Source organism: Miniopterus schreibersii (genome assembly GCF_964146895.1).
Source record: "Miniopterus schreibersii genome assembly, chromosome: 6".
Classification (NCBI taxonomy): Eukaryota; Metazoa; Chordata; class Mammalia; order Chiroptera; family Miniopteridae; genus Miniopterus; species Miniopterus schreibersii.
Genome location: NC_138107.1, coordinates 86,395,037 through 86,681,454, shown reverse-complemented (window position 1 = coordinate 86,681,454; position 286,418 = coordinate 86,395,037). Strand labels below are relative to the sequence as shown.

The following is a 286,418-nucleotide window of genomic DNA, read 5'->3' as shown; positions in this document are numbered from 1 at the left end:
ACATATCCGCAGGGAGGCATTTCGGAGCAGGTCTCTTTATTTACACTTGGATTTTCCTGACTTTAGAAAATGCACCATTTTCCGCATTCTCATTAATACCAACTCTCGGGCCTCATGTGAGAGGCAGAGTCAGTCCATTTTCCTCTCATCCTTTGCAATCTACACAGAAGCCGACACCCAGGAAGAAACGGTCTATGATTTCGTACCAGTCAATCCTGTGTGCGTCTCCAGCAGAACCCGTGAATTCAATATAGTCATCTGTGTGATACTCTCGGAAAGAAAAAGCATCCTCGAGCTATTCCGTAGGTCACCTCCCTTCTGGGAAGGGACCTTGTTTCTCTGTCCCTGCTCCAGCCATGCTTCTGTGCCAGCTCAGCAGCGTTCAGCCCTGCACTTCTCCCTCCTTCTGGAGGCGCTCTTTCCTTTGCTCCTGACACTCGTACTATCCTGGCTTCTCTGGCTTCTCCCACCACGCCTCCTCCATCTCCTTTGGAGTTAGAGCCTTTGCCCTCCACAGAACTCACCAGCACCTCTGGCTGCAATAACCACGTGCTCCCACCCCTGCCCTCTTTCAGTCCTGAGTCCCCCGCTGCCTCCTCCCACAGGGCTTTGCACCAGCTGATCCTTCCCCCTGTTCCCTCTGCCTTGCCCTCTATCCTTCATAGTTCTGCTCAGAACAAAGTCTCCCCTGACCTCTGTGAGCTGCAAGACCAATGTGTCTCTCTTACATCAATTCCTCTCTCTCTCTCCCCCTCTCCCTTTCCCTCTCTTTTCTTCTCTCTCTAAAATCCATGAAAACATATCCTCAGGTGAGGATTTTTTTCAAAAGGTAACAAGTGATATAAACCTAAGGGATTTACACTATAAATATCAGAATTGTGCTCTAGAAAGATTAATTAGACAACTGGCTGCAGAACTGATTGGATGGGGGAGGAATTGAGGCAGCAAGGCAGTTAGGAGGCTGCGGAAATAATTTAGAAGAGAAGCCTGAGGTCCTGAATGGAGGCTCTGGCAGAGACAAGAATTCACAGACAGGATACTGTGAGGTCGAATTAGCAGAATGTGGTATATGTGTGATGGCAAAGTGGCTTTTAATGGGCCCTATCATTAATCTTTGGGCTTCCCACATGACAGAGACTGAATCTGAGCACCCCCAGCCCCTACATCAGCCTGGAGTCCTGAGTGAGCTAGGTCAGAGACCTCTTCTGTCCTTAGCAGAACAAACAAAACCTCTCTGGATGAAAGAATCCCCAGTTTAGGCCCTCAGGTTCTCCACAGTTTAAGATCAATTAAATGTGAGCTCATAAACTCCTAAAGAAACAAACACCATAAAGAGAGTCAGAAAAAACAAGATTTGGGCTCCTAAGTGCTTTAGATATTAGAATTATTAGATTCAAAATATATGTGATATGTTTAAAGAAATAAAAATAGAATAAAAATAAATAATGGTTTGAACACTAGCTAGCCAACATAACATAAGAAGGGAAGATATCACCATATGATAAAAGCTGAGTAGATGGCTAAGTAGTAGATTAGATATGGCAGAAGGGAAAATTAGAGAAATGGAAGACTAGCCCAAAGAAATTACCAAGATTACAGCACAGAGATACGAGGAAATGGAAAATATAAAGAAAGAAAAAGATATGAAAAAAAAGAGTCCCAGAAGAAAAGGACAGAACAGGTAAGAAGCAATGTTCAAAGAAATAATGGCTGAGAATAGATGAAATATACATTAACAAACCAAATCCAGCCAAGCATAAAAAAGAAAATATATCTTGCCCAAATTTGCTCTTTCCCAGGAATTCAGGGGAGGTTTAACTTTAGAATAAGTGTAATTTACCACATGAATAGATAACAGAAGAAAAGCCTTCTCATTTGACTCAGAAAAGTATTAGATAAAATTCATCATCCTCTCATGTTAAAAAAATTTTTTTTAAGAAACTCAAAACACAAGGGAGATTGCATAAATTGATGAATTGTATCTATCAGAAACCTACACAGGGCAAACACCATTCTTAACTGTGAACCGTGAGAAGCATGGGACGTCCCCTCCCATCAGCCCACCATTCTGGAGGCCTTGGCGACCAGCCTTTTCTATTTCAGGTTCTTGGCAATTTCTCTGGCTCTTGGCTGGGCTATAAGTTGGCACACGGAAGGCAATCTTTCCCCGTATCTTGGTAACAAAACAACACAACTTTATTTACTTAAGTAATCTTCCTTCCTAAGATCCTATAAAACAGGTGGTGGTAATTAATTTAATTCTGCTTTACATGATAATTTACATTACAATACAGGCTGTTACATATTTTGAATAGCATTCCCGCTCTTACATAAAACCTTTTATGTAATGCTAATGTTCCAGCATTAGCATTCTCTCTCCTCTGGCTGGTTTCCACTCTTCTTTACTTTTCAACAGAAGGAGGTGGAGTGAGGAGAGGAGGTAAAAGTAAAAAACACACTTGTTTCCTTTATTCACATTGCAGGAGATGTGTCAGGAAGTTGGTGGTGGGCATAATTTCATTTCCCCACACGCTCCCTGGTCCACACAATTATTGGCGATTGACCGATCACTGTCGTTATCTTTATTTATGGTTCCCGTTGTCCATACATCACCTGGACGTTTCTCTTCATTGGGGCAATAAACCCCAGGTGATTCCTTTTAATGATGGTATTTGCCCAGTGGAGAAACTGAATTATTTTTCGTATGCCTTCGACTCAAATCACATTGTTCTACTTCTACAGCTGGTTTTTCCAATATATATTTAAAGTAAGAATAAAGGCAAACATGATGTTAAGGGAACTTTCTGTGGCACCTTCACCTTTCTTTTTGCTGGCATTTCACGATCACATCATTATTTTCCATTGCCAAGGTGATCACGTGAGGATACTCAGTTGTGGGATACTTGGAGCCCAAGTTTGTGGCTCACATCCTTGTGAATCACTCCACTTACAAATAAAATTAATTTGACACTGAACCATTTCATCAACTACCTCTGGTGAGTTAATACAAACCAGTTATATTCTAACAGTATTAAGTGAGTTATTTATTGGCAAACCCACTGCAGGAAATGACATTTCAGTTTTTATAAGCAGATGGAATCACTCTATAGATAGATGAGAGATAGGCAGGGAGATCTGTCTCTCCTAGTGGCTTCTGCTTCTCTGATCAGACCCTGACTGATACAAGGAACTGGTCAATGTTATTACTTTCCATATCATTTTCAACATTACCACCGTCAACATCATTGCTCACACTATCTACCACAAATGCAGGGGTTTCCTCAGGTCATACTTTATGCCAGCCAAAGTCTTTAAAAGGATTAATTTTCTATGGCCTGGATAATTAGTAATGCAAATATCACCCTCCCCATGTTACAGATAGGAAACAAAATTGGTGACAGAAGTTCCTTAAGAGCAAGGGTCTGATACACCCATCTTTCATGTCAAGAGCTACCATGAAGAAAAGGGTGGGGGAGTCACTAGCCAGGCAAACAGGTCCCCCCGCTTGTTTGTCTCAAAAAGGTCAAGGGATCACCTGGGCTCTGGATCAGACTAGGGATTCCATAAACATGAGGCATTTGTGTGCATAAAAATTAAATCCCTCCAATGTTTTGCTTTGAAAAGGCTGACCTGCCTCTGCTTTGTTAAAACTCCTCGGCTGAGTTCTAACCAGCCTTGAATTGGGGATTACTTGGCCTTGGGCAAACGTAAAAGTAAAGCAAGTCAAAGCAAAGCATAAAATATGGGTGTGATTTTGCATAGGTTTTTCTTATTTATTGGTTTAACCAACTATTTTACTTCCCTGAAGATCTAAGGCATTAGACACTTTATACAAGAAGACACACGCGTGGCAGGGCCTCTCTGACCCCATGAAGGTTTCACGTGCCTGTGAAACAGCATGGGGCTGCCTCCCGCACCGCCGGTCAGCATTTGCCCTGCGTGTGTAGTGGTGCGGGTCTCAGCTCTTGTTTTCTGTCCCTCGGCTGGATTTCTCTGTGACTCTCCATCCCGCCAAGGTGAGAACTGTAACCTCAGCCCATCGGGGTCTCCCTCTCCTTTCCCTGGAGCTGCATCTGCATTCAGGAGGCTTGGAGGGCGCAGAGCCCCTGGGAAGGTGCCGTCTGGGCCCCGTTACCTGTTCCCACAAGTCCCCACTGAGGCATCTCAGGCTCCTGACCAGGTCATCCTCCATCCTGGTGGGTGTTCCTGGGACTTCTTCCATGTCACTCTTAGGACAGGGGGACAGTGTGGCTGCTCCGGCCCCACGGGGAGGAATGCAAAGAGTGGCCTGAAGGTGAAAACACAGGCTAATGTCTGAAATGACCTCCTGCCCAGGGTGTTATTAAAATTTCTGCTGCAAGTTTTACATCTTCCAAACAGGCTGTGGTTCCCTCCAGGACATCAGCTGTGCCTCGTGTCTGTATGCGTCCTTACCGGTAGGCGCAGTGCCCACCCCACATTTTATTGTCGATAATAATCCTGTCAGGGACGCATATTCGGGTACATCTGATGGCTGTCGCCTCACGTGGACCCACGCCTTCGGTCGGAACTCCCCAACAACGCCCCGAGATGAAGATCCAGGCCCCATATGAAGATCCAGGCACTGTGCTGATGACAAGGCAATGCCCCCAGGGCCGCTCGGGAGGGAGGGAGGCGAGCCAGGGTCCCAGCAGAGGCTCAGTCCCAAGCCCCAGCCCCACAGAGGCAGGGGCAGCTGAGCCCACACGGGGACCTTGGGGGGTAAATTACACCTCAGGGTCATCCCCCCCCCCCCCGGGAGCCGAGGACCCTGTAGGTGTTGGGACCGAGCTGCCACAGCCCAAGGGCAGGCCTTTAAAAGGGTCAGGGGCAGCCCTGGCTGGTTTGGCTCAGTGGTTAGAGTGTCGGCCTTCGGACCGAAGGTAGCGGGCTCCATTCCTGGCCCTGGTCAGGGCATGTGTGGAAGGCAACCAATCGATGTGTCCCTCTCACAGAGATGTTTCCCTCTCTCTCTCCCCCCCCCCCTTCATCCCTCCCTTCCACCCTAAAAATCAATGGGGGGAAAATATCCTCAGGTGAGGGTTAACGAACAAAAAAAGGGTCTGGAGCACACAGACGTGGTGAGAAAGGGCCGAGGGACCCGGGCAGAGCCTGGCACTGACCAGTAGCACAGCACCCCCCGCTGACCAGACGGGTGAGGCACTACCTTCTGAAGGCAGGTCCCAGGGGAATGGCACCGTGCACCCGCTGGCTGCCTGTGGAAGACAAGCAGAGCAGAGAGATGAAATGTTTAGGAAAACTCCAACCAGGGTGTGCACCCCTCTGGTTCATTGAGATTCTTTAACATACAATGTCAGCAATAGTGTGACTTTCTGAGCAGCGGCTTCGGGCCAAGAATTTGTCAAATAGACAGAACTGCAAAAATATCTTGCAATGCAAACAGTAGTTGTCAACATAATATACACAAAATGTCAGCTGGCGTGTCCCAGGACACACAGGGGAGACCTGGTTTTATCTGAAATCCAGTTTACAGGCATTTGGAGGTCCGCTATATTTAGAATATTGATTTATACAGATGTGCTGCATAGTTTAAGAAAAAAATGTTCTCATAAAAATTCAGGAAATTTTGTATGCCATATTTTTAAAGGAGCACTTATTCTAGAAATTTTGGGAAAGTTGGGAAGGGGATCGTGACTTCTAATTTGGACGCACTTTTTCCTTCATTTGACTGATGATTGTCAAAGTGGGACCAGCAGCATCAGTCCCCCCAGGAGCTTGTCAGAAATGCGAGTTCTCGGGCCCCACCGGGACAAGCTGAGTCAGAAACCCTGGACCTCGGCCCAGCGAGCTGCATTCTCACGGCCTCCAGGGGATGGGTGCACACTAAGTGTGAGGACCATCGATTTAGAGGAAACCAAGGCCGTGAGAGTGATATTATGTTCCTGAAAGGGAAGCGAGTACACAGGCGAGTCCTGATTACTAATCTAGAATTATTCGTTTCTCAAAAAACATGACCTTACTGAGGCTGTGCACAAAGTGGATTTCATTTTCAAAATAACAATACTTTTAATGATTTTCTGATTCCAAAAATGTTCACGTTATTTTCAGATGTCAGGCAATGCAGAAAGAAACCTACTAAGAAGGCCATAGGGTACGCACGAATCCCACCACTTAGGGGGAAAATCGCAGCTAACATGTCAGTGTTCATCATTCCAGGTTTCTCCATGCATAGATACAGAGAGTGATACTTTTGGGTGTTTGTTGTTTTTTTTAACCAAAAAACAACCCCTCATGCTCAACATTTTTATAACATTTTGCGAAGTGTTTTTTAATTTAAAAATACATAGTGAATATGTTTTAATTTCAGTAAGTAGAGGCCCACATTTTTAAAGTCTTATGTTTTAATGTCTGCACAGTATTCCATTGGAAGAAATACCAGAATTCTAAACCACTGGCTTATTGGTGAACAGGTCAGTGTTGCCAGCACTTCATTGTCCTAAACAGCACTGCGTTGAACATCCTGCGCGAACACCTTCGGGTGCTTGGTTGAGTAGATACAGCGCAGATCTCCCCCATTGTTCAGTCCCAGTTCCCCACGCAGTCCAGGTGACGCACCAAGCCGGCTGGGCCGAAGGCTCGGAGCCGCCGACTGCGCCATCATCACCCCCCCCCCCATGCAGAAGCTTTGAGGATGAGGGCACTGCCCTGTCCCCACATTCGTTCTCCCCCTGCACTCTGTGCCAAACCCGGGGGCGAGGGCAGAGGCCAGGAGCTTGGGCGGAGGGGACTGCAAAAGTGAAAAAGATGATATTAAAAACTCCACTTTCTGAGCCACCTGCTGTCCTTTCTCTTGTCTCCTGAGGGAAGCTCCTGCCTGTCCCTCTGGAAAAGTAGCCCATCGTTCCCATCCTACGGAACCGCATGGCAGGTCTTGCCCCTGTTCTGTTCAGAGTTTAGGGACGGGACCTACGAGGGTGGGGGGCAGCTACTTCCTCGGGTGAAGGAAGGGAAGGGGGAGAGGAATAGAGGGGGGACTGAGAAGGCGGCTGGGGAGGGAGTGAAAGGGGTGGACGAGGGGTTGCAGGCCCTCTCACAGAGGCTGGTGTCACTCAGGACCAGAGAGCAAAGCAAGCCCGTGGCCTGGCGCCCCGGTGGCCTGGAGCACCCGGTCGGCACACTTCACGCCCTTTGTGGAGCTGCCGCGTGGCCCGCGCCTCACACGAGCCCCGCTCTTGCTGCCGCGGCCGCGGGCCACGGGAACCTCTCGGCGATTCCAGCTCTGCAGGTTGCAGGACTCTTGTGCCGGACTCAATCCAAAACGCTGGAGTCGAAACCGCCTCAGCTACACATTTTAAGTGTGTTTTCCTTTGATCATATAATTGGGATAAGAAAGGCGACTCCCACAGAAATAGCAACATGCACCTGAAACTGAAAAAGAGTTAAATAAATCATCCTTAGACTAGGGCTATAAATTCACCCACATATTTTTCATTCTACGGTGTCACTTACTCCAACAAATGCCAGGGGGGGAAAGAGTTGTACAACCTTTTAAGTAAAATTTCAAGAGTCACCTGAGCAAGAATGTGAGCGACTAAAAATAATATTGTGGCCACACCCTTTCTGTTATGTCAAATGAGCTGTAGTTGGTGCCTCTTCTGCCACCGCTCCTTGCAACCCACCAGGCTCCACCTCAGCCGGCTCCCCCATCCCAGACACCCCGTCCTTGTCCCAGTGCAGCTTTTTCAGGGTTGCCCACCTGCCCCCGCCTCTCAGGTCATTGGCTAGGGCTTGCAGAGTCACCCTCCTGGGCAGCCTGCTGGTGGCCTCTGCCCACCACAGGGGCCCACTGTGGCACTCTTGGGTTTACTCAGCTCTGACACTGGGTCATGGGCCCCCAGACTCTGAATCCTAAGAGTGTAGGGATAGTGACTTCATCTTTGCTCTTTAGATGTGGGGAGATGCCCAAAAAATCCCCAGTCCCTCAACCCATGTGACTGTGGCTCGTTTGTCCCCTGCGCCCCCAGGTGTCTACCCCCCACCCCCCTTGAAGCTGGGTTTGGCTTGTGATGTGTCTTGGCCCGAGGGACATCAGCAAAGGTGACAGGTACCTTGTAAAGGAGCCCAGGCCAACCTGTGAGAAGAGGAGTGATGACATTGTCCCACTGTCGGCCATGCCCAGCTGGCCTAGCCCACCCAGGGTGGTAAGAAACAACAAAAGGTGCCTGTTTAGAGACGAATGGGTCATTTACACTTGAAATGAATGGTCCTGGTTCTCACAAACTTACTTCCTCCTGTTATAGATAAAGGACATATATACTTTCAAAGGACACTCACTGGATTATAGCTAATTAGCCCAGAATTAGGGAACATCTGTGTTTGGGGATTTGAGTTGGAGTCACAACATCTCTGAGAGTCCAAACTGAGTCAGGGATACACCACCCTAGTCACAGCTCTCGAGGTCCCCAATGGAGCATCACTCACTGCCCGAAAAACCCAAACTCTACCCGGAGCTGCTCCGCTCCCTACAATGGCTGGAAACCACCAGGCAGCCTGTGAACATGCATATGTGTGTGCCCGTGTGCACGCAAACACACACGCACATGTACATGTAAGCACACACGTACCCACACATGTACACAAACACTCTCGTGGCAGCAGTGCTTTTGGCATGTGCAGCCCCACTGGTGACAAGGGCCACTGGCCAACCACAGGGAGCTTGCTGCTCTTAGCCGGTCGCCCCCGTGGGCTGATGGCAGAGTAACTGTTGACGGAAGGAGACCTCGGCCTGCAGGGCCCTGGATTCTGCCCCAAGAGCTTCACTCACGATAACATCTCATGCGGTGTGCTGAGCAGAGGCTGAGCTCCTCCTGGAGGCCAGTCTGCCACATCCCTGCGGGGACCTGAGGTGCACTCCAGGCCACTTCTGGAGGACCGGAGGGGAGGCCCCAGAGTCCACGGCGGAAGCGCCTGAGGTGCCAGGGGGTGGGATTCCGGTCTCAGCTTCCTAGGAGAGTCTGCAGATTAGGAAGATTGCTGCTGGGGTGCAGAGAAGGAGCGCAGTGTTAGGAGACACTTGGCGGGGGCACGAAAGGTGACAGTGTACCACCCCTCTGCAGCGTTACCTTGCTGCACCTAATTAATAGTTTAAAACTCCATACGTGTCTTTCTGAAAAATTTAATCATAAAGTGTTCTTGGGCAAGAGTCCCATGTTATGTTTTACGGTGCTAAGAAAAGTGCAGGGAGCAATGGGAAATACATTCTGACTTGAATCAACATGAAAGTGAGTAACATACCCACTGTCTGTTATTTTTAAATGATTGCAGATCAGATCCCCACTACAAAGTGCAGCAAAGAGCAGGGTTTATCTGTAACAAAGTAGATTTTTTAATCCGTATAATTCGGGTTGGCACCGTGGAGGGAACACAGGACTGCGAGTCTGAAAGCTCATCTCTTCCGTGCATTTCTGTTCTGACCCAAGGCCTCCGGGAGGCTGGGAGGACGACGTCACTCGCCGAGGCCTGGCGGCATCATCTCGGCGTGGGTAACGCCTGGACCACTCTTACAGGGGAAGTTTGCAGACCTGCCCCGTTGGATTCCTTCGTTTTTACTGTAATACGTACATATGCAGTTATAAGAGAAGGTGTAAACCACTTAGGCTTATAGTTCTTTTGTATCACCAAAGCACATTTTAAAAACATTTAAAAAATAAATAATAGCTCGGCTGGCGCGGTTCAGCGGTTGAGCGTCGGCCTATAAACCAGATCACAGTTGGGTTCCCGGTCAGGGCACATGCCAGTAGGGAGCGTGCAGGTGGCAGCCGATCAATGACTCATCACTGATGTTTCTCTCTCGCGCTCTCTCCCTTCCTCTTTCTGAAGTCCATAAAAACATATTTTTTAAAATAAATAAATAATAACAGCACTACAAGTCAATAGAACTCAATTGGAAAAAACTGATGTGAGAAAGGATGTCACCTTTCTGAACAACACTGCCCCTCCCCGCAGTGAGGTGCTAACTGGCAGGCCTTTGGCACTGGGGTTGCTTATGCTGCGGGGTGCTGCGTGGGGTTCTCAACCTGCACAACCTTTCTCGTACGGGGACCCCGAGCCTCACTGGGCCTCCTTTGGCAGTTGAATTAGTAATAGTTGGCACAAGCACAAACACAAATGAGCAGAGTTTCAGAGCAGCCTGTCTTAGAAAGTGGCCATCCATGGAACCCAGAGCACACTTATATTTTAGATCATCCCCGAAATTCAATCGAAGTTTTAATCTTACAGAGAATTCAGAGGCTTTCCAGAATCGGTCACAACACTCCAGTGGGAGAAATAATGGAATCAAAAGCCTTTAAGGACCCTGCAAGCTCTGCAAGTCCATTCCGTTACTAGCGTACCTCATTGGAGCCTCAGAAACACCCATGGCAGTGCACAGACCTGCCACCAGGGAGAACTAGAGATCCGTCGCGGCAGAGGCGAGGCGAGGCGAGGCGTGGCGCGGCCTCCTCCAGCTGCGGGCAGAGCTTCGTGCAATGTGCCCGCGCTCTCTTCCTGGGAGCCCTGAAGATAAACCGGCCGACCCAGCCGTGCACGTGATAGCTGTGCAGCTGGACACATGCATTCTTCTGCTAAAATAAGAGGGTTTTCTCTTTCTGTATTTGTATTTATTGAACAAAATTTGAGTGCCTACCATGTGCAAGAAAAAGCCCCGTGAAAAGAAAAAGTTGTCCACAGAATTCTAAATAGGCGTCTAACCTAAGTTGAGTTGACAGTTCTCAGAGAAATTTTCTCCAAAATTCATTGTTTGGGATCTTCCCAAAGTGTATGGACTCCAGTAGAAGGAAAAATGGACGCAGATTTTAAAATAGCAAAACGGTATCGGTGCCATGGACGCTGTACCCGGGTAGAAGGAATGCACAGCTTTCCTGCCTCCAGGGTCACCTCGGTGGAGAACCACTGTTTTCTAAGACATTCATGTGGCTAACCATTCTCGAACCCCAGCTGTACACTCAGACTGGGGTAGGTGTTTGGGGTATTGAAAAAAAAAGTGTGAGACCAGCTCTTCATCCTCAAGCATGAAGACCCTTGTTCTTTGACCTGTGCGTGAGCAGTGTGAACACATGAGAGAAACAGCACTAAACTGAGTGGCAGGGAAAATAAAGGAAGTAGGAGTCGGGAGGAAAGGAAAGACACCTCGTTGCTTATGAGTGAAGGGGTGAGGGGAAGGCCTAGGAGGAGAAATGGGGAAAGTAATAGGTTGCCTTTGCATTTCGTTGATTGCTTTTCTTTTGATGAAGCAGAAGCTTTTTATTTTTATATAGTCCCACCTATTTATTTATTTTTAAATGTCTTCATTGATTTCAGAGACAGGAAGGGAGAGGGAGAGGGAGATAGAAACATCAATAATGAGAGAGTCATTGATCGGCTGCCCCCTGCACGCCCCTGCTGGGGATCGAGCCCGCAACCTGGGCATGTGCCCTGACCGGGAATCAAACCATGACCTCCTGGATCCTAGGTCGACGCTCAGCCGCTGAGCCACGCCGGCCAGGCAGTCCCACCTATTTATTGTTGCTTTTCTGTCTTGCGCTTTTGGTGACCTATTCAAAACATCTTTGCAAAGACCGATGGCAAGGAGTTTTTCCTCCTGTGTTTTCTTCTAGGAGTTTTATGGTGTGAGGTCTTATATTTAACTCTTTAATCCATTTTGAATTAATTTTTGTGAGTGGTGTAAGATCGGGTCCAATTTCACTCTTTTGCGAGACCTTCCAAAACTATGTTGAATAAAAGTGGGGACAGGGGCATCCTTGTCTTGATCTTAGAGGAAAAGCATACAACCTTTTACTGCTGAGTTTGATGTTAGCCGTTCACTTGTCACAAATGACCTTGATTATGTTGAGGGATGTTCCTTCTGCACCCAACTGGTTGAAAATTTTTATCATGAAAAGATTTGTATTTTGTCAAGTGCTTTCCTGTTCCTATGAAGATGATCATATGATTTTTGTATTTCATTGTATTAATGTGGTATATCACACTTGTTAACTTGTGTATGTTGGGCCATTCTTACATCTCAGGGATAAACCCTCCTTGATCACACTACAGTCCTTTCGCTGTGCTGGTGAGTCTGGTTTGCCAACATTCTGTTGAGGGATCGTCTACACTGCAGCCCAGGTGAGGTCATCTGAACGTTAAATCCGGCCACATCACTGCTCTGCTTCCAACGTTTCCAGCTGCTCTTGGGATAAAACTCAGACAACTAATTCATGTGGCCTTTATAGTTGGCCCCACCTCCTCATTTCACACCCTGCCTCCCCCAACCTCGACTTGTGCCCCATCCAAACTGATCTTCCCTCAATTCCCCCACCTTGTATGCTAGCTCCCACCCCAGGGCCTTCGCATGTGTTGTTCCCTCTGTCCAAGCTTTTCCACTCACCTACTTCACTTCTCCTTTTTCAGAGTTCAGTTCAGATATCACTTCCTCACAGAAGTTGCCCAACACCCCAGACTGGGGCAGGTCTTTCATTTCATGCTTTCCAGCCCCTTCCTCTCCTTTGCTGCACTTATCCTAGTTGCAGTGAGGCCGTAGTTTAATTAGTTGTCTTGATCTGTGCCCCTCACTAGAATATAAACTCCGCAGGGCAACATGTGTCCTGTTTGCTCGTCTTTGTAATTCTCACTCTGTGTTCAGTACTGGGGAGCATGGTTGTTTAAATGCTTGTTGAATGACTGAATGAAAGAACAGCATGTGCCATGTTATGATACATCAATGGATTTCCGGTCGAAACTCATACTGTACTATGAGAAAGGAAATGCCCCAACAGACCCAAAGCATGTCACCTTCGTGCTGAGAAGGGCCTGGCAGTCACCGTATACAGCTGTCACCCTGCAGAGGGCAGAGATGCCAATCACTGGCCAAAACCTCAGGGCTTCAGGCCTGCAACCTCACTCATCTACCCTGCCCCCGTCCCATCTGGAAAAGCTGACCAGACCCATGTGGGCCTTTGGGGGGAGGGGAAGGAGACCTAATTGTTTTCAAAACAATAGTGGTTTCCAAGCTTCATATTTGGAGGCATATGAATCGTGAAATTCTGCAAATGGGCCCTAGGCAGGGATTCATGACCTGACGCAGCTGCACAGGGGACCCCCTCTTTTGCACCGCCAGATGAGAGGGCCCTCAGGCAGTCCCACCCAGCAGTCCAGGCGTGCAGGTGTGAGCCTCCTTGGCGCTTGCCTACTCCAGAGGGACTTGGCGTTTCCTGAGAACACTGCTGCTCCCTGCAGAGGGAGAGACCCAGACGGGCCCCACTCCCTTCGTCTCCGCAGCTCAGGAGCCTGGCTGAGCACCACTTCTGTCAGCTGCAGACCCGGCTTTCAGCAGGGTGAGGCCGCCCACCAGGCAGGTGAACACTCACGAGGAAGGTGACCACCCACCAGGTCGGTGAACACCCACCGCATGAACCTGCTCCCACGGAGCCCACCAAGCCAGCCTCTCTGAGCAGAGGCGTCACCTGGCTTGCTTTTCATGTCATCACCTCTCCGTGGTCCCTGTCTCTGGGGGAGTTTCCATCCACAGCAGAGCATGAGCAGCCGTGAAGACAAATTACGCAGAGGAGGCCTCGGCCTGTCCCTAGGCCCAAGGTCACCGGGCCCAAGGTCAGGCTGCTCCCTGACTCACCAGGCATTTTCCGTATCATGGGGGAGCACTCCAAAAAGACCGAAGAGCAGGAAAAAACATCTCACAAATGCGAAATGTAGTAAGCATAAGAGCGCTGTTTAAATGTGATCCTTTCTTGACTGAATTGGTCCAAATTGGATAACCACCCGTGTCCCTCCCTCAGGACCTTACTCACCCCCGGAGGGAACTTTGGCAGGACAGAGCCTGGAAGGGGTGCCAGACAGGCATTTCCCACAGGCCAGATGCCGCTTTGCGTCCCCACTGTGTCACTCACCCCCAAACCTGCCTGCAGAAGCGGATACAGTGACCATGCCATCAGACTCCCAAGGGTGGGGAGTTGGCACACAGATGATAAGGGCTGGGGACCCAGTTCAGATCCGGTCGATGCCAGAGTCTCAGCTCTCACCTAAAACTCCTTGAGTTAAGTGGGGCTCGAGGGACCTGAAATGGCATGACGGGGGTCACACTGCGGTCTCTCCTCACCCCAGCCCCGCCTTGGGCACAAAGCCCCAGGCACACAGGGCTCAGTCCACGCGGGCTCGCCCAGGAGGCCCGCTTCGGGGAGGTGCTCCCCGGCGCCTGCGGGCGCCACCCTGAACCTGAAAGCTCGGAGCAGCCCACAGGCGGTTTCTGCCCTGCCGGGCGCGCAGCATCTGGGAGGAAGCCCGCGCAGCGGCGGCAGACGGGATTTTCCCTCCCTACTCCTCCTCGTTTGAGAATAAAGGTTGCACAGCTGCTGCCTGATGGGTGCCTGTGAGTCATCGGTTTGATGTCATGACTTTTGTGAAAGGGTGGGGGAGACAGGAGAGCAGAAAGGCCTGGGGGACCATTCAGACTCAGCAGGACCTCCCTGGAGTCACCATCACCCTGAGAGGTGTGCGGGCGGCTGAGGCTGGTGCTCTGGGGATCTGAGGGGAGCAGGGGAGGGGGGAGGGGAGGCAGAGGAGGGGCCTGGAGCAGATCAGAGCTTTGTACATTCAGGGGGCTTGAGCGTCACGGAGCTGGGACCTTAATGTGGCCAGCGACCCTCAGTCACAAAGTGCAGGACCACAGAGTGGGGCGTGAAGAGGGGACAGAAGGGGGTGGCAAATTCTCTGGGAAAGTGATGGGGACTATTTTCTTTAGCAGGCAGGTGAGGACCACTTTCCCGCGCTCTTCAAACACAAGGGAAACTTGCCTGAAAGCCCATGCGGTGCACTTGGCCTGCAGGAGGGCGGCGTGCCTGGGGGACCCCGGCGCCCCACGGGAAGGCCGCGCCTCGCCCTCCATGGGCGGGGGAGATGCCCGAGCACCTCTGGGCGGAGGGTGAGGTGGGAGGCAGCTGACATTCGCCAGCGGAGAAGCAGCATCTGCCCCCAGGCACCCTGATGACGTTTACCATCGTCACCAGCGGCTACAACTTCAAACACAGGCTCAAAGTACGTAGGGACACTAAGGGCCTCCCCTAAGCTAACAGCCACGGGAAGGTGAGGACAACCATGAATGGGGACCTGGTTTATAGAGCCGAGCGATGGTCGGTTCTGAGCACAACTGCTTTCGTGGTTAATGGGATTCCTGGTGGTAAAGGAAGTTAAAGTGTGTCCGTCTTCCGCCAGCACGGACGGATTTCACATCTTTGCCTCCGTGTCACTATTTGTGCTGCGCTTTCAAGTGCTGCTCCCTCAGGTCAAGGGATCTGACTCTTACGATCGGATCTGCTCTCCTTCCAAAGAAACCCGGTTTCCCGGCCAATGGACCTTTGCTCCTGGATGTTGGGTCTTAGAAACGCCGAGCACCTGTGGGAGCATCTAAGCGCAGAACATCGCACCCAGGTGGTGCGTGAGGTCACGGGACGAGGCAGGGCTCAAACCCTAAACCTTCCATGAGCTTTACCTAAGCAACAGAATTTACACGTCCTCTTAGAAGGGCCTCCAATTAAGTGCTTTGCGTACAATAGATGCTCAATAAGTCGCTGACATTTCTGTCCTGGTTGTCACGGTGACTAGACCATCCAAATGGAAGTGACAATTTTCATATGACATTTAAAGAGGTCTGTGTGAATCAGGCTAACCATAGCTTTTGACCTGATTTAGCTCAGAATTGGCTTCCTGTCTGCTCCCCTTAGCCTGGCTTCCAGATGTCAGCCAAACACAGACTCACTGAGCACCTTCCGTGTTCCTGGCACAGAGCTGGGTGCTAGGGATGCAGAGGTAGATACACAAAGGCCCTGCTCTCAAGGTGTTCCTAATGGAGTGACAGATGAACAGAACAGCGACAGGCGTGAGAGCCAGAGTGAGGTGCTGGGAAGCTGAGGGGAAGGTGCCCAGGTGTGCCCAGGGAGCCGCAGACGGCTGGAGCATGGAAGTGAAGCTGAGCTGGGTTCTGAGAGGCAAGTGGGAGGTGGCCAGGCTGGGCGGGGCCACTGCAGGTAGAAAAGGCAGGTCCCCACCGGTCGTGTCCGAAGGACAGCAGGAGACACTGACATTGTGAGCAGGACAATATACCACAAACTGGGGAATATTCACGACCCATCCACTTTGGATGTAGTGTATTATTTATATATTCATGAAATTCCTATAGGATAGTGAATCTTAAACACTTGGGGACATGGAGCCCTTTGAGAGTCTGATTTTTAAAAACCAGCTCTGCCCCTCCCCCACGAAGCCATCCTGGGACTCCTATTGAAGAAATCCTTGGGGAGCGTGAAAAGTGCTTCAAATCCAGCTGAATCCACGCTGACCTTCAGCCACAGGTGCCCCTGGGCTAGAGTTCCCCGCCTCTGCCTCTTCATGACCACCAAGCTGGGACTGGGGACACTGCAAGGCCACCCTGAGGGTGCTCCAGCTGTCGGGGGGCCAGGCGGCCAACTGCAGGCTGCCCAGGGTGAGCTCACGTGCAGGCGGCACCCACCTGCTTCCTGCCCCTCGCGCCCACGCGGGCGCCCACCCGGCTGCGCTGGGAGCGGTTTCCCCCGAGCCCCCGGCCAGCCCCTCCGCTCAGTGTCTACAAGCGGGACGTTCCATCCGCGGCCTTAACGCGGGTGGGCGGCCCGTGGACGATGGTCTGTAAAGAGGTCAACAAACACGCACATGCCACTGAACAGGCTGAGTTCTCATGTAAGACCGAGAGTCTGGGGACCTGGAGTTGCACCCTCCTCCTGCCACTGACCCCGTCTGCCCCTCACCTTCTCTGAGCCGTAGGCCGCCCATCTGCAAATAGGGCCTGAGCATTCCCACCCAATCCACAGGGTAGGTGAGAATTTAAACCAAGTGAGATGATGTGGTGAAAGCTCTCTGAACTCTAAACCTTTAATTATTAGAGAAAATATTAAAGAACTAATGATAACATCACAGGGAAAAAATTGGCAACTATAACCCCCAAATAAAATTTCAATATTAAAAAAAGGCCAGACAACCAGTAGAGAGAGAATAAATAGTGTCTGTCACTTGTAACGAAGTACCATAAATACTTTTATTTGTTTATTATACAACCTAGAAAGGGAAAGGAAAGAACAGGACCCTTGATATAATTCCAGGTGAGAGTTAAGAGCTTTCTGCCGGTTGGATGAGGTTCTCCTGGAACACTGGTTGGCACCCAGTAGGCGCACAGCGAGGGTTTGTTTTTATGATAAAGAATGCGCTGAGCTTGGTGAGACAGCCAGGATGGGGGGCCGAGTGGGTGAGCCTGGCCAGGCCACCCTGGGACCGAGCCTCCCTGGCTCCATCCTTTCTTTTGTCACCCCACTTTTGTCTGCTCGAGAGCACAGCTGGAGACAGATTTGCTTCCCTGTGGCTCCACCAGCTGCTGCTGCTCCCCGTCAGGCCACGACATTGCCCCTGGCTGCAGACTGGTCAGGGCTGAGACGCCATAAAGGACAAGACACATCCAGATGGCCTTGGCGGAAAGCAAACGGAGCAAGGCACACGCAGGTTCAAGTGCGGTTCAATACATCTTTGCTTCTTTCACTCATTTATTCACTGTGCATTTTCCACCTCCAGCTACTGGCTGAGGTGTGGAAATGAGTCTACGTTACAACAGAGGAGGGAGATAGACCAGCAGACAATCAGAGGACAGACTGCCCGGCAAGAGAAGGCCCATCACACAGCCCAGAGAATCTCACGTGGTGGGGGCGCTGCAGGATTTAAGCCTGGGAAGGGTTTAATCATTTTTTTTTTTTTTAATTCCTTGGATAGAAATGTAGAGGATGGCAGGGGACACAGAGTCGAAAGAGTTAAGATCTGAAGCAAGAAACCATCAGAGACTATTGAAGTAATACAGGCGACGTGCCCTGAGAGCTTGGAGCTTCAGTGATGGCAACCAGATGGAAAGGAAGGGGTGAGTGAGAAATATTTAGGAGATAGAATTTGGACACGTAGAGAAGGGACAGCCCTGACTCCAGCTCACAGATCTGCCACTTGGTAGCTATGTGATCTGCAGAGTATGGAACGTCGCTGAGCCTCAGTTCCCTCATCTATAAAATGAGTCATGTTAAAATGTTGTCAGGATTAAAAAGAATGAGAGTAAAGAGATTAATCTGGCCCGCGGCAGGCATCCAGGGGAGGTTAGCTCCATCGAAGGACGTGGTAACTCGTGCTATTGGTTGGAGTCAAGTTTGAAAATAAATAGTAAGAGAGGGGGGATGAGCAAAGATGAGCCGCTGCAGAAGCCTAGTGTTGGGCAACAAGGCCACAGCAGACCGCAGGAGAAACCGCATTGAAATAACGTGACTGCAGAGAGAGAAGTGTGCCCATGACCTCACTCGGGGCGGCTGCAAATGCGGCAAATCCCGCTGTGTGGAGAGAGGACCCACCTCTGTGCTGCCTCTAAGCCCCAGCCCCTAGGAAAGGTGGGTCCAAGCTCAGGCTCCCGACTACTGAAATCAATTTGACAGCACTTTTTCCCTTTTGCGAGGGCACCAGTCATTTGGAGAACGCCCAGATACTGGTCACTGTCCACTCCTTTATGTCAAACCCTCAGGCATAAGGAAGGAATTCCGATCCGAGGAGGAGGACTGGAGTGAACTGTGACCCTGCTCCTGTCCAGTGAATGGCACACTGAGCATGTTTACGCCACCTCCACCGTGCACTGAACAGTCTTTCCTTCCCCTCTCAAGCTGCTCCCAAAGCTTATTCAGGCCACACGCTGACCCTGACCTCGGCAGGACCCTGAAGATCCTAGATCACCCCCCCTCCCCCCGTCAGGTTCTTGGGGGAGCAGACTGGGTATCAACAGAGCATGGCCAGCCAGCACTTTCACTGTGAGAAGCCACATCCAGCCCCACTCAGGGCTGGAAATTCAGCCCCACATGGAAAGGCAAAGGAGCAATTATTTCCGTTCACCAGGTACTTACTACATCACTTGTTTCCTATTTCAGTGCGTTTCAAAAATTTCCCCCGGGGTGTGAGCGCTAAGGTGGCTTTGTTGTGAAATATGGTTAACGCTGGGTGCTTTCTGTTTCATGACCTCACTCAGCTCGGTCTCTGGGTGCAGAGCTCAAGCCCCAGGGGGTGTAGAGTTCTTCTGGGACCTCAAAGAAATGCAAAGAAGGAGGAGGGGGCAGCTAGGGGAGGAAAGCAATGAAAAGAGAAGCGAAAGGGGGAAAAAAGTGTCTAGACCAAGATTAAAATGTGGAACAACACTTGCAGAGCAGACTTCTGAAGAAACTACTTCCTTTTACTGTCATTGATTATGTGTGTCCATAGTTTTAAAAGCTCAAATGAATCATTTAGATTATAATATAGATTTAGATCTCTTACTCTCAATATGGTTTATAAATATCATATTAAAAATATTCAAATATCTTGCCCACATCACCAGAGGCTGTGTATCGTCTGAATGCTTTCCTGGGCTCTAAATCTGCACAGGACTCTGAGGATGAACTGGGCCAGAGGTCAGAGCGTTGCTCCCCGCTATGTTTACATAAATGCTTAGCATTCCTTAACATTTAATAGAACTTTTATTTACTGGCTTTTGAAATAATTGGCAGGAACCCTGAGGGCACATCCTAGGTGGTGCCAGTGAGCGGCTCCCCTTTGGACGCAGCATGGCTTCTGCCGTTTTCCACAGTCCCCACCGCGCCCTATCGCTCACTTCCCCCACTCAGCTTTCCTGCCGGGCCCCTCAGGCACTTGCGGGTACACGCTCTGCGTTGGGCAGAGGCAGGCGCTGATGGTACAGACAGACAATCGGCAACCTTGTAATAACTGTGTACAGGGCGGCTGGGTACGAAATGTCAGGGGCAACATTATGCTGTGCACCTGAGATAATACAAAATAATATAAACTGTAGTTGAAAAATAAAAATAAAATAAAAAAGAGTAACAAAGTTGTACTCCATATTAGTGAGTTACAATCCCTTAGATATATGGACAGCACCTGGCATTTTTTCCAAATAAACTCGGAGAAAACCCAAAGACATTTATGAACAGAACAGACCGTTCTAGTTCCTACGGTCTGAGCCCAACTTCTCTGCCCGGAGCAGTTCATGAGCCATCCGGGAGCGCTGCAACCCCCGACTGCCTCAGCCCCGGGCGCTGCTTGGAGCCCGGCAGGTGGCCGCCTCCTGCTGCAAGAACCCAGAGCCCGGGTGGGCGGTGGCAGGTGGGCGGTGGCTGGTGGCAGGTGGGCGGTGGCAGGTGGGCGGTGGCTGGTGGCAGGTGGGCGGTGGCAGGTGGGCGGTGGCTGGTGGCAGGTGGGCTGTGGCAGGTGGCAGGTGGCAGGTGGGGGTGGGTGGAAGGGTCAGCGGCAGCACGGCGCTCAGGGAGCTCGGCCAGGGCCTCGTGCCGCCTGGCTCATTTCTGGACAAGACTCCGAGCACTGAAAAGGGTCCTGTTTGCTTTCCAGAACAAAAACGCATCCACCCGCAAACCCCAACGCAGCTTTACTCAAGTTAACCAGAATTACTCAAATTACAGCTTTATTCAAATTAACCGCGTTCGAATTCACCACCCGGTCTCCCCCCGCCCCGCGGAACAGCCCTGCAGCTGAGGGCGGGCGCCGCGGTCGCTGCCAGGCGGGCAGGTGCACGTGAGCAGAAGGCGAAGCTGCGAGCAGGTGGCCATCTTTACGGCGTAAGGCAGAGCGCGAGAAAGGTCACCCCCTTTCCTTCCCTCGCACGCAAGCGCGCACATACTCACGCACGTATGCACGCACGCACGTACACGCGCACGCTGCCTGCCTGTTGGAGTCCTCGGTGCGTACGGGGACCACCGTGGGTGACCCGGAAGTGAACGTTCCAGTGAAGATGCGGCGGGAACAGAGCGGGTGCAGCGCGGAGGGAATCGCGAGGAGAAGCTCGCGGAGGAGGTGAAGGCGACGCCTGTCCTGGGACCACTTATTTAGTCATTAGTTTAGATTTCGCAGCAGGCTAACCTTGACCTTTTCAACTTTTCGGGGAAGCTTTTCCTAGTTACAGGGCCAAGTGGGAGCTTCCCGCCCGCGTGCCCACCGCGCGGCTCCGGAGGTGGCTGCCCGCGCCCGCCGCCGCTCCCCTCCCGCGGGGTGGCAGCTTAGCCTGTACCGCGTGCGCTGTGAGGCGACAAGGCCCGGGGAGCGTTGCTGGGCCCCGCGTCCTCCCCGAGCCCGGCCGTTCGCCCACGGCGGTCCCAGCCGCGCAGGGAGTGAGGCGGGACCCCGCGCTCGCGGCATCGGCCCTTCGCGCCCAGGTTCCGGGGGACGGCCTGCGCTGGGCCTCGGGGCGGTGCTCCCTGCTGGCTCCCACCCCGGCGGCCTGCTGCTTCCAGACCTTGCTCCTCGCACGCTGTCTGCCCCGAGCCCCCCTTTGGAGACTGATTCCCACTCCTCTCCCGCAGGACAAGTGTGGTGTCGGCAGCCTCCTCCCGCCCGCTGCGCCCGGAGCTGGAGCTGCCCGCGGAAGGGTGAGCCCGCCCTTCACAGCCCCGAGGCCGAGGCCAGGCGCCGCCTCCTCCCCAGGAACCGGGGTCACCGCCAGGGAGGTAAGTCGCGGGGCCACCGCCTTCCTCTCTGCTAACAGGCCCGCTCCAGGCCGCACCGCGCCACCCGCACCGCCGCCCGCAGCCCCGCTTGGTCCCCGCCCCCTTTGGACAAGTGAGGCCCTAGAGGCTGTGTCCCTTGGACAGAAGGACCCGCGTTGTGGGTGGAAAACTAGGGCAGGACGAGTGTGAGAAAGGCTTCATTTACAAAGAACCCCTGCACGAGGCGTGTGTAATGTATTCACAGTGACAAACTTGAAATCAGAATTTTAGAAACGTAATAACCGAGTTAACAGTAACTACCGTGACAGTCTTTTTTCTCTTTGGGAAAATGTGCGGTTGTACTTCTCCGTATTTGCATTAGAGGAAGGGAGGCAGTGTCAGCAGAAGTGCAGTGCTAATTGTCTTGCCTGTAGGACAACTAGATGCTTATAGTGTCTCCTCTTGATTTCTTTCCCACGCCCCAGAACATACACATGTGCATATGTGTATGTGAGTAAAATTTGCGTGTGTCCTGGTTACTGCTTGTCCGATCTAATTCATTATGGTTCTCGGAAACAGGTGTTCACACCCAGCAGACCTTTACAGCCGTACAGGCAGTTACTAGCTAAGGCCGTTGATGGGGCCCACATAAATTCCTGACTTCCAGGAGTTCAGCTTGTCAACTCTGAGCCTGAGGAGCAAACTCCTTCCCCGGTTCACTGCCTCACACTGCTCAGGGTAGAGCAGGAATGGCAAAGAGGCCAAGTCTCTGCTACCCCGCTTCACACCCTCTCCCGCCTCTGCTCCTTTCTTACTATTTTTGATATATTAGCTCTGCCCACATGATAAACGGAACCAAGATCACCCACCAACTATGTAACTCCCTTCACCACCTCTGGGAAGAGAGGAGGAGAGGGGGTATAGAGACTGGTAGACTGTAAAGAACTCTACTCACAGTGTGGGGAAGATGACCCCTAGGCTAGTGCCCGGTAAGCCACCCTGTGGGCAGACCCCGTTCCTCCTTGCACCCTGCCCCACACTCCTCTCTCTTTGGGTTCTTCTCCTCAGGAAGGGGGTTGGCCTCGTGCAGTTTCCTTCCAGTGTGACACCTCAAGCAAGGAACAGTGACATGAGTTACCTGGCCAGGCCACCAGCTGGCTTTGGGTGCAAGAGAATATCCTGAGACTGAGTGAGGGACACAGAGGCCCTGAGGACAGGACAGAGGCACAAGGGGGTGTGATTCCCTGACCACAAGAGACCTTCCCTGACCACAAGAGACCTTCCCTGACCACAAGAGACCCAGTTAGAATTCAGGGCAGTGACTATTTGGAAGAAAATCACAGCTGGGGCTGGGCAGGGTCCATCTTCTGGAAATGAGCAGTGCCTGCCAGCTTCTGAGTCCTTCATTGCACAACCAGACTCAGAGAGCCCTAGACTAGATGGTATTACCAAGCCCCTGGGGAATACCCACCCCGCTTTGTGCATTTTCAGGGCTGAGTGTCTTCCAGGCACATCGCACACATCAACTTGCTTAATCCTCACACCCATTTCACAGATGAGGAAGGTAAAGCTCAGAGAGGCTGAGGGCTGGCCCCAAGTCCTACCAAGAGGAAGCAAGCCTTAAACCTGCACCGTTTCTGCAAGTGCAGCACTGAACCCCAGGGTACGTCCCCTCTGATCCTGGGGGATCTGACTTGAGCCATACTCCCCAGGGGCACATAAATAGGATTTTCTGTATTTTTTCAGAAAAACGCAGACAGGTACAGGGGAATGTGTTACAGTCTTCAGGAAGTTTCACACTGGCAAGGAAAGCAGGGGGATAAAGACAGGCAGTAGGCTGGGGGATTCATCAGGGAAACAGTGGTACCCCCTGAGGGAAAGCTCTGACGTCCACCGTCAGCAGCAGGGACTTCATACAAAGTGTGGCCCAGAGCTGTGTGGAGAAGGTTTCAGGAATGACGTGGAGTGGCTGCTAGAGCAGAGGAGGAAAGGACTCACTGCATGGCTGATGATGACTGTGGAGGGGCTGTACCATTGTGCTTCTGTTTTGTAGGAAAAGGAGCATTTATACATTTTTTAAATTTTCATTTATTTCTCTTGAAAAGTTCTATTTTAAGCTTTGGGGGAAAATGTGCCACATTTTAAAGAACTTCTCCCACCTACCCCATGATTATTTTTTTTAGAGGCTTAGAGATTTCAAAGAATTCAAAACACATCTGGCATCTTCCCCCTAGATCCCTCCTGGCCAGGGATGTGTTATTTTCAGAGCCCTGAGAAATCCCCGGAGACACAAACAGTCGCAGGGGAAATCCTGCCCAGCACATCCCGAGAGAGTGAGCCAGCCCCTTCCTGCCCGGTCTGCCCAGAGCGGGTGCTGAACCGCAGCTCAGTTTCGTTCCAATGACACCCTGAATCCCTCCTCAAAACAGGCTGGGCTCACCCACAGTACGGGATGAAGGGGGAGACAAGCGCGGGGTGCTAGGCCCATGCAGCTCCAATAGCTGAGAAGAGCCCAGCATCTGCTGTGACCCACAGTCAGCTGTGAGTGCACCACATGCACTCAGAGGCACTTTGGGCTGGCTGGAGGCACGTGGTTAGTTCAGCCCCAAGACCTCACTGGACCTGGCCACGTGGCCTCCCCCAGGCTGCAGGGCCCACAGCAGAGCCAGAGCCCTGGGCCCTGGACTGAGCATTCGCTCCACGGCTTCAAAAGGATAACAACGTGGGAATCCTTTGCTGCTTCTTTGAAGGAAAATAGGCGAAGCACTTTCTAAGAATTTTAGATGTCCACACACTCTGTGGCCCAGCCCTGGGACGCACCTTCATCCCCTCTAAGGGACCTTGCTCCTCCTTGCTTCTGCGCCTCTGTCCCTGCTGCTCCAGCCACCTGGGAGGCACACTCCCCTTCCCGGTGGCCAGCTCAACCCACGCTCAATGCACAGGCAGGGCACCCTGGAACCATACTGCTCAGGGTGGGTCTCTGCTCTGCCATTTACTAACTGCCTCAATCTCCTCATCTGTAAAAGGCGATAAAAATTCTGTCTGCTCATACAGTGGATTGGGCTGAGGGTGAAAGGGCCAAATATGAAATGGCCAAATCTGTAGAGGGTTTTTATCAGAGTTATGGCAGCCAAACCGATGGCGTCAACTGCGGAGCAACAGCTCAAGTCGTAGTTTTGCAGCTGCTTTTATGTGTTTGAAGTTAAGGAGGGAGTGTACTTGGAGGTGGGAGAAAGCAGGGCAGGGGTCGGGTTGTAGGATAGTTAAGATCATGTGCTCTCTCGAGGACTGATACCCTCTTCACGTATTTCCTACTACATTATAGACTTCTGGAGAGCTCTCTCTTACACTGGTGGAGTGTAGCAGAATGCCTTGGGCAGAGCATACCCTTAGCCCACACCAGCAGCAGTTAGCTAAATAAATTGCCAGCAATGAACTTCCAGGCTAGTGGAGATCAGATTTCTTCACTTATCTTCTCTTTTTGGGCCGAGGGTGGGGCCCCAGAACCCTTCCTGGAAAGCACTCGAGAAAGTGACTCCTTTTCATGGCAAACACTTAACATGTGGCAGCCCGCTTCCAAGCTTTGTACATGCAGTCCTTCTTTTGTGGATAAGTAAAAGAGTTCTATGGAAAGTAACCTCACAGGGTGGTGACTAACCTGATAGTTTACGTGTTTTCTTTTTTTTTTTTTAATTCAAAGAGTGAAACTCCTGTGTGTTTGGGAAATGTACCCAGTTTATCTAATTTAGTTTAGAGTAGAATCGTCTGTATTTTTTCAAGATGTACTTGGTACCCTGTTCAAATATGTATAATAAGAAACTATTTAAAGATGTTTTAGTGTGTCTTTACAGGATTTGTTATCTGATTTTTAAAGAACTGTGGAACTCTGAGCCAGGGGCTTATTTTCAGGCTGTGTGATTAGCATCAGTGATGAAAATCAATGATAGCCTCTATTGACAAAAGCACACCCTTTGCCTCCACAGCCAGAGGGAAATGCTTTCTGTTGCATTTTACTATAAATGCTATGAGACACAAAAAAAGTTGTGTATTTCACAACATGCCCAGATGGTTTTGAAATGCCCTCTTACCCTCAAGGCATTGATAATGGCCCTGGGACTGGCTATATAACTTGCAGAACTGGTGGCGAAATGAAAATATGGGCGGCTTTGTTCAAACAGTGGAAGGTGAAACCAGGCACAAGTGCCTTCTATGCCTTGGGGCCTGTGTTTCTGCAAGGTCCCATGTCCATGAGCTTCACCCTGGCTGCTGCCTCTTATGGATTTAATGTATTTTAATATTATCATTAATGTGTTAACATATTTAAGAAATTCCCAAGCTTAAGGCCTTTACTTGACATATTTACCAACAGTTACCAATATATAACAACACTCACTTCACTCTGCAGAAGTAATTTCTTTTCCAGAAATCATGTTTTAGAATAAAATAGATACAGCATCAACATTATTTTTTAAATAAAAGCTATGTAAGTATATTTCTCATGTTTTCTGTGAATTTAAGTAAATGGTGTTATTGTTTTAGGGTGAAAATGTGAATTCAGTGTAGGTTTCACTATGTGCTGTCATTCCCATGTTGTCACAGCCTATCCCAACACTCCTTTTACAAAGGCTATGCTAACAGCAGGATTTAGAGGAATTTCAACTGCCTGTTTCTATTGACTAGAATAATGGATACCTATTTATTCCCACACCTAGGGAAATTTTCCTCATTAAGACTTATCTAAAGCTGCCCACTTAAAAAGAAACATCTTCGGGGCTGTCCCAAAGATAAAACCTGCTGACTACTACAAACATAACATTATGTGCTTACTTTGTGCCAAGCACTGTTTTAAGCCTTTCCCTTGTAGTAACTTATTTAGTTATAGAAAAAATTCCCATCAGGTAGGAAACGATATCCCATCACTTGTGCCATCAAATCAACAAGTCCAGCCCACACTCAAAGAAAAGGAAAATTATGCTTCATCTTGGGGAGAAGATATACCGAAGGATTCATGTACATATTTTTAAAACCATCATATTGACATACAGATTATATTTAAAGCCATGAGACCAGTTAAAGTCACCAAAAGAGTGAATGTGAAGAGAAAGGGAGAGAGAGAAGGGACCAAGGACTCTACCCTTCGATGCCTCAACATGAAAAGGTTATTACTCATTCTGTTTTCTAGATAGTCTTGGAGGTGATGCAACTTCCCAGGGTCACCAAGCTGTCACTGATAGAGCTGGACCCAGACCCAGACAGTCATGTTTCAGAGCCTGCTCTTTCTTACTCTGCTGCTCTGAAGGACCCCACAAAGGCCTAAGTTCAGCAAATAAACAAACTAATGGAGGTGCATAGATTGATATTTTCCATTTAGTCTGGAGTGTAAGATCCATGCAAATTATTGTTTCTTCTTGAATTCTTAGCCTTGATGTTTCTGCCACCAGATGATGGTGCTGGTTATATAACTATTATATATAACTATTATATATAACTATTCATTTAGTCAAAATTTTTAGCATCTCTATATGTCAGGTACCATTCTAGGCACTTGGGATAAAATAGATTCTGCTCTTATGGAGCAGATAAAACAAATTCTGCTCTTATGGAGCTTTTGTTCTAGTAAGAGGAGATAGAAAATAGACAAGAATCATAGTAAGTGACCTAGTATTTTGGAAAGTGATGTGTGCTTATGGGGGAAGAAGTAGAATTGGGTAAAAGGAATTGGCAGTACATAGCAAGGAAGGGGCCAGTTAAAGTAGCGAAAAGAGTCCGGCCGGCTGTGGCTTAGCAGTTGAGCATCAACCTAGGATCCAGGCGATCGGGGTTCAATTCCCGGTCAGGGCACATGCCCGGGTTGTGGGCTCGATCAATGACTCTGTCATCATTGATGTTTCTATCTCTCTCTCTCCCCCTCCTTTCCTCTCTCTGAAATCAATAAAGATATATTTTAAAAAAATAAAATAGCGAAAAGAATAGACAATATAGGCCTCATTGTAAAAGGGAGTTTTGAGCAAACATATGAAGGAAGTAAAAGAGTTGGCCAGGTAGATATCAGTAGGAAGAGCAATCCTGGCAGAGAAAACAGCAAGAACCAAGGCCCAGAGGCTGCTGCTGGGGAGTGCCTGGCATGTAGAAGGAGCAGCAATGCAGCCAGTGGGGCAGCAGGGGAGAGAATGCAAGTGAGAGGATAGGATATGAGGTCAGCAGGTAACGGGTGCCAGATCAAGCGGGGCCTGTGGGCCCTTAGGACACTGGCTTTTCTTGTTGTATGAGATGGAAAGCCATTGAACTGATTGTAGCAGAGCAGTAATCTCATTTATGTTTTAAAAGGGTCACACTGGCTGCTTTGGTGAAAATAATCTAGGGTCATGAGAGATGCCAAAGGCAGCAAGAAAGAAAAGTGTTGAAGACTGCAGTAATCCAGGCAAGGAATGATGGTGGCTCAGACCAGGGAAGGTTCATTGACCTGGGAAGAGGTGACTGGATTCTGAATAAATTTGGAAGGTAAGGCCAGCTGCCAAATTCCAGGTGACTTAGAGAGAGGGAGAAATAGAGGTGGGCTAAAATTTCTTGGTTCAAGTAACCAGAAGAATGGAGTGGCCTTTAACTGAGATGGGAAAAACTGTGGTGGAGTAGGTCCTGGACGTGTGAGACCAGCAGTTCAGTGTTGGGCACGTTGAGTTTGAGATGCATGTTAGACATTTGAAAGAATATGTGGGGAGATAGATGGAGGGAGGTAGGAGTCTACTGTATTAACTGTCTGTTGCTGGGTAATAAATTATTCAAAACTTAGCAGCTTATAACAACAATCATTTATTACCCACAGTGTCTGTGGATCAGAAATCTGGGAGCCAGTTAGCTGAGTGGTTATGTCTTGGAGACTGCAGTTATGGTGTGGATGGGGCTACAGTCTCATCTGAGGCTCGTTTGGGGAAATAATCAGCATCCACGTTCATTCACATAGCTGTTGGCAGACCTCAGAAGATCCACTTCCACATTCACTCACGGGGCTATTGGTAGCCTCAGATCTTTGCCACGTGGGACTCTCCACAGGGCTGTCTCACAGTGTGGCATTTGGCTAACCTCAGATGAGTGGTCCAAGAGAAAGTGAGGAGTACCCAAAATGGAAGCCAAAGTCTTTTTATAACGTAATCTTGGAAATGACGTTCAATTAAATTGACTTCTGCAATAATCTGTTCAGTAGGAGCCAGTCAGCAATTCCATCTCACACTCAAGGGGAGTGTAATTAAGCTTCACCTCTTGAGGAACAAAGGATTCAGGGACATATTTTTTAAACCATCACATTGACATACTGATTATATTTAAAGCCACGAGACCATGTGAGATCACCAAAAGAGTGGGTGTGAAGAAAAAAGAGGAAAGACCAAGGACTGAGCCCTAAGGTGCTCCCAACACTGACAGGTTGGAAAGAAGATGAGAACCATCAAAAAAAGTTAAGAATGAGAAGTGTGTGAAGAGGAGAAAATCAAGGCAGTGGGTGTTTTTGAAGAAAGTGCCTCAAGGAGGAGAGAGTGACCAACTCCATCAGATGTGGCCATCAGGGAGGGTAACCTCTATCCTGGCTTGCCCATGACCGTCCCAGCTCACTCCTGATTTTGTCTTGGTGTTATTACTGACAGTGCCCCCCTTCATTCTTGAAAGCAGCTCAGTTTGTTGATGAATTATATGGACACCCTACACGTAAGTAATACTGAGAGCACAGAAATTTGGGAAGTGGATCAGGTGAGGGAAGGTCATGGGTAGGTAACCCGAGGAAAACATCTAATTAGTGTTTTAAGATCATCTATTGGAGGTTACTGTGAGACAAATCAGTATCCTTCTCCATTCAAAATATATTTGTTATAAAAATTATTAAAGAGCTAATTAAAGTATTAACTAGTATTAGCATAATGATACATGAAATAACATACCAAATTGAAGTCAGATTTTAAAAATCACAAATACAATTCACTAAATTTTAACTCATCTCAGTCACTATTTGATGTAATCACAGACTGCACTAAAATTTGAGTACAGCTTTAATCCAAACTCACTTTATGAATTAGGGATCTTGAAAAAAATATGACTATTATAATGCTACAGAATTGACAGACTCTTCTTGTAGTTGCAACAAAATAATGTGACAAACTGGCCAAAATGTGATCCAAGTAGATAAAATAGAAACAGATATACCAGGATTTATATTCATTCAAAATTACTTATGAACTGCATTTCATTTGATAAAACGTGTAAAGTCTCCCATGGCCGCCCCTGTTCTCACCTTCTCTGCTGGCCACGTAGGAAGGAATGACCCCTCTGCACCCATCTCTACCTAGCTTGTGCCATATTTAAATAACATCTGTTATTACTTGGCCCTTACCATGACCCAGTTGCCCCATTTGTCACTTTGGACACCTTCCTTTTTTAGGCACCCACGGCAGCTCTGTGAAGTTGCATAGTCCCTGTGTTGCAACTTGCGTATGTGACCTACACTACCTCAAGGTATGTGGCCATGCGTCAAGTGAAAATTACTCAGGCGGATTATTAGCCTTTGTTGAAAACCAAACACTGGCTCATTTTGGGCACTATTAAGAAACAGGAAGCAGACATTAAGTTTCATTTTACTTAATTGGTGTTAAATATTTTTTGTTGGTGTTATTTGCTTCATTGAAAAAGTGATGTTCATCCACAGGAATAGATTATCTGGACTGCTTGGGTAAACACTGGTGAGGAAAAAGATAGTAGAAATAAAAGTTATTCCTAAATTCTTTATAAGTGTTTCTGAAATGAATTGTTTTCTCATTTTTGCTACCAGAAACTATGAAACGATTGTATCAAAGAGGATCCTACCTTACAGGTATCAGCCCTCTGACTGTGGGGCCGTATCTGAGGAATCACCCTGGGGTCATGACCACTGTAGGGACATCTGGGTGCCTTTCATGAGAGAGTCACACACTGGGAGAAATCACACACTGGGAGAAATCACACACTGGGAGGAGGCAGCAAGGAAGCCAGAGCATCACACAGAAGGTTGGGAAAGACCAAAACCTACTACTCACTGAGCAGTTACAGTGTGATGAACATGAAGCCCTTTACGTACAGTAACTAATTTTATCTTTATAATCACCTTATACATCAGGTACTATATTAGTCAGCTAAGGTCACAAGAGTAATGCAAAATAGATCATCTCAAAATACAGTAGCTTACGGAAATAAGTGTTTACTACGTACACATCTGCAGGTCATCTAGTGTCTGACATCTAACTGGGCTCAGCTGGGCATGGGCATCTACCACACAGGTCAAGTTCATGCATTCCCTAGTGTATTCTTCTGGGACCTTTAAAGGTTTGTGCATCTAAGGATGATGGCAGAAGTGCAAGAGGGCACACCAACCTCACAGGCTTGCTTCAGGCCTTTGCTAACATTCTATTGTCCAAACAAGGCCCAAAGACCAAGCCCAAAGTCAAGTGTCAGAATTTACACTCTGCTCACTCTGGCCACATCAGTAGTATGGGTGTGGAATACTACAGTGGAGTGAGGATGAGAACCAATAACTAAATCCAGCACAGGTGCTGTCATTATACTCATCTTAAAGATGGGGACACCAGGATAGGCGATAAGGCTTCCCCACTTGTTAAGTGGGGAAGCTGACATTTAAACCCAAGCAGACTGACCCCAGAACCCAAGCTCTTATGCAGAGGACCAGGAAAAACTCCTGTGGGCTGGGAAAGTCATGTTAAAGGTCTGACACACCATGGAGAAAGGCTAGGGGAAGGAGCAGACCAGGATCAGGCGAAGGGGAACCCTGCCTGAGCTGGTCTTGCCGCTCTAGAGATTTCTTGCCTACAGGCTTGTCCAGGGCGCCTGCTCTAGGCCAGGGGTAGAATCATAACTTGTCAAGCTTATCTCCCAAATAGAAAAGTTATTCCTCAAATCTTTACAGAATTCCACTAGTTATCCAAACCTTTATATTTTCTGTAGTTTCAAATTGTAATGAGTAAAACAAAAGTACAACTTTATAATTTATAATTAATTGCTTTATAATTTATAATTGTTTTTACAACTAGAATTTTTTTTTAAATGTTTCTTTATCTTTATTGTTGAGACCATTACAGATGTCCCACTTTTAACACCACTGATCCCTATGTTTGAGAATTGATTCATGGGAAGTTCTTCTGTTTGTGTTTAAATATAGTTTGAAAGGTATATTTTTTTAATTCATGGAATTCCAAAGATTTTACAAATGCTGAGTTTAATTTTTGAGAATTTTACTCCATTTGCTTGTATAAGACAGAAATAAGTTTCAGTTACTTCTAAAACTTCTTTACATGGTGTAACCAATTTTGTAGGCAGTGGATAAAAGTAATAAAATCAATATAACTTTTAAATTTTTTAGTAGCTGTACATTGAGTACTTAAAACAAAAATGAGTATAATGAAGATTGATGAGAAGAGAGGGATTTTTTGTCCTTAAGTAATTTTTTTTCATTTACAGTTGGCATTCAGTAATATATTAGTTTCAGGTGTACAGCGTAATGGTTAGACATTTACATAACTTTGCAGTGATCCCCCGATAAGTCTAGTACCCACCTGGCACCATAAATAGTTATTACAATATTATTGACTGTATTCCCTGTGCTGTACCTTACATCCCAGTGACTTCAGTAACTACCAATTTGTACATCTTAATCCCTTCACCTTTTCCAAGCTCCCAATCCCACTCACATCTAGCAACCATCAATTTGTTCCCTGTATGTATGAGTCTGCTTCTGTTTTGTTTGTTCATTTATTTTGTTTTTAAGATTCTACATATAAGTGAAATCATATGGTATTTGTCTTTCTCTGATTTATTTCACTTAGCGTAATACCCTCTAGGTCCATCCATGTTGTTGCAAATGGTAAGATTTCATTCTTTTTTATGGCTGAGTCATATTTCTTTATTTATATGCACCACATCTTCTTTATCCAATCATTTATTGATAGATTCTTAAATTGTTTCTATATTTTGACTATTGTAAATAATGCTACAGTGAACACATGGATGCATATATCTTTTCGAATTAGTGTTTTGGATTTCTTCAGATAAATACCCACAAGTGAAATTGCTGGGTAATAAGATAGTTCTATTTTTAATTTTCTGAGGAACCTCCACACTGTTTTCCACAGTGGCTGCACCCGTTTGCAATCCCACAACAGCGCACAAGGGCTCCATTTTTTCTGCGTCCTCTCCTATGCTTGTTGTTTGTGGATTTATTGATAGTAGCCATTCTGGCAGGTGTGAGGTGATACCTCATTGTGGTTTTAATTTGCCTTGATGAGAGGATTTCTTTATACTTAAAATTTTTGACATTTTTGTTTTCTTTTATAGCAGAATGATTCCAGTTTGGGCAGTATATCTTAAGATTTCAGGGAAATACAATCAGTTGTCTTCTACCAATGGGTTTCTTATTCCTGACCAAATCATAATAGGCTAAAGGGTTATGAAACATTAATCAAAGAAAGCACCATTGAAGGAGAAATGACAATCTTGTATGAACCCCAAAATAGATGGAGTTGTAATTACTTAATATGTAGGTGATGCAACATTAGTACTTCCATAGAAACAAAAGGATTCTTATGACATGTCATTGCACAATCGATATATACCCTGTTTACTGTGAAACTTCTACCTTAATTCCATTCAGCTGCAGATAATTGCATGTATAAATTATATCTTTGTTTTCAAAAGCTTTAAATATAACCATGGTAAAAGTTTCAACCATATTATTAAAAATAAATTTGCTATTTAAAAATGGGATCTCTTGTTTTACTGTTAGATATAAAATTTTTAAACTAGCCAATGTTATATACTATTTTATTTCTTAAATGCAATTATTTAGAAAGTCATAATACATGGATCAATCATTTAACTCAGAAAATACAGAGCAGCAAAATTAAAATGTATCAAGGTGAGTAGAAAAAGAAAAAATTAAAGTTGGAAATAAAAGTTTTAAAATGTAAAAATAAAAATAAGAAAATGTATAGTTTGCAGTGGAAAACAGAATCATTGAAATATAAGAATAAATGTTCTAAAATGTTCAAGACCTTTATAGGGAAAGCTTTAATTAAATAGGAGGCAGAAGACGACTTGAATAATGGAGCACTATACCACATTCATGGATGGGAAGACTCAGCTGTGACGTGGGCATTCCTCCCCCAAATTACTGCATGACTGGGGTGCCAGTCAGAATCCCAGGGGATGCTTTCAGTAGAACTGATTCTTAAGTTCTTATTGTGCAGACACCGTCAGGACAGGTTTTTGAAGAAGAACGAAGAAAGATGGGCTCTACCATCCATCATCTGCCAAAACACAGCACAAAGCCGTGGAAGTTAGAACGGGCCTCTCTGGATAGCAGCATTGTAGACGATTGCTTTTCCTTTATATTTAAAACATTACCAACCTCTGAAAAGAATATGAACAGACATACCTGGTTACTGTGGAGGTAGAAGCATGGTGGTGGAGCTGACCGGTGGCCCTGTTGCGATTCAGCAAGCTGAGTGGGCACTTCTCCCTCCAGTCACAAGGGCTGCATCTCTGCAAGTTACCAGCAGGGTTGTGCATCCTCACAGACTGCATTGCCAGATGTAGATATATAGGCATGAATTTGCTATCAATAGATTACAATTTTATCATCACAGAAATAAAATTTTGCTAACTCATATTAGTTACAATAAATACAAATGAAGGCCACTTAACTAAAATTCCTCTCCTTTTTAAATTTTGGTTTTTGATCTTAATTCGAGTGTCAAAGTCCTTTTTTGTAAAGCATACAGCAAGTAGAGTGAAAACACATTTTATTTTCTGCCCCTTTGCGGTGGTGTGCTTCAATGTGTGCTGACACCTGCCCGCACTGTCATGCCCCAGCCCGGCGCCAGGAGACAGCGGGTCCCTTATCAGAAGTAATTTGCTTGAGCCTCTTTTCTTGGGACATGAGTGCTGACCAAGAGGTACTGGATTATCTCCGTTAGCTGAGGCTGTTAGGGTTAGTGGTGGGCAGCACAGAGTTTTGAAGTGAGCGTGAACCTTGGGGGCAGGCAGGCAGTTTCAGTTCCTCTCCAGTCATCTGAGCTCTGTACACCTGGGCACATGCTCCCTCAGCCTGAAAGATGAAGTCATCAAGTTCCCTTGTGGGCTGTTAGTAAAGATTCAAGTTAGTGTCAAGGCCTTGGTGGTCAACAGATATTAGTCATTTAAATCCTGATTTAAAAACAAATGTGGAGTGAATTTTCTGGATAGTGGAAGGGGTGTAAGTACGTCTAAATTCCTGTAAGTTCTTCGTTTTTTAGTCATGGATTCCCTTGTCCTGGGTCTATTTTTCACAGGAACTCCTAAATGTAAGGATGAGGGAAAGTGGGTTGTAGGGTGGACACCCCAGTCACGGGGTGTGGGCCGGGTCAGCGCTGAGGGCTGCCCCACTGCCTCTTTCCTGCCAGTCACGTGTCGGCTGTGCTGCTGGCGACGTACTTAGGGAGGACTGATAGGAATAAGGGTGATGTTTAAAAAAAAGAGAAACAAGGCCCTTGAGACTATTTATTCAGTTTGGGGAACATTATTACACTAACTCAGAGCAAGGACAGAGGAAAGAAGGGACTTTCCCTTTTGCAGAAGCTCAGTGTGTGTACCCCACAGCCCTTTCTGCAGAGGGGAACTGGGTGACCAGTGCCCTGGCAGGCCACTGTCCCACGAGCGGATGTGAGCAGTTATGTGACCCAATGTCAACAAAGGAACTACTGTACCTCCTGCTACACACAGATGGGACAGGCCCAGAGTTGGGGGGGAGCAGGGGAGGGCCAGGGTTATTTTAGATGGGCCCCATGCCTCTTGTAAGGTACTAATGTACTGTTAAAGCGCAACCTGAAACTCACCTGCCGGGTGTCCAGCTCTATGCTGCATGCACCTTGGTCCAGTCTGTTTCATCACCATAAGGAACACTGGCTGTCCACCTTTCTCCAGAGAGAATCTAATAAGGCAACTCTGCTGGGCCATGAGCCCTGTGTGCCTGCCAGTGCACCCAAATGCTGCTGCACGTGAACTTGGTCACTATGGGTTGAATTTATTCTGTGTTGGTTTTGCACCAGGCTCTGTGCTAACATTTTTATACTAACGTAATTTGATCCATATAGCAGCCCATCATTGGTACTTTAATTCTCAATTTGAAGGTGGGGAAACCAATGCTTGGGTGACTTCCTGCCTAGAATCGCAGTGTGAATAGGCAGTGAATTGGAGGCTTGAGCCCAGTGTGCCCCACCCCCGAGCCTATGCATGCCTGCTGCATGGGGCCTCCTGGGTCTGGGTCCAGGTGTCTCAGTAGTTCAAGCGGACTAGGCTTTCCTGATAGAGCTAGGGAAAAGAATGCAGAAAACTGAAGGAAAAATTATAAAATAAACTTGATCCCAGGAGGTTGTAACCCAGCTTTACCAAGGGACTCTAACTGAAGAGGTCACCTGAATTTGTCTTCTCCTCTGCCCCATTTTACAGCCCACTTGTCTCTAAAAGCATCATTCTTAATTCTTGACGATTCAGATGCCCTGGAAGAGAGATTATCTTTGAGTTAATATCTCCTCATCGTATGTCTCTCATGTCTATTTCTAAGTGCCAAATGTTTTGACTCTGCCACACTATGAGCCCCTGAATGCCAAACTCCCTAACCCAGCGGAGATCCCACAGGGTGGGAGTCGGTGAAAGGCAAAGAGGCAGGTGAAGTCATTGTTGACAGTTGGATCCCACTCTTTCCAGTGACTTCCAACTTTCTCCACCACAGTTTTCACTAGGGTGAGCTCTACTTGCAGATTTATACTAGAGACAAATAATGGAAATGAGCAAATGAAACATAGAAACTTAAAACTCATCACCTTCCACTTAGTGCCTATTCCGAAAACTCAGGGCACATGTGCACATAAAGTCAAGACAGAGGGTCTTCTTTAGTGAGGGACTGAACAGTGTGGCCCAGGCAGAAGCCAAAGTGTCCTCCTTCCCCCAAAATCCATCCAGGTCTGAGGCCATGCACCTACCCCATCCACTGCGCCTCCTTCCAGGCCCTTGTCCTCTCTCATCTGGCGGATTGTCCTGGTCTCTCTACCCTCCCAGCCCCATCTCATCTGTAGCCCATCACTCTAAGACCCTGGTCCCACCAAGCCTCCCACCTCACCTCTTCCCCATCACTCCCAGTTCTTAGTGTCAGACATCAGTTCAGTTAAACTGCCAGTCACATCACAGCCCTTCTGTTTGAAGCCCAACAACTTCGGCCTAGAGAACACCTCTCTCTGTCCTGATGTGCTCTCCCACCCTCCCCGCCCCAGCAAGGACAGGAATGCTTACAGCTTCCAAACACCCAGGGACTCCTGTTCCTGGCCCATCACCCTGCCAACTCCACGCAGGAATGCCTGTCGCCCTGCCATCGCACTCATCATAGGCACCTCCCCGATGCAGTGAGGTCGCCGTGAACTCTCTCAGAGCAGGAGCCCGCCAGGCCTTCCGTGGATGAGTGGGAAGATGCTGGCCAGTAGGAGTATTTCGTTCCACAGGAGAGCTATTTCAGCCAGAACAGTTCAGAATGGCCATACAAGGCAGCAAGCGCCCTGGCGGGGTGCAGGAGGAGTCCATCCCGTGCTGCCCAGGGCTTCCAGTTCTGTCCTCTGCAGAACGGGAGCACTAACAGCCGGCATGTGGCCCTGGAGAGAAAGATTAGAAAATGTTGATCCCAGTGCCGTTCACCATGAAAGAGCCCAATAAATGCCAACCTAGAAAAAAGTGCCTGAACCTATGAAGCTCTAGTTTTATTACTTATTTTCCCTTAATCTCTTACAAACAAAATCCAGCTTGAGAAGTGATTTCCCTTTTCAGTGAGAAGGGGCCAAATACCCATGTCCTCGGGGGCTGTGGTAGAGAGACTGGCATTGGGCTGGGAGGGTTGAATGGTGGGCATGGTGGGCGGCCGCACTGGGTGGGCCCTGGAATCTGAAGGTCTGGAAAACCCATGGTTTACCACAGAAACCATGACAGGACCTTCCTGTTCACACCCAGCCTCCTTTCCTCCCCCTTCCTCCCGGGCCCCCTCGAGTGAAAGGACAGTGGCCACTGTGCTGGCAGCTGAGAAGCCCACTCTGTGGTTTGACTTTTCCTGTCCTCCCACTTGCAGAGAAAGCTGCACGGCTCTTACTCAGCGGCCGCCCCCCTGGAAGCCCAGGCAGCGGAAATCAGAGGCCTCAGCACCTCTGGCTGCCCCCAGGCATGCGCATGAGCTGGAGGCCACCAGCGCTGCTCCCTACTCTTCTGAACACTGGGACCTCTCCTGCAATTGCTTTCAAGGAAAAAAGCTCCCTGTGGCAGCACCATTTCCCCTGAGCATCCCATCTTTTGTGGAGCTATTGTCATCCCATTTCAAAGAGATTCAAAAAGTGTAGACCTCAGAGAAGCTTCTAAAATTAGCACAGGCCTTAAACATCTCTGCCACTCAGTGATTCCCACCTGGTTGTCAGCGTTGGAACCCTGTTCCTTTACCTTCTTCAGGCCTCCTGGAAATTGGTCCTCCAGTAGCTCTCAGCCTCCTAGAAGGCTGCACCTGTAGAGGTCAATGGATCTCATTGACTTGAGCAGGAGGCATAAAGTACTTAATTCCCAAAGCAAGAAGCCAATATTGCAAATAAATAAATGGATTGTTCACAGGGTGGGCATGGAGGTGGGAGGAATGGATTAACGTTTTTTAATTTCTTGCAAGCTGTCGTTGAACTTCATCCTGTGCCAGGCACTGTACTAGTTCCTGGTGTAAACCGAGGGCTTTCAGTTTAATTGGAGGAACATGAGCAACCATTTATTCATTTGTCTTCTTTGGAACAGCAGTTCAAGCCCCAGCAGATGCTTCAGTGGGGGGAGTGATGAGCATTAAGCCCAGGAAAGGCAGCATACCAGTCCCATCCCATCTTGGAGAGCTGCACAGCACAGCAGTCTTGTAGAGCATCTGCAAAATCTTGCGATGAAAAATTTGTTTAACTTCCTGTATCAGTCAGAATAGGCCAGCTTATGCTGTGAGAAACAAGCAACTCAAATTATCTTAGTGGCCGAGACCCGAAAGTTTCTTTCCTGCTCAAGCTACATGCCCACTGCCAGCCAACTGTGGCTCAGCTCCAGCTTCCTCACCTCGGGATGTAGGCTCAGGGAGCAGGCTCGGTCTTCGTGTGGCTGGTCATCATGTTAAGGGAGAAAAGATGTGGTGAGCACGCTCGTGGCGAGGCTCTTAGGGCTGAATGGTGGTGATGTGTGCTTTATGGCAGCCTGGGAGCAGAGGGAATAAGCGCTTTCCCATCCCAGGTTCTTTGCATTTGCTGTCCCTTTCCCTGGAACATTCTACCTGCCTCAGCCAACCTCACCAAGGCCACCATTCTTTCACTAAGCTTCAGCCCGTCTCCTTTGCAGAGAGGTCTTCTCTGCCATCTCATCTCACATCGCTTCAACGAATGAATAAGTGAATGGTGGGGAGAGGAGGCACAAGCAGATGGAGAGCCCCGATATGTCTGTGTAGAAGGTTGGATTTGGGGTATTTTAGCACCCACTACTATGATCAGTATCTTTTTTTTTTTTACTTTTCAACAAAGTGGCAAATACCTCCATGAATAATTGAGAATTCAGATACCTGTAGATTTAAAAAATACACGTATAAAGCCTGATACAATGTTTGTATCTCCAATAAGCTCCAGTGAAGGTAGAGACTTTTATTCCCTAACACCTGCCACAGTTTCTGACACATAGAAGGCACTCATCAGGTATTGACTGAACACAGGACAGCAGACCAGTCTTAGCAAAACTTGAGAGAACTTTCACCCCACCCAGTTGCTTGTTACTGCTATCCTAGCCTTACTTGCCAAATCAGAAAAGAGCGGACGCCAAGATTGTGAGGCTGGTGAGAGTGTGAGACCCAGGGGCAGATACTCTGTTCCCTGTCATGTTACTTTACTGCTGTGTGTGTGACCAGGGGCAAAGCATAGCTCTGCATCAATAGCGTCAACATAGCTTTTTTCTTTTTCAGTGACTTTGAACCCTGTAAAGGATCACAGTGTACTCCCAGATTAGTTCAGATTATTAATACTAAATTTTTGTTTTGTCAGGTCTGAAATTTAGACACCATTGTATATATGCTTTCTCTGTTGAATTGCTTTTATTTTTGTTTTTTCCCCTGAAACTAGAATGAAAAAAGACAGAAGAGAAGCACACAGTGGAATGTACAGTGCTACTCCATAACCAGCAACAAAAACCAATGTTGCCTTGCACAAAAATGCGAGGCATTTCTGCAAAACATGAGAAATGATACTCTGCCAAAATCTGTCTCACCTAAATTTGCCCTTACAGTATTTGTTTTTGTTTTTAATTGTTTTTTCTCTTTCCCTTCCACAACCCCTAAAGAATTTCTCTTCTGGATTGTTAATTCTTAAGTGATTCTTTGCAAATTTGAACTCTCTGGGAGTGTTACAGTTTCAAGTGTATGTATCCCAGTTCTTCCTTCCTAATAGAACCTTAATTTTATTCAGGTATCCACCCCTCCTCTTCAGCCCACCTTTCTCAGAGGAAGCTGAACTGCCCTTTGTTTGATGGAGGCAGACTTGATTGAGGTAAGGGCATTCCCCCCTCCTTGCAGTTGAATGGCCCAGGAAAAGACATGTAGGTGTGTGATTCCGTTTTCATTAATGAGATGCCAGATGAGGCATCTGATTAAAAATGCCTCTAGGTGCTTTACTAGAAGCTTCTGGGCAATACCAGACCGCCCCATAGGGATGTTCCCACAAGCAGTAGCATCCCATGGAAAGCAATTCTTTCTAAAATTCAGTTCAGAATCCAGATCACATTAGGAAACAAAGGGGCCATTAGCAAACATAAATGGGAATACTGTCTCCAAGAACTGGAGACAGTAAAACAACCTGAAGAGATTCTAAATAGGTTTACAGCATAAGGAAAGAGGAGGGAGAAGAGGGGTAAATTAACCTCTCCCAAAAAGCTCAAACAGAAGTTAGACGAGTTAAACAAGACGCGTGGAAATGAAGTTTCATTGGTGGGTTCAGTAGAAAGTTATACAGTTTCAGAGAAGATAGTGATTCCAGTACAGAGCTACATAGATGACCGAAGATGTAGTTCAGAAAGATAAGTGAAGCAGGGGGGACACAGGGTAGAGTGAAAAGGGCCACCGTGTCCCAGCAGCTCTGACACGGGAGAAAGGAGAAAGGTGGAGAGGTGATGTTCAAGAGAGGGTCTGAATTTTTCCCTAGAAGAGAGGAAAAACTGAGTCTCCGAATTATATAAGTAGAGTGGATCTAGGGCAGTGTAAATAAAAGTACCTAGGCAGATGGTGGTAAAGCTGCAGAATATCACAGGTAAGAAATAAAGAGAAAAATCTGAAAGTTACCTAAATCAAAAATAAAACAGACAAACTACAAAGGAGTAATAATAGATGCCAGAGGCCATGAGTAATGCTTTTTAAATACCAGGGGGAAATAACTGTCGTCATAGAAATCTAAACTCCAGCTAAATTCAAAGTTAAAAGTTAATTCAAAGTTAAAAGCTAAATATACATTTTCAGACATGAAAAGACTAAGAGTTGAGTGCCCATGGAGTATTACTGGAAAAATTACTAAGAAGTGTACTTCAATAAGAAAAACATTGAATCCAAAAGGAATGATGGAGATTCATTTCCTAAACACAAGGATGGCCAGAGATCAGCTAAATGACTGCTGAGTCTGAGTAGCAGTGGCTGGTACAGGGAATAACAGCTCGTTGAGTATTGCTGAAATCAGGATGGAGCTGATACAATAGGCGACTTACAGGAGATGAAAGGAGTTCAGAAGGAAGTTAAACCATTCTTGCCGTGTTCAAGAAACAAATAGAACTATAAATCACCTCTAGAAAAACATAAGGTCAAGTTGGGCATTTAAAAATGAGTGGATGACCTTTAAAATAACAAAAATAGAACGTATGCTTTTTAGAGGAAAACAAGGAGGCAAAAGAAAATGTGATCACATGAGGCTGAGGGGAGGGGAAAGGGAGCTAAAATGTGCAGACAAGAGACAGGTGATTTTCTCTCAAATTCAGCCTTAATCCTGACCAGATATTGTGCTACCTACAGACTCAATTGTAAATTAATCTCCAGCAATACTTAAAGTCATAAAGAGGAGGAAAGAGGGCTGTTACCACAGATGCAGAGACTCCTGCGCACACAGGGCACACCCTCTGCAGCCGCCCTCGGCCGCCGGCGGGCAGTGCGTGGCTCCCCCTTGCTGTGCCCCTCAGCCCGGCCTCAGCTTTGAAGGGCTCGCTGCTGACCCACACTTCATTCCAAAGGCTCTGGGTCCTCGGGAGCCTCCATGTGTTTGGTTGCTCTGGTTTTCAGGGGCATGGGAGTACTAAGGACAACCCAGCAAAACCTCTGGGTTCCACACATAGTCCTCCCTGTCCCCTCACCCCACCCCTAGTCCAACAACCAACTTTCCTCTTGGTAATAGAGTGACCCACCCCCGACTGTGGGGTAATGGCAGGGAAAACTCTCTCTCTTTACTCTCACACGGCAGCCACACAGTACATTTGACACAAGATGTGTGCATTTACCCACCAACCAAACAATTTTTTCCACACCAGCCAGGTATCCTGTAATTCAATTCAGTTCTGACACTAACTGGAGTTTTGCATACCCCGCAGGTTAGGGATGTAGTCCCACAAGACTACCCCCACTTCAGGTGTCAGTCACAAGTCTCAGGTTGTCACCTGTGCTATAAGTCGGGGTTCCGGTGACCCTCCTCTCAGGTTTGATCATTGCTAGAACAGCTCACAGACCTCAGGAAGACACTGACTTACATTTACCCGTTTGTATATGTGGTAAGGGATACAGATGAAGATGTACAGAGAGAGACCCCAGAGAGGTCCCAAGCCCAAGAGCTTCTGTCTCTGTGGAGTTGGGGTGCGTCACCCTCCCAGTACATGAATGTTCCCAACCTGTAAACTCTTCAAACCTCATCCTTTGGAGACTTTTATGGAGGCATCATCACTTAGGCGTGATCAACCATTAACGATCTCCAGCCCCTCTCCCTTCCCAGGGGATGGCGAGGGGGCTGTGGGGGAGGCTGCAAATGCCATGTTTCTAACCATGGCTTGGCCTTTCTGGTGACCAGCCCCCATCCTGAAGCTTTCCAGGAGCCCATGAAGAGTCACCTCATTACAACAAAAGATGGACCTGTCACCCAGGAAATTCCAAGAGATTTAGGAGCTCTGTGTCAGGAACCAGGGTCAAAGACCAAATGTTAGAACCAAAGATGCTCCTGAGTGCTCCTGTCACCTAGGAAACCACAAGGACTTAGGAGCTCTATGCCAGGAACTGGGGGTAGAGAGAAAGATAGTATTTTTTTTATGATTTCACAGGTAATCCCCTTTTTCCTTTTGGGTCAGTGACATGAGGCCAAACTGTCAAGAGGGTGTTCTCAACTGCCAATTCAGTGGAACCACTGTTGGGTCCCCTGGGGAAGCTTTCCTCCCTTATAAACCAAAGTCTCCTAGAAGAGCTTAAATTTGGGGCCACAGGAAGCAAAAATTCTAGAAGTATGTTGTTAGGTATAACCAGGAGATTCCTGACCCATGGACACTGGCTAAGGCAGAAAAGCAGCTTCCGATGAAACCCGGTGAACTAGCAAGACCACAGTCATTTAACTGGGGAGGGGAACCCAGTTTACTTGTACTGATCTTTTTCCAGCACCTACGTAGGCACCCCGTCCCCCCAGCTGTTTAGTCAGCATCACCTAGCGGAAGCTTGCAAATAATCTTTTCAGTGCCGTCTCCCTAGCCTGAGGGGACGCCAGCCTCGGCCTCCCTGCATTTCTAACCTCTTCCAGGACAGCACGGCCACCCTGTTGCCGTCTTCTCTTGGCAGAGGAAGGGCATCCCCATTGCACAACCCCGGCCCCTGGGGGTAAGAAAAGTGTCTCCCCAGAATAGCAGTGCAGTGCTGACCATGAGCATGTGAGGTCCCTCCGGATGGTCTGAGCTGTCTCAGCTGAGGACACAACACGGATTGAGTCAACTCCACGTGGTTTCATCACCACTCGGAGTGAGGCAAGATGTCAGGTTCTTCGGAGCACAGCGCCACCACCCCACACATCAGGGGACCCTCTCCAGGGAAAAGCCCAGTCCTGTGCCTTCCCCTGCCCCAGGCCATCAAGGTCCCCCCATTCGTCTTCACATTCTAATGACCACGTGTGAGGTGTAGCTACAGAACAAGGAGGCAGTTCCCGCTGTCATTTCTGGCACCCATGTCACTACTTTATAATCATAGCTCACAGCTTATGTTTTTACCTTCTTGTCTTGGTGAAGATAAAAAACGAAGTTAAAAAAAAAGCCAAGAGCTGATTTAGGGGGACAAACACCCCACCCTCCCTCCCAGAAGAGAAAACATCGACATTTCTTGATTTTCTTTTCACGTGAACAGAACACGTGGCATCTTGCTGGGTGGAAGTGTCCCTTTTTCTTGCTGTGAACTAAGCTTGTAGAAAAGGGAGAAATCATGTATTTGGCTTGTAGTTTGCACAGCCACCTAGAGACAAACCAAAATAACACAAACAAACACAAACTAAGCCAGGCTGCCGCCCCTGGAGAAGGTGGTTGGCAAAAATCTGTCCTAAAGATCGTAACACACAGCGGCTGGCATGGGCAGGGGTGGCGTGGGAGAAGGGAGAGCTACTGTTGAGTGTCAAGAGCATTATTTTTAAAAATTTCAAATTGTGGAAGGATGGGGTTTTCTGTGGAGTTCGAGTTTAAAAACACCCAGCATCTCTCATTGCTCTCTTGACAGGCCACAGGCAGTGAGAGAGGCATGTGGTGCTTGCAGAGGGTGCCCGGGCCAAAACACAGCTCTCTTGGAACAAAAATGTGCCAGGGCGAGAAGGCGCTGATGACAGTTTTCTCGCCAAGCCTGGGTTCCTGATGCTGTCCAGCTCTCACGGAGAGACTTGGAGGAAAACTTAGATGGCTGTTTACTTCCAGAGAATAGTCTGTGATCTCTGGGAGGAGAAGGACCTGAAGGAGAGTGAATTTGCAGTGATGAGAACCATAGAAAAGTGTGTGGCAGCTTCTTCCGTGGTGCCTAAATTGGGGGTGCCACTGGCCCCTTGTCCTCAGTCCCGGCAGTCTAACCTGAGGGGCTGGGTGGTAGCGTGAGAGAAAAACTAAGTGCAGCCATAGCCCTTGCTTATTATTTCAAGCAAAAAGTTGTTGTTGCAAATATATATATTTAGGACTGACAGGTCAGCCTGCCCTACAGAGTAACTGGACTTTTTCCAGACAGCCAGCAGAATCTGTTCCGTTAACCTTTGGGGAAATGAGGGCATTGCTACGATGATTTGCCCGTCCTCTCATCCGCCCTCCTCCTCCCTCCACGCCCACCAGAAGTCTTTCTGATGCTCTGGTTATCATCACGGTCCGCTGTTATGTGTGAGAGCAGCCATGTGCTTCTGGGGTGGTTGAGATGTTTTGAAAATATGCTGAGGCTTAAGTGATATTTATGGGCCCCTTGTTTTGCACTTGCTGTTTATTCCACTCCCCTTCTTCAGGGCAGATCTAGTCAAGACGGGGCGATTCTTCCCACCCCGGCCCCTGCTCTCAGCATTTTACTTCATGCCAAAGCCGCAGTTGTTTTTCTGCCCGCAATTCTCATGTTGAACTGAAAGAACTGGGAGTGCAGAAGTCGAGAACTGTCTTGCTTCTAGGGTGAATGTTTCTTTCCTGCATTTTCAGAATTTGTTTTCCCTGCCTGATGATAGTTTTGATAGGGTACACGGTGGTGCCCACTGAGATCAAAAGGGGAACTTTCAAGTTTGCCCTTGTCAAGAAGGAATGTTTCAGCCCTCGGGTGTACTCATGAGTTGTTGTGTTTTTCTCTTTTTAATTGAATTTATTGGGATGACATTGGATAATAAAGCCATACAGGTTTCAAGTGTGCAGTTCCGTAACACATCACCTGCATACTGCATCCTGCGTTCACCACCCAAAGTCGGGTCTCCCTCCACCACCGTTTACCCCCCTTTGCCCTCTCCCGCCTCCCCACACCCCCCTTTCCCTCTGGCAGCCAGCATACTGTCGTCTGTGTCTGGTTTGGTTTGGTTTTATTTGCTTAATCCCTTTACTTTTTTCACCCAGCCCCCAACTCCCCTCCCCTTTGACAGTTGTCAGTCTGTTCTTAGTATCAGTCTGTCCATGCAGTCACAAAAGTTAAGATTTCCTTTTTTTTATGGCCAAGTAGTATTCCATGGTGTAAACGTGCCACAGCTTTTTATCCATCACCTACTGCTGAGTACTTGGGCTGCTTCCAGGTCATGGCTGTTGTAAATAGCACTGCAGTGAGCACAGGGGTGCATATAGTCTTTCAAGTTAGTGTTTCGGGTTTCTCGGGATATACTCCCAGAAGTGGAATTGCTGGGTCGTAATGCAGTTCCATTTTTAATTTTTTGAGGAATTTACCCTTCAAAGTGCCTAATAAGTTCTGATTCTTCCATAAATTTCTTTTCATTGTTAAGTGCCTACTGTCTGCCTAGCCTTATGCTTTTCTTTTGCTCGATCATATTATGCTTTTTATTTATACCTACAACAAAGCTGGGAATCTCTTAACTGTGAGGTGGGGGGAAATGTCCTTTGGCTGACTTTTGATGCTTTCAAAGAAAGTAATGGAGAGGACAACGCTCATCTATTACTATTGCTTTTATTACCAAAACACTTGGCCACACTGAGTAAGATGGGGGCGCAGTCGAGGAGGCTGTATCCCGGGTGCTATGCCAAATGTCAAACCCAGGTCTGTTCACCTTTGAACTGGGACCTGGTAGGAATCTCAAGGCATCTGTGCCAGTGGGTGATGGCTTTGTCCCCAAATGCACACTCACAGATATAGGTGCTTGTCCTTTCTTTCTGGACACTGTCTGGATTCTGAAATGACGACCACTCAGATGACAGCTGTGGACAGAAAAGAAGGCAGCAGGACCAAGCTTCTAAATGGGGCTGCTCAGGGGTCTCGAGGTGGCTGGCTTTCCTCGGAGCATTTCTGCTGAACATCAGAGTCCAGCAGAGACTTAAGACAGGTTCTCCTTTTCTCTGTCCAGGTCTTCAGAGAGCTACAGAGTCCAGTGTCTCCAGTGACAGAGGAAGAGCAGGGGGAGGACAAAGATGGCGACCCTGTCACCACCGAGGAAACGCCCCTCCGTACAGTGCCCCACCGTGTCGCTGAGTGTCTGTGAGTGCCTCCCGTCCCACCGCAGCCTTACAGCTCGGGGCTGGTCCTTCATCGTGTCTGTCCTGTCTCCTCGAGAATGAGGGAGCATCTGCATTATTAGCAAGGGCTACCTGAGTCTATTTTTGTTTTTTCCTGCATTTCATATCAATCAGTTACTTTTAAAGAAATAAAAAAAGTAGATTGTGAGCAAAGATAAGAAAAGAAACTGTTGGTTTTGGGTAATTCACTACTGATTCTAGAACTCAGGCTGTGAGTTTTATTTCCCTATAAAGTGTTTATTAGACAAAGAGTAGCATTTCTTTTCCTTAGAGCCCATTTGTGAGCACGTGGCCCAGTGAGTGAGTCTGTCACTCAGGAAGGTTAGCGCAGGAACGAGAGCTGCGCCCTGTCCGTCCTCCAGGAGCAGATGCCGAGCAACCTGAGGCTTCTCCTCACAGCAGAGTTGAAACGGGGTGTTGATTTCTTGGGTACATTCATGCCTTGAGGAGCTCACTTACAGATCCCTGGCCTATGTATGTCCGAGCCCTGTAGGGATGACCATATACATGTGCATGAGCGCTATTCTGATTATTCCTCCTTTGCTATGGGTATGGCTGTCCATGTCAGCTGTGCCAAAGGGACAAAACCCCCAGAAAGGACAGCACTTGTACCTTCAGTGTGGGACAGGAAGGTCAGATAAACATAGGTCCATTCGGCTCCATTGTTCTTTGCCCCACTGACCCGCATAACCCACCATCCCACACGCAACCAGGTGGCTTCAACCCACAACTTGCTGTTGGCCCAGCAGGTTGTCTCCGCTCACCATCCACACGCTCCTGCGGCGCGGTGGGCTGGCAGGCGCCGTCTGATCGGGACCCGCGGGATCGGTGCTCCTGTGTAGCCTCCCACACCAGGTGCTTCCAGTCCGGTGGTCACCCTGTGTAATAGGCTTTCATGGAAAACAGAGATCCTGACGGAGGAAGTCCAGCCCCTCCGGAGAAACCTTGTATTTGCGACCTTCTCAGAGCCCTTCATCATCCCGGTCGTCCTGTCGTCCTGGTCTAGAGCGTCACCCTGACACTGGCTCTCCCAGGCTGAGAAGCTCTGTGGGCGTCTGGAAATGCCGAGAACCAGAAACCAGGAAGGCCCACTTGGCATCCTAGGTCGGCCTCTCCCGGCCTGTTTTCCATGGGCAGATGGTCCCACGTGTCTGGGCCTCACTCTCCTCACCTGTTGAGGACATAGCTCTGTCTGCTGCACAGAATTCTGAGGAGGAATCAACAAGGTGCTGGCTCACGTAGCTGAGGACTGAGAAGTGAGGCAGCTTCAGTGAAATTCCGAGCACGTAGCAGGTGCTTGGTACGGATGGTGGATGCTAATTGTTTTTTCTTGGAGGGGAAACCCAGCTCAGTGAAGATGGGCTTTATGGCCGAGATGATTAATAAAACCGGAATTATCCCTCAAATTTTCTATCTCAGTCTCTCAAGGGGGACGTCAGAAACTTTCCAACAACCTCTCAACTTATTGCAAATTATTCTGGAAAACCACTTAATGGCAAAGTGTGTACAGCGGTCCTGTGATGTAGAGGATACACATGCACCTGCAGGAGAAGGGGCCAAGAAGAGGGGTCCCTTTGCAGCCAGGAAGGGTCCCGGGTACACCTGAGAGGTTTGGAGTCACACGTAAGAACTGGGACGTGCACTGAGCACCACTATACTGAACTAGGTCCTGCAAAGTCTGTAGCCACAGGTTTGGGGCTTGGGAGGAAATGCTGGCATTGTGTCACCTTCCTTTACTTGCTGCAATATTCTACAAAAACGGTTTACACTTTATCCTTGTGGTGGATAGCCGTGATCCTATAAACTTCATAGGACCAGCTCGCATGCACAAGGTAGGAGCAAGATTAATGTCTGTGACACACTCCCTGACAGAGAAGTTCTAAAACAATGCTAATGACATCAACCAACAGTTACACAGAGCTTAGCACGTGCCCAACGCTGTTCTCAACACTCGACCTACAAGTCATCCACTTCCTTCGGATGTAGGCGCCCCAGACTCATGTGAGGTAAGACTCTTTCAAACTGGGCATAACAGATAGGTTTTCTTTTTCCAGAAGGGCTTCCTCTAAATCACAAAAATTGTTTCTCTTACTAATCTTGGAAGTCCCACCCCATCCAATGTCAGGTGTCCAAGAGATGCCCTGGTGTCACTTGGACCAGAGCAGGGCTCCCAAGGATCGCTGTGCCCTCTGATCAGCTCCTTCCATGGTCACTGGGATATCATGAAATCATGTAGCTACTCGTCCTGGTTCAGCCAGACGAATTCCATGGGTAAGGTCAGCACAGGCCAGCCAGCACATGCAGCACTTCTCATGAAAAGGAGCTTCCAGTACCAGGTTGTTATGCGAATTAAATGAGATCAAGCACGTAAACCTCCCAGCACAGAGCCTGCCATATAGCAGTGCTCAGCAGGAGTTGAGTGTTTTATAATCTCTGTTGTTTGAGCCCTGGTCTGTGGTACTTCATTGTGGCAGCTCAAGCCAATATGCCCTGGAGTCCTCAGAGCGCCAGCCCTCCCTCGAGCCTTTGCACACGCTGCAATGTCCTTCCATGCTATTTGACTTGGAGTCAGATCTGATGGGTCTCAAGAGGCAGTCGGGTGGGATGATGGGAGAGTCCAGAGAAAGGCAGGGTAGCAGTTTCCTGAGGCTGCAGTAACCGAGCACCACAAACCTGGTGGCTTGAAACCACAGATGTTTATTCTTTTGCCGTTCTGGAGGCCAGAAGTACAGAATTGGGGTGTCTTAAGGGTCAGTGCCCCCTGAGGCTCCGAGGGAGAGTCGGTGCAAGGCCGCTTCCTGACTTTCTGTGGTGCCAGTAATTCTTGGTGCTCCTGGCTTGTCGATGCATCCACTCCACCTCCGCCTCCATCTTCCCGTGGCTTCCCTCGTGTCTCTGTCTGTCTTCTAGCTCTCATTAGGACACCTTCTCATAAAGACACCCTAACCTGGGACGATCTCATCTTAGAATTCTCGGCGTAATTGCATTTGCAGATAAGGTCACCTTCATAGGGATTTGCGGTTAGAACTTAGACATATATTTGTGGGGACACAATTCAACCCAGGACAGGCAGTTAACCTCAAGCTGGGAGAAGCAGGGAAGGATTTGTGGGGGGAGGGTAGGTAGCATCTGAACTGGGCCTCACAGGGAGATGCAGGATCGGACTTTTGGAGAGGAGTGAAAGGGCATCCAGCAGAGGGACAGGAGGGTGAAGAGGCACAGAAGCCATTCACACACAGAAGACACCAGCCATGGCATCGGAGGACTGGGCTGCGTTTTGCCTCTGAGGGTCCCTTCCTTGCTATTCTATAAGTTATCCCCATCGTGGCCGCCGTCACTGCCATGACCCACCCTGGAGTTCAGCCATGTGACAGAAAGGCTGAACGAGGAACGGCCCTCCATTCCTGTGGCGCTGCTCCAGCGTGGCCTCTCCCTGAGTTACTTCGCTCCAATCCTTAGACATTGTGTTCAGTCAAAAGCATCCAAAGATACCAGCGTGACCTAGGAACCACCATTTGCCTACACCTTCTAGGTACCTTGAAGCACAAGGTATTTTTTATATTTAGAAAACAACCCGTGGTATCTTCAGAAGGAACTGCTACTGGTCCATGAGCTTTTAAGGAAGAGGGAGTACCAATCCCCACCTCTCGGGTTGGTGGTGAGGAGCTTATTTGATAAAGTTGTAACATGCGTAACAGAGGCTCAGCCTACAGGAAGAGCCCACAGGTGGAAGACAAGTAAAACACAGGAGAGTTTGGGGACTGTCTTGGACGCTCGTTTGTGATCGCCGTTCCCTGGAGAGGAGTAAGACACTGGCCCGCAGAAGGCACAGGAAGCGCGAGGACGGGAAGGCACCTGTGGCCTCAGGGAAGAGCTGCCGAGGGACGGCTGCTGCACCGCAGGGCTGGTGGGAAGCGGCCGGTGAGGTCGCTGTTTTGTGCCAGGTTAAAGTACCGCAAAGGGTTAGCAGTTACTTGACCCATTCAGGCCAGGTCAGCAACTGATACATCCCATGGCACTGTTTCCACTCTTTCAGAGTTGATCAGGACCATGCAGACCACAGTGTCGTCCCGTGGGAGACTCGCTGCTTCTGCCACCACTGGGAAGGTTGATTTAGAAAGTTGTGTTTGCAGGATGAGCCCTCAGACCTCGCTGCCAAGACAGCCCTTCTCAGCTAGTCATTTAGCTGCTACTCATTTTGTTACCCACTTGTGCTCTTACTGTTAACATTTTGTTAATTTTTTCTTCAAAGCCCACATTGAGTCAGCCTGAGTTAACTCTGTCTTGGGCATTTCCACCCCTCGACACCGAGCTTCTCAGCAGCAGCGGAGGTGGGGCTTTTTGGCAAGTGCTGTTTACCCACCTTTGAAATGAGACATTGACTGCAGATTTAAAAGAAAATTCCTGGAAAAACAGTTTTTTCAGTGATAGGCTTTGTGTGTGTTTTCTGTCACTTGCCCTTAACTTTCTGGAAAATTCTATGTTGGGCTGAATTTTCTCATTATTGTTTTCAGTATAAATTTATTTTGTTTTTTATTAATGGAAAGTTCAGGGGGGAAATCCCTTTGCTAGCTTTTGAGTTATGACAATATGAAAAAATATATACTTTTTCCAATTAAAAGAAATCTTTAGCCTTATCATCATCATCATTATTATTATTATTTTAATCAAAACCTTTGCATTTGAGGACTGTGGTTTACTCTAAGCCGGGTTCTCAGCATCGGGTTCTCTTTGGAACTTCCGAGGGCTTTGAAATACGGATGCCTGGATCCAAGCATTCCAGAGAAACTGGCCTGCCCCTGCCGGGGCATGGGAGCCTGCACCCTAGGACACAACCACCCTGATCTCCAGACTCAAAAGGGGTGCAGAGGGCAGAAGGGGAAATCAGTTCTTACTTGGGGATAATTTTCTTCTTGGGAAGAGAAAAATAGTTATGCCTGTTACTATGAGAAACATTCAGCTCTGAGCAAGATGTGAAGGAACTTGAATTCGAAAGCCTTTATATCCCCTCCCAGCTAGTCAAGTGTCACTAGTAGTCATGGCACATCACTTTCTGTTGCTGGGAAGAGGCCGGCTCCTCGCTGTCACCAGTAGGGAGGAATCCCCCTGTCCAGCTTGGACAGGGTGTTTCTCTTCTTGCTCGTGGGCATCAGGGAATGAGAGAAAGCCCGGGAAACCAGGCGTTTTCTTGGCTCTACGGCCACCTTCTCCCACTGTTTGGGGTCTCTTCCTGAGCTCTTGTAAAAGTTTTCTAAACAGTTCCTCCAGTGGGGCAGCTGGGATAGGCTTCTGTCCTCTGGTCACATTCACAGATGATCTACTCTGCAGAGTCACATGCATGCCACACAGGTCCCCTCGTTGCCTCAGAGGAAACTCTGGTTTTTGTGATGGCATGTCACAGATATGGCTCCTTTTGGGGGAGAAAAGTAGTCCCTCTGTTGAGAAAAAGCAGTACAGGGAGTATTTACACATTTTACTCACTGAATGAGCTCTGAGTAAAATGTTCAGGTCTTTATGTCCCGGGTTCTTTGCTGAAACACTGTGCAAGCTCTGTGAGCCTGCCCTCTTTCATGTGTTTCAGCCCCTTCGTGACTATAACAAACGAGAGTGTGCAGGGTGGCAAACAAACTACAAAATTAAACCCACGCCTGGGACTCTGGTGGGACACAGGCAGCATTCACCCGTCTCCTTGCGGCGACTCATTGTCTGTGGGATCTGATGTTTTCATCTGGCCATTCTTGTTGACATTCCAGTTTCAGGATTGAGATGTAACACTGTCTCCCTGTTTGTTCCTGAACTGGCTTTTCGTATTTCCCTTTGAAACCCTGTGCCTCTCCTCCCACAGCCAGCAGGGGGGCGGCAGGCACCTCCCGCCACAGTGGCTCCAGCCCTTCTTGGGGAGGCCGTGGGAAGTCCCTCTGGCAGGCTTCCAAAGGGCTCCCCCGGGGCAGGTGAGCAAAGGCCTGCTGGACTCATGCGAGAAGAGGCTCCTCAGACGCGAGTGTTGAATAGTCTCGGACCCAATCTGTTGAGTTTGTAAATTAGTCCACGTAGTTGGATTCAAGCAAGCACCCTGCGCCTGCTCTCAGGTTTCCTGGCTCTCTGCAGAATTCCCCTCGGTGGAGAAATGTTCCACGTGTGTATCTCAGAACCTGGCTTTTTATCTGAAATGCCTCCAGCTAGAGAAAATGGGAACTACGTGACTCATTTGAGGAAGTCATCTGCCTATCACATTAAGGAGAGATTTAAAATGAGAAGGAAGAAAAGAACCGCCAAAACATTGTAATTTCCTCTCTGACCATTATTTCTGAAGAAGAACTTGAGCAACCTCACTCGGAAAGGTGGGGTTTGCATCCTGGGGAATGCGCCCGGGGGGGCATGAGCTGAGGCCCATCCTGACGGTGCTGGCTCACAGGGCCCAGTGGGGGCGTCGAATGCGCTCGGCCGGGCACCCACTCCAGCCCCCAGGCTTCCTGCAGCTCTCCCGCCTTCACCTTCCGGGACTCAGGCGTGAGCATGTGCCACTTCCAGCCACCTGCTTCCTCTCCCATGTGTCTCTCTCTGTGGGTTTTGACATAAGACACAGAGCAATGCTATAACCCCTTGACAGAGAAACAGAGGCACGCACACTCCTGTCAGTGGAAAATAAGTGTACATGCACATACAATGTTTTCACAGTACCTGAGAATGTGACTGCATTTTGAGGGGCCTTCCATGTACAGGCGATTAAGTTAAAATGAGGCTGTTAGGATGGGCTTAAGCCAATATGATTGGTGTTCTTGTAAGAAGAGTAGATGACACGTGGAGAGACAAAAGGGATACTCTCACACAGAGGAAAGACCATGTGAGGACACAGTAGAAAGGTGGCCATCTGCAAGCCAAGGAGAGAGACCGCAGGAGAAACCAAACCTGCAGACACCTTGACCCTGGACTTGTAGCCTCCAGAGCTGCAAAAAAAGCTCTGTTAAGTCACCCATTTGGTGGTATTGTGTTATGGTAGCCTTAGTAAATGTGTGTGTGTGTGTGTAATATGAGAAGGTGATAAAAGCTGAGTACTAGTTGCAAGGCAACGCCTTCTCATTTAATTAATTCTAGTGCCCGGCCAGGTGTGGCTCAGCAGTTGAGCGTCGACCTAGGATCCAGGCGATCGGGGTTCGATTCCCAGTCAGGGCACATGCCTGGGTTGCGGGCTCCATCCCTAGTTGGGGGCGTGCAGGAGGCAACCAATCAATGACTCTCTGATCATTGATGTTTCTTTCTCTCTCTCCCTCTTCCTTCCTCTCTCTGAAATCAATAAAGATACAGTAATAAATAAATAAATAAATAAATAAATAAATAAATAAATAAATAAATAAATTGAATTAATTCTAGCTGCTGAATCCCATGAATATTTTGCACAGGAGAAGCCCCTTTCAAGATTGTTGGGTGAAAGGTCCCACTCCTCCCTGATCCATTCTCTGATCCCTAGAACCCTGATGGAACATCGCCTCCCCTCCTTTGCGCGGAAGAACCATGGAACATTACTCAAGAGCTAGAGTTGAATTCCCACTGTTAGGACTGAGATACACATGTTGTCAGCAGCTAATAACTTGGAAAACTGGAAGGATAGTATAGGAACATGACACAGGCACCTTGAGCTTGGGAACCATGTCCCTTTTCTAGTCTCTCAACACCCAGTAAAGCACCTTTCCCATTGTCAGGACTCAAAAAATGTTCATTGACTGAGAATAAATAATATCAGAACTAAACTTACAGCAATACTCCAGTTCAGCTCCTTGAGCCCTCAGAGAAAGTCATTGTTTTCTAGAATTTATAAATGTCCTACTCAAAGTTTTGGATATTCTACCCTTTAGTTCTGCACCTGAAAATTTCTTTATGTAGAATTTGTATCCATGGGTTCTGATTTTTCAAAGCATCTACCACTGATTGATTTTTATTTTGATCTCTGCAGTCTACTTTAAACTTCACTGTCATGAACACACTGAAAAACAGCGTTAGATCTCACTGTGAGAAATATTGTATCAATAGCTCACAAAGCTGTTTTAAAATAAGACTCCAACTGAGAAAGATATTAAATCAGTGCTTTCAAAGAGTTCAGTCCTTCAATGCCATGCCTGGCTGTCCTCGTGGCACATGTGCAAGTTATGGAGTCACTTTTTGTTTCAGGCACCTTTTTCTGAGAATAGCCAGCCCCAAACTCAGTCTCGTAAAACAACAGCAATTTCTGATTTTCTTGATTCTGTTGGCTGAGCAGCTCCTCTGCTGGTTTCACTTGGGCTCACTAAGGTGACCACATTGAGCTGGAGTGTCACTGGGGTCTGAGAGTAGGCACCTGGCCTCTCCTCCACGTGGCCTCGCAGCCTCCACACGGCCATCTCGAGATGGTGAAGGTAGAAACTTCCAGGCCACCGGATGCCCAGGCTCCAGAACTCACACCACATCCCTTTTGCTACATTCTACTGGTCAAAGCAAGTTATGAAACCAGCCCAGCTTCAAAGAGTGGGGAAGTAGACCCCATCTCTTGATGGGAGCAAAGAATCTCTGGCCACAGAGATTCAACCACAGGATTGCAACAGATCCAAAGTCACCTCACCTTTCTCACTTTCTGTGTGAGTCAGGGAAGTGTTCTCCTGAACAAGTGCTCATCTGCAGAGGGAAACTGAGCCCCAGCTTCCCACCCTGGTCAAGAATATACCTGCCGCTTCTAAGATTGTCCGGTGCCTACTATAGAATTAATAGATGTTTACCCAGAAAGCTATTGCTAAGGTCGCTGGTTCTCAAACCGGCTGCATGTTGAAGTTCTCTTTAGAGTTTTAAACACACTGGTGTCTGGACTCCTCCAGAAATTACAGTTTCCCTAGTAGAGGATGTGGCCTGGGCATTGGGACTCTTTAAAAGCTCCCTAAGGGATTCTGATGTGCAGCAAAGTGTGCAGAGGGCTGGTGTTTACACTTGAAACTGCCTTTTCTCATTAGGCAAGAAAGATCCCACCAGCACCGACCTGTTATGTTGTTTGCACCGTATAAGCGAAAGGATAGTGTTATACACACCTCTGTGTGCACACGTGGCATGTTCTGTAGGTGATGATAAAGGAAGTTGACCTTCAGTGTTTAGGGATTTGTGGAAGTGTCACTTGTGGAGGGCACATTCTTAATGAGGAATGGACACCCTGCGGGCAAACAGCGGGCTCCACGGTTCAGAACAAGCTGGTGAAACTTGTGGTCCATTTGGTTTCCTCAACCCTGGGCCACTGGAAGTGAGTCACCAACAGGGGAATACCACATTTATTTTAAAAAAGTAAGAAGTAGCAGAGCTTCTGTCTCCTTAGGTCCTGGGACTCTAAGTGAGTCAAGCAGTGCCTGCTCACCTCCCCAGGAAAGGTGCTTGGGGTCCTTCTGAACATGGAAGCGGGCACACTTCTCCTGAGTGCCCTCGACTTTCTCTCTGGGAAACAGCACCGAGCACAGCAGTCGGCATCGGGTGCGCCCAGGTATCTGACAGAAGCAGAGGCAGGGCCTGAGGGGACCCGTCGTTTTACTGATTCTTAAAGCGAGCCTTCCTGAGCTTCCTGCGGTGGCTCTGGGCTTGTCGTGGTGTCAGCATGAACTGCTCCACAGTCAGGGCTGCGGGCCCATTTCAGGGGCAAGGCACATGCGGGAGAGCCAGCAGGCTGCCGGGACTGTGGACTAGCCTGCCGATACAAAGATGCCGCTAGGTACACCTCCAGTGCCCACGGCGCTGGGGTACGATGCGTTTGCCTTTTAGTTCTTTGGGGCACTTCAGCAGAAGTCTTTCCCAGTGTGGGCCCAGACCAGCTGTGTGCCCGTGGCCTGGGCTCCTGTCATGCCTCTCCCCGGGCCTGCTGACTCGGAGCTCAGGGACGAGGCCCACATCTGGGTTTAGTGAGCCCGGGGGAGGCTGCCGAGCACCGCTGCACTGCCCATGGGAAAAGTGGCTGCCTTTGAGGTGAACCGAAGAGCTCACAAGGAGTGCTTCTCAGGGAGATGGCGTCAGGGCTCAGTTTCGGGGTCAACAGATATAAAATTTAGGAAAGATACAAGAGTGTCTAATGTGTATGTGTCGTAATTCCTAGCTTATTGCACGATGCCTTATGACTCAAAGGCAGGAGGGAAAGCTCGTGTTTCTTTCTTGTGCAGGCAGAGCCCAGGAGTAGTAGGTAGGAAGAGCACCACGGGCCCGGCCCCCGGCCAGCCCGAGCCGGAGGGCTGAGCAGCTGTGAGTGTCAGTTCTGTCTGCAGATGGCAGGCGTTCTTGCGTGGCCCAGCATACACTTGTCCTCACTCTCTTGGCTCGTTTTCACTCATTTTCTCTACAGGAGGCTGTGTCAGCTCTCAGAACCGTCTCTTGACCTTGCCCTCTCATACCGTCTTTTCATGTGGAAGATGACAGAAGCTTTACGCCATAGCCCGGGTCAGTCCTGGGGTCTCAGTCAGAACCATCGGGACTGGTGCATCAGAGAAGCTCTCATTACCAAGAAGAGAAATCACTGCCCAGGACCAGCCACTGAGGGGTAGGAGCGGGCTATCGCTGGCAGCTGCACCTGAATTAAAAGGTGCAAGTGCGATCGAGCTACCCAGTGAGCACAGCTCCCAGTCACCGGCGAGCCCATTCAGGCCAGGCTTCAGTTTGGATGGAGACCCCCGCCCCTTCTCCCTGTGGGAGCTGCGGGGTGCTGGCCACGCTGCCTGACCACGGCCACCCCACGCGCAGCACCCAGCACCTGGGGGCCAGGGCTGCTTCCAAGGCTATGCCTAGGAGATTTTCTCAGGAGACACCAAATAAGGTGCAATATCTGAGAAAGCGACCACACACATTCAAATGACAAATACTTTTCTAAAATTTAAACTGGGAGGTAAGAGCCCTACATAATTTTTCTCATATGACAAATGAGAAAAACACTAAAGTTTTTTAAAAATCAAAGTAAACTGGAGGAAATATCTCTCGAAAAAGCATTTAAAAAGTGTGAGGCTAACTAAACATTTTTCCATAGCTTCTACATTTTTTGTTCAAGCTTTTTATAAATGCTGCACATGAACTTTGTAGACTGCTAACAGAGAACCTCAGCTTTCATAGTTTTCTCTTTTTAAAAACATAATCTGCTGAATTATGTTGTAGTTAACTGATGTTAAGGGTTGCTTTTTGACATTGTACTTTTTTTGTGTGTATGTGCAAATTTGGGGGCCAAAAATCTCATTAGAAAGGAAGGATTCTTTAGTTTTTAAAGTGATATATGCAAGTAAGTTGGAGCATTGCCCATGACACTGTGGTAGTTTTATCATCAATTTACAGATTCTAATCACCTAATTTGAGGATGTTTTATTTCTAATTCTTCGCCTTGTTCTCAGCAAGTGGGAAAGGCAACTTAAAAGAACATTTTGTTCTGGCCTTTCTAATTTTCAAGCTAGATTTCTGCAAACACAGAGTTCTTCAAATATTATTGTATGCAGGGGCTATTTTGTATTCCAATTCAAAGATGAACTAATTATCTCAAAGACTGGAGAGGCAAGTTTCATATGCATGCACCGGCTGCAGAAGCGCAAGCATTTGCGGGGGCCGGGAGTGATAATTCTGTGGGACACAGTGACATGCAGTGTTTCACGGATGCCGTGGGCCCAGCAAACCTGGGAGTCAGGTAGCCCTCAGGCGACAGTGTGAGCTGGAATGTGGCTGGAGGGCAGCCCCTTTCCTGCCAGGAAGAAAGAAATGACCTTAAAGGACGTGGGCTGGGTTTACTGTAGCCCAGGGCGAGTCCCCTCCCGCCCTCGGCCGGGCGCAGGGAGGGGCAGGAAGGTCTCTTTACCCGTCTCCCTCACACCCACGGACCTTCCTCGGGGTTTCGAAGAGGAGGGGCAGGCGGCGAGTTTACTGCCAATTCACTACAACCAGTGTCACTGTGTAAAAGGACTTGGCAGATTACCGAATCCCTGGCCCTCGTTTAAAGAGGAACAAGGCCGTGTGTGGCTGGAGGGCCGGCAGGAGAGCAGGGGGCCTGGGGCAGGGAGAGGCCTGGCCCTGGGCCACCGTGGACTCCACCGCCCCGGGTCCTTGACTCTACGCCCTGGTTTCCCGGCCGCTCGGCCTGCACACAGCAGGGGCATGGGACAGACAGCAGGGGCATGGGACAGACAGACGTCCCGTCCCAGGCCCCGGGCAGAGAGAGCTAGAGATGCGGGAGGGACCTCAGGGTTTTCCTCCTCCGTGAAGAAGGTGAGGCGGGAGGGAGACAGTCGTGGTTGCTGCTCCAGGTCACTGACCGGTCGCCATCCAGGACTCGCGGCGCGGAGACCTGTTGTCTCAAGCCTGTCTCAGGCGAGGCCTCCTTACTTCAGGCAGAACCAGAGTCCAGGGGCCTGACGCGAAAGCTCTGGTGTTCCCGTGGGTCTGCCGGTCACGTGGCGAGGCCCGCAGGGGGGTCCTCCTCGCCCGCAGAATCATCCCAGTGGGCACACGTGTACCCCTTGCCGGCCCCACACCGCACTTACAAATGTTTCTGTGGCTCAGGAGGCTGCGCTCCAGCTCTGGGATTTGCAGAAGCAGGACCTGTCCCCACTGCTCTGTTCCACAGTGGGAGCCACAGGCGGGGCACGCGGCGCTAAGGACGGGGACCATGGTCTCGGTCAGCCACCAGGCAGCTGCGGATGGTGGCTCTCCATCAGTTACAAACTCACCTATTAATTAGATGACGACTGTCAAAGTCTCCCAGAGCCACCAGGAAGAGGACTTCCGTCTTGGCTTTCCCATCAACAGTCTATTTTACAAGAACAGCCGAAAGACATTCCTGCTTTAAAAAACAACAGAGCCCTACCTCACTCTTTCTTTTCTGCTGTATTTACTAGTAACTTCCAGCCCTGGACAGCCTAGCACCTCCCTCCCTGGCTGCAGCGGGCATGGTGGGTGGATGGAAGAACTGCACCCAGTGGAAAACGCTGCTCTGCCGACCCAGCAGTGCTTGCAGGTCACTAACCTTTGCGCTCTGTATTTTTTAAAGGGCATGTAAGTTGTATTCTATTTATTGTAATTAATGAATCTGAGAGATTTTGAAGTTTCAGGACCATGCCCTAAATCTGACTCTTAGTGTCAAAAAAAAGATGAGGGGAGGAAAACTAGATTAGAGGGAATTTTAAATTCAGTATAATTGATAGCATTTGCATTTTAATTATTTCTTTTTTTTAAGATGTTAAAAGTTACCATGTCCTTAACAAACATATAACCCATTCTACTTTTTAAGAGTTGTTACTGAAATGATTGTTTATATGTCTATTTCTTATTATTCCATAATAAATTTAAAGACATGATCCTCTACATGAGAAAAAATATAACCCCCAACAACAGTCAAATCTCACTTAAAAGTTCAAAACAGTTTAGAAACCGATATCCAGGGGGAAACGGCGCTTTTCTCGTATCTGACTAACTTCCTCGTTTTCCCATCGCCACGTCGGTGGCAGAGCTTACGGTAAGGGACGTCCCCACCAGAAGCGCTGAGGGGTGAAGTGGCCACAGGAGGGACACGAGACTCAGAAGAGAGCAGAGGGTCAGGACTCCGCACGGCTGCAGGGACAGCGGGTGTGAGTGAGCGGAGGCATCTTCCTTCACCCCCGGGCCCACCAGACTGTCGCTAAAGAGCCTGTCATGTGGAGGGATGGCCGTCAGGCCATACGCCTTGAGCACAATGTTCATGGAGGATGGCTGTGGTGATGCGGCTGAAAATAAGAGGGAAATGACTTACGACACGTGTAGAATTTTCTCACGTGTCATATGGTATTGATCAGCAGTTCTCAAACGTTTTGGTTCCAAAAACCCTTTTCACAAAATTATGGACAACTCTTAAGAGCTTCACTTTATGTAAGTTATAGCTACCAGTGTGGACCTTAAAGGAAATTAAGAGTGAGAAAAATTTAATGCAAAAAAATACACTTGTCTGCGTTCCCATAGTGTCAGAACATTCCCCGTCACCAGCCTCTGGAAAACTCCACTGCATACTCTTGTGAAAATAGAGTTTAAAGGGCAAATAGCATCTTAGTATTATTACTAAAGCCATTTTCACCCTGTGGACCCTCCTGAAAGGGTCTCAGGGACCCCCAGGCTCCCAGAATGTGCTTTGGAAACTGCCAATATAGACCAAACCTAAGAGATTTTGAGTTTCGTCAAAGGCTCCCCAGCTTGAGCTTGTCAGGAGAAGAGGCAAAGGGGACAGGCAGGCCCATGATCTCTGCACCCTTCATCCATTAGAGAACATTTAAAATTTTTTTGTATTTTATTATCAGGATTCTAAATATATCATGTTCCTTTAAATACAGAATTCCATGGGGGGAAGGGAGCAGATTTAAAATCACTGGTAGAATGTGTGTTGTGGGAGATAGTGTATGACAGAGAGAAAAACCCTAAGGATTAGAGAAAATATAGTCTTCATTTTTTTAAAAAGGGAGGTATCGCAATTGAGGAATGATGCTTTAGTTGTAAGAGCAGCATAAACATTAAGTTTCTTAGAAGAACCCCAAAAGCATGTCAAATGAAAAAAAAGTTCATGAAATAAATACATATTAGCAAAGAATATATGTTATAGTAATATATAGAGTAATATTTATAAGTAAATGTATTTATTCAGAAATTATTTATTGAATACCCAGGCTGGTTCCGGGCTAGGTCCAGCATAGATTGCTTTCATGATTTTGTGTTTTGCACACAAGATGTGCTCTTTTGGGTCTGGCTTCTTTTGCTCAATATTATTTTGTGAGACCCAACCATATTTTTTAATGTATTTTCAGACTATACTTTCTCAGTGCTACATAGCGCTCCACTGTGTGGATATGTCACGATTTATGTATCCATCCTACTGGAGGGGTATTTGAGTCATTTCCCATGTAGCCTTTTAGCCACAGAAAAAACCAGAGATTTTCTGTCATCCAGAGGAGGGAGCCACAGGTGATCAAAGGAAGTTTTTGTTTTCCTTCCACGTCAGGATTAGAGCTGAGTTATGAATTAAGTATTAATAATTTTGCCTAGTAGTTAGGGAAAGAGAAGAAATTAATATGACGACAGCTGCTCTAGTTGACTGTTTTCCTAATTCCAAAGGAAACAGACCTGGCTTTGGCTGGTGACCACTTCTCTGTGGCACGTCTTGGGTTTCTTGGAGGGACAACATCCCGCACTCAGAATACTAATCAAAGCATGGTGACTGATGAACGTAGTAGACAGTGGGTGGGAGAGGAGACAGCATTCAAACAGGATACCAAAAAAAAAAAAAAAGGCGCCTGAAAATACCACTTTAGAAAATAAAATGCTGTTTACGTACAGAATAACACAATTTCTAGTCTCACATCCCACCTGTGACATTAATCAGAGCCTTCACCTATGGCCATAAGTCATCTTTTCCACCCCTAGTAGTTTACAGATTTTTTTTTAGCTTTTAAGTGGAAGGAATTAAAAAAAAAGACCCAGAGCTGCCCTAAAAGGAATGAGGAAGCGGGTGCTCTCGGGCGGCTGCGGCTCCGGCTCCGGCTCCGCTCCGCAGTGTGACGGCCCGTGATGTGCTTTCCGCCCACAGGGTCTGAATTTCCACCTGCCCGCCCCCTGCTTATAATGCGGAGCACGTGAGCCCGCAGTCAGTCCCTCCTCTGCCAGGCGTCATGCAGCTGCTCCCCGGCTCCCCGGCTCCCCGCGGATAGAGGAGCCCTGGCCGAGCCTCCGAGGGTGAGTGCGATCCGTCCACACTTCAGGAGAGTGAGCGGCCAGCAGGTCGCTGGTCTTTCAGACCAGATCCGAGAGAAAACAGCCCGCCGTGGGGGGTGCTGCAGGGGTGTAAAGATTCTGAGCCCGGGAAGCCTGCTCCAGGGTGAAGCCTGTACTTCGGGGGATAGGAATTCTGTAAATGTTCTCTCTGTCTTATGTCTTCTGTAAGTCGCATCCTGGGAGTGAGTTTTTCCCTTCTTGGGTTGGATGAACAAATTCATGAGAAGCTCTTGATATAATGCCTGACACATAGTAGGCCCTCCAAAAAATATGTTAGTTATTGTACTTGTTACTCAGATTATCCCTTGATAGGAATGTAACAAATGCATAACAAAATTTGGCATGGCGATGACATCAGGTTTAACTAATTTACAAATGTGTGTTGAGATGCTGTTCTTGGTAGCATAAGGCATCCGGTAACAGACAACTGTACTTACAGTGAAAACTTTTCTGCCTAACGGTTTCAGACTTTGTGCTCTGGCAGAGTGGCCCTGAAATTGGCCAACTGACCACTGGTGTCCCTCCTAACTCTTTCCCATGTGATTTCTCCGTAGGCAGAGCCGAGGCCACACAGGAGGGAAATTCATCACGGGACAGTCAGCCAAAGTTCTCATGAAGCTGACAAGCAGCTGCAATGCCGTAGGTGCCCCTCTTGGCTTTCTTCATTCATATTTTCTAGGCTTGAGTCAAATGTTTAGCTAACCTAATTTTTTTTCTCTTTTAGTCAAAAACACTAAATGCCAGTAATATGGAGACATTAATTGAATGTCAGTCAGAGGTAAGAAAGCAATTTTTAAAAGTTTTATCTGCACTGTGAGAAGAGGGAAAACTTTGTTTTAATTGAATGCTGTTGACTTATTTAATTAGAGTAGAAAATTAATATCATAAATGCAGTATATTAAACACATTAATGAGGATCTTATATGAAACAATCAAGACTTTGCTGTTGACTGTAGAAGCTAGAAAGAAATCAGTGGACTCTATTTACTAATTTTTAACATGAATAAAATGTCACATGTGTATTTTGTGGGGAAAGCCTGGGTAGGTTTCTTCAGTCATTATTTTTAATTAAAATAAACATATTTTTAGGGTGATATCAAGGAGCATCCTCTGTTGGCATCATGTGAGAGTGAAGACAGTATTTGCCAGCTAATTGGTGAGTTTTGAAAACATACTGGTCTTTTATGTAAGTGCTAACGACAAATGTTCTTGGTTTTCAAAACCACAGTACTTACTCTACTAGGAATTTCTTTTTTATGTGTTCTTTTAACGACCGCAGAACATTAACACTTAAATGGCAGGCAGGCTCCAGCTCCCTGGAGCATCAGAGCACCCAGACAGAAAAGACCCTCTCTGCAGCCACCCCCAGCTCTCCAAGGGGTTCCTCGTGGGGTTCCAGATCTCCTGGCCATTTCTGTTTTCACAGTTCAAGCATACACAGGAAAACACACGGTGCCTCTTCCGTGTTCTTCCTTCTCTAATGGAAAGTGAATCGAAGCGCCCTTGTCGCAGTCACTGCTGATACCAAATTCCAAAGAGCCCACAGCTCGCTCTTCCCTTTTTTCATAGCCCACGGCGTTAAACGTTACCCTGACCCAGTTCTCCTGAACCATGGGGACAAGCCGCTTCTCTCTCCCGCCTCTTCCACCTGCCGGGATAAAACGCGTGCCAATGCATTTAGGAAATACAGCTCTGATAATTAGGAAAAGGGGAAGGAAGGAGAGCGGAAAGAGAGAAAGAAGGGGGCTTGTGAGAGGCGGTACCCATTGCACACACATCTCCAGAAGGGCTTTGCGCAGACGGACTATCTTGGTATGTTTCCTGATAATTCCCAGTTGCCAGGTCCGGGCCCAGGCCTTCCTGGTGCAGCCTGTGCTGTCCCTGTCCTGAAGCAGCCACCGCTCAACCCCAAGGTGACCGAGGAAGGCTGGGGGGTGGCGCCCTCTCGTGGCCGGTTGGAGCTGGCGTGGCCGCAGAGCTTGAACAGCGCCAGCCCTGCTGTGTCTTCAGAACGATCTGTTGAGCAAGTCACTTCCTCTCCTTACAAGTTTCGTTTTCTTTAAAGGAGCAAATTGAAATAAAATCTTCAACATCAAAATGTCCACCACAGTAACTAAAGTCAATATGCTAAGATGGTTGTTTATGATCTGCACAGCTGGGTTTTGCCAGTTTTCTGCAGTAAACAGCTAGTGAAGGGTAAAAACAGGAAAGGTGGAGACTCTGAAGAACCTTGGTGTTGATGTTTAGGGGCTGGTTTCGCTGGTAACATTGTGGTTGTTTTCTGGGTTGATTTTTAGAGATTAGGATTCATACCCTTTGCTTTCTCAGTTTTATCAAGAGTATTTCCCCTACATGGCATTCTAGAAGTGGCCTTATGTGACTGGCGATACGCATTGTCTGACATGGATCTTTGTTAATATTTTCATCTAAATTTTCATCTTGCTTGTTTTCTTGGCTGTAGAAATTAAGAAGAGAAAGAAGGTGCTGTCCTGGCCCTTTCTCATGAGAAGGCTTTCTCCTTCATCAGATTTTCCTGGGGCCTCAGAGCCCGAATTGAAAGTGTCGTTGTTTGATCAGCCCCTGTCAATCATCTGTGGTGACGGTGACACACTCCCCGGACCCATCCAGGTAAGCTCGCAGTTACTTGTGAACCTACTTCAGTTTTCTGCCAGAGGTGAAAAATCGTTGAGTAATCTGAATGTCATCCTCATGCTAGACTTGTTGAGGCCACATTTTAGTGTTTTCACTTTTAGAAATGGTGTTTCCACCGACACGTGCAGTCAGGACATTACCTGGCTGCCTACATTCTAGAAATTGGTTGTATTTGCCAGTGAGCTCAGCTTTATGGTCACTCTAGCCTTGACTTCATAGAGTTAAGAATGCTGAAATGTGTGGCTTCTGAAAGACCAACAGACAGAAATGTGGTATAGCATCTGTGATCCGAAATCCAATGTTTATGTGGAATGAGTCACAGGAGGGAGGCCTGAAATGATTTTAGACTGTGCAGAATCAGAGCTTTCACAACTGACCTCCTGTTAGAAAAATGGCAGGGTTGAGGAAGAGTTGATAGAAACTGGACTGAGGAAAAACTGGCATTAATAGTCACTTGTTAAGACTAACTTAGTATCATGGACAACTAACTTTATTGGAGAGGATTTTTATGACAGATTAAGTTAGCTACTGTTCATATGCACTACTTTAATTCTCTTTTTCCTACCTAAATATAGATTCTTAGTGTATTTGGTAGCAAAGTGTGTCTTCAAACCAAGGGTAACCATTTCCTATTCCTATGCCTCTTTCCTATAGGATATTCTCACTATTCTGTGCCTTAAAGGCCCTTTCACTGAAGGGATATTCAGGAAAGCAGCCAACGAGAAAGCTCGCAAAGAGCTCAAGGAGGAGCTCAACTGCGGAGGGACCGTGAATCTGAAAAATCTCCCTGTGCACCTCCTGGCGGTGGTCTTTAAGGTGAGTTCACAGCATTGGTGCCAAAGAACCTGCCACGTTAACTGCTCTGACACGTTAACTCTCAGGATGTAAGACATGGGCTCTTCTCTCTACAAATCATAGTAAACTGATCTTGGAGCTTGTTTCAGCTGAGCCTTTTATTTACTTATATAAACTCTGTGTTTCTATGATCCCGGATTCCAACAGAAAGTGAGGCATTCAATTTCTCCCAAATTTTGAGGAGAAAGGCACTTGGGTTGTCCCATAGCCAAGTTCATAGCCCTGAATCTGGTGGCCCCTTGGATGGTGACCTTACTGTGAGACAACTCAAGAGGGAGATTTCCCCCAAATGAATGAAATGCAGGAAGGAGGGGGCACAGCCGATGGCAGGATGAGCATAGGTTCCGTGAGATGGAACAAAGTCAAGATAAAGATGCCACACCTTATACAACACAAACAAGCCACCTGTACCCTTTCTTCACCCTCCAGGACTTCCTCAGAAGCATCCCACGGAAGCTGCTTTCCTGCGACCTGTTTGAGGAGTGGATGGAGGCTCTGGAGAGGCGGAGTGAAGAGGACAGGATCGAGGCCCTGAGGCAGTAAGTCCGAGTCGGTCCCGCAGGCCTGCCCGCAGGGACTCCATCTTTTCATTCATTACAGAGCTGTCAGTGTGACGGTTAGGGGATCAAAGTGGAATTGCTCATCTACTCCCAGAATAAAAATCAGGAGTTACCCTGGACATTTACAAAAATCAGCAAAATGAAAGCAGTACTTTTTCTAAAAGTAGAACATGAACTTCAGTACAAATCACAAGAGGTGGGGGAGTCTAAAAATATAAGTCGTTTAAGAAGGTTTGAGACAGAATCATCGATGAAAGCTTCAGAACAGGCTACCCAGCCAGGTGCAGGAATTTGGGGTTTTCCTTAACCTACATAGATGGTGTCCTGCAGAGCAACCATTCTCCATAAAACACCCCTTAAAGCACAGTAGGACAAACCTGGAAGGGGTTATTTTGTTTATAAAATTCCATAACATACTTCATATTCTTATAATTAACCAAAATGAAAACTATATAAAAACAAATTCCAGTGACAGCAAAAACAATTATGTATGTAAATGAAAGGATAACCTGTTAGTGACTAGAGAATCTTAAATGCCTAACTTTAAAATATCAGCATTTTTGCCAAATCCTATGAAAGTGTGCCTATATATTATGATTGTCCCACATGGCTAAATATTTTCAATGAAATATTTATAGAATTGAAGACATTAAGAGTGTTTGTCCCAAAATGAAAAATTAGTTTCTACATAAAGACATAAGACTCTTTTAGAACAATAATTTCTTATGAAAAATGAAAATGACCCATATATTGGTCACCATTTCAGTTTTTGAAAAAGAGAGGCTTTAAAAATCTAATTTATTGTTTGTTAGTAATAATGTTGCCGCTTAAATGCTGCCTTGACCATAGTTATGAACTTGCCTTATACACTGATTTCTTCTCTGTATGGATTTCTCAGAATGGTACAAAAATATCTCATCTTTGTTCCATGATCACAGCTCAGAAAAAGGCAAATGATTGTGTTAAAAAAAAAACAACAGTCTTGCAGTGTTAGAAACAAAAGACATTCTACATGGTTAAATGATTCCTCAACAAAATGATTTTCAAAATAGTAAACTGTGGTATTTATTGCCGGAGTTAATGCTTCCTAGCCTAGATCTATATAAATAATAAAGGCCTGTGGTCTGATGTCCTCATTATTAAGACCAGTTTCTTAGGTCCTCTCCGTGTCTGGTTACCCAGTTTCATTCCATGCCAGTTGCCCCTGGAAATGTTTGAATTACTATTTCATAATGTTACTTGTGAAAACAGCACCTTCCTCATTTTAAAGGAAGCCTGGGTTAGCCAGAGCTTCAGCTTGTTGCGTACACTAGAGCTAGAAAAGCCATGAGCCCCCTGAACCCGTCTTCCCTGCGCTTCCTTCAGGGTTGCGGAGAAGCTGCCGCGGCCCAACCTCCTGCTGCTCAAGCACCTGGCGTCCGTGCTCTACCTGATCAGCAGGAACGCGGAGGTCAGCAGGATGGACGCCAGCAACCTCGCCATCTGCGTGGGGCCCAACATGCTGACGCGCGAGGACGACCAGGACCTGTCACTGGAAGCCCAGAAGGACTTGAACAATAAGGTCTGGCGCAGTCTGTTTCTGAGAAACTTCCCATTTACGCTCTCGCTGTCTGTCTGCAAATGGAAGCCATGAAATGCCTCTGAATTTCTCTGGCTGATTCCTGATCACAGTGAAAATGCGAAATGCAGGATGTGTCTGTCACAGTTCCACTTTTAGGCGGGTGCATTTAATGACACTGACTAAGCCCAGGCCCCCGCCCTTGGTCATCCTAGAAGACAGAACTCAGTGCTACTGGTTTTCCCATCACTGTCTCCCAGGACAGAAATGCCCTCTAGTTTCTGTCCTTTGTGCTTTGCACTGTCAGTCCAACTACTGACTTGAGAAACTCCTTACTCAAAGTGAAAAATAAAAAATGCATGTCTCAAAAATAATTTTAATAAGATGATTGTTACCAAATTTTCTGCACGTTCTTTCCAGACACAGAAAATCTTAGGCTCATTTTGGCACCTCCCTGCTACTTCCCCCCTCCCTTTAAAACAATAAAGATGTCCCTAAGCTGACGTCCCTAAGCTGACAGTCTGCTCATTTGTCCTCACAGGTTAAGACTCTGGTGGAATTCCTCATTGATAACTGTTTGGAAATATTTGGGGAGAACATTCCGGCGCATTCCAGCACCGCTTCGGATGAGTCCCTGGAGCACACTGACAGTTCAGGTACAGGACGCACTGTTGGCCACTCGCGTTGCATCCCCTATAATGTCAAAGGTCTCTGGTGCTTGGAGCCACTTCACACATCCCTAACGAGAGTAGACGGTCTGTGGGAAGTGGTTAAATGTGAAACCTGCTCAACCCTTCCTGCAGCGTCGCCTCAGGCTGCACTCTGGGTGGAGCCTGGAGCCTCCCCTGCCTTTACTGATTAACTAACTTTAGGCAAAGGGCTGGGTCATAAGCTTTTGTTCCCACTAATGGAATCGGGTCCATTAAAATAGAAATGGATCCAAGGAAAGAGCCATCCGAAGGATCAGATTTTAGGTTTGCGATCAATCAGTGTTCAGTGAATGCTGTTTTCTCTTTTTTCATTCTCCCCACCCCCCTTGAAAGAGTCGATTTTGAAAGAAACAAAAATTGAACATGGCAAACATCTTTCGTTTCAAACCCCAAAGCTCCTTTCTAGAATACCTAGCGCCACACTTGATATAAGTGGGTGACCTGTCCTAAAGTTCCTTTCTGAAGGATCTGAACAGAAAGCTCAACTGTCCTTTAATGTGTGCAGACGCATCGACCCTGCAGAATGACTCGGCCTATGACAGCAATGACCCTGACGTGGACTCCAGCAGCACCCTCAGCTCCCCAGGCAGGCTGCCCCAGGGGCCCGAGCACCCAGGCCGGGAGCCCCTGGTGAGCACGGTGGCCCGGCTGAAGAGCTGCCTTGGGGACCCTGACAGGCGGTACTCAGAGCCCGGCGTGTCATCCTCCCTGGAGGGCCCCAGGCGCCGGAAAACTAACCAGAAAGTAACGCGCAGCGAGGACTGCTCCCCCGGGGCCCCGGCCGCCTCTCACTCTGAGGGGGAGGAAGCTGAGGACCCGTTTCCCGAGGAGGTGTTTCCTGCAGGTGACGGCAGAAACCAGAGGCCGCAGGACCTGAAGGCCCAGGGCCCAGCGTGGGGACCGGCGCCCAAGGCCTGCTCCCGTGGCTCCCTGGACGCCGCCTCTGACGGCTCGCCCGTGGCCTCCCCCTCCAGCCCCAAGAGAAACTTTTTCACCAGACACCAGTCTTTTACCAGGATGGATAAAAGTAAGCCCAGCAGAGACATGAGGAAACACTCCATGTCGTTCTCCTTCGCATCTCCCAGAAAGGTGCTGACCAAGACCCCCAGCCTGGTGTCCATGAGACCCAGAGGCTTCGCCAGAGACCAAGCAAGGAAAGAGTTGAAAAAGGACAGCCAGCTGGCCGGGCGAATCGTCCAGGAGAGCCTGTCCGAGGCCCACGGCCAGGCACCTCTAGACTGTGGCTCCGGGTCCTGCGCCCTGTCGGTTGAGGACGTGTTCCACCTGGTGGACCAGAGAAGCCCCGGGAGCCCGCCATCCTACGAAGAAGCCGTGCGGTGCCAGGTCCCGGAGCTCGCTGCCCGCGGCAGCCAAACCGTCGGCAGCATGCGGGCCAGGATGCTCAGCCTGGACACAGGGCTAGCGCCTCGCCCGCCGGTTCACTACGGAGGGGACCCAAGAAATGCGTGCGGCCAGGAGCTGCTCGACGGGCACAGACCCCCTCCCAGGACTGAGAGTTGGAGACAGAGCAGGACTGTCTGTGCTTCTGTGGAAACGATTGGACAGGTGACTGTCATGGGGAGACCCGAGCTGCACCGGCTCAGAACTGTGTCCGAGTCCACGCAGAAGAGTAAGTGGGACTGCCTGGCGCGGCGCTGCAGCCAGCCGCTCTTCGAGGCTGACCAGCTCCAGTATGCCAAGGAGTCCTACATCTAGGAAGGCAGGAGGTGCCACGCGGCTCGCGGGGCTCTGCAGCGCTGGCTGCCTGACAGCTGCCTTCAGACTGTTTCAAAAAGTCAAGAATAAGCTCCTTTCGAGAGGCTGTGTGGGGCCCTCCATGGAGGGGACAGCTGCACGGTGGCCCTCGAGTGCTGTGTGTGTACCTGGATGTGCGCACACACAGCAAGTGTATAAAGTGTGTTCCAGACAGGGCGTCTGTGCGAGATGTCTGTATAAATGTGTGTAGATGTTTGTGAACTTGGGATAAACCACATTGCTCCTCTCTGCCTCCCAGGGCACTTTTCCACCCTCCAGTGTTTTAAAATAATGTTTCCCATTTCTTATGTTGCCTCGAATGTCTTGCCCATGTTCATATTTCCACAAGCTCTGTCCAAGGGAAAACGTTTAAAGCTCTGTCGGAAGTCCCCGAGCAGCAGCGGCTAACTAATCCCGCATTAGGGAGAGAAGCAGACTGCAAGCAGCAGAGCCCGTGTGGGCCTTGTCGGGGCATCACGGACGCCAGGAAGAGAAAAGGCCAGTGTGAAAATGTGGGACGGTACGTCCTCTGTCCTTCTAGCCGTCTGATTTTTAATTGGGGAGATTAGTGGAAATGCATTACTTCCATGTTAACAGATTTATAGCACTTTGAGTTTCCTTATACAGTAGTTTGGGGATGTCTTCCCAGCAGAGTGGAGGCTGTTACTTTATATGCGTTGGTGTCGTATGTAAAACTTCAGTATAATCTCACTACAATAAATTGCCTGCCTTTTTCCAAGTAAAAACATTCATTCGTCACTGATGTGCTGCTTCCTTTCCCTCTGTTTACAAAAACCCACAAAGAAAATCACACATTGATCCACTCAACAAGCATCTATTGAATATATATATTTATTCTAGACTAATAACGCAAAGCTGGAGATTTGTGTTTAGGATGAGACAATCCATGTTCTTCAGACGTTAGCAAAACCATAAAAACATACCCACTTTAAGCCATTCTTTCAGCAGATGGTCACTCAGAAGCCAGGAAATTTGTTGTGCAAACGGGAGTATAGCAAATATAAAGTTTCCTGGGTTTTAGTGAATTAAACTTTTTGGTAAAAACCTTATCTTTATAATGCTTCGTTTGCTTGATTATTAGCAAACATAATGATAAAATGTTTGTTATATATTAGAACTTTAATGCTCAGTGGTTGTTTATCCCAATCTTGGAGATACTTGGAGATTTTCCTTATTTTATCACCTCTCATAAAACACTGCATTTTTTATTTGTTAAAGAAGTATTTCTGCATTGGCTAGCTACCAGGTGGCAAAGACCTATTTTTTCAGAGGTGGTTTATTAATAATGTAACACAAAGTTAAAACTGTTGTAACTCAGATTGCTCAGGGCAGCATGTTCAGACCCAATAATCTCATTAAAAACACTTTATTAGCCCGGCCGGGTGTGGCTCAGTGGCTGAGCGTAGACCTAGGATCCAGGCGATCCGGGTTCAATTCCGGGTCAGGGCACATGCCCAGGTTGCAGGCTCGATCCCCAGTTGGGGGCGTGCAGGAGGCAGCCGATCAATGACTCTCATCATTGATGTTTCTGTCTCTCCCCCTCTCCTGTCTCTGAAATCAATAAAGATATATATATATATTTTAATTTAAAAAAAATACTTTATTAGCCCTCGCTGGTTTGGCTCAGTGGCTAGAGCATCAGCCCACAGATTGAAGGGTCCCGGGTTCGATCCTGACCAAGTGCGTGAACCTCGGTTGCAGGCTCAATCCCCAGCCCTGGTCTGGGCTCGTGTGGGAGGCAACCAATCTCTCTCTCTCCCCCTCCCTTCCGCTCTCTCTGAAAAGCAATGGAAAAAATATCCCCTGGTGAGGGTGAAAGATAAGCACCTTTATTAAGCACCACCGGTAATGTGTAGATTTCAAGGGCGGACACCCCACCCTACCCCTGACTTAACTTAAGAGAAGCAATCTTTTTCCAGAGTTGGATGCTAATAGTCATAGTTACAATTTTCAGCAGCTACCCTGTGGCCAGCATTGTGCTGAGTATTTCAGGACTGAAAAAATTTTCCCCTCATATTAACAACTCCTTCCTGAGAATCAGAGAATTCTCATCAATGGGTGAGTTCGACTGTAAGCTAGGAAGCCGCCATCTCTCCCACTTTTCCAGGACCTGACCTCCACGTGACCCTACTCAGACCACGAAAACCCTACCCCCAGGTTCCTTATTTTAAAGAAACGGGAGCAGCCTGCAAGTCGGCTGCCTGTGGCCTGTAAGCAGTAGAGTTTGCTGACAGATGTTCGTGAGATTCCTGCAGTCAAGCAGCGTCACTGCTGTGAGGGTTCCAGCGGTGGAGACAGAAGTCCCGTGATGGCTCCCATTACTGCAAGGTGGTGTCCCCACACTGTCTGCTGGCCTTTTAACAGGACTGCCCGCCTGGCTGCCAAGCAAACGAGTCTGCTAAGGCCGACACAGCAAGCACCTCAAACAACCGAGACGCATCGTCTCCAGGTTCCGAGGCTGGAACTGAGATCAAGGCATGGGCAGGGCGGGTTCCTCGGAGGCCCGGAGGAAGGAGCTGTCCCGGGCCCCTCTTCTTGGCTGTAGAAGGTTGTCTCTCTGCGTCCTATTGGATTAGGGCCCACTCTAATGACCTCATTTTACTTCTTTAAAGTCACATTCTGAGATACCAGGAGTTTCAACCTCAACAGCTAAATTTGGGAGGGGGTTGCCCTAACTGGTTCGGCTCAGTGGTTAGAGCGTCGGCCTGAGGACTGAAGGGTCTCAGGTTCGATTCTGGCCAAGACCACTTACCTCAGTTGCAGGCCTGGTTGGGGTGCGTCTGGGAGGCAACCAATCGATGTGCCTCTCTCACATCGATGTTTCTCTCCCTCCCACTCTCTCTGAAAGGCAATGGACAATATATCCTCAGGTGAGGATTTAAAAAAATTTTTTTTTCATGGGGCGGGCGGAGCAACACAATTCAAGCTGCAACACCAAGTTTGACAGAGTAGTACTTAAGGACACCTTGACGACACCAACAGTTTTTAATACTTTGCCATAGACAGAGGGCCCAAGCTCACAGTGAGATGTGGGTGACACTAGAATGACACTTCAGTCAAGGACCCAGGAACACCAGAGTTCTGTCCCCCACGGGCCTTCTCAGGGCCACACAGTCACCAGTGGACCATCACAGACGGGCCTGACACCCAGTGCCAGGTGTATGGTAAAACTAGGTTGGAAGTCAAGGCCTGAGTAGGGGCTTTAACCTACAACCAGGTCTAATCTCCAGGCTCCCCCAGCACCCCTGCATCACCTGCCTGGGCCTACCTAGCTGAGGAGGACCCTGGCCCTCTTGCCAAGTGAGACACGGGAGAAGGGACAACCTCCAGCATTCAGTGTCCTGGAGTCTGGCAGAACAGAACATGTCTTCCTCTTGGGAAGGTAGGAAATATTCTCTCCCCCTATAAAGAGGGGAAGGGGTGGGTTGCCCCATGCGATGGCCAGCATTCCACAGGATACACTGTGATGCACTATGACTGCCCTCAATGACATGCTGTGCCAACCCCACCCCAGCACCACCCACGACTTGGTCCAGAAACATTGACTTGTAGATGTAACCAAGGCAGGGTGTTCGCACCAGAGCTGAGCAGAACTGTAGTCACCGCAGAGCCCAAACTTAGCAAGTACAAAACAGATTGACACGGGGGTCCCTGGGCAGTGGAAGTGGCAGCCACAGCTTGTAGTGCTAATAAAACAATCACAGTTAATGCCACAGTGCTTCCCACAGTCATAGACAAGAACAACCAAAGTGCAACCAACACTGTTTATCCTAATGCACCATTAAAAAAATAAGTTCTGGCTGAACTTTGCTGATTGTGATCTTGCTGGGAGGACCACCAGTTCCCACTCTCCTTCCTAAGGGTCAAGGAGCCAGAAACCCACATCAGCTGGGATCTCGCATATTTTGAGCTTTTTAATTGAATTATGTAAGATCTTAACTCTCTTTCTCCAAAGGGGGAATTACTGAGCAATCAGAGGACGAGCATTTTGCTAGAGGCAGAAACAAATCATTTTCTGGCAATATTTTAACTGTAGACTAAGACCCAGCATGGCATCCACTCCCGAGAACAAGTTACATGCGAAGGAGGAAAGACCAGTGAGGTGAAGGGCTGCCCTCTTCCTATTGCTGGCTACAAAGGGGGGGGGGGGGCATTGAGAGACACACAAGCCCACAGGATGCAGAAAGGAAACTCCAAGGAATAACATCTCTGTAGGAGATGAGACCCAAATTCACAGGACCTGAGTCCACACCCTAAATGTGCTACCATGGGCCAGGTACCAACAGCCTGAGCCTCAGTTTCTCCATCCATAAAATGGGGAAATCATAACACTGCAGCAGTTGTGGAATAAACAGACGACAGAGACTTATGCAAGAAGGGGTTGAGCTCTCCATTAAAAGGACAGGAGTCCAGGGCTGGCGCGGTGGCTCCCTGATGTCCTCGGGCCCTTGCTTCCTTCACGACCAGGGTCAGCCTCATGGGCAGGCGGCCCACGCTTACAAGGGCCCAGGGCCGGGGTTAATCCTCTGCTTTATAACCCATCTTCATTTTGTGCTGCCCCCTGCAAATTACAGCATCAAAACAATCTGTAAAATTAGGCATTTAGCCCCAAAAGAGAGCCCCTCTAAATTGCTAAACTGGTATTGCTAAATCTAGCTGTTCTTACCCAAGAATTTTTGCAGGTGTTCATTTGCATGCGTAAAATTCCTCCTGTTACATCAGTTTTAAACAGCTTGCCTGAGTCAGGTTTCAGGTCTACTTTGTGGGCATTGGTGTCTGACTATCCATCCCCATAGCGGAGACGGTAACTCTTCCAAACCTCCAGCCGCTCCTAGAGATGAAAGAATTAGAAAGTAGAAAGGCAAAATTTAAACTACCATCTACCGGTCCACGCTCACAGATTATACGTCCTGGCTCTAAAAATGTCTTATTTCGTATTCTTGCCTCAGTTGTCTTCCCTGTGCAACTGACCCAGCATGCAATGATCGGAAGCCTCGCCGTGCAAGCCGCGCTTCATCACGTTGACCGAAACCTTTGGCCTCCGTCACCTGACCCTGCCTATGTCTCCAGGCCACTGCTCCAGGTGTCACCCCACCTGCGGCTCCCGCACGTGCACAGCTGAGCCCGCCTCCGCCTTTGTTCATCCCACTTCCTCTACCGAGGTCTGCAGACCGCACACCTCGCCTCCTCCAGGAAGCGCTCACTGAGCCCCGCATCTCAATGTCCTTCTCTTCACGGTTTTCTCCCCCTGGGGGACTGGAACTTTGAGGGCAAAAGTGGGTTGCGTTTCTATTTGCAGCCCCCCATCCTAAAAAGCTTCTGACGTACGTTAAATGTTCCTTACCCGTTTGTTGAGTTAATGAAAGAACAGTGAAAATAAATGAGCATGTGGTCTTTAACTCAACACAAAAAATATGATGGTGGTTCCCTATCTGTAATTCATCTGCTCACCCCTCGGAGTCGCAGGAAACTTTCTCTGAATTGGAATTTCTCCAGGCCACTGTCGCCCATTCTCCTGCCACTTCCTACAGCGCCCATTCGCCTCAAAGGCCCCTCGGTGCCACCCTTTCCCTTCAATCCTTCTTTTCTGCTATATTCCAGATTCCAAACTCCGGGGGAGGAGATTTAAGGCATTATCTTTTTTCTTTTTTTTTCTTTTTTAATTTAAGCATTTACTGAGCTCTGTGTTGGTGCCAGGTGCTATAACAAGATGGGGAGTTCTTTGTTTTGTTTTAAATTCAGGGCTATCTCATTTAATTCTCACGACGTCATGAGGTGAATATTAATATCCATATTTTTATAGAAGAGAAAATTATGTAACTTGCCCACGGCCGCATGCTGATGAGAGGTGACGTGGGCATCTGATGGACCACAAGCTGGAGACGGGCCTTTTCCTGCATCCCAGCATGGGGGGTAAGGGCACATATTGGAGGCTGGTTGTATGTTCTTTCTGTAATAAATCTGGTATATTCCACAGACCTGAGACAGTTTTAACACCACAGAGTAGTTCCATCAAAATGGGTGAAGTTTACCTTTGATCAGAGATAAAGGCAAAGAAACCCCTGGCTTTAAATTAAAACCACATCGATGGGAAAGTAATTTTATCACCCAAGCCCGCTTTTCCTGTGTTTTGAAACTGTGAGACACCCGAGTGCAGGGGAGGGGAGCTGGGGGGCTGCCCCGGGGGATGAAATCGCCGACTCCTGGGCTGATCACGCTGCCAAATTCATCTCAAAGAAATCCACTCGGGCTCAGACCTTTCACAAAAACAACTCTCATTTTTAAGAACGGAAGAGTTAGGGGATTTTACATCTCCTTACAAGAAGTTTCCACCACGGGCTTTAAATTTTAGTTTTTATTCAGAAGCCCAGCGTGCTTGGTGTCAAGAGCTTCCCGGGAAGCTGCGCGCCCTTTCCCACGCGGAGCCGGGTTTACTCTGACCGGGGAGCAGCACCCTCTCCCACCCAGACGGCCACGGCCACGGCCACGGGGCCCTCCCGCAAAGGGACGCCATGCAAAGGGACGGACCCGCCGACGCCGCGATTCTGAGCTCTCTGGAGGAAACGGAAAACCAGAGACGTGCGGTCTGGAGTATTAGCCTCAGATTCAAGCGACTGCTCTGCAGAGGAATAAGGATTGATCTGGAGCTCAGGCCCCTTCAGGCCAGACCCAGGTTTCAAGGGGCCTGATCTCCTAGAATTCTGGAGGCCTCCTGTAAGGAAAAGAAAGCAAAATCGCCACCACAGGCTTAAGAATGAACATGAAGATTTACCTAGAACGAGAAACGAAATCACACGTTATCAATTTGATGATGCTGACATTAATCAATTTCATGAAGCTGCATTTTTTTACAACAAACAAAATCCCCCCTCAAAACCACATAATATTTTTACTAACACCCTGCTGAGACAGTTCAGTACCGCTTTTTGTACAGTTTTTAGATGCATACCCTTTTTAGTCACTTCTTCCTATAAATAAAGATGTTGTAGGCCTGGCCGGACAGCTCGGTGGGTCAGAGTTGTCCCATATGCCAAGGTTTCGGGCTCCATCCCGGTCAGGGCACATACAAGAAGCAGCCATGATGCTTAAATAAGTGGAACGACGAATCTCTCTCTTTCCCCTTCCCCTCTCTCTAAAAATCTATTTTAAATTATTTTTAAAAAAATTTGCAATATTTTCTGTAGAGAGAATAAAAGTTAATTCTTTTTCAGTTTACTTGATTAAAACGTGAGGTCCTCGTCAACACTAATAGTTGAGTCATCCCAAGTCTCATGGATCGAAGACAAACCATCCCCACTGCTTCCTGTTCCAAATTCCTGACCCACGGGACCTGGGAGCACAAGAAAATGGTTCCCGTTTAAGCCACTCATTTCTGGGGGAGCCAGTTACACAGAAATAGTAACTAGAAATGTTATTCTTCTTAAGTTTCTTTCCTGTGCCTTTAAGAATATATTTCTTACTGAAATGAGTCACTGACTTCTTGGATCAAGAGGAAATGATAAACAGCATGTCTGAGATTCTGAGATTTTCTTTAAGGAACAGAAAAACAACAGGTCAGCGACATTTCTGAACATTAGCCTCACATGTACAGTAATGAACTCCTGCTCCCCCCGCCCTCCCCGTAGGTAACACGGGGGCATCTGAAGGAAGAGCAAGTGACGCCTGAGGACTGACACGTGGACCACTAGTCTTGCCCAAGTAAAAGTGCCACAAATCAGGCAACCATCAGAATTTTAAATCTGCAGAAAATATGTGACACTCCTGCGGATGAGAGGGATCCACACACAGCCCCCTTCAGCTCTCACTTTGAGAAAGGGGGCGAGGGGTGTTGGTTCTTCTGGGCATCTTTTCTCTACCAGGTAAAGAGTTAAACCAGTATTAACAGATACTGGAACCAAATCAGTTCCAAGTGGTCGTCAGACACGACATTTCTTCTGAAACGTGGGGTAGAGCATGTGGTGCGAGAACTACATTTCCTGGGAGATGGCAGCAGCCTCCGGGGGAACAGCTCAGGGAGGTCCTCCAGGCCGAGCCAATACCTGCATTTTGGTCCAACATGAACAGGTTGATCTTATAAATCCTTGCAGATCATAAATTCCTCATTACTGAGTTTTCATTTGGGCTGCCCTCTTGGGTAACAGAAGTCTTCCAGTATTTTTTAACGAGGGACAGGATGGTCTAGCAAATCTGTTTTGCCTTAAAAGATGACGGAATTAGTTTAGTATGAGGCTGGTTGCTCCCAACCTTTCCTCCTGAAAGCTCTATTTGCTGTTTAATTATCTCCCGATCTTGGGTGCTGCAGAAAAACCTAAAGCCAGTGGGCTCTCATTCTTGCAAGGTAACTTGCTTTTTTTGGCCTTCCTGCTCATTAGATCTGTTTCCTCTATCCTCGTAATATAAAAACGTTGCCATTCGTTTTTCTTGGGATGTGGTGAACCCTTCAGATCTGCGTATCTGAGTACTTTTACAACTCCGGAAACATTTGTTAAATTAAATCTAGTTTTTTTACTCTATTTTCCAGTAGGAATATGATCTTAGGTTTACTTTTCTCCCCTCTCCTATCGTCTGCCACGCTGGGTCAGTGTTTTTAACCCTCTCCTCTAGATCCTGGGAGCACTTCTCAGGATGGCTTTTTAAAGCACTGATTTGACATTCAACAGCATTCTCTAGAATGTGGATTTGAATTGTTATTGCATCTCTAGCCTCTTTTTAATCCCTTATTTATTGATACTCCCTGCCTCATATTCCGATTCCGACACATTGAGCTCTAAATTCCTCAGGGCATTCCTTCACCTCTGAGGCTTCACAACAATCTTCTTTCCCCCAAACACGTTTCCCGTTCGCATCATCTGGCGAACTCCTAATTTCCGTGACCCGAGCTTCAGCACCCTTTCACACAGGGCGCTTGCATGGCTCCCCAGTACGGGTGGGGGTGCTTGTGCATCCACTGCGCCCTGCCCCACCCCATGATCACACGCGTCGCCCTGCGCTGCGAGTGCCTGCTCCCCTGCCTGGCGACCCCACTGGCCTGGAGCCCGAGGCTCCCTTTACGCGATGCACACGTCGAATATTCGGAGGCTCTGGCTCTTGAAAGGAAACTTTCCACAATGTACATAACCGCCTTCTAATTGGCCTACTTCGTAAATGTGACATTTTAAAAATAGTATTTCCTTAATGCAAGGTATACTTGGGCTGCCATTATTTTACTTACCAGAAAGCTAACAAAGAATTAGTGACACCTTGTGGCAACAACTTGGGAAGCCACGTGCAGCTGCTGCCACCCACGCTCAGCTCCAGGAGCCCAAAGGCCCCTTGTCGCCAAGCTGTGCAGACGCGGCGACCCTCCTGGGAAGAACAACCTGTGGGTACAGCGTCTGCTTCTCAGGTCTCGCAGGGAGGCCCCTTCGCCCACAAACGACCATCGTTTTAACGTGGCTGATACGAAAACCAGGGCTTCTGCGTTTCTGTTTTTGTTTTATTTATCTTTACCGTCGGAAGTATTACAGAGCCCCCCGCCCCCCCGCCCCGGGCCTTCCCGGCACTGTCGCCCGTGTCCGTGGGTTAAACACATCCGCCTGTAGCTTCATGCGCGAGTCTCTTCCCACGCAGCCCCCTTCCCGCCGGGACCCGTCGGTCCGGTGCGAGCGGCACCGGCTACGGCTCTTCTTCAGTGTTTTTCGGTCGCGTCCTCTGTTCATCGGATCCCACGTACAGGCGAGACCCCGTGACACGTGTCTCTGGCTGCGGCGTCTTTGAGCGCAGACCCACGCGTGACGCGTAACTAGTCGGAGCCCGGGGCCGACGCAGTGACCCACAGGCGCCTACAGGAGACCCCGCCCAGCGCCCGGCCCGTCCCCAAAGCGACGTCTGCGGGGCGGCCCTTGGGGCTCCGGGGTCCCCTGGGCGCGAGCAAGAGCAGCGAGCAGAGAAGAAAGGAGGGGCACGCGGGCGAGGCCGCGAGCGCGGGGGGCGCAGGGCCGGGCGCCCGGGGCCACGCGGGAACCACGTGTGCGCCCGACCAAGCGTGGGCCGCCTGGGGTGGAGGGGCAGCGGGAGGGCCCCGGGAGAAACGGCCCGGAGGCCCCTGTGGAGCGGGAGCACGGGCGCCGGGGGAGCCGCCCTCGGAAGCGGAACGGGGCCCGCCGCAGTGCCCCCGGGACTCAGCAGAGGGCGCCACGCCCACCTTCTTGGCCAGAGAGCTGCTAACGCGCAGGCGCAACCGCCGAGGAGGCGCGGGTGGGCGGAGTCAAGAGCCGGAAGTGCCTGGGCGCCTGGATCGCCCCGCAGGACCTGCCCCTCAGAACTGCCTGGAGGCCCCGCCCCCGGGCGGAACTGGGGGTTGCTGGGCAACCGGTGGGGCGCCGCGGGCGGGCTCCGCGCTCCCCGCAGCCAGCCGAGTGTGGCTCCCACCCCTCGCCCCGGCAGCCTCCCTTCCCGCCGCGTCCCTTCCCGCCGCCTCGCCCGCGTCCCGGAACGCTGCCCGTGGCCCAGCGTCGGCCTCTCCGGCTCCCGCGGCGCCTCCGCGCCCACCGGCTTCGCAGCCCAGTTCCATCGACAGCGAAGCTCTTGGGCCGCGGCGCGACCTCCGCGCTGACTGACTGACGGGCTCTGGGACCATGGGCACCTACACCTACACCTACACCAGCCGGCCCCGCGCGCTGCCCTGCCAGCGCCGCCGCTACCGCGACACCCTGCTGCAGCCGTGCGTGAGCCAGCCCGCGCCTGGGGGCCCCCGCCCCGCCCGGCCCCCTCCCCCTGCCCCTCCCCCTGCCTCTGCTGCACTCTCCGCACTGGCTTCTCCCCTGAAGAGCTGGGGGGGGGGGGCAGAAGGCGCAGCGCGCCTCCCTCGGCTAACTTTCAGGGTCGCGCGTTGCCGACATTTCACAAAGTTTGAGTCAACTAATAGTTATTGTTGCCAGCTACGTGTCAAGCACCTTACCAGGGGCACTTACGTATTTTCTTTTAAAAAGTGTGTTTTTATTGATTTCTGAGAGAGGAAGGGAGAGGGAGAGAAACGTCAGTGATGAGAGTCACGGCTCGGCCGCCTCCTGCCCGCCCCCTGCTGGGGTCGAGCCGGCCGCCGGGCAGGTGCCCTGACCCGGAACCTAACGATGACCTTCTAGCGCCGGGGCCGACGCCCCGCCCCCAGCCCCGCCCAGCCCGCTGCAGACTTTTTCTTGCTGGGCCCAGAGCGGTGAAGCTGGTGTATGACTCCGGTGTGCAAGTGAGGAAAGGTACAGGAGTGTCACACACAGCGGCCGCAGGCCCGGACGGGGCGGCCCAGTCTTTAGTCAAGAACTAGGTGACCCCAAAGAAAGAATTAGGCGATCCTTTCCTGCTGGACCCCAAATTGTGTTTTTACACTAATGAGTGTTTGCAGATATTCAAATATCCATATTTAGAAAGGACCATAATCATTATGGTTGTCTGGAAGTTCTTCCCATACGCCTCAAGTTTTGGAATCAGCAGAACTTCCCAAGAATGAAGGTTCCATGGAAGCAGGGACCTTCCTGTCTGTTGTGTAACTGGGCCCAGGCCTGAGACAGAGCAAGCACTCGATAAAAATGGCTAATTAACGACCCGGCCTCAGCAACGTAACTCTTGATGCTTATTTCAAAAGCTGAGTCCAAATTCCTAATTGTTTTATTCTGATGGAGACATTTTTAATAAATACCTATCACTTTTAAGAAAGCCAAAAATAGAAAATTTAAAACTTAAGAGAGGGATTATTTATATCGTAGAAGGATTCAATTTCAAAAGGTATTCCTTCCAAAAACACTTTCTGGTGCCTTTAAGTGGTTGCTTATAAGTCATTGCTATTAAATCTGACCAACAGATGAAATAATCATTGGTGGTTCGTTAGGAATGGTTTTTTTTATAGAGTTAGTTGATAAGTTGCTAGAACTTGCTTGTATTGAACTCATCCATTGATTTAAGCCGTTGGAAGGAGTGTGGTATATGTATGTGCATTTGACTTTTCAGTTTAAAATTATCCTTATTGGCAATTTTCAATTTACAAAAGTAATATGTGCTTTTTGAAACAAGTGAAAACTACAAAATAAGGATGAATAAAGGCAACGTTAGTTACCCCCTTCCCACCTCTATCCCCACTAATCTGTTGTAAGCAGATTCAGCAATCTTACACTACTAGTCTACACCTCCCGCTGGTGCACACATATATGTAAGCACATGTACATTAATTAAGTTTAGTTCCAAAATAGAATCACACTGTAACACATCTTCATCTGCAGTTGGCCTTGTCCCTTTTTCACAACTCTAATTTTCTTTTTTTTAATCCTCACTGGAGGATATGTTTTTATTGATTTTAGAGAGACGCGGAGAGAATGAGAGAGAGAAACATCAGTCAGTTGCCCCCGAACGCACCCCGACCAGGGATCAAACCCACAACCTGGGAATGTGCCCTGACCAGAGAAATCAAACCCATGACCTTTTGATGCACAGGACGACACTCCAACTGAGCCACACCAGCCAGGGCTCTGATTTCTTTCTTTTTTTCTAATGCTATGTATACCTACACATACATATTTAATTTTATATATATATACATATTTTGTTTTTTATTGTCTGTCATTCATGCTTGGGTCAATTCTTAGTGCCATACCACCTTCCCTTGCAGACCTGCTCTTCTTCTCCTGCCCTCAAGGTGAATCATGCTAATGGTCTTGCATGAATGCTTCTGTACTTTTCTCTACTCTCATCAGTTTCAATAAAGAAGGGGGTTTCAATAAACAACTTTATGTACTGTCCTCTTTATTTTTATGAGCCAGATTTCCAGGGTGGGGTTGTTAGGTCATGTATATTACTAATATGAACAGATGGAACAATATACCTTTTCTCCAGGAATGTTTAAGCATATCCCTTTTCCCAATTCCCACCAGCAAAAGATGTTATGGGTGTGTGTTTTTCTTTTTGGCTTTTAATAGCATAAAAACTAAACCAAAGTCTTTCCTTGTTATTACATTAATTAGTACTGGGAGGCTTTAATTAAATAAGAGTTATGTTTGGATTTTTCCATCCTAACAGCTGACTGGCTACAATATATAGAACAGATTGAGGGAGAAATTTTGTTCCAGACAGTTAAGAGCCTCTAGCAATAGTCCAGGTAAAAGATAGTGGGGGCAGTGAGCAATGGGCAGATGTGAGAAATATCGGGGGTTAGAATTAATCGGACTTGCTGGATGTAGGGAGTAGGGAATGGGAAAGAACTGTGATGTGTCCCAGGCTTCCAGGTTAAGCCAGATGAGATAGGGAACACTAAAGGAGTGACAAGTTGGAGTAGGAGAGTGATAACTGGTTCAAGTTGCCTTTGAGACATTATCGTCAGGGGTCATTGCCCTATCAGTTAGCTCTTCGCGCCTGGAGCTCAGAGGAGGGTTCTGAGCTAAACATGAAATGGGGAGTTTTAGGTACATGATCTTAAGTAAAGCCTTGAGAATGGATGAAGTTAACTAAGGACAAGAGAAGGCTGAGCCCTGAGGAAATCCTCCAGTACAGGAGGAGCTGGAGAAGGCGCAGAGAAACAATCAGCGATAGGGTTCATCACAGAGGCTCAGGGGGGAGGGTGTCAGTGAGGGAGCCGCAGCTGAGCTGAACCCACCAGAGGTCAAGTACGAGGAGCAGCGCAGCATGGCTGGGCCTTAAGGAATAGGAAGCCGGCTTATCCAAGAGGGTTTCTGTATATGACAAATAAGCAACTTACTACCCTCTCAGAATCACTTCTGGTGGAGACTGTTACTGGTATAGATTGATATTTCATTTCATAACCATAAGTAGAATATCATTTAAAGAACTTTGAATGAAAATATCAACTGTATTGTTCACTATTGATCATTATGCTCTCAAATTAAAATTTTATTAATATTAAAAACAATATAATTTTCCCAGCTGGCATGACTCAGCGGTTGAGCATTGACCTAGGATCCAGGAGATCTTGGTTTGATTCCTGGTCAGGGCACATGCCCAGGTTGCAGGCTTGGTCCCCAGTGGGGGGCGTGCAGGAGGCAGCCGATCAATGACTCTCTCATCATTGATGTTTCTCTCTCTCTCCCTCTCCCTTCCTCTCTCTGAAATCAATAAAGGCATATTTTTAAATTTTTTTTAAAAACAATATAATTTTAAAAGATCTTTAAAGTTCAAGAACAATGAGAATTTTAACTTGTTTTATTAAGCCTATTAATGTAACTTTTCACTCCTTTAATCAAACTTCTGTCAGTTCTTTAGGGTGAGCCCCTTTTCAGTTTTTAATGGTAAGTAGTCTAATGTTTTACAGCCCAAATCCATCTCTGCCACTGACTAGCAGTTTCCTTCCTGAGTTTACTTCCTCTTTTTTTCAAATGAAAATTATATTTCCCAACTTGAAGCTTATTGTGAGCAATAAATAAAATAACACATGTGGAGGGCATGGCATGTAATCAGCATTCCGTAAGTGGTTGTCACTTGTCTCCTTATTTTTTGGACTGTGCTAAAACAAAAATCTATTTCCTTAAAATATTTTTGTCTTCCCCTAAGTCTTATTAAAAATGAGTTGATTTCATAGTTACCAGCAGTTATTTAGAATTTGCTCTTTTACAGAGCTGAAGAGCCTATGCCGTACGGAAACATCATGTACGACAGAAGGGTGATCCGGGGCAACACTTACTCTCTACATAAAGAGCTGTCGGTAAGTAGAATTTGAATAGAGTTTTTCCCTATGTGTGGTGAAGGGCCAGTTTATTTGTTGATTTCCTTTCATTTCTAATCTGCTGCAGACAAAAACAATTATAAAATAAATTAAAAATGGATCACTAGAAAAATGAATAGTCCTATAACTATTAAGGAAATTGAGTTTCTAATTTAAAAGTTTCCCTAAAAGAAATCTCCAGGCCCAGATGGTTTCACTGGAGAATTATACCAAACAGGTAAAAAAGAATTTGCGTCAATTCTGAGCAATCTCTTCTGGAAGAGATTTTATGAGGCCAGCATTGCCCTGATGCCCAAATCAAAGATACTGATAACAAAACTACAGGCCAGTAGCTCTCATGGGAGTGTACATACAAAAATCCTCAACAAAATATTACCAAATAGAATGCAGCAATATATAAAAGGAGCTATATACCATGACCAAGCAGGATTTGTTCCAGGAATGCAAAGGTATCCCAGCATTTGCAAATCAGTGTCACCCACCATATCTATAGGTTAAAAAGAAAAATCCCATGGTCATATTCGTTGATGAAGAAAAAGTATTTAACAGAATTCAATACTCATTCATGATACACACAGCAAATTAAAAACTGAGGGGAATTTCCTCAACTTGATGAAGAGCATCCACAGACTACATACAGCTGATCTCATAACTGATGGTGACAAATGCATGCTTCCCCTAGACGGGGAGCAAGGCAGGGACGCCCACTCTCACCATGCTTAGTCAGCGTGGTACTGGAAGTTCCAGCCAGTACTAGATCCAGATCAGAAAGGGAGAAGTAAAGCTGTCGCTAGTTGCAGATTACATGATTGTCTTCCTAGAAAATCCCATTGAATCTACAGAAATACCTAGAACTAATAACTGGGTTGGGCAACATCACAGGATACAAGGTCAACACACAACCACAGTCATATTTCTATATACTAGAAAGGAACGTGCAGAAAACAAAATTTAAAACATAGTACCATTTACAGTCACTTCAAAAACCTGGAATACCTAGGTATAAATCAAAGCATGCACAGAACCTATAAGATAAAATTCACAGAATGCTGTTGAAAGAAATTAAAGACAATCTAAAGAAATTGAAGGACAATCCATAAGCATGGATTGAAAGACTCACCACAGTAAAGATGTTAAATCTCCCCAAATTGATCTGTAAGTATAGCACGGTTGCTATCAAAATTCCAGCAAGATTTATGTAGATCTTGACAAGTTTATTCTAAATTTATATGGAAAGGCAAAGGAATTAAAATAGTTAAAACTTTTTTTTTTTTAATATTAAAGTGGGAAGAATTACTCTACCCTATGTTAAAACTTACCATATGTGATATTAGTAATTGTATCAAAACAGTATTGGTGGAGGAACAGATACATGGACCATTGGAACAGAATAGAGAACTCAGAAATATACCAGCACCAATGCACTCAACTAATTTTTGACAAAGGGGCAAAAGCAGTTCAATGGAGGGAAAGTAGCCTTTTCAGCAAATGGTGTTGGAGCAATTAGACATCCATACACAAAAAATAAAATTAAGTGAACCCCGAACCTAAGCCTTACACTATAAACAAAAATTAATTCAAATGGCTCATGGATTTGAATGTAAAACTACAAACTTTTAGGAAAAAACCTTCAGAATCCAGGGCTAAGCAGAGAGTTCTTAGATATGACACCCAAAGCACAGTCCAGAGAACAAAACATGGTAAATTGTACTTTATCAAAATTAAAAACTTTGTAATGTAAAAATCCTTATAAGAGGACAAAAAGCTACAAGCAAGAAGAAAATATTTGCAAACCACATATCCAACAAAGTCTTATGTTTGGAGTATATAAAGAACTCTCAAAACTCAAAAGTAAAACAACAACAAACAACTAATCCAATTAGAAAATGGTCAAAAGACTTCAGCAGATATTTTATCAAAGAAGAAATTTGGATGACAAATAAGGACGTTAAAAATATCAACATTATTAGTCCTTAGGGAAATGCAAATAAAAACCAACACTGTTGCACCTTAATATACACCTGTTAGAAAAGCTAGAAATTTTTATTTATTTATTTATTTATTTTCATTTTTATTTTTTTAAAAGGTATCTTCATTGATTTCAGAGAGAGGAAGGGAGAGGAAGAGAGAGAGGTAGAAACATCAATGATGAGAGAGTCATTGATCGGCTGCAGCCCACAATCCGGGCCTGTGCCCTGACCGGGAATCGAACCCCGACCTCCTAGATCCTAGGTCGATGCTCAACCGCTGAGCCACGCCCGGCCGGGCAAAGCTAGAAATTTTTAAATAGGGATAATAACAAGTGTTGGTGAGGATGTGGAGCAGCTGGAACTCCCCGCCCATGCTGATAGGAATGTAAAATGGCACATTTACCCTAGAATTTGTTCAGTAGCTACTTGTGAAAACTAACAAGCACTTACCATTTGACTCTACAGTTGCACTCTTAGACATTTATCCCAGAGAAATGGGACCTTATATTCACATATAAACCTGAACATGAGTGAATGTTCATAGCAGCTTTATTCATAATAGCCAAAAACTGAAAACACATTCTAGTATCTTTCAAGAGGTAAATGGTTAAGCAAACCTGGTAGGTCCATGCAATCAAGTGCTACTCAGTATCAAAAGGACTAAACTATTGAGACATATAACAATCTGCATGGATCTCAAGGGCGTTTTGCTTAGTGAGAAAAAGCCAGTCTTAAAGCATGACATATTGTATGATTCCTTGTATGTAAGATTCTCAAGACAAAACTGTGGAGATGGAGAATAGATTAGTGGCTGTTCACTAATGTTAGTGAGCAGAGATGAAGATGGGACTTGGGAAAAATAGAAAGGAATATCCAGGGAGCTCCTTTGTGGTAATGAAACAGGCCTCAAATCCGTATTTGGGATAAAATCACATAGAACTATATACACAAACACGAATCAATGCATATAAAAATGTTTCAGGTAAAATGTTCTTAGAATTCTAACTTTAAATATTAAAAGTTTTTTCATGCAAAGTACTTTTGTATTTTCCCACTGTTTTCATATTTCCCTTGGGATAAGACAGATTAACTAGGGAATGATTTCAAAACGAGATAAGATACACAGTCGGGGCCCTCCAAATAGTGCAGAGCTACGGTGAAAAATTACAGCTTTGATCCCTTAGCTATTGCTTTGTGTATTTGGACAGGCTTTGTTTGGACTGAGGGAAAGAGCCAATAATACTGTAATAACTGTATACGGTGCCAGGTGGGTACGAGAGTTCTCAGGGGACCACTTTATAAATTATATGAATGTCTAACCACTATGATGGACACCTGAAACCAATATAAAAATAATATTGAATGTCAACTGTAAGTGAAAAATAAAAATAATCTTAGTGCTTTTCAATCTCTTAACTGTATATTGAAGTTTATTATACCTGGATGCTATGTCAGTGTACTAGGTTACTACACACGAGGGGAAATCGTGGTAAAAATACTTGAATGAGGAAAAACGATTTATTAGATGAGATCCTGCACCATTTATTCCACTTAACAGTTGTACTTTCAAGTTACCTTTATGCTTCATCAGACACCTTTATAATTATCTGGCACACAGAACGCAGCGCAAATGGAACTTGAACCCGGCCCCGCCCAGCAGGGAGCCGTGGGGGCAGGCGCTTTCGCGCAGCGCAGCGCTGTGTGCTTTGAAAACCGTTCCTAAGCTTTAGGTGCCTTTCCTGCCCCTCTCAGCACGGGCAGTCCAGCGACGAGCGGGTGCAGAGGCAGCAGCTGGCTAAGAAGAGGAGCGCTGCCAGAAAACGGACCCAGGAGCAGCTCAGGCCGCGGACGCCGGAGCCCGTGGAGGGCAGGAAGCACGTGGACGTGCAGACAGGTACACGCCGCCGCCCTCTCGCTCAGCTCCCTGTCGGTTCTTTTCATTTGGCCTTTCTGTTACTTACGTATCTGTTATGTATCCTAGTACTTCCCCAGTTACTTAGTAGAAGTCAGTTCATTAACAAAACTCATAGACTCCGTACTCTTATGATGTTGGGTACACATGGCAATGTGAGATGGGCCTTGGTTTTTTTAAAAAATTTTATGACCAGATTAATTCTCTCTTAGCCCTTTTTACATATTTATTTTCCAACTGAGTTTATTTCTCACTTTTTTATAGCCCAGTGTGAATCACTGGGACTTAAGAAGAAGAGAGCGATGTCGTCCAGTTTGGGCATTTTATTTGCTTTTTGAGAGAAGTGAACCTTTCAGATCCGAGCCCTGCTCCTCCATGGCCTCTTCTGTTCTCTCCCCTGGTCTCCTTTCACTCGAGCTCTCCCCAGGGCCACACGGGCTCTTCTAGGCTAGTGCCAGCCTCTTCCTACTTGTCTAACTATTCTCAGCTAGAGGGGCTTTCCTGTTCCTGAGGGTCTAGCTGTTTGCTGACAGAGTGTTGATAGTCAGGCACTACTTGGTGTTCTCCATGGACCGTGTAACCACTCAAGGTGCACCTTGCACCCAGTCAAGATGGTGAGTGGATTCATCAGAGTTATTTCTGGGTAGTAAGAGCGAAAGGAAGAGAAGCAGTCCACGCTTTTCCCCCTCCCTTGAGGCTAAGTCTAGAATGAGTATGTCTGTGATTAGCCAATATAGTTGTAATTCTATGAGAGATACATTTTAATGTTTATTTATATCATCAGAATATTAAGTGATACAATGGTAGCCACCTTTTGTTGAGTATTTCCTAGATCTCAGAGACTGTACCAGGTCCTTTACCTATGTATCTCCTTTATTATTAAAAGACTCCATGTGACAGATCATTATGATCCCTTGTACAGACAGATAAAGAAACTGAGGCCCAAAGAGGATGTTATTGGCTTGGCCCTATGTTCAACATCTGACTCCAGGTCTCGTGTTCTTTGCATGATACCACGCAGCCCTTGCCTCATGTAAACGTTTCCTAAGGTGAAATTTGTTTTTATATATCTATTTATAATCTATAGGCTATTTATAATCACATAGCATAGTAACATGGGGCATAATTTTTTTAAATATCCAAGAATTTTAAAATCTTTATATGTTTACTATCTTAGAACTCAGTTTTATAGGTGGGTTATTAACTTTCCACCCCATATTATACATTGCATCTTATATACATCTATGGTTTTAGTTTCATTTTCACATATAACACTCAATGCTTTCTCAACATTCAGTAAATATTCCAGCCTGCCTGCCTGACTACTATGGTCTTCCAAATATATAAAAATGCTTAGTACAACGTGTGAATTGAACCCCTCACTTGAGCACTTTCTAAGTCTTATTTTGATCCATTTAATTCTATTTTGAAGGAGCTGAAGTTTCAGATACAGGTATATGCTTGAATAGACCAGAATTTCAAACTCAATGTATATGGTATTCTCTTAGAATTATACCTTGAAGAAATTGCTGACCGCATAATAGAAGTTGATATGGAATGCCAAACAGATGCATTTTTGGACAGACCACCAACACCACTCTTTATTCCTGCCAAAACTGGCAAAGATGTGGATACCCAAATACTAGAAGGAGAGGTATAGTACATTATTTGGACTTCCCTCTATCTTCATTATAAATAGGTAAAGTTAGGTTTAGTTAAAATCTTAATAGGCGTACAAACCACTACACAATCAGAAAGATTCTACTTACTGGATTTCTTTCCAAATTTATCTCTAGTAGTTTTATCCTAAAGTACCCAGAAATATTTTGAAATACCATGTTCTGATTTCCCCTCCTTGCTGATCAGAAATAAAAATCATTAGCTGTTGTTTTTTACTTTCATGTGTCTGCATACTTGCTTATTGTATAACTACAAGTAGATTTGTACCAAATAAAGAAAGCTAATATCTCTGGTATAAAAGATTCTATTAGTTGCTTATAGATTACACAACTTTTGTGAAGATAACCTATGTTTAAAGGCAATGCTTATGTGCAAAATGACTTAAACAAGGCTTAAGACTTGAAGGAACTTGAAAGAACTGTCACTGAAATTGAGAAATCAAATAAGTCTTCTGCGTAAGCTACACAGAAGAGTGTATTTGCCTCTAAATCCTGGAGATGAATCACATAATATCCATTTTCTTAGTTTTTCAACTGTTATCAAAACCAACCAGTAAAAACTGAGTAGAAAAGGCAGGGAATAAGAAATACAAGGATATTTCTCTTGGGTTTAGAGTTTGTTTGATCTTAAAATTGTTGAGCATCTGGGCTCATTGTGATGACTGCATAGATCTTTTTATAACTTTGACTTAATGCATTTTGCCTGTAAACAGAGTGCTATTCTGTGTGCCTCACAGGGCTGTTTGGGGGATTAAAAACCATAAATAAAGCACCAGCACTGTGTCTGGCACACAGAAGACCCTCGGTACAGAGTATGTTGTTACTGCCACCTTTCTAGATATTTTTTCATTGAGCATTTTGTTCATGATTGAAATTTGAAGTTTGCTTTGTTTTATGCATTTAAGCTCTTTGACTTTGACCTTGAAGTTAAGCCGATGTTAGAAGTTCTGGTGGGAAAGACCATTGAGCAGGCTCTTCTGGAAGTGATGGAGGAGGAGGAGCTGGCTAACCTGCGGGCCAGTCAGCACGCCTACGAAGAGCTGCGCAACGTCGAGCTCGCCGAAGTCCAGAGGCTTGAAGAGCAGGAGAGACGACACCGAGAGGAAAAAGTAGAGTTTTCCATTTTTCTTTCTTAGACGGCCTTTTGGCTATGTAACAAATGATGTTGAAAATTACACATAGCATGTTGTAGAGTGAAAGATCTTTGGAAATATGCTAGAAAATAGTTGTTCAGGTCTTTCCTGTTCTATAGATCATAGAGCCTTCATGAACTGAATTATGTTTTTTTAAATTCCACCATATATTAATGTACCTAAAATTCTTAAATGAAATAATTTAAATTACATATGTCCCAACTGAAAGGCACTTTTAACTATCAAGCGCCCAAGTGAAAGACAATGTCGATTTGCCCAAAGTTAGTGGCAGAAAAGGTGGAAGGGAAAGGGGAACATATCTGAGATAGGTGGGGGGCAAGAAGCAGAGGATCTGAGTAGGACTCTGGGCTTTTTCTCAGGGCCAGACCCTTCTCTGTACCCTTAGGGATATGCCAGAACCACTCGGGTCCTTATAGAACATTTCCTAGATTAGAGGTTTTTAGAACCTTTGATAAGGAAACTTTTGGAATCCAGTTTTTAAAATATGCCATGAACCTCCAGTTAGGAAACAGTAGGCTTAGTGTGTCTGGCAAGAACTGTCACCCTGTGTTGTGCACTGAAAGAATAAATTATAGAGGAATGCCTGAACACCTAAACCAGTTACAGTAATTTCCCCAAGAGTCCCACTTACTACCCAGAGGGGCTGCATTGCTGAGACATTCTACTCAATAACTGATCAAAGGGACGTTCAGTTTCACTCCAAAGAGAATAATTAACTGTGTAAAGAGCATATGGCTTACAGTAAAGGTTGTATAAAAGCAAAGTTTTTGTTTACAAATATAAAATGAGCACTGGCAAGATGAGCTTTGTTGAAATAATCAGTGAAATCTATCAAAGAATACTTATTTTTTAGTTTATTTACTATTAGAAAATATATTATGAAAAAATGAAGAATATAAATCATCTAGGTTTATACTTGCTTAAACTTTGAAAATAGACTCAAATAGAAACTATATTAATGTGTTCACTTGTACATGGGAGTGGAGAGGACAGTCCATTGGCTTTATAGAGATTGTATAGTCTACAAGAAGCAACAGCAACAAATAGGGGTTTTACAATTTTTGGAACTTTATGACTCCAAAAAATCATTGCAAATGAGACAATTCACTGGCCCAAGTTCTTTCCTGAAGACATTTAAGCAACTATGATTTTCACATCAGCAATACTTTATGATACTACTGTGTAAAAATGCATATAACTCTTAAAATCCCTTGATATCATCCATACAGTCAAACATGTGTGTCTTGAAATCGTTTTACTTGAAAATGGATCTGGAGGTAAATTTTGCCGTAAGCTCCCTCTCTGAGTTCAGTACCTACTAGCTGTTGAAATTCATTAAAATCTTGATGGAAAATATGAACCTTTAATAGACAGGCACCTTGCTGGCCATTCTCTTGATAAAAATAGAAGTCCAAATCCTTCCTCGCTAGCTTCAGGCCTTGGGGAGGGCGGACGGCTGGGTCACCGTGAACTCTGTCTTTGTCTGGGCAGGAGCGGCGGAAGCAGCAGCAGTGGGAAGTCTTGAACAAGCACAAGGAGACGGAGCAGAAGATCGCCGCCCGGGCCTTCTCGCAGCGCTACCTGGCCGACCTGCTCCCCTCCGTGTTTGTCAGCCTCCGGGAGGGGGGCTACTTTTTTGATCCCGTTGAAAGAGGTTTGTGGAGGTTTTTATTAGATTAGCTGTGTCACAATAAGCGTCGTCTTAACCATTCAGATTTATCTCCTGCCCACTTTTATTTTGAAATGGAATCTTTCTATATCTGAAGCAAATTGAAAAGTCACTTACAGTTGTTTTAAGTAAAAACTGTTACTAATAAGTATATTATAAAGGTCTTGATCTTAGGATGCTAGTTTGTCTTGATTCAGAAGCAACATTGGACAGTAGAAAGAAATATGGACTTTATGTGGAAAAGTGTGAGCTCGGGACCCAGCCTCATCATTAAATAGCTTTGTGGCCTTCAGTTTTCTTACTGGGAAATGAGGATTACTTAGGAGTTCAGTGTCATAATATATACAAAACTTTTGTAGGCTGTAGAGCGCTGTGTATATGTAAGTTGTTGTTATTAACTTTTTCTCAGCCGATTTCCTTTTCTAATCAAAAGCCTTTGGAAGCAGTGATTAAGGTCACTTATTTATTGAGTGAGGCATCGGCACCATCCCAGGCATTGCATTGGGTGTTGGACATAAAAAAAGGGAGACCTGGTCTCTGCCTCGACAGACCCAGACCGTCAGCGTCCCCACAGAGCCACCTCTCCTCAGCTAGTCTGGCCAAGTAGACGTCAGTGTTGCCATTTTCTCATTGCCACCCATTTTCTCACCGCCACCCTTCTTCCTCAGGCTCAAAGTGCTTAAATCCACAGCGCTGTGTGTGCAGGTCCTATCTCAAATGGCTAACAGTATTTGGGGATGTTAGTAATGTGCATTTTCGCTTATTACACATTCAGTTCATACTCAGAGGTCAGATTACACACAAATATTATTAGTTTACATTTATATTGTACTTTCTAATTTATATAGTGTTTTTCGTACATGATACTTTGTGACCCTCCCAGTAACCCTGTGGGATGGCTAGGGCAGGTTAATTCCCATGGATTCCCATTGCCTTGTTCCGGACCACTCACCCGGGAAGTGCCAGGCTCAGACTGACCAGAACTCCCACCCTAGGTCCTGAGCGCTCTCCAGGTTTCCATGCCACCATCTTGCTGTGTTAGTCACAGGAGCCAGCAACCTTTGTTTATCTTGTGAATTTCTGAAAAAATCCTTTATAGGTCATTTAAAAGCTTGTAAATAGATTCATGCCTAGCTTGAAATTATTTATAGTAATGAATATAACACTCTATCACACTGTCATCATCGCACTGAAAAATAGAAATTAGATGCCTACCTCAAAAAGCTATTTTTGAATATTAAAATGTGTATTGTAATGGACCATATTTTTAAAAGGCTTACACAGTAGTGGGTTTTCACTTCAGTTTGAACAGCTTTATCACTATGGAAACCCCTAGTCTCTAGAGGGCCTCTTCTCAGATGCCCTCTGACCTGTGTCCTCTGAGTCTGATGAGCTGCCGTTAGGCGCCAGGCTTCAGGCGGGGGCCTGTTTTCACAGGTTGCTCAATCCCAGGCTGGCGTTGCATGTAGACTGCACATCTGCTCCCGGGTCCACAACCCCCCCCCTCCTTGATCCATCTCAGGCCACCTGTAAAGTCAGCTTTGAAGGCTTTGGCTCCAAGGAAGGCCTCATAGTTTGAAAATACTTTTTCTACTATAATAGACAGGAAGTGGACCAGAACATAGAGAATGTGGCAGAACTAGTGCTCTGTGAGTCTATTTAACATCTTGTGTTAAAAAAACAATGCCGACAATATTGCCGTTGTAACATTAGGGGGAAAGCAGACTCTTCCTATCTGTAATGATTCGTAGAAATTACTTAATGATTAAAGTTAACTTTTTTATCGTAGATATTGAGCTAGGATTCCTTCCGTGGCTAATGAATGAAGTTGACAAAACCATGGAACACAGCATGGTGGGAAGGACAGTGCTTGACAGTAAGTTATTTTTTAAGTCATTTCTCAAATTTTTCAGTAGAAAGAATAAATGGAAGAAAGATGTTAATTTGACAGTTTTAGTTCTTAATTTTTCAGAATATCAATTATATTAACTAACCAACATACAAATTTTTACCCTCAATATTATTTTTGGTTCTTCTGTAATTTAATCAGAACTAATCCCTTTTGTCATTACTTTGTAAATGACACCTTGTTGAAACGGGCATTGACCGTAACTCGTATTCCGTTCGTTAAGTGGCTCAGAAGGTTAGAGCCCTGACTTCATATAAAAGGCTGTGATATACGGACGGAATGAGGCCTGGTAAATGTTTTACATGCATCATAAGCGAGCATCATGACTTCTAAAATATCAAAAACCACAGTGACCTCTGTACATACAATTTTTCAGTGTTGATCCGAGAAGTGGTTGACAGGAGACTGACAATGTACGAGCAAAAGGCGGCCAAGCATCAGCCCCTGAACCCCGAGGACGGGCTCGGCGGTCCTGGAGCAGTGAGACACCCGTCAGTGGGGCATGACTTCCAGGAGCAAAGTACATCACAGGCACAGAGGCCGCTGCCAAACCCAGACTCCCTGCAAAGGCCGTCCTATGATGGAAGGCCTGAAGAGAGGCTGTCGTCCCAAGAAAGGAAGCTAATCGAAGAAGAGGAAGAAGACAAGGAGCCGATAGAGCTGAAGAGGTCCTTAGGGAGGGAGGAACAGCTGCAATCCCGGGGATCCTGGGAGGCTTGACATGGCCCACAGCCCACCAGCCCTGCAAGCAACCAGGTAATGGCGGCAGGCCCCTCAGGCTCTGCAGGTTATGTTGAATTTAGGCAATGGGTCTTTTTGTCTAATGGACTTGGCAAATCGAATATGTTGAAATAATAAAACTAATAATAAGTGAAACTTAAATACTTCATTTATTTAATAGTAGAATATCTAAAAGTTATAACCCTAATGAGAATTATGCTTAATTACAAGTTCCCCATTATCGCTATATATAACTAAAGAAGTCTTTTAAAAAAAAAAAATGTTACAACTAGGATATCACTACCGTTAAAAGGTATTGGTAATGGTATTGGATTGGTGTCTATAATTCTCACTTTGAATTAGGGCATATTTATCTTTGTGTTTTAGTGACATTAACTTACAAATTAAAATGTAATAAGTTGATAGTTTAAATGATATTTTTCTTTTTTTCATAAATCATGAAAATAGCATAACTGAAATATATGAGTTAAAAGGTACAATAATGATATTATGTTTGCTTATAAATAAAATCAATCAAGACACTTAAAAGTTTGAAATTTCAGGATAAAAATATCTTAAAGATAACATTTAAACAATTTTCAATTTATTCAAAAATAGAGTTTAAAGCATGAATAGCCCTGGCCGGTGTGGCTCTGTTGGTTGGGTGTTGTCCTGTGCACTGAAAGGTTGCTGGTTCGATTCCCCATCAGGGATATGCCTGGGTTTCGGGCTTGATCCTGGTAGGGGGTGTGCAGGAGGCAGCCAATTGATGTTCAGCTCCCACATCAATGTTTCTCTCTCTCTCTCCTCTCTCTTCCTTTCTCTCTCTAAAAGTCAATTTAAAAATTTTTTTAAAACATCAATAAATTTTTGTCAGTATGTACACATAATTTTTATAAATATTGAATATTTTTATAATAATTGTGTATACTATTGGCTAACATTTTAGATTATATTGATATCCATATTTACCACTAGGTGTCAGTAAAATCCTGAAGTGAAGTTAACTTGCGTCCAACTTCGTACATAATTTAATGACCATAAAGAGACCTTAGTAGAAGACAAAGTGTTCAAAAATAGATTGTATTCCTTGGAGTCTTTAAACTCACAATATGTTTTTTTATATACATCATTTTTTATTTTCAGTTACAGTCAACATACATTATTATATTAGTTTCAGGTGTACACCCCAGTGATTAGACATTACATAACTTAATAAGTGGTCATTACAATAAATCTCACACCCATCTGACACCATACATAGTTATTGGAATATTATTGACTGTACTCCCTGTGCTGTACTTTACAGGCCCGTGACTGCTCTGTAACTACCAATTTGTACTTAATCCCTCCCCCTCTCTCACCTACCCCCCAAACCCCCTCCCTCCTGGCAACCTTCAAAACGTTCTCTGTATCTATAAGTCTGTTTCTGTTCTGCTTGTTCGTTTATTTTGTTTTTAGGTTCAGTTGTTGATAGATATGTATTTATTGCCACATTTTTTATCTTCTCTTTTTAAAGAAGATCACACTGAATATCTTATCTTGCCCTAAGTCATCTGGCAGCTCTGTAGGGATGTTAGTGGACTTCGTCCTGTATCTCAGACTCTTAAAATGTTAGTTTTAGGATAGACCTTAGCTGTCTGTTCTTCAGTCTTCCCTCCCTTACAGGATCCTTACCAGGTGGTCCTTTAGTCTTGTTTAATTCCTTCAAAGGTAGGCCTTTCACTTTATGAGCTGCTCTAGAACAGCATTTCTGTCTTATTTAGTTTTTTCTCCCAGGTCTAGGCTGTGGTAAATGCTCAGTCAACTGCACTATAGAACTGTTCCCGTTATTAGAAATTTATGTTATACTGAGTCAAAATCTGTCCCATTATAGCCTGTTTTTTAGTCATAATCATTTGGCAATGATTATGGTGGAGGGGGACAGAATAATTTTATTACCATATCAACCCTATTCTATACTCTGGCAAGTTTTTCCTTCTTAACAAATTTTTTTCTCCCAGTGAAAATCACCGCTCTTCCAGTTATTCCTTATACGGCATAGTTTCAAAGCTCCGTCATTCTCCATCCTGGTTACTGTTTCCTAGAAACTCCTACTTGGTCAGAGTCATCTTAAAACAGGTTTCCCAGAATCGAGTCCTTTGCTGTAAAGGTCATATGACTCAGCAAGGAGTACTGTAGGGCTACTATTCCCCATGATTTGTACATCTCCCACTCGATTCTTCTCAAGTCACATATCTAGAAACTTCATTTTTAGAACCTAGGGGAGAAAAAGCCAAAATGACTTCTGAGCAGTCACAGTGTCACAAAGTCCACACACTTTGCAGCAGGCCAGGCAATCCTGTTCTAACTTATTGCTGATCTGTGTGGCTATTTGATTATTAACTTCACAGAATACTAGAAGTAGCATATTAACAAGGAGAAGGACTTCTGTGGGAAGGCCCTTGGGCTAACAAAGCAAAAAGGCAGAAAAAAGGGCAGGAAAAAAGCAGATAACTCTCAAAGCACAGCAGTCTGGGACCAGAATCGAATATTCCTCAGCAGGTCCTGAATACATCATTATATAAGAGCACAGTCAGAAATTATGGAAGAAGTACTCCTGGAGTGGTGGGGTACGGACCTCTGAATATCTGCTCCTCCACAAAAGTGATGAGAACACAGGCAAAAATTGTCCAAAAAAATCAACATTTTCCGAACTCTGGAAATTAGCCAAAGATTTGCAACAATGAAGAGCACTTATTCAAGAGGAATAGCTGCATCTTCGTAAGAACAGTAAGCTTTGTGGCATCTTAACGTGCCCTATTTCTATCTCATTCTATTTGAGCCTTGAAAACCTACAGACTCAGAACCACAGTAACTGAGAAAACCAGCAGCCTAGCAGCCACCAGAGGAAGCAAAACAGACCGAGAGCTCCCCAAAAGCCATATCCCTAGAAAATTATCGCCACTTGAGTTCCCTGGAAAAGTTCACTTACAGGGCTTATCTTTATTTGACCTGACTCAGAGCTTGCTCAGTGAGGAAAGTCCTAACACTTGGGCATTTGTAAAAAAATTTTTTAAATCAGCAGCAATTATTTAATATCACAGCTGCCTGAGGCAGAAATCCCAGTTGGAACAAACAAGAGGCTGGCCCACAACATTGAAAGGGAAATCTGGGGATTGAGATGTTCATAGGGGGCTTTGAAAAGCTTCAGTGCATTCCTGGGAATCTATATGTAGGGTACTTTGTAGGGCTGTGAGCATGCCCAGAAAGACGTGAGGGGACTCATCTCTGGCTGACCTTGATGTTCTGCTTAAGCAAGTATTGAAAGCTAAGTCAGAGCTGTAAACTGCTGAAGTATTGAGGGCATGTCCCAACACACCAAGAGCCCATCAGCAAAGGGTGAAAGGCTTGCTGGTTCTGGGTATTTAAGAAAATCTCTGTCTAATCATTAGCTGGTGACTAAGCTAACTGAGCAAGGACTTATTTGGCAGAACGCAACAAAGAATACAAATTTACAGAATTTGGTCAGGAAGCCGTTACACAGTAAAACCAACAAAAACCCAGGTTGGAGGGGTGGAGCAAGAATCTGATGTTCAGGGTTATTACATTTTAAGTCTTTAAAGTGTCCAGATGTAAACCCAAAAACTGGAAGATGTACAACAAATAGGAAAGTATGGTCCATGCAGAAGAAAAAAGGCAGTCAATAGAAACTATTCCTGAGGAAATCCAGATTTTGACCTTACTAGACAAAGACATTAGTCAGCTATTATAAATATGTCCAAAGAGTTAAAGAAAACCATGTCTAAAGAATTAAAGTATGAGAATGATGTCTCATCAAATAGTGAATATCAAGAAATAGAAATTATAAAAAAGAACCAAAGGGAAATTCTGCTGTTGAAAAGTATAACAAATGAAAATTTCACTGCAGGGCCTCAATAGCAGATTTGAACTGGCAGAAGAAAGAATTCATGAAATTGAAGTTGTCAATTGAAATTACCCACTCAAACGAACAGAAATAAAAATGAACAGAGCCTCAGAGACAAGTGGGATATCACAAGCATACTAACAGACACATGGTAGGAATCCTGTAAGGAGAGAGAAAAGAGAAAGGGCAAAAAAATTTTGAAGAAACCATGCTGAAAATTTCCTCACTTCAATGAAAAATCACAGTAGGGTGCATACATTAGTAATCCCTGATAAATCCTGTCCTATCAAAGGAAACTTTTTAAAAATAGATTTTGTGGTTGTGTATATTTTTATTTCATTGACACTATTTAGAAGTTAAATTATTAAAAAGAAAGAATGATTACCTATAATCTCACCACGAAAAGTTAATAAGGGTTATCATCTATAATATTTCCTCCCAGCCTTTTTTTTATGGCAATGTATATGTTTATAATTTCACCACATTGGGGTTGTGTTGAATATAGTTTTATTTTCTGGTTTTATTATTTAATCTATTTTTCATTTTCCCATATTATTCAGTATTCTTTACAAACAGCACCTAACATGGGATTATTGGTTTAACAATATCCTACTGTTGGTCATTGAAGAATTTTACGCTCTCAATACATGGTGAAGTTAATTGCTTTCCAGAAAGATTATACCAGCTTTTTACCTTCCCAGCAAAGTAATGGGATTTGGATAAGTTATGTTTTTGCCTTGTAATAAATCATCTTTTATGCTAAAAGACAAGTAGGAATTTTCAACTCTAGTAAGGAGAGACTAAAACCCAACTGGAGGACTCCCCACAGAAAACAACTATAATATTACTGACTCTGTTCCCTGTGCTATACCTTACCTCCCATGACTGTTCTGTAACAACCAATTTGTGCTGCTTAATCCTTCACCTTTCTCACCGATCCCCTCAAACCCCCTTCCCTCTGCCAATCATCAAAATGTTCTCTATCTATGAGTCTGTTTCTGTTCTGCTTGTTTTTTAGATTTAATTGTTGACAGATAGGTACTTATTGACATTTTGTTGTTCATATTTTTGAACTTTATTTTCTTCTGTTTTTCTTAAAGAAGACCCTTTAACATTTTGTACAATACTGGTCTGGTGGTGATGAACTCCTTTAGCTTTTTCTTGTCTGGGAAGCTCTTTATCTGTCCTTTGATTCTGAATGATAGCTTTGTAGAATAGAATAATCTTGGTTGTCAATCCATGTTTTTCATCACTTTGAACATTTCTTGCTACTCCCTTCTGACCTGGAAAGTGTCTGTTGAGAAATTAGCTGACAGTCTTATGGGAGCTCCCTTATAAGTAACTAACTGCTTTTCTCTTGCTGCTTTTAAGATTCTCTGTCTTTAACCTCTGGCATTTTAATTATGATGTGTCTTGGTGTGGGCCTCTTTGGGTTCATTTTGTTTGGGACTCTATGCACTTCCTGGACTTACATGTCTATTTTCTGCACCAAGTTAGGAGAGTTTCTGCCATTATTTTTTCAAATACATTTTCAATTTCTTGCTCTTTCTCCTCTCCTTTTTGGCACCCCCATAATGCAAATATTGGTATGCTTGAAGTTGTCCAGGAGGCTCCTTACACTCTCCTCATTTTTTAAAATTCTTTTTTCTTTTTGTTGTTCTGATCAGATGTTTTTTGCTTTCTTATATTCCAAATCGCTGACTTGATTCTCAACTTCATCTACTTTACTGTTGATTCCCTGTAAAATATTCTTCATTTCAGTTAATGTATCCTTCATTTGTGACTGGTCCTTTTTTATGCTTTTGAAATTCTCACTGAGTTCACTTAGCATCCTTTAACCAGTGTTTTGAATTCTGCATCTAGTACAGTGCTTATCTCTGTTCTGTTTAGTTCTTTTTCTGGACTTTTAGTCTGGTCTTTCATTTGGGACATGTTTCTTTGTCTCCTCATTTTGGCAGCTTCCCTGTGTTTGTTTCTATGTATTAGGTAGAGTTGCTATGTCCCTCAGGCTTGGTAAAGTGGCCTATTGTAATAGGTGTTCTGTAGGGTCCAATGGCACGACTTCTCCAGTCACTCAAGCTAGGCACTCGAGGTGCATCCCCTGTGTGGGCTGTGTACACTCTCCTGTTGTAGTTGAGCCTTGATTACTGTTGGCACATCCATGATATGGACTTACCCCCATGCCAATTGGCTACAAAGACTGGCTGCAACCACTCACCACTGTCCTCCAACCACTGTGGAGAATCAGCTGTGCAGGGACTCACCCCACAAAGCAGGACTTACTTTAGTGGGGCTCTGGTGCCCACTGAGTCTGCCCCTTGAGTATATCACTTGTAGAGGTGGTTAGGTGATGATGCTTTGATGGGTGCACTGGCTCTGGGGCCTCCAGGAAGTGCAGGCCAAGGTTAGCTTCCACCTGTGTTCTTCCTGGGGCCACCTGGTCTGATCTGCAAAGCAGTCTGCTGATGGTTGCTACTTGTGTTGGGATTGGAGGTACCCAGGCAAGGCCAAGCTTTGAACCAAGGCCGGCTGCTGCTAATGCCAAGCCTAGGACCACTTAGCAAGAAATACAGGGCACACTGAGGCAAGATGCTGCTTGTTTGGGAGATTTTAGGAAAATCTGAAGTGAATCAAGACAGGTCATTTGTATGGAAAAGTCACTGGAAACAGCTTGGGTGGGCTTGAAAGTTGGGGGGGGCGGGCGAGGACCTCAGGGAATCACCAGAGCTCCATAAACAGTATGAGCCAGGTTGATGGAGTCTCAGATATGGTGTCCACCTTCCAGCCCTGTGTGTGTGTGTGCAGGGTGGGGGCCGGGGGGGGGCGATGATTGTCTCTGAAAAGAAACAATGGCCTCTGCCAGCACTATAAACCCTGTACATAATACAAAAAGCAGCTACATCGGTGACTTGGAGAGAATGGAGCAGACAGAATCTAGTGGAGAGGACAAGCTCAGAGGAAGAGAGGAGGGGAGCTGTGCAAAGTATTCCCTGTGCTCATGGCTTGTATCTGGGGGCTGAATGTCATCTATGTGGAGTACGTGGCATTGGAGGGAATGGCCAGAAAACCCCGAAACTAGGGAATTGTGGCCACTGAAAAGGTGGAGGAATCTTGGAAGAGAAGGAGCAGGAGAGGGTTTCACCGAAGATGTGGCCCACATTTCTGAGTGACCCTTGAACCACCTATGTGTGAACGAGACTCAGTAGAGCAGTCAAAGGTAAAATATCTGAGCTGAGCCTAGAGCCGTCACCCAGAAACAGAATTTGCAATTCAGGCACAGACAAGGTAAGTGCCTGCTTTAAAAGAAACAATAATCATGAGAGAAAAATAACAGCATCCATAACGTCCACAATTTAACATTCATAATGTCCAGGATATAAAATAAACAACCCATCACACAAAGGACCAAGAAAATGGAACACATTCTCAAAAGAAAAGAAAGTCTTCTGAGTCCAACGCCAGGATGTTCCACATACTGTGACTAGCAAGAGGATGATATTAAACAGCTACTACAACTCTCCTCAACGAAGTAAAATAAAATGTGCTTTCAATAAGTAAAAAATAAGAGATCTCAGGAGAGAAATAGAAATGATTAAAGAAAAATATATAAAATTCTAGAACTGAAAAATATATCTGAAGTTTTTAAATTATTGGATACGTTTATCAGGTGAATGGAAATGACAGAGTAAAAGGTAAGTATACTTGAAGAGTAACCAATAACATTTATCCAGCGTGAAGAACAGAGGAAAACTGAAAACTAAGGTCATCAGTGAACATGAAGCAGAACAAACAGGACAATCTCACTCCGCGACACACCATAGTCAAGCTGTGGGAAGCCCAATACGAAGGGCAAGTCTTGAGGGCGGTATGAGGAAAATGACAGGTTATAGACTGAGAAACTGATTTAATTAACGGACGAATTCCGATCAGAGATTATTCCGGCCAGAAGAGAATGGACCAGCATCTGGAAAGTGTGAAAGAAACAATGCACCTGGAATTCTGTCCTTCAAGAATGAAGGTGAAACAAAGACATTTTGAGATAAATGAAAACTTAAGAATTTATCACCAGGAAAACCCACATGATAAGACATGCTAAAGAAAGGTCTTCCGGCTGAAGGGAAATGATATGGGATAGAAGGTTGGATCCGCAGCCTGCTAAAGAGCATGAGAGAGGATAAATATCTGGAGACATGCAAAAGATGGTTTTCTTCTCTGCTTTTTCTCCTTTCAGGTTCCTTCAAGTCATAGAGCTCTTTAAAGCAAAAATTATAAAAATTGTTTTTAATGAAAAGTTAAATGTTTATTTACTCAGCAAATATTTATGTGGATAAAGTTGCATGCCTACTCAAGCCAGGCACCATATCAAGCCTTTTGTATGCACCAATTTAATTATCACGGCAGTCCTGTAAGAAGAGAATCTCCACTTCACATTAGAGGAAACTGAGATTGAGAACTTAAGGGACTTGCCTGTGTCTGCTCTGGTCATTCCTAGGAGAGCCAGTACCTGGTTCCAATTCCGTCTGCTCCTCAAGCCCAGTCTCTCAACCACTCATACTATACTATACTATACTATACTATACTATACTATACTATACTATACTTATACTGTACTATACTTATACTATACTATACTTATACTATATTTATACTATACTAATACTATACTATATTTATACTATATTATACTTATACTACACTATACTATACTTATACTATACTATACTTACACTATATTATACTATACTATACTATATTTACACTATACTATACTTATACCATACTATAGACTAATACTATATTATACTTATACTATACTTACACTATACTATATTTATACTATACTATCTTATACTATACTAATAGTATACTATACTTATACTATACTATACTTATACCATAGTATACTATACTTATACTATACTATACTTATACTATAGTATACTATACTTATACTATAATATACTATATTTACACTATACTATACTTATACTATAGTATACTATACTTATACTGTACTATACTTACACTATACTGCCTCTAGAAAAACCCACCTATTTGGACTATAATAGTTGAAACACACCTGGAAATACCTTACAAAGCATCAGAAAAGAGATACAGACAGTAAGAGCCTGCATTGTTAGTGGAAGGAAAGATCCATGTGGACTGCAGAGAAACAGGGAAATCCTTAATGAAAAAGGGAGATTTTAATAGGGTCTTGAACAGTGGTTGGGGTTGTGTTGGCACTGAGGTAGGAATAAGCAAATGTTTTGGAGAGGAGGTATGGACTTAGTAAGTCTATTAGGCTTATATCTAGTGTTTCATGCTGGAAACCAGTGTGAAATTGGTTTAGAAAAGTAAATTGGAGTCAGACTGGAAAATCTTGGATGCAAGTATAAGATATAGCCGTGTATGTGTGTGCGCACGTGCACGCATGTGCGATATTAGCACTTTCCAAAACCCTAGACGCCTCACTATGATCCTCTCTCCTTTCCATCCACTGCGTGAGGCATGGATTGCACTGTCCTCCCATTCTCGCCTCCTGCTGGTGTTTCAGTCCGTGGCAATCTGAACTTTGTCTTCATCACTCCCTGGAATCACACTAACATCTCCAGTGATTTCTCAAGTTCAAACCCAGAATGCTTATCTTACTGATTTCCACAGTAATTAACATTCCTAACCACTCCTGTTTGAAGCTGAGATTCTTTTTTCTCAGATCTCTCTGTCTTGGTCTGCCCCATACGTGCTTCTCTCTCTCTCTCCCTCTCTCTCTCTCTCAGTAGTCAGTGTTCTTCAAGGTTCTCTACTTTCTCATCTCTCACCTAGCATGACTACTCTGCCATCCCTATATAATATCATCAGCACCCATGACTTTAACCCACCTGTACTCTGATGAGACCTCAGTCCTGGGCCCCAAATCTGTGTCTCTCACCACCTCTGGAAGCTCTGTGCAGGCTGTAAAGAGGCTGAGATTTTTATCTACCTCCAAGTTATCAAGTTAGTCTGCCAGAGTTTCAAGGATGCTGGTGAAAACCAAGCCTTCTGAGTCAGAGACAAAGGGCAGTGTATTACTCACAGCAGTAACAGCACCCAGAATATCAACATTTTTGTGCTGGTTCCCTGTACCCTAGTTCCCACAAGGTAAAATGAAGGTCAGGTGAAGCTTGCACATACAGTGGGTTGTCGTATGGGAGAGGGAGCCTGAGCTTAGTGAACTCAAATATCTCATAGTGGACAGAAGCCTGCTCTTTGCTCCACAGGGAGACTCTGTCTTTTTCTCCCAAGTTGTTTGGGTTTCCTTCGAAGGTTGTTGGCTATACAAGCATCCCTGAGAAGACAGTCTGAAATGAAGAGCAGTCAGTGTCTTGCTCTCAAGATGTGCAGAAACTCAAGAGAATTGTTTCTTGGCAAGTTGCATTTGCTATCCCACTGGCCTCTTAAATTCAGTACGGAGCTGAACCAGATGCATCATCACCTTCTGGATCGATTCCTTCCTGTCTTCACTATATTGGACAAATGATACTACCTCTGATTTCCTTACGTCTACACCACAGTATAGGCTAAAACCTGGAAAAAATAGTTACAAAATAAATCCAAAAATCTCAGTGGTTTAAACACAATAAAATTCTATATAAGTTGTATGCAAAATGCAGTTCAGATGCTCCTGGGAGGGCAACTCCTGAGCAGCCCCCTTCCAAGTAATAAATCAAGCACCCAGGCTACTTCTGTCCCGTGGCTCCACCATCTTGTGGCTTCGGGGTCTCATTGGCAGAATCCCACGAGCAGCCATTCAGCTCGGCAGGCCCCCCCATCAGCCTCTGGACCACTGCACCTGTCTGCCTTGCTTGTGCTGCAGCGACCCGTCACAGCTTTAAATCTGACCGTGTCGCTCCCCCGAGACCCCCTGAGAAGTACTGTCCTACCATTATGTACAGGAAAGAAAGCCCAAACTCCGTAACAGAACAGAAGGGCCCTCTGTGATCTGGCCTCTTCCTGCCTGCCTAGATCATTTCCTGTGACTTTCCCACACACTTTGATCTTACCAAGTCCAATTATCAACAGTTTCCTGACCCTTACTTCCTCTGTGGACTTCCCTGCTTTTGCACCTGCTTTTCTGCTTGCCTGTGACCCACCACACACCCACACACACACCCACACCATTTGCCTACTTGGCAAACTTCTCAGCTCAAGTACTCAGCTTAAGTAAGCTTTGCCTCCTCAGCTTAAGTACTCAGCCTAAGTGTCCGCACTTTGTGAACCCTTCCCTAGGGCTGCAGCGTCTGGCAGCACATGTACCCTCTGGATGGTAGGTGTCAGGTCTGGATTCTTCCTCTCCAGGGGAGCTCTGGGAGTTCCTCCCCGACCCCACAAGGGAGCTGGCTGGGCTCCTCTACGCCGCACGCTGATGAAAGGTGAGCTCTGAGTTAGTGGCCAGGGCTGCTCTCAGGGCTGGAGGGAGGAGTGTTGGTGCCCCATCACTGCAGCCGCTGGTGCGTTGGCCAGCTGCGCCGTGGCTGCCCCTCACCTGCCAGATGCCCCCGTCCCTAGCTGCGCCGTGGCTGCCCCTCACCTGCCAGATGCCCCCGTCCCCAGCTGCGCCGTGGCTGCCCCTCACCTGCCAGATGCCCCCGTCCCCAGCTGCGCCGTGGCTGCCCCTCACCTGCCAGATGCCCGCGTCCCCAGCTGCGCCGTGGCTGCCCCTCACCTGCCAGATGCCCCCGTCCCCAGCTGCGCCGTGGCTGCCCCTCACCTGCCAGATGCCCGCGTCCCCAGCTGCGCCGTGGCTGCCCCTCACCTGCCAGATGCCCGCGTCCCCAGCTGCGCCGTGGCTGCCCCTCACCTGCCAGATGCCCGCGTCCCCAGCTGCGCCGTGGCTGCCCCTCACCTGCCAGATGCCCGCGTCCCCAGGTGCGCCGTGGCTGTCACCCACCCGTAAGATGCCCATGTCACCAGCTGCACTGTGGCTAGCACCCACCCGTGAGATGCCCACGTCATGAGGCTGCTGGTCTGTGGGGTCGGTGGGCCCTGCCTAGAATGTCCTGAGGGGAGCCTGAACGCTCTTGTTACAGTGGCTCGTCACTTGTGATGTGGGTAGATCCATGCTTTATGGTTCGGTGATACTTCTCTCTCTAATGCCCACTTTTTTTTTTTTTTTTAAACATATCTTTATCGATTTCATAGAGGAAAGGAGAGGGAAAGAGAAAGAGAAACATCCATGATGAGAGAGTCATTGACCGGCTGCCTCCTGCACGCCCCCGGCTGGGGATCGAGCCCGCAACCTGGGCATGTGCCCTGACCAGGAATCGAACCCCGATCGCCTGGATCCTGGGTCGACGCTTAACCGCTGAGCCACGCTTGGCCGGGCCCCACTTTTTAAGTCAATATAAATGTCACTTGCCGTGAAGGCTCCTGAACATCCCCAAGGAACCTTCTCTGCAGGGCTTGGACGGGCAGCATAGGGAGACTCCAGCCATGGCACCCAGTGCGACAGGGTCCTGGCTGCCACCGCCCTTGACATCTATAACAGACACTCCTAGGTGCCCAGTGCCCAGAAAAATGTAAGCCAGAAGCATGGGAGGCTTCAAGTGTGGAGGGTAATTGCTAACTGTAGACTTGGAGCCACACTAAGTTCCCTGCACTCACCCTCACAATGGCATCACAGCCTCCCAGATGCCCCAGAAACAGTGAGCACTGGCACCACCCCCTTGATACGTAGGGAACCAAGACCACAAAAGCTGAGTAATGGGTCCCAAGGTCACATAAGTACTCAGAGGTTGGGCCAGGATCCACACCCTGCAGGCTGGCTCCAGAGGCCCCTCCCCGTACTGCTGAGTAATGACAGTCAGCTCCACAGTTACCATGTAATTAAATAGGAGGCTGACCTGCAGAAACTGTGTACACGCCAATTTTCCAGAGACCTGCCACTGCATAGAGATGTATCAGCAAGTGGCTTTTCAGGCTAATGCAGGTTGCTGCTCCTCTGGCCCTGTTGGGACCATCCAGCACCTCAGAGAGTCTGCATCACTTTAAAATAAAACAGTACCTGCTAAAACTATTCGTAACAAAATCACAGAGGAGGGAAATATGTTTATAATGGCACACCTATAATAAAATTATAAAATAATTTAGTAGATCTAGAAATGCCAGTGTTTTAATTGCTCAGTATCATTCGTGTATAAAGTATTAGTCATCATCTTAGTAATGTCCCTAAAGTTCTTGAAAGGCCTGCGTTCCTGTGGGGGGTGTCAGCCCACGTATTTCCACAGACTCCCTGGGCCAGATCATTCTTCCTGTTCCTGAAAAGGGGGCCCGTGGGAGGTCACTGTTTGGTCAGGATTGTGGATTTCTTTGGTGAGGTAGCTGCCTCGTATTAAATGTGACCTTCATGCATTGTGTGTATGTGCCTTCACAGGGGACCTACTTTATCCAAGACCTTTCTTTACCCTTTGCATCAAGAAGATTTTGACCACAATGTTTTGAATCATCTGTTCGTGTTTTGGGTGGGGAAAGAAGGGATAAACAAAACTGTGAAGATTTCTATTATGCGGTTGATTTATCTATTCAATTTATAGCTTACTTATAAAACCCTTTTTTTAAGGCTATCGTTTTCATTTGAGTCAGAAAAGTCATAAACTATCTGCTCCTCCCCAGAATAAAAAGAAACCAACATTAAAAGAAAGCATTTAAAAGAAAAGGCTTAAGATCCCGCTGGTCAAACATGACAGTTTGTGGAATGGTTAGGGAAGGGTCTGCTGTTCATTCCAAGGAAGACGCTAGGGAGCATGCCTATGGCAAGGAAACAGTTTGTTCTGTATCTTTTGTCACTGATTTATTCAACAAATATTTATTTAGCACCTGCTGTGTATCAGGCTGTGCTTGTGACTAGGACACTATGGTGAGCAAAAAGATAGAGTTACTGCCCTGCATCTCCTGGAAATGAGTGAATAGAATCCTGCCCACCCTCAGCTAGCAGATCCGTCAGCCCATGGTGATCATCATGAGATACACCTGGGAGAACTTTCTAAACACTTCTTTCTTATACATTGTGAGTCAGCTGGTCTGGGGTGGCGCCTGCATATCATTTTTCTAAAGCTCCCCAAGGTAGTAGAATGTGCATCTACACACACAGTGAAAAGCTGAAAACCTCTGAGCATTGTTTCTTCCCTGGTTCTTTCATAAATGCTGGTTTCTTTATTGTCATTTGACCCAGAACATACTTCCCAGTGTTGCAGAAAAAGTGGAATTGGACCCAGAGAATTAGTAGCTGCTGCTAGACCCTAGAAATTCCTGCCAATCTCTCAGCGCCCAAAGAACAGAGGCTGAAGGGACGACAGGCCGTGCGCACGACCCTCGGGGGAGTAGGGTTATGTCTGACCCCGTCTGCCTTCCCCAGCCAAGTGCCACATAGAGTGTGCAGTTAGAAGCGTGGATGACAGTCCCTGCCCAGTGGGGGAAAATGTCCCAAATGTGTCTTGTTTATAATGACTATAATTAAATCGTATCTTATTTATGCTGGTGAATGGTAAAAAGTTTATAAATTAATATAAAAACAACAATCTATCTCTTTTTATTCCAAAATTTGGAAGATAGGTAGATTTTAATATAGGCATGGATTTATTTTTAGGCAACATTGGCCAAAGCAAATATTGCAATGTTAAAATAGTATCATATAGCCCTGGCTGGTGTGGCTCTGTTGGTTGGGTGTCGTCCCATGCACCGAAAGGTCGCTGGTTTGATTTCCAGTCGGGGGGCATGCCCGGGTTGCGGGCTCGATCCCCCCTGGGGGCTGTGCGCGATCAGTGTTTTGCTCCCGAATAGACGTTTCCTTCTCTCTCCCTCTCTCTTCCTCTCTCTCTAAAAATCAGTTTTTAAAAATCTTTTACAAATAGTATTATGTAATAAAAATTAATGAAGTATTAAAACTTCAAGTTAAAAAAAGTTATGTTTTAATTGGTCAGGTTTTTTAGTGAGATAGATATATCATCTTAAAATACTTTTTGTGTCCCAAAGCTTACTTTGGTTGAAAATGTACTTTTAATAAAAGGTAGTTTATGAGCTTCTAAGTTGCTAATGCATCATAAATTGTAGTGAGTCTGACTGGGTGGGCATGGGCGGGGATTCAGCCAGTGTCCAGCCTTTAGAACTGAATTAAACAACAGTAGGTGGTGAATTTGCTCATAATCTTAGTCCAAGTCCATCTGGAGGCCAAAACATGGAGAGACTTTTTGTCACCGTCGGACTATCCTGCCGAAGTACCTAACACTGGCCTTTAGCGGTAACTGCGCTCAGGCGGGGACTGGCTCTTTGAGGACGGTGCTGTCTGGGACGCAGCAGGTCCCCGCACACTCTTCGCGGGGTTTAGACACCCGCAGGCGGGGCGTTGACTGCGCTGCCACCAGGCCCCGCCGGCCTGGGCGGGCACTGAGGAGGCGTCATCTGTCCCCAGGTCCTTTCTGGTAGTTCACTTGCTAGGGAATTGATGTTCAGAGACAGCGCAAAACACCTGCTGAAACATTCTGAGGCTTAAGGCTCAGCAAACCCTCCCGGGAACGGGCGCGTCACCCATTAGCTCCCTGGGACCAAAGGGGCCCCGGGCTGTGGCCCGGCCAGGCTGCGGCTGGGAGCCACTTGACCCCAGCCCTTCCGGGCGGTTTTCTCCACTGAATTCAATTCACCTGCAGAGCGAGGGTAACAGAGCCAGTCTAGTTACCCGCTGCCTCGCAGAGCACACAGGGGACCAGGACTTCAGCCCCAGGCCAGGGCACCGCCACGGGGACACATGAAACCCAGCGGCCGCCGCCACCCTTTGCATCCTCGGGACCAGAGGTTCTGAAATTGTGCACTAACGCTCTGATCACTGCTTGAGTCTCTACAGATTTAAAGATAAAAGAATCCATTTTATTGATTTACCAACAAGACAAGTCTAATCCACAACTTTGTTTTATAGCGATTTTGTAAACGTACCATTTTTTTCTGAAGTTTGAGTTCTTAGTGTTCCTGGTACTGAATAAATATAGCCGATAGATTTTGGTAGAGAAAGTCGTTGGCCTAGCATTCTTACCTGAAGCCAAAAGCCTGCTGCAAAAGCAGAAATGAGTTCTCAGTCCGCCCTGGGCTGCACACTGCCCGCCCCGTGCTCCTGTCGTCAGTGGCAGTGGCGTTCCTGGGGGTCTCCGGGTGCTTAATGGAAATCTCATTCTCTTTCTGAATTGTTCATGCAAAGTGCTATTGACGACAAGCTGCTGTCACAGGTGAAGAAACTTAAAAGAGGGTTATGTGCATTCCAAGACTACATCCCCACTGTATGAGCAGACAATAAGAAAGTATTTTAAACCAGGATTTCCTGGAACACCCAGCAGCTTCACTATAATCAAGTTTACGTGAATTAAACGTATGCATTTTGTAGTATAGAGACACTGGACTTCTAAAAGAGCACACAAAACTCTGAGTTTTTCTCTCCTGGCTTACAGTCAATTCAGTGCTGCTGCAGTTCTGGGAGAAGGGAATCTCTCATCTGATAAAGTCGTTGTACTCAAAGTGCTTTGGAGAAACATAAAAACAGTGCACACAGTGAAACGCGAGTCCAGTGTGCAGACAAAACCAAAAGCCAATGATCCACATGCACGTATCAACGAGGCACAGTAGTCAAATAGGACGAGCTGGCTACCCCTGAAAAAGAGTCCACTTGAATTTTAAGTTTCGGAACCTCAGTTTTCATATATACACACACACCCCTGTTTTTCATTGCTTTTTGTATGTACTGTTACTTTTCTAATTGCATTTGTTATGTTGGGTGAACTTACCTTGGATTTCCCATGCTGCCTAAGCAATCTAGGTGAGATCAATAATCATTAAAAAATGGTGGGTAAGTTTCCACTTCTGGCAAAACTGAGTTATTTTTTGACCAATACGCCTACCCAGAACAATTAGAAAGCCTGGACAGCATGGAGCAAACGTGGGTTTAAAGGAATCAGAGATCTCCCAAGGGAGTGACTATCTTTAGAGCTAAGATAAGAAAGAAGTGGGGAGAAAGAAAAAAAAAGAAAGAAGTGGGAAGCAAGAGCAGTAAGCCTGACGACTGGGACCACTACTCACCCTGTGGCAATTGTCAACTCAGAAAACAAAAGCGGGAGCTGACGGGTTAGAAGTGAGTAGAGCCCAGCCCACGTGGCTCAGTGGTCGACCCAGGAGATCTCGGTTCGATTCCCGGTCAGGGCACATGCCCGGGTTGTGGGCTCGATCCCCAGTGGGGGGCATGCAGGAGGCAGCCGATCAATGACTCCTCATTGATGTTTCTATCTCCCTCTCCCTTCCTCTCTCTCTGAAATCAATAAAAATATTTATTTAAAAAAAGAATTGAGCCGAGCTCTGGATCACTGCAAGAGCTGGCGGAATAAAACTTGGACTTCTCAGGCTACCCAGAAGGAAGAACCCCTGTCAACAGCCTAGGCTTTTGGTTGGGACTCCTAAGTGCTAAATCCTTAGGATAAGAGTAAACCATAAATAGACCAGCTGTAGGAAGAGTGGGCCCAGCTATAAACCATCTCAATCTCTGACAAAAACCAGGTGATCTATCCCTAGCCCAGCTGTCTGCCAAAAGCAAATGCAGAGCCTCAAATTATCACTAAAGTTTTATACATGATGTCTAGCACCCATTCGAAAATAACCAGGGCATAGGAGAAATCTGGCAAATTATACTTTAACCATATAATCAAAATACATCACTAAAAATGAAACTTCTGAGCTCATGTGCCTCCTGAGTGATGCAGTAGGAAGAACACATCAGTTCTACAGTATTTCTGCCAAATAGGCACAACTTGGTTCTAATGAAGCAATCAAACCCAAATTAGAAACCTCCTATAAAACGATTGACCTGTACTCAACAAAATCATCAATGCTGTGAAAACAAAGAACAGCTGAAGGAATGTTTCACAGAAAACTAAAGAGACATGACAACTAAATGCAAGATGTGACCCTGGATGAATCTGGGAGACAGAGAAAATATGAAAGATAACAACAAAGGGCGTCGATGGGAAAACTGGTGAAATTTGAATATAGATTATATTTTGGATAAAAGTATCATTATCAGTGTTAAATTTTTTAAATTGAGGTATAATTTATAATACAACATCATATTGCTTTTGGGTGTATAATATACTGATTCAATATTTGTATATGTTGCAAAATGATCACCACAATGTCTAGTGATGAGAACTTTTAAGATCTACTGTCTTAGCAACTTTCAAATGTCAGTACAGTACTAAGTATCGTCACGGTGCTGTACATTGCAGCCCCAGGACTTACTTGTTTTAACACTGAAAGTTTACACCTTTTGACTCCCTTCACCCATTCGGCCACCCCTGCCCCCTGGCTGCCTCTGGGAACCACCAATCTGTCCTCTGTGTCTCTGTGGTTTGGTTTTTAGATTTCACATGTAGGTGAGAAAATAGAGTATTTGTCTTTCTCTCTGCCTGACTTACTTCACTTAGCATACATAATACCCTCAAGGCGGGTCATTCTTTTTTATGGCTGAGTAATATTCCCTCATCTGCGGGCCATAGCTGCTTTATCCACGCATCCGTCGGGGACACTCAGGCTGTTTCCCGTCTGGCTGCGGGAGCTTAGCTGAAGCGGAGCCCCAGTCTCGGCCTCCTCAGCTCAGCTCGGCCACCGCCCAGCTTGGGCCCCGGCCCCCCTGCACAGCGGGCGAGCCAGGTCACCGGGGAGGTCATCAGGTGTGTCCCCTTACCCCAGGATCGCAGTCCTGCACTGCCTGTCAGTGCCTCAGAATAGTTGGCTCACATTCTGTCCACTTTTCTTGTGTTTTCGGCAGAAGGACAAGGTGAATGCCAGTTTCTGTATAATCACCAGAAGTATAAGTCAAGTAGACGCGATGACAATTATGGGTTTAAAACAGAGGTTCTCAGCCATGAGTGCACAAGGCACGCCCTGAGGGTGTTCACCTCGACGCCAATGCCCCAGGGTGTCCTCCACGAGCTCTCCGGGTGACCTGAAGGTGTGACCGAGAGAGAGGGGCTGTCTAAAGCGCATCACAGCCTCTACTCGGGCTCCTCGCTTGCATACATTTTAGGCTTCTCCAAATTTATTTGGGGCCAAGTAGTATCTGCAGTCACTCTCCTCGAGTCAGCCACGAAGAGGCTTAGATGGCTTCGTTTATGGCACAGGACAGCTAGGGCACTGTCCTCTGTGACGCACCTGCTTGGTCAGCTGCTCTGGAACCTGCGCTTCCCAGTCCTCCACCTGTTTAATAATTGACAGTCATCATGAGTGCTACCCCGTTTTTAAAGGTCACTTTGTTAAACTATACCATGATCACATGCTCTAACAACACCAACATGTGACTGCTGAGGGCTTGAGAGGCTCTTCAGACCCGGGACTGCTCCCGGAGAACCAGGACAGACCCTGAATTTGTGCCTCTGAAAGCCCGTGACTATCTTTAGAACCAAACTCTCTTCAAGCAATAAGCCAGGCCCGTGTCCCCGCCCAAGTCACTAGTTGTGGGAAGAGGCAGCACCAAAGGGGTGGGAGGAAGTGTCCAGACGAGAGCATCTTCAGAAACATCCCGAGAGCAGAAGTTACCACTTCCTTACCTTGTATCCCTATTAGTGAGCTTCCTAAAATAATATTTTCAATTGTTAATGGTACCAAAGATGTTCTATCCCCGTTAAAAGTATAAATTAGAATTAATGTTATACATAGTATATATAAGAATTACTATTATATATAATGTTAATATTTTAGAGAGAGCAATATGATTTAAAAGTCATAATTTTTAAAATATTGGTTTAATCCTTTATGATACAGGAAGTTGAAGGCCTGGGGTTAAGTTCCTTCTGTTTATTATTGGTTTTCATAGGCGCCTTTAGCCAAGAAAGGCACCTCTGGAAAGATGAGAAGAGCCAAAGAGAAGAAAGGTCATTAACTGTGTTTATTAGATGACAGCCTTCATTTATCAGTCTCATTTGCCAATTACACAAAGTCTTTGGTTGACTATTAGCTAGCGAATTTACATCCTTGATGACAACTGCCAATTAGTTGTTCTTGCAAACTAGTAAGAGTGTTCCATTTTCACAATGTTAATAACTGGTTTAAAAGTCTAACATTTTCATTTAGAACATTTTAAGCAGGTTAAAAAATTCTGTATCCAATTTTTGAAGTGGGAAAATATGACACACATCATTTTCAGTAACAAAATCACATAATGATCGAAATAGTTCCAAACATGTTTTTAAATGTTCTACCTAAAGTTTCTTTTATAAAGCAATTACTGACCTACTCAATGTTAAAATAACTCCTTTGACCATGAAAGATCAGATTATGCATATATATATTTTGTTTTTTGAAAAAGCCACCAAGAACTCTCTCTCTGATGGGAGGAGGGTAGCACCCAGGGGGTGGAGAAAGTGTCTGGAAATTGAGAGCATCTTTAGAATGGCAGAAAACATTAGCAAATTCGGAACACTGTCTCTTTACATAAGAAAATTATGTAACTCATCTTTAAGCTCAGTAACTCGGTTTAAAGGCTTTTCTGTGAGAACGAGGGAGCATTTTTGTGGTATAAAAGTTTCTTAGTCATTTCCTATCTCATTAAAAATCATGCAGTTTAGCCTAGCTATACCTTAGATATTTTTGCTCATGTGTCTTTATTGAGGTATAATCCACATGTAGTAAACAGCACATAATTAAGGTATACAATTTGATAGGTTTTGGACATGTATCTGCCCATGTAATCATCACCACAGTCAAGATCATGAACACATCTATCACCCTCAACAGTTTTTATCATGTCCCTTGGGAACCCACATGTATCCCCACCCCAGGCAACCACTGATCTGCCTTCTGTCACCACAGATGCGTTTGCACTGTCTAAAATGTTATAGAAACTGAATCATATAGTACACAGTGATCCCTGGGTATCTGCAGGGATTGGTTTCAAGATCCCCTGCAGATGCTGAAACCTGAGGATGCTCCGGTCCTTTATACAGAATTGCATCGTTTTTGTGTATAACCTGCATTTGTTATAGGCTGCAGCCAGCTCTGCCTGCACAGCACTTCATTCAAATGGATTCAGCGTAGTGCTGGGCACCGGCAACTTCAAGTTTTGCTTATTGGAACTTTCTGGGATTTTCCCCTAAATATTTTCCATCCACAGTTGGTCCAACCCACAGATGTGAAGCCCGCAGATACAGAGAGCCGACTGGCTGTACCCTCCTTTCTCGTCTGGCTTCTTTTACTCAGCGCGATTATTTGGGGATACAGCCTGTTGCAAGCACAATAGTTCATTCTTTTGCTGGCGAGCGCTGTCCCCTCACTTGGCCAGTCCTTGGTTTGTTCATCTGTCCTCCAGCTGGTGGACCCTGGCCTCACGGTCCCGCCCTTCCCTGAAACGTGAGCTCCTATTTCTGTTGTATGAGTCAGTCAAGGTGGGAATGGTCGCTTATTTTTTGCCCACATGTGGAATGCAAGACCTGCCAATACTCAGGGCCGACGCCAAGTGTGGTGTAAGATTTCTACAGACTCTCCGCTTCAGCAAGGGCAGGACCAAGCAGCCTGGAGGTTCCCGAGTGCAGAACATTTCCTGGGCAGAGATGAGCCATTTTTGTGTCTGTTACTGACCCCCAATCTCTGATGTGAATTTCTCTGGTCCTCTGTGAAGCTGAGCTATTATTTCTTCTAAAACATCTTTATATCCTGCCCTAACCAGTTTTTCTCAGTGGTTAGAGCATTGGCCTGTGGGCCGAAGGGTCCTGGGTTCAATTCCCGCAAGGGCACGTACCTCGGTTGCAGGCTCAATCCCTGCCCCACTCGGGGAGTGTGCAGGAGGCAACCAACCAGTGTGTCTCTTTCACATTGATGTCTCTCTCTCTCCCTTCCACTCTCTCTGAAAAGCAATGGAAAAAATATCCCCGGGTGAAGATTAAAAAAATAAAATAATAACATAAAACATCTTTATATCCTGAAGGGGGAAAAGTGTGTGTGTGTGTGTGTGTGTGTGTGTGTGTGAGAGAGAGAGAGAGAGACTGTCTCACAAAAATGCAAGATCTTGCTTTATGAGGTTCTTATCACAAGATGACTGGCAAAGTTCACCTGAAAATACCCTCACCTGATTTTGCACAACCTGCCAGGCAATAACCAGTGGGCCCCTCACAATGAGCCTGGGCCCAGTCCATAACTCACATGGGTAATTTGATGCAGCTGTTTAATGCTCTACCATAATAAAAGAGTCATCCTAACAGCTCTACAGCTATTTCTGGCTCTGATCCTCACCCTAGAAGTCCCAGCAGATGCTTCTGAAGGGAAGAAGCAAAATTAGAAGAGATACTCCCTCCATTTGTTTTAACCTTCCCAACTGAAGATGAACAATACATGGTAGCTACTCAATAAAAAGATTCCTGCCCTCATGGAGCTTACATCTTACAGAGTAACTTACCTGGGAGCTGAAAGATGGAAGCACAAAGGAAGTCATGTAGACTAGCAGATACTAGGCCATTGTATAAGAAACCAAGAGCTTTAGAGGGAGCCTTACCCAGGGAAGACCCCTGTGTAACTGCAATGGGGAAGTTGCACTTCAGCCCCTCTCCCAAACTCTGATTTTTCACTGGATTCCACGCTGTCTTCCAGACATAGTTCAACTCCTGGTCCTAGCATCAGACACTGCCCATCCATCCATCCATCCATCCATCCATCCATCCATCCATCCATCCATCCATCTGGTGAATTTCTTCAATCGCTCATTTGATAACCTTTGAGTTTCTACTTGGTACCAGGTTCTGTACTAGATTCTAAAGACATACAGGTGAATGAGACAGCCCATGGCCCTCTGTGAACCTGCGGCAGGATCTTCAGGTGGTAACACTGCATATATGATGCGGTGAAGAAGGTGTGATAATGTGTTCTGTATTTGGATGGTTGGATAGTTGGATGGTTGGATGGTTGGATGGATGGATGGATGGATGGATAAATGGTTGGATGGATGGATGGATGGATGGATGGATGGATGGATGGATGGATGGATGGATGGATGGATAAATAGTTGGATGGTTGGATGGCTAAATGGTTGGATGGATGGATGGATGGATGGATGGATGGATGGATGGATGGATGGATGGATGGATAAATAGTTGGATGGTTGGATGGCTAAATGGATGGATGGATGGATGGATGGATGGATGGATGGATGGATGGATGGATGGGCAGTGTCTGGTGCTAGGACCAGGAGATGAAGTAGCTCCAGAAGATGGCGTGACCCATTGGGAGGCAGGAAAAGAAGACTGCTGGAATCTAATGAAAAATCTGAGAGTTTGGGAGAGGGGCTGAAGTGCAACTTCCCCATTGCAGTTACACAGGGGTCTGCCCTGGGTAGGGCCCCCTCTAAAGCTTTGGTTTTCTATACAGTGGCCTAATATCTGCTAGTCTACATGATTTCCCCTGTGCTTCATCTTTCAGCTCCCAGGTAAATTACCCTGTAGGAGGTAAACTCCATGAGGGCAGGAATCTTTGTATAGAGTAGCTACTCTGTATGGTCTGTACATCTATTATAAATACCTACGTGGTTCAAGTGCCTAGAACAGTGTCTGGCACATAATCTATACCCTTTGTATATTTCTTGAATAAATAAGTACATTCAGAATGAGAAAGTTTACTCTTTGAGTCTGAGGCGAGAGCCATTACTTTCTTACCAACCCAGTATTTTTTGTGTGTGCAGAGTAGTTGCAAATTTTGAAAATAGGAGGCTCTAGTGTGACACGTGAATTAATGACTGCAAACAGCTCCACAAGACACGCAGTGGCACGAATAGACCAGCTGCAGGGTGCCAGCCAGCTTCGCCCTTTAGGGGCCTCGCGCTCATGGGCCTCTGGCTGCCTGTGTCCCCCTCAGCGGTGTGGCCTGATGACAGCACCTTCCTCACAGGCCTAGCGCCTCCTGCTAAGTACTATCCGCCTTTAGTGTCAGTACTAGCATTTTTCTGAATCCCTGGCGTTTGCTGGAATTGTGTGCTATTATTCGGGACAGAAGGGTGTTGAGTTCTTTTCGCAGCTTGGACCAGCAGGGCCCCAACACCCTAAGCCTCCGAAGGGCTTCTCTCCTTCAGGGCCCCGAGGGTTGCGGGATGGCAGCTCCAGCAACTTGCAAAAACGCCCGCAGCAGCTGCCCTTTCCTCAGGGCCTGCGCTGTGACAATCCCGCCCGGCCACCGCTAAAGCACGGCCACGCGTGCCCCAAAGACATCCTCCCTGAAGAGGTGAGTCAGGGTGAAATGTTTGCTCTGCATGGGGTAGAATATTTTCCCTGGCCCCTTACAGGCCATCGCGGCCCCAGGCAGTGGTACCTTAGGTTCGGGGGCGGGCCCCTGTTGGAGGAACCCAGGTTTTGTGTATTTTGTTAAATTCCATTTTCATTCTGTGGCCACTTCTCAGGTAATGATCCCGTGGGCGCGGGGACTGTGTCTTCCAGAACCGCCTGTCCTCCATTTGCCCGGCACAGTCACTAAATGGGTCTTTGCCCAGCTCCCCCGCCCCCGGGCTGGGCATCCTCAAGCACGACACAGCTTCAAACCCAGGGCTGCCTCAAAGGGAAGCTGAGGAACAGACACAAAAGCCCCCCAGGCTTCAGCCACTGGGGGGGGGGAGGAACAGGGGGTGGGGGGCACCCAGGTACTAATCCCATGTGGGAGGGCGTCCTTGGTCTGGCTTTAGCCCCGGTGGCCGTCGGTGTTCACCAGCCTTCGAGTACATGGCTTTGGCGTCCTACCTCTCTAAGAACACTCAGCATCTTCTAAAGGAAAAATTAAGGTGGTAGAAAAAGATTTCTATTTATACACCTTATAATACTAACATAAGGCTCCATGAAAAGGTGTTCCCCGAACATAAAGCTGGGAGCTCTCTAGGCAACTTCTTTATTTAAATACACTTGACAGAACCGTATAATGATTATATAAATTGCTATTTATTCAAAAGGAAAGGTACTCACTGAGTGATACAGTTTTAAGAGTAACAAGGATGTGTGTATTGTGCAATAGCATTTTTAAAATAAATATGGTTGTAATACAAATCAATAATACAATAATTAATAAGTAAATAATAATACAAGAATAGACTTGCATGTACTTACAACAGTAAACCTACTTTTTTGCCCACCCCTGTATGTAGAGAGACCTGGTATAAGGATATAAATATGAATTCTATGTATATAGTACTTTATTCATTATTTTAGTGGTTTGTTACCTCTTTGAATTTTTAAATTTTTTTGGCAATGAATATGTAACACTTTAAATATATATATTTTTATTGATTTCAGAGAGAGGAAAGGAGAGGGAGACATAGAAACATCACTGATGAGAGTCATCCATCAGCTGCCTTCTGCACCCCCCTCCCGGGGATGAGCCCACACCCGGGCTTGTGCCCTCACGGAGAATTGAACCTGGACCTCCTGGTTCATGGGTCCATGCTCAGCCACTGAGCCACACCTGCCCAGCAATATGTAACACCTTTAAAGAAAAAAAAAATTTTTTTAAACACACACACACACACACACACACACACACACACACACACACAACTGCCAAAGGGAGAAAGCTCAACCAAAGGAATTCGTTTCCAATGAGAAATTTCAAAACAAAGCCTCTTTATTTCTGGGGCAGTTGTCTTCTCGGACTCCCTCCGCATTGGGTCACACCTCCTTCCCACTCCCACTCAGGGGGTCACATCGGAGCCCCAGGAGGCATCTTGGTGAGACATGTCGCTGCCACCTCCCAGCCTGGAGCCCTAGGGTCGCCCCTGTGGTCCCAGCCTGGGAGCTGGGACATTAGTCACTCGCCTCTGTATGCAGCAGCCAGCCTGAGGCTGGGACTGCTAAGAGGTAACACCCTATAAAAAATAAACTCAGGGAGGAAAGAGGCAATTAGCTTGGATGACACTCAATACAGACGTGAGAAGAGCTGGGCTGCTGCCAGAAGGCAAGTGAGATGCCTGGAAACGCCGCCTCCGCCCGGCAGACGAGGCCGGCCTGGATTGCGAGCCTCACTGAAGAAAGGCGCTCTGAGGACACGTGCCAGCTCCAATTAATAGCTAACTGGTCCGGATCGAGAGAGTTTTGCCTCCTTTAGTGGGATTTTCCATTAGCCTCGCTGACAATATCTTATGCCAAATAAGTTATAAATTGAGCTGAAAAGTCAAGACTGCAGCGAGGTGGCCCGGAAAGGAAGAGGGAATGGAAGCGTGGAGGGCGCCGTTCAAGATAATGCTACAGCCCGGGCACAATCGCCCCAAGACCCAGCAGCAAGCACGAGGACGCCCGGGGACCTCTGCAGCTTAGGGCACTCCTGTCCCTCCTTTAAGGGCTACACCTGGGAGGAAACCGGAGGCCGAGACGCCGCCCACCAATTCCCTTCAAGGACCTCCGGGCCCTAAGTTCAAGCAGCTGGAAGGATCCTTCCAGAGCCGCCAGCCCCGCCTTCGGAAAAGAGAGGCCTGCCTGCCGGTGGGAAAGGTAAGCGTTTCGTTTCCCCGCCGGGACGCCGCGTTCCGGCCTCGTTTATTCTCCACATAAACAGCCTTTTCTGAGACTCGAGGTTGGCATTTCCTAGGGACACAGGTTGCAGCAAGTTCAGTTGGGTCGGGGAGGTTCCAGGTGCGCAGACGAGCTTACGAATGAAAACCTCAGAGCAGACCAGCCTGGGCTCCCGAAGCTCTACCCTTCAGTTAGGACGGAGGCAGAGTGAAGACACCCCTGAATTCCAGCTTAGACATGCGAGGCCCCTAAGGAGAGACCGGCGAGGGGAGAGGAAGTATTAAAATAATGACAGAGCAGTAAAAACTCAGTGGCTCAGACATTAGAGGGTGAGTCAGGCGGCCGTGTTCTGGGAAACGAGGCCTCCGCAGCGTTTCCCGAGTCCTGCTCAAGTGGAGACAGTGACAGGAACTCGCATCCCTAGAATTTATAACAACGAGGGTAATTTAAGGGCAGGGCCTCCCCTCCCGCCCCACCCTGCAATCCCACACTGTTGTCTGTGTCCATGACTTCTTTCTCTTTTTATTTTCGTTTTTTGCTCAATCTCTCCACCCCACCCGGCCCCACCCCACCCCAAACTGTCAGCCTGCTCTGTGTCTGTTTCTATTTTCCCTGTTGGTTCAGTTCTGGCTGCCAGAAGATCCAGCCCCAGCCATGATTTGGGGATTTCCCTCCAGGCTCCCCCAGGCTTCTGCAGGAACTCAGGCCTGAGCTGTCAGAGAACCGGAAGGAAGGGCCTGTGGGACGGGAAGGGACAAGCCCCACTTGGTCCTCAGGAAGGTGGGTGCCTACCTCTTCCTGGCTGAGCCTCAGTGTGAAGATTCGAGCCCGGATTTCCGAACTGGGCTGGCTGTTCTGGGAGGGCCCACCCCTCAGATGCCCCATCCAAAAGCCTGCAGGTACACAGGGCACAGTTCTGGCCCCCAGCTGCCACCACCCAGCAGTGGAAACCCCCAAAGTCCTAAACTCAAGCCATCCACTCTCCTGTTCCCATCTCAGCGGCAGCCTCCCTCCTCTCCTCTGGTGCTGGGGGGGCCTGTGGGGACAATTTCAGCCTCATAACTTTCCCCCCCCAACTAGAAGGGTAACAAGACTGTAGCCCAGATATTGCAAACCTGATGCCAGAAAGCAAAATTCTAAGTTGTTTTGGGCCCCATTTGGTTTGTTTGCTTTTGTACTTGCTGACACTTAAAAAATCTAGAATTTTCACATAAAACCCCCACTTTCTATCTTCTATTTAAAAAGCAGGTGTCCTGACAATACCAGGCCCAGTCCCACGTGCTGCAGAGAGGACATATGTTGTCTGCTCTGTCACAGTCCCCGCTGTTCCCTGTCGCTGCTCTGGGGCTACCTCCCAAACTCATAGCCCTGCTGAGCGAACCGAGTTTTGCAATCCTTGATCTAGGCCCCAGGGCATAAAGGTTTGGCTGCCTTTCTGGGAGTAGAAAAAGGAATGATGACCTTTCATTCTTTCAGATCCCCCAAGAACAGGACAAAACATAGTGTCTCAGTAGCTTTTCCTGTCCTTTACCTGCAAATATAACTGCCAACGGCAAAGCGCAGGAGAGCTGACCACCAGCAGCCAGACTGTCCCCCCCCAGCAGCCAGACTGTCCCCCCCCCGCTCGGGCAGCAGCTCCGCACCCCCGCGGTAAGGAGAGGCTGCTCTGGATCCTGTGACAGGCCGGCCGGCTCCCTTCAGCGCGGCTGCCATGGGGTGGGGCGGGCGCTGGGGTTTGCAGTGGGGGGGGGGGGGTCACTCCAGAAGCTAGGAAAAGTGGGACTTTCTAGCCAAGTTGCAGAGCGGGGTCAGTGGACAGGAAATTACTAAGGAAACATCCAGGGTCCAGGGGTTCTGGCTGAACTGACCTAACAGATTCTTGCTGCAGGCGGGCCAGGTGGTCAGGTATCAGTCACCTGGGGGCTGGCGGGTGAGGGATTTGATCAGATATGAGAGGATCAGACATCGAGGGGGCAGGATTCTGGCTAAGATGACTAATGTCATGTACGAGGACAGAGACTAGTTGAAAAAGGCTCAGAGGAGCCTGACGAGAGTTTGGCCCTAGAGAGAACCCCGTCACTCACCTCCCTCCTCCCAGATAACCCCCTGCAAGCGCAGAAGCACATACTGGCTGGCAGTGTCCACCAAGCACCTCCTTTGCTCCCCCGATTCAAGGAGCCGTGACTGAGGGCAGAGGTGGAGAGCAGGGCCAGTCCCCAAAACAGCAGGAGTGGGGTCTGTAAGGTGGCACTAGAAGGGACAGGGGACAGGAGATGGGCACCACCCCTGTCCACCAAGGGTCACAACCCGCACAGGAGTTCTATCACAACGCAACGATAGAATGTACTGTTTGTGTCACACAGTACAGAAAAAATGTTAGAATGCATAAAATTAAAAGTTTCTTGGGAAACCTCCTAATATCCATCTCATTCCCTTAACCAGAACGATGCAGGCTTGACAGCACGAGGGAGTGAATTTTCCAATGTACCCGAATCTCACGGAAAAGGCCCCCTTTCCTGGGACCACGTGCACGCCCAGCAAGAGAGCTCAGCCCAGGGCTTTGTGCAGTGGGCAGTGTGGGATCATCACTAGCACTGTTCCCTTTATGAACCATGTGCAGTCTTTATCCATGATCACAGACCTGGTCTGGAACATTCCTGGTGCTGAGGCTGGGGTGGGAGTCGGGGAAGGGCGGGATTGGAGGTCTACCTCCAGGGCCCAGGAAGAGGCTAAGGCATCGAGTGCAGTGGATAGAGGAGCAGAAAAAGTGAGAAAAAAATCACAATAACATTCACTAGCATCTATGAAGTACTTACTCCGTGAAAGACTGTGTGAGGCACTTATAAGCATTGTCTCATTTAATCTCCTGAATGAGGCATGTGCGAGATAAGCCCATCTCACAGGCAGGCACCTGAGGTGTAAGCGAGTCCTATGACTTGTCCCAGGCCCCAGGGTAGTGAATGGAGTGCTGGGATCTGAGCCCATGTCACTCGACTCCGAAGCCAGGAGTCTGGGAATGCCAGCCCATGAGCACAGGACAAAGAGACGGAGAAACCAGAAGCCAGAGAGATCAAAGGAAAAACCTAGACGCTCAGTAGAGTTTAAGGAAGGGAGTGAGCCAAGCAAACCAGCAGAGCTGCTGGGAGCCCCGGCTGGAGAGGCCCTGGGATTGGCCACGAGGGCGAGTGGAGGGCAGACGTCAACCCGCAGGGCAGGACGGCTGGACAAGGGCCAGATGAGGAGGAATGACGGGAGCAAAAACCTTTTCCAAGGAGCTGGACTGTGGAGTAAAGATCAACGTTCCCAAACCCCCTCCACGTGGAATGTCGCCATCAGGCCAAAGTAGAAGAGAGTCAAAGCCCCAGGAACCTGCCCACCGAGTGCAGCTGGCTTCCTGTGGCTGGGACCCCTCCATCCCACCTCTGCCCCATTCCCCTGAGCAGTACCAGGGGCTACAACAAACACCTGCCTGGTCACACAAAGTCCCCTTCCTGCCTGCCAGTTGCTGGAAGTAACCTCCCAAGTGTCATCTGGTTAGCCGCGTGGCAACTCCACACGTGGACCAACAATGTCCTGTGACCATCACTCAGGTTTTCGGAGGTGCAGGAACCTACCTGAATTGCTAAGGGTAGAGCCAGGCTCAGATTTTTCCTGAGGGGGTTAAAGATGCAAGAAACTCACCTGGTCAATGTGGTTCAGTGGTTAAATGACGTCCTGTGCGCCAAAGGTTCAATTCCCCGTCGGGGCACGTGCAGGGATGCGGGCTTGACCCCAGTCGGGGGCGTGCAGGAGGCACCCAGTCAGTGACTCTCCCTCATGGATGTTTCTGTCTCTCTTTCCCTGTCCCTTCCTCTCTCAAATCAATAACAACATTTTTTTAAAAAGATGCAAGAAATTCAATCATCAGAAGTCATGATGCTGCTAAACAACTGAAGAAGAGATTGTCTCTCTTCAACCCTCGTAGGCCCCTTCTCCTCGAAGTCCACAGAGCTGGAGAGGGGGGGACAAGAAGGGGAAAGAGAGACCCGGGCCAACAGCGAGCAGTGGGGACCCGCGGTGCTCCCGGGCGCCTCGCTGGGCCCCGCTCCGTGAACACTTTGAACGCGAATCCTCAAGTCAGTCTTTGCTCTTCCATTAAAAAGAAAATGTCTACAGTCTGACATTTCGTAGGACAATGTGAGATAGAAATGAAAGTGCACATGCAAAAATATTTTACCTAATGAGGTAATCAAAGCTGTAGGGAAGTGAAAGTAACTAAAACGGGCCTCCCTCGTTCTTTTTTTAAAACATGTGAAGTCGGCTTCGAACCGAGCCAGAGACAGGATTAAACACAGGGAGGAGGGAGCGTTGCTGTCTGAACTGAGGTCTGTGAGAACTGGGGGGTGGGGGGGGTAGGGGACGATCCGTCTCTGCCCCCCGCCTGGGGACCCCCATCTCAGCAGCCACCCCCTTCCCACCTGCAAAGCCCCCGGCCAAGTCCAAGTGCTCTCAGGAAGCTCAGCGCAGGGAGGGCCGAGCTCCCCCTGCGTTCAGGGCGGCGTTCAATGGCTGCTAAGTCTTTTTAGATGTTAATTTTATGGTTCACCCCACGGCTTTCAAAAGAAAGCAGCTTTTAAGAAATGAAAGAATCCAATGGGTTTTAGAGCCCTGGCAAGCTGATTCGGATCAGTCTCTGGAAAGGTACAAAAGCATGCTGTAGAACTGGTTTGGCTTGGAACTGAAACCGCCGCGGAGAGATGTTTGCAATACAGGGAGGCGGCCCTTCCAGAGGAAGCTTAGCAGGGGCCCGCTTCCCAGGGAGGCCTATTTATCACCCGAGATTGCTTCCCTGTCCTGGGATCAGTATCGCAGGCCTCTGGAAAGAGTCACCACTTGAAAACTCCTAGTTTAAACATTAGAGATTCACATCGAAGCGATAAAAGTTTCCTATGATCAAATTTAAAGGTTGAGTTTCAACGCGCAACTATTTTTTATATATAATCTTTACTGATTTCAGAAAGAGGAAGGGAGAGGGAGAGAGAGAGAGAAACATCAATGATGAGAGTCACTGATTGGCTGCCTCCTGCACGCCCCCAACTGGGGATGGAGCCCACAACCCGGGCATGTGCCCTGACCAGGTATCGAACCATGATCTCCTGGATCCTAGGTCAATGCTCAACCGCCAAGCCAGGTGGGCCGGGCACGCACAACTATTTTTAATCAGTCTTGTCCGACACTCAGAGTTCTGGATGACTCTTACATTTAACTTTACTGTGAAATTTTCTTTCCACTCCCAAGATTTTAGTGTTTAACAAGTATTTGCTGACGAAGGCACCCACAGAAGCACAGATGAGTCCCACAAGAATCTCTAAACTGCTGATGGAGGGAAAGTGCAGAGAAGAGGGATCTCAGGGGAAAGGATCAAGGTTAGGATGTGAACCCCATCTCGGCAACACTGTCCCCCACTCCCGCTTCAGCCCGCCACCCCACCCCACGAAGGCCGAGAGGGGCTCAAGTGGCTTCTTTCCCTCCCTTTCTTCCTTTTATTTTAATGAAATATTTTAAACATATACAAAGGCATAAAAAGTAATATGATCAACACCTTTTATTCCCCACCTCCCAGTTTAAGAACTAAAACATTACAAAAATAATTCTCAGCATAACCCTAACCCTAAATCTAATCTCCCTTCAAGAAGCCACTCCTATCTTGAATTCTTTTACTAACCGTTTACATATTTCTAAATGAAATTTAGGTATTATTTTCTACATTTTAAAGCTTCATTTGAATGTTGTTAAGAAACAAAATTCAACTGAGTTGATTTAAAGATCTCACTGGCTTTATTAAGAGATTCTTGAATAGGGCGGCATCCCACCTAGCAACCAGAGGGCCCTCCCTCCAAAGGGTTGTACAAAATGGGAGGATTTTATAGGAAGGAGGGTGGAGCAAGGGAGCTATTAGCAAAAGAAAAGAAAGGATTATTTTGGGGCCAAAACATCTTTTCTTTGGGGGAAGAAAAAGGGAAGGGCTTTTGTAATGCAGATTGTTCTTGTTTCCAAGGGGGACGGAGGGGGACTGTGTGGCAGATCACCTTACTGGTGCTTGACCAGAAAATTCCAGGCTGCTTGATTATGTTTCTGGGAGAGGTTGAAACTGCAGTCAGACCAGCTATTAAATCTAGGTTTGTTATCATGGGCTATTAGCGTGAATGACACCATTTTGGGCTCGTGGGGGTTTTTTTGGTTTAACAATTCCTGCCTTTTGATCATATTCTCAATTTAACTGAGAGATGTGATAAAAAATTAAGGCGTTAGTGTCCCTCTCAGCTGCTGCTCTGCAGCTCTGTTGGTCCTCAGCGTGGCATGACAGTTTTGCTTAATCTGTGATATTTACAGGTCACAGTTCTGTTATCAGTGGGGAGCACTCCGTGTCCCCACCGGTTGCTGGGGGAAGTGGGCTTCTTGCAATGTCACGAGAAAAGGAATTTTCTGAGACTTGGATGGGGCAATGAGTGGTATTTATTTGCCTGAAATTAAAACCCTGAGTTTCCAAATTCCCATCTCCCTCCATCCCGCCAAGGAAAAAGTCCAGCTGTGTCTTCAGCAGAGTTAGGATTAAAACCATTGCCCAGAGTCTCTGCTCCACATTTGCGCCGCCCAGTCCTGCATCAGACTAGCTTGGCTTGTGTTCCCAGCTGCAGTTCATTGTGTGTGGGGTCCACACAGCAGGCCTTGTGTCTTCTAGGGCCACGTGGCTATGGAGGGAACACAGGTGAGTGCAAGGAAGCAGGAGCAAAGCCAGAGGAATGAGAGAGAATTCCTTCCTCTGGGGCTTATGTATTCCCAAATTTTCGAATGCTTGCAGCAGCTCCACCCCCACTAGCCAATCATCTTTGTTCCCAGGTTAGATTCACAGGTAAGTACCTTGCCTGTGTCACCCTGACTCACTGCACATGCACCTACCTTCCCCTTTGTCCAGTCCCTTCCTCCAGTGATTTGCAGGGAATGGATCAGTGGTTCCCTGGGGAGTGTGAAAACTGCAGCTTCCTGGTGAAGGTGCCCAGATGACCATGCTTATAATGTCTGGCCTCCCTTTTGCTCCTTTCCTATTATTATTAATGAGCTAGTTACAACAGTAACAGTTCCAGGGTCATAATCCTAAAATTGGTCATTTTCTTTGTTCCCTTTGTGACATTCCAGTCTTAGGGAGATTATCTTCTTGGCAGTTAGCAGCTGAGAACATGCATTTAATAAGTTTTTGAGAGAATACACCAGGGAGATTATTATAATAACTATAAGCAGGATATGTCCCAGTGTTTGGAGTGCACTTCAGAGCCATAGGCCCCAAGACCCAAACCAATCAAAGACCTTGTTGAAGGAGTCATCTTTTTGTGGACAAAAAGGGGCCACCATATACTAAACCTGACAAGCTCAGGGGAGGCTTGTGTGGCAGCTTTACAAACTCAGGAGACCTAAAGTAACCACATAGGATAGGCTGAAATGAAAACTTTCTTGCTGAAAGTGAATCATGGCAGGTAGTCATGTCCTAGGCCAGCATCTTTCTTGACAAAGGTCAATTTTTGCCTTAACTGCTTCTAGGGTGCTAGGAGTGTTTTCTATCTTGAGCTGGGATGTAGACATATAGGTGCCTACAAATGTAAAACTTTATTGAGTTGTACACTTAAGACAAGTTTTCTTTATGCGCTTTATTATGTGTATGTTAAACCTCAATACAAAAGTAAAATCTTTCTGCCAGTGTGCTCCATTCCCTGACCCCAAATGCCACTATCATTACGCTGGAGCAGACAGTCACTTGTCGGCCGTCTGGAGACAGGTGTGAGAAAGCAGTAGCCTGAGTAGAAGCAGAGTTAAAACACAGAGGCCTCCAGCTTCACTCAGTCCACGTTCCTCCCCGAGCCGAGCCCGGGGCTGTACCAGCCACCCTGCCCTTGGAGTCCAGTGAGGACTTCCCTTAGGCTGTGGGCAATGCCCACCTTCCCACTGAGGCTTGGCTTGGTCTCTGTCCCTGCCCGTGGATGACCCCGTCTCAGATCATCCTAGGGCACGACAGAGGCAGAGAGAAGAAAGATGTGCCCTAGGAGAGAAGTGGGATGGAAGAGAGAGGTAGGAAGCACAGATACGGAACAGATCTAGTTCAAGGACTTCTTTAAGAGACTTAAAAGATGTCAACATCAATGATGAGAGTCATTGATTGGCTGCCTCCTGCACGCTAAAATATGATAGGGTTATGGGTGATTTTTATTATTTGCTTTTTGGTTTTATTTTTGTTTTAATTTATCTTTATTGTTGAAAGTATTACAAATATCCCCCATTTTCCCCCCATTGACCCCCTCCAGCCTGCATCTGCCCTCCTCCTGGTTTTTTTTGCTTGTCTATATTTTCTAAATTTTTTTTTTACAACAAATGTGTTATTTTTGCAGTAAGAAAAAGAGGTGTTTGTGCTTTACGATACATACTTCAAGTACATGCCATAGGAGGAAGTGCACAGTATGTGCAGTCTCAGCAGATCCTGTTCAGTTGTGATCACAAGTCAATCCGCTCATGTCTTAGGTGATCTTGGGTCAACCAGCCCTGGTCTATGATCATCTTGGGTAATTTATCACCTTTGGGAATGAGCAAGAAACATGGTTTTGTTGGGAGTTTCTTTTCTTGATAGCAAATTACTAAAGTGCTGGCACACAGAGTTTTCTGGGTCCTCTCCAGCCCCCCCCCCCCCACACACACACAGGTTGGGTCCTGGGCACAGAGCCGTGAAGGAGGGAGTGGGTCACCTCTGCCAACCAGGGCCTCCGCTCTACCTGCTCCTCCTGCCTTTCGCTTGCTCCCAGAAAAGAGCCTATAGACTCATATTGAGTTTCAAAGCGCTTAGAAAGAAAGCAGAGCCCTTGGGCACCTCAGAATTGGAGGAGTTCTCTGGTTATAGATTTCTGCAGAAACAATCATCTGCTGCCCAGGTATTTTAATGACAGGATGGGGACCCTGTGTCATGCCTTTGACATCATTCCACACAAGCTCCCACCTACTCTGCCACTCAAAGACCCTGCCCCTGCCCCGTTTCCCACCCCAGTCACTGCTCTTACTTCCCTGTTCTTCCTTGGGATGGCCTGTGTTGTTGCCGAAATTTAAAATTATGTCACCATTGATTCAACTCCATTCTACATTTAGTTTGCTGACTAAGTGCTACTGAGGAAGAAGTCTGAGGTGGCCTGGGATGCCCAAGGGGCTTCCAGGGAGGAGGTGGGCTTGCCACGTCTTGGAAAGATGCAAGTTGCTGGGACAGACAGGAAGATAGTTTGCAAGGGCTCCGAGGCAATGATGAAACCCATCTGGCTGGAGCAGAGTGTAGGTGGAACCTCTTCTCCCCAGAGGCTTGATAGCAGCTCAAGACACATTTATGGATAGGATAGTAGGATATGGGACAGCGAGCTAATTAATTTGGATTTTAACGTGTACATGACAGTGAGTTAAATACATGCTCTGAGCAGCCCAGTGGTAAGCGGAAAGTGTACTTTAGAAAGATGAATTTGTGAAGGATGGTTAGGGAAGGGAGAACTGGTGGTGAAGAAACTAGAGAGTAGGCTACTCCCCAGGAGAGACAGGACTCCCCGGAGAAAGGACTTGGTGAAGCAGCCGCACAAACAGACATTGTGAAATGAGAATCATTGGATTTTAGGGCCTAATTGGATGTGAAGTTTCTTTTCTTTCCTTTTTTTTAATATGTCTTTATTGATTTTTAAAAATATATTTTTATTGATTTCAGAGAGAGGAAAGGAGAGGGGGAGAGAGCGATAGAAACTTCAGTGATGAGAGTCATTGATCGGCTGCCTCCTGCAGGCCCCTGCTGGAGATCGAGGAGCCCACAACCTGGACCTGTGCCCTGACCGGGAATCGAACCCCGATCTCCTGGATCCTAGGTCGATGCTCAACCGCTGAGCCACGCGGGTTGGGCTGGATGTGAAGTGTCAAATGAGGAAAGAATCGAAGTTGGTGCTGACGCATAAACGGTCGCTGAAGAAACGTGATTCGCTCCCCTGCCCCCTTCCCATCCGTTCATCCACCGAACATCAATTGAGCACTTAGCATGTGCGAAGAGACAGGTGAACACGAGGAGCGAGAGACAGCGTCCGCTCAAGAAGCTCATCGCCCAGCGCAAGAGAAGACAGAACCACCAGCTCTAAACGCCGTGTGGAGACGCGGGGCTGGCAGTTGGCGGGTATTGCAGAGTGGAGGAGGGTCTTTAATCCCTTATGACAGGTACTGCCGACCAACATGAACATCTCTCCCGGACACTGGCTCACTGCCACGGCTTTAGATGGAGGCAAAAAACGAAAAGTCCCAAGGGGCTGGGGTTGGAATCTCTGGAACCTGAGGGAAGGAGAGCACTATAGATGGAGACCCCAAGAAAGCTGTCTCCCTTTCCTGAGCACAAGGTGTGGTGAGGTGGACCCCAACAGTACTAGGTGATCATGTATTAGGTTAGATGCCCGCTTAGCATTTCACCTGCCCTCCTTCCACTATTCTGTAGATAATACTGAGAGTCCTGGATGTTGGAGTTGATAAAAAAAAAAACAAAAAACAACTTAGTATACACAACCTTATTTGGTAAATGAAGAAACTCCCCTGGCAATAGTCCCTGTTCTTCCTACTTTTCCACTTGCTCTCACTAACAAAACTTAACTATGCTGGGTCATTAGGAAGCTAAGTGATAAATACACAGTGTGTTAATGAAGTCACAGAGGGTGATAAGAGCTGGTAATGATTTAACCTGCTTGTAGGGTCCTTCACATTTTATAACAGAAAGTTCTTAAACACCCTTAACAAAAACCAGGTGAGGAATGCATGCCCCCAAGGGGTCTGTATCAGATGCTAATGGGCTATCTTCAGAGGGGAGTGAGAGCTTCTCCAATCTCACCCTCCAAACCCAGGCTGCTCCCTCCTTGGCCTTCTATGAATGCAGCTGACCCTTTACATTCAGATTCTTCTCACATGGGCCAAGATAATGTATGTATGATCTAATTAGAAGAAAGGGGCCAGTGGGAGATAAAGGCAAGAGGACACCAAAGAAACACAAGACAGGAGCGATGAAAAGATTCCACTTCTTTTTCCTAATATTGGGATCTGAAATTATTTCACAAGCAGTGTAAGGCATGTAATATCAGTTGCATAGCAGAGATTGAGATTAGTGATTTGGGGTCAGAAACCCTGGGAAGCATCAAAAGCTGGGCCCTCTGTTCCCAGTGCTGACATTGATGAGCTGGGACACACCTCCTCAGGACAAGTGGGCTGTGCTCTCCAGTCCTCTGACCTGACTTCTCCAACTGTACAGTGTATGCACTGGATAGAGGCCCACCCAAGAAGACAGAGAAATCCTGCTCACATTTAGTTCACCAAGCCCTGAGTTGTGGCCAGGTCTATACCAGTCCAGAGAAAAGAGAACCTTTTTTTTAGTGGCCTAACTTAAGAAGTGTCTGTTTTTAATTTGAACAAAGGCATTTATAGGATAGGTGCCTCTACCTACCTCTTGCCTTTCTGGAGGCTACTAAGTTGATGCCTTTGGAAATAAGTAAGGTACCCTTAGTCCCTCCAAGGGCCCATGTCACACCATGCCAAACAAAACAGTGCTGAACTAAAAAGAAGAGAGTAAAGAGAAATCTCCCTCATCCTTCAAAACCCCTTAAAGAGTATCCACTATCACGTCTTCTATTCAACAGTGTACCGTTGGTCTTAGATAATGCAATAAGGCAAGAAAAAGAAATAAAGGTATAAAGATTGCACAGAAAGAAGTAAAACTGAGACAGGCCAGTAAGCCAAGACAAGTGGAGTAGGAAAACTGAGACAAATAGCTGAACGAACTGGCTAAGCAATTTACAGCCAGATATAGAAGGTCACCTCCCTAGAGATAACATCTAGGCCTCAGCTGTATTTCAGCTGCCAGCCAAGAAGAGCAGGAAAACCAGGTGGGCAACACCAGGATCAGCTGCAATGACTAAGGACCCCCTTGACACTGACTACTCAGTAGAGACCACAACCCTGAAAGAGCACACCTGGAAAACCGGTGAATATTCCCCTGAAACCCTCTCCTGAGACCTCCCCTAAGACTCCTGCCTGCAAGAGAGAGATAAAAGCCTCAAGAAAAAGGACCCAGCACTTGCTTTCCCTCCCAGGAGCACACCTTGCCTTTCCCTTTCTCTTCTTCTTTCCCCACAGGCATGCGTCTCCTAAGCTCTAAGGGACCCCACAAAGCTTGCAACCAGGGAGGAATGGGCAGTGGCAGAAAGTCCTGGGCTAACCCCCTCACCCTGTCCCCAAGATCCCCTTTTCTCTGACTTCTTCGTGAGCCAAAGCAGCCCACCATAGGTTCATTTCCCCACATAGTCCCTCTCGTGTTGCTGCTTCTATCCTAGGCCCTCCCTTGTTTCACTGTTCCCAGCTTTAAGAAACATCCTCTAAAAATCACCTATACTTGTCTTGTGAAATCTTTCCTAAGTCAAGAACACACACACTGCTGCCCAGTCCTAGGCATCTCCACTCAGGGCCAGGTCCCCTTTCCAGTAACAAAACTATATTTATAAATGACATAATTATAAACATAAAACATTTTTAAAAGTATTAGAATTAGTAAATAAATTTATCAAAGTCACTGCCTTTAAGGTCAAGATACACAAATCAATCATATTTCCATATATCAACAAAAATTTGAAAATGAAAAAATGTAATTACCATTTATAATAGCATCAAAAATATAACTACCTAGGTAGGGCTAAATCTAACCAAAAAAAGTACTCAGTCTCTATACTGATAACTGCAAAACATTTCTGAGAAATTAAATTAGACCTAAACAAATAGATATTCCAACAGAAAGAAAGAAGGGTAAAGGGATCTTATGGTGGTCATGTTTCTACAGTCCCCTTGAAGTGATAAGTTATTTGTTCTAATTAGACTGTGAAATATTAAATTAAATATGTACTTTATAATCCCTAGGGCAACCACAAAAAAATATACGAAGAAATATAATGAAAAACTCAGTAGAAAATTAAAATGGAATACTAAAAAATATTCAACTCATCCAAAACAAGTCAGGAAAAGGGTAATGAAATGAAAAACAGAGGGAACAAACCCCAGACCTTTCACTGTCCTTGCACGTGATAAAAGGGTCAACAAGATAACACTGGCTTTCTAAATGTGTGCTACCTAACAACAGAGCTTCAAAATGCCTGCAGCAAAACGTGATACAACTGAAAGGACAAATGGACAAATCCACCATTATAGGCGGAGAGTTCAAAACTCCTCTCTCAGTATTCGAAAGAACAAAAAAACAATCAGCAAGGACACAGAACTGAAAAACACCATCAACCAACTAACTTGATTGACATTTGCAGAATATCTCACCTACCACATCCCTCCTGAGGAACATTCACCAAAATAGAATATATCCAGGGTCATAAAACAAACCTTGATAAATTTTTAAAAAATTGAAATTATTCAAAATATGTTCTATGACCACAGTGGAAATCAGAAATAAGAGAAAGATAATTGGAAAATCTCCATGCTTAAAAATTAATCAATAGACCTTATAGTTTCAGCCCTTCTGAGGGACAGCCTTAGAAGGGCCCCACACTTGCATGGGTTTTATCTCCAGGAGCCCCACCATGGTTTCAGGCGGGAAAGGGGAAAATTAAGCATTTCTAGAAAAACACCCAGTTTGGTTGACATAACAAAGGCCCACCCTGTAAGGGATACTACCAGAGCCTTATCTTATTTAGAGGAATGGCATTTAGCCAACTCCAGCCCCCTTGAACCTTCCTGTCTCTTGTAAGAGGATTTAAAAAAGGGGGGGGGGCTAAAAACTGCTTTTGAAGGTCACAGCACAAGGACTCAGGCCTACTAAAAATTGCAAATTACATGATCAGAGAACACCTCCCTTCCCCCACACCTTACCAGCACATCGAAAGGGCTCCAGTAATATCTCAACCGGGGATTCCAACTGAGAGAGCTAGCTGCAGGACACAGACCCTATTTAAGGAGCCCTTAGAAAACCCCAAGACAGCAGGGAAGCATCAAAAAACCAGGAAACTAGAAGGAGCCTCTAGCTACAGCGAACAATAACCACAGGCCAACTCCTGGTCAGATTACCGTGAAACTTCATACTAAAAGCCTGGTCACCCCAGTTCCTATTGCTTGATCCATTGTGTCTGGTATTCAACAAAAAATTACAATGCATGCTTAAAGGCAAGGAAAAAAATACAGTCCGAAGAGACAAAGCAAGCAGCAGAACCTCACTCAGATATGATAGAGTTTGGAATTATCAAATAGGGAATTTAAAATAACTATGATAATTAAGGGCTACAATGAAAAAGTAGACATTCAGGATGGGTAATAAGCACACAATATGGCCACCTGGTTTTTCACAAAGGTACAAAGTCAATTTAATGGAAGAAAGATAGTCTTTTTAACAAAGAACTTATACCCAGAATACAGGAACTCTCAAAATTCAACAGCAAGAAAACAACCTGATTAAATAAGGGGCCGGAGGCAGGGGGGGGGGGGGGGCAGCAAACTTTCTTGAACAGATCTCACCAATGAGAATAAATGCCAGATAAACCCATAGGATCATGCTCAACACTTTAGCCTTTAGGGAATGCACAGTAAAGCCATGATGAGATGCCACCATCGCCTATTAGAACCCTAAAGTAAAAACAGTGCTAACAACATGTCCTGGAACTCTCACACATTGCCGACACAGACCCAAATGGTCCTCCTGGGAATCAGGTTGGCATAGCTGCATAAAGTTAAACACACACAAATGACCTAGCAACTCTCCTGGGTGCTTAATCTAGAGAAATGACAACGTTTCCTGTACACAAATGTTTATAGCAGGGCAAGTTATGGTTGTCAAGAAGTGTGAACAACCCAAATTTCCTTCAACAAGTGAGTAAACAGTGGTACATGCACACGATAGACGACTACTGAGTGATACAAAGGAATGGCCGTCGATACATGCAGCGACATGGATGAATCTCACAGGTATTCAGCTGAGTGAAAGGAGCCACACTCCAAAGACTACCCACTATGTGATTCCATTTATACAACATCCTGGAAAGGCAAAACTATAGCGACAAAGAATAGATTTGTGATTCCCAGAGGTTACAGATGGGGGAAGGACAAGGGAATTTTTGGAAAGTGACAGAACTGTTATGGATCCTGATTAGGTTTGTGGTTACACTATTTATACATGTGTCAAATCTCATAGAACTGTAATTTTTAAAAACTCGGTGTTATTGTATGTTGATTTAAAAAAAAATACGAAATAAAGACATCATAAGAAAATGAATAGGCAAGGCACAGACTCTGTGAATATATTCATGATGCCTAACAAAGATAAACATCCAGAAAATATAAAGCATTTCTAGAAATCGTAGGGAAAAGACAGGTGAGCCCATTAAAAAACAGATTATTTGAACAATCATTTCACAAAAAGTTAACCACATGGCTAATTACTTATTAAAGGGGTTCAACATTATTGTTCGTTGGGGAAATACAAGTGAAAAGCACACTGAAATACTGCTGCATTTGCCAAGAATCAGACTGTTCATGCCAACTGTTGGCAAAGCTGTGAAGAAACTAACTTCCATACATTGATTCAACCTTTTGGGGAAACTGCTAGACAGTGTCTAGTAAAACATACATCTATTCTTTGACACAAACTCTGCTCATAGGTGTATACCCAACAGAACCAAGTACATTTATTCACCAAATGACAGTGTGAACGTTCACAGCAGCTTCATTCATAATAGCCAAAACCTAAAAACAACCAAAATGCCCATCAAAGGGAGAACGGACAAAGTAATTGCAGTGTATTCAGACAATAGACTAATCCTACCCCAGCAATAAAGGAACTACAGATACACGCAATGTCACGGATGAGTCTTGCAGACATTATGTTGGGTTAAACAAGCCACAGAGAAAAGCAGCTGCTTGATAGCGAACGGGCCAAACTGATACATAGTAACAGAAGCCCGAGCGGGGTTGCCTCCGGGGTGCGTACCGCCTGGGGAGCAGCAGTGGGAACCCGGGTTAGAGGAATGCCCTGCGCCGTGATCGGGGAGCGGAGTACAGTGTATACGAACATTAAAGTTCTTAAGGTCTGTGCAGTTTACGTGTAAGTTATGCCTCAATGAGAAAAAAGCAGATGAAGGAATGAGGAAGAAAAGAAAGAAAATGAAGGAGATACTGAGAAGGGAGGAAGTAAGGAAAGAAGGGAGGGAAATGAGAGAATGGACGTGATCGTGGGGGGCAGGGACGGGCGCCCCAAGAATGTGTTATGCGGCTTGTGCCGTGATCTGCGTCTTAAAGACGGGAGCACCCCAAGGTTGGCCGTGTTAGGGTCACAGAGCGGGTGTGACGCGAGCGGAGGCTGGAAGCCGCGTGTGGACGATGCCAAAACCTTTGTTTTTCCACCACTGAGCTCAAAGTCACTTTCTCCCAGAAAGGTCACCTTGAAGTGACCCTTCCTCCTGGGAGGACTGTCCGTCTCATCGCCGCGGCCCCAGCCGCGCGGGGACCCTCCCGTCTCCCGGCCTGGTTGCGAGCGGCCGGGGGGAGCGGAGAGGCGTCGGCCCACGGTTCGTTTCAGACTCTCCGCCGGGGCCGAGCGCCGGCTGCACTGACGTCTGTCCCGGAGGGACGGGGAGTCACCCCTGGGATCGCGGTTGCAGTCGGCCCTTGGAACATGCCCTTCGGCCGCGCCGACCGCAGGCCGCGGGGGCGCTGCTTCCCCAGGAGGAAACCGGGGAGCAGGGGAGGGGTGGCTCCTGCTGAACTACAGCCCGTCCGCGCCAGTTATTCGCACAGAACTCCATGTTCTGCGCGTCCGGGAGAAGCTGCCAACAACCTTCCCCGCCCACGGCAGCGAAAACAGGTGCGCGGGGGCCCCGCCCCGCCCCTCAGGTGGCGCCGGCCCCGCCCACCCACCTGCGCGCGCAACCCCGCCCTAGCGCGGTCTGGCGCGGGCAACGACGGTCCGCCTGCCAGCACGTATTTATATTGTGCTATTTTGGTCGCTTGCCCTGATTGGCCGACCGCGAGTGACGACACGCTTGCGCGCCACGGGGCGGGGCGACATCCGGGGGAGGAACGCTTCCGGGGGCACCGCAGGGTGAGTGGGACTGCGGCCCGTGGAGGCTGTGCCGCGTGGGGCCCGAGGCCCTGACCGATTGGAGGGGCGCCGCGGCCCTCCACGCACGTTCTTCAGTGTGTCGGTTGGGTTACATTTTAACGAAAGAGCCTGTGTGGGTTGAAAAGGGAAGAAGCAAACACCCGAGACGCCGGGAGGGAGTTACTGCACTTCTCACAGGCCGCGTGGCGGAAACGCGAACCTCGCCCGCGCCCGCCCAGAGCTGCGTCTCCTGTCTGGAAGCGGTCGCTCCCTCCGCAGACCTGTCTTTCTGCCATTCTTTCTTCTCCCTTAGCTAAACGGGACCTCTGTGGCCTTATTATTTGTCGTCCAGAGCCGCCAGGCCTCCCTCTCTCCCTCCGGTCCTGTTACCCACCCTTCTTTGAAGCCACATGAACGAAACCCTCAGACATCTCAAAAGGATCTCATTTCCATCTCATTGCCGTCGGGTGATGAGAGCCAGGCCTGGCCTCCCTGGATTCTGGCTGTCCATCCCGGGCGGCATGGCTTCTGTGTCTCAGGGTTCTTGTGTTTATTTGGGTGAGGAACTGGTTTGGAGCTTCTTTGGTGAAAGTTACTGAATAAATACCGAGTGTGATTTCGAAATGTCAAAAATCTTGATCATACTTAAACATAAGCAAAAAGGACCATTCGAAGCCATCACTTGTTATCGGATGGGAATTTAGCTTGAAAGGAGTTCTGTTAATGAATTCTGTTTCCTCCTCAGAATCACAAATAGCCCCTCTGGTTGCAGAGCCCTTCGTGAAGGCTTCCTAGATTTATTGAGCTCACGGCCTTGAAGATCATTTGCAGTTGGATGTAGGAAGACTGTAACTTAGTAACTACTGAATATGAAAAACATCATGAAAAACTGCCGTTTATTAAGTATTTTCAATGTGCCAAGCATTGTAAATGCTTAAGAGGTGTTTCATTTAATCCTTACAAAATCTCTTTAGATACCATTATTATATCCATTTTACAGAAAAGGAAACTAAGGCCCAGAGAGATGGAATAACTTGACTTTGTATGATGGCAGTGCCAGGATTCATAATTCAGGGTTGTCTGACTCTGACATTTGTGCCCTTAACTACTAAGCTTTGTATAGTTTCTTTTCTCCTGTCTTATCTGATTGGAAATTCAGCCGTAGACTGGCACAAAAGGAGTTGAGATCAGTCAATGAAGATGTTTGTCCTGCTGCTGGCTTTTTAGAAGAAAAAGGATTGCTACTAAGGGAAAAGACTGGTGCGAGGGGTCTTCACAACCTTCACTTCCCCAGAACAATAGACCACATTAAACCTGCAGTACAAAGTTTTTGGAAAGATTTTTGATTCTGCTGTGCTTGTTGATAAGGAGACTGGATTGTATACAAAGTGGCCTCACATAATCCCCTTGGTTGGTTAGGAACCAGGAAGCAAACTGGTCATAAGATGACTCTTAAACAGTTTTCTACCCTTCCCCCGCCAGAGCTACCAGAACTGCCTGATGACGGTTCCAAATACACATACAACAGTGCAGTGGGGATTGCCTTTGGAGCCAGGCAGGCCTGGGTACAATCTGCAGTCTACACTTCTCTGAACCTCATTTTCTTCATATGTGGCCTACTTTGCTGCAAGGATTAGCTGAGATATATGAAGTTCCTGGATAAGTTTGTGGTGGATATAAATACTCAAAAATGTTAGTTCTCTTTCTTGCCCCTTCCCCTAATTGTTTAAGAAAAGCATGTAGCTGTAATGACTATACCTTTGTTGTTCCTTTTATAGACCTACATACTGTATTGAATGTCACAGGTAGTAATTTACATTAAGACCATTTGTCACCATTTATAGCTCTAAATGTCCTTACTGAAACTTCAGCAACATCATTTCCAAGTATCAGCTTCAGCTTTAGTTGTGTCTGTTGTTCACTTAACAAATAGTTATTGAAAATCTATTAGGTATAATACATAGGCTATTCTTTAATAGAGCTTTCTGAAGACTTTTCAGCAAAATAGCCTTGTTCACAAACAGTCATTAGGGAAATAGACTGTACTTTTAAGGTAATAATAACCTGTTCTTTCTCATGGTCCCAAGCTCCAACTCTGGCCGTAATTCTTAATGAAAATTATTAGTCTAGCAAGACACACAGACTCATACATAAGGAAAACAAACACAAAATACTAAGAATGGAAGTAGCATTGACAAAAATTAAATGCATTTCTTTTAAAATATAATTTAGAAGATGTTGTTCCCTTTAAAAGGCACTCATTTTGTTAATTGATCTTGCATAATCAACAGATTATTTTCATCACTGCTAGTCAATCAAAGGGAGACTTTTGAGTCCTCTTTGGCAGTGTAAAGGTATAAAATGTGCTGTGTGTGTGTGGCACAGTGTGGTGGTAGTGAATATTATACAGAAATGAAAACTTTGCAAGTCAGTACACATCCAAATATATTTTAAGTGAAATGAGTTTCCAGAAAGTTGCAAAGCATTAAGTTTACCTAAATGGTTTGAATTTAAGTGGAGCTATTTTTTTTTCCTCATTTGAAAGTGTGTGACTTAGGCAACATGTGCTTGACGCCCAGGAACCTGTTTGGCTTATTTGAGTCAGTCAAATGAGCAGCCAATTCAATAGAAAAGAAATTAGACAAACCCACTTTTTTAGACCACATTAAGCTATACTTTTAGACTTAGGAGTCTTTAAAAAAAATTTTTTATTGATTGATTTTAGAGAAAGAGAGAGGGAAACATCAGTTTATTGTTCCTCTGATTGCTGCATCATTGGTTGATACTTGTATGTGCCCTGACTGGGGATCAAACCCAAAACCTTGGCGTATCAGGACGATGATCTAACCAAACTGAGCTACCCAGCCACGGCTAGACTTAGCAATCTTTAATAGAACTTAAATCTTAGGGATGGGAAATTGTTATATAATTATATATAATATGATGTGAGAAATTAATACATATATATAAGAATAATTATTGCAAATACCTGGTAAGTTATTAGCTACAAAAATAGTGACATGAGTTGAGTCTGTAATGTAATAGATGCTGGATGCCAGTGTAGTTCATTTTAATGGTTTCGATTCATTCTTTTAACCCCTTTCATTGCCAGGAAGAGTGATGGAGGGTATGATTGATTCAGGTTATTTTTTTCTCCAGTAAAGGGCTGCTTTTAAAACCTGCCTGTACCCTAACTCTACTGTTTCCCCAATATGTCTTCTGTTGACAAAACTGAGGGAGCCAACAGTAGTAGGTAATGAAAGTGCCCTCTACTATTGCTAAGCAAGTGAACACAACCTCCACCCTGGAACCTGAACCAATGAGAATCTGCATGTTAAATGGTCCCTTGGAAGCATTCGTTCATTCTTTCATTCATCCAATAAATAGTTCTTGATCTCTCTCTATGACCCAAGCATACAAGTAAGTATGCTTGCTTGTCATGGGACCTGCTACCATTGGCTTGTAGTCTGGAGGGGGTGGGAGATGAATAAGCAGTTAATGCAGCTGAGAACTAGTTACTGCTCTGGAGTAATTTAACTGCGTGCGAGGGCATAGAGGTAGAGAAGGCCATGGAGACTGCAGGCAACCCCAAGCACAAGGGCGCAGGAGGTGGGAGTGCTGGGAGATGAGGGCAGTCAGAACACAACAGAGCCGCACTAATGTGCTTGACCACCATCCTGCAGGTAGGGTGGAGCCTGAAAGAAGTGAAAATGTCAGAGGCTTCCTGGGGTCGGCAGGCTGGCTTTCCGTGCTGTACTGAAGGAAGGAAGATGGAGGACTCGGGTCGGTTGTACTGTTCTTCTGAGCAGTGTTATTGCCCCAGTACTTGCCATGGTAAGGTATTTTATCGTCTCTGCTTTACCAGATTAGAACTGCACATGAACTTGTGGATTTGGGGGGAAATGGCTTTGTCTCACATCGTCAGTTGTGCTCTGATAGTAAGCAAGTGGTCCCAGCAACCTGGAGGATAATGACCACATTTAATACATGTAGTATTGTAATATGTTTAGATTTGGCCTCTTGTTGGAGGATTTCTTACTGATGTTGCTCACTTTACTGTGAAATACTCAATGAGGTTTCTGCTGGCAACTGCTTAGGAGTTTATAATGGCTCGTTCAGGACCCCAGCTGGTGAGTCTGCATTACAGAATTCCATAGTCACTAAAGGGGCACATTCTAACAGAAACACCCTTGGCAAGATGAAGGCTGAGTGTTCCTGCCAACAGAATCAGTAAAGCACAAGAAATGCACACCATGGAGCGAACACCTTTCAGTCAGTTCAGAGGTATATCTGAGCCAGGCAAGGCTCTGGATACTGATTCTACAAGAGTGGCTGTGTCCAAAGACTGTGTAACTCAAATCCATCAGAATGAAATACAGACATGTTCCCCACCATTTGCTGTGCCTTGCATTGCGGAGTCTTAATTATTCCCTTGATGGTAAAACTAGGGAATTATACTGCATTGGGTGGATCTGGGCAGGATGGTTCACGACAGAATTTTACAGTAGGAATCCTAAAAATGCTGGGAATGCAAGATAAACTTTCTCTGGCTAAAGTCAGCAATTATTAGTGACATTCACTTAGTTTTTGGTCCCAATCCCCTCTCCAAATCTCACTTCAGATGACAGAGATCAGTGGCTGAAATATTGTGGTGATTGTGCTGGGACTCTTGGCTAAAGGGAGGGAGGTACGTACATACATACATACAACATACATACATACATAGGTGACAGATAGGGCAGCCTCATCAGGTGCATGAAAAGCTTGTTAGAGAGGAACTGGCTCATACAACTAGGAATGGGTTGTCTAGATGGGCAGACCTTAGCGGCCTGATGTCCAGCTGTTGTCCAGAGCTTTCCCAGGCATTCTCCAAGGACTGGAAGTTTCCCAGGGGGACCCAGTGGCATTCATCCTAGACCCGGCCACATAACAACTCACCTGCCAGTAGAAGTCTACCTTTCAGAGTAATTACTCAAAGTATTTCAAACTAGGTGTTCAGGACTGAACTTTCTGGTAATAAGGTGAACAATCTAAATTGAAAACAGTCTCACTACAAAACACCTAAAAATACTGGGTAAAATGTAACAAACTTATCTTTAAGGGCATATATAAACTAGCAAGAGCTGATAATTTTAGTGACCTTGCACTGGGGAATATTGATTATTGAGGTTGGGGATTTTAGTAAGTCCTACTTTATTGCTGTAGATCAAGCTTGTCAGTGAAAAGTGAAAGACCTGAATGAGAATTTCTGAAGTCAGTTCTTAAGCTGATCCACGTTGCTAATGTTGCTGATCATTATATAATTCATCATATTCCCATTCTAAAAACAAAGCAAGGCCTGCCTTCCATAATAGTATGGCCCACACAAAGGTGTGCCAACCAGGGCAAGTGGCCTGGCAGAGTCAGGAGAGTGGTTTTATACAAAGAGATTGAGGAGACGACTTGTGAATCTTGAGTGGGGATGGTGGCATGTAATGTGCCAATGTTGGTTTCCTGGTTTTGATGCTTAAATTGCAGTTATGTAGAAGGCTGTCCTCATTTGAAGACCATATCACTAAAGTTTTAGGGGAAACGGAATCATGCCTGTGACTTACTCTCAAATTATTTGAGAGTTGAAATGTTCTTTCAATTATTCTTGCAACATTTTTGTATTTTTAAAATTACTTTAAAAAATACAAAAACCCAAGGACTTCAAGCATGCTGAGACTAATAAGTTTTTACCACGATTGCTACTGAGTGTTCACTGAACATGTAGCAGGCACCCCCTGAGTGTGATGCAATGTGTCCAGTCACCCTCACTGAGCCAGTCACTGCCCCACTGGAAAAATGGATTGCAAAAAGTTTGGCCTGGGAGCAAAATTTCACTTTTGAAATCAAGTGTCTGTTGCAGTGAGAATCTGCAGCACAGTCAAGACAGACTCATTCTCTCCATTGAAGCCTCCTTACAGTTAGAGACCATGTCGAATAAGAAAACGCTTAAATATTGCCAAGGCTCTCCTTGCTCACTGCTCAAGATTAATGTCATTTTCAAATTGGAAATACACCCTGGGTAGATTCAGGTTGTATTTGTGCCCCCCAAGAAAAAGAATATAAAATTATGAATTTAAAAATTGGCATAAGTCCTTGGTGGGGGACCCTGAAACTCAAGCCCCAGTTTCTTCTCGGTGAATCCACGTCTGACTCTACAGAAAGCAGATACATCTACCTTGTCCTTGAGAATCAAGAAGTCCAGTAACTTCCTCTGGGGGTGTCATGTAAATCCGTGTGAATCTGTTTGTCTTAAGATAAACCTAAGCCTTCATTTGGGATCCCCCTATAGGCACCCTCTTGGTGTCAACAGAATGACTGTGCCCACTTTTGAAGGACAACACGTTCAGGGGAAATCCAGGGTTCCAATGGTTTGTTAACCAGGCAAACCCGTTTCTTTGTGGTCATGTTTCACGTACAGACATCACAATGAGGCCACAGAGAACAACTGTGGCCTTCCAGCACAATTTGTATAGCCGCTTTGCAGAATGTTACAGGAGTGTTAAGCCTGGTAACCACCTACTGCTGCATTTTCCTCATCCACACGATGCAGGGGGCACCTCCCGTGTAACAAAATCTACCAGGTGCCTGGGCGTGTGGCACTCTAGACACCACAGACCTTCCCCCCCAGGGAGCCCTTAAGCTTCCTCTTCACCTGCCTCCACCCCTCCCACCTCCTGTTCAGACTCAGGGTCCCATTAGTGGGGCCACGTGGTCCTCAGATCCCTCTCCCACTTGGCTCCTTTCACCCGGGACAAGGCTCCTGCTCTCAGATGGCTCACAGGCTCTGCACAGGCCACCTCCCTGGCGCCTCGCAGGCCTCGCCTCTGCCAGCCCTGTCCCTCCTTCAATCTGCTTTCCTCCTTTCGCTGTGTCCCCTCCTCGCCTCACATCCTTCTCTGCTGCCCAGCATGTCCTTTCCCTTCTCCCTCTGGCAGGCTTCCCCTCAGCCCTGGAGAAACAGCCCATCTTAGTCCGCTCAGGCTGCTCTAATAAAATACCACAGGCTGGTGGCTGGAAACAGCACATTTCTCTCACAGTTCTGGAGGCTGGAATCCAAGGTCGAGGCGCCAGCGCAGCTGCCTCTGGTGAGAGCTCTCCCCGGCTCAGAGCGGGCGCCTTCTCACTGTGTCCTCACGTGGTGGATGGGGTGAGGGACCATCATCTTTGGGGGTTTTATTTCAACATATGAATCTTGGGGGAACACATTCAGACCGTAGCAGAGCCCAGATGCTACCTTCTCTGTGAGATCTCTCAGAGGTAGTCAGCCGATCCTCATGTGCTTCTGGGGCACAGAGCACGCTGTCCTGTTCTGTCTCCATCACCTTCAGTTTAATAGCATGTTCCTGTCAGTCGTCCCCAGTGGCCTGGAAACAGCCAGAGGCAGGGGCTGCATCTTGCTCATCTCTGTAGATCCAGCACCCTTGCACTGTACCTGGCATGTGGTTGGCACTCAGTTGTGTCAGTAAGCTTCAGTTGTTAATAATAATATCAACAAGGGTTCTCTTTACTGACGGCTTATCCTGGGCCAGGTTATTTGCTAAATGAGCCAATGAATGCAGCTGCTAAAATGCATATATGGCCCAAGGAAAGGGTGCGGGCCGCTGGGAGGCCTCCTCCCTCCGGTAAACGGTAAACGAGAGTGAGATGACTTAATTGTCATCTGGGACTGAGATTTGGGATGAGGAAGTCCCGGCTAGTAAACTTTGGTCAGCCAGAGGTCACTGTGGGAGCCTCCCTGGGTGCGGGTTGGGGAGGGAGAGGGTGGGGCTCTCAGGAAGGTGGGGCAAGGGGAGCAGGCCATAGGTGTGGGGCTCTCCAGGTGTGCCAGGGAGGAGAGGGGACATACCGCTCAGTGAGCACTGGTGGCCTTGTGTCTCTTCACCTCTAAAACTAGGCAACGTCTTTGTGTGTTGGCCACAACCTAAAAGAGCAAATAGGAACCTGGAGTAGCATCAATGCACTAAGAATGGCCGTGTAAAAACTTTATAGATTCACACACAAATCCACGTGAGGAAAACAGAGAGCACAGCCAGCTGGCCTGAAGACTGTTCGCCCTGCCCTGTTAAGAGTAGGGGAGGGGAAGGAAAATAGGATTAAAACTGCCAAAGACTCTGGAAAATAAATCATGCTGTTTAGATTCTGCCCATTTCATCAACATTCACGGTTGCTCTCCCAGAGGTCTGGCCTCACCCGAGCTTGGCGTTGCCTGACACCTTCGTTTATCTCTTGGTTTATCTCTCCTGGGGAAATATTTGGGGAAGCGAACTGCACACCCTCTGCTGAGGGTGCCCTAGTGACTCCACTCGGCGCAGCTCCTGGCTGCCATGGAGGCGGTCAGGGTATGTGGCATAGCAGGTCCTCGAGATACCCAGTATCAGAAAGCCTGACACCTGTCATCCCCATTCTGAATCCGGTTGCTCCTCGGGTTAGAGCTTGCCCTGGTATACTGTGGCTAAAATAGAGAGTCTGCCGTACCGTGACATTTCAGTGTCTGAGTAACTTTTCTACCCATGAATTAGTCCCGAGTACCCTGAATACTTGTCCTGTTTATGCCCAGGAGCAAGGACATTTTTAGTCCATCTCATGTAATCCTCACCCCATCCTATGGGACTGGCATTATTATCCCCCTTTTTCAGACCTGCCTACTCTCCCAGCAACTAAATAGCAGAGTGCAGTTTCCAAGTTCCTAATCTCTCCATTCTTTCAACTCCCCCAAGGGTACCTGATCGATGAATCCTGGTCCTTGAGGACGGGGCAGTGGCCATGCACCCTGGCAATTCATCAGGTCACCCACTGCCTTGCGAGGTGGATCTGGGTTGTCTTTACTCTTCCCCCATCCAGTCTCACTGTCAGGACCCATCTCAACCCCCCACCCCAGAAAGCCTCCCCCAATTCTACCAGGGTACACTGTGGTACCCCCAATCCTAGGTACCCCAAGTGTGATCCATGCACCGGCAGCCTTGGCACTGGCTGGGAGAAAAGCAGAGTCTCAGACCCTGCCCCAAATCCACACTTTCACAAGACCCCAGGCAACTCCAGTGCACCTTGCCCCTCTGTGATCTGTGTCTTCATTGCTTATTCAATCTCTATGGTTCTTGAGCTGTTTGTTTCATGGCCTTTTTTCTTAATGAGATTATAAATGGAACATTGGTTTGCCACAAATCACTGGAGATGGTCTGAAGTGCATACTGGGAATGGATCTGATAATTTGGGGTTCTTGCCCTGGAGTGGTCACCTGGTAAGCCCTGTTGAATGGCAGCCTGACCTTCAGGATTATCCCAAGGACTCAGTGGCCTCAGAGGCACCACCTCCATTGACCTTTGTTTGGGTCCTGGAGAACCTTAGGGTCCCCAGGGGAGGTTCTTGAAAGAAATGGCACGTTGATTTTTGTAATGCAAAAGATCCAGCCCCGTTCTGGAATTCTCCCCTCAGGCTGCCCCTCTGACCCCACCTCTCAGGTGAGCTGGAATCGAAGAGGAGCCACCTGCTCCAGCTCCTAGATGTCAGAGCCTGTTCCTGAAAGACCAGGGGGACCCTGTGACCTCTGTCGGGCTGCTGCCACCTCCCCTGACTCAGGGTACTTCTCCAGAACTGTCACTACTCTTAAACAGCTCTTGCTTGTGTTAATCACCTTTTGAGCATGTGCGCTGGCCCTAAGAGAAAAGCTGTGTATTTACTCTTTGTCACTTCCTGTGGGCAGGGTGGGGCCCACCAGGGCCTGCTGTGAAGCAGTAGCTGTGACTCACTGGAAGCGAGGACCTTGCATCAGGGAGGAGGCGATTTGTGTGGTCTTGGAATGCAGGTGTGGGCTGTACCTTCAGAAGTGTTTGCTGATAAAGGAGAGTTGTGGGAAGGCGAGCCTGTTACATAAAGCACATGGGGGGGGGAAGAGGGGGAGAGAGTGTGTGTGTGTGTGGTGTGTGACTGTCCCCACCCCATCCCCTCGGAGGAGAGGGCAGTCTGTCCTGGCAACCTTTGGCAGGGCCCCAGTGCCAGAATGTTCTCTCCTGTGAGAGTCAATGTATCTCCTTGGGTGCAGCCCCGGGCTTGCCCTTGAGGGGAATGCACCTCCTCTGGGCAGTGTAGTTGGCGTCAGAATGCCTTGCCTGGCCCCCCACGAAGGCCAGGTTTTCAGGGTGCAGGTCTGGAGGGGTGACCCTCAAGTCAAGCCCAGGAGGCCGCGCTCCGGGCAGCCAAGCCCAGCTCAAGGACAAGGGTGCACTGGGGCTGAGCTGGCGCCTGCATTTACTCACATTGGCAAGAGCCTCAATGCAAGTGAACCATCATCCCCAGCCCAGCCCAGGATAGGGCCAAAGGAGAGTGCAGATACGAGGTGGCACTGGGTGTGTGAGGACTTCCCCTCCCCTTCTCTGTTGTGGAGGGGGTGTCATAGGATTGGGAGAGTGGAGTCTTGAACTAGCCTAAGTTCAACTCAGTTCTGCCACAGAGGAGATGCAGGATCCTGAGGCAAGTCACTTAACCCCTCTGTGCCTCAGTTTCTTCCTCTAGAAAGTGGACAATAATAACATCCATCTCAGAGGATTGTTGGCGATGATTAAAGGGATTAGTTCATGTAAAGAGCTCAAAGTAGTAGCTAGCATGTAGTAAGCACTCAGTAACAACCATTATTCTCTGGGAACAAGAATCAGTGTCCTGCCCTGGCTGGTTTGGCTCAGTGGTTAGAGCATCAGGCCTTGGACTGAAGGATCCCGGGTTTGATTCCCGCCAAGGGCACATACCTCAGTTGTAGGCTCTATCACCAGCCCGGATTGGGGTGCAGCCAACAGAGTGTCTTTTTCACATCAATATTTCCCTCCCTCTCTCTCTCTCATCGATATTTCTCTCCCCCCCCCCTCCCTCCTTTCCACTCTCTCTGAAAAAGCAATGGAAAAAATATCCTTGGGTAAGGGTTAAAAAAAAAAAAAAAGGTCAGTGTCTGAAAGGGTGTCAGGGATGGGTTGGGGGAAGCATCTTACTCCTGAAACCCAAGAGACAAAGTCATCCAAAGACTCATCTACACTGTCAAACAGAAAAGAAAGCCTGGCACACGTCACTTCCTGTTGTCAGAGGTGCAGTTTAGATTGTGCTAAGAGACTAACTCAGGAAGAAACATTCAACCCACGGGCTGGTTCTCAAGCCTCTGTACCTTTTCATTTTTAGAATTAACTTTATGGTCTCTTAAAATTAAAAGAATATCAGCATTCTGAAACTACACTCAAGAGTTTTCTATTGCTATTTCTATGTAAAACATGATTATGCAGGAGGGACAGGTCTCTCAGCGTATTTGGATGTCCATCTCTTTTTACAGTAGCTATAATACCAATTACTTCACTATTTTCAGAATCTACTTAAAATTCATGTAATTGAAAGATGCAATTACATGTGTTAATTTTTGTGCATCCATTCATTCATCTACTCAACAGCATTTATTAAGCATCTACTACATGCCAAGTTCTGTGTTAGATGCTATTGAGGTTGTAAAGATGCAAGAGATCAGGGCCCTGTCTTGAGGAGACTATAACCAGCACACAACACGCATACACTACACTGGGATAGAATCAGCAAAAGAAAATAAATACAGAAGCTACCATGACATGTTCACATAGGATTAGCTAACTAGTTTGAAAATATAAAATCAAACCTTAAGAGTGTAGATATTTTGCTCTCTGTTGAGATGCTCAGAGACACATTCACTAGTCACGTGGGGAGTTTAGAGGTTTGGAGAGATTCACAGTTACACAAACCACATCCTGACCAGCCGAACAGTGATCAGCTGAGAAAAGGAAAGAGCTGTCTCCTTAGGCAAATGATGTCTCAGCCGGTGACGGAAAGCAAACACAGGAATTCAAAAATAGAATAGCGTTCCTTTCATAAACACTGTTTACTGTTGTATCACTAGTGTAAACTCCACGTGTGCTTCTTGTAGCAAGAAAATGCACTGCTTCCATGAAACAAAAAGAGCACTCTAGTCCTCGAAAGAAGGGGATTGTTGTCACAAGCAGCCTATTGCCTAGCAACAAAACAGCACCGCCTCACACCTTTCTCCCAGTCAGGAAAACCCAGCCTCACCCTGGCGGCTCATTCCTCCTGACTCACAAGCGCAGGGTTCTTTTAATAGGGTCTGTGGTTGGAACAACTGCGTTCACGGTTCTGGTTTAACGCACGAATCATTAGGAAGTCCTGTCCATTGCTAAGGATTTAACCCTGTGGTCAGAGCCTGTAAAAAACCATGGACTAATAAAACAAGAGGACCACTGGGCTGGCTCCTTTTCTTTTTTGAAAACCTATACTGAAAGTTTCTCAAGAGTGTTGCCCTTTGGCCCTTAGCCAGGAACACCGGGTGGCCCTCCTCTGGCTTTCATGCTTAGTGTGGAAGTGGAGTCATGCGACACAGCACTTCTTGTCAAATTCTAACTCCACCGGTGCAAGCCCCAGTCCTTTCAATGCCCCCTTCCTGCCATTGCCTAATGTTGCATCAAAATGAGCAGTTCCTCTCACTTTCAAATGTTGTGTCTCAGTGTTTGGAAGCCAGTTGCTAACCAACAATGTATAGAACAGAGTGTCTTCAGTGATATGACTCACAGATCAATGACTTCACCCTCGTGGACCTCACACTGGGTGTGCCATTTGCTGTAGGTTGACTCAGTGCTTAACCCTTCCAGGTATGGGGGAATTCCTCTTGCCTTCTTTGCCCATAGTGTCGAACATCTCTGAGTGGTGGCAAGGGTATCCGTGGGAGGGGGCACCGCTGGTTAGGGCATATGGCAGTGCACGAGGTACCTTGTTTCAGAACTGGATTAGTTGTTTCTCAGTATGTTTCAGCTATCAACAGGGGCACTGATTATAGGAAAATGCAAATTTCAGTAATTTGGCAATTAGATGTAAAAACAGGAATATGACATCTCTAGCAATGTAGGCAGTTTTACATTCAAGAAAAAGTTCAATATTCCACAAGATTAAATATGTCATTCCATCCCATTTATTACTCCTCTGAAACAGACATTGAAAATGTGTTTTTCTTGTCAGCATCCCAAGGTCTTAGCCCCCTAATGCTACCTGAAGGCCAGGATAGCAGGGAGAGCTCTGCCTGCCCTGCTCTGTGGACGTCCGTGTAAAGGCTTGTGAAAGTTCTCTGTGCAAATAATCAGGGACACCCCGGGCACAATACAAATACCTTCAACTTCAATCTTGAACGACATATCTCCCCCCCCCCCCGATTTCTTGTGATAATTTGGCATTTTCTTCCAATCTTCTGTGCTTAAGATGGGTTTTGATAGGAGTCTAATGACTTGTGGTAATAGCAAAGGCAACAATATTTAATTTGGGTTCTGAAATGTGAGTATAATTTTAATAATGATCATGGAGGGCTCATGATTTCTTCAAGAATTAAGAAGGATATGGAGCACAAGCTGACCCAAGACAGAGAGAAAGTATTTTTTTTTAAATAAAAAGAGACATTATTTTTAGAGTATTTTTAGGTTCACAGAAAAATTGAAGTGAAAGTACAGGGATTTCCATGTGCCTCTGTTCTCACACATGCATACCCTCCCCCACTACCAACATCCCCCTCCAAGCCGTACATTTGTTACAACTGACGAGTCTGCACTGACACATCATCACCACCCAGAGTCCATGGTTTACATTGGGGTTCACTGTGGGGGTCGCACATCCTGTGGGTTTGGACAAATGTATAACGTGTCCACATTACAGATCATACAGAGTAGTTGCACTGCCCACCTTTTCATCTCTCCCCTCCCAACCCCTGAAAACGCCGATCCTTTCACTGGATCCATAGCTTTGCCCTTTCCAGAATGTCGTACAGTTGGAATCAGACAGTATATAGCCTTTTCAGATCGCCTTCTTTCACGTAATAACGTGCATTTACATTTCCTCTGTGTCTTTTCATGGCTTGGTAGCTCATTTCTTTTTAGCAGTGAATGATATTCCATTGTCTAGGTGTACCACAGCTTATTCACTCACCAACTGAAGACATCTGGTTGCTTTCAAGTTTTGGCAGTTATGAATAAAGCTGCTGTAAATATCCATGTGCAGGATTTTGTGTGGACATAAGGTAAATACCAAGGATCACATTGCTGGATTGTGTGGTGAGAATGTTTAGTTTTGTAAGAAATCATCAAACTGTCTTCCAAAGTGGTGGTTCCATTTTGCATTCCCACCAGCAGTGAATAAGAGTTTCCGTTCCACATCCTTACCAGCAATTGATGTTGTCAGCATTTTGGATTTTGGCCATTCTCATAGATATTCATTTTAATTTGCATTTCCCCAATGACATGACTGGAGCATCTTTTTATATTTTACTCGCCACCTCTGCATCTTCTTTGGTGAAGTGTCAGCTAAGGTTTGGCTCATTTTTTAATCAGATTATTTGTTTTCATGTTGTTGAAGGGAAATAGTTATATGGGTAAGTTAGTCTCTTCATCACATAAATACCCACAAAATCCTGCACATGGATATTTATAGCACTTTATTCATAATTACTTGTAGACCCCAGGATGCATTGAAGCTCTTCCTCCCAGAATGGTCCTCAAGCCCACACAGAAGCTCAGAGGCTAAGGGCACAGCCTTGGAGACTCTGCCTCTGTCCCCTTCCCACTGGATGACCTCAGGCAAGTTACTTCCCATCTCTTAGGCTCAGGTTTCTTTTCCATAAAAATTAAGATCATAACAGTCCTTAAGTCTAGATTAAATTGTACAGAGTAAATAAAATAACACTGATAATGCTCTTAGCACAATGCCTGTCATAAGGTAAGTGCTAAGTAAACATTACTTTTTATTAATAAGAAATGAACTGTGGTGTAGAACTATCAGATGAACCTGGGTTTTAAGAACAGGAGTGTTGACCAGTTTGGTTTGTGTGTTAGTTTGCTAGGAATACCATAATAAAATACCAAAGGCTGGGGCTTAAATAACACTTTTATTTTCTCACCATTGTGGAGAATAGAAGTCTGAGACCAAGGTGTCAGCAGGCTTGGTTTCTTCCGAGGCCTCTCTCCTTGGCTTGCAGATGGCCACCTTCTCTTGGTGTCTCCCTTCAAGACCATATATATAATCTGTTCTTCTAAGGACACCAGTCGTATTGAATTAGCACCCACCATAATGACCTAATGTAATTTAATTACCTCTTTAAAGGTCCTGTCTCCAAATATGTTCACATTCAGGGAATTAGGGCGTCCATACATGAATTTGGGGGGGCGGGCGGGAAGGACATAATTCAAACCTTATCATTCTGGAAAATCTGTCTCCTTTTGTTAGGCTTTCTCAGGGAGATGAGCTGGGCTTTGAAGAGACCAGGAAAGGGAATTATTTTCTCTGCTCTACCCACTCTGCACCCTGCTCTCTGGGGCTTGGCGCCAGCTGGAGCTGGCACTGTTCACAGGAACAACAAAAGCTGCCTTGTTAAGTGGAATCCAGAATGCACAGCCCGTGTGTTGTGGGTTGAATTGTGTCCCCGAAAATTCATATGTCAGAGTCCTTACCCCGGCTCCACAGAATATGGCCTTATTTGGAGATAAGGTCCTTATAGAGGTGATCAAGGTTAAAACGAGGTCCTTAGGGTGGGCACAAATCCAACGGGACTGTTTCCATCAAAGGGGGAAATGTGGCTGCAGAGACACAGAAGGAAGATGGCGTAGATTCATCTCCCAGCCAAGGGGGAGCCTGGCACGCTCGTCTGCCCCTGCCCCTGCCCCTGCCCTGGAAGGAGCCACACCAGGGTGTGGGACTCCCCTCCTCCAGGATGGCAGGAAACAAGGTCTGCTGTTTAAGCGGCCCCGACTGTGGTTCTCGGTCAGGGCAGCCCTAGCGGGCACACCCGAGCCTTGTTCACTTACTTGATGACCGTGTGCCTGTTGCTGTGCTGTGCAGAAGGCGCTGCGATGAGTAATACACATTCCTGTCCTTGGAAGGTTTTAGGGTTCAGGGGCAACAATTTCTTAAAAAGTAATTTGGGTGCAGTGCGGCCGGTGTTCCATTTCCTTGCTTTTCTAGAAATACATTTTCAGCTTTTATTTTAATTTGGTGGCCAAACACTGACTTTTGCTACGAAGGAGTTATTCTCTGCAGAACGGGGAATGTTGGGCCTCCCTCCAGTCTTCTGCCCCTGTTGCCTAACTCCCCATCAGCCTAGCCACCCATCCTTCCTCCACAGAGCCTTCGGAAAGGCAAATGAGGTCCTGCAGCAGCTCCGTCTACCCCACCCCTGCCTGGCCCGAGCATTCGAGTGACTTCCCATTTTCCAGAGAGAAGTCCAACTCCCTCAGTGTCACACACCCTGGCGCGTGGTCCGCTGCTTCGGCCATGCTGACCTCGCTCCCTGACAAGGACCTTGGCTTGCTGTTCCTTCTGCCTGAACCTCGCTTCCCTCCTCGCAGCCTGGTCAGTCTGCCTCCCTTCAGATCTTGCCTATTCACCATTTCCGCTAGGGAGCTTTCCTCAAACACCCAAGTTAGGGTAAATCCCCCTAAATTATAACACTAACATTGTGTGTGTCTGTCCTCTTATGCAAGTTGACATTTTCACTTCTTTGTGCAGTTCTTTGATGGCTCTAAGCTCTCTGAAGGCACATGGGTAGCGTTCATTAAAATATCCTCAGGACTTGGTGCGTGGTTGGGGCTCAATACCTGTTGGTTGAATGAACCAGTGAATGAGAGTGAGTGGTTCGGTACTGACCATTAGAATCTGCAGTTGGGGAGGCAAGCTATCATATTTGAAACTAATAGTACTAATATTAGTAGTACTAATATTACTAATAGTAAGTATTAGTGAACATGGGCCAAGTCAGTATTTGAGTATTATTGTGGAAACAAACTTTGCAAAGTTGTTTATTGTTCAGAAACTCTTCTTACCTATGAAAGGTGGTTTCTTCCTCTCACACTTTGAATCTGTTCCCTGAGTATTTACTTAATAGTCTATCCACTACAAAATCTCTTATACGCATTTGGAGAATTTTTAAGAAAATCTAATTCTCCCTTTTTAAAATAGTCAGATACCTGTTGACTATGACAAGTTACTGGATTTCTTTGCTAGACTAAGGATTTTCTAGGCCTTTCGAATTTCATTTACATTAACTGAATGAGTTTGAAGGACTGCAGGGCAAAGGTGTGTCTGCGCCATAGTTTATCTACCAAGTGTTTACTGGCTGGTGCTGGTGTGAGGAGGACTATGAGTCCAGAGGCCCCGCCCTGGGGGAGCTGGCGATCTACCGTTGGACACATGAGTGTACACAGATATGACAGCGCAGCCAGGTAGGGCTCCTCGAGGAATGTGCAGTGCCATCAACTTCACACAGCAGATGACAACCAAGACTTACACAGTGACCCCAACACATCCCATGTCAATAAGCATCACAATTAGAGAAGGAAATATACTGAATCAGACTAGACTGTCTGCCTGTTAGCAAAGCAAGTAATTTGATGTTCATCCGTCTTGACCTTTCAAGAACAGTAAGCGAACATGTTTCCTTATTTTGTCAGCTTCCATGAGAAAATCACTTGCTCTTTTCTTGTCATTTCTTTGTACTCCTTCCCCCTCTTCCAGAGGCCAGCTCTTCTCCCCAGAGTTTAATTATTGTCTCACTTAGTTGGCCTTTCGGCGCTGAGCTCCCTGAGGGAGGTGAATTAGTATTCCCTAAATCACCTGACTTTCAGTGATACTCCTTGATTTCTGGCTTCCTTGAAAATACTAAATAACTAATTTCCTGTTTAGATATTTAAGAATTTGGAGTGAATGGGGAAGTTGGAATCGTAAGATACAGATTCAGTCTTTCGGTTAGGTTTGGTATGTCACTCATCTATGTAAGCAACGTGGAAATTGGGATAGGAAATAAAAATGTTAACCCATACAACACAACTGTTCTTTAGCTACAAGCATAATTTTTTACCAGCTGCTTCTATTCTGATCCCAACTGGGTAAAATTGCTCAGGTGAGTTAAAATGTTTCCTTAGAAACAGTTTTTAATCGGATATGTTTTTAATCTGTAAGGTCCAATGAAGTTTTGAGAATATTACCAAGTAAAGCTACTATACAGTATCTGCATTCATAATTTGTAGAAAGTAGAGTTTCTTGTAATGTGGTTAACAAAGAGGCCCCTTCCTGAGGGTGGAGGGGCCTATGCAGGTGCCCTGAGCAGGTGCCTTGCTCACTAGGTCACTGTTTCCTTGGACCCTACCAATGACCCCTTCGCCAATCCTAGGTAGAGAGTTGTATTAGAAGCCAAATAGTCATTCATTCAATCAGTCACTCATTCACCTAGTATGTATCGAGTGCCCTCTGCATGCCAGGGTCTGTTCTGGGCCCTGGGAAATGCCGGAGAGCACAGCAGGCAAGGTGCCTGCCCTCTTGGAGTTGACATTCTAGCAAACAGAATAGGCCCCAATCATGTAAACAAACAGCCATAGGCTCTAATGTCCCCTGGCATTAAGTGTCATGAAGAAATTAAGGCAGAGGAAGGGGCCAGAGCCAAAGATACATGGTGTTTTAAATAGGCTGAACAAGGAGGGCTGTGAGGGCTGTGACATTTAATCAGACCTGAAGGAAGCGAGGGCCGTTAGCATCCCGTGCAGGGCACAGAGCAAAGGCGAGGCAGGAGCTAGGAGCGCCCAGAGCTGATGTGTAGACACTTGTTCTTTTCTTTTTTAAGAAAACCCAGGAACAACATATCTTAAGTTCATTTCAAGTGACCACAAACATAGCGTAGCTTGAGTTGCTCAGTGATTCGTTACAGTTATGAGAGGAGCTCAGTATGGATTGGTCAACCTGGGAGGATTTAAAATATTCATTTTCTACCAATTTACACATCCCAGCAGCTGGTATGTATTTTGGGAGGAGGGTAGGGAATTGGAAGAAATTCAGGTCAATGAGAGGGAACAGAATTTTCTGGGAAAACTCTTTAAAAAGGGCCAGATTCACCTTTTGTCCTTGGCCCATCCCTGACAGGATTCTAGAGGGTGAGTATTTATCTTGCAATCACCTGGCAACCAGCATGGGGACAAAAGCCACATATCGCCAAACAGAAGGCCAGAAGAAGCTCAGGATCCTGATGGCCCCCGACCACCTTCACCCACTTGAACCATCCGTCCACAGGCTCCTTGTGGGGCAAAGAAACCAAAAGTGACCCTTGCACGCTGAGCCAGTCTGTCTGGTGTCCCGTTACTCTCAGCCAAGTGAGGGACTGATGGATCCACTGTGACACAGGGACTTCTTCTTCCAGATTCAAAGATGGACTTGGTTCTTAATGGAACGTGCAGGAAGATTACTGAAAACTGTAGCCCCTGAATCAAAACTTGTTTGTTGCATGTCATCAGGAAGGAAACTGGTTGGAAGAGAATCTAGTTCCTGCTCTTTCATTTCCACAAAGTCCAGGACCAGTCACCTGTGCGGGGGGCAGGGGACCCTGGGGCCCAACAGCACTGACAGGGACTCCAGACCTCAGTTTCCCATTGAGAGGAACATGACCCAGGCCCAGCCCTCCCACTGTTGTCCGGGATCTGATGTGATTCATGTGAATATGCCTCTGCAGTCCTTCCAGCACCTTTGTCAGGGTTGGTTCTCCCAGCTGTCTTTGCACAACTTCCACATGTGGAAGGCTTAGGGATTAAAGTCTGTTCCCACAAGTGCGTGAGATGGAAGACCTGCTGTAAATGCCAGCACTCTGAGAAAATTCTGGACAATATTCTAGAAAAGTCTTGGAAATTCTAGATAATACCCAATCAATACTCAATGATTTGTATCCTTTAAAAAAAAATTTCTTTTTCTGCTCATTGTCTGCTCTGCAAATTCAAACGAATTGAAACCTGATCCCAGTTGTAAATTAGGAAGCTTGTTTGCTAAGAAAAAAATAATAATCATGATGAAATCCAAAGTACATCACAGACGATCTTAGGCTTTGGACTCTACACACATTTAAATAATATGTGTGAAGTACATAAAACGGTTCAAGCTGCCAGGCAAATTTAGGTTTATCTTTATTGTTGCTGTGGCAAATTCCAGGTCTAGAATATTTTTTAAAGGATTAGCTTTTGTTATCCTTCAAATACCCTGGCAATGGAAGGCATATTGGTGAAACGGGATTCTTTTATAATTAATAATTTATTTGTCTAAGCTCTCCTCTTTCAGTAAAAGCATGGATATGCATTCTAAATGGTCTTTCATAGAACCTATTGGATATGTTACTTACACATCATGGTTTAGGATTTAAATGGTTTAGGATCCAGTGGTTGTACAATAATGCTAATCTACAACCAGGCTAAGATAATCACAGTAATCTGCAGTTAACTAAATTTCAAAGCCATTGTGCTGCTTTGGAGTCTTAGTTGTGAGTGACAGGAAACCCAACTCAAACAGACATAGGAAAGAAAAGGGAATTTCTTAGTTCACTTAACTGAGAGAGTCGGGGCTGGGTCAAGCTGGACTCGAGCTCAATGTCATCTGGACCCCAACCTCTCTTTTGTCACTTGGTTGTAGTTTCTTCCACTTTTACTTAATATTCAGCTGGGCCAAGCTGACATCCGAGTAGTTGGAAGTCCATCTCTAAGCTTCCCAAGAGTTAAAAAGGAAAATAATATAATCCAGAATCAAGTCCCACTGGAGGAACTAATTACTGTTGAAACCAGTCACGGTGGAAGAGATTTACCTTCTCACTGGCCATGTCTGGATCACATGCCTGAACTTAGAGCTGGGGATCTAGTGAGCTCATCAAACCACAGGGACCAACAGTGGGAGCTGCACAGACCTGCAGGGCAAGTATTGGCTCTGTTCCTGGAGGAGGGGGTAAGAATGCTGGCTAGTTAAAGTTAAGATATAACTTATAGGCTCAAATAGCACTTTGTGGTTACAACACCTTTGTTGTTATTTTTCTCTATTCCTTATAAATGACTTGAATTATGCTAAATTATGTCTTTAATTTTGGGGGAATACAATTATTTGTTATGACCCTCTCTTCCCTCCCAACTTTGTGTTTTGGACAATGCCTAGTATTGAGCTGGCAATCATCGAATTATTTTTGAACGAATGAGTAATAGCTGATAGTAGCAAGAACTGTACCAAGTTATTACTGCAGGTAACAATGAGATGAGTATTACTGAAAGGTTTGCTACTTTCAAGTCATACTACTTCCTGGTTCTCTCTAAGTCCGACCAAGCATCTTAAGTGTGATCTGAAATTATGTAACATAAGTTACAGGGTTCCTTTATAGGTCTGTGGACAATTAACATTCCTCAAACATGGGTCAGAATTAAATACACCCATATTTACACTTAATGACAAAATAAAAAATAGACAAGAACAAGAAATATAACCATTAATATTAGGGAATGACTTCATAAATTATTTTTTATTTAATAAAAAATTATTTATTATTATTTATTTTTTGAGGTTTTTAAAATTGTGGTTAAAAAATAATGTAAACTTTACCACCGTAACAATGTTAAGAATACAGTACAGTAGTGTTAACTATACGTTCGCTACTGGGCAACAGGTCTCTAGAACTTTCCATCTTGCAAAGCAGCTCCCCTTTCCTCCCTCCTTCCAGCCTGGCAACCACCCTTCCACTTTCTGTTTCTAAGAGTTTGACTACTTTAGGTACCCTAGATAAGAAGAATCACTTATATGTACTTGACTTTTTGTGACTACTTTATTTCACTTAGGGTTCACTTGATGTCCTCAAAGTTCATCCATGTTATAGCATATGACAGGCTCCCTTTCTTTTTTTGTAAGGCTGAATAATATTCCATTGTACGTATAGACCACATTTCCTCTATCTATTGATGGGCATTTATCTCCTTCCGCTTCTTGGCTATTGTGAATAATGCTGCATTAAACACAGCGTGCAAGTACCTCTTGAGATCCTATTTTTCAATTCTTTTAGATGTGTACCCTGAAGTGGGATTGCTAAATTATGTTTTTAATTTTTTGAGGAACCACTATATTGTTTTCCATAGTGCTGCTCCATTTTACATTACCACCAATAGTGCACAGGGTTCCAATTTCGACACATCCTCACCAACATTTGTTATTTCTGTTTTGTGTTCTGTGTTTTGTTTTGTTTTTAAATATATCTTTATTTATTTCAGAGAGAGGAAGGGAGAGGGAGAGAGAGAGATAGAAACATCAATGATGAGAGAGTCATTGATTGGCTGCCGCCTGTATACCCCCCACTGGGGATCAAGCCTGAAACCCAGACATATGCCCTGACCGGGAATTGAACCACAATCTCCTGGATCATAGGTTGATACTCAACCACTGAGCCATGCTGGCTGGGCGATTCTGTTTTGTTTTTTGATAGAGGCCATTCTAACAGGTGTGAGGCGATATCTCATTGTGGTTTTGATTTGCTGAAAATGTATTGAAATGGTTTTCTAAAAGGAGTTGCCATGTTCACCTAAAATAGCACTGTGGTGTTATGAATATAATAGATGTTACAAATACAATAGGTGTGGGGACCTGCCGAAAGTACTGTCCACTTCCTGACTGCCATCCAGGCTATGGAAGAAGTTTTAGGAACTTTTTCCTGCAAATGAAATGCTCTCCAATAGTCTCTACATTTACCATATGTTTTATTAGTGAAATCATTGGGCAGCTTTTGCTAATAATTGTCTATGCTTCTGAACTTGTAATTCAGCATTTTTACGAAATTCTGTTAAGATAGACAAGAAAATTGCATGCTCTGTATTGCAGAGTTAGACTTACCTGGGTAAATGGAAATGCAATAAATAAATGGAAATATAATAAATAAACCAGTATGGAAACAACGCAGCAATCAAATAGAGTTAAGATCCATACTAGTTAGGAGACAACAAGATGGCAGCATAGGTAACTGCAGACCTGCCACCTCCCACAACCACATCAGAATTACAACTAAAATATAGAACAGCCATCATTCAGAACCTGAAATCTAGCTGACCAGAAGTGCTACAACAAGGGAACTGAAGAAGCATCGAGACCAATAGGAGGGGTGGAGACACAGGGCAGAATTGGGGCAGAATCTTAGAGACTCGGCAGTGGTCCCGCACCCAGGTGCCACGGTTTAAAACTGGGAGAGTTATCTCAGTTGGTGGAGGTTTTCTGGAGGAGCAAGGGGTCCCAGTTCCACATCAGGTCCCCCCAGCCCAGGGTTCCAGTGCTGGGAAAAGAAGTCCCACAACTTCGGGCTGTAGAAACCAGTGGGGATTGTTTTTTGGGTCTGAGTGGAGGCTGTGGGAGTCCCAGGCAGCTTCTCTTAAAGGGCTGGTGCATGCTCTTACTCACACTCACTCCCTGTGAGCTCCAGACCTGGGAAGCAGCTCGAAAGGAACCCGGGACATTTGAGGAGGAACTAACTTGCCTGGAAACAGGGAAAGAGCTGGAGGGACAGCTTTCTCACAGACAGAAGAGTTGACAGAGGCCACTGCTCCTTTGATGAGCCCTTCCCCCCGCCTCAGATCTGGCAGGCAGGCACCTTCTCTGAATCTCCATCAACCTGACTCACACCTTTTGCCCCATCCTGGTGATTTCTGGAGACCCCGCCCCTCCCTAATTGCAAACTCATCCAAGCTATTTCCAGTGGCTTCTCTATGCAAGTGGCCTGTCTAGCCTCAGGCTTCGTACTTTCCTAAAGTCTCTCAAACAAGCAGCAGCTGCCCTCAGCGTGCCCTCTCGATAAGTGGCCCCAGGCCTGGCACTAGGGGCAGCCTGCATTGGTTCATAGCGTGGCCTCTCCTGGACACTTCCAAGCCTAGTACAAGTAGCAGCCATATACTGATTGCTGTGTAGCTCATGCTGGGTGGCCCTGGGCAGGGCACAGGCAGAGGCTGACTTTGCACCTCCTGGGAGGCCCCAAAGACCCAGAGACAGTGCACCTGGTGGTCAGACTCGACCACACTGGATTACAACCCTACCACATCCACGAGTGACACACTCAAGAGGTGCACTTGGTGAACACCAAACCTTCACTGAAGTAAATCCTGCTCCATAGGGGTGTCTCCAACACAGCAGCTCTTCGGCTGTAGTTGCAGCTGGTCCTCACAGCTAATTGGCCTGGGGGGTCAATTCCTCCCAGTAATGCCAATAGCAACCAAGGCTCAACTATAACAGGACAGTGCACACAGCCCACACAGAGGAGCACCTAGAAGGCCCAGCTCAGGTGACTGAGGAGACTGAGCCACTGGACCCTACAGGACACCTACTACACAAAGCCACTCTACAAATTCCAGGAGGCATAGCAGCTCTACCTAATACATAGAAACAAACACCAGGAAGCAGGCAAAATGTGGAGACAAAGAAACGTGCCACAAATGAAAGAAGAGAAGAAATCTCCAGAAAAGAAACGAAATGAAATGGAGCCAAACGAGCTACTAGATACAGAGTTCAGAATAATGATTATAAGGATTCTCAAGGATCTAAGTAAGACTATTAAGGAAACTATAGATCATCAATGACATAATAAAGTACCAATTTGAAATGAAGGCTACATGAACTGAAATGAAGAATAATTTACAGGGAATCAACAGTAGAGTAGAGGACGCTGAGAATCAAATCAGCAATTTGGAATATGAGAAAGAAAAAACACCCAACCAGAAGAACAAAAAGAGAAAAGAATCCAGAAATATGAAGATAGCATAAGGAGCTTCTGGGACAACTTCAAGAGGCCCAACATTCATATTATTGGGATACCAGAAGGAGAAGAAAGACAGCAAGAAATTGAAAACCTATTGGAAAAAATAATGACAGAAAACTTCCCCAAGTCCAGGAAGCACAGAGGGTCCCAAACAAGAGGAACCCAGAGAGGCCCACAGCAAGACACATCACAATTAAAATGCCAAAGGTTAAAGACAAAGAGAGAATCTTAAAAGCATCAAGAGAAAAGCAGTTAGTTACCTACAAGGGAGCCCCCATACGACTGTCAGCTGATTTCTCAGCAGAAACCTTGCAGGCCAGAAGGGAGTGGCAAGAAATATTCAAAGTGATGAAAAACATGGAACTACAACCAAGATTGCTCTACCCAGCAAAGCTATCATTTAGAATTGAAGGTCAGATAAAGAGCTTCACAGATAAGAAAAAGCTAAAGGAGTTCATCACCATCAGACCAGTACTACGTGAAATGTTGAAGGGTCTTCTTTAAGAAGCTAATGAACAAAAGAAACTGACGAACTAAATAGATTCAGAGGCACTGACGCATGCAACAGACGATCATATCTCAGAGGGAAGAGGGAAGGGGGGGGAGGTGGGAAAAGATTAACTAAAGAAGTTATATGTATATATGCATAACCCACGGACACAGACTAATGGGGTGAAGGCCTGGGGAGGGGGTGGAATCGAGGTGGAGGGGTCAATGGGGGGAAAAATGGAATACCTGTAATACTTTCAACAATAGAGATAAATTGGAAAAAAAAAAAAATCCATACTAGTTAGAGCTTGCTTTTCTGACTTGGATCACCTGCTTCCTATAGTCTGCTTTCCCTTCTCTTTATCCGGCCCCGATCTCTCCCACATTAGAAAAAGGACATTGGGTGCTCTTCTGATTGCCCCCAAAGGATGTGAGCTCTTTATCCTTTGACCTTACCCCACTCTGTACCCCTCACAGCAGTCCCTCATGTGTGCTGAGGTCTGGTTATCTATGCCCATCTTATTCTTGCCCTTTTGGGCTCTGCTGGAAGATATAAATTTAACAGTAAAACTTCTTGTGTTTTGCAGTGTCTTAGTGTTGATCCCCACACACTTGCCTGATGCAACAATGTCTGACTTAAACGTGTGGATTCCAGATGAAGTTCTACCATGATCTTCTTTCCTAAAAATCTGCATATACTTCTGTGTATCTCCTTGAAACAATTTCCCTGTAAACTTTAAGAAGTTGGGGATGAGTTTCTGCGGTGGAAGTATTGCCTTGTTTAAAGTCTAAGGAGGCCACATGCCAGTCAGAGTTTGTTCTTGAGAAAAGGAAACCCCCTGAAACAGAAGCACGTGATCTTGGGTGTGAATGACATATAGCAAGGATGAGCAATGCCAAGTTCAGTCCTGTGGCAGATGAGCACTGGACATCATCTCTTGTTTCTAATAGTAATTTTTCACTTCTTGTTGTAAAGATGAAAATCACAGGAAAGCAAAGCTGTGGCCGTGCTCTGTGCATTTTGATGTGCTTTGGAAATGTATCTTCAGGGATTAGCAACAATGGGACACGGATATTAACAGCTGGCATTTGAATCAGTTCTTTAATGAGGCAGATTTTATCGGCTCCAGTGGATAGAAGAGGAGACTTCGGTCACTGAGGTCACCCCAGCTCCTCCCAGATAGAGTTCTGTTTTGGTCGCAGGTCTCTGGTACAGGAGGGCCCAGAACTGGAAGTCAGGCTCTTGTTGCTATCTTTCATTCCAGCCTCAGTATATTCCATCAGAAAGATGCTTCTCTTCTCTGGCCCCGTGTCCCAGGCCCTCTGCCAGTGCACACATGTACACCCGTGCGCACACGCGCGCACATCCCCCCACACACCCTGGAGAACAAAGAACAGGGTGTGGAGTCCCTGTCTGCTGCACCTTCGCATTCCCACAGAGCCAGCCAGGATTCTGTGCTGTGGGGGTGGGGGAGCCAGAATCTCCCTGGCCTCTGAGCAGGGACCGGCAGCTGCCACATCGTCACCTCAGCAATTCCCACGATGCCAAGGGACCGACAGTCTCCAGGGTTCTTGGCCACAGTTTCTTCCTCCCTCCGGAAAAGCTCACCAGTTCCTGTGTTCCTGCCAAGTAGTAAATATTTATTAGAGGAAGTGGTGACTGCATTTATTCATTGAGAATCTGCTCTGTTCAACACAATATTAATCATAATTCATAATTACAATTTCCTGGGCACTCACTTTGTGTGTGAACTGACTCTAATAAATATCACAATGACTCCAGGTGTTGTGGTTGTTTTACAGATGAGAAACGGCAGATGGCCTAAGAATCTTGCTCAGGTTTATGTGAGAGGGCGAGTGACAAACCCAGGTCTGTTTCACTGCAGAGTCACACAGCCATAGGCACAGAGCCTGTGTCCAGATAACTCCCACACCAGGTATGAGGGGTTGAATTGTGTCCCCCACCTTCAAAGATATGTTGAAATCCTAGACCCCAGCACCTCAGAATATGACCTTATTTGGAAATATGGTCATTGCAGATATAATTGGTTAAGGTAAAATGAGGTCAGATTGAAGCAACATGAACCCTTAACCCAATATGACTAGTGTTCTTACAAGAAGGAAAGAGAGAGAAGTGGCCATGTGATGACGAGGCAGAAACTGGAGCAATGTGGCCACAAGCCAAGGAATGCCTGGGGCTACGAGGAGCCGGGAAAGACAGGGAAGCACCCAACCCTGCAGGTTTCCCAGGAAGCACAGCCCTGCCGACACCCGGGTTTCAGGCTTCTGGCCGCCAGAACTGAGACAATACATTTCTGTTGTTTTAAGCCACCACGTTTATGACACTTCGTTACTGCAGCCCTGGGAACCAAGTGTACCAGGCAGAGTGCAGAGTGTTTAATGGAGGGATTAAGTATCATAGGAATTTGTCTGTTATATGGGAAACCTGGACAAGGAAACAGAAAAGCTTGGAGCCTGTGCACTTAGCCCTAAAGAAAAAGTCGGCTGCAGAAGGGAGGAGGCAGGGTGGGGGCAGAAGGCTAGAGCGCAGCGGGCGGTGGAAGGGCACAAGCCCCGGCGCAGGGGCAGGAGCGTCTGCGTGGGCCTGTGGGAGTGAAGCACCGGGTGTGGAGCGAGACCGGTGGGGTGATGACACTGGGGGTTGGTAGCTCATGGGGGAGCCATTGTCGGGCTGTGTCTGCCCCGGCACCCCTTCCTCAATGAGCCCCTCCTGTGGTGGCCTAAGTTGTCTCTTCTAGGCTAGGAGCCCTCTTTCCCTGAAGCAAGTGTCCTCTGCTGGACACAACACCAAGCTAGTCATGCTCCACCCCTTTTCTGCCTGTTTACAGAACGTCACAGCCTTGCTCCCCAGTCTCTGAGGTTGCTGGTCTAGTAGCGGGGTCTTCTGAGTGCCTCCATTCATTTGCCAGGCCCCTCATAGGGACTCGAGTCCTTCCTCCCACCTGGAGTCTGGGTCCTGGACCTTCCCTGAGTCTGGCCAGCCCCTGCCTGGACATGCCCCCTGCCACCTGTGATCCCCCTGCTAAGCCTGCTCCACACCAGCCCCCTGGCTGTGCAGTGTCCTGCTGGCCCAGCCTCTCTGGCTGGGTAGATGGCCTGGTTACAGGTCCCAGCTCTTAGTGCTCCCACAGGCCTTGTCCTGAGCTAGACCCTGAAGGTCTGGGAGCAGGAGCGGGTCATGATCCGAGCTGTAGCTCTGGCTGCTGCATCCATGCCTAACTGAAAACAGACCATATGGAAGCTGAGCCTGCCGGGAGCGGGCACTGAATGGATATATGTTGGTCCAATGAGCAGATAAAGGAGCAGCACCGTGAAGATTATTGTGATCGTCCGGGACCGAGGTACTGAGCACATCCACGTGGCCTTGGCCCCTTTCAGACACAGACGGCAGCAGGACAGGGCGTCAGGTGGGGACTGGGCCGCGGGCTCGGTGGTGTGGAGAGAGTGAGGGCTTTGCCAGTCAACAGTCTGCTTTGGGCTTTGGGTAAATGACTTTACCGCTGAGCCTCGGCTTCCTCCCTCGTGCATGGAGATACTAACATCCGCCCCTCGAGTGACAGGGAAGGGTGAACGTGGAATGGGCGATCTGTAGTGTGTGGTGATCTGCACCCAGGAAATGGGTCACTGGTGGTAGCACCTTTATCCCAGAATCTAATTCCTTGGAGGAGGTGTCAAAAAGAATAAAGCATCCCCCAGGTTCTCCACACAGCTCGGGAAAGAAAGAGGCTCCGATGACCAGGACCAGTGCAGAGCCTTGCATGGGACTGTCACTTCCGATGCACAGGTGGCTGAGAAAACCAAGAGCAGCTACAGCAGTGATCAGATCTGGGTGCAACATGCAAACAAGAAGCAGAAGCCCAAAGCCAGCTGACTGCCCTGAACATGTGGGGCCAGATCCCACGGCGCTGCATCCACCCTGGCTCTGGGGCTGGCAGAGGTCTGGGGTGGACCGAGTGGCTCTCGCTGGGGGAGAAGAGGCCTGTGGAGGCTGGAAACAGGCTGGGAAAGGAGATGGACACGTGTAGAGTTGTCAGGGATTAGATCAGAGGATGTGGGGGGGAGGAGGAATGGAGCTGAGCGTGATTCAGACTTCTATCCAGCACGAGTGCCGAGCGGGCACCAAGTGCCCTCGGGGTGATCTGACCCGTGGCCTGCCTGGCAGGGGCTTGGGCAAGGATTCTTGGACGACTACTGGTGACTGGATATAGAGAAGGCAAAGCTGCTCCCCCAGCTATCTCCACGTCGAGCGAGCCTGGCACAGCCCTGGCCCCTCTTGCCCGGGTCCTGTAGCAGCAAAGGGGTCCTTCTCAGATGACACAGCACGCTGCATTCACTCGTCAGAGGTTTATGCTAAAATCGTCCACTGCAATTATAACGGCATAGGAATGAAATACCTCTTCAAATTCTATAATAAAAATTCTAACTTTGTAAAGGACCCTTCATGTTATGATCAAACAGTGAGCGTGATAGTAAGAGACGAGTTAAGATAAAATATCCAAGCGGAACAGCTCAGCCTATTCTGGACGGAGCCCAGCAGAGATCTTTACGAGAGTCAGTGTTTATTATGAAATCTCATGAAGATCCGTGTTGAAAAAAGAGGAACAGCGAGGGGAAACTTGCCCTACTGGTTATTACAATATCCTTCCAGCAAAGGCAGGATGCAGGCAGGCACTGACCCGGGAACAGAGCAGAGGCCTGGCAGACAGACGCAAATCCACGCGGGAACCTCCCACCCAAAAGAGGTAACACCACAAATCAGGGGGAAAGGATGGACCATGAAACTGTCTCCCTCCCGCATTCCACAGAGAGTGGGCCACTCTCCAGGGGAGTAGAGACCCACGTGTGGAAGGTAAAACTACAAAGTCAATGGAAGAAAATGAAGGAGAATGTTTTTATGAAATAGGGGAAGAAAATACTTGTAAAATTGAATGTTAAGAACACAACACTCTAAGGCAAAAATCCCGATAACTTTGAGTAGAAAGATCAACAGCATGGACAAAATTAGCTGACGGAAAACGTATTTGCAGTGTCTAACACCGACAGGATTAATAGCTAGGAAACATAGGAAACTCTTGCAAACAGCAAGAAAACCCCAACAAAAATAGGCAAAGCAAAGCATATTTTCCAAATAAGGAAATCCGAAAGGCCAGCAAGCACAGTAGAGACACAGACATGTTAGCGAGCAGAGGAATGCCGATTAAGCAGTGATGAGGCACTGTGCACTTAGGCCATGGCACCAAGTAGGTGCAGTGGGATGTGGAGATGGGGACCCCCATGCCTGCTGGGAGGGTGGCCATGCTGACGCTTTTCAGTCAATTTATACGTATTCAAACTTCTCAACTAGGGAAACCACACGTCTCGGTTTGCGTGGGACGGTCTTGGCTTATGCCTGTTGTCCTGGTGTAATATTAATAGTGTCATTCTCGGAATCGTCCTTGCTTGGATATAAGTTATAAGGCAGTCTTCCCAGGACCCAACGACTTCACTCACAGTTGTTCGTCCCAGTGAAATTCTCAGGTCCATGGGGACATGTGTACACTATCTGTGGCATCTGTGGCGGTAGCTTGAACGTCCAATGTAGGAGCAAGGACGGGTGAGTTGTGGTGGGTGCCGATGTGAAGGACTGTGGAGGTGGAGGGGCAGGTGCCAGGTGACCCCGCAGCAACGTGGGTGGACAAGAAAACAGTGCTGCGGGCTCAGGAGATGCACAACCTTAGCTCACGTACACAAGTTAAAAGGATGTGTCCATAAAACAATATATACATTTTGCAGAAAATACATATAAACAAAGAGAGATACTTGTTAAACACAGGATAACAAAGAAACAGAAAATGGAAAGAAAAAGAAGGAATTACAACCAAAAGCACTGGATTCATTTCATCAGGGTGAATCTTCCACAGAGGTGTCTGAGGATGGACGGTCGGTGAGCTGCCCACTGCCCCATCTGGGTTGTGACTGTTTGCTGAAAGCCCTGTGCTGTGGGGAGTGGCAGAGGGGAGCACCCAGACGGGGTTCCCCTGGGCACACGGATGGGGTAACAACCTTGACTGAGCCCTGCCCTGGGTGAGACGCAGAAGGAGACCCAGGAGGAAGGACACAGGTCTTCAAGGAGCCATAGCCAATGTCCTGCCTTAAATTAAAATGCTTTTACTAATGGAAAATTCTCTTTGATGTAACTAATCATAAGCGTTGATACCTGGACCAAGTGAGCCTAGTCCTAACTGTTTTGAGAGGTGGTACAGTATTTGAGAGAATGGAGACCAGTTCGTTATTTAGGGGAAGCTTGTTTCCTGAGTAGTGTTTGAAAAGAGGGAAAAGATGTAGCTGCTGAGGATGGGTCTTCCTGACTGAGCAAGTGAGGGAGGCCAGGAGGGACAGCCCAGACAGGCTGGGGGGGGGGGAAGGATGGGAGTGCCAGGCCTGCTTTACAAAACGGTATACAACAGACAGCAGTCTCTTCCTCAGATTTCGCAGGGATCAAAACCATATAGATCAGCCTGGCCGGCGTGGCTCAGGGGTTGAGCATTGACCTATGAACCAGGAGGTCACGGTTCGATTCCCAGTCTTGGCACATGCCTGGGTTGGGGCCATACAGGAGGCAGTCGATCAATGACTCTCATCATTGATGTTTCTCTCTCTCTCTCTCTCCCTTCCTCTCTCTGAAATCAATAAAGACGTATTAAAAAAAAGGAATCTTCATTTGTTTCAGGAGACAGAGGATGTGAGCAGGACATTTATGGCATTGAAATGACCCTCGGGGACGGTCGTTCTTGTCAGCTGGCATGGAACAGCCTGGAGAGAGATTAGAGCTCCTGTGGCAGTTTGAAGGCGCCTAATAAATAATGCTCCTCCCGTCCCAGCTCTGGGACAACAGAGGAAGCCCTGGGAGCTGTATTGCTGATAGAGCAGCACGCAGCCTCGATTTGTGGGCGAGTGGACGTCCTCAAACTGGACCGCAGAACCAGACAAACGTGCCACCTGGTCAGAGGCAGCCCTGCACTTCCTGGGCCTCCCAGAGGGACCGGGCCCTGTAACACATGTGGCTTGAGGGGCCAGAGCAGTAGTCCTTGCGGGCAGTGGGGCTCCCCAGAGAAAGAGAGAAGACAGGCAGGGCTGCGTGTGAGCAGGTTATCCTTCCAAATGCACCAGTCAGATCACTCAAGACCCTCTCCACTGAGGGGCAGGGAGGGCCGAGTGTTCCCCTCGACCCTCAGAGGCAAGGAAACGGCCCGTCTTCCACATCGAAGCAGGGTCTTCCTCAGTGATGGGCTCTTCTGAGTGGTAAGTTCTAGAAGCTAGGGCCAGGCATTGGGATAAAGGGAAGAGAACAGATTACATCAGGATTCTGAGCTGCAGGAAATTCACAAAACCCAGTCAGTCAGCCTTCCGATCTGTGTCAGCCCCGCCGGCCGTCTAGCACACGCCGACGTCTGGGAGACAGAGGATGACAAACCCGGCCCTGAGACTTACAATAGCTTTTTGATTGTGGGTGGACAGTTCTGCTTTTCGTTTTGTAAAAATAATTTCAAAGTGAAAGCAAGTCTTAGGAAATGCATGCCTAATGTCCCGTGTCCTGAGATGGTCAGGTGTCCTCAGGAGAAAGCAGCCTGGAATGTTAGTAACTGTGTTCAACACCCACACGGTGCTCAGGGTCACCTTTGTGGACTCTCAGAGCAGTGAGAGGAGCTGGCCAGTGACCAGGCTGTGGGACCTTGCTTGTCTAGAGGCAGAACACAACTGTGCTGGCGAGGAGTTGCGCAGACACCTGGAAGCCACTCTTTCTTGTTGAGCGAGTGTAGGAAGGGCAGAGCGGGGAGCTGGGAGACAGCAGGGGCCAGTGCAGGTCAGGGCCGTCAGCACGGAGGGGGCCTGCCAGGGAGGGCGAGTCGTTCAGGGTGGAGTGTCCACCGCAAACGAGGGGAACCCTTCCTCGAATAGCCGTTAAGTTATCAAGAGTGACAATTCTCAAGGACTGACTTCATGTATGTGCAGGATGGGAGACTGTGTGGCACAGGGCCACCTGTGTGTTTCCTACCACATTCAGACACATGGGGAGCGGCCCCTGCCAGCAGTGTCGCCTCCAGAAGCTGAGGGGTGGCCAGACTGTCCTGCCTCTCCAGGGACCACCTTCCTTTGGTCTGGAAGCCACCTTTCTACAATGGAGCTGCCTGCTGCCTCCAGCGTGGCCGAGGTGATGCACCCACATTCCTGGTTAACGGTGGTGTCAGGTCCAGCTCCCGATCTTACAGTCCGCTGTGGACTCCACCACCCAGCCGCCTCACATTCCTGAATCACATTGTTGGGGGCCACTTGAGGACCCAGTCTGAGGAGGTGGCTTGGAATTGCAGATTGGCCAAGTGACAAGGCCGATTTTATGAAAATTCATGGGAAATCTAATAACACCAAATAGCCAAGCTTTAGTTGGGTGTAACCTTCAGGGGTTACATCTGTCTTGCTCCCCACACAGCCCGTTGCCTGACCAGGGGTAGGAGCTCAGTAAATATTTGTCAGATGACGCATATGTTCTGTGTTTCAGCCTAAAGCACTCTCATCAAGGTGAGCTCATCCTGGAGTGACTCCTTTTACGACTAGTCGGAAAGATCCAAGCAGGTCAGATAACATCACCCGCTATAGAAGTTTGTTTGCCCGGCTATCAAAGACCTTCAAAAAAAATTTTTTTTTAATTACCAATTCTCCAGTTCACATGTTGCATCTCTAGGATCCAGACGACTAATGCTCGGTGAGATACCGTCGCAGAGAACACGCAGGGCTCTGCTTTCAGCAGCTTGATGAACACTTACTGAGCTCCTGGGATGCGGAGGTTCCGCTCTAGGTGCTCGGATGATAAGACGCAGACACTGGCCTGGGCTCAGGGTCTGAACAGGCGCCATCCAAACGGGCACTAAACAGGGCTGGGCCACGCTGCGAGTTCCCGGTAACTGCTTTATCAAGTCAGCTTTTGGCAATCCAAAACCAGAAAAGAAAGAAAGACAAAGAAAGAAGATGATTTTTAAGTATTTATTGTTTACATTCTGCAACCAAACAATTAATAAATCTAATGTATCAGGAGATGGTTCGTTTCACGTGGACTTTTTTCACATGAAACATTAAACCCTGCTTGGAGGAGACACAGCAACGTTAGGAGGGGGGCTCCTCCTCCGGAGGCCTAGGCAGGTTGGAGCACTTTGCTCCTTCCTTTTTCTTTTTTATTAAAAAAATCTTAAGATAACGTGGTAAAATATCACCTTTTGTTAAATGTTGATAGTGGGTACATGGTTGTCTGTTGAATTATTTTCTGAAGCTTTAACACATTTTATAATTTTTAAAAATTTACAAAATAACATGCTCTCCGACAGTATGGAGCACACCTGAATAACTTATTTTCCGAGAAAACTGCCGTGTGAACACGTGTCGATGCCCTGGGCTCTCCTTCGTTCCCAGGGCTCCTGGGAATGCAGGCCTGACCTTCTCTGGGCTACGTGACCCTCGTCAGCTGTGCTTCGAGCTTTGATCTTTCTGAGTAACGTTTCGGCCCTTTGCTGTCAAGCATGCTTCTTACTGCTGTCCGGTGTGTGCTCCTCCCTCGCACCCTCCCTCCCAATCTGCTGCCCCTGGAAGGAGCTAACCAGACCTGTCAGAACTCCACCTAAGACTGGAATTCATAAGCTTTAAGAGAAACCTAGAAAGATTCTCAATAGATGAGTTCCTTTTTTAAAAAACATATTTTTTACCATCTCTGGTTTTCAATGGTGGTTTACATAGCTGGGATGTGCGTAAAGAGACCCTGGTTAGCATTCTAGCAGACAGCAGGCTGGAGTATTGGAAAGAAAGCTAACCCAAGTAACTGGCTGGTACTAACTAGCAGTGCTCGTTCATTCGTTTACTTAACACCTATTCATTGCACACCTTTGGGGCCCCAGGCACTGCTTTAGCTGCTGAGGACACAGCAGTAAACAAGACAGGAGCTGCAAGGCCTGGGGAGAGGGGGTGCAGAAAATAAAGATGCAAACAAGCAGGTTCCCTCCGCACAGTAAAGCAGGTGAAGTGGCAGGGAGTGTGACCTGGGAGGTGGCACTTCCCATGGGGAGGTCGGAAGTGCTCTCAGAGGAGGTGGTATTTGGGCAAAGACCTGAGAGAGTAGAAAAGGCCAGGCTGGCAGAGATGGGGCCGTGCCATCCAGGGAGAGGGAACATCAAGTAGAGCTCCCCGAGGCACAGACCAAAACCCCGGCAGCTGGAGCAGAGGCAGCCAGCAGTGGGGGAGCCGGACGGGAGAGTAGCTGGGGAAGCAGGCAGGAGCCCAGGCACACAGCGCCAAGGAAGGGGTTTGAATTTTACTCTAAAAACCACTGGGGGGAAGGTGGGGCAAGACACAATCTGCTATACTCTGGAATGGGCTGTTAGGTCTGTTGCACGGGATATACAAGGTCAAGGGAAAGAGAGGAATTCAGGCTGATTTCTAGGTTTGGGGCTAAGCAGCAGGGCAAATGGTGGTGTTTTTGTTAACTGAGAGGCCAGGAGGGCAGCAGTTTTCGAAAAATCAGGAATACTTGAGACACCAAATCCACAGTTGCTGCTTGAGAGAGAGGTCAGGGCTGTAAAAGTTATTTAACCCCTGGGATCAGGTCAGATGACCTAGGAAGAGAGTGGACATAGATAAGGGCCCTCGGGGGAACAGGGAACCATGCAGGAAAGCCAGCCTTGAAGGAGGAGCCAGGAGAGGGGGAAGAGAAAACAGAAACCCTAGGAGCAGAACGTTCCCAGGGCGTGCTCCGTGTGTCCAAGGTGGCTTAGGAGAGTGGGAAGGCGAGGCAGAGAATATGTCTTCATTGATTTCAGAGAGAGGGAGGGAGAGGGTGGGAGAGGGAAACATCAATGATGAGAGAGAGTCATTGATCGGCTGCCTCCTGCACGCCCCTGCTGGGGATGGAGCCCGCAACCCGGGCATGTGCCCTGATTGGGAATCGAACCCCAATCGCCTGGATCCTAGGTCAATGCTCAAAGGCTGAGCCACGCCGGCCGGGCATCACTGGCGATCAGGTGCAGGAGGGTGGACAGTTAATTCAATCTCTGTGGGGCTATTTCCTCTCTAAATTGAGGGTTTCCAAATAGGTGGTGTGTAGGGTCCCACTACCTCCTCATACCATGTGCTTTTAAGCTGGAAAATTTTTTTTCCCAAAAATAACCTCATAAAATGATCAGGAATCAAACAAAATATAATGAAAGAAGCTGTGCTATTTGGGATTTATTAGTCAAACAAGTTTTGCAGTCATCAGTACCCTTTTACATAAAAACTATTATGGCTTTTTACGCAAATTACTTAAAAACCAAGGAAACAATCAATATAGAACACCTAGTGGCCAGAACTTTTCTAAGCAGACCCAAATTATATAAAGGGTGCCATCAAAATAGTACCCAGAGGCTCCTTTTAACTTCTTGTCCTGTGAAGACCCTTAAAGTTAATTCTGGACACAAGGCAGAGTGGCTGCGGGTCGGGCTGTGAGAGTCCTTGCTCGTTCCCGCGCTCGCTCACCCCCTGCAAGGAGCAGTCACCCCGCCGAGGTCGGAAAGGACTGTGGAAGCACGCCAGGGATCTGCACACCGAGTTCATGGAGCTTTAGAAGATTACGTGAAATGCTTCGTTCCCTTTAACGATCATCTGTGCCAGTGAAATCTTACCCGATCTTACATTTGAAATTCTTATTATAAAACATTTCAGACGACAAAAAGGTACAAGGGGTGCTCGCAATAATGGGCACTGCGGACCACCACTCGACTGGATCACACATCACTACTGCAGCCGAGGCCTCTGCGTGCCTTCCCTAATGGCCTCTTCCTCCCTGTCATTGTCCTGAATTTTCACCCAAGGTTATTGAGCCCTGAAAACTACCCCAAATCCTGATTTTGCCAAGGGTGCTCTATATAGCTCCCTATTGCTGTTGACTGTTCTTTTGAAGTGACTGAGTCTAGAGATTGTCACACTCTTTGTGAACTTTTCTTTGTGGGTTGAGATTAACCTGGCACCAGTGTGGAGATAGGCTCCGAGGCGATCTGATAGGAGGCCTGTAGTCGGGGGAAGTGGATGTTTTGTGGGACAGTTCCTGTCCTTGCCCCTGTGTCTAAAGGTACCTTGAGAGCTGCCCTACCTCACTTTAGTGTCACCCGCCTGAAGAACTCCTAGCACTTCACCCCCAGGCTCATGTGTCTACATGATTTCCTTCCTTCAGCTGAACAACCCAAGCCCTGAAACAAGGAGCAAGTGGTTCAAGGTCAATAGTCTAGAGGAGAGTAGGGAAGGGTGTCCAAGACTCCTGGCTCCGCGTCTCCTCACTTCCTTCCTTGGCACTGATAATCAAATGTGAACAAAGCCATGACTTACAAATACAGGGGAATAACTTCGAAAAAGAAGGGTGAAGGGCGAGCCAGATAAATAATGTGTCAGGATCCTGCCAAACCCTAAATCAGGGGTTCATAAATTTTGGTGTTTGTCAAACTCACCTGGAGACTTGTTAAAGACGTAGGTCCCAGAGTTTACCTGAGACTTATTGGCCCCCAGTTCCTAATGGGGGGCCCATGAGTGATTCTAATGCACACCAAAGCTCCAGTTCCACTGCCCTAAGCAATTCTCATAGATTCCTTGGAGTTATCTTCTGCATGTGTTGGGGAATGGGGGTGGGAGATAGCGAGGGCTGTGTATGTGTATGTATGTGTGTGTGTGTGGGGGGAGTATTACATTCTAAAAATAAATTACCATGGGGAAATCACCTGGAACCAATTATAAGATACAGTATAAATGTTTCCCCCCCTTGGGAGGGTGTGTGTAGTCGCACGTAAATATAAAATGTAAAGTTTATGTAATGTATGCTCTCTGGGGAATGCATATGCAAAACAGGACTCTATACTATTTTAACTTATGCAAGGAAAGGATACTTCCAAGTCAAATCTGAGTAAGTTAAACGCTTCCACCCTGTGACTCAGTGACACAAAAACAAGATCACCTCTATGTTACACATGAAGAGGTAGGTGGGAGCTGAGTCAGGTTCAGAGACTTGCCCAAAGTGCCCAGCTTGTAAGTGCTGGGGCTAGAATTCGGATGAGTCTCTGCTTCTGAAACCTGTGATCTTTTCATTTTTCAGCATTTCCCTGAAGGGTAAAGTTCAGTAATGAAGGTGATAGACCACTGCTATTCCAAGCATCTAGTTTGGAAGACAATATACTGAGTTAAAAGATTAGAGGCATATACTATCAGCAGAGTTGGACCAAAAATGGCTCACAAGGCTCCAGGCAGTGATAAGTGAAGATAGTGTCCCAGGAGTAACAAGTTCCATCTGAACCATCATTACTGTACGGTTACTTAAATATCTTTCATAGTTTCCTTCCCACAGCAGTCACCTTTACACCTTCATTTTAATAAAAAAGAAAGTCAGGCTTTCAGAGGGAACAGACTTGCCCAAATAGAGGGGAAAAAAAATCTCAGGAAAGGCCTCCCTCCTCTCCTGGAAGTCTGAAATGCCCTGGGCCTGCGGTGGGAGAGGGTCACAGGTGCCCACGACGGGGGCACCGCAGAGGCAGTCTGCTCCCCTGACAGGTTGGGCATTACCAGGGCCCGCACAGTGCTGAGCACTGGGCCAGCCCGATCTCACCCAACCCCTAGCACCTAGGCAGGAGGGGGCTGCCCGTGTCTCCATGCGGCAAATCGGGAGAGTTGGTGCTTTGCCCAAACTGGTTACTCTGGGTAGATTTGCGAGCCTACTATGTGCCAGGCACGTTTCTAGGCATCTTACATGTATTAACTCCTTTAATCCTCCTAACAACCCCATGGCATAGGCACCCTAACACAGTGGTACCTCCGTTTTCGAATGTAACCTGTTCTGGGAGACCGTTCGAGCTCTGAAACACTGGAAAACAGAGGGATGCACAGCCCACAGCTGGGCCTCAGGGTCTTGTCCTCAGCGGAAGCCTCCCGAGGCGTGTTCGAAAACCGAGGCATTTACTTCCCGGTTTACGGCGTTCATAAACCGAGATGTTCGTCCACGGAGACGTTGGAAAAGCGGGGCACCACTGTAATGCGGGTTCAGTAACTCCGGGGTTCACACGGGGAGGTCTGGCGAGCCCAGGGCAGGAACTCAGCTCCGGTCTAACCCTTAGTCTGCATCGCAGGCACCTGAAGGACTGCGGGCCCCGGCCCAGAGGTCCTGACTCCCGGGGTTTGGGGAGGTATGTGTGACTTTCCATTTCTGCAAATTCCCGGGGGCTGGGGGTGCCCTAGGCTTTGGGAAGCACGGCTCCAGACCAGCGCGCACTGCGCTGCGAAGCCTGCTGGCCACCGACGTGCGTGCGCTGGTAAAGCTTCCCGAGAACTTATTTGCAAAAATATTAAGAATAATTCCTAGACTTTCTCCCCGTGGAGGCCTTTGCAACAGCTCCGCGCTAGTCAAGTGAAATGAGGTCCCCGGGTCCTCCGGCGGGGCGCCCCACGCGAGCTCCAGGCGGCCGCGCCGGGCCGCAGCGCCGCGGAAAGGCCGCCCGCGCTCGGGGTCCCGCGGGGCGGGCGCGGCCCGGCGCAGGGACCGGTGGCCCGACCCCGGGCGGCGCGGCGGGGCCCCTGCGGCCCGCGGGCGTGGTTTCCCGGCCCCTCTTCCCGGCAGCCGGCGATCTCACACCTCCCGTCTGCAGCCAGAAGTTGAACCAAATTCGGCGAGTTCTCCAAGGGCAAAGGGACGGGCGGCGAAGGGGAAGGGTCCTCGCTAGGAAGGGGCCGCGGGGCGGCTGGGGCTGGGCGCGCCCCGCCCGGGGCTCGGGCCTGGGGCGCCGGGCGGGCGGGCGCGGAGGGCCCGGGGCGCGGGCGGCGGCCGCAGCCATCTTGCGCTCGGGCGCACCTCGCAGGTCGGGGGCGGGGCGGTTAGGGGCGCGGCCCCAGGACCCGCCCCTCGGGGGACACTGGGCTGCGCGGGCGGCGGGCACTCAGCGCCGACACGCCGACGGAGGGGAGCGCAGCGGTTCTTCGTCGCAGGCGCCGCGGGTGAGCCGGGGGAGCGGCCGGGCCGGCGGGCGGTGCGCGCTCCGCGGAGGAGACGGTGGCCCGCGCTCGACGGCAGATGGGGGGCCGGCCTGGCGGCGGGGCGGGCTCGGGCGCCGGGTTTGGGGTCCTGGGGTCCTGGGGTCCTGGGGGTGCGGCCGGTGGGGTCCACCCCGGGCCCTCGGCGTAAGGCTCTTTTTTTTTTTGGCCGAAATAAACGGCAGGTGAAGCCGAACTTTTGCCCGTGCGGTTGCGCCGGCTGCCCCCGACCTTCCTCTTTCCGCTGTCCCCTCGGGGTCCCTCCCGCGGTGCCGGGGGGCCCGCGCCCCTCCCCCGCCCGCGCGGCGGAGGCGACGTTTTAAAAAGTGTTTCTCAAAGGCTTGACGGTTGCGGTTTCAGCCGAGGGGCAAACGGTTGCTTCACAAAGTGAAACTTGCCGGGCTCCCCGCTGGCTTCCTGGAAGGCGCGGAAAGGGGACCCGCGGGACCCGGCGCCCGCCCCGCCCAGGCGCCCCCCGCCCAGGCCCCCGCCTCCCGGCCGGGCCGCGCCCCCCGCCCCGGGACCCCCGCGGCCCCCGGGTCCCCGCCCCGCCCAGCCCGCCGCCTGGGTCCGGGTCGGGGCGCGCGCCCGCCCTGCCCGCCGCCCTCGGAGCTGGGCGGTGACTCCTCCCCGCGCGGCCCGCCCGCCAGGCGGCTTCTTAAGCGGCCGCGCGGGCCGGGCGCCGGTGTCGCGCGGGGAGGAGGCCGTGCGCTCTAAGGCCCTGTCCGCCCGCAGGTCCCAGGCCGTCTCAGCTGCCGCTGCCCAGTGTCCGCAGGCGCGAGGAAAGCCCGCCAGGAACCGAAAATGCCGAAACCAGTAAGTCCCCCGCGTCGCCCGTTTCCGGCGGAGTCGCCGGGGCGAGGCGTCGGGCGGCTGTTTGCCGAGCAGCTTCCCCCGCGGGCCGGGGCGGGAGCGGGGCCGGGGCGGGAGCGGGAGCCGGAGCGGGGCCGGGTCGGGAGCGGGAGCGGGGCCGGGGCGGGGCGGGAGCGGGAGGGGGGCGGCCGCCCCGCCGTCGGTCGTCCTTTGAGCTCCTGAGGAAAACACGAGGAGGCTGCTCTTTCTTTTGCGAGGTTCCCCCTCGGCAGTTTTGGGGTTTTATAAAAACTAAGGATCCCCTACATCACTGCTTCTGAAAAGTATGTCCCAATGCCGCTGGTTTCCTGAAGAGAAAGGTGGGAATCGCGGGGGAGCCGGCGGCTGCCGCGCCCCGACCCGGCCCCGCAGGCGTCGGGACGGCTGCCCCCGGCCCCCTGCGCGCCCGCGTCTGCACGGCCGCGGGACCCCGGGAGGGCGCGGAGGCTGGGGCCGGGCGAGGGGCGGCCCGGCCGAGCGCCCCGCGCCCCTGAGCCCCGCTCGTCCTGAGCCCGCTCCGCCTTGTCAGGGCGCGGGTACTGTCGGGGCGCGGGTGCCGTCGGGGCGCGGGTGCCGTCGGGGCGCGGGCTCGCGTTGAGTGGTGGGGCGGGCGGGCTCCGGGCCGGACGTTCCTTAGACGTGGCACGTGCTCCACCTGCTTTCCCGGGTGAACTGGTGGCGGCCCCGCGGGAGGATTTACGAAGTTGTAATGGGCTTTGTGAATCATGGAGAAAATGTCTGGATTCATTAAAAACGGCAACGAAAGCTACGTAGGGAATTGACTTCTAGTTGTACAAGTTCTGTAGTCCGTGCTTATATGCTTTTTGTACTGTTCTACCCCTTCTACGGGGAGTTTTTAATTGATAAAGTTTTATTTTGCCGTTAGGCTGAGTGAGTTACTATGTGAATGTGCCAATACGTTCGGAAGCCAGTGTAGTTTTTACCTAAGTGACATCATCAAGATGATTCATTCTGGTGCAGAAAATTCTTTTCCCACACAAAATTCTTCATTGCAAACTCACAAGGGGCATGTGACATCCAGGATTTCCAATGCCCGTGGCATAAAACGGATTTGAATGCGGCCCCTTGCCCTGGGCACAGCCCCGTGCACAGCCCCGTGCACACGTCTTACGGTCATCAGGAGTAACCAGCCGCAGGTGCCTCTTCTTTGTTTGTTTAAAAGAAAAGATGCGAGTTGAGCTTTTACGATAGCCCTCAGGAAAGAGTCCGTAACCCAGTTTCCAGTCACTGCTTTGCCTTCTCATGTCTCCTAATGAACTCTGTTTTATTTTTCTGTTTTTATTGTTATAAAATACACGTATCACCTTCCCAAACGGAAGCTGCACCTATTAAACATGTAATTCCCGTTCCTCTCTCCCCTGCCCTCAGCAGCCACCCTCCACTTTCTGTCTCAGTGAGTTTGACCTGTAGGCACCTCATGGAAGTGGAATCACAGTGTTTGTCCTTTGGTGTCTGGCTTGTTTCACTCAGCACAATGTCCCCAAGGTTCATTCATGTTGTAGCCTGTGTCAGAATGTCCTTCCTTTTCAAGGCTTTTTCTTATGGCAGGTGTATTTTAATTTCATTTTACTTTCAAGGTCTTTTATGATGGATCAGAAACTTAGAAAATGTTCTTCTGACAAAGTGAGGGTAGTCAAGTTGTTAAGGGATGATAGTAGCCATCACCTGGTGTGCAAGGATCCGGATAGCCAGAGTCACATTTTGAAAAACTTTATTTTATATAATACCTACAGTTGGAATTTCAAAAGAGTGTTGGGAGGTCTCCTTTCAGGTGAGCCACTTAGGAAATTCCTGCCTGCCCCCTTTTTGGTGGGGGTGATATCTTGAAGATTTTGCTTGGTAAAACACACATGCACACACATGCATGCTCGCACGCATGCTCACACGCGCGCGGACGGAAGCCTTTCTTCACGTGAATTGAATTAGGGCCACCACACAGATGGCTAAGAAGAGCTTAGGGGCCTGCACACATTTGGGTGTGGTTCTTGTCAGGCTTCTTAGAGTATCTAGTTTTTGTCATTGTTGGTTTTTGCTGTCTCAGTAGATGTGAAAGCAGAGGCATCCCCCAGCAAGCCCTATAGATGGGCTTTTCAAAAAAGGGTTATTGACTCTGTTTTTTCTTTTTTAAATTGATCTTTAAGAGAGGAAGGGAGGAAGAAAGGAAGAGAGAGAAACATTCAGTTGCCTCTCCTGCACATGCCCCAATCGGGGATCCAACTGTCAACCAGGGCACGTGCCCCCACCCGGGATTGAACCTGCCACCTCTTGGTGTACAGGACAGCCCTCCAACCAACTGAGCCACACAAGCTGGGGCAGGTTAATTGATTCTAATTGTTCAAGTCCAAGCTGAGGCTTTTGTTAGGTGGCTTTGTGTGTGTTGATGTGTAACAACAGGATCGAGGGGCAAAACACTTCCCTATAAAGATGGATACATCGCAGTAGTTGGGGTTTGGGGCTTCCACCTCACCCCTTGAATTTTTGATAAAGTATTTTTGATTGGTTTGTCTCAACTGAGTCAGTGGATGACTTTATTCATAAAACAGTGTAAATGAATATTTATTTGCTGCTCTCTCTTAAACACTGCTTTTCAATCACCACTTGTTAGAAAGATCGAGTGTTCACTCATTCAGCTAGGTAAGGGAACTGCACAGGTGGGTGAGTCAGATCTTGGCCTCAGGGAGCTTACCGCCTGGGACCTGAGCCCAGACACATGCAAATGCCGTAACTGGAGCCTGGAACACTGCATGCAGTCCAAGCTTGAAGAGGCCCAGGGAAGGTGCAGCTCTGCTGCGCTGGAAGCCCTTGCACCTGGGAGCTGCGTGGGGGTTGTTCCCAGGGCCTGGCTCAGGGAGCAGTGTTTGTGCCCAGAATTCAGCCAACGGTGACCTGTGGCGTCCCGTCCCCCCCCCCCCCCCCATTGCTGTCTCCATTGTAATGGAAAGGAGGCATGAGCATTAGAAAGGAAAACCTGCAGCCCAGCTTGGGAGTGAAAAGGGGGTGGGTGGCTTTTAAGGCTAACCTCTCTTAAAGCTGTTTTCTGGGGTGTTTGGAGCTGAACTGTTTTAAGCGGCACCAGGTGCCTTGGCATTTCATTCTTAAAGTGTTGATGTGGAAGTTTCTACTGTAAAAGTACATTTTCCCATCAGTGAGAAACTCTGAAAGTGTGTTCCGAATTATTCCCTGTGCCAAAATTTTAAGATAATTTCTGAGATTATCTTGGCTGTCTGGGAGTACATAGCCTTTTCCACTAAATATTTTAACAGTCAGAATTTACTGACTACACTGATACATTTCCCATCCTGCCAATTGAGGACGACACGTTTCTGTCCACCCCTCCTCCCCCACCATGGGCAGATGGGCAGCTAGGTAGCTAAGGTTCCCCCTGCGGCAGTGAGAAGTGCTGACCAACATTAGTCATTTGTCATCATCACACTGAGGCCCGTGATGGGAGTCTGTGTGGTCATCCATCCACTAGTTCAGTGGACGTTGACTGCCTCATGTGCTAGCTGCTGAGGCTCCTGAGATGAGCAGACACAGAAGCAGCCCCCATCATTGTGGATTCAGTCTGGTGAGGGGACAGGCAGAAATCATAGGTAACTTGAGTTTAAGTAATGACGTGTGCTGGTGGTGGATGGGGGGAGTGCTGGTCAGGGAGGTGAGGAAGGCACTGAGGAGGCGATGACTACTGAGCAACGGGGAGAGGGAAGGGGCCTTCGCTGATGGAGGAGGCGAGGACCGTGCCAGGCTGGGGACAGCTTGTGCAGAGGCCCTGTGGGTGAGGGAACAAGGTGATTCCCAGGGTTCCCCAATGAAGACCAGTGTGGCGAGAGAGGAAAACGGAGGCCAGCTACACAGTCTTCCTGGTGGGACATACTCAGGCATATTTGGGGCTTAACTCCAGAAGAAGCAATGAGGGTTTTGACTGGAAGGAGACCAGATCAGATTTGCCTTCTGTAAGGTCACTGTGGCTGCAAGATGGGAGTCAGTAGGAGGCAGGATGGCAAGGGTGGAGATGGTGGACCATTTTAGTGGCCAGGTGAGAGGTGGTGATAGTGTGGACCAGAGCAGTGGCGGTGCCGATGGAGAGAAGTGGGCGCATTTGGGAGGTAAACTTGCTGGACTTGGTGATGGATTGGATGGGCAAGGGCACAGGAGGTGCCAGCTGACTTCTGGTGTCTGGCTTGCATAACTGGCTGAATGGTGGTGCCATTCACCGAGATAAGGAACCTGGAGAAGGCCCAGGTGTGGGAGGGGAGTTTGAGGGTTTGGTTTGTACAGGCTGGTAATACATTTGTGACTGTGATTGATGAGAGAAGTCCTTGCCTTCTTTCATAATTATAACCACTGCCTCCCAAAAGATACCAGATTTCTTAAGCTACAGTATGTTATTCACATAAACTAGAAGTAACCCAGCAGCGTCTTGCATTTCCCGAGTGTATGTACACACAGTATGTGCATGCGGGCACACACACACAAACACAAAGTTAAAAGTCAGGGTTAAGTTAGTGCAAGATTCTTAGACTTTGGTGTACATGATTGTGTGGGGACAGATTCCTGGGTCCTCCACAGCTCTGCTGGATGCACATCTCCATGGCCAGGTAGGACTGGGCACCTGAGCTTTAGAAAAGCTCCCCAGGTGGTTTTGATGCACCCCAGAGTGTGGGAACCACTGATTTCATCAAAAAGGGCAGGTTATATCGATTCCTTTCTCTTGGACCCAAGCAGTGCAGTGAAGCCCCCGAGATGGGGTAATACTGGTGGTTATGTGTGAGCAGAGCCCAGAGCCCCCGGTGTGTTGAAGGAACAGCAAAGCCCAGTGTGGTGGCAGAGCATCTGTTCAGGCGGGCACTGTCATAGTCCCTTTCTTCAAGTTCCAGCTGCAGCGCCAGGGCTGCCATCATTGGTATTGGACTGTGGCTGGGGTAGGAAAGGGGAGAGGCTGGATGGGTATCAGGCTCCAGAAGGACAAGGGCAGCTAAGATGGACGATAGCATCTCTCTGATTTGAGCTTCTCTCTGCAGGGAGTCCAGTTGCAGAGCTTAATTTGGCAGTGGCCAGTGGGCTCGCAAATTCTGGCTCTTTGTTTTTCAAGGGGAAGAGGGGCCAGACATTCTTTTCACCTTAGTCCTTCCACACTGGCCTCTCTTGTTAGTTACTGTCCTAAGTAGTAATATAATTTCTAACAAAATTTTGAATAATTTTATTAATACTTGAATAGTTTGGGAAAGCGAAACAGTATCATTATTTTTAGTGAGTTATTATAATTTTTCTTAGGTTTTTTTGTTTTTGTTTTTACTTAAACTTTTAAAAAAAATCCTCACCTGATGGTGTGTCTTTTCATTGATTTGAGAGAGAGAGAAACATCGATGAGAGAGATAAACATTAATCAGTTGCCTCCACCCTGATGGGAAATTAACCCTGACCTTTTTAGTCTGTAGGGCGACGCTCCATCCAACTGAGCCACCTGGCCAGGGCTACTTGAACTTTTGCCTATCTTTGACAATTTGGAGATTCTTAGGATGATTTAGTACGCCCACTTCCTTAGTGTTTAGACATTTAATTCCAATCCGAAGCAATAAAATTCACAGCCTGTTTTCAGAATCAGTAAATGCATTTTGAGTTATGCCAGTGGGTTCTCCAAATACTCCAGTTAGTTTTTAATTTAAGCACTAACTGTGTTTGCCACAACTAATTAAATATGGAATATTTTATGAAGAGACCAGAAGGTTGAATTACTTCCCTTCTAACATACCATCCATGCCTGTGGACATAAAAAATAAAGCTCTTATTCTAGACTTCTGTAAATAGTTAAGAAAACAAAACGAAACAAACAACATTGTGCTAAAGGTCACTAGAGACTTTTGATTAAAATAAAATGCTTAATATATAATTAATGTATGTATTTTTTCAAATACAAATGTAAAGAGCCACATAAAGAACAGTTTCATAATTAACTACTTACCCTTCCTTTGGCAAGCCATTTCCTTTCTGTGAATCAATTTTGTCATTTGTAAAATGGGAATAAAGTTTTTAAATGAAAAGAATGTTACATAAAATAAACTGAGACAAAGCTTGTATCTGTGAAATTCAAACAATTTATCTCTTCAGGTACTGTAAGTGCTATGTATTTCTTGTGTATTTCTTTCACCTAGAAATTTGTTTTACAAACTTTTCAGTGTAACCTGTAGCTAAAACTAAGGATTTTCATTTCTGAGTTGCTATAAAGGTAGCGTGTGTCAATAGGCCTAAGGAAAACAGCCGTGTGAAAGGCTTGGGGTATTTAGTGGAAAGGAACACTCTAACGCAGTGACCTTTCTCACCTCCTGGCATATGTAAACTAATTACTAAAATTCTGCAGCATACTAAAAAATAGATTTTTTGCTGGTCTGACAAAAAATAGGTATAATTTTGATTCACTCACACCTGATGGCTGTTGTTGTGCTGGCTGTTGCTATTTTTTTTGACAGTCTAAGGGAAAAGAGGTCAGTGCCCCTGACTAAAGAGTCAGGTACCACATGTTCTAAAAATTCGTGTGCACACTGTTGTGCCCCGCGGCACACCAATTGAAAACTGCTTCTCTAACGTTATCTGCTTTCCATCCTCTGTGTCTCCCAGTTGTCAAAACTCCCTTGTAGTTCACATGGGTTCCTTCCTTGTTATTGAAGTCCTGTTATGTGTCATTACGTGCTAGGTGTTGGGACTGTTAAAATAAGGAACATAGGTTTTCCCTTTAAGGGATTCTCAGTCTAAAAGGGGAGTCAGATAGGTAAACAAAGAATGGCAGCACAGGGTGGTAAGTGTGGTAATAGAGGTGCACACAGAGGAAGATTAGGTTGTGCCCTGGAGAGCTGGGAGGCCTCTCAGCTGGTGAGATGCTTAGGTGGGTGTTGAGGGATGCATAGGAGCTCACCAGTGCACGAGGGCAGAAGGGCATTGCCATAATAGCAGTGGTCAGTTCTGTTTTTCTTTGATTCACATTCCATTCTCTAAGCCTTTTTTTTTTTTTTTTAACACCTTGAAGATCAGTGGTAATGCTGTTTCAAAGGAAATGAAAGCTGCATTAACATAATTATCGTTTCAATCTAATGCATTTGAGAAAACAAACCTTAAAAACAAACTGAATATTGTGACCTTGACTTAACTTTTATTGATGAAACAGGAACAAATACCATCTGAGGGTCAAACTGCTGTAGCCAAGTATATCAGGTTTTACTTACCTTTCTTTAAGTCATTTTCCACATCCTAATTTCCTTTTCTATTTTTGCCTGAGAGATTAGTTTAAACGTGTGTGTGTGTATGTATGTGGTCGTAACAGATATTGTTAAATAATTGTTTTTACTTTAGGATGGGGTAGGCAAAGGCCACGTCTGGCTGTAGCCTGTTTTTGTATGGACTCCCAGCTAGAAATGGTTTTTACAATTTTAAAGGTTATTTAAAACAACAAAAACAATATAGAATATGCAACAGGCACAGAATATGGCCTGCGCAGCCCAGAATATTTATCTGGTCCTTTGCAGAAGAAAAATTGCCAACTCCTGCATTAGGACAAAAATAATTATTGTTAAGCATTTGTTATACATTGCATATATTTTATGACTAAGTTAATAATATTAGGAAGCAGGTCCATCCCACTGTTTCCAATAAAAAAAAAATCACAGGCTCTGAGCCTGGTCATTTATTGGGAAAGCCCTTCAAGGGGCAGGCACGGTGGTGGTGAGGTCAGATTTTAAACAAAGCTGGCCTTCCGGCAGCCCTTGTTTCTATGGAGAAAGTGGCAGCATCCGGTGTCTCACTAGCTAAGCCATTGTACAATGACAGATTTTTGGCAGATGCTAAAAGAAAGCAGTTTGTACCTGATATTTGAGTTGGAAGGTGAGTGTTACATAAATGAGTTGCTTTTTTATCACTGACAATTTAAAATTACCTTCCCACCTACCATAGAGTGTGTAAGAATTTCTGACTGTAGATGGTGTTGTGTCAGTCCCTTGTTTAGGCTGCTCTGTCTGAAATGGAGCCCCTCACTGTCCACCCTGCGCCCGCTGTATTTTACTTCATAGAACTTATTTCTACCTATAACCGTGTCAGATATTTGCTTCTCTGTCTCTTGTCTCCCTGCTGCAGTGAGAGACAGTGGTTTGGGGGAGGGGAGAAGCACTGTTCCCTGCTTCTAGAACAAATGTTCCTTCTTGCTGCATTGGCAGATGAGTAGAGGGAAGGAGAATTACCAAGTGGGCAGGCGCACGCCTGAGTGGGTGCTCGTGGGGAGCGTCTCTGAGTCCCTGGGCCCTCTTTGTCACCTGGTGCACAAGGTCCAGGGCTTTCCTTCGAGGCTCTGATGAGGCCCATGGGACAGGGACAGCATGGGGAAGCGCCTGGCCCTGTGCCTGGCCCTCTCTCTTCTCTGTCACCACAGAGGACAGTCATTGTAGAACTCTCGTCTGATGAAATAAACTGTCGTCTCTTGGGACGGGCTTTCTTTTTTTCTGACTGAGCCTCACAGTCAACAGATATTCACTGATTTTGTCCTTTTGTCACCACAGTGAACATCACCCACATCCCTCCATAAAATGAATTCATTCAACCAATAGAGTACCTACTGTGCAGGGTTCTAGGTCCCGAGGTTACCTTCAAGCAGCTGAGACAGTGCCTGGGAGTGACGGGCTCCCTGCTGCCGGTTCCATCTCGGCTTCGCCAGGAACAGAGGCACTTTTATTTTTCCTCTCACCTTCTGGTGGGCGAAGAGTTAAAACCACTGGGTGGAGTGACATCTGAGTGGGCAGAGTGTGCTGTGCTTTTGTCTTTTTAAAAAAAAAAAATGTCTTGATTTCAGAGAGGAAAGGAGAGGGAGAGAGAGAGAAACCTCAATAAGGAGAGAGCCATTGATTGGCTGCGTCCTGCACGCCTCCGACTGGGGATCGAGCCTGCAACTGGGCATGTGCCCTGACCGGGAATCGAACTACAATCTCCCGGACCCCAGGTCGATGATCAGTCCCTGAGCCACGCTGCCCAGGCTTGTCTGTTTCTTGTTTTCTTGTCAGTCACTCTGACGTGGGACAATGAGCCGAGATGGTATTTCTCCAAGAACTTTTCAGATAGGCTTGGTGGTGAGCGCGTCATCTTGGCCATACCCACGAGAGTCTTCCGTCGTTTCTCAGGCATCAAGGTTCAGGGAAACTTGTTCTTTCTCAGATAATATTTTGCCTGTTCTACCATTACTGCATCTATAGATTTCTTGTAAAATAAGTCTTAGCAGGATGTCCAGCCTTGTTCCTTATGCTTTTAGAAAGCAAATTGAACCACAGATCACTTGGCAAAAGCTTAGAACATAAATATTAGATGAGAGCCACCTCTGTGAAAATGTCATGTATGTTAGTAAAGTATTGTGATCAGGATGTTTCATTGCCTTGGTTAAATAATTGCGGATGTTGTCTCTTGTTGAAGTATCTGCTTACATAACACATTGCTATTTGGGCGAGACTCTTAAGTGGGACTTAGTGGGAAGATGGGGTGGGGAACACTTGATGTTTATTATTAAGAAACTGGCCAAACAGGGCTGTTTAGAAATATAGTGTGATGACAAGGCTGCCAGGTGCATTGTGTGACCTGAACAAATCCACTGTAAAAAGGTATCTTTGAGGTAATGGGGGACATTGAGTACTGACTAAATTTTATTTTATTTTTTTATTTTTAATTTTTTTATATATCTTTATTGATTTCAGAGAGAGGAAAGGAGAGGGAGAGAGAGAGAAACATCAATGATGAGAGAGTCATTGATCGAGCCCACAACCCGGGCATGTGCCCTGACTGGGAATCAAACCCCGATCGCCTGGATCCTAGGTCGACGCTCAACCGCTGAGCCACGCCCAGCCGGGCTACATTTTAAATATTAAGGAATAGTTTTGAATTATGTTGGAAGTAATAATGGTATGGTTTTTGTGTGTGTGTGTCCATTAGGGCTACATACTGGTGTTTTTCACAAGTGAAATGATACATGTGAAGGCCTTAAATGTGCCAGTGAAATTATTTTTAAGGTGGTGGGAAGGAGCTGAATCAAGAATGCTGAAAGTTGATGGTGTCAGGGCTAGATGAAGAATACAGTACATGGGGCTCCTTAAACTGTTCTCTCTGCTTGTGTGAATGTTTCCAATTTTCCAAAATAAAAGTTTGTTCTCTAAAAGCACATTATAAGGGTGAAAGGGAAAGGTGCTGTCATGTTTCCAAATCAAGTCACCAAATGCTAGAGTCTAGGGAGAGGGTTCGTGGGAAGGGATGTGTCCTTCCCCTGGGTCTGAAGTCCTGGACACCACAGCTGAGAACTGGTGCAGGGGACCCTGCCCTGCCCGCCGCTGGTGAGCCATTCTCCGTGGGTCCGTGGAGTAGACCCACAATTTCTTGGGAGACCTTTTGTGTTCTGATCAGGGTGTGGCCGATTTCCTCCCACCAGGGCCATCTCTCCCTCCACACACATGTTCTATTAAAGGAGATCTCAGTCAGAATTGCAGTTGACTTGGCGCACACAGAGCTGTTTGTTCCCAGCTCGTCCACTCTTACTCTGTTCCCACGATTCTTTTGGTGGGGGAGGGGCAGGGTGCTGTGACCCAACTGGAAATAGGTCATTGTCTCGGTAGCAGTGTTCTCCGAGCTGCGATTCTGAAGTGAGCATAATAATGGGAGGCCCCACCAAGTGGCATTTCATGCAGCCACGTTAGGAGATCAGTGTGCAGTCTGCGAGCTGGGGCTGTGGCTGCGGCCTTGTGGGAGGAGATGGGCCCTGCGGGAAACTCACCGACCAGAGCTGCCGGAAATGGGCGGGTGAGAGGTCTGTACCCTGCACGCAAGGTCTTGGTCCCATCAAGCAGTTATGTACACAGTTATAGTCCTATTCCAGATGTAACATACTTGATCGTGACAAAGTATAAATTACACAGGTGTGTGTGTTTTTTAACAGTATAAATTCGGATACACAAGGTAGTTTAAAAGCATATGGTTTAGTGAAGTTTGCTTATTCAAGCAGATTTTGTAAGCTTACTGATCTAGTTTGGATTTATAAAAACTACTTGGATCTTACTCTCCAGTTTTGATAGATGGCAAAAGTAGAGACTTTTTGGTCAAGTTCAAATACATCTTGTCTAAGTGTCTTGCAGGACAAATGTTCTTTAACACCGCAAGATATTTCTGCACATGTGATCTTTACTAGGGGCAAAGATTTATATCAGAAACAGCTCAAGATTCAAGTATGGTTTATTTTATACGTCCTTCCCTAAAACAACAGGTTTTAGCAAACATTTACATTGTTTTGACATTTTCATTTGTTCACAGGCTGCTCCCCCCCCCAGATTAGAAAGACTCTTGACAGACTTCTAAATTTACAAAGAAAATAGTACATTCTGGGTGGGTAGTGAAACTTCAGTCCATGTCTTTAATTTCCTATGTTTTATGGGCCTCGAAAAACCACTGTAGCATGTGGTAGCCTTGTTGGCCCTGCCCCTTACTTTGTCTTTTATGGGATCCTGAGCTTGTGGATATTATTAACCTCACTTTTCTGTGGACTAAATTGGTGCTGAGGTGTGTATAACAGCTAGTAAAACCAAAATCACATGTTACAGAGTCAAGACTTCAGGCTTATTAGATAAAGTCACCTTGAAGGGTAATTTATTTTGCCTGCCTTGGGGTGGGGCAAGGAGAAGGAGGGAGACTGTTTCTGAAAAGGAATAGTTTCTTTTGCAGAATATAACATTCTTTGCCTATTTCTTTCCCCTTTCCTCTGTAAAGTGGTGTCTAAGCATTATAGTTTAGTCCCCATATTAAAATTACATGCACTATATATGTCATTCCCAGTGTCTGCTTATAGACACTCACACACAAAAACCAACCACTTGCCCAGCCAGGCGTGGCTCAGCGGTTGAGCATCGACCTAGGATCCCGGAGATGGTGGTTCAATTCCCGGTCAGGGCACATGCCTGGGTTGCTGGCTCGATCCCCAGTTGGGGGGCGTGCAGGAGGCAGCCAGTCAATGACTCTCTCATCATTGATGTTTCTACCTCTCCCTCCCTCTCTCTGAAATCAATAAAGATATATTTTTAAAAAAACACTTAAAAATGGGCAGCTAATGGGTATCAGAACTATTATTTTCACATGCAGGTGAGGGAATGCCCACCAGTGTTATTCTGCAGCACAGACTTGGAACTTGGGTAAGAGCAATGACCTTTTCATTTGTCAGAATCCAGGAAAGCACTTTCTTACTGCCTCAGTTTCTCCTTCCATGAGCAGTGCCTTAACCCATGGTCAGCACAGACTGTTCCCAGCACGGTTTTATTGTAGAGGGAACTGGCCCTCTTTTTAATGCCACTGCTGAGAAAGTTCCCTTCTGACTCTAAGGTCGAGATTTCCTCTGGTTATAGTGAGTACAGACAGGACTGGTTTGTCCGCTTTTTGTATTGTTAAGAGGCCTCGCTGACAGGAAGTGGGTCTGGGGGCAGGAAGTGGCTTACTTTCAGAGGCAAAAGGAACTGTTTAGAAAGCTGGAATTTCATTGCATGTTCTTGAAATTATGGGATGACGATTATTGGTTAATGTGGGCACTTCCTTCTTATGCATAATTTTACATAATTTTTCACCCTGGAATTTGGAAATACAAACGTTTCAAAAGTTTAAAGCCATTGACTCATTATATTGAGAGATACAACTTTAGGAATAATGTTTAAGAGCTATACAAATATAAATATTTTTAGGAGCTGATTACCAGGAGTTGAGAAAGTGGCGTAAACCTTTTGGGGCCTCAGTTTCCCCAGTCTTTAAAAGAAGGTATCAGGCTACGATAACTGTATACCTCTCACCAAGTAATCCCATGTAGAGTCACCCTACAAAATAGTTACACCTTGTCACTATTTTAATGGTTCTGTTTATAACATATACATCTATAAAACATAAAAGATGATATCAAACGTAACATAACCTACCTGAAACCAAAGTTAATTTGGAAATTTCAAGACCCATCTTTCATGTTAAAACTGCCCTGTTGTTATCTGCTACATATTAAGAATTTAGCTTTTAAGTTGTAAGTGTAGCCTAAGGGTGGTGGAGAGCAGGGTAGAAAAGGAGGTAAGGGGTATGTAGTGTTAATCTTCATGATTAAGTTACCCTCAGAATTCCTTTAAGTGACAGCAGAATTCTCTGTTAAGCAGGTGAGTGCTCTCTCTGGATAAGAGTTGCGGGGCTGAGCAGGGAGGGGCCTAGCACCCCCACCCCCATTCCTCCAAGTTAAAGTTTATACTCACACGTCCTAAAATTAAGTTTCTTAAACTAAATAGAGAAACTCAACTAGACAACTACTTTGTTTCTGAGTTAAGTTGGCTCATTTGAAGTAGACCTTGCTTTTCCTTAGTAATTATCACCTCAGGCAAGCACTAAGCAGTGACTCCCTTTTTTCACCTCCATGTGGAAGGAAGGGGAGGGAAGGCCAGGACTGTTGTAGCCCAGAGGGATAATGACTTAGCCAGAGGCACTAGGTTGTGGCAGGTTAGTTTAGTTTCTTGATAGATACTCCCTGCAGGGAGAGTCCTTCCAGCAACTGTCAGCACCAGTCCACTCCTGGCCTAGCTTGGATTTTTCTGATGGGGAAATACCACCATCACAAGGCAGGGGCTGTTACCTGGAGCTCTGTGATGGGCACCAGGAGACCAGAGAGCAGCTAATACCAGCATCGAGCAGTCCTCGGTAATTTTTAGTACCTCATGTTCCCAGAAGTGTGACCGCTCATCTGTGACCCCCAGGCAAGTTCTAGGAGTGACTGAGACTGTGGGCCAGCACTTTGAACCTTCTAGGAGTTGTCACAAGTGGACTCTTGTGAGCTCTAACATTTGATGGCTTTATCATTCCCATTACTAGGCCATAAAAGACTAGACTATTATCCTGGTATTATATAATTCTATGAAAACTTTATCAGAATAAGAGTTTTGTATCCATCCTACTCATCTGTCATTGTTGGGTTGTGCTACAGACAAAATGATGCCTGGGACTTGTACCAAATTCCCTGACAATTTTTGTTACATTTAGTTACAAAGACTTTTTAGAAGATATGTGGAGCTAGATGACCAGTTCTCTTTGGCATCTGAACATTTTCTTAGGCCTGTGCCAATCTCCTCACCTTCACTCTTAATTTCTTTTTAACCTTGAAAGAGAAGACAATATCAAGTGATGTGATGGGGTATAATTTAAACTGAAGATACAGAGGAGCTTGAAAGAAAGGAGTCAGCAGTATTATGTCATTATTCATTAGTTTGCAGATCTGCCGTAGGACTAATTTACTAGTAAGATAGAGTTACACTGTTATTTCCCCAGGAAATCTGGTGTTAAGAGCTAGAGTTTAGCCCGGCCGGGCGTGGCTCAGTGGCTCAGCATCAATTTAAGATCCAGGAGATTGGGGTTCGATTCCCAGTCGGTACATGTGCTGGTTGCGGGCTTGACCCCCAGTCAGGGGCGTGCAGGAGGCGGCCAATCAATGACTCTCTCATCATTGATGTTTCTTTCTCTCTGTCCCTCTCCCTCCCTCTCTCTGAAATTAATACACATTTTTTAAAAAAGCTAGAGCTTAAACATGTATTCCTGGAATTTTTAACTTTGAGGCCAACCTGCTCTGGGCACATGGTGACAGGTGGCTATGGCTAGTGGTGGGAGCGTTTGAGAGAGAGGGACCACTGCCTCCCAGCTCTGGCCAGGTTGTTTTGGGGTTTTTTTTTGCCTGTGCAGTATCATGTTAATGCGGATTTCACTCCATTTAATGAAAAATCATGCTTTAAGGGACCACATCTCTATTTTACTTGTCTTCTCTCTATACAGTAATGTTTCGGTATTTTGATAAATACCTTCCATTAGCCACATATTGGTTTTTACTTTGGCCTCTCCTTAAAAGAATTGTGTACAACAGGGTGGTTTGTGGACTGCTTTTCTTGAGTAGAAGTTGGATGCTTCTAACTAGATGTTTACTAGAAACTATAACAATGCAAAATAAGGTCATTGGGTTTTCAGTGGCAACTATTTTTATATAATCCTGTTTGTGTAAACAGTGTTCCTGGGAGCAGCATTGCACATTTAACTAAGACAAAGATCCATTCTATATAATAGATAGAAGCAAAGTTATCTTTTAAATAGTAGCCATTACTGTGACATCCTGCAAAGGGTTGGTGATATGGAAAAGAGCTGAAAAACAAAAAGTCCACTGGCCTTCGGGGCTTTCTGACTTTGCTTTCCTTGGCTGAAGTCGACTGCTCCATTTCCACACTGAGTGGTGAAGGTTTGCTAAGTTAGGGGTTATGTTCTACACTTAGCCGGAGAAGGTTTGCTAAGTCAGGGGTCATGTTTTACAGAGGTCAGTTATTTGCTAGCCAGCGTTTGTGAAAAGTGACCACTGTATGTCTGAGCTAACGCGGTGATATACTGAGTTGGAGTATTGTGCATAGAGGCTGGTTTTTATCTTTCTCAAAGGTAAGGAGCTCAGGATCCAGAGAGAGCACTAAAATAGGGACCCATCTGTTGGGATACAGAGTTTCATTAAGAAAAACTTGCCTCTGCGAGTTCAGGTCTGTACTCCATTACCATGAGTGACACTTGAGTGGGATACCCTCCCACGATGGAGCGTAAATAGCAGTAAGTACATTAACTGTGCCAAAAGGAGCTGGGGGCCTTTTGCATTTTCAGGATGCTCCCTAGCCCCTGAGAGCAGTGGCTGTCTGGGTGAGGCCTCACCTGTGAGCTGGGAGAGCCGTAGATTCATGGGCCTCATTCCAACCTCCTGAGTCAGAATCTGGGCCTTGGGCCCCGGCAGCAGTTTGAACAGGCCCTCCAGGTGACTCTGCATGTTCAGGTTAGGGAAGTGCTGCCTTAGAGGCGCGCACTGCAGGCCAGGCCAGGGAACAGCAGTAAGGGGCACTGCCCTGGTTTCCTAAGCTGTTGCTGAGGGGCAGCAGACTTCACAAAACACATCTGGGATCACCACGTTTCCTCGGGCAGCAGTGACTAGGGCCCTGGAGGGGTTTAAGTTAATTCAAGAAAGTCCAAAATATATAGGTGGTGATTAGTTAAATATTTGGGGGTTTGGAGTACTTATATTGAGTGCCAGCTATGGCATGCTGGGCCCCATTGCAGTTAAATGTCAGCCCCTGCTTAAAATGTAAGGGAAGAACACGATTTGCTTGGGAGAACCCTGAGCAAGAGCCTGGCCCACCTGTGCCCCCTGTGCCATCCTGTCGTGTAAAGTGAGGAAGTCGGCAAGAATTCAAGGGCTAAAATTACTTCGGGCTTCAGAAGAGAGGAGGCGTGGGAGGGTGGGAGTCATTGTTTTCTGCTGTGTTCACATGAGTTTGTTTGGCAGCTGGTGCGTTCTTCCTGAGAACACAGAATATTTTCATTTACACTTAAAAACAGTAAACTTACATTAAATTTTAGTTTTTTAAAATTTCTTTCATCGTTGTTTCCCCCTAAGAAAAAATTTTTTCTTACCAATTTGACCATAGATAGTCTAGTTCAAATTAGATAGACGAAAGTGACCTATCCAGATAGTGGAATATTATTTGACAGTAAAAAAGGAATGGAGCACCAACACATGCTACAACGTGGATGAATCTGGAAAACGTCATGCTGAGTGACAGAACAAGTCACAAAAGACCACATTCTATTTATATGAACTGTCCAGAATAGGGAATCTGTGGAGACAGAAAGTAGGTTTGTGGGTGCGAGGGCTGGGTGGAAGGAGTAACAGGAATGACCGCTGATGGTCATGGGTGTCTTCTGGGGGTGACGCAATGTTCTAAAATTAGACAGTTGCATAACTGTGAATATGCTAGAAAACCACTGAATTGCATATTTTAAATGGGCAAATATTATGGTTGTAAGTTATATTTCCACAAAACTGTTATTTAAAAAGTACGTAACGACTCAACATGGAAATCAAAATACAACATTGTCTGTGTAATTTTTCAGTTAACTGAACCAAACAGGCGTCAGTGCTTTTCGCGCTCGTTTGTTATCAGCTGTGAGAATGTTTCCTTGCTGGACTCCCCTGCTGCTCTGCCCCCAGCTGTGGGAGAAAGTTGACTGGATCTGCTTCCTATCAGAGCCTTGCTACGTATTTGAAAGGCCTTATCCAAATATTTGAAAGCTGTTCGAAGTTGCTGAAGTGGCACCTTCGGAAGAGGGCTGGAATGTTGGAAAACAGCGCTGACATTTTAAACGATTGCGAAAGGTCAGGCTCTCAATGTAATCTCCGTGGTGCCTGGATGGTTCTGCTCAGACTAATTTTTGAGTAAATGCAGGTGTGATAATACGGGGATTAATCTGTTATCACTGAGTCCACTGCCTGAAATTCAAACATTCAAATGTTACCATTTGCATCTCTCTTTCTATTCCCATGTAAAGGATCTCCCTTTACAGGGTTCTCCTGATTCTTGAGTGAGTACATAGTAAAATCCCTGCAGGTTTTTTCCCCTGCACTGTCCTGGCTGCCAACACGAAGCCTGGTCTCTTTGTCTGAGGAGACATGAATGGCTGCTTTTCTGTGAAGTTTGTGGCCAAATTGGTCTGGAACTTTCCCCTCCTGTCTTGGTCTTTAGTACAGTTGAATCTGTTCTGTAAAAAGTGTGACGGGAGAGGTAAACTTAGACCAAGTTTAAAGTGTTTCAGGAGGAAGCAGACACTTCCCAGAGGAAATACTGCCCAATATTTATTTACCAAAATGAAAATAATAAAGGGAGATCATTTGACAGCCAAAAATTCAGCCACCTGTCTGGGTTAGAAGCAAAATATGTTTCATTGTTACCTCAGTGCTTTTTTTGCAGGCTCTTTAGCAGGCGTTTTAGATATACCATTTTGAAAAAGTTCAACTGGGAAGACTCAAAACTCATGTTTTTCAGTGTATTCTGAAAATTCCTGGTCCTTTGGGATAGTCTATGGAAAAGAAACCTCCGTGGGCTGAGCAATCTGGGAAACTTAGACTGAGGCCCCTCCTGGGATTTCACAATTTGCATGAACACAGCAAAGACACTCAAAAGCCTTTCAGTTAAAGAAAGAAAAAAGAAACAGAGCCTTAACTTCTGTGACCTCAGAATACGCCGTGCCCCCTCCCCCAGTGTATCGGCTCTTTGTCGCTCTCTCTTTACATTCAGATAATTTTGCAGAGAGCTCCACAACCACTGGGATCAGAGGGCACTCAGATAATTTTTGAGTCATAGAGTGTTCAAGTTGGAAGATCCCTTACAGATACAATCGTTTCAATTACAAGCTTCGTTTTACTTGTGAGGAGGTGGCCGTCTTCTGACTGGGGCCTGCTGGGGCAGGGGCTGGCTGGGACGCCCAGGCCTGTCTGTCCCGTCGTGATTGCTCAGCTGTTGGAGCGAATGAGCAGAGGAGACAATGGATTTTTTGTAGTAGGGTGAATTGTCATTGGGTGTTGTTTTAAAAAGGAGATTGGGGTTTAAACACCTTTAATCCTCTTTTTTGTTGGAAAGAGATGTCAGTTGCATTGCAGCAATGAAGCCTGTCCCTCGGTGTCCCCTGCAGGAGAGCTGCGTCCCCCTCCAGGCAGTGTGAACACAGGCTTGAGCCTTTCTTTTGTGAACACTGGCGTGAGCCTTTCTTTTGTCCGGAAAAGCAATCTCCTGGCCACCTGGTGATAGGGTCCGAGGTAGCTCTTTTCTCCTGGATCCTCCGGGGCCATCTGCATGAATCCTAAGGTGGAGTCTGCCTCCCCTCCTTGTTCTAATTATCGCCCCTGCCCTACTGGACTTCAGACTTCACATTTCAGAGCTGGAAAGCACCTCAAGGCACCTAGTCCAGACCTTCTTTTGCAGATAAGGAGCTGAGGCCCAGTGAGGGCGACCTCATCTGCTTGAGGTCCTCAGTAGGTTACAGTGCCAGATCTTGAGCCCAGGCCTCCAGGCTGCTACGCTCTTGCCCCGCTGTTGGGTGAATTTGGCCAGTCCTCAAAATCACTTGAGCAGCTTTAGAAAAATACAGGCTCTTGGGCTGAGGCCCAGAAACTCAAGTGTTTGTAAAGCTGCTCTGGGGATTCTAATGGTTAGTCCCATTCCGGAGTATGACAGCTACTTGAGGTCCATCTCTATGTGTTAAGTCGGAAGTGGCTCAAGGGCAAGGGAGGTCTGACTCCTCTCTGTGTCCCCAGTGACCCTCATGGTGTCAGTGCCCCCAGCAGGCATTTGATTGGTGTTTGTGGGGTTCATGAGCCTCAAAGAATGCAAGGTGCCCACTGGATGGGGGGGGCTGGGAACAGAAGAATGATGCTGTTACAGTTCTTCAGTGTGTAGAATGGTAGTTTTGAGCTGAGCTGACCCTTAATAAGAACAGCAAATATAATTTTTTAAAGAGTAGATTATTAAGCAGAGGGAGGGTAGAGAGTATGACAATTAAGTTTTCAATGTCTTCATTAACTAAGGCAAAGGAATTTTTATGTGTTGAATCCTGATGTTCAATAATATATGCATTACATAGTCTAGTGACCGGGAGCAAAATACCAGTGGAACTCTAGTCATTCATGGGGAGAGAAACAAACGTGCACAGCCTTTTGCTTAAATTTAAGACGTTTTGCTGGCCAGTTTTGTTCTTGTTTTAGAAATAAAGCTAAATTCATTCCTGTTTCTTTGTTTAGACATTTGTCTCTTGCATATACTGATATTCTAGTAACAGGTCAGAGACTTAGCTCTCCTACTGAAGGAAGACTGCAGCTCACCTGCTAAGCTAACTACTGTGTGGGGCAAAAAAAGGAAGGGTTTTTCTGTTGAATGTGGTCAGTGTGAAAAATACACACAAACCCACTGGAGGGGTTCAGGCATGGTCAGTGCCAAGTTTTCCTGACTTGTGTCTAAGATAAGTTGCTGTATTCTAAAACTCTGACATTGTGCATAGTTGTAGAAAGACCTCATTATTTTTAATCAGTTGAGTGCTAACTTAACTCCCATATCTAAACTTACTATCACAATTGTCCGTTATCACAATGGACATTCATAAATAAATGTAGGTATGGAGTATGATCCTGTCTGGCTCCTTATGTGTTCTGACATCTCAGACCTCACAGTGTGACTTTGCATCTTAGCTTTAGTTGGAGTAGCACTTGGAAGGGAGACATGAATTACTAGGTTACCATCTGCGCCATCAACCACATGGTTCTTTGCGTGTGTGTATGGGGTGGGGGCACATGAGCAAAATTAAACTTTACCACCACCCGCTCCAAACAAAGCAGAATGAATGTTAAAAAGTTTTCAGTATTTTGGCAAGCCTGAGGTCAACACTGCCTTCTAGGGGGTAGATTTTCATTGACTAACTGCCACTCTACACACATACCTGTCCCACACCTATGGTGTGGTTTTGCCTCCTTCAGTGAATATTGCCTTTGAGGAAATGTGATCTGGGGGACATGCCAAGATGATAAAATTGTCAAGTATGTGCTCTTTCCCCAGTCTTTGCACATGGTTTGGGTGTTTGGTGGTCAGTAAGCTGATGGACCTCGGCCTGTTGTGGGGCCACTTCCCACTTATCGTGCATAACCACACAACCCCACCATCGAGTTCACCAAAAACAGTGGCTGACCATGGAAACCTATCACAAGGGTTGTGAAAAAGAGGTGGGATTTAGATGTTTCCTTAATTGCCAAAGCCAGATTGCTTTTAAGGCCCCTGAATAAGTGGACCAAAATATGTATATAAATGGTCCTGTCGTCTCAGTAAATGTTTCCTTTTAAATTTCAATAAAAGTATATGCTGATTTTAGCATATTGTTAAAGATCCATAAAATTGAAAATAATGTCAGTAGTCTGTATAAACATGGAACTGTTTAGCATATTCTTGACTAAGGCAGTATTGTGCTGTGGTCCTTAGTCTGAGTAGGAGCCTCCTCTTTGTTCCAGAGAGTATTTGGAAATGTGTGTGTGTGGGGGGGTAACCTTTAGATGTCCCAGTGACTGGGGACACCTGTGTTTAGTTAGGTGCTGAACATTCTACAGTACTTGACAGCCTTGTAGGGCGAATGCTTGTGCTGCCCAGAATGCCAGCAGCACCCTGGTGAGAAACACCGAAGGGTAATGACTAGTCGGGTGACAGATACACACCCATAAGGTTGAGTGGCTTGGCCACTGGTCATTAACATATTATTCCTGTTTAGATTTCAGGAGTCCTCCCATCTCAGCCTACGTCAAGATTGTACAGCATGCACTGTATCTGATATAATATACACACATGGATTAAAATTAATTTGGAAATAAACCAACAGAAAGTACTAAGATAAGGATATTTAAAAGTTAAACAATATAAGTTTCCTGGGATGAAGCCTGATACCAAATAAATCTTGCACAGCAGAGCACATGCTTCATGTCTGAGCGCAATAACGCAGTCAAGCAGCTTGAGCTAGAAAATTGCTAAGAAGAACCTGGATGTGCAGAGTTAAATACAAATGTATATACATGATGGAGAATTTAGAGCAAATGTGGGAAATGAGATGAAAACAGCGGTTCTTTTCCAAGGAGTGAGATGACTTTATATACCTTCCACACATGTCTTTTAAAGTAGGGATATATTAAGATGTTTAAAAAATATATCAGATTGTCAAAAACTCAGTTTCAAGAATAATATATTGTGTAGTTGACAAGTTAATATCAGAAAAATGATTGTGGAACATGCACAGTATGTGAGTGTGTGGATATATTCATTAAAATTAATTTGATTTTGTAATTTTAGGGGGGTTCTGAAAATAAAAATTCTGGTACATCTCCACAGCAGAACTTGGAATTCCTCCTTCTGACGGGATCTGTGGACTGAGGGACGGAGGGAAAGCCTGTTTTCCTCCTGCCGCTTGTCCCATTTTATTTGTTACTGCGGTGTCGGGAGAACTTTATGTGCTGTTAGATTTGCCATCTTTGTTTGAGGTTGTGCACGTGACCTCATGGCTGCCCCCGGGCATCGGAGCGTGTGAAAAGAGGCCTGGGAAGGCCAGGGCAACCCAGACTTGGCCAGTGGCTTGTGTTGGAGCTGCTGGTGGTCAGATCAAGTCCTTGCGATGGGAGGTGTAGTTTGTGCAGGTTACATGGACCTCACCACGCTTAATTTCTCAGACGTTCGCTTTATACATACCGGCTTGTGTCCAACCTCAGTGAAAGTATTCATTTTGCTCGTCATTTGCCTTTTCAAAGATTTATGTGAACTTCGAGTCAAATATCAACCTGATTCAGAACCTTTAAATAGTTTTTTTCCTGAATTCCTTTAATCATTTTGTAAAATGCTTAAAAATCGGCGTGATGGTGCCACCTTTTTATGTTATTAGCTTTGGTTTCAGGAAGTGACATTTTCTCACTGGCATTAAATTTAGAAGTGATCAAGATTTAGAATGTAGAGTCTAATCTGTTCATAAATTCTGAGCTTTTATATTTGTCTTAACCAGGGTAGTTGCATCTGCTACAAATTGCTTGGTGGTTCAGTTTCTGAATCTGTAAAGAACAGAGAAAGAAAAGCATATCTAAGCCCAGCATTTGCCAGCCCCCCTCCTCGTTTCCGTTTTGAGTGTGACACTCACTGTGGCCTCATCATCAGTGTGTAATTTTGAGCTGCGCTTGTTACTGGAACCTTGGACTATGGGCCTGAGTTTCGCATCTCTGTAAGATGTGCCCTTCGAACTGTAATAGATACATTTGCTTTATTTCATGCTTTATAACTATTTTGTGATTTATTTTTTAAAATAAATTATTGCCAACAGGAAAAGAAACAAGTTTTTATATTTTTAATATAATTGAAGAATTTTAAATATGCCCAATCTTGCTTTTCTCAGCACACTTCAGTTCTTTAATTTGTGGACTTGAGATTGGGCTCTGGACAGTTATGCCTCCCTTTTCTTTGCTAGTAATGCCCATTGTAGAACCTTTAAGAGTTACTGGGTGTGCATCGAAGTCTCCATCATTGCAATCTTGAGTGTTAGAAAAAAACGTGATCTATAAAGACTGATCTTGTTCTCAAAGCCAGAACTGTTAGACCTCCCTCAGTCAGCCAATATCAGAAGAGTTCGCCTGTATCTATGTGGCAACATTAGAGACATCACTACCACCTCAGTTTTCGGTCTTACATCCTGATGATACCTCCAGTGTCATACGTTACTTCCATCTTCTGTCTCGACAGAGCTGACATATTTGCGTCGATAGAGCACACACCATTTTGCTTGTCAGATTTATTTTTGAAGCAATTTTCCATGTTTCTGCTATCTTTATAATTACCGTTTCAAATTACTGTATAACATTCTGCCCTCTTTGATGGAATTTCTCCTTTCCCTATGTAGATGGTTTCTGACGTTGCCGTAAACATTCTGGTGTATACGTAGGTCCCTCTCCCTTCCTTTCACTTGCTGCCCTGCTCTGAACTCTCAGAGCAGCTCGCCGCCCCACTGGTGCCTCACTGGCTTGTTGTAAGGGTCCGTAGGAGGTGGTGTGTGGAAAATAAGCTAACCGTAATCAAAGGATTTTTGTAGAAAAATGGCTTAGACCTGAGTGTGAACGTGCTTTACTAAAGAGGGAGCGCGTACATTAAATCCAGATTGTGCACACTCCAACTCATCAGTTACCTCCCGTTGGTGGGGGGAGTGTGTGCACGCGTGTGTGTGGGGGGGGGTGATGAGAGTGAGAATGGCTGTAGGAGAGGAACACACTCTTGCCATGTTGCTGAGTAGCTCTGAGCTTCTGTGGAAGGCTCAGGAGATGATTCCTAAGAGAAAAGGCCACTAAGTGTAATTTGCTTTGTTCTGTTTTCTAGATCAATGTCCGAGTTACCACCATGGATGCGGAGCTGGAGTTCGCCATCCAGCCAAACACGACAGGAAAACAGCTTTTTGATCAGGTTGGTCTCTGTGGGCTTAAGAGAGAGTTCCCGTTAGAGGACAGTGTTTGCAGCATCCAAGCAATTTTGTTTGTAACCACATTTTGTGGTGTGCTGCTCACTTCGCTCCTAGAGCAGACCATTACCCACTGCTAGGGGGCTCACACTGAGAACGTTCCAGGGTGGCCCCTGTTCACAGCCCGAGGGGAACTTCAGGGGACACTGAAGTCTCCCTTAACGCAGTGCTGCACCCAGAGCCCTGGCTGCCCTCTGACCCCCAGAGTCTCATGGTCACCCTATTTCTTGGCCATCTGGTCTGTGGGCTGCGGTACAGTGGGTGTCTGACAACCACCCCAGGGCCTGAGTGGAACCGAGCAGTAGGCCACAGGTTCTGGAGTGACCCTCTCCCTGGCTTTTTCTCTGACCATGAGCTTGCTCAGACACTCATTGCTGAATTGGGCACCACAGAGCACGTCCGGGTTCCCGCGGGTTTCTCCTTGAGGCCTGAAGGTGAGTGCTGAGTGTCTTAACGAGAACACTGAGCCACCATCAGGCTGCGATAGCTCTTCCATGGGACATTCCTTAGAGTGAGGCCTACTTTCTGGGCTAAGTAAATGCAGCTCTGGGGCCGAGGGTCCAGTCGGCGACAGGACCGGTTGCAAGTTTGCAGGCCACTTGAGCTGTACCTGCCTTCCCACGGCCCCCATGGGAAGACGTCCTCCATCCCAGCACTAACCCGGGAACTGGAGTGGGTGTGAGTGGGTGAGCTGGGAGGTTGGGTTTCAGCAAACCTAGAGTCTAGGTGACTCCTTGGTGCTGGATGGGATCTCCCTCTCACCCCATCCCCCACGCTGGGCTGCTCTGCTGCAGCCCATGGATGACGGGGCGACAGGGCATGCGGAGGCCTGCAGGGGCGGAGCACACCTCCCTGGCTCTCCCTGGCTCTGCCTCACCCTGTAAGGATAAAGACATTTACTGCTCTGGGTGGGGCTGGACTTGCGGTGACATTCTAAATGTTTCTCCTGAAAGATAATCTTGCAGTATGTTCAGGGGAGCCAGCTGAGCTCCAGGTGGTGCCCATGGGGTAGGAAGCCCAGGTGCTGGTGTCCGCTGTGCCTGCAGCCACCGTGTCCCTCAGTCATGGAGAGTCCTTGTCTGTAAGGAGTGGCGGCTGACCCCAGGCGATTCATTTCTAAAGCAGCTGGGAAGCTCTTTGTTGGGAAGGTTGTGGAGTTTTGATGTATTACTCATTTCACTTCCCTGCCTCCATCGGCCATAATTCCTTCACGCTTGCTTCTCAGAGATTGTGTGAAGAGGCTGTTTATTAAGAGTTTGCAGTACTTGTCTCTGCTGCTTGGGCCCCTTGGGAGGGGAGGGGTGAGGAGAGTGGGCTTACTCTGGCTCCTTACTTGGGTTTCAATGCCACATATGCTTTCCTACCTGCAGGCGTGTGTGCCAGGCAGTGAGTTGCACACTTCACAGATAGGCTCAGCTTCCTGACCTAGGGGACCCTGTGGACAGAACATGTCCCTACAAGCTGCATAATTGAATTTAGTTTGGTGTGTACATGGGTTCAAGCCGGATATTTTCCTAATATCAGACTGGCTGGCTGTCCAGTAGCATGGGGCTCTGCAGTAATGAGTGTGCACATGTGGACTCTGAGCTTGCTTAGTAGGTAGGGGTTATTTTAAAAATCTAGGGACACAAATCCAACCAGCAGGCCGAGTTTGGATGTGCTCCGCATGCACATTATTCTGAAGCTCATCAGTCTCCCGTCAGCCACCCCTTTGGGCACTGTGTTACTCTTCCCCTCCCCCCTCAGAAAACAAAGCCCCCTGAATCCTTATGCTAAAGAAAAGGCCAGGCCAAGTCTCACTGTGACCACCATTCCTAGCTTGCTCTCCTGTCTTACTCTCAGTCAGCCTCCAGGACAGGTACAGCAGGTAGTGGACAGGCTGCACGGGACTATGTCCTTTCTCTGTTGCTCCATCTGACACCCTTCTAGGTCTGGGAAACTCATTCATGGGCCAGACCTCCAGTCACTGAACTATGGTCCTTCAGTGGACTAGGTCGTGAGTTAGTCTAACCCCTTCTTTCCACCCCATGTGTCACTGAAGTCTCCCCTGCAGTACCCAGCCATAGCCCCTGCCCGGTGCTGTTGCTGTGTCTGTCACTGGGCTCTAGTCCAGGACTCCGGCTTGACAAGCATGTCATGGAGGCTGACAGCCACATGGGAGGCAGGTTTCCTGACAAGCCGAGGGAGCTTTTCCACTGCTGACCTTTCTGAGAGGGAAGGAAGGAGTTTTGTTGAGAGACTGTGTGCGTCCACTTTCTCTATCATCAAAAGGTGTTTTCAGCTATTAAGATGGAATGAAATAGACACATACCTACATTTTCCTTTGCAAACCCTGCGCTTACAGCATCGCCAAAGCAGAGATAAAGGAATTGTCAGCACCCTTTTCAGATTCAGCCTCCGTGGCAGGGATCCACCTGCAGGTTAGGCTGAGGACACTGGAGGGGATGGTGAAGCATGTTTTCCTTGGAATGGCGGACTTGCTTTGCAGGGAGGACATGCAGGTTGGCTAATAGAATGAATGGCAGAAAGGAAGGTTGTCTGATTCTACTTTTTCACGTGGAGGAAGCCATCAGGATAGAAGAAGGGCGTTGGAGCACACTGTTTTTATAGAAATCGGGAAGGCTCACATTGTGAAGATGTGGCAGATCAAGGCACAGGGACAAGCTTTCACCAGGAGAGTGAGGTCCTGGGCTCTGTCCACGGAGGTTCTAGAGCCTGTGACGCTCCATGAAGGGGGCTGGCCACCTTTACCAGAGGGAAAAGAGGACTCTGAGCTGTGGCCCTTAGCATCAGCAAGGGTCTGATGGGTGGGGGTGGGACGTCAAGTGGACAGGAAATTTCACACTGGTTAAGACCCAGGCTAAGGCTGCAGTGGGGTGGGTGGAGAGACCAGTTGGAGAGAGAGAGTGCTGTGAATGTGGGGCCTTCTTGTGCAACTTCAAAACAACCCAAAGAGAAAGGCAGGGTGGTATCCTCTTCGAACAGTGAGCTGGAGATTTTGGGGAGTAAGAAGTTAGAGGAGTTGGGCGTAGAAACTCTGGTCTTTGCATTTGCGCTCTACCCTTGGCTGCCATGAAAAGAAGCCATTGGGTTTCATGAAAGACTTGGGAGTAAAGCAGCACTGTATGAGGGTCAGAATTTCTCTCCTGTCACCCCACAAGGAAGAACCCTGGTAATAGTGCCATCTCCTCTTCTTTTTTGGGTGAGCAGAGGGCGCAGATGAACAAGTCACTCCTTGGTGTGTAATGCAAAGACTCCTGAGCTCTCACAGGCTCTGTCCCCTACAGATCAGGAAACATGCTCTGAGCAGGAGTTTACTTGGAATTTCCGATTTTATTTAAGCAAGTGCTCCAGATGCCTGATTGGTCATTCCTAGCATGTTCAACCCTTTTCCCCTTTAAATGTGATAGAAGCCGTATCAAAAGAGTGGTAACCTCCTTTAGAGGCCTAACACTGTACGTCATGGGATTTAAAACTACACAGCAATGCCCTTGGACTCAGTTCTGATGATGTTGACAAGTGTCCGCAGCAAGTTGCGTATCTCTTTCCAAGACACATGGATAACCAGCTGGGACTCTCTGGAATGGACCATAGGAGGCTTTTTTCCCTAGTGCTGTGGAGAATTTCCCAGTGTGAAATCCTCGCCATGACCTAGCCGTGAATTCTACCTTCCTCTATCAGAATTTGACATTTCTGGGCCTGTGTGAAGCTGAGCACTCCCCGCCCCCTTCCTGGAAGTTTGCCACGTCTGTCTTTGTCTTTCCGGTTCCCTGTTCCTAGTGACACGGTCTTGGGCCAACTGACTGAGAGGCAGAGACAGCCAGAGGAGCCCCAGGTGTTCCTCTGCTTCCCGTTGGTAACTTTCAACCCCTTTTTCACGGGCACACCTGACAGGTGACATTCACACCTGGTACACACACAGTCACTGGTGTACCCTGGGTTATGCGTGAGTCTCTGTGCTCGCTGTCACCTCTTTGTCTTGACTCAGGAAAGCAAAATGGAGTTCAGGAGTAGGAGTAAGATTTTAGAAGATCTTAAGGTTTTGTAAGATTTAATGTTAACCCCGAATCTGCTCAAATTGGTATTAAAAATACATCATTCATGGCTGCCCCCTCCCTCCCTCCCTCCCTCCCTCCCTCCCTCCCTCCCTCCCTCCCTCCCTCCCTCCCTCACAGGTGGTTAAGACTATCGGCCTCCGGGAAGTGTGGTACTTTGGCCTCCAGTACGTAGATAATAAAGGGTTTCCTACCTGGTTGAAGCTTGATAAAAAGGTAAGTCCGAGCTAACTCTGCAGGCTGCTAACTGGGGCTGGTCCCCTTCTTGACGTTGAAGCTGGAGCCCTCCCTCTGTCTTTGCTTCTTTGTTCCTTTTTATTTGTGTAAAAGTTTTTACAGACAAAAAGGTTGCAGGTTTCCAGTAAATGGGATACTGGTTGGAAATTAGATCCTGGCATTTTCCCCGTACTGCTCACTCATTGGAGCACATGATGCTTAATTCTTCGTGTTTAGGTGACCTTAGTGTTTTTCCCCCCAATGCAATTGTTAATCTTAGAGCCATGAATCATCCACTGTTTTGCAAGAACCTGTTACTGCTTGGTTAGAGCCTGTGATAGATTATCTCCCAGCTCGAAAGACTGGATAATTCCAGTAACAGTTATAAAGAAAAGCAATAAGCTAAATGTGTTTTCTCTAAACAGTTTGGAAAATGTCCCTTTTTCCAAACCTCTGCTTTCCTCCCATATTATATAGCAGGTCAGGAGGGCGACTGGAAGTGTGAAAGGGGAGGGGCATGAGGAATTTTTAAAAGTAAGTTCCACAGTCCAGGGCTAGACTGGCCACGTGGACGGATTCCAGGTTCAAGGGTCACCCAAGCAGGTGCTTCCAAATTGGAGCTCTCGATCACACCGTCCCTCGAAGAGCAGGGCTGGGCTAGTGGCACTGGGATAGCAGCTAGCTGTCGCTAGACTTCCAGCTGAGTGTGGGGCTGTAATAGGTCATTTTAAATTGGCCTTTTTTTGTCTTAACATGCTAAAAGGTGACTTTCAGAATAAACATCATCATTTGAAAACTGGCCTGAAGAACCCTTTGGAGTCAGTGGTTAGAAGCCTGTGTTTGGGTTGGGATAGCAGGTCTTTGTGTCTCCTGAACTCATGGGGAGAGTTTGGCTTCTGTTGTCTAGGTGTCCGCCCAGGAGGTCAGGAAGGAGAGCCCCCTCCAGTTCAAGTTCAGGGCCAAGTTCTACCCTGAAGACGTGTCTGAGGAGCTCATCCAGGACATCACTCAGAAGCTTTTCTTCCTGCAAGTGAAGGAGGGCATACTTAGCGATGAGATTTACTGCCCTCCAGAGACCGCGGTGCTGCTTGGCTCCTACGCAGTGCAGGCCAAGTTTGGAGACTATAGCAAAGAAATGCACAAGTCTGGGTACCTCAGCTCCGAGCGGCTGATCCCTCAGAGGTGAGCTGGCGGCCAGGCCTGGGGAAGGGATGGTGAGGAGGCAGCAGAAAGCACAAGGGCGTTGTCAAGGGCAAGTGCTCCTTGAGCCGGTGCTGGGCATTTCCTAACCTGTGTGTTTACTCCTGCTGTGAGCAGACAGTGACCCAGCACAGCAGCCCCCTGAGCCACCAGTGATTCACCTGAGCAGGGTCTGACAGAAGCAGCAGGGAAGGGACCCTACCTCATGGGGGCTGAAGAGCAGCTGTGTTATTTGAGGACATTATAAAGCAGTCAAGTTTCTCTCGGCCTGACTACGTCACTCCTTCGGGTGTATAATAACTTGGCCCCTGTTAAATCTACTTTTAGTCACTAATGGTCACAGAAATAAACCCTTTTGGCAGAAGAGTCCTCTTAAAATAAAACACCCTTTTACATTTTTTTTGTAGCAGGACTGTTTGTTCCAGGTCCTAAATCACCAGCCTTTTAGTTTGTCCTAAGTTAGAATCACTGCAGGTTAGGAAGTAGAAACAAGCACACTTTGTGGTGATTTTATTTGAAGGAAAAGTCGAGGTTTGCGTGAAGGTGGGTAGAGGCTGTCACCCCTCTCAGCCCTGTGGGGTGACGTTGCTGTGCCTTCTTCCCCTGCAATCCAGAGTCATGGATCAGCACAAGCTCACCAGGGACCAGTGGGAGGACCGGATCCAGGTGTGGCACGCGGAGCATCGAGGGATGCTCAAGTGAGTGCTGGCGGGAGGTGACCCCTATCCCCCGTCCCCCTTCGCCCCCTGTCCTCTGCCCTCCTTCCCCCCCTGTCTGTGTTGCATGTGACTCCAGGGAGGCCAGGCCCAGTGTCTGGCAGACCAGGGGAAGTTAATCAGCCAAGCTACAAGTGAGGTTTTCCTTAAACAGAGCCAGGTGTTCTTGCCTGGGGCGAGAAGCAGTTTAACTGAAGCCTTTTAGGCCCTAAACCCTCTCCCTCGGGTGTCTAAAATGTGCTTTTAGTCTAGGGGGCAGGGTTACTGTTCACAAGCCACCAGAGTTCTCTTTCCTCTGTCACAGAGGGGTGAGTTTCTTCGCTGTTTGTAAGGTGACTGCCTTCAAAAGTGTGTGTAAATGGAAAAAATTGATCCCAAGTGAAAAACACTTGCTATTAAGTATAAGAAATGGCCAGAGTCTCTGTTGCTCCGGAATTCTCTTCTCGGGCATGGGTTGCAATTCTGTGCATCACCCCAGCCTTAGAAGGTAGTTTGCAGTTTGGGCTTCAGAGACATGTGTCCTTAGAGATTCCTGTCTGAGCCAAGCTGCTTTTGTGGAGGGAAATAGCTCGAAACCTAAGCGTGGCTGCTAGTGAGGCGGACAAGGGAAGCCCCTGTGTAGGCAGAAGGGAAAGCAAGGTTGTGCCTGGCAATAAAACGGAAACGGAAAATCTGTGTCCAGAGAATCCAGCGTGAGTCAGTTCAGTTCTTTCAGTGTGTCAAGCGTCGGGGCAGCCCGGGCACAGGCATGGCCGGCACCTGGAGCGCATGGCTGTCGGCCGCCCCACGGAACCTGCCGTGCGTTTCCGAGGCCACTCAGACATCACACGCACTCGCGTGATGTCCATGTTTGCTCTTCCCAACTAGAGACAGTGCCATGCTGGAGTATTTGAAGATTGCCCAAGACCTGGAAATGTATGGAATCAACTATTTTGAGATAAAAAATAAGAAAGGAACAGACCTTTGGCTCGGCGTGGATGCCCTTGGACTGAACATTTATGAGAAAGATGATAAGTGAGTTGAATTTGGTAATTATCTTTGGTTGGTGGGGTGGGGGCTGGAAACCATGGGGAGTGGCAGTTCCACATGCGGGTTGCTCTAAAGTACGTTCCAGGCAGCTGACTGGCCTGGGGAGTGAGTCTGCATGGGCTTTTCCACTGTGATGTGGCCGCAGGGGAGGTTCGCTCCGAGCTGCGCATTATTTCCCCCGTCACTGTGGCCTCTTCACTGGCACATGTAGCCTATGCTGGGTCCAACAGGGAGACCACGAAGGTCTGTGACCTCACCCCCCACCAAGGCTACTCCCACCGCCTGGGATGCCAACACACCCAGAACTACCACCCAGGCAGCCTGGCAGCTGGAGGTTTGTGCTAATCCAACCAAGAATATTTGTAGTGCTATCAGAGACCCTAAAATCCTGTAAACAATAGCCTTTCTGTACAGACAATTGGGCTAAAACTTCTGAAACCGTGGGAGGGATCTAATTGCCTCAGGTTAGTTTTTTCTGTTGAGTTTAAAGCAAGCCAGGTGAGGGTCCGAGCATGGAGGCTGACTTCCCCTCGACTTCCTCTGCCATCCCTGTGGATGCAAACAGTGCACACAGGCCTTTCTTCTGCCGAGAAGCTAGTTACACAGAAAAAATTGTTCTAATTCAGGGGGGCAAGTTTTCTGAGGTGGTTCCCAAGCTCAGAGGGTAAGCCTCAGTTCTGGATTCTTCCCATTAGAAGCTACCTGAGTTTGAGAGGCAGCAGGAGGACACCATCTCTTCTGGGACTATAAGGGTGGGGCTCCTCATTGTCCCTGGAACAGCCCTCTAAAGGGCTCCCCTAGACAAGCCCTGCTTGTGGCCTCTGGGCAGGGTCCCAGCAGAGCATGATAGCAGATCTGGCTGAGAGCACCGGGCAGGACTGCTCCTGAGGCCTGGATGCCAAGCCAGACCCTTTGCCTGGTTTCTTAACTGTTCTTACCTCCATGGATGTGGGCAGAGTAGCCCAGAGTCACCGGATGTTCGCGGGCCCCTGTAACCAGCATGGAGTCCTGGCCAGATTGCTGCTCTTTCCCCTCCTGGCCACATGCTGTTCCTCTAAGTCTTGGCTCTCCCTCATTTCCTACCTGTGCCTTACCCACCCCACCTGTTCTCAGATGTTAATGTTCACAGCTCCCCCCCACTCCAGATCCTTCCCCACCCAAAACCCTTCTCTGTTTTTCATGAAGGGAGTAGCACTGCTTTGGACAAATGATACCACATAAAGAATCTGTCTAATCCCAGCCACGTGTATTCTTGCCAGAACCCAAAGTACAGACACTTGCGGTTGGGCAGGGACCTGGGTCAGACGATCCTAAAACCCTCCACTTAGGGCCTGAATGAGGTGGAGGTACGCTTCGGACTCCACGAGGAGAATCCCTGCTGGAAGATCCCAGTCACGGCATGCGACACGAGAGGCTTATCGGAGAATCTCAGGAACGCTTCTAGAACCTAGCAGTGAGGGCCTTGGGACTCTGGCTTGCTCCTTCCAGGTGTACAGAAGCAAATAAAGGGACTGGCAGGATGTGGCTGGTCAGCACGGCCATGCCTGGGAGCAGAGCGCAGAATGAGAACATGGAGGCCTCGCTGGTTGTGTGGGAAACTGCCTCTTCTTTGAACTCCTTTCTTGAATGACCAGGTTTTGTAATGCAGCCATGACCAGGGCTGTTCAAACAGGTTTTTCAAGCTGCAAGAAACAGCCATAGGCAGGAACTGGCTGATGTCAGCCTGTAACTACCCCCAACCCACACAAGTGTGCATTTTTTCCAAGTAAAACCGGAGCTGCGTGGCTCCTCCAGTCCTGTCCTTGCTCTCCTTCCCCCAGTTTAGCAGCAGGGCTCGCCATCCTCTCAAAGGGGTCTCCCTGAAGAAAACACTGGGGCGAGGGACCAGCCTCGCGTCTTCCCACTTCGGAAGACATTCTTCTTCCATTATGAGAAAACTCTGAAGCAGATATTCACTCAGTCAATAGGCCCAACTTCTTTCAAACACGTCAACAGCTCGGTTTCCAGGATGAGCCGGGGATTGGGACTCCGTCTGAGGGATGCTGTGGCAGCTCCCAGCTGTGTTAAGTGGTCACTCTTTGCCCTTGTAGAACTAGCTGGGGTGCCGGGAGGTCTTGGGGCGCTTCTCAGATGGGAAGTCGGGTACTGAGTGTGTAAGTGGGTGATAGGAGACTCAGTGCACCCTGCCAATAAACAGAAATCTTTATTTTACTAAAATGCTTATCCCTTTTAGTATGAGATGTGCTACGGTGGGAAAATGTCCCCTGGAGTCCCTTTCTCATCGCACATGTAACCATTAAGTGGGAGCACGTAACCATTAAGTGGAAAGCATTTGTCTTTTTCTTTCTCCGACCCCGTAGATCAGAGCAGGAGACTGTAGATGGGGAGGAATTGGCAGACTCAGGCCCCTTCCCTGAAAAGTGTTATCAGCTTGGGAACAGAAAAAGTTCAGATTAGTGGTGTTATAATTCTACCTGGCATCCAGACCAAAAACAAAACAACAAAAACAAGACAAAAGCCTAGAGGAACCTGATCCTGCTTCCCCCCCCCCCCCCCCCCCCCCAGTCCTTGGAGGCCCTGTTTCCCTCCTGCAGGGCAGGCTCCATTCTGTCCTGCCCTGGGGAGGAGGTTCTCACTGTGAGCTCAGGGCTTCAGCAACCGCTCAGTTAACTCTTTGAGGGAGAGGGTGCTGGAGTGGAGAGGCCTGTAGACAAGTTGGGGGCTGAAACAAGAGCCCATATCTCTTTCCTCCAGTTCCGTGCTCAGGGCTGTAAATCAGGTTTTCTCATCTACATGTACATTTAATTCACCTTCGAAATGATGTTTCAAGCACATGATGAACGAGCTATTTTAAAGAAATTATTTCCATTTTCTAAAATTACACTCATTAGGCAGAATATGTAAATTTTGGCTTTGGGCAGGAGGGGCATTCCACGTCTGTGCTCACCTGTGTAAGGGAGGAGATCATGAAGCAGTTGTGCTGATTGTGTGAGTTTGTTTTACCAGATGGGCCGGGGTCACAGCTGTCAGACCATTCTCTCCTTTCTGGTCTTTGGAACCCTGACTAGAAGATGGAACAGGCAGTTTTCTGAGTCCTTTAGTCTCTCACAGAAGTTTGCTGTTTCAAGGACTCCAGTTAGACCACCTCTAGTGAGAAGTTTAAAAGTTCCCTTCAGATTAGCAGAGAGTTTGGACAGTGGTTAGACACCTGAGAGGAGCCTTTTGAGCACCTTGCTGACCAGCTATTTTGAGCCCGAACTTGCCTGCTTGGCCGGCTACTTTTCAGCTCTTTTAAAACTTCATTGCTTTCAGACCTTAAAATTACTTAAACTAATATAAGTGTAGACAATTATCTCGTGACTGGTCAGCAATGTTTGGACCTAGAAACAGGAGTATACTTACGACCGGTCAGCAAGGTGTTATACCGGGCCCTGCAGCACGCTGTCGAGTTGGTGGTGGGGTTTCCTGATGGGTCAGCCCTGCCAGAGCAGGAGCACCCCCTGGGCAGGCCCCTGCAGCCTCAGGGAAGCCAGGCCATTTATAAAGTCTTCCCTTCCATTGTGAAAATGTGGGCAGCGTTCCAGCCCAGTTATCTCTGCCCCATCCCTGCCTCTGGGCCAGGACAGGCTCTTCTCTCCATCTCTAGTACGTGGTGATCTCCAGTCCTTCCTACCACCCCACAGCTTTCCTGAACTTTTTAAATGAAAAATTTCAAACAAATTGTAAAATAGGAAGGATTTCACAGGGAACGCTGTGTGCCATGTGCCCGCAACCAGGATTCGACCTTGGGCGTTTCATTCCTTGCTTTGTCTGTCTCCCACCCACACATCACTGTGCCCTGGGGCCCTCTTTCAGACACATTTCAAAGTAAAATTGCAGGCACCTATATACTGCCCCCCAAGTGCACGTTATGGACTAGAACACAGTATGTTTTGTTTTTCATTTGATGTAAAATACAATGAAATGCACACTTCTTAAGCGTTCATTTACTGAGTTTAGACAAACACACATGCCTGTAAAATCCAAACTCCTGTCAAGATGTAGAACATTATCATTACCCTCAGTGGCATATTTTGAATTAAAATTCTTAAACCGTTCATTTTGAAATCATTTCACACTTTTAAAAGGTTTCAAATATAGTAAATACAAAGGATTCCCATATTCCCTTTACTTGGCTTCCCCAGATGTTGACATCTGCATAACCATAGTCCAAGTATCACACTCAGAAGTTAACATGGATGGGAGGAGACTCTTCACAATGTGTAGACCCTATTTCCATTATAATCAGTTGTGCACTGATGTCCTCCTTTTGCCCCAGGATCCCCCCTGGAATGGCACTTACATTTAGTGGTCACACCTGCCCAGTCTCCTTCCTTCTGGGACAGTTCCAGAGTCTGTCTGTCTGTCTGTCTGTCACAGCCTTGACACTTTTGAAAAGTACTGACTATTGACTTTGTAGAAAGTCCCTTTCTGATCTTTTTCTGATGGTTATGTTTGACTTTGGCACTTTTGGTGAGGACCCTGCGGACATGCTGTCTGTCCCGCATGCCCTTCCGAGGCCTGTGCGCTCGCAGGTGATGTCAGAATATCTTATTACTGGTGGCGGTAGCTTTGATCACAGGTCAAGGTGGCCTGCGAGGTTCCTCCTCACACAGTTACTATCCTTCCCTTCCTAATCGATGAGCGTATTTGGGGAGATACTTTGAAACTACTAACTATCCTGTTTCTTATCAAACTTTCATCTGTTAATTCTAGCATCCCTTGATGAGTCTTGCATGAAACAATTATTACTCTGGCATTTGAGAAATGTTGATTTAGAAGACATAATTCGTTTTACATGTTTGAATTGGAATTCTAATGTAAGAAGACCATTTTTCTTCTCCATTTCTTTGTATAGTTGTTTCTTTTAATAGGGACTTGGACTTGTTTTATTTGTGGGCTATAACCCAAAGCTGTTATTTTGTTGCTTAGGTGTTTGAGATTTGCCTTTACGAGCCCTTTTGAGTTCGCTCCTGTGCCCTTCTGATAGGACCCCATTACTTTCTGAGTACTTCTTTCCTGTTTACTTCAAAATATTCCAGGACTGCCTTGTACCTTCCCTGCTCCAGGCCTGGAGTCAGCTGTTCTTGAAAGAGCCCTGGTCCCTATTATTCAAGAATCTCACTTTTTAAAAAACTGTGTGGCCTCAGCCAGAGCAGGCTCGTAATATCATTCCTTTAGGAATCTTCTCTATGGGTCCTTCTCTGTTCTTGTCCTATGTGTGAACTCTTTAAAAAAAGAGAGAGAGAAAGAAAGAAATCCTTGTAGACTCTAATTTTCTAACTATGGTCGGGCACTAAAGGCGGTTCTTAAAGTCAGATGTGAGTCATAACTTTCGCTTTAGCCCTCCCTCGTGCTTTGTGCTGCAGTCCTGCTTGTGAATGGCTGTGAATTGTTCCATGAGCTTCCAGAGTCTTAAAAAGACCAGCTTTCCAGACACCAGAGAGCAGGAGGCTGGGGCCCACAGTGACAGGCCACGCACCCCTTTTAAAAGGACGCCTATCTAGAATGAAGGTGCACGTTTTCTAGGGTCAGAAACTGTGAGAAAAGGTTCTTGCCTCTTTGGAGGGTTGGGGGTTGGAAATCTGACCCTGGGCGTTGACCATGTGGCTGAGAACCGAGCAGCAGCCGCTCAGCCCCTCTTTTGTCACCGCTTATGGTCTTGTGCTTCGGAGGACAGTGCTCCAGGCATCACTCATACAGCCTTTGCATGTGCGGACACAGCTGGAAGCCAGTGGCAGGACCGGGTGACATCCTGCGTTCCTGTCCAGTGCTCAGCCTGACCTGGCTTTGTTTGTCATAGCAAGACCTACATTGCCCATCAGTTTTTATTTAAAAACTCTTCTCTACACTGGAAGTTTTTATGGCATCAGGGAAAAGACTGGGTTTTTTTGTTGTCTTTGTTTTAAATCTACCTTTATTGATTTCAGAGAAAGGAGAGGAGAGGGAGAGAGAGAGAGAGAAACATCAGTGATGAGAGAGTCATTGATCGAGCCCGCAACCTGGGCATGTGCCCTGACCGGGAATCGAACCCCGATCGCCTGGATCCTGGGTCGACGCTCAACCGCTGAGCCACGCCCAGCGGGGCAAGACTGTTTTTGATGGCAGTAGTTTTGAGTGGTGGTTTAGTATCTGTGTTCTTCTAGAATGGTATCCATGGTGACAGATGCTGAAAGTATAGGATGTGATCAGGAGGTAAGTAGAGCAGTGTGGTCTTGAAGTCATGATAAACTCCCCAGGATGCTAATTAAAAAGCGAGAGTCTCAGCCCATAGTGCACTAGTGACTAAGTGCGACTGTGGGGGCTTTTGTTAGAAGTGTGGTCTAGTGCGGTCCTAGAGCCTGGAGGGTGGTGTGGGAAGGGAAACATGTATCACTAGGAACCAGAAGAGCAGAACCCATGCCAAGCCTTCAGCTCGTCAAGAAGATACAACAATTGTGAATGTATATGCGCCCAACACCAGAGCTCCTAATTATATTAAGCAAATCCTAACAGAGCTGAAGGAACAGTAGACAACAGTACAGTGGTAATGGAGACTTCAGCACCCACTTTCAGCAGTGGATGGGTCGTCCAGACAGAAAATCAACAAGGAAATGAGGGACTTGAACCACAGCAAACCCTTTCCCGTTTCTGTTGGTGAGCCGTGCTCTAGGTATAGCACGTATAGAAGATACAAGACAGGGCCTTTGTCTCGAGAAAGCTCACCTGCTTGGTTCTCAAGGAGCTAAATAACAAGGCGGTGATTTAAAGAGTATGACGAGAGTAGTTTGAGTAGCATAAGAGACTGCAGGCTGAGGGGAAAGACCTGAAGGAGAGAGAGTGAGCCGGCCTGTGGGTACAGGTCGGGCTGGGTGGAGAATCGGGGAGGCCCTTGCAGGCGCCTCCGGGAAACCCTGTGTTGAAAGGGTGGGTGGAGCCAGGAAGCTGGGGCTAGACGAGAGGATGCTAAGTTAAGGACTCTGGGTTTCATCTTGTAGAAACTGGGGTGGGGGTGTTTCTGAAGAGGGAATGATGGACTGAAAGGAACATTAATCGGACAAGCCGACTGGCCGTAGGATTCTGGCACCGAGGAGTTTGATTGGCTGTCGCCACATGAGAGGCAGGATTAGGATGGTGATGTGAGAATAGTTTGCTCTGAGAGGCATTTAAAACAAGATACAAGGATGTGCATAGCTGGAAATTAAAGTTGACATAAGATTACAAGCCAGGGGGACTAGACGCAGTGAAGTGCCTGAAGCTGAGGACGTATGTAAGTGGGAATGGACTGAGTTTCCTAGAGCTTGAGCCCTACAGACAGCCACCTGGCTTACTGAGGACAGGAAGGAACTACTTGGTAATGATGTATGTTATATATTATGGTTCCCGGGTAGCTTTATACTCTTTTTAATTGAACAAAGAAAAATAATAATAGATTTGTAAACCCCTCTTAGCCAATCTAAGCACATCTAACACCCAACCTTTCTAACCTCAGGTTGACCCCGAAGATTGGCTTCCCGTGGAGTGAAATAAGGAACATCTCTTTCAATGACAAAAAGTTTGTCATTAAGCCCATCGACAAGAAGGCACCTGTAAGTTCATATGGAGTCTACACGGGGGTTACTGTTTTTCATTCCTACAACAAATGTGTTTTTTCAGGATAAATCAGATTTCTCTACCTAGGTGACAAGGAGCCAGTGATACTCAGAATTGTGTGGGTGTGGGTGTATTGAGGGAGTCGCCAGCAGGTTACATTGAGGGTCAAGGACCTCTTGAGACATGCGACTGACCGTGGCAGTGGGAGGTTATTGTGGAGGCCAGGTGTCTGTCAAAAGCTAGCTGACTGTTGCCTGAGTTTTCAGATGTCTTCATTACTTATGAAGGAAAGAGCCACTCTGAGTAGTTGACCTGTGACGAATGAGAAGCATTTCTGGACCTGTGGTATTTTTATGATCACGGGAAAACCAGCCGGCCTCCAAGACTGTGTACCTGGCGTGTGGGGCTCACGCCAGCATCTCTATGGTGCCGCCTGGAGCACGGGCAGAGATTACTGCAAGCCTCCAGGGCCGGGACCTGGCTTTCAGGGCTGTCCTTACAATTTTCCCTCGTTAGGAAAAGTCAGGCCCGCACCCAGAGTGCTGCTGGACCTCCTCTGCCTCTCAGGCAGACGTAGGCCTCTGCTCTGCTCCGCTCTGACTGCCCACTGCCCCGCGAGTGATCTTTCCACAGGCACCTGCATGTGGGTGCTGGTGTCACAGATGTGGAAGGGAGGCTTCCTGTCCTGGAATTTGGAGAGAACTGACTGTTAAGTAATAGCTGCAAAGACTGGTGCCTTGTGGAAATTCATTTGGTTTTATTATTCTCCTAGTATTTAAAGTGTCAGCCTTTGCTCAGAAAATCTGAGGCACACTGTAGTGTGGTGGAATGGTGGGGAGTTTGTTTTCTAATCAGAAATCTGGTTCTTAAAGAAAAATCACTTGAAATTCTGTTACCCTCCTTAGAGTCGGCTCTGAATTTTACCAAAGTTATAGATCAGAAAGGACTGTCTTGTGTAATTTCTGTTCCTTAGTTGCAGTGTTAGGCTAAGAGAGGCAGACACGGGCTGTGCTGCAGGCTGGATGTGGGGAACTCTCCTGGGGTGGGCACTGCCTGGCGATGGCTGACCACGCGGGACAGCTTGTGTTACTGTCCCACTGCTCCTCCCTGTGAGGGGTGAGTCCCGAGTGAGTGAAAACCAGAGAACAGTACTTTCTTTTTTATTGAACACACTTCCTGCTGTTAGCACACCCTTGCTCCCGCTCCATGTGCAGCAGCACAGTTACTTAAAATTATAGATTTAATGCAGACTCGAGCTCCATGATAGCTGCACCACGACCCGAGGGACACTCTGTACCCATGCACTGGGCAGGAGACTGGGGCAGGTGGGAGAGCAAGGAGTCCCAGGTGGAGTCCCTGGTGGAAGCTGCTATCAGTGAGATGTTTGCTAATTTTTCAGAACCTTTTTTTTTTAATGTAACTGACAGAAGCAGGCATTTTGGACTATACTGTTAAAGAATTAAGTTTTTGTTTGTTTCTTTAATTTAGTGTAAGTTTAGCTTTTGAAAAGCTACAGAGTATTTCCTAGTCATAAAACCCCAAGCAAAGACAGTTTTAGCACATCTGGTTGAGTCAGCCAAGTGCACTCTTAGTATACCGTGCTTCTGTGTGCACTCCTAGTATACAGTGCTTCTGTGTGCACTCTTAGTATACAGTGCTTCTGTGTGCACTCCTAGTATACAGTGCTTCTGTGTGCATGTGCTCTTACTACATACAGTAGTTCCATGTGCACTCTTTCTATAAACTAGTTCCATGTGCACTTTCTATGTATTAGTTTTATGTGCACAGCAGTTCTATGTGAAGCCATCACTTAAAGAAAATATGAGAGAGGAACGTGGACTGGTCGCATACTACTGCTGGGCACTGTGCCAGGATGGATCGTGTGCCCAGCATGAGCAGGATGGGAAGGTGCCACGCATGGTAGAGGCAAGTGAGAACGAGTGAGACAGTCACATGCTCCCTGGCAGTGAACTTAGCAGTGCAGCTGTGACGAAGTCGCAGATCAGGGTATTTGCTGTTCAGAGAAGACATGAGACAAGGGACAGTATGATCACTTCAGGTGGCTGTGACGTGAGGAGCTGGCAAAGGACCGAATGAGCCCCTGGGCCCTCCCACCTCACTGGCCTCCCTCTGTCTTCTACCTGGGGCGGTAGAAAACCAGGTTTCCAAGTTGAAGTTTATCCCTAGAAGAGAGCAAAGGAAACCCCAGAGGTCGAGGTGACCTGCTGAGAGGCAGGGGTTCCTTTTCTCGCCCCACCTGGGCAGTTTCTGCAGCTACTCAAGCGTTGCTCAGGCCTGGCCCCATGACCGGCCTTTCCTCGCAAAGGCTGCGTCTCCTCGCTGCCATGGACATGCCGCAGTCTGGGGCCATGTTTTGACTTTTGTGATGGGACCTTAAGTACCATAAATGTTCAAAGCCTGCCCAGTTTTTCCCAGGAGGCGCTAAGACCTGCTCTCACCTCAAAAAAGTTCCTTTTGTTCCTGTGGCCGCATGGAAAAGGCAGAAGGTGCTCAGGTAGCTAGCTAACGACTTTGAAATGCCTAAGAAATGAAAACTTACATTGATTGTACCCAGCTCTGTGCTCAGCTCCTTTTACCGTGACCTTCTCCCACCCCTGGGCCAGGGAGCCCCGGATGGACCCCAGTGGGAGAGCATCCTAGGAGTTACCCTTGTCTACTCCCTGACCTTTTTAAAGGTTGCTTTTGGATTTGTTCCTTGAACTTTGCTCTGCCTTGAGTTTCCGTGTCTAGGGTGTCTGTTTTCTGCCAGAGTTTGGAAGGCCTGTCCCAGGTCTCATTGGTGTTGTGGTTTTGCATTAGGACATTGGCTGGACACTTGGATTTAGACACTTAATAATTAATATTAACTTCTAAAGTCATAAACGGTCCTTCAAGGGCAGTGTGAGGGATTGCCTCTCTGCAGAGTGGGGACTCCTGGATGCTCGTGTGGGGCTTATCTCTGGGAGACTGGGTGCCACGAGGGGACGCTCCGGGAGTTCCCATCTCTTGATTTTTTAGATTTTTTTTTTCTAAAGAGGAGTTGGTGCTAATCAGAGATTCTTTGCCAATACCTAGAAGAGGACAGTCCAGACCTATTTGGGTTGTGTGCCTGTCTGTGCGGCCAAAACACAAGGTTGTTTTCTCTTGTGTAATAAGAGACAGGTGGGTAATAAAATTACCTGCTTCTCCCAGCTCTGCAGACACCTCCCTGGGAAACCCGATGACTTAATAACAATGTGTGAAACCCCGAGGAGAGCCCCACCCAGGAAGTCCGTGGGCTCTTGGGTTGGCATTCTCTCTCCCAGCCTTTCTGGAGCAGATGAAAAGACTGAGGAGCTAAATAGGTCCTTGCTGGGCGTGTTGATCAGCCTGCCCAGCACGTCCTGTAGGTCTCGGAGCTGCTGTGGGGCGTGGAGCGCTGTCTTTGTTTCAGCCGCTCTCTCCCTGGTCCAGTGGTCAGAATCCTGATGGTGAAGGCCCATGGTGGAGAGAAAGGAAAAAAGGGAGAGGAAGCAGACAGGCATTTGAACATAACTTTTAGCAAAAGTTTCTAAAGCACATTCCTGTCACCTGTTATTCACAGCGGGAGCAAGGAGCTAGGGAACAAGCCTGTGTCACCCATGTCCTAAACTTTGGTCACTAGTCATGAAGTTCTTGGAAACTGCATTTCTCTTTAAGACCACTTGTCTGTTAGCAGTTTCGTAGGCAGCCAGCAATCTCTGTTTTGTACACCAGCCAGCTTCTATTGTGCTGGACAGCATTCTGAGTCCTTATAAACATCATCACAGCTACCCCACTAGGTTGCTGTCACCCCCATTGTGTAGTTGAAGATGCTGAGGCGCAGTGATAAGTGAGTTGCTCAGGGTTGTGGGACTTCGATGTGGCATTGCTGCCTAACCTGTTGGTCAGTCACCTAGCGGGTGTTTATTGAGCACCAGTGAACACTGAGCATTGATTTGGTCCTGGAAATTCAGAGATGAATGAACATGACCCTGCCCTCAAGGTGCTGATTGTCTAGTGGGACAGAGACCAAAACGAGTCAGCAGAGTAGTGCAGTGACACCGTGACTGACATCAGAGTCAAGTGCAGGGGGCACAAAAGCATTCCTGGTCAACCATGGGAGGAGAGGAGATGGTGCCTTAATGTCGTCCCATAGAAGTGCCGCTGTCCTCCAGTGCATGGCCTTGGACTTGACATTCCAAATAGAGGGACTGTTTGGGGAGATGCTTCAGGTATGAAAGGGCACAGTTTAGATGAATAGGGGGTAGGTTGGGGCCAGTGTGAGGTGGCCTTCACATGTGCCCAGCCACGTGTTGGACCTGGTCCTGGAGCTAACAGGATGGCATCAAAGGCCAGCAGTCACCTGACCAGTGTGCTAGTAGTGAGAAGCGACAGGTTGAGGCAGTGGAGTTGGGAAGCTCAATAGGAGAACTTGGGGGAGTCCAGGCAAGAACTGGGGCTGGAGCTGTGGTCTGGAGAGGACAGAGGGCTTTAACCTGAAGATCAGGCAGTGCTGGGCCTTGGCGACACTGGGCTTCCCCTAGCTGGGTGACCTTGCTGTGGAGCTTGGCGGTCCAGCTTGCATGACACGCACACTCTCCCTCTGCTCGTTCCAGAACCTACGTTTCTGGTGTCTCATTGTCCTTTGGGGTCAGTGGCTTTGTGTCGAAGCCTCTCTCTGGCCCCCTGCTCTCTGCTCCATGAGTCCTTTCAGAAACGGTGTCTGCGCTTTGTACAGCCGGGTAGAGGCTGGAGCGTGAGTCAGCGCCTGTTCTGTCCCGTAGGACTTTGTGTTCTACGCGCCCCGCCTGCGCATCAACAAGCGGATCCTGCAGCTCTGTATGGGGAACCACGAGCTGTACATGCGCCGCAGGAAGCCCGACACTATCGAGGTGCAGCAGATGAAGGCCCAGGCCCGGGAGGAGAAGCACCAGAAGCAGCTGGAGCGGTGAGCGGGCAGCGGGAACTCGGCCCGGCCTTGGGGCCGGGGCTGGTCCCCATCGGGAATGCCAGTGGGATATACCTTAGTAATCGCGTGGATCGGCGCTCGGAGCTGCCTCGCCGTGGGCTGGGGGTGCAGAGCCCAGGGTGGGAGCGCTCAGGGGAGCTGCGGACAGCAGGTGACCGGGAAGCAGCTGCTCCTGGCGGGCTGGAAGCAGCCGGGCATGTCGCTGGGACTGCTGACTGTTGCAGTGCGTCGCAGTGCACAGTTCTGCGGATCTGAACCCCCCTGTGCCCTCCCTGTAACAGGCAGCAGCTGGAAACCGAAAAGAAGAGGAGAGAGACTGTGGAGAGGGAGAAAGAACAGATGATGCGGGAGAAGGAGGAGCTGATGCTCAGGCTCCAGGACTATGAGCAGAAAACCAAGAAGGCTGAGAAAGGTGGGCCCCGCGCTTCTGGCTGCAGTTTACATGTCCAGACACACACCCACACCCACACCCAGGAGGAACAGCCATACAGCTTAGCCCCCAGAGCTAGGATAAAATGGTTGTCAGGCTTGCAAAATCATTCTGTGCTTTATCACCATCTGTGCAAAATGTTTCCTGGGCGTTATCTTTTACGGTTTCCCTCAGCCCTGGGCGGTGAGAACTGAGTCGTCCCATTTTCCTGAGGCGGGTGTTGAGCTCTAGCGTGTAGGATGGGTGCCCGCGATCACGGGCCGGCCAGCGGGTGCCGGGACGTGGGACGGGCCGCTCAGTTGCGCAGCGGCCGAGCCTCGTGGCGCCTCGTGCGCGCCGCCGTGAACCCTGGGAGCGGGTGGAAGGTCCCGGCGCCCTGAGACCGGCCCACCCGTGACTCCAGCCGGCCGCGCGGGGAGTTGGGGCCCCCTGCCGGCCGGCGGAGCCCTGAGCAGCTCCGGCCTCGGCCCCGCAGAGCTCTCGGACCAGATCCAGAGGGCCCTGCAGCTGGAGGAGGAGAGGCGGCGCGCGCAGGAGGAGGCCGAGCGCCTGGAAGCCGACCGCGTGGCCGCGCTGCGCGCCAAGGAGGAGCTGGAGCGGCAGACGGTGGATCAGATAAAGAGCCAGGAGCAGCTGGTAGGAGGCCCCGGGTTTCACGATGCTGAATTATGGAGAGGCTGCCCCTGGGGACCGAAAAAGTGACACCTGCCTGACAATGATTTCTGTCTGGGCTGTAAAGTGATCCGCCTGACGGTGTAGAGTGGCGGGTGCGGAGGGCTGTGCAGTGCGGGACCGGGCAGCGCGCCCCCTGGCGGTCGGGGCGGGCACGCGGCGGCTGGCGCGCGCGTTTCTGGAGGCCTTTCCTTCACGAGTGGGCCCTGCTGAAAGCGGCCCGCAGGTAAGTTCAGCGCCTCTCCTGCGCAGGCCGCCGAGCTCGCCGAGTACACGGCCAAGATCGCCCTGCTGGAGGAGGCGCGCAGGCGCAAGGAGGACGAGGTGGAGGAGTGGCAGCACCGGGTGAGTGCGGGGGCCGGCGGGGCTGGCTGGCTGGCTGGCCGGCTGGCCGGCTGGCCGGTCCCGTCGAAAGCCATGGTGAGGGTTCGCAGCCGTCGGCGATACTAGTTGTCCTTGGACAGAAATCCCCATAGGAATGGGCTTGCCCCCGCGCACCAGCGAGCGCATTGTTGGATTAGCAGGGCAACAAAGAACGACTGTTCGCTCCCACCCACTTTGCTCTGGGCAGCCCCCCCCCCCCCAGGAACCAGCTTCAAGTTGGATTAGGTCGGTGCCCCCAGCAGCCAACCGCAGTGCCCGAAACAAGCCCTCTCCTGACTGCTGGCGCATGCAGTCTGGCACCGGGAGTGATCTGGGCCTGGGAGGTCTGCAGACCCTCCTTCCCTTGTCAAAGATGGGGATTACTACCCAACTTGTAAGGCTGGTCTAAGGACCCTGCAGAGCTTAATAAATTGTAGCTGTGATAGTGAGAGTATGTTCCACTCCGTCCTCCGGAGAGCCTTTCTCCGTCTGTGAGCCTTCACGCCCACCTGGAAGCTCCTCCAGGCTTCCCCATCTGCGGCAGCCCCTTAGGGAGACACTGGTGCCTCCCCCTCTCTAGTTTTCACCCCGCCCCATCCCCCAACCCAAGTTGGGTGCAGAAGACGTCAGTCCTTAGGTTTTTGGAGAAAGTGCTTATTATAAAGTATTAAGTGAAAAAAGCTGGTACAAACCAGGTACAGACTAAGCTCATCTGTGGAGTCAGGGTGGTGATGAAGTGGGTGGGAAAGTTTTAAAACACAGAAATTGCTGGAAGGATTAGGGGTAGGAAATTCCTGAGCGCGGTGCCGGTGCGCAGCAGGGAGCTTGATAAACTGGCCTCACAGGAAGAGGAACAAAGCCACACACAAGAGCGAGAGCAGCCCTTTCCAGTGGAAGGATAATTTTTTAATTTTCAAAAATATGTACAATGAACATATACTGGGATTATAGACAGAAAAAAAGTTTTTAGAAAAATGTCAAGCCCTGGGCATCAGTTTATCTCCTTGTGCTGTGGGCACGCTTGGTAACTGCTCTGAGGATCCAGAGCCCCATACCCGGAGGAGGTTGGTCAGACCTGCAGGGGACACCTGTGATTGGCCATAGTCGCCTCCTCTGGCACGTGTTGCATGCACCTGCCAGGAGAACGGGAGAGGCAGGGACGAGAGAGGGCAAATCCCTACTCCCAAGGAGAATGGGCCCCCTTCATAAAGGTGATTCCGAAGAAAGCGGTTCAAGCACAAGGTTGTGTGTGAGATGTTCTCACCTGTCTATTTGTTTTTCGTAGGCCAAGGAGGCCCAGGATGACCTGGTGAAGACCAAGGAGGAGCTGCACCTGGTGATGACAGCCCCCCCGCCGCCCCCGCCCCCCGTGTATGAGCCGGTGGGCTACCACGTCCGGGAGAACCTGCAGGAGGAGGGCACGGAGTACACGGGCTACAGCGCCGAGCTGTCCAGCGAGGGCATCCTGGACGACCGCAACGAGGAGAAGCGGATCACCGAGGCCGAGAAGAACCTGCGCGTGCAGCAGCAGCTGATGGTGAGGGACGGGGGCGCGGGGGACAGGGCAGCAGGAGGGACGCCCCCCTTACTGAGTGCGGCCTGACCCATGCTTCTCGCTGTTACAGACTCTGTCCAGTGAGCTGTCCCAGGCCAGAGATGAGAACAAGAGGACCCACAACGACATCATCCACAACGAGAACATGAGGCAAGGCCGGGACAAGTACAAGACGCTGCGGCAGATCCGGCAGGGCAACACCAAGCAGCGCATCGACGAGTTCGAGGCCATGTGAGGGCCAGGCCAGGACTGGGCAGGGCGGCGCCTCCAGCCTGGGCTCCGCCGAGGGTCATGAGCAGACACTGAAACTTGTATTTGTAGTTCTCTGAATCTAGACCCTTCCTCGTACTCCGGTTCCTTTACAAAGAGAGTAGCTATTTCAGTGGGAATATTCTGGGGCTGGGACCAGTGGGGGCTTCCCTGGTTTATTTTTCCCATTTGTATCATAGTGCCAAACAGGCCTGATTTTTATTATTATTATTATTGAATCACTTCCTGTCTTATGCTTGGAGCAGGGCTGATTGAATTAAGGAAAGAGATGCCTGTAACGCCTAACTCCATGCTGACGTGTGATACGAGATTCAGTATAATTAAAGAAAACCACACGGTGGCTTCTACTCTGTGCCATACTTTTTTCTGTATTTGAAATTAGCTCGAATTGATTTGTACTTGATTTCTATGAAGGAGGCATCTTTGTATATTTATGTTTTGGGGAGTGAAGACAGGGTCTAGAGCAGTCACACACGTATACACAGTGACTTCCTCTGGCGACCAGGTCCTTCGCTCGCTTGGGATAAACACACAGGACACTCCACTCTTGGATCACCTTTTCTTGTTTTTTGTTTTTTTAAGTTAGAGGGCTACCCTGTTGGACTTACACACCTAATTAATGATCAGCTATAGAGTATAGTATTTATACATAAGCAATAATATGGGTTTGTAACGTTAGCTTAAAAAAGGGAAAGTTTTGTTCTGTATATTTTGTTACCTTTTACAGAATAAAAGAAGTACATATTAAAAATCCTGTAACCATGGCACTTGGTCTGGTATGACGTGAGGGCAATGAGGAAGCCAGTTAACTGCTACAGTCCCATCTCGACTGCACGTTGCAGTTTTCTATCAGAGCTTGCAAAATACACACCCTCTGTTCCAGACCCCAGCCGTGACGGCACCCTCCCGACCCGGGGAGCATCTGTTTCCACAAGAGGAACCTGTTCTGGCCTATTTCCTGTTCGCCACATCCTTGAAAGCCATGGAGACATCGGCTTCTGTGCCGCAGGCTCTGCTCAGTCCTGTCCTTCCTCTTGTCTTCTGCTCTGACCCTTTCCCAGTCAGGGTGCCGTGTGGAGGAACCCCCACCGCAGACGTGAGCGGTGAGGCGCAGCGTGGGTGCCTGCTTGCCGGTCTGTCTGTCCTGCCAGCTACTTCTGGGGCTGGGTGTCCCTCAGGTGGGCCGTAGAGCTCACCCACCCAAAATGGGACTGTGGCCCCTCCTCACCCCTCAGCTCTTCATGGGGTTGGCTGGCCTGCCTCCAGAAATAACTTTTTGCAGTAGAATGGGAAGGATCGGATACCCACCAGGCTCCCTCTCTTTCTTTGAAACACATATAACAAGACCGTAATTTTCACTATTTGATAAGCACTGGGAGGTAACAAACATTTATTGAAATCCGGCTGTTTTCCACATCTCAGAGCACAGATAGCCAACCAGAGGCTCCTTTCTGTAACCGGCCGTTCCACAGAGGGGCGTGGGAGGGCGGTCTAGGTGCACACCCGCCGTGGACAGGGAGGGGTCGCCCTCCAGAGCCTTTACCTGCTGCGCGTCCACAGTTCAGCTGGCCCTCGGGCACCTGGGCGTCAGTGCAGGACGAGGGTCATGTCTGTCCATAAATTAGGGCTGGAAAGAACTCGCTGCCATTGCAGCCTTGACTGTGAGCCCACGTCAGCACCACCGGCTGGGTCCCCCTCTGTGATGTGACAAAGGACAAATTAGTAACCAGGGGCCTGCAGACCACCTTGCCACCCCTGTCTCCACTTTTTAAAAAGGAGGCCCAGCCCGGCTGGGCGTGGCTCGGGTTGAGCATCGACCTAGGATCCAGGCGATCAGGGTTCGATTTCCGGTCAGGGCACATGCCCAGGTTGCGGGCTCGATCAATGACTCTCATCATTGATGTTTCTATCTCTCTCTCTCCCTCTCCTTTCCTCTCTGAAATCAATGAAGATATATTTTTTAAAATAAAAAGGCCCCCAAAAATAATAGTAATAAATAAAAAGGACCGGCAAGGACAGTATAATTTTTCACCTTGACTTAAGACCACATTAAAATACCAACCACTGGTGAGTGAGAGAGAAACCCCACCCTTGACCCTCAACAAAACATGTTCAGGATGAGCCACCCTCGGGCATCCTCCCAGGGACTTGAGGCCTCAAAACCTTGAAGCTGTTCTGTGGAGACTGAGGAGGGGACAGGCTGGGTGGGCTGGTTCTCCCAGGAGGGCTGACTGCAGCCTTAAGGCACTACAGTGTCTGGAGGCTGGGTTTGCTCAAGAAAAAGTTCCTTCTAAGGAGGCTTGCTGTGGACAATATTTCTTCACAAATTGTGAGTCCCGTTTATCTCCATGGTCCCCGGTTGACCTTGGAGATGTGTGCAGGTATCTCCGTCAGAGTTTGGGAGGCACTGCTGGCAACCAGCAAGAGGGCTGGGGCACTCAAGCCCTGACAAAGGACTGTCCCCTTCAGAATGTCAGAGGCACCCCCGCTGAGCAACACAAAAGCATTGCCCCTCTGCCCGAGCTTAATGAAGTACTTTCTGAACTGCCAGTTGTGTGGGTTAAGATACTTATCCTTTAAGAAAATAATCCTTTTACAAACGCTGTACCCAGCCCACTTCGAGATCTGTAAGTTTTGTTTCTGTAGCAGATCCTAAATCTGATTTAAATTGTTGGAATACTTGGCTGTATTATTGCTCCATTGTTTAGTAAGAGCTGGACTCGGTGCTCTCCATTATGGCAGGTTAGGCAACGTCAAAGCCAGTGGAATCGCCTGCCGTCGCGGAAACACGATTTTTCTTTTAATGGTATCCACGTGAGAGTCTGATCAGCCATACACTGGGGCCCATTAAATGTCTCAGACAGACTTACGGCAGCCGAGCTTGGCCTCTCCCAGCAGGTGGTCATTCATGCTGAAGAGGGCCTGGTCCCAGACGGTCAGTTGTAGGCAGGACTCCCTCAGCTGGGCAGGGGTGACACCGTTGAAAACAAAGGGGTGCTTCCACTGGGGACACGCTTGCTTCTTCTGGACTGGGGTCTTCAGCCTCAGTTTTCGCTTGTCTGGCAGAGTGAGACAGCTGCAGAAGGAAAACAGATACCCTGTGATGCCAGCCCTCCAGTGGCCCCCTTGCCCTCTTGGCACTTGCTTCTCAGTGAGATATTAGTGCTAAGAGAAGGGCTTTGTTGAGCACAAAATGAAAACTAAACAATGAAAGGAGAATCACAGGATTGGCGAAGCGACCTCCGGGTGGGATATTCTGATTTGGAGTTGAATCCTGCACCAGGCGCTGGGGGTGACTGGGACTCGGGCCATGTGGTCCTCGCCTCCACCCCTCCTCGGTCTCCCACCACCAGGCCACAGCACACTCAGAGCTGCCAGCAGGGCCCAGGACGCTGCACACGTTACTCATTCTAACCCCGTCCTCAGAGTGGGTTCAGAAGGGCCAAGTCATTCGCCCGAGGCCCTACGGGCAAACACCAGGGTCAGGCAGACGGGCTGTCTCGACGAGGACGCCACCCTTTCTCCATAGTGGTGCTGATGGGATTTAGCGATTCTACATGGCAGTGGCGTTTGCGTCCTGGCCGTGTGGCTCAGGCGGTTGAGTGTATCCCACCGAAAGGTCATCGGTTCAATTCCTATTTAGGGCACGTGCCCAGGTTGCGGGCTCGACCCCCAGTAGGAGGCCGCCATCCACGTTTCTCTCCCTCTCTCTCAATTTAAAAAAAAATGGTGTTTGCTTTACTTTTGAAAACACACCTGTAACGAATAAAAATGAGAATGAAATCTGCTGAGTCACCATCTTACTGTTAATATAGGGGGATGTGAAGCTGACAAAACCTTTGCATGTTCCCTCTCAGTCAGTAAATGTTGACAGTTACAGGACCAATGGGATCCAGGTTTCAAGTGAAAACGTGGTTCCAGATCTAGCCTCAGCATGAATTCCTGGAGATCAGAGTCTTGAAAACAACCTAGGTTGGATTTTCGTAGGAAAGGTAAAATATGACAAGTTTAAAATGCCTTACACTTTCTGGTGTTTTCTACAGTTCCTGGGGCCATGCCGTATGTGTAACAGACTACTGTAAGTAATACTTGATTAAATCTAGTACCTACCCCGTAACAAATGAGTTCAGGGTACCATCTGACCGCACACGTAAATTTTTAGCTTCCAGCACCACCAAACAGAGTTGACCGTCACATGATGTCTCATCTCCTGCTCCTGGAAGAAAAGCCAGCATTGGCTGTCAACCCCACAGCAGGCAACGCCACTCCTCCCCTCAAAACTGATAGCTCAGCAGGAAGATGTGTGACAGCCCTCAGGCCCCACGAGCGCAGCTAGGAAGGGCACAGCCACGCAGCAGCCCTGCTGGCCCTGCTCCCACACTCGTCCCACCGAATGGTCTGCGCGACGGGGGCTGGAGGGACAGCTCAAATCCTAGGGCAACACCTGCGGGGGCCGAGACGAACCCGGGGAGGGGAGGATGCGGAAGTTTTAGTGTAGTGGGAGCCAGCGGCTTGGGGGGGGGGTCCCAAGGCTTCTGTTCTAGGGGCCTGGAGATGATCACAGGGTGCTGGCTGCTGGTCTGTTGGTCCAGCGAGCTCTGCTAGTCAAACAGGAAATCACTAAAATACACTGTGGAATTGCACGCGCGCCGTGTCCACTCCCCACCTCATCTGCCCATACAGCACGCTGTTGAAGGCACAGTAGTTAAATCTGCGTGTCCCTCAAGGACCTGTCCTTGACCGGTTCTCTTGGTGGGCAGCAGCTGCTCATGTGACGGGGAGCCTGGGCTGCTGGCTCGGAGCCTTGCAGGCCCTGGTGTCTCCCACAGACCCAGGCTCCCAACCATACGCAGGAAGTCAGCCTTCAAGAGGGGCCCCAGTGGGGCTGTCTTCACCAGGGCGACCCTCCAAGCCAGCCCCTGGGAGGAAGCCTCAGGGCTGGCGTCCTAGGAGGCTTGTAAAGCCGGCATCAGATGCCTGGCCTGTTTGGGGTCACTCCATTCCCTTCCAAGCTAAGGGTTCCAGGGAGCCCGTTTCCCAGGCTGGGTGCCACAGCGCGTGGTGAGCACTATGGGAGCTTGTGGGATCGGGGGTGGCAGACAGGAAAGGTGAAGAAACACTGGCCCACCTCTCAGCCTGCTGGCAGCTTCAGGCTTTGGGGACAGTGACAGTGACAGTGGAACATTCATGGGGCTGGAGGCCACCTACCTTCCTGAGCTTCCTGGAGCCGTCTGGGCCCTGCAGGGAGCACCAGTTTGGCCTGGACTATAAGTTCTCCATGAGTCGGAGGAGTGCTGTCTTCATGCTTCTCTGCCTGCGGGCAAAAGGCAGAGCTCAGAGGCCAGAGTGCCAGGCCCCAGGACCTCTTGGGCTCCTCTGGTTGCCTCAGCTCTGTCCATAAACGCCTCCTCCCCTCATCCACCTCACCCCTGCAAAGCCTGGGAGAGAGAGCCTTAGGGTGGAGTGGACAGGCTGTGTGGCATGACTGCTCTGCCTTCCATTTGTGGTGACCTTGCTCCCACCCTCACCACCCTCACCACCCTCACTGTGGGAGAAACCGCTCAGCCACCCAGCTACCAGCAGATGACCAGTCTGGGTGGCAGCCTCTCTTGTCTGGAATACAGGATCCTTGGAGGAGAAGACAGGCAGGGCCCCCCAAGTACAGGATCCTATGGGGAGACCTCATCTGGCAGGAGAAATCAGGAAAGCCTTCCTGGAAGAGGTGGGACATAAGCGGAGTCTTGGGCAGACCTTGGACAAGAGAGCATTCCAAGTGGCTATTCTGAGTGTGGACCAAGGCTCTGAGAAGAGAAAGCGCCAGGCACCAGGGGCTGTGCAGACCACACAGAGCGAAGAGCACAGGGGAGGGGGAGGGGATGGCTCCCAGGCTGGGCACCCTCAGCTTGGCTCTGCAATAACCAGAGCCGTTTCTAAGCAGAAGCATTGTGACTGATCGCCTCTCTGGCTTCAGAGAGGAAAAGAGGTGAAATGGTGGGACCTGGTCTCGGCCTGTGGGACCTTCAGTGGAGGGGCTGGCACCTCCTGTTGTCATTTCTGAGGAGATAATGGAGCCCATATTTTCTCCCCCTTGCCTATCTCATGTGTACTCTCCCAGTCTTGGATCCTGGCACAGAAATGTGCAGCTCAGCCACCCAAGAGATGTTGACCTTTCCCCGCCTCTCTTCCTCCCTGCACATCGGCTCCTCCTGACCTGTCCTGTCCCACCCTCAGCTGGACACGAAGTCCCTGCTGGTCAGGCAGCCTCTGCCCGCCTGGCAGCATGTGGTCCAGTCATTCTCACCTACTGTTCTGGGTGTGCCCGGGGTGGGGAGTTTAGGAACAATACCCTACAGCCCAAATGGCTGAGGTGTGGACTTTGACCAGAGCCTTGAGAAGGCCGAGGCCACCTCAGCTGACGCAGAGTGACCCTGAATTTGGGGGAAGGGTGCAGACCAGCAAGGCTGTCACAGGAGGGTTTAACACCCGGCCTGGTCCAGGGTGGCACCGGGGCTACACTGAGGATCCGGCTATTCAGGTCCTTAAAACAAACCTGAGCAGCTAAAGTCTCTCAGCCGAGCCCCACCAGGAGAGTCTGACGCTAAATCTTTTCTCCCTGGGAAGTTCCTATTTTAAAACTGGCAAGTGCCCTGCTGGTGTGGCTCAGGGTTGAGCGTTGACCCATGAACCAGGAGGTCACAGTTTGATTCTCAATCAGGGCTCATGCAGGAGGCAGCCGATCAATGATTCTCTCTCATCACTGATGTTTCTATCTCTCTCCCCCTCTCCTTTCCTCTCCCTGAAATCAATAAAAACATATTTAAATTTAAAAAAATAAAATAAAAAGAAGCCTGGCAAGTACGCACAACTGTCTTGTGTCCAAGGCTTCCCAGGTAGGGTTTCTCTCCTCGAACCCCTTTGAAAAGTTCTCGCGGTAAGAGTGGGGCCGCCGCCCAGTCCCAAACCAGACATCACCTTGGCCCACAGCGGATGCCAGCGGAACGACTGCGCTGCACTGTCCTCAAAGTCCCACGTGGCCAGAGGAATGATCACTTCTCCGAGAAACACCCTCCGGGCGAGCGTGCCCAGGTGCCACACAGACACCTGCAGCCGCCGGGTCACCAGCTGGGCAGGCTCCACCTGGTACTGCAAAGGTGGGACAGAGACATCAGCCAGGCTCCCAGGTTGCAGGGGGCTCCCGCCTGCAGCTGAGTGGAAGGTGTCCCGAGGGGTAAGCGCTCTGCTTAGGAAATCCTGACCGTCAATTTCTGGAGCCTCAACCATCACATGCACTTTTCTTAAAACTGGCGGAAGACAGTTCCTATACCCAAATCTGACGCCTGCCCCAGGTTGTATGACCAACCCCCCCCCCCCCAGTGTGCTAAACAGATAGTAATTCGAAATACTGATGTCTGCAAAACTCTTAATATTCGCTCAGCTTGTCCACCTTCCCATCTGTTCTGTCTTACACAGTTCTGTAGAGACTCTGTCTGGATGCTCTGAATTTAGAATAGATTAGGGACACCGATTCTTTTAAATATCTCCAGGAAGTTTTCCATGATCACCAAAATATTCACAATATACTGGATAAAGCCAATGCATAAAACGTTAGGTGAGTTTTTGGGATTCTGAGTGCATTTTAAATAAGTTAAACTTTAAAAATCAAATTATATAATTAAATACTTATCTAAAATGTAGTCCACCCACAATTTTATCCCATTTCATAAAATGTAAAATATGTATCTGTTTAGCACAAAATACCTTCATGAAACTTACGAGCAATTTTAGATGTCAACTTAAAATGTGTGCGGGGGCACAGAGCTTTTCAAACTCCTTTTAGCAGGTCTATGAGCAAAACCATCTGAGGACCAGTGTCCCATGACTTGCTACTAGAGTGGTCCCAGACCACCAGCGTCTCAGGCCCCACCCACACCTGCTGAACCACAACCTACTTTTTTTTAATCCCGTGGGGATTACTATGCACACAGGACAGCCAGTTTGATATGCCTCAGTTTTCCCATTGGTAAATGAGGATTCTAGTCCCTAGCTCAGGGGGTGTATAAAGCCCTTGGCCACAGCAGGGGCACAGAGCAATAGCTATTATTATTTACTAAATGGGACTCTTGTACCAGCTGCCCAGATGGCCCCTGGCTGGGAGTTCATAAGTACCCCTCTCACCAGGAAGTCAAACAAAGCCCTCTCCTTCCCAGTCTTGGCACATGGGGTCCTGGGGTTTCTCTGCCTTGACTGGATACATCTCCGTGAGTCTGGACTGTTCTTCCAGTTTGGGGCGTCCCACACTTAACGTGGGGTACGACACATCATCACCTCTCCCTCCGAGATCCCAGTGGGAAGCAGTCTCTCCCCATCTCTGCCCTAAACCACAAATCATGTTTGTTAGCACCAAGGAAAGTGAAAACCCAAACAATTCCTCTATAAAATGTTTTTCATAAAATGACTATTTTTTTCTTCAAATAAGAAGAAACCTGGGTTTGCCAGATATTACCATAATGGAGCACTTTTACAAAGATGGTAACCCAGTAGCATAATTCACAGGGTACCCTGCCTGGGAATACCTCTCTGAGAGCCATAAAAATTCAACAGGACAAAGTAATTTTAAAAACTGAGAGGCAGCCAGGTTCTTTTTTCACCATTTTCTTGGAAATCATTAATCAGAAGTCGCGCAGACTCTGCACTTTCCCGGTACAAAGGCTGAATGCACTTTGACCACCTTGCCACTGATTGACAGAGCCCCACGGAAATGCCCAAGTGTCTGCACTTATGTTTGACTGACTCAAGGGTTTGCAGGGACCGTCGGGCGGACTCTGGCCCCGTGTGCCCAGCCCACGATGGGAAGACTCAGCAAGTACCTTCAAGGTCTCCTGGAAGGTCGGGTCCACCGTGTTCCTCTGGACTCCGGTCTTGCGTTTGCCCTGGGAGGATCGGTCAGGCAGCAGATAGGTCTTCACATACCTGGCGGAGACAGGACAAGGTGACATCTCGGGGCCAGGCGCGGGGTGGGGGAGAGAATCACGTATCAGCGTTTTCTTTGCCCTCCTGCCGCTGAACTGGGTTGGAAAGGGCCTGGTGGCCACCACTGACGGTGGACAATGACATGCTGCGTACACAGCTTCTGTTTACAGTCTTCGGCCATCATCCTCTGGAATGTCCCTGAGGGTGGAGGTGAAGCTGTCTGCCTTCCCCACGGCCCACCTGGGTCACCTGCCATTTGGTGATGGCCGTGGAATCAGAGGCTCTCAGGGCTCCACGGTGGCAGATTCTTGGGTCCACCTGGATTAGAGGCCATGTGCCAGTTTTCCCTCCCTCCATCCCCCCAAAAAGTGGAAATGGAAACTGTGTGCCTTACACTTTGCTCTTCCCCCGTGGGGCCTCCCAGCCGTCCTCCTGGCTGCTGAGGACCTGCCCTCTCTGAGCACTCTGGGGCTATAGCTTAGCTGGCGGGGGCAGCGGGACAGAGGCCATCTCTCCACCAGCACTCTGCCCACTCCCTGAAATCTTATTCTAGGTTGATCCCTCCACTCAGGTCCCCACACTGCCCTTTCTGGCTCCTCTGGCAGCTTTATCGATAGCAATGACCCTGTTTGTCCAGGCATCTATCCCCACAGGCCAGGAACAGGCTCAACTTCCCCAAAGCAAAAAAGAACAGTCGCCCTCCCTTGACCGGGGTCTCTCCTGGAGCCCCAGGTTCAGGCGCTTCTTCCTTGTCAATCAAAGTTTTGGGAAAGTCCTCCAGGCTCACTGGCACCAGTTCCTTACTGTTCACACACTCGTAACTTGTGAGATCTCACACATGTAAAACAGGGCGTATAAAATATGCCTGGGTGGCTCAGAGGACTGAAATAAAATGCAAACCCATGTGTCTAATTGGAATATTGGGTTAAGTCCTGTTTCCTCACGTATCTTCACACAGGTTTCCTGTTACTGACAGTGGAGAATCGACATCTCCAAGTGTTACCACGGAACTGTCTCTCCCTCCCTTCAGCTCCGTCAGGTTTTTGTTTCCTGTGTCTTGATGGGCTCTTATTAGGTGCACAGACATTTATAATTTTGTATATCTTCTTGCTGTACTAAGCCTTTTATTAACATATAATGTCCTTTATTTCTGATCTTGTCTGGTACGAGTGCAGCCACCCCTGCTCTCTTTCGGTTACTCAGGACATAGCACCATTTCACCTCTCAGTTGGAAAAACATGTCCTCTGTGTCTGGATTGTGTGCGACAGGATTTTACTCTTATGTTTCCTACATGGAAAGTCCAATTTCCAGCACCACTTACTGCGGTTCACCTTTCCCGCACCGATTCCTAACGGCCCCTGGGTTACGCGAGTCCCCACGGGCGCTGGGCCGCAGCTGGGACGCTCGGCTCCGCTCTGACCCGCCTGCCCGGCTGCACCCCAGAGCGCTGGCGGGATTCCTGCGGCGTCACCCTAACTCCGACATGGCCCTTTCTTCGCTCTTTTTATTGCAATCATCTTGGTTACTCTCGGGCTCCCCACCAAGCTTCGGGACCCCCGTGCCGCCCCGCAGGCGACCCCGACGCGGGACTTACGGGTTGCACCGCTTCCTCCTCTCGTCCCCGAAGGCGAGGTTCCGACAGGCCCCGACGCGGATCTCCAGGGCCCGGCTCTCGGCGCTGTAGCGAACAGCGAGCTCGATCTCCCCGGTGACGCGAGCGTTGTCGAAATTGCCCATCTCCGTACAAGTGCTGTTAATGCTAATCAAACTGCCCTGAAATAAACACGACAGACGCGACAAACTCACGGTTATCAAGACAGCAGATGCATCAAAATTCACGCAGCGCACGCCTCCTGCCTCACATTAAGTGGACAGCGCGCCGGCTTGTTTTTTGCCAAAATAAGTTGCCACATACTCTCTGTTCTAACGAGATGGGGGACCCCCAGAGGTCCTGTCTTGCCCAGATGTGGTCCGTGCCTAGCGACAAAGGTCCGCGACCCTGTTCTCTAACACCCGTCACTCGGGACGGAGCGGACTATCTCCCGCGCGGTGCTGCAGAGGGGACGCTCGGAGGGCAGGCAACGCGTCCGTGGCGGGAGGGCAAGTGGAAGCAGCATGCGCGGGGCCGAGCGCCTGTGGTTGGGAAGCAGATCTGGAGGCGACGCTGGCTCTGCGGCTCCTGAGCTGCATAAAGTCGGAATGGAAACCTCAACACTGGTCTCATGGGGTTACGGTGAGGAGTGAATGGAACGAAGCGTGTGAAGTATGCAAAGAAACAATAACTGTGTTTACATTCTTATGGGTTCCTAAAATGAAAACCAAAGTTACCACCATGAGTTCGGGTGCTCGAAGCTGAGTTGATGTAGAGAAGCTGCATGGAATGGGACGCCTGTGCCCAAAAGGTAAAACAATCTGCCCAATATCTGCTAAATTTGCTTAAATATTTGCCACCCTTTGCATGCAGCCAATCTCAGGGCTGACCCTATAGAAGCAGGGGGCCCTGGGTGATTTCCACTCCTGATTCCCAGAAGTTCCTCCACACTGTAAAACACCCTGGAGAGAAACTGAGAAGGAAGCCCGGGCTTTCTCTCTCTCACCAGAGAGCGATAAAAACCAAACCAACAACTCATTGGAGGAACCCGAGCCTGAGCGACCTAATGCCAAGAACACAACCTACTCCACCACACCCAGTCCCCGGCTCTGAAAAATGTTACCTGCCAACAGCCTCACAACTGCTAGAATGGAAAACTATTTTTAAATTTTCCAGACTCAAAGAGGCATGGTGTGCTGAGACGCAGGAACACTGAGGTACGACAGAGCGAAGGTGGAAGCTGAGGAGACCGGGGTGGCGAGCGCAGGCGCTGAAAACTCCCGATAACTACACTGGCATCCCTCGTGGCCTCCACTCGGGCTGTCAGCCGAAGGGTGTCACACAGCGCTTCTGCCAAGAGCTAATGGAACTGGATTCAACAACAGACGGTCTCAAGGCAGCGCGAAGCTACCAAGACAGCCAGGAAGCAAGGGTGGGGGCGCTGTGGAGACGAGGAGCGTGGACAGGAGAGCCTGACACTGTGATCCCCTGTCCCTCTGAGACCCTTGTCCATGTGGACACAGCGCAGGGCTGGACGACCGAGCCAAGCTACACGCAGCAGCCACAAGGGACGCGAGCCAAGGAGAGTCTTCAGCATCTGCCACAGTATCAGCGACCAAGGCTGTGACGGCTGAACTTGAGGAGCCGTGCTCCCAGGGAAAGGGGCGAGGCCCTGCAGTGAGGCCCTAGAGGCTGCTTTCCCTCCGCTTCAGCCTCCACTCCAGCTGCCTCCACTCCAGCGGCCTCCACTCCAGCTGCCTCCACACCAGCGGCCTCCACACCAGCGGCCTCCACACCAGCGGCCTCCACACCAGCTGCCTCCACACCAGCTGCCTCCACACCAGCTGCCTCCAGTCCAGCGGCCTCCACTCCAGCGGCCTCCACACCAGCGGCCTCCACTCCAGCGGCCTCCACACCAGCTGCCTCCACTCCAGCGGCCTCCACACCAGCTGCCTCCACACCAGCTGCCTCCAGTCCAGCGGCCTCCACACCAGCTGCCTCCACACCAGCGGCCTCCACACCAGCGGCCTCCACACCAGCGGCCTCCACACCAGCGGCCTCCACACCAGCGGCCTCCACACCAGCTGCCTCCAGTCCAGCTGCCTCCACACCAGCGGCCTCCACACCAGCGGCCTCCACACCAGCGGCCTCCACACCAGCGGCCTCCACAGCAGCGGCCTCCACACCAGCGGCCTCCACTCCAGCTGCCTCCACACCAGCGGCCTCCACACCAGCTGTCTGCTGGAAGGGAGGGCACACTGCCCCAAGGAAAATAGCATCCACCCCTCTCATAGGCTGGAAACTCGCAAGAGCAGGGCTCCCCAGCCCCCAGCTCAGGGCCTGGCGAAGGGTACATCTTCCATACATACTTATGAAGTAAACAAGAAAGCCCTTGAAATATCCCGATTTAAAAGTTCTCTCTGTAAACACTGGCGTGATGGGCTGTGCTGCCCGGTGCCTGATGGGTCCGAAGGGTTGAAGTGAGGACTCAGGGGTAGTCCTAACTTTGATAACTTTAGTTAAGTTACTGAGCCACAGATTCCAGAGGGAAAATATTTGAAAATAAAACTACAGGTAGGCACACATCATAATAAAATTGCTGAAAATCAAAGGCCAAGAGAAAACTCTTAAGGGCAAGGAAAGGAAGGCACGTTACCCTCCCCCAAGGAAGCAGCAGGGAGGAGAGGACAGCCGGGCCCTGGCCCTGGGCCTCGGGCCTCGGGCCTCGGGCTTCTTTGTTTTGGGAGGGAAGGGCCACCAGGCTGGGAGCAGATCCTGGGACATTGATTTTGGTGTCAGGAGGGTTAGGGAACTCCAAGCTGATCCTGTTGTTTTTGTAAAGTAGGAAGGGAGGCTCATTTGTAGAGAAGGAGGTGGGAGAAGGTTTGGAAAGACAGGGCATGTGGCCGTGGGGGGCAGGAAACTGAGGTGCCCAGAGAAACACCCCAGGATCAGGCCTGCTGGCCCCGGGGGCATGTTTGGGGTTGGGCAGATGGAACCCTCAGACACTCATGCTGGGCACCAGGGTTGCCCCTCTGTGAGTGCCGCTGTTGGGGTGCAGGTAGGGGAAAGTGTCAGCTGGCAGAGCCAGCTTGGCTCCCACAATTATAAAGCGTCCTGGAAGCACTATAATTACTCACCCTTCATTTTACAAGTAGATAAGCAGAGGTCAGGACAGATACGGACCCACCCAAAAGCTGCCCAGCCAATCAGGGTAGAGCTGGAAGTGGACCTGGGTTCAGAATTCCCTGCCGGGTGCCTCTGAGTAATCCAGCCGCAGAGCCCGCTGCGCTGGGCAAAGTCCGGCCTCAGATAACCAGAGGACAGCAGGGCGCACCCTCTGGGCTGCCGCATTCCTTCTGGGGCGACCTCTGCCAGCCCTGCCGGGGAGGGCTCGCTGGTTCTGTTTTTCCTGCAGCCGGAACAGAATCTTGGAACAAGCCGAAACTTTGAGCAGTGAATGCAGTTAACCAAGAGGTCCCAGTCCACAAGGGCAACTAAGAGCCCGCCTTGGCTTTTGCGAGCGCATCGGCGCTGTGTGAGTTTAGAAGAAAAGTCCATCTGAGCGACAGCAAAGGAGAGGGGCCTGGAGCAGGCAGGGAGCACTGGGTGACTTTCTCTGAAGGTCACAAGTTATCTACCACGACTGCAAGCCAGGCCTGATGCCCTCTTATTTGATGAAGGCAGAAAACGAGGGGTGAACCGAAACAGCAGCTGTACTAAAAAAATTCTGTCCCGATCCCCGAGAGCAGGCCGAGGGCACAACTGAGGTGGCTCAGACGGCTGCTGCGGAGGCAGCCAGCCTTTCAGCTCCAGGCCCGACCCTTCGTGCCAGGTGACCTTGAGCTCCGTAGCCTCTGTTTTCCCACCTGTAAAGTGGGAATCTATTTCCTAGAGTTGGTATGAGGCTCGGTTAGTGCCTATAAAAAGACGAGAACCACGTCCATGCAGATTAAATGTATCAGCCTTTTGAAGACACCACACAACGTGGCCGCGCTCTGTAAACTGTGCAGGTCATCTCCTTTGATTTTCTTTCCTTTCTCTTTTCCCCTCTTTCCCTGTGAAACATACATTTAAAAGTATGTGTACCGAGCAGGTATAGTTAAATAATAACTATAAAATGGATATCCATGTACTCGCCACTCACATTAAGAAAAACATTAAGACCAGGGCCTTGGCAGTGCCCTCCTTTCTCCAGGCCCCTCCTGTCCTGTCCCTGAGTCAGTGCTGTTCCATTATTTTCTGTGAACCATCTTTGCTTCTCCCCCCCCCCCATCTGCTTCATGTCCCCCCATTCACAATACAGATCAGGCGAAGGGCCCGGGCCGAGGTGTATACGGGGTGGGTTTACTCTGCCTCCGTTTTCTGCACGGTCAGGGTCAGAACACGGCCCATGGTGAGCACCAGGAGGCCCATCCTTGCTTTTCTTTACGGTTTAATTACATAGGCATATATCCCCCAACAATACATTGGTTAGTTTTGCCCGACTTGGGAATTCATATCATCAGAATCATACTGTGTACATGTTCTCCTGTAACTTTCTCTTGATACCGTGTTTTTTAAATTCATTTATGTGGTCAGGTGTGGTTTTAGGTCACTCACGGTCACTCCCAAACAGAATTCCCCTGGATGCATAGGCCATCGTGTATCTTTTAACTCTTTTTAACTGTTTTTCGTTTATTTATTTAACGAATGTGAGTAGACAGCTAAATAGAGTAATCTGAGAAAAATCAGTGTACTCAGAGAAGTTTGGAAACACAGAAGGCAAACGAAGACTTCCCAAACCTCAGTGAGCTCTGCGTGACGGGTGGGCAAAGTCCCTACTTAGAGGTGACCCAAACGCCACGATAATGTCCCACACCTGAAGTTTACATTTAAAAGAAACAACTAGGAAGTTGGATTTTTACTTCGTTGATTAAAAATCTGCTCTCCCTCAAACTTAAGCCAACCTCGGCCGCTCTGTTTGATGGCGCTCCCTCGTGGGCCCATGTGGTCACTCCTGCCAATCACAGCGCCCTCACCAGCAGGGAAAACGCCAACTGCCCGAGAACATTAATATCAATGCATTTCTTTTTAACAACAGAAGTGTAAGCAAAATTGGAAATCAGGCAGGATCTTTAATATGGTTTCTTTTCTTCCATGAAAATGTTAAAAATGTATTTCTTGACTCCACCAAGCTCTAACTCCCTCTGATGATGGAGGGGTTTTTGTTGTTTTGTTTTTTAAAAATAAATTGGGATTTTTCTTCTCACAAAACATTACATGTTTATGGAGAAAACACAGAAAACACAGATGAGCCAAAATGTTATTTTTTTTAAGAAAAAAACATAACCCCACCATTCCAGGGTCATCATTTTGATCTAACCCTTTCCTCTGTTTTACAGTGTCTACAATCCAATCATTTAATTTTTAAAAGTACTGTATGTACTACTATAATACTATCTTGTAACCTTATATTTTCCATATTAATATTCTTCAAACGTATTATTTTTAATAGCTGCAAGGTACTCTTTTTAATAAATGTACCATAATTTTTTTAATCAATTGCCATATTTTGGATATGTAGGGGTTCAGAACAAGTTACCCCAAGATGTGCCTCTGTGGTATGTGGGTTATTTTGAGCTAAAGGCAACCAAGACCCTGGGTGCTTAAGTGAAACTTCTGTCCCTGTTAACTACCTAAAAAATTTAAATTAGGGGCTTTGTCCATAATAAGAAATTAACAGAGAAAAGCCTTTTGACCTTTCTCTATAGCAGGACAGACCACTAATTACTGGTCTTATTGTCCTGCAGCGACTTGCCTCCCCCTTGAAACCCCTGATGCCTTCCCCTACCCTCAGCGCAGAATGTCATGTGCACCTCGATTTCCCTCTCTGTCTCTGAACCTCTTGTCTGTGGGATCTCTGATTCTCTTGTCTGTGGTGTTCCCGTATGTACGTACGTATGTAATTAAATTTAGTTATTTTCCCTTGCTTATCTGTCTCATGTAGATTTAATTATTAGACCAGGCGAAAGAACATTGAAGGGTAGGGGAAAGTTTCAGTTATTTTCAATTTTTCAAAATGAAAACAATTATAAACAATGTTGCCTTGAACTTCCACGTATGCACATTTTTGGCGACATTTATGATAAGTTTTAAAGCATATTTCCTAACTGAAGTCACTGGATTAAAGAGAACAGGCATTGTGTGACAGCTATTGCTGACCGCCCTCCAGCTCGCCTCGGCAGTGTCCGGGAATGCCTGCCCCCAAACCCTTGCCAACACCGAGCTGGATCATTTTTTACATTTGCTAAAATGGTTCCATAATAGTACTTGCTTTAATTTTGCACTGATTTAACTACTTGGGACGTTGAGTGCTTCCCCTGTTTATTGCCCATTTATATTTCTACTTTGGTACTAAGTAGAGATTTAATAGGCTTTTGCTCGCCCCAACTTCCTGTTTCTCAGAGAAGGGAAAGGTCTCAGGGGAAGGCTGCATCTTTGGGCAGAAGCAATAATCAGTTATTTGCTTTGTGGGAGTTTAGTTCCCTCAGACAAGCACTGCTTCAGTCTAAAGGGAACAGGTTAGGATTTAACACATGCCCATTCAGTCTCGTGATGAGTGTTAGGGGCGCATTCAGAGACTTTAGAAAAGAGGGAGAATAGAGCTCTGCCGAATTCGCTGTGGTTTAGAGAAACTGTCCTAGGAAACAGGGTCTAAGACGAATGCACTCACCCACATCCCCTCCCTCCACCACCATCCCCCCTGCCTTGTGCAGGTTTTCCAGCTGTGCATCGGCCCCAAAGGAGTGAAGCTGGACCAGGAGGTGGGGTCAAGGAAACCTCTCAGTTTAAGAGGTCAATCAACCCCATGGGATAGTACAAAAAGCCTGGGCTTTGACTCACTCGGCCCCCTCTGTGAACCTGTTTTCCCATTGGTGGAATGACAATGGCATCCATCTTGAGGCCACTGTGAGAGTGACTGGGAGGTGGAGCACCTTGCTCAGTAGTTAGCGCACAGTAGGCCTTCGATCGATGATAGCTATGACAAGGATTAATCTGTTCATTCCACAAATATTTACTGAGTGTCATTTAAGGATCAGGCACTGCTCCGGGCACTTGGCAATTATAATAGACAGTAAACACCAGGTAAACTAGTTGCACAGCTGCAGAAGGTGGTAAGAATGTGCATGAACACGGAGCAGGTAAGGACACAGAGCAGGGGAGCTTGGTGCCCGGGTGACGGAAGAGCCACAGAAACGCCCCAAAGCAGCTGTGAGTCTGACGGGTTGGGCCAGCGGGAGGCCAGTGTGGTTGAGTGGAGTGAACAGAGGAGAAGGTGGTAGCAGCTGGGGCGGGAGGTTAGCTCACGTAGGGCCCCGAGGACCATTTGTGGGGTGGGTCTCTGCCTGTGTGTTGGTTTCCGGGCATAGAAAGTCATGGCCCAGGGAGGAGCTCAGAGCCAGCCTAGTGGGACCCTGGGCAGTTCAGGGGAAGCTGCCCCTCGGGCTCTCCTGGAAGGTTTAGCCTCAGGATCAGTCTTATAAAGGCTCAAGCTGGCTGAATTCCTTGGGGTCCTTCATCACCTGGAGCAGAGGCCAGGTGAGTCAGTCTTAAAAACGTCTCCCAGAAGCCACCCCTATGGTCTCCCTGACTCAAACTCACCATAAGTTTCAACCCTAGGAATGTTCTAGAGCTGCCCTTGCCTATCTGGCCCTCAAAGTAGTGTTTCCTCAGGACTTCATTTTTCTGAATTATTCTCAAGGATAAACAATGCCTCCTCCTGAAGGTGCTAAGTCATCCATCAACCCAAGCCCCAGGCAGGGCCACCCCAGACTCACAACCTTAGGGCATCCAAGAAGCAGTGGGCTGGGCTCGGCAGCTGAATTCAACTGTGTGTCCTCAGCAGGAGCTAGGAGGGACCCACCAGAGGACTGTGTGAAGCGCATTTGCATTTCAGGGTATCATGGTCCTAGACAAACGTGGACGCACGGACATGTTTGATAACTGGATGCAGACATGGATCTTTTCCCCAGGGAGTGCTCAGAGGCATGATCTTTTGGATACTGTTCCAGAAGGAGCTAGAATGTGAACCAAGAAGTTGCCTTCTAGAAGTTGAGCTCTTAACCATGATATTATGCCACAAAATTTTTGCATTGATTTCATTCTCAAAGCAGCCCAGTGAAATAAAAAGAACAACTTTGATACTGGTTTCCTTGAGGAAGATTCTGAGGGTTAGAGAGTTTTTGGGATGATTTAAGATCATTTAGTTAGTTAAAAGGCTATGACTGTAATTGAGGCCTCTTTTAGGCATAAAGCGATCATTTGTTTAATGCTTTTGAATAAGAAAATGAATAAAAAACCTGCTTATAAAGACACTAAGTTTAAAGCATCACAGAGCAATCTTGAGAAAAAAGAGCAAAGTCAGAGGAATTAAACTGCCTGAGTTCGAGACTTACAACAAATCCAGTCATTAGGACATGAAGATGGACAAAGAAAGAGATCAGTGGAGCAGAACAGAGAACCCAGAGAAAGAGCCACACTTCGTCCAGCAAAGCCACCAAAGCCAATGGAGAAAGAAGAGTGGTTTTTCTGTCTGTTTGTTTTTAAACAAATGGTGCTAGAATAACTGGGTATTCATATGGGGAGAAATGAACCTCAATCTCTACCTTACATCATTCACAAAAATTAATGAGTTGGGTCAAGACCAATAAATAAAAGCTAAACTTTCATAATGTTCTAGAAAAAATCGTAGGATATCTTTATGACTTGTGAGTAGCCGAGACAGAGAAATAACCATAAAGTAAAAACTTAATAAATTAAACTTCATCGAAATGAAAATATTCTCTCCCAAAGATACCATTATATATTATTCATTACTCTCTGTATATATAAAAATGTTCACAATAAGATGCTGCGAAAAAGAAAAGCCATCATCAAAGGAGAGCGAGGTTTTCCCCAGCCCCCCGTCTCAGTGAAATGTCACCTCCAGGCCCTATGGTCACATTCCGGTCCATCCGACAAGACAGCACTCCCTCCCTTCCTTGCTGACCAATCCAATTCGACATCATGACGACAACCACGGCCCACGTGTCAAGGGTCTCACACAGACACTCACCTGTCTCAAGCCTCCTGAGAATAAAGTGCTGGGCGTTGGGCTGGATGAGAGATCTTGCTTCAAAACAGGGTTCGTGGGGCGTTTGGGACTCTCCTGACTGAGAGGCATCAGGATATCCGGTGCACTGACCTTCTGGAAAAGGAAACAGAATGAATCACAGAGTCTGCATCCCAGTTTGATTGTGTTCAAATGCGGTGACTTTAGCAAGCACAGCCTGCATCTGTTCCCCGATGGCAGTAATATGCACACTCCAGGTGCTCAGTAGGAGGCGCACTTCCAGTGGGCAAATCACACACGCGTGCACACACATGCACACACACACACTCACCCACGCACACACTCACTCATGAGCCCCGATGCAGACGTCACCAAGCTCTGGGATTTTCACGAACAGTAATGGGTGGGTTACTTAGGGACTAGTAAAAGTCTTAAAGAAATTGAAGTCCACATTTTGGCCTGAATAATGATCCTGGCATTTAATCGCATGAAAGATAACAGTCACCCAGTAGCCAGAGTTTCCGCTCAGACAAAAAAAGAAACATCAAAATATATCTCTGAATCTTACAAAAATACTTTTTATAAGAAGTGGGTACTTCTCTAATGTACACAGCTGGACTCTCCACGTATGGTAGCCACACATGGCTATTTAAATTCAAGTTCTAATAAATTGATATAAAATAAAATTAATACATTCAGCTCCTTGGCTGTCCTAGGCATATTTCAAGTGCTCAGTAGCCACACGTGGCCAAGGCTGGGAAGTTCTGTGGGGCAGTGTTAGTGCAGAGATATGAACACAGAGGGCAAGGTGGAGAAAGCTCTCCTAGCTGAAGACACGTTTCCGAATCGAGACATTATTTTTACTCTGGTTTAGAAGTAGAACTTGAAAATACAACAATCACACCACAGCCATAATTTTCCGGAATAAAAAACTAAGTGAGAAGTTTAGAGAACAAATGTAAAGAATGATTTCCTCCAAATTACTGGTTTTGCCCTCAATCCCCAGAACATCAACTCAATTCCATCAGTCAGCAGTTAAGCAACACCATGTCCAATCCACCCCCGAGTCCTGGGGGCAGAAAGAGGAGGAGAGGGGAAAAGGCGAGGGAGGAGACGATGCAGTCTGTTGTCTGAGGTCTCCCCAGCTCGCAGGGAACAGACACACGAGCCAAGTCAACGGGAAAGAGGGGGAGCTCATGCCAGAAGGGGGTGCCTGGGATGATCGTCAGTGGGAGTGGGGTGAAGGCTGGCTGGGGAAAGACCCCAGGTAAGGCACCCGCGTGGAGGGGCTATCATCATGGTCAAGTACGAAGCGTGTTCTCAGATCTGCTAGAGACCCACGCAACTGCAGAGACTCAAGGGCCGGGCAGAGCCTGACACAAGGTCATGCACACAGCGAGGTGGGAGGCTGCCCAGAGCACAGGCAGCTCTAAGGGGAGGGCACAGGAGGGGCGCCAGGGGGCTGGGAGGGCTGGAGAGCCAAGCGGAGGACTTCAGAACGAAGGGTGTTCAAAGAGAAGAAAAGAGTGTGAGAAAGAGGAAGAGCTGCAAAGTTTTGAAAATCGCCTATCAGATGAGAAAATATTAACATAAAAAAGTATACAGTGTGGTGTTGGCAGGAGTGCTGGCGGGTGGGCTGCTCTACCTCTATGGTCGAGTAAACCAAGTCAGCCTCAGAGGAGGGCGCTTTAGCAGCACGAATCAGAAGCCCTAAAATGCAGCAGTTAAAAATAGCAATGGCCCTGACCGGTGTGGCTCAGTGGTTAGAGCGCTGGCCCACAGACTGAAGGGCCCTGGGTTCGATTCCAGTCGAGGGCACGTACGTTGGTTGCACCCTCGATCCAGGAGGCAACCGATTGCTGTGTCTCTCTCACATCAATGCTCTTCTCCCACTCTCTCTGAAAATCATAGAGAAAAGGTCTTCAGGTGAAGATTAAAAATAAAAAAATTTAAAAATGGCAATATATATTTGTTGACATGGAAAGAATGAAAACATAATGTTAGATTTTCTTTAAAAAGCAAGTTACGGAGGTGGGTGTGTGGCACGCCGAGGCCGTTTTTGTAAAGCGCGTGCACACGTGGCTTCCAAGTGGCCGTGCTTTTTAACTGGACAAGGGAAGAAAAAATAAAACGGAGCAAAATATTTAACAACCAGCTTCGTGCCTCCTGGGCACTCAGTACGCAGCCACCTAATTCCGCCTTCTTTAAGACAACACAGTTTTTGAATCATAAAAAGATTGATGACAGAAAGTTCTGGAAAGAACAAGAGAGCTGTCTTTACAGTAGCGACCAGAGAACATGTCAAAGTCACGGCCAGGGAAGGCCATGCTTCTAAATGTGTTCAGTTCCTGGGAAACCGGTAATGAAGCAGAAATGCAAATATATACATTTCAAAAGGATTAGAAAGTCGATCCTATTTTGAAGGTACGCCTATTTTGACTGACTAAGGAATCCAGCTTGACATGTTGTGTGACCCCTTCCCCAGTAAGTGCTGAAGGACTCGGATGACTTTGTCCCTTCAGTGCCTTATTAAAGGGCATCAAGATCCAAATAGCAGCTAACGAGTCGTCGTAAGCATGTCCAGCCAAGAGCATGGCAGCGACGTGGACCCTCGCAGGACAGTGTCTGCACAAGGGGGGCTCTGCGGCTGTGGCCTCCCCTGACCTCCTCCCTTGCGCCTGTGAGGTCCCTCGTCCCATCGGACAACCCTGAGGCTGCCCGGCAGGCTTGTTCCAGGTGCACGTGAAGCTGGGGGGATGCCACGGATGCCGGGTTACGCGGACTGCTGAAAGCCAAAAGCTAAGCGTGTGGATGGTTGGGATGTCCCATCAGGGGCAGTGACATCAGGACCGGGACACGTGCAGGTCCACACACGTTGCTGGTGGCCTCTCCCAGCAGATGCTACAGGGGTGGTCCCTGCAGCAGGCTCCGCCTGGCCCTGCCCCTTCCCACCACATCACACTCGGGCGTCTCTTTGCCCCAGAGTCCTAATCTTTAATGGGACAGCAGAACACAGACTTCACAGGGCTGTTTTAAGGATTAAAAAGTTAACACACCTGTAAGGGCTTTACACCAGGAACCAGGCCTGGGAGCCCTTGGCCCTGTGTCAGCCTCAGACAGGCTGCGCCCCACCCAGGAGAAGAGGGCTGTTGCTGAGTCCAGAATCACCTCTCTGAGCCCCTTTCTTCAGCAGAACCTCATCTGCCCGCCTCACGTGGGGCGTGCAAAGACGTTAGGAGCCTGGAATTCAGAGCCCTACAAACCTGGTCTGCTCCTGGCTCCGCCCTTACGAGCTACGTGATGCTAGACAAGCCAGTTAACCTCTCACTGACACTCAGGTTCTGGATCTTTATCACGGGAGTAACGAGATCTTTCTCGGTACTTTTGCAAGACTTAAGTGGGATAAGCATGTAAGAAACGCTGCCATCGTGCCCGGGACATGATGCCTCCGGGTGCCGATGACCCTGTCCTCTCCGCTGACGCAGGACAGCGGTCGGATGGTGCTGATGTGGACCCTGGGATCCAGCAGGAACTGACGCTCGTTCACACTCTAGAGTTGCAAAGGCCTTCAGACACGTTCCACACGCTCTAGACCCTGCTCCTAAGCGAGGTCCGGGGGTCAGCAGCATCCCCAGCTCCTCAGAAATGCAGCTGAGAGCCTGCATCGCGTGCCTGCCCAGATCTGCGGGGCCAGAACCTGCGTTCCAGCGTCCCAGCGACTCCCGCGCACACCGACTCCGAGCATCGCTGCCCCAGCCCAGCCTGCAAACCAAAGCTGTCCGCCCCTTTCCGGTTACGTAACCAGGGTCATGTGATATAATCTCTCTCAGCCCCAGCTGCCCTAAATGTAACATAGGGTAACAGGGCCAAATACGTGCCTCATGGGGTGGTGTGAGGGTAAAATGAGACAGCCCAGGTAAGGCTCTGAGTTCAGAGTCCGGGCATAAAAATCAATGCTGGCAATTTAGATCCTATATTTGGATAACTTAGCAATTCAGATACACTATGATCTTAGGGGGTCTCTACGAGAAGCCTGTGCCCTGTCAGAGCAGGGGGCAAGCTGGGGCTGAGGAGTGCCGAGACCTATCTGCCCGGGGGGAGTGAGCTGAGGCAGGCAGGTTGTGAGATCCTGAACGTGCGTGCGTGTGCGTGTGTGTCCCAGCAGGAGAGTGGGGCTGACCTCGGCCCTTTGCCTAAAGCATAGTCTGTCTGGGGACTTCTTGGATGGAGGCCAGAGCTGCAGGGAAGGGGCACCTGTCCAGCTAATCAGAGTTATTGTAAGGACCCTATAAACAACCAACTGGTGGCACCTGCCTTAGCCTGCTCCCTTCAGCTGGACTCAAATCCAGGTTTTCTGACGCTAAGTCGTCCCAGGCTTGGGACATCCTGGCAGAAGGCCAGCGTAATTCTGTCCCTAAAAGTCCTTACTAGGCGAGCTCTCTCTGTGGGTTAGGTACCTGGAGAGTCACCTTCATGACTGTGTCTGATCACATGGCATTAGGTTTTCACTTGTAACAGAGACCAGGGCAGGTTTTAAGCAGAGGTTGTCAGGAGTGGAAAGTAGGAATCTCTCTGGACTTTCAGCGAGGGTACCTGCGGGCCCCAGGAACCACTGGGCAGTCGCCGCCCCGCAGCGAGGCTTGGGCCTCTGCCATGGCCTCGAAGCCAGCAGGGATCCCCGGGGATCTCAGGGGACTCGGGGAACCCCTAGGGGCTTGGAATGAGGCTGGAGTCCTTCCCTGTTCTGAACTGTTTTCCAAACTGACCTTGAATTTTGACCTTCATTTGGCCCGGCCTCCGCACAGAGAGGAGTTTATTATTGTGTTTTCAGACTGCTTAATGCTTTGTTATAGAAGAAAAGGAAACTAAATCTCTAGAGAAAAGCAACTCTGTGGTGGCCCGGCGGCCCGGGGAGTACCCTGGTGGTGACGTTGATGGCGGTGTCGGACTGGCTCCTCCGCTCCGTCCTGCCCGCAGGCTGCCTGGAGCTCGTGCTTAGGAGTTGCTTCTCGGAGGTCATGTCATTCTGGGACTTGGAGATCTCTAGAAAACAAATACAGAGGGTGACAGGTGGGCACGCACAGCTTTCCTGAGACCTGGGGAGCCCTGAGGATTCCCTCAGCCACAAAGAGGGCCCAAGGTCCCATGAGGGCAGGTTAATGGAGGGGCAAGGGCGCCCAACACCAAGCTGGGGGAGCTCGGATAAACTAGGGGGTCTCCAGATACCACTGGGCTCATGGCAGAAGAGCTGGGGTCGTAAAAGGTGACTGCATGACCACACCCCTCTGTGGGCTGAGGGCCACCATCCTGCTGGACAGGCTCCACTGGGCAGCATCAGCTGCCAGAGTTGCCATTCTGGAGCTTCAGGCCATGGTCCCCTCCAGCCACCCCACGCCCCAGGGGCCACCAGAACAAAGCTTTCCTCCCTCCTCACTTCTGTGGGAAACAGGCAGCAGAAAGGAACAAGAGAGAGATGGGTGAAACAGAACCAAGACCCGAAGAAACTGATCCAGCCCCACCAGGTGCTTCGTGTCCCAGGGCAGAGACGGGGTGCGGGGGCAATCGGCCAGGTGCCCGTCCCTTCAGGACCAGCAGGAAGGACCAGGGAAAGGGGGAAAAGGTCTTGGGGGACTGTCATGCCCAGGGGCTCAGAAAGCTGGGTTTTGCTGTCCCTGTGTCTGGGCTGTGGGCTCGGCGTCCTGTGAGGTAGCAGTGCCTGGACAAGCAGGAGGGGTTGCAGGCTGGGGTTTCAGTCCATGTCCCATGGCAGAGATGGGACCTGCTTGAAGTCCCCCCAGGGATTGCTCTAGCTGTCCAGCTGGGTCTGCAGCTCTATAATCACGACATGGTCACAATCGGGCACTAAACTGGCAAGTCTCAAACGTGTGACATGTACAGGCCAGGGAACGGGGCACAAGCACACCAAGGAGCCCCACGTGGGTCCCGCGTGGAGGACGCCCGCGTGACTGGGACCGGACGAGCCACGCGTCCTGCCTCCCCGGGGTTGAGCTGAGGGACTGCAAGGTCCGAGTTCACTGAGGGGCGACTCCAGGGCGGCAGCGGTGAGGACATCACACGGGCCACACAGACTGGGGGGCTGCACATTCAGAAGGAGCTGCAGAGACATCCGCCTCAGGGGCCGCAGGAGGAGCCGGCTGCAGAGCGCAGGCGCTGCCACAGCGGAAACCGTGTCCCGGGCTGGTGCACACAGGGAATGGGTGTCCCCCCAGAGCCTGACCGAGTGACAGGGGTGTTTCTAAACCTCCAAGTCTACTAGCAAACAGGCCATGCGATTCGGCCGCTCCCCCCTTCTGAGCAGAGGGGGGACAGACTGTCGCATGTCACTTCTCTGCTTATCTGAAAAGCGGTTTTTACTTTGATTGTTTTGGCTACAGCTCAGAGGGGCTCGTGGGAAATACAGAGGACTAATTAAAATCAAATAAGGTTGTCTCGGGCCAGGTGCAACACTGAGACCACCCACGTGCCACTGCAGAGAAAGGGGTGATGGATGGAAGCCACACAGAAGCAGCGAGAGAGAAGGGACACCGAGACCCCGATAGCGCTAAGGAGCTGCCTCCTCTAGATGCCTGGCTGCTCTGGGCTCCTCAGGAGGCCAAGGCCCGGCTTGTCCTTGGACTTATTTTAAAGTAAACAGGAAGAAATATCTGAGCACAAAGAACATTGAGCGAATGAGATTTTTAAGCAGTAGTTCTGGGTTTCTTTCAATGAGCATGATTACTGCTAATTGAAGAAAATCAATTTACCCAGGAGGAAAGGAGACAAGTAATTTCAAACAAACGACAGGTTCAGGGCCCCGCCTGGCCTGGGAGGTGCTGGTTTTGGATGCACTGGAATCGAATCCCTCCATTTTCAAGTTGGTCCTTGGGAGAAGCTGGGATGGGTGCCAGCGCCAACAGCGAGCTCCCCGCCCCAGGGAGCTGGCTGGGGCTGCTGGCGCAGGAGTGGGAGGGAACGGAGCTGGCCCAGTAAACTGAAGGGGTCTCCTCTTCCCCAGGGACCCGGAGGCCTGCTCTGTGGGTGGCGGGGTGAAGGCCGGGGGCTGGGGCTTTCCCCAGAAGCCAGAGGCAGAGAGGGCCCTGTCACAGCCAGGCCTGCGGGCTTGTCCAGCCCAGGAAGTGTGGGAAAGAACACAGGAAACACGAGGAGAGGCATCTACTTACTTTTCATGTGGGTGGTAACAGACAGAAACAAATTTTCCACGGACTTATTAAATCCTTTAAACTGACGAAGTTCCTGTAACTGAAACAGAGATGGGGAGAGAGGATGAGAGATGTCTGATGGCCTGTGTTGGCCCCAGCAGCCTCCAGGCCAACCCCCAACACCAGCAGGCGTGTGGTGTGGGCGGGGGTGCTGGGTGCGTGCGGGGGGGGGGGGGGGGGTGTGTGCGTGCATGTCTGCAGTGGAGAGGGCACTGTCCTCCCCAGGGGCAGGGGCAGGGGCAGGGGCAGGGGCCCTCTTTACTCAGCTTCTCCTCTGAGTTTTGACATCTCATTAAAGGCAGAAGCTTTATCACGGGGTTGTTGACAAGGTAACAATGACCTCCGAGAAATGATGACCGACACTTCATTGGCTTAAAGATTGTACCCAAGTTCCCTGCTTCTTTAACCTCAACGCCACACAGAGGGGACGCCAACACAGGCAGATGCATGTGCCACAGGGGTTGACGGTGGAGCAGGCACAAGGTGGCCAGCCTGAAGCCAAGGGTTAGTTCTGCCTCCAAAAATGAAAGAGGGAAGAAAAAGAGAAAACAGCAGAAAGGGGATCACTTTCCTCCACAAACCTCATTCACTCATCTGTCCACCCAGCCGTCCATGCATCCATCCATTCATCTGTCCATCTGTCAGTCCATCCATCTATTCATCTGTCCCTCTGTCCGTCTATCCATCTAATCCATCCACCCACACATCCATCCGTCCATCCATCCATCCATCCATCCATCCTGTAACTATGTCCTGAGCACACTGGTGTTCAAATAGCTTTGGAGAACTTAAAATCTCAGGGAGAGTAGAGCAGGATTTTGAAGGTCACTCCAGCGTCTCAGTTTGAAATCGGAGGCAGTATGTGCCTCTCTTCTCTGCCAGCGGATGTGCGAACCCTTCCCCATGTAGACAGTCACTCCCTGGCATTCACAGAAGAGTGAGAATGAAAGTCATCAAGGCCAGGCGTCTCCATGGCACCTCTGTTTCCAAGCGCCAGCATGGGCATTGTTTCGTTACTTTCTCACACCAGTCGTGCGAGGCAGGCAGGTGAGTACAATTACTTCCGCCTCCCAGGTGGGAACCCAGGGAACTCCCCCAAAACCACACGGCTAATTTCTCTGGACAGAAATGGCCTCAGTCTACATTAGCGCCTGCAAACAATCAGAAGACACACACACATATTTCCAGGGGCACCCCCACTCTCACACACCTGTGAATCAACCTGCTTTCCCCTTAGACCCCTAGGGACCCTCAGACATGCTGAGCCTCAGCGGACCCCTTTGCCCATGGGCCCAGGGCACAGTTAGGGAAGAAAGGCCATGAAAAGACAGGGAAGAGATGGGGATGGGAGTACAGGCAAGGACGAGGGGTGCAGGCGAGGACATGGGGTGCAGGCAAGGACGAGGGGTGCAGGCGAAGACATGAGGCGCAGGCAGATGAGTCAGCTGTTAATGCAGATGCTCCGGGGTCCCCAAAGCCTGGCGGCAGCACAGACACCAGGCAGACCCAAGCTCTTCCTGTGCCCCAGGCGGCCCTGCATTCTCTGCCTCACTCATGACCGATCCAGCCACAGGCGGCTCCCTCTGCAGTGAGACTCTCCCCCCAACCTCCCAGCCCCTTCTTCCTCTACCCCTCCTTCCTGGGGAACCCACGGAGCAGACACATTACCCTGCTGGGGCTGCTGCTGCACCAGCTTTCGCTGAGCGGAGGTGGAGTGGGAGGAACCACGGAAATTTTGCTGCTGAGGAAAGGCACAGGAATAAGAAATGGGTTATAAACAAGGCAAGAATTAGTCTTACAAACTCACAGAGTCATCACCACCCACAATTCAGGTTCTCTACCGTTGGGGATTGTTGCCGGTTTGTTTTTACTTCACTTTTTAGCACATCCCCTTGGACCTGCTGCTCGGCGCAGGGCATCATGTCCCTGGATCTGAATGTGGGAACCGAGCAGCGCGCAGGCCAGTGTCTGGCGTGCCGGTCACCTGTGCGTCCTGTGACAGCTGGCGAGCCCAGCGCCCGGCTGGCGGCCTGGCTGCTCTGGAATCCAGACGCCACGCGCGTGTTCCATATGGACCTGCGTGTCCTCTCAGTGGGAACCACATGGGCAGAAGTGCCAAAAATGTCGTGGGTGTAAAAACCAAGCATGAGGGGAATTAGAAGCTTGTGTGAAAAGCAGTGAGGAGAAAAAACAGGGGAGTAAAAAATGAAAAAGTCTCGAGATCAGAAAATCTCATCGTGGCCAAAAAAATAGCTGCTGGCGGGCAGCTTCCAGGAACACTTCAGTGAATTCAGGGGAACCAGCTGTGTGCCTCTGGGCAGCGCCACGGCTGCTGCTGTTCAGAATTTGTGTAATGAAGTTTACATCGCTCGGGCCATTACTCAGGCCCGCCGATGTTCATTCCGCAAATGTCTAGTACGTCAGGCACTGGGCAAGATGTTAGAGACATGAATGATTCATAAAAGCAAAGGCTCGGTTTAGAATTTCATTGAGCGTGCCATCAAAAACAATACTTTGTTTCCTTAGGACATTTCAGGAGAATTTAAGAAACAAAACAAAACAAAACAAAACGTCTAGTGAGAAAATAATATGCTAGTTTCTAGAAGGCTTTTCATAAGAATCTGGAAATATCTCAGAATCTTTTCCAGGTACTTTATTGTTAAAAAAAACCCACCCGGTTACATTCCAAAGCAGTGACTTCTGAAAGTCAAGAAATGTGTAACTTCGTTAGCGGGTGCTTTGTGTTCTAGGGCAGCCTGTCTCTCTACAAAACTCACCTCAGTTTCTGATAAGATTGCAAGAGCTTTGCTCCAGCTGTTTCGCGTCGGCCTGGAGGAGATATCAGCAAAGGTCACTATTAGTAAGAACATTACTCAGCTGTTGCATATACAAAAGTAATCAATGGAAATGATTCTTTTTCTAAAGTCACTTCTTATGATTAAAATGTAAGATTTGGGGGGGATACTGATGCTCTAAAATTAGATTGTGGTGATGGCTGCATAACTGTAAATTTACTAAAAAGTCATTAGATTATACATTTAAAAAAGGGGAAATGTATGCTATATAACATATATTCCAATAAAGCTATTGTTACACACACCCACACCCACACCCACACAGCTGGGAATGACTGCTTTTATTAAAAGTTGATGTTGGATTAGATTTTCTAAATCTGGAGAATTTGAAAAATAGTTCAGGCTTCCAAGCTTCTATTTGTTCTTTGGAAATATTTTATAATTGAATGACTATATTCCTTTAAGTGTTCTTTGTTATGGAGATTAAATTAATCTTTTCAAAAATGTAATCTACTTATTTCTAGCTATAGAGGCTAATAATTTCCTAAACAAGACGGCATCTAATATAGAGCTCTTTTTGTTTCAAGGAAAGGGGATTTATGATGTATTAAGACCCCAAAATAGAACTCTATGTGTTCAGAGTTCTGTGAACACAGTGTTTCCTGGCCCAGTGCATAGAGGGAGGTCAGCCCCCCCAGCCTGGAGGATGGAAGGCAGAGTCCCCTGCTCAGGGGACTTCCCCAGAGGGTCACGCTGCCGGACACGCAGCCAGAGCCACCCAGTCTGCCATCCCAGGGAGATCTAGCTCCTGTCTTGAACGTTCGGGTGGTTTGAATTCAAAGAAAGGCACGTATGCAAATCCTCTCCGTAAGACAGGAGGAGGGGCAGAGATGATAAGAGAATCAGGATGGGCAGGGAGGCCTTTGGGAGGGGGGGAGACAGTGTCTGATGTTAAGCCAGGAGGCAGCTGACCCCTGACCCCCAGCCGACCCTGAACTGTGCAGCCCTGGGTCAGGGTCCTCTACTGTACACATTTTTCTGGGGTTCATGGTGGTGTTCATCAGATTCTGAAAGGGGTCTGTGACCCCCTCCTCCCCTTTGAAGAAATACTCCCTAAGAGAGCGCTAAACTAGCAACACCAGCTTATAATGGTGGAGCCCACGTCTGCAGAAGCCACTGAAAGAAAAGGTCTAGGCCAGGAGCAAAAAGACAGCCACCTAGCTGCATCATGGTGGCTGTGACAGCAGAAAAAGACGGGCAAGAGGAAGAAAAAGTTAGCAACATTGTGTATCCAGCCTGTCCCGGCAAAAACGCAGAACTCAAGGCACAGTGAGCCGTGAGCCCTGAGCCCTGAGCCCTGAGCCCTCCCTCGGTCGGGCTGTGTCACGGTGCACTACGGCTACTCTGCCTTCATCATCTTGACCCAGGATTGTTTGTTGCAACAGCGTCCCAGAGGCACAGCCACCGGAATTACAGTCTGACCCCTAGATGTGACACTATCACTCTACCTCCTAAAGTCCTTCAGTGGTTCCCTACTGCCTTCTCCTAAAGTCCTAGCCCTGCACGTTCCTGGGCATCCATACCCCACCTGGGCTCACCTCTCCACCCTGCTCTCCAACACCCTGCAGGCCTTGTCTTTCTGCTCCAGCAGCAGAGTAGCTTCTTATTTCCCTACTTACCCTGGGCCTTGCCTAATTACTTGCCCCCACTTCATCTTGTGCTAATTGCCCCGGCATTTCTATCTCAGGCCCACATCTCCATCTGAATCCTCAGCTTCGCCTCCCTCTGTCACATTTATTCTAACTACCATCCCTGAGGCCCGGGGAAGGCCCGGCTCTCAGCACTGGCGCAAGAACAGCTCTCTGCTGCCCTCTGCTGGCTATTGCAACCTTGGGCCTGTGGGGTGGGGGCACCCTTTCCATAAAGGTCAAATAGAAAACATTTTAGGCCCCTGCCATGCAGGGTCTCTGTCCCAACACTTCTCTCTGCGTGACACTGTTCATGGGAAAAAGGGTGCAGGGCAACTCGGTCAGCAGCCACGTCATGCTGCTCACAGGCGGCTGAGGGGCCACACACCCTCAACTGTGGGGTCTGCGTGGTTAGTTTTCCCTGACCACAAACTTCCCCTCCTACTGTGGGCCCCCAAGCAGCCTTCATAAGGACACCCACACCCAGACAGCAGTGGCGCTAACAGAAAGGCCATTGAGCAGAAGGGTGGCATGGCCCACAGCCAGCTCTCTGCCAGTGCCCACGAAGCAGAGCAGCATCCCCTGTAGGAAACCGGAGCGTGGGGGTGCAGGTGGACCCAGAGCAGAGCACAGTTGTGTCCCCACATGGAGCCTGTGCACGTGGCCCTTCCTCAGGACAGTTCACGTTCACCCCTGGGAGTTAGTGTAACATACGGATTTTGTTCGAACTACACACTGCATCTTCCAGAAAAATCATCTCAGTAAACACACAACGTAGGATGTTTGATGTGAGCAGCACCCCTGAGATGGGGCTTCCTCGTGCAGGGCCCAGCCTGCACAGCTGTATGCAGCAGTCCTGAGCGGTGGCCCACGCACGAGCTTGAGTGTCCTCCAAACTGCCAGAAACAGGCAAATAAAACCAGGGGTTGGAACGGGCTTTGGACAGTTACAGAGTGTTTTAGGAAAACAACGTCGTTTTACACCAATCTTTGGCTCACATAGGCAAAATGGGAAATCTCTCAAAAAACTTGACCTAAAAATCCCTGGTCATGTAAAGAATCATAGTATCCTGCCATAAATGGGCTCAGACTTGGATTCCAGAGCCTTTCTAGGTATATTTTGATCCTTTGAGAAGTTTCGAGCTTAGGTAGCACTGGGCCCAGATACTACCCCAGGAAGAAAGGAGAGAAAGTGCACAACTGTGAATGGGCAGCCAATGCCTCCCGGAGCACAAACATCAACAACAGACATAGAAAAAACAAGCTGGCGGCGCAGGCAGGGAACAGCTGTGCCCGCCGCCTTCCGCAACCACATCAGAATTACAACTAAAACCCAGAACCACCGTCACTCAGAACCTCCTGAAACCCGGCAGAACAGAAGCCCCACAACCAGGGAACTGAAGCAGCACCGAGACAGGGAGGAGGGGCGGAGACGCGCGTGGATTGGGGCTGAATCTCGGAGTTGCGGCCGGGGGCCCACATCCGGTGCTGCGGTTGAAACCCGGGAGGGAATCTCAGCGGTGGGGGTTTCCCGGAGGAGGGAGGGGTCCCAGCCCCACATCAGGCCCCCAGCCCAGGGCTCCAGGGCCGGGAAGAGATGTCCCCACAACCTCGGGCTGTGAAACCAGCAGGGACTCTCGCTGAGGGTCGCGGAGGCTGCGGGAGCCCCAGGCTTTCCTCTCAAAGGGCCAGGCATGGACTCACTCGGACGCTCCCTCTGAGCCCAGCGCTGGGCAGCAGCCTGAAAGGACCTGGGACACTTGGGGAGGAACTAACCTGCCTGAAATTGGGGTGAGAGCTGGAGGGGCGGCATCCTCCCAGGCAGAAGGGCTGGCGGAGGCCATGGCTCCTTTGGCAAGTCCTCCCCGCACACAGCCGGCAGGCAGGCGCCATATTTGAGTCCCCAGCACCTGACTCACACCTTTGGCCCCACCCCGAGATTCCCAGAAGCCCCGCCCCTCCTCACCTGCAGCTCATCCGGGCCATTTCCAGGGGCTTTTCTGTGCAAGTGGCCTCTCGAGCCTCATGCTTGGGATTTTCCTAAAATCTCTCAAACAGGCAGCAGCAGGCCCCATATGGCTTGATAAGCGACCCCAGGCCTGGCACTAGTGGCAGCCTGCACTGGCTCATAGCTTGGCCTCTCCTGTACACCTCCAGCCCAGCACAAGTAGCAACCAACTACGCTTTGCTGTGTAGCTCATGCTGGGTGGCCTTGGGCAAGGCACTGGCACAGGCTGACTTTGCACCTCCTGGGAGGCCTCAGAGACAGTGCACCTGGTAGTCAGACTCGACCACCCTGGCTTACAACCGTCCACATCCACAAGTGACACACTCAAGGGGTGCACTTGGTAAACACCAAAGCTCCACTGAAGTAAATCCTGCTCCATAGGGGTGTCTCCAGCACAGCAGCTCTTTGGCTGTAGTTGCAGCTGGTCCTCACAGCTAATTGGCCTGGGGGTCAGTTCCTCCCAGGGATGCCAACAGCAACCAAGGCTCAACTACAACAGGACAGTGCACACAGCCCATACAGGGGAGCACCTAGAAGGCTCAGCTCAGGTGACGGGGGAGGCTGAGCCACTGGACCCTACAGGACACCTACTACACAAAGCCACTCTACAAATTCCAAGAGACATAGCAGCTCTACCTAATACATAGAAACAAACACCAGGAAGCAGCCAAAATGCGGAAGCAAAGAAACATGTCACAAAGGAAAGAACAGAAGAATCTCTAGAAAAGGAACTAAATGAAATAGATCCAAGCAAGCTACTAGATACAGAGTTCAGAATAATGGTTATAAGGATGCTCAAGGATATTAGTAAGAGTATGACAAAAAAAATTGAGAAAATTGATGCTACACTAACTGAAATAAAGAATAATTTACAGGGAATCAACGGTAAAGGACACTTAGAATCAAATCAGCAATTTGGAACATGAAGAAACAAAAAACACCCAACCAGAAGAGCAAAAAGAAAAAAGAATCCAGAAATATGAAGATAGCATAAGGAGCCTCTGTGACAACTTCAAGAGGCCCAATATTCGTATTATTGGGGTGCCAGAAGGAGAGGAAAGAGAGCAAGAAATTGAAAACCTACTTGAAAAAATAATTACAGAAAACTTCCCCTACCTGGGGAAAGAAATAGACTTACAAGTCCAGGAAGCACAGAGGGTCCCAAACAAGAAGAACCCAAAGAGGCTCACAGCAAGACACATCATAATTAAAATGCCAAAGGTTAAAGACAAAGAGAGAATCTTAAAAGCAGCAAAAGAAAAGCAGTTAGTTACCTACAAGGGAGCACCCATACGACTGTCAGCTGATTTCTCAACAGAACTTTGCAGGCCAGAAGGGAGGGGCAAGAAATATTCAAAGTGATGAAAAACATGGAACTACAACCAAGATTGCTCTACCCAGCAAAGCTATCATTTAGAACTGAAGGTCAGATAAAGAGCTTCTCAGACAAAGAAAAGCTAAAGGAGTTCGTCACCACCAGAATAGCACTACAAGAAATGTTGAAGGGTCTTCTTTAAGAAGAAGCTAATGAACAAAAGAATCTGATGAACTAAATAGATCCAGAGACATTGACGCATGTAACAGATGATCATATTTCAGAGGGAAGAGGAAAGGGGGGTGGAGGGTGGGAAGAGATTAACCAAAGAAGTTATATGCATATATGCATAACCCATGGACACAGACAATGATGGGGTGAAGGCCTGGGGAGGGGGTGGGAGTGAGGTGGAGGGGGTCAATTGGGGGGAAAAAATGGGACATCTGTAATACTTTCAACAATAAAGATACATTTTAAAAATAAATAACAGACTTATAATCCTGTTGGGGGAAAGCATCTCTCTCTCACCCGCCATCCTTCTGCCACGAGACATTACTCTCTGCCTGGCTGCAAGAGAGGAAAATAATTTCCCCCTTAATTAAGCTCCCCACTCTACCAGCAGATGCTGGGTGGCTTCGTGTAAATGATCATCACCGAGGGCTGGCAGTCACTCCTCCACCAAGTACACTTGAGACTGATGGTAACCAGTCCAGGTTTGTTGAATAGCTGGGACAATAGGGTATAAACTCCTTTTCAGCACCCTTTGATTTTCTCCAAAAACTGAATGTGGGTTTTAGGAGTTCTCTCTCCTATGGATTCTGGATATTAATCCTTTATCAGATAAATGATTTGCAAATATTTTCTTCCATTCCATGGGTTGCCTTTGTACTGTTGACAGTGTCCTTTGATGCACCAAAGTTTTTCTTTTTTTTTTTTTTAAATATATCTTTATTGATTTCAGAGAGAGGAAGGGAGAGGAAGAGACAGAGATAGAAACACCAATGATGAGAGAGTCATTCATTGGCTGCCTAGCCCGCAACCCGGGCATGTGCCCTGACTGGGAATCGAACCCCGATCTCCTGGATCCTAGGTCGATGCTCAACTGCTGAGCCACGCCCGGCGGGGCAAAAGTTTTTCATTTTGATGAAGTCCAATTTGTCTGTTTTTTCTTTTGTCCTTGTGTCTTCAGTGTGATGGCTAAAAATCACTCTCAAAGTCAATGTCATCTTTCCTCCCATGTTTTCTTCTCAGAGTTTTATAGTTTTAGGTCTTTGATCCACTTTGAGTTAATTTTTTGTATATGGTAGTAGGCAAGGGTCCAACTTAATTTTTTTACTTAGGGATATGCAGTTTTTCCAGCACCATTTATTGAAAAGACTACCCTTTCCCCATTGAATGATATTAGCACCCTTGTTGAAAATCCTTTGATTGTACAGTACGTGCAAGACTTTTGGGGGGCTCTCTATTCCATTCTGTCGGTCTAGATGTCTGTCTTTTTGCCAGTGCCACACTGGGAGCATTACTCCAGCTCTGTGAGCTTTGAAAGGAAGCAGTGTGAGTCCAGCCCTGGCCGGGTGGCTCCATTGGAGCCTTGTGCTGTATCAGAATGTGGCGGGTTCGATTCCCAGTCAGGGCACATACCTAGGTTGTGGGTTCGACCCCTCTCTGTGTCTCCGTCTCTGTCTCTGTCTCTCTCTCTCTCTCAAATCAACAAACATATCCTCCCGTGATTAAAAAAAAAAAGTGAGTCCTCCAGCTTTGTTCTTCTTTTTCAAGAAACAAACATGACAACCCAGCTCAAAGCTGGGCAAAGGACTTAGCTCACCAAAGAAGATGAATGACCAGTGAGCCCAGGAAAAAATGTGTGACGTCAATGAACCATCAGAGAAATACAAATCAAAGCCACAGTGATACGGCCACTATGGAAAACAGTGTGGAGTTTCCTCGAAAAATTAAAAATAGAACTACTATGTGACCCAGCAATCCCACTTCTGGGAAAATATCCGGAGGAGATAAAACCGCTCTCTGAGAGACAGGTGCACCCCCATGTTCGCTGCAGCATCATTCACAACAGCAAGGTGCGGGAACAACCTGCGTGTCTACGGAAAGACCAGCGGCAAAGAGAGCATCATGACTGTTACTCGGCCGCATGAAGAAGGACACTCTGCCATTTGCGACAACACGGATGCACCTTGAGGGCATTCTGCTAAGTGAAATAAGTCAGACAGAGAAAGACAGACACTGTATGAGCTCACTTATTTGTGGAATCTAAAAACACTGAACTCATAGAAACAGAGAGTAGAATGGTGGCTGCCAGGGCCGAGGAGGGAGGCCACGGGAGGCATTGGCCAGAGGTTACATACGTTCCGTTATAAGATGAATGAGTTGTAGGATCTAATGTATGGTGACCATGGCAACTGTCGTTAAGGATACTGTATGGTATGCTCGGAAGTTGCTGTGAGAGTAGAGCATAGTGTTCTCACCATAGCAACAGCAACAAAATGGGAATTGTGTGAGCTGAAGGAAGTGCTCACAAACCTGACTGCGGTAAACATTTTGCAATATGTACATGTGCCAAATCAGAAAAACAAAAGAATCCATACACAAAACAGAATAAATGTCAGGTTTGTCAGCCACATGCATGCTGATCGAATGACTAAAAATACCAGGATGAGATGCCATTTCTCACCCACTGGATGGCTATCGTAAGAAACGAAACAAAACAGACGACAGGGTTGGCCAGGATCTGCAGAAACCGGAACCCGTGTCCATGGCTAGTGGGAACACCAGGTAGGGCCCTCACAGAAATGGCATGGGGGGGTCCCCAAAATTAAACACAGAACGACCGTTCGATCCAGCAATTCCATCTCCGGGTAGAAGCACAAAGGAATTGAAAGCAGGGACTGGAACCCAAGTTTGTACATCAATGTTCACAGAAGCACCAGTCGCAATCGCCAAAAGGTCAAAATGACACAAGTGTCCGTCGCCAGGAGAATTCATAAACACAATGTGGCTCATACATACTACAGAGGATCATTTGGGCCTGAAAAGGAATGAAATTCTGATTCATGCTACAACATGGGTGGACCTTGTAGATAAGTAAAATGATAACGACTTTCAGAAGGACAAATATACGAGAATTCTACTTACTACTTACATGAGGAACCTGGAGTGATTAAATTCACAGAGACAGGAAGTAGAGTGAGGGCCCCAGGGCCTGGGAGGGCAGGGGACGGAGTTGTTGGCTGGGGACAGACTTCAGGTTTGGAAGATGGACAAGTTCTGGAGATGGGTGGTGGGGACGTTTGCCGAACAAAGTGAATGTACTTAAAGCTACTCAAGTGTACTCTTTAAAATGGTTAAAACAGTGCATTTATGTTATGTATATCCTGCCACAGTAAGAAAGTAAACGTGGAGTTCTTAAATTCAGAATGATTTCTTATTTAAGTATATATGTGGTCTTTTTTAAAAAATGTATTCATATAAAGAGACAGCTTAATATCCAATTGTCAAGATACTCCCTGGAAACTACCTTTATCGGTAATTTGGTCTAAATACATGAACACATGAATTCTTAATTCAGAAATCCTGTTCGGTTCAGTCATATCCCCTTGTTTTCCCAACCTGTTCCTTTAAACGGGAAAAACGATGATGGTGTGAAAAAGTTGCTGCTTTTTATCAGCCGACCACCGAGAGCAGGGAGCAGCGGCGTGTTCTGTGAACGGCCAGGTAGGGGACGGCAGGCTTGCCAGCAACAGTCTCCGCTGCGACCAAGCGCCCACGGACAGGAAGGAGAGAGCATGGCTGCGTTCTAAAAAACTTTAGTTAGGAAAACTGCCCGGCCAGGCGGGGCTCGGCGGTTGAGCGTCGACCTAGGATCCAGGCGATCGGGGTTCGATTCCCGGTCAGGGCACATGCCCAGGCTGTGGGCTCGATCCCCAGCGGGGGTCGTGCAGGAGGCAGCCGAGCAATGACTCATCATTGATGTTTCTATCTCTCTCTCTCCCTCTCCTTTCCTCTCTCTGAAATCAATAAAGATATATTTTAAAAAGAAAAAGAGAAACAGATGGTGGGCCAAATTTGCAGTGTGCCAAGCCCCAATAAAGCAGGGAGTGTTCAGTAAAATAAAATACTGACTAGACTAATAATCAGCCCATTTAATCACGGTTCCCCATCCGGGCAAAACGTAATAGATCAAAACCCCAAAGAAGCAAATGGACAGCAGGATGTCGTGACACTTCAGGACCAAAGACGCAGGCCGCAGACTGCCTAAGCGGCCCCCTCACTGAGTGGGGCTAAACACGCACAGAGGGCGGTGGGAGGGGTAGAGGCAAAGAAATAAATGGTCTTGGTAGAAATGCTGGGGGTCAGAAAGCATCAGGGAAACTGCAGTCTCCTGTTGAGACAAGTCTAAAATCCTGGGCGGGGGGGGCATATCCAGCAATGCGATCAGCTGGGAAAGTCACTTCCAGGGCACACACTCCCCTTGGTGGGTTGGTGTTTATCTTGTGTTGCCTCTTAAGGAGAGTGGTGAGAAGACATTCACATACGTGCTGGTTAAATGATGCCACACTTTCTTTAAAGTAAGACAAAAGCATAAACAAAATTGCATCGTCTGGGAAATCCACGCGCTTTTACAGACTCGCGCTCAGGAGAGCAAGCATGCGCACGGGGCAGGCTCGGAGCTGCGCTGAGCGTCCCGGGGGCCCTGTGCCGAGCCCCAGGCACGGGAGGTCCTAGCCGAGTCCTCAGAGCGGACAGGCGATAAAGTCAGGGCCTTGTGCTACAGCCACTAACATTTATGGCGCCGGCTTCTTTTAATTCACGGCCCTGAATGTTTAAAGGCCACACAGCCAGTCAGTTGCTATCCCGATGGCCCTGTGATCAGACAGACCGCATCCAACGTGCCGTGTAAAAGAATAAAACTCTGAAAGGTCACTGGAAAGACTAAATCACACGTGCTACAGGAGGAGGCAATACAAGTTATTTTCCTTCGTGATTCTTAGACACGGTATCACCCTGGTTAGTTACAGAATGGATCACTGCGACCATTGTCAGAGGCTCTGTTAAGGGGCAGCCTTCCCAAATTATTTCATTTCCCCCATTACTAACCCTAAAGTGAAAGCCACAGTAGATTGTTTATATATTACATTTAAGCACTTTAACTTGAAAAAGTATTAGTATTAAAAGTATTAATATTGTCATCTTTCTGCTTTTAAGCTCAAGTACTAAGCAATAAAAATGTCATGGCTGCCCTGGCCGGTGTGGCTCAGTGGTTAGAGGGTCAGTCCTTGGACTGAAGGGTCCCGGGTTCGATTCGGGCCAAGGGCATGTACCCCGGTTGCAGGCTCGATCCCCAGCCCCGGCCAGGGAGAGTGCAGGAGGCAACCAATCGATGTGTCTCTCTCACACAATGTTTCTTCCTCTCCCTCTCACTCCCTCTCTCTCTCCCCTTCCTACTCTCTCAAAAACAATGAGAAAAAAAATACCCTTGAGTGAGAAAATGTCACGGTTGTAAATTACAGTATAATATGTGCACAGGAGCCAGAAGAGGGCAGTATCATTATATGCTTAGCAAATACCAAAGGAATTATCATAAAGGTAAGATTTTCAGTGCTTTCTAGTTATCAATGATCTAGAAAATGCCCATTGTAATTGTGTAGTAACTTTGCTGCTTTATCAGTGGTTCTCAGATTTAAAGTGCGTGAAGAATTACTTGGGAACTTGTGAAATATACACTCTTGGGCCCCGCCTGGTCCCACTGAGTCAGGAACTTTGAAGTTAAAATAAGCTGATCCTGGAGCCAGGGTCCCAGAAGCCCCAGTAAAAACCTATGTGGAGACTGTCACGTGCCCGAGGGTGGAGGGGCGGCGGTGACAGTGCCAGAACGCAGGGGGCTGCCCACGTTTGATCTTTCTGATGCACCACAGAGAAACCACGACAACGGCATATAAGGAATCGTTTAAAGACAACAAAGCTAAATGTTGAATTTTAAAATCTTAGAGGGGGCCCGGCCAGGCATGGCTCAGCGGTTGAGCGTCAACCTAGGATCCAGGCGATCAGGGTTCGATTCCCGGTCAGGGCACATGCCGGGGTTGTGGGCTCCATCAATGATGTTTCTGTCTCTCTCTCTCCCTCTCCTTTCCTCTCTCAGAAATCAATAAAGACATATTTTTAAATAAATAAATAAAATCTTAGAGGGGGAAAAAAGAGTCAATAATCAGAAAAAAATTTTTTAAGGAAAGCAGAATATTTAATATACTTTATGTACCATCTCCCTGCAAAATAAAGAATTTGGGTTCAGTTTTCCTGTTTTTCGATCTTTTTAATGGTTGGAAAATTAGCACAAGCTGCTACAATTAATATCGATTCTTCTTCCCTGGATTATTACTTATAGCTTGCCTACTTTCAAGGACGTTTGGGGAACATTTCTTTTAAATGGCACATATCCAGTAAGATCATTAAAATAGAGATAAGTAAAAGTGTATTGGCATAATGATGGAATTACTCCAACTGAACTTTAAATTTAGCACTAGGTTTCTGGATGCCAAAAAAAGAAAACAACTCTAACTTTTCATTTTTAGGGGCCCACTAGGTGCTAAGTCTGACAACGGAAACTACCACATAGAACAGTACATTTTATCTCCAAACAGCCCTATCCTTACTTTTACATTCACTTACTCCTTTATGCATAGTTCCTACCCTCCCAGAACTGAGAATCTGATTAGGACAGATGGCCAAGGGTTGCAGATAACAGGGGAGCATTAGTGTGGTAGCCACGCGACCGAGACCCCTGGAGCTTGGGGCTCGGGTACAAGGCAAGTGGTGTTGGGAAGCTGTGCAAATGAATGGCCCTGGGTTATAAACCAGGGGGTAAGGGGCTCGTTATGTAACAAATGGTACTGGGGAAACTGATTGAGAGGAAAAAATAAAGTTAGATCAGGCCGCTCCCTCCCTCCTTTTCTGAAGATCAATGGAAAAAATACCTTTAAGTGAAAATTAACAACAAAAAAGCTACTACTTGGAACACGAAAACACTGGAGCTGTTACAATGGTTTGTGGCCCATCCAAGGATGTGCAATACACCTGGGATGTTACACTTCCCTGGACAGGTAGTATTTTAAAAACTAGTATAAGCAACGCTGCTTGGGGCCAGGAGACAGGATGGGAACAGAAAAGGGTTGAGAACCACCGGTCTAGACGGACTCGGACACTCGCCGCATGCCTTTTCTTGGGCACTCCAGTGGGTAGTATATTTTCCTCCCAATTTCTAATAAACTCGGCAGAAACACCCTTTTGTCTTGTGTAAGAAGAGCCAGGAATAGAATCCAGGGGAGCGTTTCACTCCGACTGATACAAACCCCCGAGCAGTGCCTTTTATAAGCTGAGCATCGCTGCTCCAGCCCGTGCTGCCTTTACCTGACGACATTCTGGTTGATGCTAAATAGCTCATTTCTCTACCTCGAACCATCACTTTTTCCAGGAAAAAAAAAAGTGTTCCCAGCAACCCATTCCCTCTAGGTCACTGCTGGCTCCCTTGGGTGCCATCTCCACTGTGACACCTCGCAGAGGAGGGGGCTACCCGCCCAGTCACCACTACACGCGGATGTGATGCGCGGAGCACGCTGGCCCCACTGTACGTGGATGACATGTGGGTGTCTTTGTGTGATAAGTTACTCCCCTATCTGCAACCCTCACATCTGACACGGAGCTTCCGTAACCAAAGCAGTTAGCTCTGGCCATGGATTCGGGTCCCAGCTACTGATCACCCCGTTACATCAACTGCGCAACTTTTATAAGAGGTTCCTGGTACACAGACCAAATACACCCTCCCCCTGCCTTAGTCGTGACATGTGACTTCACGACCATCAACGTCAGCTCAACTCTAAGCTACCCACGCGTGTGCTCTTCGGTTATTCACGCAATCGTTCTGCTCAAGCATCCTGAACGAGGTTTGTGCTTGGGCGGTGAGGAGCTGCGGGGGTTTCAAGGCACAGGTTCTGCTTGTGGGGAGACAGAGGGCAAGGACCTAATCAAGGCCTTTCAGCGATGCTGGGGATGCGCAGACCAGAGCCACTGGTGTTTGCGGGGGCGGGAGACATCACTCCCAGGAGCCGGCGTCAGGGAAACTTCAGGGACATGGGGGTCATGCAGCCCAAGGTGAGGGACAGTAGGGGCTGGGGGCAGATGCAGGAAACTGTGAGCAAGCAGGTCAGAGGGACGGGAGGTGGAGGGTCACCTCCCTCGCCCTATAAAGTTGTTTGTATTCAAGGGTCTTGAACCAAATATTTCAAAACTAGGAATGTGTCATTTTTTAGTAAAGATTTTAAGAGCATTTACCTTCAGTTGGAAATTTCTTGGCTCGTTCCTCAAAGAACCAGTCTCCGGTTTTTATTCTCACATTTCTGAAAGACAAGCAGAAAGGAAGCATCACTAGGGGTGTGAACAGTGCTGCGTTGGGCCTGTTACAGGTAGGGGGAGAGCGTCACGAGACGCTAGTCTAGCAAAGGACCTCAGAGTTCAGATTTCTGGCCCGACCCCTAAGATCTCCCAGAGAGGTTCAGTGGTTTGCTTAGCAGGAGAGTGGGGAGTCTCTGCCTGGGTATACTTTACCTTCTATGTAATATGTACATGTAACATAAACACTTAACCTATGCACGTGCCCAACACATGGTAGGTATTTCCTGTTTTCTGAATAAATTTACAAGGGGAAACAAGATTGCCATCAAAATCATCAATTTAATCGCGTATACAGTTGTTGCATTATAAAGTTGTACACCTGAAATTTATATAACGTTGTTGACCAAAGTTGCCCCAATAAATTTACTTTTAAAAAAGAAAAGATAATAATTGATCATGTTTATGGTGGGAAGCAATGCATGGAGGGTAAGCTGCAAAAAAATCCAGTGCTGCCTATCTGCTAGGAGAAAGATCATCCGAAGATCATCCTTTGCCTAGTTCAGGGTGAGCTTGAGTTAACCACAACGTTTACCGAGAGGCAACAGAGAAGGTTCCTGGGAGGACCTGACGTCCGAGAAATGGGGTCACTGTGCTTCGACGGTGATCTGGGAACCCGGGTCCTGGTGGGCCACCTGAGACACGGGGAGAGGCTCCTGGGCCAGCCGGTCTGGCAGGTGCTCCCTAGGGCTGCATCTCCTCCCGTCTCAGTCACATGGAGAACAGCACGGGGAGCATTTTTTGTGCTCACTGCATGAAACACACGTCCTAAGTGTCTTTTACTCTTGAAAGTTTTCAAATTTCTGGAGAAAACACCCTCAGCCTCAAAGAACCCGGAAAGGTAGAACTACTCATATCCTTTGTGGATGTAAAAAGGCAAATGCACAGAAGTTATAAATTGTCCACATCCTTAAACCAATGTGCCACAAAACTCATCGATTCCTTGGTTATTTAAGAAACACTAAAACTTCAACTTATGGCCACATCTCTTCTATAAAGTATTTACTGAAAGTAGTTCTCCATTTGATTCTTTTAAGCGATACATGACCTCAAGTGGATGTTTTGTTTTTTTAAGTCTTCATCCGAGGATATTTTTTCCACTGCTTTTCAGAGAGTGGGGGAGAAAGAAAGCCAGAAACATCGATGTGAGAGAGACACATCAATTGATTGCTTCCTGCATGTACCGGGACAAGGGCCAGGACTGAGTCTGCAACCAAGGTAGGTGCCCTTGACCAGAACTGAACCTCAGACCCTTCTGTCCTCATGCCAAGAGTCTAACCACTGAGCCAAACCAGCTAGGGCTCAAGTGGATTTTTAAAGTTAATGCTTATAAATGCCGCTACTTATGGTCTGAGACAGAGGGGAGCAGACCTTGCATGTCTCTCTCCTCGTAGGGCCACACAGGGCACCCTGACTCACAGTGACCAGAGGGGGCAGTTCTCATTTCCTCCCAGATATTAATCAGAATCTGACTGTGAAAGCTTCTTGGAACAGCTTCTGAGCCCAGGAAGAGGTTAATGCTTTTTATGTTTCTCACACAGAATCATGACTTGCTTCCTTAAGACTTTTCAAATCAATCAGTACGTCTTGAAAAGCGAGAACTAGGGTGGTCGAGAGAGCAGAAGACAGAGTCAGGAGACCCGAGTTCTTTGGGGGTCTGACGTTTCCACTAACTGCATGAGGGTGGCCGTAGCTGGAACCAGCAAGCGCTGGTGCGCAGACGCTCTCAACAAACTCCTGGGGGCGCCAGCATCCCCTTTCCCAGCCTGGAGCTCCACTGTGCTGCCACTGCAGGAGCAAACGAGAACCGGCTGCTGGAAAGCACCATGCCAATTCCAGCCACAAAGGTTCCACAGCACGATGAGGGGGTGACCCCGAAACACAGGCTGACCTCATGACCGCCGGCAGCAGTGAGCCCAGCAGGCCTGCGGACGCGTTTTACTTGGCGTCCAGGCTGCTCACATCTGAAAGTGGCTAAGCTGTCCCGCTCCAGAGACGTCAGCATGCTGTCCCCGGAGAGGCTCGAGGTGTTTTCCACCATTCAACAGGCAGAAGTGGAAAAGTGAGCTGTGCAGTCAGGATTCCTCGAATGGCTAAAGCAGGCATTTCTCGCGTGGCTCTGCTCTCCGACCAGCGCCCGGATGGCAAAGAAGCCCCCATAGCCCCGGGGCTCGTCAGGCCAGCAAGCTGCAGAAACTCCCAGTGAAGAAGCCGCATACTGTGAAACTGAGGTCCACCTCCCTGCTTCGTGCCAGCTTGTCCCACCGCCAGGTGGTCACCAGCTAAAATGGTCCTATGCATGCATCCTGTTGAAAACTGTCTTACTTCGAATAATCTTGCATCTAAGATAGTCTTTACTTACAAAGCAAAACAGGGAGGTTTTTTTTTGCAGCAGCCCAGTTGATCTGATTTCAGTGTCCTCAAAGGAAAAAAGGCTGATCGTGGTGATTAAATCCTAGGTGACTGGGAGGGAGGCAGAACAGCAAGATGAAGATAAAGAGAAGACTTTATCAAGCTGCTGCCACCAGTTTGTGCAAAACATTGAAAACTCGCCTGTACTTGACCTCAGAGAGGAGGCAGGTCCCCTCCAGGTCCTATTAGGTGCTGTACTCACAGCCCCAAGCACCGTGGAGGCCCGTGGCCAGGGCCAGTGAATACATGCTGGTTGGTGAATGAATGGCCCCCCGGTCTGCAGGGAGCACCCTGAGGCTCGGAGGGATGAGGCGGGGCCAGCACAGGTGCAGCCCCGTGACCGTGCACCGGGGTCTAACGTGCGTAAGGCCCACTGACCGTGTCGGGCAGCTCACACACTCAGGCCCCAGCAGCAACGGTAAGTGAGGAGAGTGGGTGTGTGTGAGACAATAGGGGGGAGGGCACTGTGACAAACTGGAGAACCCAGGCCCTGTTTTAAGGCACTAAGATTATAAATATCAGACACTGCACAGGCTGAAGAAACACGGCACTGTCTCAGCCTGCTGGTCACAAATGTGTGATTCCCTCTCTTTTACGCCCCATAACTGCCTTCCACACCCCTTTGCTGAACTGTCTGGCCCGTCTTCCATCTCTACAGCCACCAGCCTCATCACCTCGCGTCTGGTTTCACATAAAGACGTCCACATGGCTTGTTGCCTTAGCTTCCCCCTCCTGAGTCTGCCCTGCCCAAGAGCTGACTTCTGAGTGGTTTTCTCTTGGCAAAGCGCGTATGTCCCAGATCCAAACTCTTCTGAGTGGTTTTGGAAGCTCTGCCCTCATGGGGAGTCTCCCGCAGATAGAAAAGGGCAGAAGTCAAGAGGGGATGGGACTCAGGAGGCCCGGGTTCTAGTCTTACTGACCTCATGGCCTTGGGCTCTCTGGTGTTTCCAAGCCTCCGTTTCCTCACCCATAAAATGAGGATATTAGTAGTGGCTGCCCCGTAAGGCTACCTAAAGGTGTGAATAAGACATTCGGTGTAAAGGAATGCTGAGCACGTGGTGAGTGGTCATCGCTCATTCCCATGCTGTTTCCTTTCCCTGACAGCGTCGGTCCCCATCTCTGATCCTGACCCTCTTCTAGAAACGCTCCAACCACGGATGCTCCGGAGAGTCACCTTGAGAAAACCTGCCCTGAAGGCGGAATCCTCAGCTGTTTTCTGGACCTCAGCACAAGGCCAAGGCCAGCACAAGCCTCTACATGGGCTGCAGCAATGTGTGCATTGGATTTGCCTTTATTAAAATTTTTTTTATTGCTATCCTAGAGCTTCTCCTTTCTTGGTTCTAAAACCTGTTTCCCTCTCCTGCCCCCACAGACCCACCTGTTCTTGAGGAAGAAGCGGGCAGAGGAGAAAGACTGGGCTCAACCCCTTTCTGCGGGTCCCAGCTCAGTTACGAATGTCAAATGTTCTAAAGTTTTACCAAGGCTTCTCCTTGGCCCTAAAATAAGACGGCAGAGCCCTGGCCGGTGTGCTAGGTGGTTAGAGCACCGTCCTGTGCACCGAAGGGTTTCGGGTTCTATTTCCAGTCAGGGCAACATGCCTGGGTTGCGGGTTGAGGCAACTGATGGATGTTCCTCTCTTTCTCTCCCTCTCCCTTCCTCTCTCTCTGGAATCGATGAAAAGCATGTCCTCCTGTGGAGATTTAAAAAAATAAAATAGGACAGAGCCCAGAGTGGACTGACTGGACTGAGGAACAGGGGCTGCGAGGAAAGCGAGCAAAGGGGAAGGGGGAAGAGAGCGCAGGTTGTCAGAAATTATTTCGCTCTCCCCTCACGATTTCCTGTGTCAGTTCGAACAGGGTAATGCAATTATCTTATATTTTAGAAAACATCCTTATTTCAAAATAAGGAAGAGGGTTTAGAGAAATCACACTCGGGGACCTCAGAGGGCGAGGTTTCCACACCGGGGCCCGACGCTTTCAACACGCCAGCACCCCCGAGGTTGCCTCAGCCTGGTCCTCCGGTTTTGATTTTTTGCTTGTAGTTTAACTGTTAGTAGAAAAATGCTGAAGAATTTAATTCCTTACCAAGCACTGTTTATCATTAGGCTTCAACTATACATGGCCGATTAAAACGGGGGGGGGGGGGGGAGCCTTAGGTCTTTGGAGATGATGTGGCATTGCCCCCGGCAGCGTGGTGGCCCTTGGCGCTCCTCCCGAGCTGGGAGAAGCCTGAGGGTTTGGTTCCCACGCACCAAAGACGCCCGGGGTGGGGCCCGTCTGACAGGTGCCGGTGCTGGAGAAGCGGGAGGCGCGCCGCGCAGGGCCAAGGAAATGGTGCTGGACAGCTTCCCTTTTCTCTGGGTGGTGACTGAAATGCATCGGACCTTGGGAAGGGACTGGAAATTGAAGGAGATTAATGTCGGGCGCTCAGTGAACACAGTCCTCCTAGTGACGGGCCGACAAAGTCCAGCGGCCGTGTTCGCACTACGTGAGTGCCCCCGGCGACCTCTGTCCCGGGCACTCTCGCCTCCGTGGCGGCCCCTAGAAGTTCACTTTCAGATCCCGGGCCCCGGGCTGCCCTCCCGGGTCACAGCAGACGAGCGCTGCGCGCCTCTCACAGGCCCCTGCCGGCCTGGAGCGCGCCGGCCCGACACCCGGGAACGCTCTCCACGGTGTACAGGACCGGCGGCCAGCCCAGTCTTGCTGTGAACAGTGAAGCCCAAGCCCAACCTGTTCTTTACCATTTTCAAAATGCGTAGTTCAAAAAGACCAATTTCACGTTAAAAGTTTTTTAAAACCTCATACCACCAAAAAAATTAAAATAAATGTAGCTTCAGTCTATGACTAATAGAAAGCATACCCATTTCATTTCTTTTTAAATCCTCACCAGAGGATATGTTTTTAGTGATTTTAGAGAGAGAGGAAGGAAAAGAGAGAGAGAGAGAGAAACATCAATGGGCTGCCTCCTGTACTTGCCCTGACCGGGGATCAAACCTGCAACCTAGGTATGTGCCCCGACAGGGAATCGAACCCGCCATCTGTGGGTGCACGAGATGACACTCCAACCAACCGAGCCACACCGGCCAGGGCACTGAATTACAGTGACCTCCAAGGTCACTCCGTGGAAGGCGCTCTGTGAACATTCACTACTGAACTTGGGGGTTGTCTGGGACCCTCTCCCAGGACTCCTGCCATCCTCACCTGCCCTCGTAGCACACGGTGCACCTCCAGAGGCGGGTCCTGCTCAGGAACACGCGGCACCCGGAGCACACGCAGTGGCTGCAGCCCTGGCACACGGCGCCCCGGTTCAGCAGCAGCCCCAGGACGCGCTGGCAGCGGGCGCACGACTTCTCTTTGTACTCCTGGCCCGCGCTCTTCCCGCCTTTCCACCGCAGATGCTGCAGGTGGGCTTTCAGTTTCCTGTGGCCCAGAGAGTTAAATAAGACCCAACAGAGCAGGAGGGCGGAGGCTAGACACCCTCCTCTGCCTCCAGGGCCCCGCCAGTACCGCAAGGCAGGAGAGAAGGGGCTTCTCCACCAACAACCCTGGGCTCCGCCCTGGCCGATTGTGAGGCTCAGAGGTTTTCTCAGCTGTGAAACAGGGGTGAGAAAACCCGACCTCCGGGGTTGCTGTGAGGATTAAAAGGCAAAGCATAAACAAGAGGCCAGCACAGAGGAGGCAGCTGCTGATTTGTTCTGGGTTCATCTCTTCATGCCTAAAGGGCATTTAGTGGTAAGAACAGTGAAAGGAGAGCGGAAAAACACACAGAAAATAGCATGAATTCTAATATGCAAGGCACGAAAAGATCTATAAATAGTCAGCATGCATGCCTGCTTCTGTCACTAGTTACCTAATGAAATTACTTAACTGATGCTGTGCTACTGTTTGTTTATGGGTGGTCAGTACACTCCCAACCCCCTTCCCCCTAGAAAACAGCCCTAGTGCCAAGGGATATCACATTGGACCCCAAAGACGTGTCATTGACCAGGACACTCTTTTTGAAATATCTCTGTAGCTGCTTTTAGAAGAGAGAAGCCAATTCCAAGAAACGAGCTTACACTCCACTTTCAGGATTTGCCTAGAATCAGTACCCTCAGGATCAGAACTTCCTTCCCGCAGTGTCCAGGTTGTTTGTCGAGACCCAAAGCGATGTTCTAAACACCGAGAGATCTCTAATCACCAAAGAACCTCCCACTGTGCTCGGCGTGTTAACATTTCTTAGTGGAAGGAAGTGGAAGTCCGTTTTGAGAGTTTGGGGAAAACAGGTGAAAACAGAAAAGAACACTGTACCTTCCAGCTGACCAGGAGATTTCCCTCCCTCTTCAAGCATGTGTTTGTCCAAAAGTTTATTTTATACCCATGTTTTTCTTGGCAGACTCTGAAAGAGTTGCCATTAAAAACAAACCCAAACTCAAAGCCTATTCCATTACTTCCTTCCGAGACCTCACCTCCTCCACCAACACTGACAAAGGGCACCAACATGTAGGTAAATCTACTGATCTATTTGAAGATGGGTCTTGACAACTGACAATGGGCACTGTTTGGAACAGCCCGGCCCTCTTATTGAATTTAACTAACGGCAAACAGCCCACAAGGAAAGATACTCCCTGTAGACAAACGGGAGCAGGCCGAGCAGGTTCCCGAGCAGGAGCAGGTTCATGTGTCACAGGCCCCAGCGTGGAAGCCAAAGCGAGCCAAGGAGAGCGAGCGAGACAGGACCGCGTTCCGGCAGGCGTGCTGTTTCTAAGCTGCCTTCTCTGCTTTTCCTTGTGGCCTCAGGTACCACCAAGAATGATCTAGGAAAACCTTTAACCAGAGGCGTCGCCTCCGGAGGGGGAGGGGGGAAGCCTCTCAGCTTCCCTAGAGTGATTCCTGTAAAGCAGGCAAATTTATCACAAAAAAGGCACCTTTTTAACCAGAGCAGCCTCCCCTGTCCCCTACCACTTGGAAGGTGAGCTAGACAGCACAGGTGATCTCCACCCACCCACCCACCGCCCATCTGGGGACACTTGTCAGACCAGCAGCTGAGGAGCAAGCCGGGAGCCATATGCCAAGTTCAGAGGAGCAGGCTCGCAGCAGAAAAGCCAGACACCAAGGCCAGCACCCATCGAGCGCCACATACCGTATCCTTTCCTCCTCGACATCCTGCACGGCCCGGTCTCGGTACAGGACCTGGAGGACCGCCTCCCGCTCTAATTCCTGCAGGGAATTCAGGTTGACTTCCTGGGCCATTTCTCTGTCGCTTCTTAGACCCCAGGCGGCATTTCACTCCATGACAGAGCCTGTCCTGTGGATGAGCCGAGTCCAGCAGCCCTACCCTCTTAAAAGCGCTCCTGCTCCTAGTTCATTGGCAGCTGTGTTGCTCGTGGCTCTTCTGTCCCCTTTCTCACTGTGTCACACTCCTCCCGATGAGAAAGCTGGAGAGGCTGTCCCTCTGCTGGAGTCGTGGCTCCCGGAGCCTCGTGCCACCCAGGGAGCGCGCTCACTGGGTCCTGCCGCAGCCGCTGACATCCGTCTGAGACAAAAGCATATCTTTTTCTGAGGTTTTGCCAGAGAATGTTCTAAACTCTACACGAATCCACGCAGATAATTTCTACGAAGCAGAAGTAATCCCCAATCGGAGGGGACTTACGAATAGCACAGGGAGAGTATCAGTAACTTGTAGGAGCTAACAGTCCCCTTCGAAGGTTCTCAGGTTGCCAGGAATGGCAATGAAAAGCCCTGTCAGCTCAATGCCCGCCCTGGAAAACACAACAAACAGGGTGTCAGAGCTCCTGGCCGGAGTGTCTCCCAGCACTGCTTCAGAAAAGACAACACGTTCTGCACACAGAGTTCTGCATTTTCTCCCATGGTGATATTGCAAGATTTTAAATTTTACTAAATTGGTCTTCTCCTCTTTCTAAAAGCCTCAAACGCCCAAGCTTGACTTTTCTAGTCTGAATTCCACGTCTTCAGTGACTGGAGGGATAAAGATCTGTGTTTAACACACACACTCCTGCCCGGCCGGGCGTGGCTCAGCAGATGAGCACTGACCTCGGGTCCAGGAGATCGAGGTTCGATTCCCGGTCAGGGCACATGCCCGGGTTGTGGCCTCGACCAATGACTCTCTCATCATTGATGTTTCTATCTCTCTCTCTCCCTCTCCCTTCCTCTCTCTGAAATCAATAAAGATATATTTAAAAAAAAAAAAAAAACAAAAAAACAAAACACACACACATACTCCTCATTGAAAACCCATTAGCAGAACAATGTGCTCAATTGCTAGCTATTATTTTTACAATTAACTTCAAAATTAAAAAAAAAAAAAAGTAACCAATTCAGGAGGTCTAAAGGGGCCTCAGTTCATCTTCATGAATAGTCAGTGGTCTCCCCGGCTGGCTGTCCTGGGCATGGGTCTGGTTCTGTCTATGCTGGTTCAAAGCTTCTGTCCTCAATTTTCCTACTTCTTTTTCCCAGTCAGTGACCTTGGGGAGCATCACCTTCAATCTGTTTCTCCCTCCAACCAAGAAGATGGCTGTGAATTGATAAAACACTGGACAGCCCGGCTGGCACGGCTCAGCATCGACCTAGGATCCAGGAGACTGAGGTTCGATTCCCGGTCAGGGCACATGCTGGGGTTGCGGGCGTGACCCCCAGTGGGAGGCGTGCAGGAGGCAGCCGATCAATGGCTCTTTCATCATTGATGTTTCTCTCTCCCTCTCCCTCTCCCTTCCTCTCTCTGAAGTCAATAAAGACATTTTTTTAAAAACACACACAAAAACACTGGACAGATGCAGAATCATGAAATGCATAAACTGTAGCTGATGGAGTCAATATACTTTCTATAATGCCATTTTGTTATTAAATCTACATGAATTCTTTAGTAATAAGACTTCCTTTTAATGGTTGAGAAGCTAAACTCCCTTTGTCCGGCTTCAACAGAAATCCACACTATGTTCATTGATGATCCACAGCAAAGAGGTCAGTGAGCAGTTAATGAAGCCCTAAAGGATCTTTCTCTTTAAGGAGTGATTCCTAACCTTGTTTTTTTAATCTTTGTATTTAAAGATGGATAACCCTCCATATCTAAATGCATAAAATAAAATACACTAAGTTGCAAAGAAAATCAATTATACTGAAATATTTCTTTTAATTGTACTAGAGTAATACATGTGTTCATTGATGCTTGAAATGATGAGATCTAGCAGTGATGACTACCATAACTTCACAGTAGTGATGGTTATAAACAATATTTCGAGATATCTGTGGACAAAAAGGGGCTACATGCTAATCTTACCAGCTTAGGGCCTTGTAAACTCAGAGATGTAAAGTAACCACAAAAGATGGTCTGAAATTAAAATGTTTTAACTAAAAGCAGTTTACGGTGGGTAGTCATGTCCTAGGCTGGCATCTTTCCCAACAAAGGTCAATCTTTACCCTGAGCCTTTCTATTGTCTTTTTGCATCTACCATAACATATCTTTGGAATGTCAAGGTAATTTTTCTTTTTCTGGACCCTTCAAAGTACAGGCACCACTCTGTGGAGACCACAGATTCCCGCCGTTACTGAGTTATTCGTTGACTGTTAACTATCCTGCACCCACCAATGTAAAAGAAGTGTGTGTCTATCATTTTACTTTTATCCAATCCCAGAGGTTTCCCCTGCTTTGCTTTCTCCCGCCTCCCGAATCTGTCACCAATGGATTTCATGTAACCCACACTCGTCTCCTCTTTTGATTGTAACGGATGAAATAAGGTGCAAAACAGCCCTTCTCCGGAGCCTTATCTCAAACCACTGAGATTTTGCTTCCTCGCAATTGTCAACAGTTTGGCTTAAATAAACTCACGAAAATTCTCCGCAGGTTTGAATGTTTCTTCCGTTGGCAGAAGTAAATAAAGATGTCCTTTTCCCCCCATCTAAGTTCATGCACTTAGAGGCTAAGGGAAGGACCCCTGTGTTTGCCGGCGTCTCTGCTGTAAGAGAAAGTTAAGATGCTTGCTCACCAAGGGCAGAGGTGGCTTGAGGAGTGGAAGACCCAGGGCTCTGAGAAGGGCTGCTCTTGGCCTCTAGTCTTCGGGAAGTTCTCACACGTGTCTGCTCTCAAAAGGCTTTCTGTCTTAGGTGGTGGGAAAACGCCAGTGACAAGGACTTTGGGCTCTAGCTCAACCCGGCGGGTAGGCTGGTAACTCACTTTGCACCAGGCGCAAAGCCTCCTCAGTCCCCAGTTTCTGCACGAACAGATGGCACCGGCAGATCTTGTTTCCTGGAGCCCGAGTCCCTGGAAAACAGGAAAGTAACATCAAACCACATGCAATCGAGTGCTAAGTGGCAAGGTACAAATCAGCCATCATGTCACCAACGTTAAGAGTCTGTTTCTGTGGTAGGCAGTTAGACAGACATGAGTAGAGCAAGGATCACAGGCCAGGTACAGAAGGTCGCCAAAGCGAAAAGCCCAGGGTGCCTCGCAACAGACGAAACTGGGAAAATATGGACCTTTCCTCCCCTAGCACATCGCTGGTCATACAGTTTAGACCCCCAATCTTCCATATCAGTGGTCATGTGGCTCAGACCCTCCCCTGACCTTTCCTCCCCTGGCATGTCGCTAGTCATGTGGGCTAGACCCCCTTAGAGGGGGAACATACTTGGAGGCCAGAGAATAGCCCTTAAGCATTAAGCCCCCAGGACAATGAGGTTCTGACTCACATCAAATACATCTATGCCTCAGTTTTATTTCAGCTCCAGGCCCAGAAAAGCGGCAAAACCCAACATGTGACCCCATGGCTGCCTCAGGATCAGCTGCGTTGACTAATAACGCCCTGCCCTGGCGCCGGCCAATCAATCAGTAGAGACCACGACCCTGAAAGACGCACCAGGGAAGCTGATGGCTATTCTACTGAGATCCTCACCTGGGACCACCCCCTAAAATCCCTGCCCTTAAAAACCTTAAGGACAGAGGACCCAGTGCACTCTCCCCTCGGGGAGCACATCCGAGCCTTTCCCCTCTCCCTGCCCCACCTCTTCCACCCGCTCCCCAGGCCTGTTAACCTCCTGAGCCCATTTCTTCTACCGCTCACTTCTACCACTGTGACCACTGTGACTTTCTAAATAAACTCTCTTATACAGTGGTCCCTCGGTTTTCTAATTTAACCCGTTCCAGGAGACGGTTTGAGGTCTGAAATGTTAGAAAACCGAGGGATTCCAGCCCACAGCTGGGCGTCAGGATCTTGCCCTTAGCGGGAGCCGTGGGGCATGTTCCACTCCCGAGGCGTGTTCAAAAACCAAGGCATTTCCTTCCGGGTTTAGGGCATTCCTAACCCGAAATGTTTGTCACCAGAGACGTTGGAAAAACGAGGCACCACTGTCGTTTGAGTCTTGGCTCTGAATCCTTTCCTAGCCAGGACTCGATGCCGCCTCGCTGCTGCCAACGTTTCTTCTGAACTTGCCCTCGGTTCTCCTTGCTTTCTTACTTCTACTCTATTAACCATACTATTGGACCAAGAATTATCTGGTCTCTCACGTGTTTCAAATGAAGATTTTTGCATCGGGGTCAAAACACAGCTGAGCTTCTGTTCACGTGGCTTTTGTACAGCACACCCTGGTCTTGGGCGCCTCGGTGGGGCAGGACCAGAGCGGTACTGGGCTGGGCACGACACCAAGCACGCTCGCTGGGGGAACCCCGGAGCACTTAAATGTTCACTCATTCGGGTGACTAAGTCTTACACGTTTCAGAAATCCAGGATTCAATCATCATCTCAAAACACTACTCACACTCTACCAAATCCATGCCTGTGGTCCCGAGAGCCCTTCTCATGGATAAGCGGGAGCTCTCCCTCCGCCTATGGCCATTTACTGCTACTTACAGAAAAGTGAAATTCAGTTTATTTCCGGACCCACCCATTCACTCAATAAATATTCATTAAGCACCTTTCATGTGCCAGACGCTGTTCAGGTGCTTAGGCTTCACGACTGGTCATTTACATCCCACCCTACTTCTAACGAGACAAGATGCAGCTGACAATAAGAGCACACAGAGGACAATTAAGATAAAGTCCGAGAAACAGCAGCAGCCAGAGTGAAAGGGGCAGGTAATTCCACCAGGAACCCGCAGTGAAAGTCACTGTACCCGAGCACTAGATGTATTTCTGACCGGCCTAGTACCCACAGCAAAACAAACACAACATCCAAGTGGTGTATACGGTTCCGATAAACTGAAAGAAAACCAGGACAGTCTCGAGGTGAGGAACACGCAGACTGAGAATAGTGTTCCACGTGCGAACATCTGACAGCTTCGCTGGGCCTTCCAACGTGGTTTACAAACACGAGTACGCGTTATACTCCTATAACGTACTCTGTTCATTTCCCCTCTTTTCACAGCAATGCCATTATTACTATTATCATTATTAGTGTAGCTAGGTCACATTCTACATGAATTCTGTTTCCGGACAGTAAAAGGTGAACTACAAACATTTCCTATAAAGAGTGAATCTTTGGTCTCATAGGTTTAAGAACCAATGGATTAGAGGATCCAACCGTTCCTGGGGTCACGTACAAATTAAACGATACAATTGTCTTGTTCATTTGTCACCACGCCTTTGGTTTGTGGGAGAAGGGGTGGGCAGATAGGGGGTTGTTTGGTTGCTGTAATTTTAGGTTGTGGGGGTTTTGGCTTCAGTTTGGCTGGGAGTGTGTTTGCTTGTGGAATTTCGGTCTGATTTCCAGCTTATAATGAAGAACTCAGAGTTCCTCTTTCGGGAGAAATTAGCTCAGTAATTTCAGCCACATCTTTCAATCCTACTGAATAGAATCCGGAGCTCTCTCTGCACTTTATCCCGGTTGGACCGGCATGCCAATTCTTACACGTTTGGTATCAACTGCCAACTCGGAGATTCTACTCTGTGACTTGTCCTCCAAATCATGCAAAAATGAGTCACTAAAACGCCAAGAAGGTGTCCCTGGACCCATGGCCATAACTTACTAATTTGTAATTTTTTTTTTTTTTTAGTGAACTTCTTAGTTAATGGAGGTTTCTAGGGTTGCAGATGGAGTTAATTAGGAGGCAGTTAGGCCCATGGAAAATACCAAGAAAGTGAGAGAGAAATCCACCCACCCCCCGGCATTAGGAAGAGAAGGTGCACCTTCTCGGGCTCCATTTCTGGTCACCTACGCTAGCTGGAAATCGGAAACCACGCTGCACTGTTTGTATATTCTGCAAAACGTTAATAAAACAAATACACTTTTCTCTTGAATGCTTTTGATTTTTGCGATGCTTTGGAGTTGAAAATGGAGGTAGAAGAATAATTCTTGAAATCGATTGAAATTAGCTTGCCTGTTCCTTGCCCTGGGCCATGTATCACTGCCCAGGATGACAGTGAGGTGTGAGAATAGCACTCATGACACTCACAAGACGGTACCAGGGACAGCTGGCAGGGCCCAGAGCTTGCTGTGCCCACTCGCTGGCACGTGGAAGGCTGCAGGCACCCAGCAGGAATGGAATGATGGGACCAGATGGATTTTTGAGTCCCAGGGGCACTAGACTTAGGACAGGAAAATCTTCATGGCAAAGGTGACTCCCGCTGAGCCTGGGAGGAGAGGACTTGGTCGGAAGATGGGGGGGAGGCGAGGACGTCTCTAGGGTGAGGGACAGTGTATTTAACAATACTGAGGCCGGACTATGTCCGTCTTCCTCCAGTAGAGGGGCCCAGGCTCTCCACTGCCTGGAGCAAACCCTAAAGTGCAGACAGGGCGTTGCTGGCCCTCCCGGGTCTGTCCCTCCTGCCGTCTCCAGCTCCCACAACGTGCCCCGTGCTCCCATCCTGACCCCCTCCGGGACCAGTCCCTGAACACGTCACAAACCTCTCCTTGCGTCGCTCCTGCCCCCCCTCCTTTCCAAATCCCGTCTGCTCGGGGGCAGAGGGGGGCACAGGGGAGCAGGGCTCGCAGCCCGACGGTCTGGGGGTGCAGTTCCCCTCTGCCCCTTGCTAACTGGGGCAGCTGCTTCAGCCCTTGGGATAATTTCCTTGTCTATAAAGTAGAGAGAGTTACAGGACCTACTTCTTAGAGTTGCTGCAAGGATTAAACATTTGATATGCATACAGTACGCAGACCACAGAGGCGAGCAAATAGGAAGCAGCCGGTAACACAGAGAACAGGTTGGTGCTGCCGGGGCTGGGGGGGGGGCGGAATGGGTAAGGGGGTCAAAAGGTATAAACTTTCAGTTATAAGGAAGTCATGGGGTGTATCGTACAGCATGGTGACTATAGTTAATAATTCTGTATTGTCTATCTGGAAGTTGCTAAGAAAGTAGATCTTAAAAGTTCTCATCACAAGAAAAAAGATTCCGTCACTTTCTGTAACTAGGTATGGTGATGGGTGTTAACTAAGCTTATGGGGGTGACCACTTTGCAACAGATACAAATACTGAATATTATGTTGTGCACCTGAAACGAACATCATGTGTATGCCAAGTTCACCTCAATTGAAAAAATAAGGAGTCAATAAATGTTAGCTGTAATTATTATTAGTAGCACTATCATCATTATTATTGTCTTTCAAGGCCAACACTGTTACCTAATTCAGGAACTTTCTCCACATTTACAATCAAAATTAATTGCTCCGTCATTATGACCCCTCCTACTGTGTGTATTTCTCTGTTGAGCTCCTGACGTCACTCTGTCTTATATTCAAGTGCTGACATCAGGTTTCAGGGGAACCTCATCACCCAGCAGGTAGGTTCCCAGTGTTGGCTTGAGCTGAGAAACC

The 286,418-nt window shown here is 47.8% G+C and overlaps 4 protein-coding genes and 1 long non-coding RNA gene across 10 annotated transcripts; 4 read left to right on the top strand and 1 right to left on the bottom strand.

The window, feature by feature from the left end:
* The first annotated feature begins 62,351 nt into the window (after positions 1-62,351).
* On the top strand, positions 62,352-71,472 carry TAGAP (T cell activation RhoGTPase activating protein). Of its 3 annotated transcripts, none has more exons than XM_081140384.1 (10): positions 62,352-62,585; positions 63,179-63,263; positions 63,349-63,402; positions 63,714-63,780; positions 65,086-65,252; positions 65,931-66,092; positions 66,561-66,670; positions 68,057-68,252; positions 68,791-68,905; positions 69,465-71,472. In XM_081140384.1, the coding sequence occupies exons 2-10, from the start codon at positions 63,237-63,239 to the stop codon at positions 70,673-70,675; spliced, it is 2,109 nt and encodes a 702-aa protein (XP_080996510.1). In that variant the 5' UTR covers positions 62,352-62,585; positions 63,179-63,236; the 3' UTR covers positions 70,676-71,472. The 3 variants fall into 3 exon arrangements, with proteins under 3 accessions (XP_080996510.1, XP_080996511.1, XP_080996512.1); XM_081140385.1 differs by having other exon boundaries at positions 62,533-62,585; positions 65,152-65,252; XM_081140386.1 differs by having other exon boundaries at positions 62,544-62,788.
* A 9,587-nt stretch (positions 71,473-81,059) lies between these two features.
* On the top strand, positions 81,060-133,437 carry RSPH3 (radial spoke head 3). Of its 2 annotated transcripts, XM_081141229.1 has the most exons (9): positions 81,070-81,437; positions 85,328-85,415; positions 89,159-89,300; positions 90,827-90,972; positions 91,903-92,106; positions 93,643-93,805; positions 95,610-95,696; positions 96,106-96,485; positions 132,640-133,437. In XM_081141229.1, the coding sequence occupies exons 1-8, from the start codon at positions 81,352-81,354 to the stop codon at positions 96,447-96,449; spliced, it is 1,260 nt and encodes a 419-aa protein (XP_080997355.1). In that variant the 5' UTR covers positions 81,070-81,351; the 3' UTR covers positions 96,450-96,485; positions 132,640-133,437. The 2 variants fall into 2 exon arrangements, with proteins under 2 accessions (XP_080997354.1, XP_080997355.1); XM_081141228.1 differs by lacking the exon at positions 132,640-133,437 and having other exon boundaries at positions 81,060-81,437; positions 96,106-97,331.
* Positions 133,438-139,993: 6,556 nt separating this feature from the next.
* LOC308559039 lies at positions 139,994-166,944 on the top strand. The gene is made up of 4 exons (XR_013999085.1): positions 139,994-140,034; positions 141,517-141,726; positions 143,718-143,868; positions 165,751-166,944. It is a non-coding gene; the product is annotated as an uncharacterized lncRNA (long non-coding RNA).
* A 13,177-nt stretch (positions 166,945-180,121) lies between these two features.
* Positions 180,122-228,471, top strand: EZR (ezrin). The gene is made up of 14 exons (XM_081140113.1): positions 180,122-180,205; positions 180,977-181,057; positions 204,907-204,990; positions 209,221-209,316; positions 210,224-210,498; positions 211,131-211,214; positions 212,100-212,246; positions 219,772-219,868; positions 224,657-224,820; positions 225,123-225,253; positions 225,747-225,907; positions 226,196-226,288; positions 227,592-227,843; positions 227,932-228,471. The coding sequence occupies exons 2-14, from the start codon at positions 181,046-181,048 to the stop codon at positions 228,094-228,096; spliced, it is 1,761 nt and encodes a 586-aa protein (XP_080996239.1). The 5' UTR covers positions 180,122-180,205; positions 180,977-181,045; the 3' UTR covers positions 228,097-228,471.
* Positions 228,472-229,487: 1,016 nt separating this feature from the next.
* On the bottom strand, positions 229,488-281,937 carry SYTL3 (synaptotagmin like 3). Of its 3 annotated transcripts, none has more exons than XM_081140109.1 (16): positions 281,663-281,937; positions 278,803-279,421; positions 276,882-277,100; positions 271,153-271,217; positions 257,785-257,836; positions 256,676-256,748; positions 254,969-255,047; positions 252,706-252,830; positions 247,791-247,922; positions 238,697-238,875; positions 236,999-237,101; positions 235,104-235,274; positions 233,340-233,445; positions 232,242-232,347; positions 231,002-231,207; positions 229,488-229,828 (listed from the first exon to the last, which is right to left on the bottom strand). In XM_081140109.1, the coding sequence occupies exons 2-16, from the start codon at positions 278,910-278,912 to the stop codon at positions 229,719-229,721; spliced, it is 1,836 nt and encodes a 611-aa protein (XP_080996235.1). In that variant the 5' UTR covers positions 278,913-279,421; positions 281,663-281,937; the 3' UTR covers positions 229,488-229,718. The 3 variants fall into 3 exon arrangements, with proteins under 3 accessions (XP_080996235.1, XP_080996236.1, XP_080996237.1); XM_081140110.1 differs by having other exon boundaries at positions 256,676-256,745; positions 281,663-281,882; XM_081140111.1 differs by lacking the exons at positions 257,785-257,836; positions 271,153-271,217; positions 276,882-277,100; positions 278,803-279,421; positions 281,663-281,937 and adding an exon at positions 256,849-257,011.
* Positions 281,938-286,418: the final 4,481 nt, after the last annotated feature.

Bases quoted from the DNA above. Each gene is read 5' to 3' on its own strand.
- TAGAP (XM_081140384.1), top strand. From the start codon at position 63,237: ATGAAGCTGACAAGCAGCTGCAATGCC. The intron at 63,781-65,085 runs GTGAGTTTTGAA...TCTTGGCTGTAG, and splicing joins CAGTATTTGCCAGCTAATTG to AAATTAAGAAGAGAAAGAAG. The intron at 68,253-68,790 runs GTCTGGCGCAGT...TTGTCCTCACAG, and splicing joins AGAAGGACTTGAACAATAAG to GTTAAGACTCTGGTGGAATT.
- RSPH3 (XM_081141229.1), top strand. From the start codon at position 81,352: ATGGGCACCTACACCTACACCTACACCAGCCGGCCCCGCGCGCTGCCC. The intron at 89,301-90,826 runs GTACACGCCGCC...GTATTCTCTTAG, and splicing joins GCACGTGGACGTGCAGACAG to AATTATACCTTGAAGAAATT. The intron at 90,973-91,902 runs GTATAGTACATT...TATGCATTTAAG, and splicing joins CCCAAATACTAGAAGGAGAG to CTCTTTGACTTTGACCTTGA.
- EZR (XM_081140113.1), top strand. The intron at 210,499-211,130 runs GTGAGCTGGCGG...CCTGCAATCCAG, and splicing joins GAGCGGCTGATCCCTCAGAG to AGTCATGGATCAGCACAAGC. The intron at 219,869-224,656 runs GTAAGTTCATAT...TCTGTCCCGTAG, and splicing joins CCATCGACAAGAAGGCACCT to GACTTTGTGTTCTACGCGCC.
- SYTL3 (XM_081140109.1), bottom strand. From the start codon at position 278,912: ATGGCCCAGGAAGTCAACCTGAATTCCCTGCAGGAATTAGAGCGGGAG. The intron at 233,446-235,103 runs GTGATGTCTGGT...TTTTGCCCGCAG, and splicing joins GGCATCCGCTGTGGGCCAAG to GCAGAGAAGCATGAAGACAG. The intron at 231,208-232,241 runs GTAGGTACTAGA...TTCCTTCTGCAG, and splicing joins CTGAACTCATTTGTTACGGG to CTGTCTCACTCTGCCAGACA.